The sequence below is a fragment of the Strigops habroptila genome, chromosome Z (assembly GCF_004027225.2).
Source record: "Strigops habroptila isolate Jane chromosome Z, bStrHab1.2.pri, whole genome shotgun sequence".
Lineage (NCBI taxonomy): Eukaryota > Metazoa > Chordata > Aves > Psittaciformes > Psittacidae > Strigops > Strigops habroptila.
Genome location: NC_044302.2, coordinates 69,147,948 through 69,436,305, shown reverse-complemented (window position 1 = coordinate 69,436,305; position 288,358 = coordinate 69,147,948). Strand labels below are relative to the sequence as shown.

The window sequence follows — 288,358 nt, the reverse complement described above, 5'->3', positions numbered from 1 at the left end:
AAGCAAAAACAGTCTGAAGAAATAGATAATATTAGCAAAACACACAAATCCAAAAGACTTGGATGCTTTGAAACAGAAAATTGCTTTTCTTTCTGACCTATAATACAGAGACAACAAAATTCAAGCATGCTAGTAGCTCTGAATTCTCAGAGCCTTCTTGCTGAAATTGCAGATCACTGATACACAGCTACAATTGCCTTTTAGTACCAGCTGACCTTCCAGATTAGTGTTGAAACCTATCTATGACAGTTCATTGTAATTTAAAGGGATGAGGGCAATGAGACAGATATTCTGAATAAAATCTACACCACTTCAGCAATCCTATTTCCAGGACATCTCACTGCGGAGGTCTTCATGAATTCCATACATCTGTCCATACATCTGACTTCTTTCCCTTTTTTCCCCCTACTCCCTAGGTAACGGCATGATTTCAGACAGCTGGGTAACAGGCCCTATTCTCTCTCATGTTGATTAAATTGTTTCTGACAATTTTAAATTTCTGTTTTTTGAATAAATATCTTTCTGAAAAATGATACAAAAAATAGTTATCAATCTTCTTTTTCTCTCTCCAGTAATAATAAAATTACATATATAACTTACATTTATTTAGTTTCACTTTTTCTGACCGCTTTTGTTTATGAATACAGACGTGAAAAAAAAGAAGTGAAAAACTGTGAAAAAGTGGAACTGTCACAATGAGCAACACTCCAGAGCATGTAACATTTTATTTCTGAAAATTTATACCTTTTTTTCTCAGAGTGTTGTATCTTGCCCTAAGAAGTAATAATTATGTTGGGGGCCCCAGAGCTGAACGCAGTACTCTGGGTGTGGTCTCACGAGAGTGATTAGATGTGGAGAATCACCTCCATCAACCTGCTGGTCACACTCCTTTTGATGCAGCCCAGCACACAGTTGGCTTTCTGGACTGCGAGCACACAGTGCTGGCTAATGTTGAGCTTCTCATCAACCAGCACACCCAAGGTCTTCTCCTCAGGGCTGCTCTCAATCCATTCCCCTCCCAGCCTGTAGCTGTGCCTAGGGTTGCTCCAATGTTTTATTTTATGTTTCATTTCTCTTTATAGAAATGGCAAACAGCGTTTAAACACATTGTCCACGTACATGTTATATTGGAACACAGTGACACTTTGTTCTGTAGGAGAAAACCATCTAGCTTTATTCAGTCTCAACAGTTTTCCTTTTCTTGAAAATTCATTATAGATTTAACATATCTGCTGCAGGTGATCAGTGGTAGAACTGACCCTTAGAGGAGTCATAGAATAGTTAGGGTTGGAAAGGACATTAAGATCATCTAATGCCAATCCCCCTGCCATGGGCAGGGACACCTCGCACTAAACCATGTCACCCAAGGCTATGTCCAACCTGGCCTTGAACATCGCCAGGGGTGGAGCGTACACAGCTTCCTTGGGCAACCCATTCCAGTGCCTCACCACCCTCACAGTAAAGAACTTCTTCTTTATATCTAATCTAAACTTCCCCTGTTTAAGTTTGGACCCATTACTCCTTGTCCTACCACTACAGTCCCTAAGGAAGAATCCCTCCCCAGCACCCTTATAGGCCCCCTTCAGATACTGGAAGGCTGCTATGAGGTCTCCACGCAGCCCCCTCTTCTCCAGCCTGAACAGCCCCAACTTTCTCAGCGTATCTTCATATGGGAGGTGCTCCAGCCCCCTTATTATCCTCGTGGCCCTCCTCTGGACTTGCTCCAACAGCTCCATGTCCTTCTTACGTTGAGGACACCAGAACTGTACGCAGTACTCCAAATGGGGTCTCACAAGAGCAGAGTAGAGGGGCAGGATCACCTCCTTTGATCTGCTGGTCACGCTTTTTTTGGTGCAGCCCAGGATACAGTTGGCTTTCTGGGCTGCGAGCACACACTGCCGGCTCATGTTAAGCTTCTCATTAACCAACATCCCCAAGTCCTTCTCTGCAGGGCTGCTCTGAAAACTCTTCTCCACCCAACCTGTAGCTGTGCCTGGGATTGCCCCAACCTAGGAGTAAGACCTTGCACTTGGCTTGGTTGAATTTCATAATGCTGGCATCAGCCCACCCCACAAGCGTGCCAAGGTCCCTCTGGATGGCATTACTTCCCTTCAGTGTATCAACCGAACCACACAGCTTGGTGTCATCAGCAAACTTGCTGAGGGCGCACTCAATCCCACTGTCCATGTTACTGACATAGATGTTGAACAAGACAGGTCCCAACACTGATCCCTGAGGGACACCACTCATTACTGTTTTGCAACTGGACATTGAGCCATTGACCACAACTCTCTGTGTGCGGCCATCCAGCCAGTTCTTTATCCACTGAGTGGTCCATCTATCAAATTGATGTCTCTCCAATTTAGAGACAAGGATGTTGCACAGGACAGTGTCGAACGCTTTGCACAAGTCCAGGTAGATGACATCAGCTGCTTTGCCCCTGTCCATCAGTTCTGTAGCCCAACCATACAAGGCCACCAAATCTGTCAGACAGGATTTCCTCTTAGTGAAGCCATGTTGGCTGTCACCAACCACCTCATTGTTTTTCATGTGCCTTAGCATGCTTTCCAGGAGAATCTGCTCCAAAATTTTGCCAGGCGCAGAGGTGAGACTGACTGGTCTGTGGTTCCCTCGGTCTTCTATTTTCCCCTTCTTGAAAACAGGGGTTATATTACCCTTCTTCCAGTCATCGGGAACTTCACCTGACTGCCATGATTTTTCAAAGATGATGGACAAGCTTATATTGTAATTCAGGTTTTACATTACTGAACAACTTTTCAAATACTGGAATCACATCATCAAAACTGACGTGTTCGCAAACATTGAGGTATTTTTTTCTAATTTACATAATGCTATTCCTACTGGTACACTGCTTTATAAATACTGTGTTTCTCTATCAGTAGGACATAATGAAATATATTTGTCTAACTCAGTAGTTGCTGCTATTTATTCTAGAAACAATAGTGAATAATACTTACTGCAGGTTGAGTACCGAAGACTTTTGGATTGCACATAGACACATTCTGTACTGTTTGCAACCCCTACTTTACAATTAGCCATTTCACAGGGTGATGGTTCTGGAGATTTTTCTCTTTAATATGAATATATGAAATTTTCAGATAGGAGTGATATTTAAACACTACATGGTCTTTGTCTAATTTAATGTTAAGATTTTTTCATGCTTTGCATTGATTTCTCTGCCGTGTTAAACAAAACCTAATTTTCATCCCTTGAAAGAACCTTCCCTGCCTGTTTCTCTCCCTACTGACCATGTTTCATTCACTATTGAGAATAGCCTTTTCACCTATTTTTATCTGCCCACAAGGTAGATAAAAGGAAAAATTCATTTTCCTTTTCTTAAATTCATTCTGCTTTTCCTTAGGCTGTTGTTCAGACTTGGCAGGATCACCTATATTAGCATGACAAATATTGTCATGTGCAAGTAAGTAAGTGAGGTGTTTTGGTTTTGGTTTTTTTTCTGTATATCTACAGTTTCTTATGTCAGATTTTATTTTTTGTTTGTTTGGTTGGGTTTTTTGTTTGTTTTTCACAGTATTTGACACCATTGGTTCCAGGACAAGGCTTCTAAATGCAGTAATAATAAAAACTAATTTATCCATTCATCAATGAGCCCAGTGCTACCCACACTCTGTCTTAAAAATGCAGTATGAAATGTGATTGATAACACTTGCAATCTCATGGGAGGAAGCAACATAAACAGTGAACCAAGAGAGGAACAGAGGAACTTTCTTGATATTAGGAAAAATTTCTTCACTAAGAGGCTTGATCAGGTGTTGGAACAGGCTTCCCAGGGATGTGGTGGAATCACCATTCCTGGAAGTGTTCAAAAACCGTGTAGATGAGGCCCTTAGTGACATGGTTTAATGGTGGACTTTGCACTGCTAGGCTAAAGGTTGGACTTGATGATCTTCAAGGTCTTTTACAACCTAGTTGATTGTATGATTCTATGATCTGGAAAATGAAAGACATAGTACTAAAATGCTGCAATGCAGTCCAGAAGGCCTAGAAAGTGTAAAGAAATAGCAACATTAGAAAGGAATTTTATTCATCTCTTTTACTAGTACAAATGCCTTCTTACAAGAATAAATTTTTGGGGAGACATCTCACATTTCTTGCATCTGACAATATTTTGTCTAAAGATAAGGTCATTGTGTTCCCTGTGTTCAAGTCTATTCCTAGATGAACAGGAAATGTTCTTTATATGGGCTGAAAAGTTTTGTGAAATGCATGTAAATCACTCGATCCATTGAAACAAGATGTTGCTGGTCCTAAAGGCTTTGCAAGATTCAAAACTAAATAGTTATTGCCTTTAAAAACAAGCCTGAAAATTCTTCAAGGGATAATTTCTGCTTGGGATTCCAGCAGGTTGGAAGTGTACTGATGATGAAAGAGTACACAAAAGTTAGGATGACTAGGCTGTTTGTACTCACATCAATCCCAAAGGGAAAAAAGTATGGAAAACTTAATAAGGTATCTAATTAAAAAAAGGTAGATAGAATTATTGGAAGTCTATATCAACGTAATAATCTTAAAAAGATTATTATTTTTATTCTTCCAAAATCTATCAGAAGTGTATCAACAAGTTCACTTAAAAAATATAGATAGCATCCTGGTTTTGGCTGGGATAGAGTTAATTTTTGTCCTAGTAGCTGGTGCAGTGCTGTGTTTTGGCTTTAGTCTGAGAATAATGGTGATAACATATCCAAGTCTTTCTCCTCAGGGCTGCTCTCAATCTCAAAACTCAAATGCATATGCAGTAATCACCCTTCTTAGGAATATTTCCTTCAGCAAATAGTTCAGCATTTGATGTTGCATACGTCTACCCTCATTAGACACATATTTGTCCTACATGCTTGTTTGATTGTCTTGAGTTCTTTGGTCAGTTGTTTTGTTCAGAAGTTAACACAGAGCCTTCGAGTCAATAAAGAATATTATAAAGTTTAAAAGACATCTGTGACATACCAGTAACTCTTTCTTCATATTGGATCCATTGATGTTTATGGCACTTAGAAGAAGTCTTTGATCCTCGCCTGAAATGCATATATGCAGTTTTGACCATTAGTAGTGGAATCAGATTTCATAGCTGATTTTTTCTGCAGAGTGAGACCCCATAGGATTTAGCTTTAATGTCTTGTCTCATTTTAAAAGCTTCATTCAATTAAGGGTTTCTGAGCAACCGGTAACAGTTTCACCATCATAGATATTTTATCATGTTGTCTTTTATTAACTGCTCACAGAACGGAGACTCAGTCAACATTTCTTTCTGGTTTGCTCAGAGATTTTCTTTTTAAATACAACCAAAGCCAAACCCTAAAACCACCTTGACAACACTAAGAAATAGAGTAAATATGTTGAGAAGTTAAAAGTGTATTCCTAGCTTGTTAGATTTTCATGTATAGAGTTTCTATTTTGTTGTCTAATATGTTTTTATAAAAGAAACAATTGTTTTCAGACTAAGAAGATAGTTCATAATATACAGTAGGTGATAACATGAATATCCTCTACAGATTATCAGGTACATCAAGGATTTAGATCTCAACTGTGACCTTGAAACTACCAAGTATTAGTGAGATTTTTCAGGACTGCTTGGTAATGAAATTCCAAAGGCTTTAGCTAGAGTTATGGGACTTCGTACTCCTTAACATCAATTCTTAACATATATCAACTGTAGTCACAACTGGAATGAAACACTGCCCTATTTTCAGAATGAATGGCTCAGTAACCGCATCATAAAACATTCTGCATCTTGAAATGAAGAAAAGTATCCTATTTGAGCAAAAATACTGAGACACATTAAATGGGTATAATGCAGTTGTTCAGACTAGTGTTGATCAAGGACTCTGTCATTTTGTTGCAAAATAAAGTGTCGCTAGTCTTTGATATTCATAAATAACTTCAGTTTCAAAATGGATCTGCAGATATCTCTTCAAGTAAGTAAAAATTTAGCACTGTGCAGTGACAAAAGATAGTCTTAAAGGACAGACCGCAACTGGTAAGTCATTCACATTATCACTCACAACAGCCCCCTTGCTTTTCCTCATATATTTTGACTAAGTTGTGAAACCTGATCTAAGGTAGCAATTAAAATGGAAAATACTGCTTTTTATAGTGATGATTGGGGTTTTTTTTAAATAATAACAAGCACCTCTTTTTTTCCTCTAATCAGAACTATTTCATTCAATTTCATTCATGTATTTTAATCTTGATTTCTAATGCTACTGTCTCAAATTCTAACTCGGCAACTGAAAATACTTCCAAAGTTGTTGGCATGACAAAAAATATCACAGAGTTTACTTAAGAAGATCTTCACCTATTTAACCCATAAATGTTAAGTGATTTTCATCAAAGTTGTTAAGCTAACTCAGGAAGTTTGGCAAGGGGATTTTACATTCTGTTTCTTAGAGCAAGCCATTTGTAACTGCATATTCTGTCAGTCATGATAGACTTTTCCTACAGTCCAGTAAAGTCAAAAGAAAGACTGCTGTTAATTTTAGTAGGCTTTGAGAAAAGCACTGACACTGGAGACAGTAGCTATTAGTTAGTTGTGTCTTCTCTACAAATAGCGAAGTGGCTTTCCTTTTACTGAGCTGCTGTTTTCCATGTGCTTTGCAAATATGTCAGTAATTAGCTTGATACAATAATTCTTTATGCTGTATCTTCATCTCTTAAAATTAACATATTGATCATTACTACCCAGTAAATTAATTATTTGCTTCAGACCAGAGCTATATGGCTATCAATGGAAAAACAAAAATTAAAAAAAAAAAAATAAAACTTTTGTGCTAGTATTTTTTGCATTTTCAAGGCCTGAAACATGACAGTAAATATAATCCAGCAGGCCTTTCACCTCCTAACATTGGAAGATTTTCTTATAAGCAAACAACAAAAAATGTTTCAGCAAAAAGGAAAATATTCCTCAGTTTCTTGAACCAGAGAGGACTTCATTCTCACTAAATATAAATCACTGTAGCTTCTTGGACATGACGGTCACATCCTGAACAATATAATTTGTTGGTGCTATGACAGTTTACTCCAAATAATGATCTGGCCTTTTGGGCCTTCAATTTCCTGGTACTTTATAATGGATAAAATGTGTTAGACAAACATTATCTTCATCCTTGAAGATGATTCTATCTTAAAGTACAGGAAAGAAGATAATATAAATCAACAGACTCAGCTAGCTTGTTTTGGGTTTGTTTTACTTCAGGTTTGCTTAGATTATGTCTTTTTCATTGTTAACTTTTAAATCAGTAGCAAAACACCCATTTACTTCCGTAGCTTGGGATCTTGCCCAGAAGACATTTAGAATAAAATCAAAGCATATAATGCTAGCTCTCTTGCTAATTAGCTCCTCAAACTGGGGGCAGAGAAGAAATTTTCTGAATACTGAAATTGTCTGAACACATTGGCAGGTGGACAGCAGAGAGCACCAGGTAGGGTGGCACTGTTGGTGATAGACATCTTAATTACTGTAAACTCAATCTCTGTGTGCAGAGACAATCCCCAGGCCTCATCCACAGCCATTCTGGTTTCTATGACCATATGAAAGTATGTTAGTCCACTTCTTATATTAAAGTTCAGAGTTTTACATTGCCCGGCTGCCATTGTAGTGTGCCAATCAAAGCAATATCTTCACTGTATAATATTGCAACACAAATCCGGCTTAAATACCAAGTGTGTCCTCAGATATAGAATCAAGTTTGCCCCTTAGTTACTGCATCTTAGGCTGGTAAAAAAAGTCAGATTTCATCAACAGTCACGTATGAGTAAAATTCCTGACTCCAGACTCATTGTATGTATCTCTTTTTAAATTCATAAGAGGAGGGGGAAAAAAAGAAAAAAACCCAAACATTTTTTCTACTTTCTGGAAGCTCTACCCAATCTTGAGCCTTTGTCAGTCAACTGTTTCTCTGAAATACTGCTCTCAAATCTTACATATATCTTCAGGAGGCAATGGTGATATGTGTTATTTTGGAACTATTTCAAACTTTTAGACAAGTGCTACTTATTTTCATTTTATGCCTATCTATCTGCAACACTCTTCCAGGCCTAACTCATTTCTCGATAGGCAGTCATTTGTCACCTCCATTGCATTATTTTGAAACTGCACATCTCTCTCTAGGCACTAGACTGTGTTTGATGAAAGTAATGAAGACTCCAATCACTTACTTAAGTTTCCCTGCTGAATGTGAACTCTTGAACTATAAACATAGAATAGATTTTCTGCACTTTGTTTTGCAGAAGCCACTGCAGGCCAGTTTCATTGTTCAGTCATACTTAAGCTCATTGACATTATTCCAAAACAAGAAACATAAGAGAATATGTAGAACATATTCAGAAATCATTAGTGTTATTATGACACACATTTAAGTATGGTGGCTAAAACTTTCATTTAGTTGAATGGAACAGTATTCAATAAACTCTATGAAGTAGATATGACTGAAATTAGTTACCCTGCTTTAAACTATTTATAGCCCATATGAAACTGATTATGAACATTTGGTACTTTAAGAAAAGTAATAACAATTAGTATAAAAATATTATTTGACTTGGTTTAATTTTTTTAATCAGAATATCCAAAACTTCAAAGAAAAATCTTGTCCTTTGCCTTATTTTTTTCCTATATATGAATTTATAGTTGGTAGAGCTTTCAAAAAACTAATATACATTTTCTCCCAATCAAAAAATACTATCATTAATCACAATTGCAAACTTACAGTAGAATACATAAATACGTATATATGTATATATACAATATCTGCATGACTTTCTAGGAAAAAAAATTATATTGCTCTATGTATGAGATTTATCTTACTAAGTACGGGGTTTTCAAAATCTGACACAACAAAAGGAAGACATGAGGAAGAAACTAAACAATTCAAGGAATGTGTAGAAACCTCATGTATAATCCAAACCATGCAAAACAGTCTTTTTTCTATTCCTTCAGAATGGTATTTCCAATTCGGTAAGGTTGCACTAGGTGGACTTTTGTGTTGACCACTGGTTTGACTTTCAATTCTCTAACAAAAAGAGACAGAATGTAAACTAGGACAATGCATAAGAGAACTAACTGGGAATCACTGCAGGTTCTTGTAACAGGTAGCATTACTTTTGTAATGTTTAGTTGACAAATAAGCTAATAAAGGTTAACCTACGCAAATGAACAAGGTCTTCACCGTAAATTGTCAAGCTCCCTCAGACTCACTGTAATTCTATATGTTATTAAAGCCAATGGAGCTATGTTGATTTGCATTATCTGTGACTGCCACATCTTTACCATGACAGCAAATCAGTTATTTAACACACCACTAAGGTTTAAATGTTTATAGTTGTACTCACCAATTCTAGTTGGAAGGAATTTGCTAAACTCTGAAGGTTATGCAGGCAGGAGAAATAAGAATTTTATGTGCTCCTGATGAGTATGTACTTTTGAATCATAAATGTCAGTAAGACCGCCATGTATCTGTTTCACTGCATGCTCTAGTCTGAATAAAATATTTCCAGCAATTTCCCATTGGTTGTATTTCTAATTCTAAACAGAAATTTATCTGCTTTACATCAATTACTGTCAGCGTTGTTTGTTGTCCTGTCATTTCATAACTTGTTTAGAAATTCATACTCTGCTTCATCCACATGTTCTGTTAATGAAACTCCAGCACCATTGCCTGAAATCTGGTTAATTGATGTTAATTATCTCTGCAGCTGTCTGCAGATGGCTGGAGACAGTCATTTTGACTGTTTATTGCTTATTGTATGCTAGAAAAACAATAACATGATAGGCTGTTCTTTTATTTTATTTTTTCCACTACTTTTCGGGGGTGGGGGGGGAAGTGAATTTTGCTCTGCTTTACGTTAGCCTGGGTTTGTGATTGTGCTTGGTTTGTGTTGTAGCCTTGATTTGTGCACCAGCTAAAATTAGAAGAAATAAGAAACCTCAGAATGTAATGTGCCTTTTCAAATGTGCAGAACCAAACAAGCCTATGGTTACTGAAGAAGTGCAAAGAGATGGTTTACAATCTTGTACATGTTCTCTATGAGTTTGGTTGATAAGTATCTGTTTCCTGGCACTAAACTTTAATGATTCTCATAATTCTTTAAGGTATTGTTTCACAGGAATAAAAATATGTGAAGCAATACATTACAATCATATGTCTTTTCATGTGCTCAGGAATGGATCTGATGAATGAACACTGCACTCTCATACTCTAAACAAGCAGATGTGTGTATCCAAGCTCCAGACATTCTGCCTACTTTGAAAAGGTAGTAAAAAGCCTTTGTCAGTAGGCTGCTGTAGGAAACGTGAGCCTTTCATCCAAGCAATATCTTTTATTCCAGATCCAGTCTTATTTCAGAGAAAGTGACCTCACTTAACTGGCCATGTGAGGTATTCAATGTGTTCTTCATGGCCATGTGTTCTTCAGTGCTGCGTACTTTGTTGGTCACAGACACTTATGACGAGAGATGCTGAGCTGATCCAAGATCAAAGCATTTGAGTGAAAACAACAACAGACTCTTAAGAAGTCTATTTACATTTTACAGTAAAATCTATGAACCTAGGAAACTTAAGGTTGGGGGGGGGTGGTGGTGAGAATGTTACAAATCATTTAGTGTAAAGCCTAGGCTACACTTGAGCAAGTGATGGTTGGAAATTTCCAAGAAGGGAGATGTTAAAAACTTATGATAACTGGTAGCAGGAGAAGGACTTCTGGTCTGTCTTGAAAACTTGATTTTCACAAGTGGTGTAGTGTTCTGCTGACAAGCAGGGTATGGAACAAAATGACCATACACTAGCTGTAGATCATGCACAGTTTATTAAATAAGCACACTAAAGTGAATAAGCACACTAAAGCAAACAAGCACACTAACGCGTATCGGGTATATATCTCTCTCTGTATAATAAATAAGTACAGTAAAGCAAATCAGGGAGATATATATAAGTAAAGCACAGAGGAAAATTAGCAATGCATCAAATCATTGCTGCATAGAAAGAACAGGGCTTAAAAAGAAATACATCACCAAATACCATTGAATCATCATCCAGGCCCACACTTCAAGCTGGGAAGCCTTGTTGCCGCTGATGCTAGAAGTCTCAGGTAATTGGGAAAATTCCTACGCAGTGCATCCGCCCACAGGTGAGGCTTTGGATTCAGCCACACGATGGTCCCACTTTTATACCCTGAGAAAACAAACCGGCTTTATGCCAGCTTGGTAATTGTTTACTCATGGAGCCATGCAGTTTCTCATGATCTCACTGTTGCCCACACAGAGAGCATTGCCCAGGTGCCCTGGTGCAGCCAAGTACTGAGGTCATAGACCAGCTGCACACCTATGTTTTCCTGTCTCTTTCCAACAAACAGTAACGATAAACATACATACAAACATACAAACCCATCGAACACACTTTGTCAAAAAACATAACTTTGTCATGTCTCTCAGTCATGAGAGGGAATCAGCTCTCAGCTAGGTTCCTATCCATTACATGTAGTATACAAATAGTCAAGAAAGTGGAGTAAACTCTGCCAGATGTGTATTCAGAGCCCATTGCACCTAAGCACTGAGCACAGGAAGAAGAAATGAGAGGTGGCAGTGGTTGGATATTCCCTCCAGCAGGGAATGGGGCACCTGTATGATGACCTTGCACGTTGTCACAGGTTATTTTTTGATTGCCAGGTGCTTAGATTTGGGATGTTGGAAAGATACTGCCAAGGCCTATTTGTGTATCAAACTAATACCCTTTGTTGGTCATCTGCAGGGCAACAATGGTGCTGTCAAGGGACACCTGGACTAAATGAAAAGGTACTACAAAATTCTGGAATCAAACATGAGGTGAGATTTGACACTTTCAGAAATGGAATTTGACAGCTACCAGTGGAAGCCTGAGTAGCGTTCACCTACATCCTACAGATGAAAAGGAAAAGCTTGAATAGAAAATGGCACAACTTGGAAATTAGCAGCTGGCTGAAGTGCTGGTGTCACAGGCAGCACTTTGGTGTTTATGCTCATGAGGAATTAAGACCACTATCAGTAGATGTGTTCTACTTGACAAAGTAGACTAAAAACATCTTTGTCAACAGGTATACCAGGTTGGCAAGAAGGATATTAAACTAAGTATACATTTGGATAAGGTCAGAGGTGGCTACCAGTATGGTGGGGCTGGAGCCCTTGCCCCTCAAGGAGAAGTTGCAAGACTGGAGCTGTTTCAGCCAGAAGAAAGGACAGCTTTGAGGACCCCCAACAGCAGCCTGCTAATATTGGCTTCCAAAAATACAGGGCAGGTTCTGGCCCAGAGTGAGGAAGAAAAAACAGGCACCTTGAGGACAGCTCAGAAGCGGAACTGCAGCAGAGAGGGGTTGTGCCATCTTTATCCTTTGGGTTTTCTAAAATCCAGGTGGATACAGACCTGAACAACCTGGTCTGATTTCATTTTCAACACTGCTCTGAATAGGAGGTTGGGCTAATGAGACCAGGTCCCTTCTAGCCCAAAAAATCCTCTCATTCTGTGATTTTGCTCCCTTGGGCCTTGGCACCTAGGGTTCCAGGCACAGATAAGGTCCACCTATCTGTGCCAACAATCTGCGTGTTTATCAAAAAGCCCTGCTCCTTTGGAAACGCAAAGTTGGTTTGTTTAATAATACAGGTTTTTCATTGTTTCTAAAACAGTTTTGTCATTAAACTTCTTATTTTTTTTAAGATGTGAGATATTGTTGATAGGTTCCAAAGATTGTCTAGTTCATATCACATAAAATCCTATTTTATAGGATTCACATAAAATCTGATTTCCTCAGATTACTGAAGTAAACCAGGATTGTCTTATAGTTAAAACTGTAAAAATAAATTCAAATGTGTTCATTTCTGAAATTCCTTTCCTTTCTTCCCCAAACTGAAATTTATATAATTCTTTGATGTATCAGAAAAATGCTTTTCAAAGAAACATCTTATCAGAAATCATATTAAAATTAATGAACCTATGCTATCTCCTGTGAAAGATGTTGCTGGGTTCTCTGTGAAACTGGTACCATAATCAAGACGTTTAGCATAATCTATGGCTTAAAATACTATATTTTTCCTGTGGACATAAACATCTGTTTGGGGATTGTTAAAACACAAATCATTACATTCACAACTTTAACTGGTTTTGTGTATGTGATCTCACATAGTCTTTACCTATTTCAGTTGTCTAACCATGCAACATTACACTATGATGACATATATGAATAGGTAAACCTTGCTACTGAGGGATGCCCAAGCACACCTCATGAGCAAGCACAGTGGAGAGTCCCACATTCTGCCCCTGGGTAGCACAGAGCACCTGTCAGGCTTAGAGCACAATGACACACTCACAATGATGGAGACACAAGGCTGGAAGGTGAAGGTGTCAGGGAGAAGCAAGGGCTGGCTGCTCCCCATGGCATGAGAGCCAGGAGCAGAGAGAGTGAATGCCGGCCAGCCTGGGCACGAATGCTGAGCAGCTGTGACAAGGCTCACAGAGGGACAGCCTCTGCTGAAAAGCAGCTCCTCAGGGAAAGAGGGCAGACCAAGCTCCTGCCTTGTTATCAGTGGAGCTGACCTTCAACTTGTCCTACTGAGCACCTGAACGTGTACTGCTGAACATTCCATTGAGACCCCCATGAGCGCGGTATGTACCCATGGTGCTGACAGAACATGGGATCCTACTTAATTTTTTCACAAACATTTCAGAGGTTCTGCTAGCTTTACTGGATAAGCTGGTCTTCCATTTTTGCCTCCTAATATCCTTAGGAGAAGCTCTGCAACTTCAATTGAACTTTTTTTTTTTTTTTTTTTGAGGGAAGAGGAGGAGGAATGGTTAAAATGACCTTGTTTCTTTAACTTTGAATGTGAAAGCCTTATTTAGTCAGAAAACCAGAAAAATGTCATTTCATATTTTCCACTATATAAATCACAGGTTAAGACACATCTGAAGAAATACTGACATTTTCAAGCTGACGTAAAGGTCTTGCAGTACTATATGACCCAACGGCAAATTCTAGCATACCTGCCGTCTCAGGTAATTCCTTTCCATGAAAAATGCAAGTTTACTTTTACAAATGATTGACAGAAACATCTTTCTTCCAATACTGTTTTCCTTATAACTTGCCTGCAGTTTCAATAAACCTTATTTTATTTATGTGTAGCTATAGAGCAAAGCAAAAGTGAGCCATCTGCGTTAACAATAGTAACAATTTCTTTATAAAACACTGGAACTGTCTATCATGTTCAGTGAATAGAAATATCAGATTTATGTACAAATATCTGAAATTATATTTTCCAGTTCAAATGAAAAGGTGACACTGGCTTCTCATACTCATTTTAATTATTTTATAATCTAATGAATAAAAAAACACTTTCAATGAATTTTATTATGGAATACATATAATTTCATTCTGGAAAACTATTTTTTTCACATTTTCACATATAGACACAGAAGATGATTAAGTGTGCTCTGGTAACTTGCTTTTCGCAACAAAAGATCACATGTAGCATTTGGATTCATATGTGAACCTAAATCTGAATATTTGTCGTTGTACTGAAGTGTTTAGATATAGGAAACAGAAGGTCAGCTCTGATTCATCTTCAAAGTCCCCACTTACAATACAAGTGATATTTAGCTTGTCTCTTTTGATAAAAGCAGCACTATTTTCTTCTACATGGAAGGAAAAATGAATTCAAAACAATACAAAGCTGGCTCTGTAAACTGAGGAGCTGGCTTATTTTGTGAAAAGATTGACTAATGATGGTACTTACAAGGAAAAAGAAAACACAAACCCACTAAAACATAACAAAAAAGAAGCTAAGGCATTTAAGACTTAGCCAAGATCCACAGGTGATGTAAATCATGGATCAGTTTACACCAGTTGGAGATGAGGCTGTTGGTTTCCAAGCCTTCAGAAGGTTAAGATGATGTAGGCTACCACAGTCATACCTTCATTTCAGATACTCATTTGCCCACTGACAAATTCATCCACTTGAGTATCCTAATATTCAGCTTACAAATACCTGTACTGTGATGTCATCACACCAGAGGTGATACACCTGTAACAGTAACAACATTAAATTACTTCCCATGCAACTTAGGCAAAGTTGAAAAAATCTAATTTTTCTAGGGCTCTATGTGTCTGGAATAAAAATCTTAGTGAACTACAGTAGCTCTCAAAGTACATAATAATTTAAAGAATTTGTAAATCTTGGGCACTCACTAAAGTAGCTCCCAGAGAACTGAGGACTGACTGTATAGTCAGCATTAGGTGAGACAGAACCAGCACATCAGCTTTCATCACCACTCAAGCACAAATACAACTGGCTATATTTTCATAACTTTCTACAGTTGGTTAGGCTATAGGCCACAGCTAAACTTCATGTGGCTGCACAAAAACCTGTTCCCAGCATCAAGAATTAATGTTTACGCAAGGAAAATTGTGCAAACTACATGCAATTGTCTAGCATATTAACTAACTCTCTGCAGTGGTTTTAGTATACAGGCAATTAGAGGTTCACACCCCAACATTTTCCCCATTGCCTGGCTTATGTAGACCAGCCCTTTCTGAACAGAACCACGCAAACAGAGATGCTGTGTATTTGGATAATTTCCAAGGTCAAATCTTTCCAGGCACAGTAGGGGAGCAAGAATATAAAAATAAGGACCATAAGAGGGATTGCATACCTCCAAGCTGTTCAGCAAGATTTTCAGCAGGAAACCCAAGGGAACATGTAAGTGCAAAGAAGGGAAATTATGCTCAGCTGTGTAGCTCTTGTAGTCTGCTGAACAAAATTCGTAAGTGCTGGCTACACAGGAGGCTTACAAAAAGCCTACATCATGTCCACCATTAAAAGGGGAAGCTTTATAACATCAGGCAACCCCAGTCAGTATATCTGTTTGCTCTTTTTTACTGGGCCTTTGTCTAAGGAGCAAGATTTAGCTCTTCTAAGCTTATTGTGAATTTGCTGGTTTTGCTAAACATTCATAGCTAAAACCTGTATGCTTCTTCTGTGATCTGGGAATTAGTTTCAGATAAAATCTCAAGAGTTTTTTTATTAGCTGTGGTTTATCTTCTGATGTGGTAACAGTGAATTTGTGCAATGTGTCCCAAAAGACATGTTCAAAGAGAAAAGGTTTAAGCTTGGAAAGATGAAGGATACATAATAAGTTAGGAAAGGAGAGAAAATAGGCTCAAATGGAGAATAAAATGAAAGCTAGAAAAGGTTTTATTTAAGGATTATAAATTATTCCTGTGTGTATATATAGACAATATACATACAGAAGTAGTATATTATATATATACCTATATATATTATAGAAGTATATCTATATATTACAGAAGTGTACTAAAAGCCTTGGTCCTACACTGAAGCAAGCTATAGCATGTTTGGTTATACAAGCCACAGATGGCAAGACTGTGCTGTGCTCCATGACAGGTTGGCAAGAATAAACACACAAAAAAAAGTTTCTGTGGGCTGTCAGAACTGGGTGCACTCTCACATTTTGGCTTGCATATAGAGAAGCAGAAGGAATAGGTAATCCATATTCTGCTCCATGTCAGTTACACTGTGGTTGAACCCTTTCCCAGCGAACTTGTAAATGTTAATGTTATCTTGTTTCAGATAAGATGCTTCTTGACAAAATTTCCTCACCCCACTGAAAGCCATCCTTACTAGCAGATCAGAAAGAGAGTAAGAATGAATAAGGGAAATTCTGCTCAGTTGAAATTGTCCTTGCAAGGAATAGAGAATTTTGTTCATTTCAGGGACTATTTTTCTCTGTTTCTTTTTTGATTACCCTTCATAGAACCTGCTCAGAATTTAGTATTTCAGGATACTCCAATATGATCACTGTCTTTTTATTTGATTATCAAAATAAATAATCTGCAAGCTTTAAGATTTGAGTGTTTAATTTTCCAAATAACTTACTTCTGTCACTTAATTTGGCCTGATCTTGAAAAAGCCATTTGAAGAATTTTAGGAGGTTTTTTAAATGTCTGTTAAATGTGAACTTCCCAAGTGTTCTTTGTGTTTTCAAGCAAGCTTTTCTTTGCATGTAATTATAAAAAAAAAAAAAACCAAAACCAAAAACCAAAAACCAAAAAACCAAAAAGAAAAAAAAAACCTACCAAAAAAACCGAAAAAACACAATAAAAAACAAAACCAAACCACAAAAAAAAACCTTCATAGTTGTTCTGTTTTGAATTCAAGTATTTGTCTGTGACCTTTGCAAAACTTGTAAAATCACAAGGAGATAAGCATGAAAGAAATCATGTGCTATTCAAGTACTTAAAGTCCAGAGAAATGCACTGAAGTAGAAAGGGGATTAAGAGAAGAAGGAGAGTGAGGCCAAGCCATACAGTGTTGGTAGAAGAAGGATTAGTAAGCAGACTGAACCAGGAAAGAAATTAGCAGTGTTTATTTGGGTTAGACACAGCTGTAGGGTATACAGAGACAGAACAGAATCTCAGCAGAGGAGAAATACAAGAAACAGAGTACAGGTACAATACGTGAAGTGGTGTATCTTCACTTTCTAGGTTGAGCTGCTAGTAGAGAATAGCAAGGGAACACAGAGGGGAACTGCTGAGTAGAGAACAAGATACAGTAGTAAAACACAGAAAAGGAAGGCATGGGGGTGGGGGAAGGCGTTGAAAGAAAAGGTTAAAGCTGGTGCCTTAGACAAGTTTTAGCTTTTTGTGGTAATGAATTAAATCTGGCTGGCATATATACAAAGTCAATGGGCATTTGGGAAGCACTTAGAAGTCAATGAGCTCTACATAGTTACTATCTTTTGTGCAGATAACGAGAGAAGAACATTAGTGTTTGCAGCCAGATTTGTTCACTTTTCCAGTTAGAGTGTTGACGTGCAGGGTTCTGAGGCATTTTTGGGGGTGGAAGGGGCAGCCTGGAGGTTTGTATCACTTGTTTTTATTCTTCTCTCTCTCCGCTCTCTCTCTCTCTCTCCACCCTCTCTCTCTCTCTCTCCACACACCCCACACCCACCCCACCCCCCCCCGGCCCTTTCTGTCTCTCTGTAGTGTGAGCTGGGTGTCCCGTCACAGGATTGGGGATGTCAGCGTGCACAACCGGACAGCTCTCAGGAGGAGCCAGCTCTGCTGGGTCTGCCACCATGCAGCTCCCTGTGCTGCTGCTCCTATCCCTGCCACCACTGCTTAGCCTGCTCAGCCATGCTGGAGCTCAGTTCCCTCGCCAGTGTGCTACTGTTGAGTCCCTGCGGAGCGGCATGTGTTGCCCAGACTATATCCCTGTGTTTGGGCCAGGTACTGACCGGTGTGGCGTGTCTACGGGGCGGGGCCGGTGTGTACAGGTGACTGTCGACTCACGGCCCCATGGCCCACAGTATATCCATGATGGGCGAGATGACCGTGAGCAATGGCCAATACGCTTCTTCAACCAAACCTGCCAGTGTAACGGCAACTTCTCTGGTTACAACTGTGGGTCATGTCGCCCTGGCTGGACCGGGCCCACCTGTAGCCAACAAATCAATATAGGTAAGAGCATCAGAAATATGACATGAAAATTGCCTATTGGCAGCACTTGCTTCTAAATGTACATAATATATTTCTTTTCTTTATAATAAAAAAATGGCCCTTATATTTATTCAGCAAATATACAGTGCCATAGGTGTTATTTAGGTGGCTGCTAGGTGAGTTGTTGAAACCTACATTTACTGCCTGATAAAAAGAAGACACAAAACCTGTAGTGTAATGCAGGACTGGGACCAAGTCCATTAGAGAATAGAACACCCAAGTTGATAAAAATTGTATTCTTTGGAATTATTTAAGAGTAAAACAATGTATATTGTGTGTATGTACATGCGTGTATGTGTGTTTGTGAGTATGTCTGGGAATAACACATATCTAGATATCGTGTTTAATACCTTGTGGTTACTTTAATTTTTTTTTTATTCAAAATCGCTTTATACCTTTCTAAACTATGTACTTGGCTTTGTAAATTTTTACTTAAATGCTGCTGTCAATGTAATTAAAAAACTTAGCTCCTGACTAAGAGCTGTTCAGATGAATCAGCACAGGGGCTGGTGGCCACTTCTGAGAGTTCTTCAGTTTTGGTTTAGTCCAGAATATCAGTAAACAGATATCTAATTTTTTTTAAATGGTTTTGAAATTCTTGTGGGACTGTAAAATGCTGAATATTGTCCGCAAATTGGAAAGGACAAGCAAATACAAGGACAGATTGTTGTTCTTAAGTCAAAACCATTTGAATGGACAAGATTTCAGTCTTTATTAGTGAAAGTTTAAAGGCGTTATTGAAATCCTGTAAATTCCATAATCCCCCAAATGAGTGATGGGTTCTGTTGACATGAGAAACAACAGGCATCTCACAGTGCCTCTTCCAGAGACAGAAATCAGCACTACTATTATTTTCAGAAGATAGGAAAAATGCCATGAACTTGAGTGCTTGTTTGAGCAAGGATTAACAAAGGACTTCTTATCTATTCAAAATCTTAACAAGAAGATTCCTTAAAAACAACTTATTGAGGGCTGTGGCAAAGACCTTAGGATTTTATTCATCCTTTGAGCTCCAAGAAGCAAACTAGAAAGTATGATTCATGAATTGGATCTGCTAAGCCACATTGCACCCTCTGATGCACTGGCCTGTTCTCATTAACAATGATGTTAACTCTGAAAAATAACCAAGAAATAAATGTTAATATACACGAACTTAGCAAAGTAAATCTGGAGATAGACAAAAAGCAGGTTTAGCTGATTTTTTAGGGTATACAAGAGCACTTTTTACTTTTCTTGTTTATTAAATCCTTTACTACTTTGTCAAATGTAAAGAAAATCAGATTTAGCATGCATGACAACATGAGTGTCCTGGGTTCAGCTGTAACAGTTATTTTTCTCCTTCTTAGCTGGTGCAGTGCTGTGTTTTCAACTTTAGTCTGAGAGCAGTGATGATAACACACCGATGTTTTTAGTTCTTGCTAAGTAATGTTTACCCCAATCAAGGACTTTTCAGTTTCTTATGCTCTGCCAGTGAGGAGGGGCAAGAGAAGCCAGGAGGGAGCAGAGACAAGACACCTGGCCCAAACTAGCCAAAGGGGTATTCCACAGCACGTCATGCCCAGTATATAAACTGGGGGGAGTTACCTGGAAGGCCCAGATCGCTGCTCAGGTTGGGCTGGGTATCGGTTGGCGGGTGGTGAGCAATTGTATTCTCTCCCCTTGTCACTTCCCTTATCATTGTTATTATTGGTGGTAGCAGTAGTGGTTCTGTATTATATCTTAGTTACGGGACTGCTCTTGTCTCAACCCGTGGGAGTTACATTCTTTCGATTCTCCTCCCCATCCCTCCGGGAGCGGGTGGAGGAAGCGGAGGGGGATGGAGGGGCAGATAGCAGCTGCCTGGTTCTGAGTTACCGGGTGGGCTTAAACCATGACAGTCCTAAACAGGGGAAATTAGCTTCTTATTATGCTTGAAGTTTCCACATAGAAGTCACTTCTTTTGTCCATCCATGGAACCGGACCCAGCTGCTCAGACTTCAAAAATAATTATTGGATTATTGTTGGCATATCCATATAAAATAGCTGTAAAGCGTAGTTTTGTGCCATTCTATCTTCTAAATTCATGCCTAACTTTAATTAGTCACTTTTTTTTTTTTTTTTTATTGTGGTTCTGGCACATATTGTGAGAAATGAAAAGGTTAAGGTGCCTATGTAAATCAAAATCAGATGAATATCTTTAGTGTGCTACTTAAAATCAGCAACAATAACCCTTCAGTGACCATGGCTAGCCTATCTGTTCAGTAGTTCTACAAAACAGAAAAGCATGTCTCATGATACAGAGTCCCTGGATGAGATTTATGTTTCATGAAAGTACTTCTATAAACTTCAATGAAGTCAAAATATCCTCCACTGAATTAACTTCATATAGTGAAATGTAATTCAATTTTATTTTTCATATTGATTCATGCTGAAAACTTGTTGCTTCTTGTGTCAACATAGTCTATCACTCATTTGGACAATTACAGATATTACAGTATTTTTTATAATGAAAAGGAGTGCATGTTGAAGAATAGCTGTGAGTTCTACCTGTGTCTCAGTCTTAACTTAGTCCGAAATCTCCTCCGTCTTGGTGAAAGAGTGGTGGATTGAGAGCGAAGTGATGTGAATTCTGTTCTTCTTGCTGATATACTGGTATTTCAACAAGTCAATTTTCTTCCTTGTTTCACTGTCTATATATGGGCAATGATATATTTAAATGGTTTTGAGATATACTGCTAATAAGGACTAATATATGGCTATTGTTTATAATGCCAGGTAATGACATTAAAGACAGATGTTGTACTGTGTGAAATTCACAACTTATAATTCAGTGGTAAATCTGTCATTTTTCCTACAAAAGTTCAAGCATAAACAACGTACTTCATTAAACTGCCAAGCAGTAGAGCTTCTGATTATTATAAATTGCCATATAGTATTCTTTTCTTGCAAAGTATTACCACAGGAAACCTTAATTATATTGGGTGAAGTTCTGAGAAGTTTGCATGACAAAAACTGTCTTTGTTATTTCTCTCACAGAGTGGAAACATAATCTGTAACAATAGTCTTAAAAGCACTAAAACCACAAGGTCTGGGGCTTTATTTTTACTTGGTTCATCCTTTCTGATAATAAATAACATTTTCTATTTATGCTCAATACTCTGAATTACCTTAATAAAAAGTGGATGAAAACCTGAAAAAAAAGGAACTTACCTGGAATTACTAGAAGCAAAATTAATTAGTCGTGTGAGATCAGACTTAAATGTTTATTACTTTGGTAACTTGTTTCTTCTGTATCCTCACAGTCAGGAGGAATCTTTTGGACCTGAGTGCAGAGGAAAGGAGGCGTTTTGTGAATGCCTTACACCAAGCCAAGGTGGCAATCCATCCTGACATTGTTATTGCCACACGAAGACGTGAGGAAATATTTGGACCAGATGGCAACACACCACAATTTGAGAATATCTCCATTTATAACTACTTTGTGTGGTCTCATTATTATTCTGTCAGGAAGACTTTCCTTGGTTCAGGGCAGCAGAGTTTTGGAGGAGTTGATTTCTCTCATGAGGGACCAGCTTTTGTCACGTGGCATAGATACCATCTACTGCAGCTTGAAAGAGACATGCAGGTAAATTTCACGTTAATGTTAAACCATGTGTTCGTGCTATGTTTTGTACAGTTAAAGAACTTCTCATGTTCCAATAGGCAAAAATTATAGCAGTTCTTTCTATGCATGGAAATAATTCTGCTTCAATTTCACTAACTCATTAGGTATACTAAACTGTGCATTTAGGTTTTAGGCTGTCATTGTTATAGGAATGCTAAAAATAATATTTCAATCAGAGTAATGCAAAATGTAAAAGTTACATAAAAATCTCCTGTAAAAATAGATACAAATTCTAGATATATCCATAGAAGGCATTTTATTTGACCAATTATTATTGCCAGTGTTATTTTTAATATCAAGGCCCTGCTTCTTGACTAAGTTAGACTAATCAAAGCAGCAGAAATTCTAAAGAAAAGTACTACAGAGATGTCTTGGGGATTCAGAATCGCATTTTATTTGTATGATTAGTGTAACTGGTTAGAGAAATCAGTGTTTTGTTATACTCTGTTCCACAAACAAGTAATTCTCTTATTTCCTTTTCCTTGTGCGGACCTATCCATAAAAGGAATACAATATTTTATGAACCATCATCCTTCTTAAGAAGAGAGTATTAAGTTTTCAAGGTCAGATTTAAATAGTCTTTGAAACCACTTTAAGTGTTTCCACTAGCTCCAATGGCTCTGCCTCAGGCTGAGCCACAAACTCCCTTCAAAAACTCACATTTGACATTAGTGGCATTTCATTATGTGGAAGTCCTGAGGAGTTGTAGATCTCTGTGATTTAATATATATTCCTATTTATATTGGTAAACTTGGTCACTAGTTAAGCTACTTTGGCTGACCGACACATCTTGGTATACAAATACTGGAAGCCAAGACATGCTCCAGAACTGTTTAACTCCAACCCATATTAGAATAACAATTTGAAGGGCTAGTATCCCTTTTCCTTACTTTTCCATTTTCTCAGTCATTCCATAGTTGGCTTAGATATTCTGCGTGCTACAAACACTGCTGCTGTTGACAGGCCATTCAATATGTTGGGAAATGGGGTATCAGTATTAATTGGTGTTTCCTCCTACTCACAATATGGTTTCACGGAAGAATTACTGTCCTATTAATGAGGGAGACCCATGACTCAATGCAATAGTCTAACTGCCTGTTCTTTGGAAAAAAGACATCAATGTGAAAACCTACCTAAAGCTTTTACATGGATTTCATAGATTTTCCATAGATTTCCTCTCCTCCATGAGGCAGGACTCTGAGTCTTACTAATATGTACTTTTAACATCTGTCTAGCAATGAATATTATAGCTGTCTGGGTCAGACATGTATTAAATCCCATATTTGTGTGGTTTAGAACATGCTTCAGGACCCCACTTTTGGGCTGCCCTACTGGAATTTTGCAACAGGACAAAACACCTGTGATATCTGCTCAGATGACTTGATGGGAGCTAGAAGCAATTTTGATGTCTCTCTTATCAGCCAGAACTCAATCTTCTCTCAGTGGCGAGTGATATGTGAAAATGTAGAAGACTATGAAACTTTGGGAACCATCTGTAACAGTAAGTATGACTACTGGCAGATATTTGGAAAGAAAATCCTTTTGATAATAAATACCTATAATACTTTACATTGCAATGGCTTTTCTCAGAAAACAAAAACAAAAAAAAAAAAAGTATTAAAGTGGTTTTGAATATTCTAGATCCAAGTTTCATCAGTCTTCTGAGATAGTACATACTTATCATCTGTCTTGCACTGAGGCTCCAAGCAGTTCAAAATTCAATCAGGAGCTTGTAGCAGAAGAAGACCTAAATGCTTTGACTTCCCTTTTTATATAGCATCTATTCATCTCCTGTGCCATAAATAATTAAATCTGGCAGTGTCGTTTCTTAACTGAAGCTTAAGTTTTCTTCTGACAAGTACATTTATCACTTACATGGCATTCTACTCCTAAAAGGAGAAAAACTAAGGAATTCCCCTGTTAACTATGTGGAGCATCGTGGAGCAATGTGAAGAATACTGAATCCTAGCATGTTTACTTCAGCTACAACTAAAAAATCGCAGCAAGACTATTGTATATTTATCACCTGCAAGCCACAACTCAGCATCTTCATGGAAATAGGGGGTGGAAATAGGGAAAACCCCACAATATTTGGTTTGTCACCTACAGAATCAGCTACAGTCCTTTCCTCAGCTACTCTCTCAGGACATCCTTAAAACTTTTTTTCTGAGTCTCATCAAGAAATCACATTGCAAAACTATAGAAAAATTTCCCAGAGCACTTAGAGAACCACAGATTTCAATAAGAGGCTTACAGATTATTTTTTTTTCCTAAATCCTAGTGCAAAGTATCCAGCGCACAGGACCCCATGAAGATTCAGATTCTTTGCCTGACACGAGGAACTAACCCATTCATACACTATAAACATCATTTTGAGGGGATATTTTTTTTTCTTCCTAGTTCAGTCATAGAAGGATTCATTCTGCAGCCTACGGTTTTGCACCAGTAGTTTTTTCTCTCTTCTCTCTACCCCAGGCACTGAGAGTGGTCCCATCCGAAGAAATCCTGCTGGAAATGTTGCACGGCCTATGGTACAGCGTCTCCCAGAGCCTGAGGATGTTGCTCAGTGTTTGGAAGTTGGTGTATTTGACACTCCTCCTTTCTATTCCAATTCAACAGACAGTTTCCGTAACACAGTAGAAGGTAAACATAGCAAATAAAAGGGCCTAAAACAACAATAAATAAGTCAAGCAAGCAAGCTTGCCATTTTTCTTGTTATGGAAGTATGAGTTTGGGAACAGCCTACTGGACAGTAAGAACACATTGTTCTTAATATTAAGTATTAGCTTAGTATTATGTGGAAATAAGCTTTGGGTAACTTACTTCATAGCCTATGTCAGTTCCTTAAATGCGTAAAAGCCTGGATAGTCTGTCACTGGTGTACTAAGTAGATGGGATCAGGTCCTTGCAACCTAGTAATAGGTTGTCATTGCTGAAAACAGACAGCTCTTGCCTGAGTATTGTTGCAGCTGCATCTTTAAATGAGGCAAAGAAGTGCTCAGAGCAGTTACCCTTGTATCTGAATTAAAACAAGAAAAAAAAAAAAGAAAAAAAAAAATTTTGAAAGCTTTGGTAGTACTTAATGAAATGGCATTAAATTAGTAATTGAGGGTATAGGATTTACTGCCTAGGCCTTCTCTCTGGGCCATGTAACTTTGTTCTTCTCTAAGCTCTACACATTTAAAATGAAATTTTCGATCACTGGCATCTGAGCGCAAATCCCCCAGCACAGAAACTAGCCTAAAGATTTGATTCATGCTGTTCAGCCAGCATCCTGTCAACTGCCCCTGCACGTTAATAATCCAGCTTTTAACAGGAAATACTAGGATTCACGAGAAAAGATTACCAAGTGACAATTGAGATCCCTGCCAGACCTCCTATAGATCCTCTGGCTCTTTTGAAGAGGCAAATGGGGAGGATCTGCTCCATTTTCTTTTTCTTGGGAGAACAAAATCAAGAGTCTGAACCAACCATTTAAGTATATATATAATCATAGAATCACAGAATGGTTTGTGTTGGAAGAGACATTAAAGATCATCTAGTTCCAACCCCCCTGCCATGATCGGGGACACCTTCCACTAGATCAGGTTGCTCAAAGCCACATACACATTTCAGGGATTTTTCCTGTTTTCAAGTTTGGCCAAAGCTTGAAAACAAGAGAAGTTTTCGTGACACTTCAGATCCTGACATCTGACATGAGGGTTAAGAGGTGCTGGGCACGAACAGAGTTACATAGGGTATCTTCACTGAAAAAATAACGCATATGAAGCTTTCTGAGATGTGTTCGCAGTAAGCATGGAAATGATGTATGGAAACATAACACCTGGCTCATTAGAAAACATTTAGAAAACACATGCAACTATTTCAATTATGCTGAAAGATATGTAGGTCCCAAATATATACCTTCATTTTCATGCTATGTTTTATATGGTGTTTTGGCCATTTTTGCATTAGAGCCCAGCAGCCTTGCACTCCACATTCTCAGCATTCTTTTGTAAAAGCTATTGAAATCTAAAAATTATGCATGCTAGGGATATTTCTCAAACTCCACTACATAGAGTACTTGTTACTCCTTTGTGTTAAGCGAGGCAACACAACAACATAGTAGCCTTTCAGAGAAAAAAGTATCCAGCTGGTCAGCAAGTCTTCACCGGGGTTTTTTGTGTTCTTTCTTTGCGTATTCAGGGTACAGTGATCCTTCAGGGAAATATGACCCAGCTGTTCGAAGTCTTCACAACTTGGCTCATCTATTTTTGAATGGGACAGGAGGACAAACACATTTATCACCAAATGATCCTATTTTTGTCCTCCTGCACACATTTACAGACGCTGTGTTTGATGAGTGGCTGAGAAGGTATTCTGCAGGTAAGATGTTGTCACGGACAGAGACGGTATTGGTGGTTGTCAGTCTTTGTAGTCACAGGAGCTCAGATGCTTCTTGCAGGACAGAAAGATGCCCCTAAGATTAGGAGAGAAGACTGGAATTTTAACTAGTTAGTATAGTTAACAACGACAGGAATAACAAGCAAATTCCCTTCCTCACCCCATTGACACACATTTTCAAATCACTGTGAAGAGACTTGGCCAGAGATACGAGGTACGATTCAAGAAAACAAAATGTGCAGATACATCATAGAGCAAAGACAGCATAATCACGGAAGGTCTGAATACTTCATGGACATTCCGTTATTGTAAATAACAGAAAATGGAGTAAATACCTATGTCTCTTGTCAAACAAGATCAGATATCATGCACACCCCAATAATTAATTTTGATAACTTTTGTTATTTACTACCAGCATTCCATAACCATTTCCACAGCCTTTCAAATGATGTTCACTGTTGCTGTCCTTACTTCTTTAACTCCAAAAAGAAGAGTGAAAAGGAATAAAGGAGAAAGTGAAGCAGAGGGAAGGAGGAAGGAAAGACAGAATCACAAAATCACACAGAATCACAGAATGGTTGAAGATGGAAAGGACCACTGGAAGTCCAGCCTCCCTGCTCAGGCAGGGTCACCTGGAGCACATTGCTCAGGATTGTGTCCAGACAGCTCTTGAATATCCCCAGGGAAGGAGATTCCACAAGCTCTCTGGGAAACCCATTCCAGTGCTTAGACACCCTCACAGTAAAGAAGTTCTTTCCCATGTTCAGGTGGAATTTCCAGTGGTTTAGATTATGGCCATTGCCTCTTGCCCTATTGCCTGGCACCACCAAGATGACTCTGGCCCTATGCTCTTGACACCCTCCATTCAGATACTTCTATATATTTGTTAGATCGCCCTTGAGCCTCCTCTTTTCCAGGCTGAACAGGCCCAGCTCCATCAGCCTTTCCTCATAGGAGAGATGCTCCAGACCCTTAATCATTCTAGTAGCCTTCCTCTGGACTTGCTCCAGGAACTCCATGTCTCTTTTGTCCTGGGGAGCACAGAACTGGACACAGTGCTCCAGGTGAGGCCTCACCATAGCCAAATAGAGAGGGAGGATTACTTCCCCTGAGCTGCTGGCAATGCTGGCAATGCTCTTCCTGATGCAGCCCAGGATACCGTTGGCCTTCTTGGTTACAATGACACATGGCTGGCTCATGAACAACTTGTTGTCCACCAGGTCCGTCTCCACAGAGCTACTTTCCACTAGGTCAGCCCCAGCCTGTACTGCTGCATGGGGTTTTTCCTCTCCAGCTGCAGGACCCTGCACTTTTCTCTAATCTCAAAAGGTTCCTCTCTGCTCATGTCTCCAGCCTGCCCAGACCCTTCTGGGATATCAGCTACTCCTCCTAGTTTCGTACCATCAGCGAATTTGCTGAGGACGCACTCTATCCAAGTCACTCATGAAGAAGTTAAAGAATACTGGACCCATTATTGACCCTTGCGGGCCACCACTAGTTACAGGTCTCAAACTAGACTCTCGCAACTGTCTGAGACCAGCCATTCAGCCAGTTTGCAATCCACCTCACTGTCCACTCGTCCAGCCTGCACTTTCTGAGCTTACCTATGAGGATGTCATGGGAGATAGTGTAGAAAGCCTTACTTGAAGTTCAAGTAGACAACATTCACAGCTCTTCCCCTCATCTATCCAGCCAGTTGTCCCATATTAGAAGGCAATTAGGTTGGGTATGCATGATTTCCCTTTACTTAATCCATGCTGACCACTCTTGACCACCTCCTTATCTTCCATGTGCTTAGAGATGGCCTTCAGGATGAGCTGTTCCATCACCTTTCCAGGTATTGAGGAGAGGCTGACTGGCCTGTAGTTCCCAGAGTCCTCCTTCTTGCCCTTCTTGAAGACTGGGCTGGCATTTGCTTTCTTCCAGTCCTCAGGCACCTCTCCTGATTGCCATGCCCTTTCAAAGATGACCTGCATATTCTGATAACATCCCTATATTAATCCCAAGTGCTTGTCCCTGCTTTCACCTCCTGTACATCTCCTGCTTGTATTTGAATTCTGAGAGGAGTTCCTTGTCATCCATCTGGGTCTCCCACCCCCACTGTTTGATTTCTTACACATGGGCATGCACTGCTCTTGAGCCTCTGGCTAGAGGAACCGGTCATTGAATATTAACTAGCTCTCTTGGACCTTTCTTTGCTCTAGGGCCCTTTCCCATGGGATTCTTTCAAGAAGGTCCCCAAAGAGGCCAAATTTAGCTCTTCTGAAGTCCAGGGTTATGATTTTATTTATTGCCCCACTTTCTCCTTGCATGATACTGAACTTCACAATCTCATGATCATGGAAAGAAGGAACTCAAAAGAAGAAAGAAAAAAGTAAATAAGGAGATTGGCATCAATGAACTGGGGAGAGAATTCTGTGTAACACTAATGTCTATGCATTAGTCTGCACAAAGCTGTTGTATTCCTTTTAGGGCAACCCAGCCCCTCTTCTTTCTACAGAAGACAGCTTCTGTTGCACAACTGAGACTTCTTTGTACAGCTTCCACAACCTACCTCATGTATTTTTCCCATGTCAGAGAGCAATTTTAGTGGAACATTGAAAAAAATTCCAGTGGAACTCATATCAGCTGCCCTCTTGAACTGCATGAGAGAGCTCTTCATCACTGTTACAATCAGACAAAGCCAGATTGTAGCAAAAAGGTTTTCCAATATATACATATTTCTCCTTTTCCATGCTAGAAGAAATGAAAAGCCCAACACAGACAGAAAGTTTTACAATTTACTGGTGGTTTCTGTTAGAAAACAGGGTTATCATTAGTGATCTTGCTTTTGGACAGAGCAGAGCCATTCGCTCTGGATCTGCCACACTGGAAAACCAATCCTTCTGGATTAATTTAGGTTAGGAACAAAAGGGGGGAAAAAAAAAAAAAAAAAAGGTACTCAAAACCCTGACTCACTGATGGGGAAAAAAAAAAAAAAGAAACAGGGCAAATTATTTTGATTTTTTTTACTGAAGTGTGATTTGACTTTCATTCTAGATATCTCAACTTATCCATTGGAGAATGCCCCCATTGGACATAACCGACAGTACAACATGGTGCCTTTCTGGCCTCCAGTTACCAATAATGAAATGTTTGTTACTGCACCAGAAAACCTGGGATACAGCTATGAAGTTGAGTGGCCAGGTAAGCTGTCCAACCTAGATGCTTTTTTTCTCATCATGCCTTTCTCCCTTGAAGTTTATGCATTATATTAACAAAGTTGGTTCAAATTTCACAAATAATACTTGATGCCTTTGTAAAGGTCTATTTCTTTACAAATCAGTTATGTTTGGGATTTAGTACAGATAAACAGCTACTGATTATAGGTTGTTCTTATATGAAGCTCCCACTATCCACTTCAGTTTTTGGAGTTCTCATTTGGATCTAAACCTTACAGAAGGTCCTTATTCATATAACATAAGCCTCCATTAAATCACTACAGAGAACACAAATCGCTCATAAACCAGATATCGAAGAAACATCCAGGACTGTTTTTAGACTCTAACAAGAGAGACTGAAATTTTCTCACATTTTGGAAAAAAATATTATCAACCAAAATTTGAACTAGTTCTATTTCACAACTCTGAATAATGACAGATACTGAGCTTTGGTCTGTTTGGTGTGATGTTTATACATATACTTCACATTTACGTTTAATAACGTTCTTTTTGCTTTCCCTCCTGTAGGTCGGGCTCTCCGTGTTACAGAGATGATAACCATCGCAATAGTGACTGCACTGGTTCTTGTTGCAATTATCTTTGCTGCTGCTGCATGTATCATACGTGTCAAGAAAAATAAAGATGAGTTGCATCAGCCTCTTCTTACTGACCAGTATCAGCACTACTCAGATGATTATGATGGTATACCGACACCAAGCCAGTCTGTTGTTTGAAGCACTTTTCTGCATCTGACTGAAACTGTATTTTGCTGTATTTCATATATAATGGTCATCCATCTGCTTTAAAATAAAGAGCATAAACTGTCTGCTGTCTTGATATGTTTGCTTCAGGCTTCACATCCTCTTTCATGACACCTAGGCATCAATAAGTCACTTTTGCAATGCTAATTCTGTGTTGATTTTAGTAGAATTTCACTAACTTTTTAGGGCTGCAAGCCTTTTTCATGCATATTTCTGTAAAATCTGGTAAAATTTAGTTAAATTGCTGACAGCCAATGTTATCTGACCTAGCCTTTATACCCAGAATTCTTTCATGAGGTACTTCTGTGAAATGGTCAAATCTAGAATGGGACAGAAGCAGAATCCAAAATACAAGTAAGCACCTTGGCTAGGAAAGTGGAAATAGCCAGCATGCCTGGCAGGGACCCACAAAGGAATTCTGAGGGCAACTGTGTGTTTGGAATCAAACTTTATTCACAGAACATAGTTTTGATCTTATCGTTGCTTTTAGGTAGATCTGTGAAAAGAGATTCACCACTGAGAAGCCACTCCAGCATTTGGATGCTTTAGCTGTATGTTCAAACACAGCTGCCTGAAGGGGACATCCATTTGAAAGGACATCTGGGAGCAGCCTTCATTTGATTTTGATTTTGATTTTGATTTTGATTTTGATTTTGATTTTTCACTCTCTTGCTTCCTTTCTCTCTCCCACTATCCCTGTGTCAAGGTATTCTCCCCGCAATGACAGACCTTGCTTCCATTCTCTCTTGTGGGAATTTAAACCCATACCTCTTGTACTTTGAGAAAAGGCCCTACGCATCATGATGTAGAATAAGACTTGAAAAAATAGTCATATGCAACTGCTGTTGTATTTATTCAGCATAAGCCAGTAGGAGAGTAACAAACTGACACTTGTCTTTACAGCCTGAGGTAGGGCTTGAGGAAACTGGTTTCAAGCTTCACCTCCTCTCTCTCATCATAACTGGGTACCAATAAATCATCTGTCTTCCTAATATGGCTTATTGAATCTAATTTAGCAGTTATTAATTAGCTGACATACAGAGACGTTCCTGAGTTCAGACTACTGAATCCTGTATCATGTACTCAACCCTCTAATTGTCAGATTAAGGTCAAGATGTCTCTTGTCTCTCTTTCTGCCTGACCCCAGCTTCAACAGACATGGTAAGCAATTTGGATTCAATCTAAGGCAGCTCTCTTAGACACAAGTTATTAGGCAAAAGCAAGGGTCATGCCTTCTATGCACTGCTCAGTGTTTTCTGTGAGTATCAGCTGTGATCAAAGTACACTTTCTCAGTTGAAAGGAAATAAGTAATTTATACATTGAGAATGATGTAAATAGGAAGACAAGTACTCTTGGCTAGGTGAGTGGAAGATGGGTTATAATCTTTTTACTATAGACCAGTCAGTCTCACCTCTGTGCGCGGCAAAATTTTGGAGCAGATTCTCCTGGAAGGCATGCTAAGGCACGTGAAAAACAACGAGGTGGTTGGTGACAGCCAACATGGCTTCACTAAGCGGAAATCCTACCTGACCAATTTGGTGGCCTTCTATGGTTGGGCTACAGAACTGATGGACAGGGGCAGAGCAGCTGACGTCATCTACCTGGACTTGGGCAAAGCGTTCGACACTGTCCCGCATGACATCCTTGTCTCTAAATTGGAGAGACATCAATTTGATAGATGGACTACTCAGTGGATAAAGAACTGGCTGGATGGCCGCACACAGAGAGTTGTGGTCCATGGCTCAATGTCCGGTTGGAAAACAGTAATGAGTGGTGTCCCTTAGGTGTCAGTATTGGGACCAATCCTGTTCAACATCTTTGTCGGTGACATGGACAGTGGGATTGAGTGCGCCTTCAGCAAGTTTGCCGACAACACCAAGCTGTGTGGTTCGGTTGATACGCTGGAGGGAAGGGATGCCATCCAGAGGGACCTTGGCATGCTTGTGGGGTTGGCTGATGCCAGCCTTATGAAGTTCAACCAAGACAAGTGCAAGGTCCTACACCTGGGTTGGGGCAATCCCAGGCACAGCTACAGGTTGGGTGGAGAAGAGATTTCAGAGCAGCCCTGCAGAGAAGGACTTGGGGATGTTGGTTGATGAGAAGCTTAACATGAGCCGGCAGTGTGCACTCGCAGCCCAGAAAGCCAACTGTATCCTGGGATGCACCAAAAAAAGCGTGACCAGCAGATCAAAGGAGGTGATCCTGCCCCTCTACTCTGCTCTTGTGAGACCTCACTTGGAGTATTGTGTACAGTTCTGGTGTCCTCAACATAAAAAGGACATGGAGCTGTTGGAGCGAGTCCAGAGGAGGGCCACGAGGATGATAAGAAGGCTGGAGCACCTCCCGTATGAAGACAGGCTGAGAGAGTTGGGGCTGTTCAGGCTGGAGAAGAGCAGGCTGCGTGGAGACCTCATAGCAGCCTTCCAGTATCTGAAGGGGGTCTACAAGGATGCTGGGGAGGGACTCTTCCTTAGGGACTGTAGTGGTAGGACAAGGGGTAATGGCTTCAAACTTAAACAGGGGAAGTTTAGATTAGATATAAGGAAGAAGTTCTTTACAGTGAGGGTGGTGAAGCACTGGAATGGGTTGCCCAGGGAGGTTGTGGATGCTCCACCCCTGGCGGTGTTCAAGGCCAGGTTGGACAGAGCCTTGGGTGACATGGTTTAGTGCGACGTGTCCCTGCCATGGCAGGGGGGTTGGAATTTGATGATCTTAATGTCCTTTCCAACCCTAACTATTCTATGATTCTATGATACCAAGCATGGGACATGGGCAACAAAAATTTGCACACATACCTGATGTTTAGGAAGAAAACTTTCACCAGTGGCACTCATGGTACTAAAGTAAATTAGACATAGGTCTTTTGTTGCACTCTTGATTTTACTTACAGTCTAGCCAATCAGTCTTTCACTACATAAGCAGCAGCTTGGATTTCAATTTAAATGCCTGTATATGCCATTCTTGCTTGTACTGAGTACCAACTTAACAAGACATCCACTTTAATGATTTCAATGGATTAAAGCAGGGGGCTCTAGTGCAGTTTGGATTCAGGTCAAGAGACTTAGATTTTATTCTTAGCTCTGTTACTGACCTGCTGAATGTTCTTAGTTAGCATATTTTTACCTCTGTGACTCATTTATGAAATGAAGATAATACAGCTTCTTTTGTAAAGTGTTATTACTTCTGCGGATGAAAAGCAGTTTACAGAAGCTTGATAAGAGAAGGAAAATGGCATGGCAAAATCAGAACTTGTGAAGAGGACATTAGATATTACAGCCATTCAATCCTCAAAGCAAAAGCATACACTCATGTTTTGATCAGGCTATAAGTCTGTGGGTTGCAGAATAAGAAAACATGACTGCTATAAACAGCTGCCACATACTAATAAAGGAAGCAAGGTGGATTTTTATAACAGACTTCAATAGAAAAGGAACAGCAACCACAGGAATTAAAGAGGAAAGTGGAGAACTGTGTGTGTGATACCCATTATTGTTAAGTGTCTCACAAGTCCTTCCTTCTTTGCTCACTATTTGCAGTACTCTGAACTATGTTTGAGTGTGGATAAAAAGTTCCTGCCATCATTGAAGCTGCATGGTGTTTGTTCCTAAGCTAATCTGATGGGGAAAAACTGGTTTGGGTTCACAATCTGAAATGGCCAGCATATGAGAAAGTCGAGAAAAAAAAACCACCAGAAAACTGAGTGTGTGATAACTATAGGCTTTCACTTGTTATATGGAGGCTAGAAGAGGTAGAAGAAGTCACGAGGAAGAGAGGAAGTGAAAAGCTGGAAAAAAGTACTAACTGAGAAGTCCTAGGTGCAGCAATTATGAAGTGTGTGTGTGATGTCCCTTCTCCCTGTGACTTCTACTCTCTGTTCTTCCCATGAAGGTTTATTCATATGTGTTGCATAAAACAGACATAAAGGATAGCTGAGAATGATGAGAAAAGAAAGCAAAGTTCATGTTGAATTGATGATTATGCCAAAAGGAACTGTGACATAGGTAGCAAAGGATTGTCACCGTTAAGGGAAAACTGAAAGGAGCCTCAGATTTGGGTATGAGCAGAGAAAGTCTAACACAAATTAGAATTGTGTGATTTATATAAAATTTGGAGATTGCTGAATAAACACTAATAAGAGTGCTACGGGGCAAAAAGGTTACCATGGAGGTAGTTGGTGATAGACTCCTCTTCCACAAATAGTTATAGGCCTAATAAAATGTCATATTATTATTGCTTTTACTTAGATGGCAGTGACTGTACCAACAAAATAAATAATAAAAAAAAATATTAACACACACCCCCACCCCCATTTTTAAGGCCTTAGGTGTCTCCTACAACTGGGGATGCTAATGATTTTTTATGTTGGGCTTCTTAGTTTTCTAACAGTATCTAAGTTTGGCTTTTGAACTGTATTTCCCCTATAGAAAGCAAATTAGGCAGAGGTGAATTCAAATAATGGAACAGCAATTCAGATTCTCTCAAGACAATATTAAATGAATAGAGGTTTTGACAATATGCAAGAGAGAAAAGGAATTAAGGTCAAGAATTTTAGAAATAAAAAGAAAGCTGCCACAGCTGCATTTGGCCTCGGAAAGGAAATATTGAAAAGGTTCTTTGACAATTCAAAGATTTTATTTAGGAATTATATTGACACTGAAACCTTTCATAAAGTGCCATGTACCTGAAAAGTTAGGAATTGGAATAGGATCTGCAGACTGGGAAGAGAGTTAACTAGAGGAAAGATGATGATACAATGTTGAAAGAAGTACCAGAACTATATGGCTAGTCCCTGTACCCCTTTATCAGCAGAATTATGAAGACTGAATCAGCCTTATTTAGTTCTTTCAAGAGAAATATAGATACACAAAACTGCATAGATAGTCATCACCCCTAGGACATTATTGGAAGAGACCATACAGAGAGATATATGAATAACCTGCAGCAGTACCTTATGAACTTTAATATTGAAAGAAAGGTGAGAAAAGGTGAAACAGCACAATCATGTTATCTCCTCTCTTCGCCTACATTCCAGTAACATGAATTTCTATTCCCACATGCAAAATTTTCCATCAAGGAATAAAAAATCATTGTAAACAATCTTATAACAGAAAACCTTATGCCACCTATGTGGTACTAGTGTGAAAACAGAGAAGGTTGTTGTTCGTATGATGTAACATAATTTGTTCAATAAATGTACATGTATCCTGGAAGTTTAAAAGATCCTGTAAATTGGCTGCCTACAATAAAGGCAGTATCTGGGGGAAATTTTCCCTTACAAACTGGTATTTCTACACAAAAGAAAGATTTTCAACAGCAAATTAAAGAATTTAGTGGAAGCTGGTGGGCGGTTAGGCTGCCCAGTTAACTACCTCTTAATGATGGAGAGTAAAATCATAACTTGCATGAGCATCTGCTTCAGACACAAAGCTGGCCTATTTTTGTAACTTTGAGAAACATTTCTAACCCCAGAAGCTTCATCTCTCTATGTGTGGAAGGGCTAAGCAACACCGGTTAATAATGGGTTTACGTTGGCATAGAATTGGAATAACTCTCAAAACAAGATTTATTGCATAAGTGCTTTCAGTTTGTCATCTTATTACTTTTTATTGTCCAAAATAATGCCTCCCAGCTAAACATTTGACTACTAAAAGTATAATTTGGCAAGGAATCTTGATTAAAACTGAGACGTTTATTTTCAAAATATTGTTTTGAATCAAAATGTATGGATCTCCTCTCTCAAAACTAAATTTTAACTTGAAATCTCACTTAACCTCCAATTTAGAATGAAAGTTCTGGCTTTAGCAGACATTTTGTTCAGGTGCTGTTTTATGGTAAAGAGAAAGGGCATTTGCAGTATTTGGTTCTTGCTGCTTATTGGAGGGAATTTAAAGTAGTACAATTCCAAGCAAAATAAACCATTAACTGATTTCTGTGTAGATTTTTAGAGAGCATACTGTGCATTGGTTTTTGTCTTCCTGTCAATCCCACCCTTAATGCCCAGAGGATTCTAAGTTAAGCCACTGCCAGTTCCAACTAAGTGCATCTCTTTCCCCCTTCACCCCTCAAATGCTGGGATCAAAGCAGGGGATCTAAACAGTAATGTTACAATAAGTTAGGGTTGCATGCACACAGGAACTGACTTTAAGACCTCTGGCAATCAGACAAGCATGGATTTGTATTTTATTACTAATAAGAGCTCTTCTAGGAACTGGTATCCTGCTGAAGTCAGTGCACCTGATCAGCACAACAAAGACCCATGGTCCTTTGCTTGAAGCAAAAGTAGTTGCAAAGGGAGACAGAAGCAATGCTGCAGAAATAAACATCCTCAATTTGAGGCTGAACTGGTGATAGGATGGCTGCCTAAGAGGATTTTAAGCTGTCCATGCAACCTGTCTGTTTGCTGCTGGTGATGAGTTTCATTTTGCTGCAGTTCAGAAAGGCTGAAAAAAACCTACTAATACAGATAGAAAAGGCCTTGTGCTGAAGAAAATTTTTCCAAAGAAAAGATCTCAAGGGAGATGCGAGGAGGGGGGAAAAATGTTTGTTTAGAAGCTGAAAGTTGTGTTGTAGATGAAATGGTCTCAGGCTATTAAGCTTGAAGTTTGCAGGAAAAACAATATTGCTCTCTAGACTACCAGATAAGTTACCAGAAAAAAAGCAGCTCCAAACAATATCTTTGCACCTAAGGCCTCCAAGTGGAATTTTGTCTTTCTATACTACCTTCTACAAATCAAAATATAGGAATGATTCTCAGTATGAGCAGCATAGTTAAAGAGTGAAATAAAATTAAATTGCATCGAGTGATTGAATTACTATGTTATGCATGAAGCAAAAGTGAAGATGCTGGTTTCAACTGGACTTTGCATGACAGGGATCATTTCTTCTAATAATCTTTATACAGTAAGAAATAACGTCACACTTGATAACATCTGCTAAGCAGCTGCTTGTACTATGAGCATAAAGCAAGAGTCTAGTGTCTAAAATTGTCCTGGGTTCAGCTATAGCAGTCATTTTTCTCCTTCTTAGTAGCTAGTGCAGTGCTGTGTTTTTTAACTTTCAGCCTGGGAACAACGCTGATAACACCGATGTTTTTAGTTGTTGCTAAGTAATGTTTATTCCAACCAAGGACTTTCTCAGTCTCATGCTTTGCCAAGGAGGAGGGGAAGCCGGGAGGAAGCAGAGACAGGACACCTGACCCAAACTAGCCAAAGGGGTATTCCATACCACAGCACGTCATGCCCAGTATATAAACCGGAGGGTTTATATACAGAGCCCTGCTAAACACTATCCAGCACCTTCGAAGGGAAAAACATGTCTCTGGATCTGATGGCAAAGCAGCAGACAATGCAGCTATGCCAACTACCCGGAAGGCCCAGATCACTGCTCGGGTCGGGCTGGGTATCGGTCGGCGGGTGGTGAGCAATTGTATCCTCTCCCCTTGTTATTTCACTAATCATTATTATCATTGGTGGTAGCAGTAGTGGTTTTGTATTATACCTTAGTTGCGGGACTGCTCTTATCTCAACCCGTGGGAGTTACATTCTTCCGATTCTCCTCCCCCTCCCTCCGGGAGCGGGGGGAGGAAGGGGGGGAGTGAGCGAGCGGCTGTGTGGTTCTGAGTTACCGGCTGGGCTCAAACCACGACAGTTCTTTTTGGCGCCCAACGTGGGGCTCGAAAGGTTGAGAGAACGACAGATCTGACCAGAGTGTGTTTAATCATATTTGTGATAAGCATTCATTGTTACTACTCGTCACAACGGCAATTATTTGGCTCTCAGACTTGTTGCGCTTGATTTCAGAGTTTCAGCATGTTGTACCTTACTTACAGCCACTATTTGCTGTTTTAGTGTTTATTGGCTGGGGGGCCTGGGCTAAGGTTCTTGTTTCACTGTACTTCATGGTAATGACTTGTAATACAATAGACTCATTGATCATGAAACTGGTCTGGTTTGTGCTTCCAGCATGGCCATCACCTCTATGCATTGAGAGGTATATAATGAAATATTTTAGCAATTGCATATCTTTTTTTTTCTCCTCGGGGGGTAAACTTACGAAGGAAGCATTCTCTTTCACCCCCCGTTCCCCCACCAGTCTATTTGCAACAGCATTTGAGAGTTCTGAAGGTTTTAGATGGCCTTTGAACACCCTTGAAACCTGCCTGCTGATTGTGCTGGGGATCAGTATGTTGGCACACATACGGAGTGTGTTTTACCCATGGCCATCCCGTCATAGGAACATCCTATTTCGTTTAATCTCAAAAATTCAGTAGTATCAGGTTCGAATCTGGTCTAGGATTAGACGACGATATAGGAGGACCACCAAGAGATTTTCCCTGAGGCTGGACAGTTATGAGTGGCAGGGTGTGTGGGATAGTATGGGCAAGTATCTAGGCCAGTGGGCCCCTCCAGTGCTTTGGAACTTCACCACTGAACAAGTGCAACATCCGGAAAAACTAGTAAAACACTTAAACGAGGTGTGCTGTTGTCCTGGTTATACCAGAGAGGGACAAATCATGGCAACGTGCTGGGGCTTGGCCTACGCCTACAGAGCCCTGCTCAACACTATCCAGCACCTTCGAAGGGAAAAACATGTGTCTGGATCTGATGGCAAAGCAGCAGACAATGCAGCTATGCCAACTACAAGCACAGCAGCTACTCAGACCCTGACCACAACAGACAACACAGCTACTCCAAGTACAGCAGCTACATCAACCCCAGTGACAAGCACAACAGCATCTGAACAAGAATTACTACTACATGGGTCAGAGGAAGAGGAAGAAGAAGAAGAGGTCATTTCTCGACCCCGGACCTCAACCGAGTTGCGGAATATGCGAAAAGATTTCACCCGTCTTCCAGGGGAGCATATTGTCACCTGGTTGCTCCGATGCTGGGACAATGGGGCCGACGGTCACAAACTAGAAGGTAGGGAAGCCAAGCGGCTCGAATCACTTGCTAAGGAAGGAGGAATTGACAAAGCAATTGCAAGAGAGAAGCGAGCCCTCAGTCTTTGGAGGCGGCTCCTGGCAGCTGTGAAGGAAAGGTTTCCCTACAAAGATGATATTACGAGTCGCTCAGCCAACTGGACCGCGATAGAGAAAGGCATCCAGTCCCTGAGGGAATCAGCCATTATAGAGATGATCTATCGTAGGCCGGATGCCAGGAACACATCCGTAGATCCAGATGAAGTCGAATGTACACCACCCATGTGGCGGAAACTTACACGGAGTGCGCCATCATCATATGCCTACACATTGGCATCAATGACCTGGAATGACGGAATATCACCAACAGTGGATTGCCTGATTCGTCAACTCCGAGAGTTCGAAGACAATCTCACCCCTTCCATTATTTCAGCTGTGGAAAAACTGTCCCAGGAGTTCAAACAATTGAGAGACGATTTATCCGATCTATCCAGCTCCCCACGCGTACCAACCCATGTCTCAGCTATTAACAGAAGGCGCCCTACTGCTCGAGAAAGAAAATATAGGAGGTACACGCCACAGGCCACCCTATGGTTTTACCTGCGGGATCACGGAGAAGACATGAGAAAGTGGGATGGAAAACCTACTTCAGCTCTGGAGCAACGGGTGTGTGAACTGAAGAGGAGAACAATGGTCAAGGATGATCCTCCCAGGAAAGCTGCTGCTCCAGTCTCTGGCGAGCAGTTTCCCAGATGGAGTGAAAGAGCTGATTTTACTCCAGCTCCTGTGCTAAGGAATACTAATCCCTTTCTACAAGACAGAAGTGGAGAATTTTGTGATCACTATTAGAGGGGCCCTGCCTCCAGCCAGGTGGAGGAGAGGGATAATCGGGTTTGCTGGACTGTGTGGATCAGATGGCCTGGCACATCAGTCCCACAGAAGTATAAGGCTCTAGTAGATACCGGTGCACAGTGTACTCTGATGCCAGCAAGGTATCAAGGGGTGAAACCCATTTATATTTCTGGAGTGACAGGAGGATCCCAAGTGTTAACTATGCTGGAAGCTGAAATCAGCCTGACTGGGAGGAAGTGGCAAAAGCACCCCATTGTGACTGGTCCAGGGGGTCCATGCATCCTTGACATAGACTATCTCAGGAGAGGGTATTTCAAAGACCCAAAAGGGTATAGATGGGCTTTTGGTATCGCTGCCTTGGAGACAGAGGAAATTAAGCAGCTGTCCACCTTACCCGGTCTCTCAGAGGATCCTTCTGTTGTGGGGTTGCTGAAGGTCGAAGAACAACAAGTGCCAATTGCGACCACAACAGTGCATCGGCAGCAATATCGCACCAACCGAGACTCCTTGATTCCCATACATAAGCTGATCCGCAGACTGGAGAGCCAAGGAGTGATCAGCAGGACCCGCTCACCCTTTAATAGCCCCATATGGCCAGTGCAAAAGTCTAATGGAGAGTGGAGATTAACAGTAGACTATCGTGGCCTGAACGAAGTCACACCACCATTGAGTGCTGCCGTATCGGACATGCTAGAACTTCAATATGAACTGGAGTCAAAGGCAGCCAAGTGGTATGCCACAATTGACATTGCCAATGCATTTTTCTCAATCCCTTTGGCAGCAGAATGCAGGCCACAGTTTGCTTTCACTTGGAGGGGCGTCCAGTACACTTGGAACCGACTGCCCCAGGGGTGGAAACACAGCCCTACAATCTGCCATGGATTGATCCAGACTGCAATGGAACAGGGGCAAGCTCCAGAACACCTGCAATACATTGATGACATCATCGTGTGGGGTGATACAGCAGAAGAAGTTTTTGAGAAAGGGAGGAAGATAATCCAAATCCTGCTGAAGGCGGGTTTTGCCATAAAACGGAATAAGGTCAAGGGACCTGCACAGGAGATTCAATTTTTGGGAATAAAATGGCAAGATGGACGCCGCCAGATCCCCACAGACGTGATCAACAAGATAACAGCAATGTCTCCACCAACTAACAAGAAAGAAACACAAGCTTTCTTAGGTGTTGTGGGGTTCTGGAGAATGCACATCCCAAATTACAGTCTGATTGTAAGCCCTCTCTACCACGTGACCCGGAAGAAGAATGATTTCAAATGGGGCCCTGAGCAACAACAAGCCTTTGAACAAATTAAACGAGAAATAGCTCATGCAGTAGCCCTTGGACCAGTCCGGGCCAGGCCAGATGTGAAAAATGTGCTCTATACCGCAGCTGGGGAGAATGGTCCTACCTGGAGCCTTTGGCAGAAAGCTCCAGGGGAGACTCGAGGTCGACCCCTTGGCTTTTGGAGTCGGGGATATAAAGGATCCGAGGCCAGCTATACTCCCACTGAAAAAGAGATACTGGCAGCCTATGAAGGGGTTCGAGCTGCCTCAGAAGTGATCGGAACTGAAGCACAGCTCCTCCTGGCACCCCGGTTGCCTGTGCTGGGCTGGATGTTCAAAGGCAGGGTCTCCTCTACACATCATGCAACTGATGCTACATGGAGTAAGTGGGCCGCGCTAATTACACAACGAGCTCGAATAGGAAATCCCAGTCGCCCAGGAATTCTAGAAGTCATCATGGACTGGCCAGAGGGCAAAGATTTTGGGATGTCACCAGAAGAGGAGGTGATGCGTGCTGAAGAGGCCTCACCATATAACGAACTGTCAGAGAGTGAAAAGCAATATGCCTTGTTTACTGATGGGTCCTGCCGTATTGTGGGAAAGCATCGGAGATGGAAGGCAGCTGTGTGGAGTCCCCTGCGACAAGTTGCAGAAACTGCTGAAGGAGAGGGTGAATCGAGTCAGTTTGCAGAGGTGAAAGCCATCCAGCTGGCCTTGGACGTTGCTGAACGAGAAAAATGGCCAGTACTTTATCTCTATACTGACTCATGGATGGTGGCAAATACCCTGTGGGGGTGGTTGCAGCAATGGAAGCAGAGCAACTGACAACGCAGAAGTAAACCCATCTGGGCTGCTGCATTGTGGCAAGATATCGCTGCTCGGGTGCAGAACCTGGTGGTGAAGGTACGCCACGTAGATGCTCATGTACCCAACAGTCGGGCCACTGAGGAACACCAGAATAACCAGCAAGTGGATAAAGCTGCTAAGATTAAAGTGGCTCAGATGGACTTGGATTGGCAGCATAAGGGTGAATTATTTTTAGCCCGGTGGGCCCATGACACCTCAGGCCATCAAGGCAGAGATGCAACATATAGATGGGCTCGTGATCGAGGGGTGGACTTAACGATGGACACTATTGCCCAGGTTATTCGCGAGTGTGAAACATGTGCTGCAATTAAGCAAGCCAAGCGGTTAAAGCCTCTCTGGTATGGAGGACGATGGCTGAAGTACAAGTATGGGGAGGCCTGGCAGATTGACTATATCACACTCCCACCAACCCGCCAAGGCAAGTGCTATGTGCTTACCATGGTGGAAGCAACCACCGGCTGGCTGGAAACATATGCTGTGTCCCACGCCACTGCCCGGAACACTATCCTGGGCCTTGAGAAACACGTCTTGTGGCGACACGGCACCCCAGAGAGAATTGAGTCAGACAATGGGACTCATTTCCGGAACAACCTCATAGACACTTGGGCCAAAGAGCATGGCATTGAGTGGGTATATCACATCCCCTACCATGCACCAGCCTCTGGGAAAATTGAACGGTACAATGGGCTGTTAAAAACTACACTGAGAGCAATGGGTGGTGGGACTTTCAAACACTGGGATACACATTTACCAAAAGCCACCTGGTTGGTCAATACTAGGGGATCTGCCAACAGGGCTGGCCCAGCCCAATCAGAACTTTTACGTACTGTAGAGGGGGATAAAGTTCCTGTGGTGCACATAAAGAATTTGTTGGGGAAGACAGTCTGGGTTATTCCTGCTTCAGGTAAAGGCAAACCCACTCGTGGGGTTGCTTTTGCTCAGGGACCTGGATATACTTGGTGGGTAATGCGGGAAGATGGGGAAGTCCGATGTGTACCTCAAGGGTATTTGATTCTGGGGGAAAACAGCCAATGAACTCAATTGTACGCTGTTGCCTGCTCTACAACACTTTTATAGCCCACCAGCTAGATATCTTCAGGTCACCAGCAATTGACCCTGACTTCCCTCCGATCATCACCTCAACAAAGAATGAATTTTGAGGAAACCAGATGAGCTCAGCAGTGGCCAGACGAGTTTGGAGGTATCATCAGCAGGCAACAACCCAACACTACATACCGTCCCTCCTGCCCTGGAAGACTATTACAAGAGATGGAGCCTGACATCATGGACTGGATGAGTTCAGCAATTTTACAGGGATTGGTCCATGGACTAGAGAATGATATCTTTCGCTGAGTGTGGGTGTGGGTGTATATATATGTGTATATATGGGACAGGGGTGATGGTGTGTTGAGAGATGTGGGATCTGAGCACGACGTGAATGGTATGGAATAAGGGGAGGATACTGTCCTGGGTTCAGCTATAGCAGTCATTTTTCTCCTTCTTAGTAGCTAGTGCAGTGCTGTGTTTTTTAACTTTCAGCCTGGGAACAACGCTGATAACACCGACGTTTTTAGTTGTTGCTAAGTAATGTTTATTCCAACCAAGGACTTTCTCAGTCTCATGCTTTGCCAGGGAGGAGGGGAAGCCGGGAGGAAGCAGAGACAGGACACCTGACCCAAACTAGCCAAAGGGGTATTCCATACCACAGCACGTCATGCCCAGTATACAAACCGGGGGGAGTCACCCGGAAGGCCCAGATCACTGCTCGGGTCGGGCTGGGTATCGGTCGGCGGGTGGTGAGCAATTGTATCCTCTCCACTTGTTATTTCACTAATCATTATTATCATTGGTGGTAGCAGTAGTGGTTTTGTATTATACCTTAGTTGCGGGACTGCTCTTATCTCAACCCGTGGGAGTTACATTCTTCCGATTCTCCTCCCCCTCCCTCCGGGAGCGGGGGGAGGAAAGGGGGGAGTGAGCGAGCGGCTGTGTGGTTCTGAGTTACCGGCTGGGCTCAAACCACGACAAAAATAAGGTGAAATTTCTGGGTTTCGTCTCCTTAGGAAGCGTATCCTTCCTTATCCCATGGGTTCAAGGTTGCCCGCAGCACAATCTCCCCGTGCTTGCCCACAGGCAAGCCGAGCGCCCGTACGGGTTTGCTGCCTGCCACCAGGTGGCGCTGCGCCGAACGCTCGGGCGGGTTTCTAACGCAGAGTAGAACCATTGTACACTAAAAAGTCACTCCAGGATCTAAACAGAGTCTTCTACAAAGGTATTGTAACTTTTGACCCTCCACTTCCGAAGTCTTGTTTCTTTGGGACAGTATTTAAACTGTTGCAGGCTCATTATGTTGAAAACAAATCCTTGACAGAAACAATATGTGCCTAACTGTCTTGTATCTGCAATTACTAGTTAACAACAGCAAATAAACGCTGTCCAATGGGAAAGGTAATGTTTTTTCCTTTTTTTCTTTTCCTTTTTTTTTTTTTTTTCCTAACAGGGGCAGGGAAGTGATTGTGGTATAATCCTTTTTTTAATCTCTGCATCTACAAGTTAGAAGACAAAGAATGCCTACCAAACATTGATACAATTTGATATTAGCACCTTATGATGTGAATTTGTCCTCTTAGCACTGCTAACGTTTTTCTTCTGGCAGCCTTGGTAGATAAATCAGCAGCTGCAGCAGCAGGGCCTGCGAAATCAGCACCAGTTCTTCAAGTGACTAATAATTCAGAAAAGTGATGCTGATAACAATCAAGCTGGCATAGAAGTGGCCAGGTAAAATTTTATCAGCTGGACACCATCACTCAATAGCCTGGTCCGGACTGGATTTTTACCTCTACTTGGCTTGGGTGTAGGTGCTGGTGGTAATCTAGAGCAACTCCAGTACTCTGGAGTGCGTCTGGTTGCTGAGGTCCCCTGCAGACCACCAAGCAGCTTTTGCCACTATGCCTTTCCCCTGTGGTATTCTCCTCCAGGGTGAGCAAAAGAGATTGCACCACACCAGCGGCCTGTTCACCCATTCTGGAAAAACTGCACGGTATTATTAATCAATGATAATTTGGAAACAGGCTAAAATTAGGCTATGAACTACAGAAAGGAGACTGAAACTATTTCACTGATGGCGTCTCCTTTTCTCAGTAACTTTTCCGCATGTTCTGTCACCAGTGTGAGGCTTGTTATAATTACCTTTAATGGGTTCTATAAAATGTCTGCTCTAGGAATGGAGATTTGTGGTCAGGGAGGAAAGTAATTCATATTTCAGCTTCATCTCAGGCAGCAAGTACAGCAAAAAATTACCTTAAAACTATTTCTAATCCAGAGGCAAATAGCCATAAACGTTAATAACATTTCTTACCCTTCATATGTAAATGAAGTCTGTCCTCTTAGCTATGGAAGAAGAGATGAGGTAAACAGGGGTTAATGACGGATAATGACATGTAAGGCAAAGTTCATTGTTCTTGGTAATCAACCAATAGTGGATATCTGGCACAAATGCTGTGAAGCTTGACGTCTCAGGGTCACGTACTGTATCATCCTCAAGGGTTGCATTTTATATGCATGGAACAGGAGCCCCAGCTCTGACATTTGCCTGAATCATGTAAGGCTGTAGGAGATCCCCCAGTCTGACTGGTTGGTGTCCAGTTGTTCACCATCTTTTACCATGAAAAGACCCTTCTTGTTCCACCTCCTCTCTCAGTTCTTACTCAGATGCAGCCGAGCAGTGCTGAGGCTAATGTGCGAGACTACAGGAGAAGGGAGAGCTTGCTCTTCAAATGTCATCAGCCTTTAGGTTAGGAACCTGCAAAGAGTTGCTGGTGATGCCAGTGTTGAAGAGCTGGACAGGTCAGGAGAACTCCATAAACAGGGCAGAGAGGAGGACAGAAGTTATTGCTGGTTCATTTAGGTGGGAAGTTATCTTTGTGCATGATGTCTGTTCATGATCTGAGTTTTCGAAGGACTTGTGATGGTTGGCATCATGCCTTGCTGATGCTGCCTTCTGCACATGAATGAACTTCACTTATTTGAGGAGACATTTTGCCTTCTGGAAAGATATTTTCATCCAAAGTTTTGAATTGAAAATTTCCATCTGAAGTAGGATAATTGATTGTTTTGCTGACAAATGAAAAAAGAAAAGGAAAAATAAGAAAAATTGAGGGATGGTAAAGGCAAACGAGAGTTAAAATGTAAATGAATTTCGCTTGTTTAAATCAAGTTTTGGGAAGATGTTTAAAAAATAACTAGTAAGTATTACATTGTGGAAATATTTGCCTGTATTTAAACAGCTCTCGTTTCCATCCTGCATGGGGTTTTCTGTACGAGTAGCTCTTACTCTATCACTCTAGCACAGCATTCTTTCCAGAATAGCAAACAATCTTTTTTATTGTTTGACATTTGTGTGTTTTGTGCAAAAAATAATGTGCTACGCCTCCTAACAACTTTCTCAAAACTTCCAAATCCAAACTGAAACAGCCTCTTCTAACCAACTCTTTCTGCAGACAATAGCCTCCTCTAACATCCCAGGAGGAAAACAGCATAGCACTGGATGTCCACAGGTCTTCCCTAGGAGCTGGAGGTAGCAGCCAGCGCAGCTCTCGTCTCAGGGGCTGCTTTCAGGGTTGGAGCTTGGGACTCTCCAACTGCCCAGCAGCTCTGCAGGTTGGGTGGCTGCAGAAGAGCCTAGAGTCCCTGAGCCTGGTGCCTGTGCTCGTGCCAATGCCCTGTCCCCAGCGTGCCAGGAGATAGTGGTATTCCAGGACACTGCTCTGGCTGGGTGTCCCCCAAAGCGCTTTGCTGCCTGAGCCTGGCATCCTCTGACTGGCGCCAGTGCAGCTCTCCAGCCCTTTCTGCAGAGTATTTTATTTCTGCTTTTAACAGTCAGGCTAACTTCAGCTCCTGTGTTCAGGCACTTCCAGGTACAACTTCTGGTTTTTCAATTGGCTTGTATTGCATTTCCACCCCAGAGAAACAAATGCAGACCAGTAGCTCTCAAACAAAATCGCATTCCTGTCCCAAGTATGCACAGTCTGGAAGAGAATAGGGAAAATTTTATCATCTATCACTAGATGTTGGTGACATTGAATTTTCACTTGAAGCTACCTAGGGGATACCTTCCTGATAGTCCCTGAGAGATGGGACTATTCATCATTATACATATCATCATTACAGATGATATGTGTAGACGTGACTCCTTTGACACCTGGTGAATGAGACCAAGATAGTAATGAAAGGGCAAGATCATGACTGCATTTTTGACTTACAGCTTTGTTTCCTCCATAGCAACAAGGGTCTGAAAGGATATCTGTGATGCCATAAAACTAATCAATGAGGTATTATATTTCCTTCTGGACTTGTACTTAGTGAAAAGGGTTTATAGACCAAAAACTGTATTTTAAAAATAAAACAGAATTTCAGAATAACATGTTGTGGTCTTAAAAGCCAAATGCTTGTGTGACTATTTACTTGACAACACCATGTGTTTTTAAGTGAAGAGATACTTCCTTAAAGGTTCAGGGTTTTTGAATGACTTTATCATTGTATAAGGAAATGTCATTACTGTCTAAGTCAAAAGACTTTATGTATGTCTAAACGCTACATAGATTCAGCCTGTAAAACTTTCACGTCGCTCTACCCCAGGCTATTGATTGGCACAGACCATGCTTCCGGACCTCTTTTCACGAAGCATAGAGGTTTACTTCTATACAAAGCATAAAGATAAAGTAAATTCTCAAATTATTCTAGGGTTAGAATTTGGGCTGACACATTCAACTATGGCTAGGCATGGTGTCCTTCCATATAAAATTGGTGCTTTCAGACATCACCTTGCTAGGAAAAGTTTATCAGAAAAAATAAGGATAAGAGAGTGCAGATCACCTAGGGGAAAGGTTGGTGCTAGATCCTCCATGAACTGCAGTTAGGCTTCATGAAGGCAGAAAAAAGTATGCTTGAAATATCTGACTATATTTAAGACTTCCTAGACCTGGAGCCACCTGGCAAAATTTATATCCGTGGTGGTAATAATCAGCTGACTGCAACTAACCTTAGCCTGAAATCAAACCTAAATGTGATCACCTGATATTTAGGCTTAGTCACCTCCTCAGGCTGCAGTCTGGCTCTTCTACTGAGGTGGTAGAGTTTAATTAGGACCAGGAAATACCAGGAGAGCTGATTTAGGCTACAGATCCTGCTAGGTAACTGCTGCTATCAGGGGCTATTAACCTTCTTACTTGCTTAACTAATGAAAACTATGGATTAACCAATTCAATCCAGTAGGAGGGGATCAGTTGGAGTTAGAATGTTAGGGTTTGTACGGAGGGGTGGCCTAGATTAGTTTAATGCTCAAGTGGCTTATGTAAACTACATAATTCTAGGTCTAGGCCATGCAAGCACTACCTGCTAAGGTAAAGTAGAAGGGATGATTGTCACAGTGCATGTATATGTAAATCCAGATTACTGCTGGCAGGCTAAATCTACTAGGGCCAGACCTGCTTGGTGTATGGGAGTGGACACTGGCAGGGGACTGCAAGAAATGAGGATTACTTGCCTCATGTGTACATCTGCAGTCAGTGATGCAATTAGAGACTTTACTCAGATGTGAGTAATTGCGTATGGTATTATAACTGATTTGGAAGATCTCCTCCAGGTCTTGCCTCAAATTATAGAAAGTTGATGGGTTAAAGCAGTGATAGTATTGGGATTAACACTCATGCTGGCAGGGAAAACAAGCAGCAAGAACCACTTTTTTGAAGAGAAGAGATTTCAAGACTAAGTCTGTGCTTAGGGAAGCATAGGTGGCTAAGGTCATCAAGAAGCATTTAAATGTAAGTTGTTCTGGCTTATTGGCTAGGATTGCTCAGTATATGTTAAAGTGGATGCCTTTAAGGGACACTTTGTAGGGAAGTGCATGCTAGGTTATATATAATGTCTGGAGCAAATTTGCAAATCTGGATTAAGGTTGTCTGTCTAAAGAAAAATTACTGGATCAAATCAATATTACAAGGAATAAACCAAGTTCTAAAAGCCACAGGGACTGCCAGGAGTCACTGGTTTACTCTGAGATTAGGGCTAAAACCAGCAAGAACTGATGTGCTGTTTTGGCAGCCAGAATTTGCATTAGTAGAATTTGGTTTAGCAGCTCAAAACATCACAGAGGCTAAATCTACCTGTGGGGTGTGTTTGGGTTCAGAGCAAATGGCACTGCTAGACCCACACACAAAATGGCAAACAGAATGGCTGAGGGGGAGTTAGGGCTAGCCACTGGTGCTAGGGATCAGTCAAGGACTGAGGTTCAGACAAATAGGTAAGATTAGGTTGATGGGGTTATTGGGACTGACCTAAAGACTACCATGGTTGAACTTGCTGGTTGGCTGGTGGCACAGAGCCACCCTGCTGAAATGAGGCTGGAGGTGTGCTGCACATTTACTACAGTTGGAATAGATTTCCACTTCACATGAAACCAAAGAGCATCACTGATAGAGAAGAATGTTTTGGTTGACCTTAGTGTACACTGCTGTTTTCCATTAGTTTGTTTATACTTAACAAGACCATAAATTTAAAATCTTCAGCTGATAATTGTGTGTAACCAAATTGGGAATGTGCTAGAGTTTTGGTGTGCTTTACCTACTTAGGCAGGAAATAAATCATCTTAGAAATTTTTTTTACCCCTTGATCCCTACCCATAAATGCTAGCAAAGTTACTGTTAAAACCTGTCAACAGGAAGATTATTGATTCCATTATGTTTGTTCGATGTTAGATATTTTCCCAGTAGAACTGGGAGGCATAGAAAGCAATACAAGCCACTTAAAATAATGAGCTATTTCCTCTCCTTCTAGCACTTAAAATAATTGTCTTGGAGGAGGGGGAGGAGTCATTCCTGGCAATAATTGAATGAGTTCTCTTCATTTTATTCCTTTCAAAGATATCAAAGTTGTCTGTACCAAATGCCTCTTCTACACCTGGCAGCTTTGATAAGACTGTTCACTTCCCATAATAAATAGCATCAGCCTTCAGTACCACGTTCATAGATATTTATCTTGTAACACTATGTTTTTTATCAGTGCAAGGCTAAACTCAGACCTTATCCTATTTGTGACAGGTCTTGAGCCTGTCTGCATAGCCACTACTGTAGTAAATAACCATCTTCCCCCTCTATCTAATAAGCAATGACTAGCTGACATCAAGTGGTGTGCAAAGGAAAAAAGGGGAGAGGTTGCACAAGGACTGTCTTTAATAAAATGTCAAAAGTGAATCTTTCAACAGCAAGATAAAAAGTAGGACAGCAATCACGACCTCCCTCGCACTCACTTTCTGACCTCCCATGCTCTTCCACTGTCTGCCTGGGGAGGATAAGAAGCCTTGTGCTTTGAATAGCAAATGTGGTGTCTTTGCTAGGAAAGCCCAGAAAATCTCCCTGGGAGACTATTTATTTGGAAAACCCAGAACTCATAGAAAAGCTAGTAATATGCTCTCGACGAGAGTACTGCTGACCTAGTTCAGAAGACAGAACCCTTCTGCTATTTATTGAAATTTCTGAGGAATGAAGGTTTGTCTTAGCACCAAGTCACATCATTATATACACGTAATGAAATCCTGTAACTTCAAGAAACTATTTAGAATCATAGAATCACAGAATCAACTAGGTTGGAAAAGACCTTTAAGATCAGAAAGTCCAACCTCTACCCTGAAAGTATGCACCATCACATTACTCAGTTTCATGTGATACAAAAGTTTCAGGATGCTGAATTTCTTCCAGGTGCCAAAAAGTAGTAAAACATCACAATTGGCTTACAAAGCCACAAAGTTTTCTCTGTCCAGCCAAGCCAAACAAAAAGAAATTTGAATGACTGCAACTTATGTGTTCCTTATAAATCAGTCCAACAAAGAGAACCTCACACTACTTTTTATTTATTGGTTAGATTGGCACATGTCATGGTTTAAGCCCAGCTGGTAACTCAGAACTAAGCAGCCACTCACTCACTCCTCCCACTTTTCCCCCCTGCTCCTGGCGGGATGGGGAGGAGAATTGAAAGAATTTAACTCCCATGGGCTGAGGTAAGAACAGTCCAGTAAATCAGGTATAACACAAAACCACTACTGCTACCACCAATAATAATAATGATAAGGGAATAATAATAATGATAAGAGAAATAACATGAAGAGAGGATATAAAACTAAAAAGGGAAGGGAAAATAAAATAACACTAAACCCAAGTGATGCACAATACAATTGCTCACTACCTGCCGAACGATACCCAGCCCGACCCAAGCAGTGATCTGCGCCTTCTGGGTAACTCCCACCAGTTTATATACTGGGCATGACGTGCTGTGGTATGGAATACCCCTTTGGGTAGCTTGGGCCAGGTGTCCTGTCCCTGCTTCGTCCCGGCTTCTTGTGCCCCTCCTCACTGGCAGAGCATGAGACTGAAAAGTCCTTGATCAGGGTAAGTGCTGCTGAGCAACAACTAAAACATCGGTGTGTTATCAGCATTGTTCTCAGACTAAAGCCAAAACACAGCACTGCACCAGCTGCTAGGAAGGAGAAAAATAACTGTTACAGCTGAACCAAGGACAGCACAACTGTATGGGCAATTATTGCAGCACCTTTTTTGCATAAATGATCTCACTTCCCACACTTTCTCTTTTCATCTCTTGCTCCAGGCAGGATTCAACTATTTTGTTCCATTTTCCAGGTAAACAGAATTTCAATATAATATTTTCATTCAGTTCTCTCAGGTGGAAACTGGTGTGGATTCTATAGTTTAGCCAGAAATTTGGACCTGACTGCCCTCTACTTGAACCAAATATTATTTAGCTCCTCTGCCATTTCTCAACAGTATTAGAATGGCTGCACTCCCAGGACCAGTTTACTGAGCCTATGAGCTCCTTTTAGCAATTCTTGAAGCCCTGAATAGCTTCATATTGTCTGCAGTTGAATCCTGTGCCTAGCAGTAATGATAGGCACAGAATTTCTTAAAATACAGCCTTTCTTCATCCCTGACTATCTATATATCTATATAAAAATATCTACAAATTAATATGCAAACGCTGACATCTGGTAAAAATGGCTAGTTCCTAAGAAAACTAGTTGGTTCAACTTCTCAGTAATGCACTGTATCCTAGAGGCACAACTTCAGCCTTTTATTCGTAATTCTTTCCAGGGTCAAACCACGAATCCTGCAGAATGTTTCTTATTTTTAAAAATCTATTACAAACTCTGAACTATTTCACAGTACTAAACCAATGAGATCACCAGATGTCTGGTCATTTCCAATAGCAAGGCCGAAACCTGGAATAATATTGGCATCACTAAAAAGGGAGATAGATAGGTGCAAGATATAATATGATGGGTATTCTAGGCTGGCCAAGGAGAGTCAGTCATGGCATTGATATGTCCTTTTGGCCTGCTGAGCACAATCCACCTGCAGTAACCTTGGGTAAGTTTATGCAGCTTGACGTCTATTAAGATAGTAGATTTTTAGAGCAGCTACTGCAATAAGAGAAGTTTTGAATTTGCAGGTTATTTCTCCTTGTTATACAGACGAGAGGTAGAAGATGTGAAAACTCAGTCAAGAGGTATAAGAAACAATCCAATATTTTCAGCAGGCAGAAGAAAATGGGGGAAGGACTAGGGGAAAAAAAAAAAAAAAATAAAATAAAATAACCAATAAACTGCAAGTCCATTATTTTACATTTGGATACATGCCTTAATTTTTCTCTTGGAAAGTGTTGCTTCTCTTTAGCGCCTCTTTGCTTTCCAGGTAAAATATGTCTAATACACTCGCAAACTTGTAGACTTGACTGTTGTTGAAAGGGGTACCTTACCTATGCTCCACCGGTGTTCACCACCCTGAACTCCTAAATCCCTCAACGATTTATGCTCCCTCATGGAACATATTCCCTCAATGACGAGAGGGGTTTGCTCCATACCCTTACAACCAAGCGCAGTGAGAAGGCACATACACCATCAAGCCAGTCACTGACTGCTGCAACAGACCCCGATGTTTGCCTTGGACTTTGGTGGAGTTAGGTGCAAGATCTGAAAGCAGAAAACTGCTCTCTCCTTCATTTTTACTGAGTCCACCGTGCTGACCTTCAAGAAGTAAGGGAAATGAACATGTGCTGTGTGCTGCAAAAGGAAAAAATAAATAAAACTAAAACCTACTGGAAGTCAGATGTAGATTAAGCACTGGAAGAGGCTGAGTGGAAAGGAAGCAGGCAGATGGAAGATGAAGGGGAGAAGTGAATGAGCCAGGTGCAAGGAATCTGTTCAACCACACGCTGTAGGACAGCTGCTGTCCACACCCAGCACTATGCACTGACATTGGCAGATACCCTGCTGAGAGAGCAGGATGGGGCTCTACAGCTGATCAATATCCCCAGACTGTACCAGCTAAAGGCAAATACACAACAGGCACAGAAGTACCTGTATTTTGGCAAATGACCAGAAAGTTTAAAGCATGCAACAAAGTAAATTAAACATGTTGTAGACTTTCCAGAAAGTTCTGCCCTTGGCACTCAGGAGGCACCATCACAATCCTAGTCCAGAAGAATTACCACAGCATTTTCCACCTAACCATGGCCCACTCCCTCAGCTGTGCTTTGCACAGAGGACTACACCTGGCCAAGACTCAAGTGGGAAAGGCTGCATTTGAGTATGCAATGTTGCTGGCACACCTCTGACAAGAAGGGAATTGTGAAAAAGACTGAGAATGTGGAAGGGTAGCATGTTCCTAAGTGCCCAGGACAGGTTTTCCAATACCTTTTCTGGTTTGTTTGGGGTTTCAGAGTATGCAGTAAACAAAAAAGTGTCTGATTTCTGAGACCGTCCTACCATACTGCCAGCCAAGTTATCTGTTCATCTTTGCAAGTTGCTGAAGAAATTCCTGAGAAACCTGCTGGAATTTATTGCTACAATCTAGCTTGCTAGAAGGATGGAAAGTTGTGTTCACAAAAACTGAAAAAAAACCTGTTGCTGTAACGTATTGTGTGTCCGTGGCAAGGTTTTGATGGAGGGGGGGGGGAGGAGGGCTACAGGAGTGGCTTCTGTGAGAAGCTGCCAGAAAATTCCCCCATGTCTGACAGAGACAATGCCAGTCAGCTTCAAGATGGCAAGATGACCTGCACTGGCCAAGTCTGAGACCTTTAGCAACAGTGGTAGTGCCTCTGGAATAACATATTTAAGAACAGAGAAAAGTTACTGCACAGAAGCAATTGCAGCCAGAGGAGTGAGAATAGGTGAGGGAAACAGCTCTGCAGACACCCAGGTCAGTGCAGAAGGAGGGAGGAGGTATGCCAGGAACAGGAGCAGAGATTCCCCTGCAGCCTGTGGTGCAGCCCATGGTGAGGCAGCTGTGCCCCTGCAGCCCATGGAGGTCCATGGTGGAGCAGATATCCACCTGCAGCCCTGGGAAGACCCCACACGAGAGCAGGAGCAAGCTGTGATCTCATGAGAAGTCCACACTGGAGCAGGCTCCTGGCAGGACCTGTGGCCCCGTGGAGAGAGGAGCCCACACTGGAGCAGGTTTGCTGTCAGGAGCCGTGACCCCGCGGGGGACCCAGGCTGGAGCAGCCTGTTCCTGAAGGACTGCACCCATGGAAGGGACCCAGGCTGGAGCAGTCTGTTCCTGAAGGACTGCACCCATGGAAGGAACCCACGCTGGAGCAGTCTGTTCCTGAAGGACTGCACCCATGGAAGGGACCCAGGAGGGAGCAGCCTGTTCCTGAAGGATGCACTCCACGAAAGGGACCCACGCTGGAGCAGTGTGTGTAGAACTGCAGTCCATGGGAAGGACTCACATTGGAGAAGTTCACAGAGGACTGTCTTCTGTGGGAGGGACCCCACGCTGGAGCACAGGAAGAGTGTGAGGAGTTCTCTTGCTGAGAAGGCAGGAATGGCAGAGACAATATGTGATGAACTGACCAAAACCCACATTCCCTGAGTGATCTCCATGTCCTTACCTCAACCCATGAGCCTTTTGTTACATTTTCCTCCCCTGTCCAGCCGAGGAGGAGAGTGACAGAGAAGCTTTGGTGGCACCTGGTGTCTAGCCAGAGTCAACTCATCACATTTATGCAAGAGCATTTTTGGCACTTGGGTGGGATATACTTGATGCTTTCATGAGGATACGTGAGGATTATGTGAGGAAAGGTCTTTGTGTTCTGGGCCTCACAAAAGTGGTTGAGTCTTCAGTAGCATGGAAACTCCTCCTCTTTCTGGACAAAGATAGACAGATTACGGTCTGGAGGCAAAGCACTAGCAACTGACCACAATAAGTTACTTCATTATTCTACATCCAGATAAGCAAAAACTGTAGTAAGTAGAATAAAGCTCCTTTGAAAATCTTCTGAAAAGTTTCTGAGTTTCATTCACTCTACAGATAAAGACATGATACATAGACCTGAAGTTATTTTTCTGAAGGCCACTGAATGCTTCAACACTGAATTAAAGTCTCCTGAATGCTAATTCGGTATTATTTGACTGTGATATGCTGATGCACCCAGCTTTTTCACCTGAGGCTTTTTCCCCTCTTCAGGTCAAGTGATTTTCATGTAACATTTCTACACCAGTATGGCAGACTAAAAATTGTCCCCACAAATTTCCTCTAGCTAGTTACATGTCTTTCCCCTGATTTTCCACTGTGGATGCTGGATGCTGTTTTCTCAATTCACAGAAAAGGCTGGGATGTTTAACAGAACAGAACTACTGGCGCTTGTGTGTTTGTCCAACTCTACCAGCAGTAAAAGTGAAAATGGCTCCAGCAAAGTGACGGTGTCTGGAAATGCTGTTGCAATAAAATAATAACATTCAATTTCACAGCAAAAGCAACCCACATACTCAAGCTTTGTGTTATGATGCATCTGTAATATTAGAAGGGAAGACAATTGAAGGATTTAGAAATTCCCCTAGGCAACTCACATTTCCTCCTGTAACGTGTCAAAATAGCAGTGGATGAGCATAATTCATAGGATGTTGTTATTCAGCTGCTTCCTCATGTGTCAGATCTGACTGCTTCTAAAAATTTAGTCTCCTTTTGCTGTAGATGTGATGTAACCCAAAGCTTGGTCCTGATGTGGGAGTTTTGACTCAACTCTAAGGGAGACTGGACGGTGGAGGTTTTTTGTCCTGGGAAAAAAGGCCTCAATATAGAATGTTGCATTGGCATCAGTTCTCTTGTTTATTTCATTTGTAAATCTGATACACATTAATTTCACAGCAGCTAAAGGGCTTTTCCATTGGCACTATGGGAACAGAGTTCGCTGAAGTAGTTTTTCAGCCAATGGCTCACAAACCTTGGGAGATCCATGTACTGTTTCTTTGTTTGGCTTGTTTTGCTAAGGAGACTCTAAAAACTACTGTCAGTAGATTTAAAGCTATTGAACAATATATCTTTCTGCAGGCAAATATTACTAAGTTTGCAATTGTTAAAAAAGGTAAGTCCACAGGACTTGGAGGTTGCTGAGATGGCTACGTGCTCTTTAGTGTTACCCAGAATTCTACAGACTCTCCAGTTTTGCTTACAGCCTTATATAAATCAGTATAGTTACCACTGTAACTCTGAAATAGATGCTTACCACAACCTTTAAGGCTTTTATAACAAGCTTGACCCATAGGTGCAGTTCATTGTTCAGTTGTGTATTTTTAAAGTACAGGCTTAGTTGTGTAACTGTTATCTACAATGTTTGCCCAGTGGCTAATGAAATCACGTATGTACATGGGCAAAGCAGCAGAGAAAGAATAATAATGCTTTAGATATGCTTCTATGTTCTCTGCATGCAATTATTAATACCTCTGAAGTCAACAGGGTGAATTAGTACAAGCTGCTATGAACACATTTTAAAACTGGGCCTTCTCCGTATGCCTCCAGCTCTGATTCATCTGGGTACTTGTACAGGCCTGTGAAACAGCAAGTGCAGCAGTCTCATCTCCTCCCTTTAAGCAAAGCCGAGAAAATACTAATCTGTTTTCCTAAATGCTGTTTCCTGTGTTCCTTTCTCTTCTCTCTTTTCCTAGCCCATGGCAAGGAGCTCAGGAAAGGGGATTAATGACTTATAGAAGGCATTGCTGAGGCAATGTATCAAAACTGACAGATATAAAATGCCCTGCTCCTTTGTTCACCACCTTGTTCACGTTCCACTTTTCACGGACCACAGGGCACAGGGCAATGGATCGCAGTGGTACTCCTGCTGCTGCTGAGGTGGGACTTCAAGGTGCCCTGGATAGCCATTTCACACATTCACAGTTCTTTTTCTTACAGCTGGATAGAGTCTTAAATTTGGGGAAAGCCTATTCAGGGTGAAGTACTGACACACCACATTGACCCAGATGAAAGTTTTGACTTTGGTTGGTATTACCAAAACTTCTGCTATGTAAGCATGAACCAGGCTTTACTTTGTTAGTGGGTTTGAGTAACAGTCACCCCAATGATGATTACTAATGGCGTCTGTTAGTCTACCTGACCTTACTCATCTGCAGTAGTTCTAGAGTATCTTCATTCCTCCTAAGGGGCCTGCTTAAGAAGTTCAGCATTATCCTTCCTGAGTAGGAGTCACACCATATGACACCAACACATGACCAATGAATGTCCAAACCACCTCATCCTCCTCTGGGTGTTGGTTTGAATAAACAAATAAAGATTGCTTCTTAGAAGCTTCTGACAAAGAATATTGGCATTGGTGAGGTAACTAGTCGAAAGCAGGAAAGGCAGGACTCCTGTCCTGTCTACCACACCCTGCATTGTCACGTACCTGGAACTCTTTTAATGCTCCTGCAACCTTTGAAGGCAAGACGAAGGTCCCACTTCTGTAGCCTGTAATTCTAAAGGAAGGTCCAGTTCCAGCAATTACTTATGTAAAGCTTATTTACTTCAGTGAGACTGTGGGATTCTTTCAGGACCCAAATTACTAAAACCTTATCTCTTACGGTTTATTCATACGAGCCCCTAGCTCCTTGGCATAAGCAATGAAAAGAATATTTTTCTCCTCTTTATATACAGTATTGTCTTTGCGCAGCACTTATGAAGAAGTATATCTTATTACTGGAAATAGTTCCCTTATTAAAAAAGGCTATTTTATGACATTATGAAATACTCCCACATTTTTTTAAAACCCTTACTCATTCACAGTCTGATATGACATAACTTCTAGTTAAATATCAACCAAACTTTGCTCTACTGTAGGAATTTGTCTGGCACTGTCAACAGATGAAGGCAACAGAAAAATTGCATGGACCTAGGTAGCTGCTAGCTACTTTCCAAGATATTTTTCCAGATTAATTTTTATAAAGGGAACTGGTGATGACAACATCTGAGCACTCATCTCAGTATGGCTAAGCATTTTATGTCGGCCAAAGGACGAGACGTGTCTGATTGCCCACACAGTTAAGTGGAAACATTGATCAGTCTCTGGATTGGGCTATTACTACTAACGTCATTGAGTCAAATTCTTCTTGGACTCCACTCTATCTGAGGAAGGGCCTGACTATATTTGTGTCCCCTTTGGATATGGCTTCAAGAAAACACCTACATTGCAGGATCATATTACAGCTACTTTTGACCTCTAAGACATCTTGAAGACTTTATCTAATCGAAATTGAAAATAAATGAAATAATAAATAAAATTTATAAAAAAAAGAAAAAATAAAAGAAAAAATAAAACAAATAAAAAATAAATGAAAATAAAGAGATAGATTATTATAAAAATCAATGTTATAAATAATCTGAGCTGCTGTGTCTCATCCCTTAAGTATAACACCCCTATAAAGAAATTTACTTTTGTTCTGCTGTTCCATTCCATTTTGAATTCTAGCAGTCCTTGATAAGCACCACCTGTCATGGAAAGCAAAAGAAAACATAAACTGAAAACAAGCCTCTTCATTCACAAGCTGCCCATTGTTCTGTTTAATGAGGACATCCTCAGATGTCCTCTGATCTCCCATTTGATTAGCCTCAGCAATCACTCAAGAGCTAAATCTCTAAAGAACTACCATTAAAATAAGGATCCCAACTTGCAGGCTGGATAGTAGTTACCTGGCTAAACTACATACCTGAAGTTCATAAAAGTAAGTTGACAATGTGATCTTTGGAAAATGCAGGTGTGTTGCATGATGGTACTATGCTTTTGTTTACAGTATTCACACCTCTCTGGGCAAAGACAGTACCATGTTCCTGACCCCACAGGTTTCAGGCATCAAGCAAAACTACACAGGATCACTAGTTTACTTTCAAAATGTTTAGCATAATATCCACTCACTCTCCAATTTCTTATGTAAAATGATTTGACCTAAGGCAAGTCTAAGGCAGTGCTCAGCAGAGCCATGTGAAGAAACCTTTATTCCTTGGCTCTTATAGACAGCAGGACATGCAGATGAGATGGTGTGACAACACTGAGCCTATCCAACAAAAGGCTGAATAGCCTCATTTCTTGTCAACACAAGCATCCACACTTTGCTGGACTGAACTGCCAAGTCTTCCGGCTACAGAAAGAATGAAGTGGTTGATAGGAGGATTTAACAAATCATTAAAATCACTGAATATGTCTATCTAGACTTAAAAAAAAATACAAAAATACAAAAAACCAACCAAAAAACTGCTAGCAAAGAGTGATCTAAATGTCTTTATTTAGCGATTCAAAGTAAGAGATTCAAAAAGCCCTGAATCTCACCTGAAGAGTGAACAGCATAGAGTAGAAGAGAACAGGGGGACATGGGAGCACTACGGAGATGCTGTTTGCCACTGCAGGGAGAAAATTTGCATGGCCAAAGCTCAATTAGAGTTCAAGCTGTGAAGGACACCACTGTGAAAGACAACAAAAAGGCCTTTTTAAAATATGTTAACAGCAAAAGGAGGACCAGAGATAACATTGGTCTTTTACTTGATGAGGTCAGTAACCTCACAAGTATGGGTGCAGCCAAAGCAGAGACATTCAGTGGTTTTTTTACCTGTCTTTAACACCAGTGATAGGTCTTGGGACCTCCAAAGCTCTGTGCTGGAAGGCTGTCACTGGGGGAATGATAAACTCCCAGCCCACTCTGAACTTGTTCAAGACCTGCTGCTCCAGCTGGATGTGCAAAAATCTATGGGGCCCAATAAGATTCATCCTAGGGTCCTGAAAGTGCTGGCTGATGTCATCGCAGGAGCTCTCTCCATTATTCTTCAACAGTCTTGGCAGCCTGGAGAGGTCCCAGTCAACTGGAAGCATGGCAAATATTGTCCCAAGTTTTCAAGAAGAGTAAGAAGAGAGACCCTGGTAATTACAGGCCTATCAAGTCTCATTTCAGTAACTGGTAAAATTATAGAGAAGGTTATTCTGGGAGTTATTGAAAAACACTTGACAGACAACACAGTCATTGGTCATAGCCAGCACAGGTCTGTGAAGGGAAAGTCTGGCTTAACTAACTTAATTTCCTTTTATGACAAGGTCACCCATCTAGTTGACCAAGGGAAGGCAGCAGATGTGGGGGGTTTTTATTTTAGAAAAGCTTTTGGTACTGTCTCTTACAGTATCCTTCTGGATGATATATCCAGTGTACAGCTAGACAAGTCCGTAAAATGGTGTAAGATGTACTTAAGGAGAAACCTATTTCCTTGAAAAGCAAATTTGTTTACAAAATCTGGTAACCCTGAAGATTTAACAGCGTCGCTTTAACATCAGCATATCTTTTTTATGATATGAGTAATTCAGGAGTAAACCCCTTGAATTGCATGCTGTTAAACAAATGAAAAAGCCTGTGGGACACGAGAATCAGATCATCAGATAGTAAAGCATAAACTCATGAGTGCATATGGATATGGTACACTATATAGTTTATTTTGGAACTAGAAGATCTTTAAGGTCCCTTCCAACCCAAACCATTCTGTGATTCGAGTCATTATAAAACAGCTGGCACCCGAACAGGGTGGCTGGCATCACCCTCAACTCCCCTGACATGCAGCAGCTGCAGCTCCATGGAGGGAAGTATTCATACCACAAGATTCATGCATAAAAGACTTTTCAGTGCTGTGACAGGTTCACACAGCAACACCCAGGGCCAAGTTGCAACAGGGCACTTCCAGCACTATCTGCATGCCTCAATATCAGAGTTACAGCAACTGGCTCAGCTGCAAGCTTTGCCTTTTAAAGAGGAGGAAGAGAGTACAAAAATTACAAGGCAGGGAGGAGGGGGAATCAGCCTGCCTGCAATAAAATCTGTTTGACGAGTGGAAATAACATTCATACTGTTTGTACACTCCCATCCCTGTTAGAAAGTGATCTAGGGTCACACAGCTCAGGAGACATTTTCTTTCTTTTCTCTTCTCTTTTTTCTTTTTTTTTTTTTTTTTTCTGTTTTGTTTTCTTTTTTTTCTTTTCTCTTTTTCTTTTCCATATATTCTTTTTTCTTTATCCTTTTCATTTTCCTTCCTTCTCCTATGCTCTCCATTCCTCTCCTCTCCTCTCCTCTCCTCTCCTCTCCTCTCCTCTCCTCTCCTCTCCTATCCTCTCTCCTCTCCTATCCTCTCTCCTCTCCTTTCCAATCCACCACCACCTCTTTTTCTCCCTGTCCGCCTTTCTCTTTTTCCCTCTCTTCTCTTCTCTTCTCCCCCTCCTCTCCTCTCCCTTTTGCCCGAAGGAATACGCTGTTCTCGAGCCCAGCCCAGAAGCTCCCGGGCGGGGGCGCCCCGCCGCCGTGTCGCGTCTCTTCTCTATACATTACGGTAGGAGAGCCGCCGCGCCTCTTCCACCTGCCAGCGCCCTTTAAAGTCGCGGCCGGCCGGACGGCGCAATGACTCGAGAGTCGAGTCCTGGTGCCGGGGTGCTTTGCGGTCTCGCAGCCGGACTCCGGCCGCGTCCCCCTTTCTTTTAGGGGGACTTTTTTCTCCGTCGCCCTCACTCGCCTGGTCTTGTCTTTCCACCCGGTGGTAAAGAGCCGGTGTGGGCGAGGGCTGGTTGGCCCAGGAAGCCCCCATGCCTGCGGCGGGTCACCTGCGCGGCTCTGTCGCTGGCCCCGGCGCGGTTGCGGATTACCGCGCCTCCACTCCCCTGCCGCGGCCGCGCGGCCCCGGGTAGTGCCGGCGCCGCCGCCGCGGGCTCCTCCGGGGCAAGCCATGGAGCCCGGCGCTCCGCTAGACCTGCGCGACGTCGAGCAAAAGCTGGGGCGCAAGGTGCCCGAGAGCCTGGCGCGGCCGCTGCGCGGGGAGGAGCTCCCGGGACGTCCCGCTGCTGCCGTCGCGGCCCCCGGGCCCCGCCGGCGCCGCGCGGCCGCTCTGGCCCGTCTGGAGACGAAACTTCACCTCCTGAGGCAGGAGATGGTGAGTAGCCGGCCACCGGCCGGAGGGCCCTGCCGCAGTGCTTGGGGCGATTGCACCCTTCCCGCCCCGCCGCCTCCCTTGCGGCGGCACCGGCCCGCCGCGGGCGGCGCTCCCGGCAGGGTCGACCGGGGAGGGAGGCGGCTTTCCGCCCGCCCTGGGAGCCGGTCCCGGCGCAGACCCCGGGGAGCAGCCGCCGCTTCCTACCGGTCCGGCGCGGGGATGTGCCGCCGGGGTGGCAAGAAGGAGGCAGTAGCCCCAGTTCCTGCCCGAGCGGGAGCGGTCGACTGCTCGGTAAACGGCGTGGAGCTGGTCGGCTGTGACTCGCTGTTGGCTTCTGTTCCTCTGCTAGATAGCTAGAAGTACCGAAAGCTGCTGTACCAATAAACGAAATAACACTCTCATCTCTCTGTTGCAAATGCCTTTCTGCATCCCACCTGTTCCTTTCTGGTGACTAATACCCGAAGAGACACTAGATGTTTTCGGGCTGAAAATTTGGTCTGATATTAAGTGACACAATTTCTGGACATTGGTCTTCAGAGGTTTATTTAGTTCTAAACAGACTGCAGAAGATGCACAGTAATTCTTGAACAAACAAGTAGTTATAATTTGGCTGAGAGGGTTTTTGTTTGGTTGGTTTTTTTTTGTTTGTTTGGGTTTTTTTTTTGCCAGTGGTCTGTGGTGGGACTGTGCTGTATTTAGTTCAGAACTTATGAATTGTTTACTATGAACTTCTAACTTGTTTACTATCTTAACCTAGGAGCTTGTCCTACTTTGTATGTTACCATATCAATAAACTTATTTTTTGATGATGCTGTAAAACTGGCTCTATTCTTTTAAGGCAGCCAAAAAAAAAAAACAAACCAACCCTCTGCAAACAAGTGAGCAAGAACTAGTGAGCACTCATGAGATATGATTCCGACAATGCAGAGTACTTAAGATCTGTGAGCATAGTTGTCTTCCATATCTATTAGAGTGTAATAGTTAGGTGAAGTCTCAAAAGACTTCTTTTAGTAGCAGTTCTTTCCATAGCTCTTTCCAGTAAGCTTATTTGAAAACAGTATGGAATTTGATCTTCCTCAAAATGAGGATTTTGCTGGCAACATGTTGAGATGACTTTATGCAACTATCTTGGAACTTGGCTGTTTACAGCAAATGAAGCAATCTCATCGTATGTGAACAAGCATAATGCCATACTAGCAGCTGCTGTGCAACCTTACACATACATAAGCAAAAGGTGGGTTAGTAAGAATTTTTAAAGAATAAGCTTGGTAGGAGAAAAGGGAAATAAGGAAAGGATATTCTGAGAGTTAACAACCAAGATAATGATGTTAATCTGGAGAGGTAATTTATAAATCACACTTGCTATTGTATAGCTTCATATGGTTTAAGAGTTCTCACAAATCAAACTATCAATATGTTTTAGTCTAACGATCACTGTAGATTTCAGTTTTAACACTAAGTTCCATATTGTCAGCATAGGTCATGTTTGGTTTTTAATTTTAAGCCTGCACAAGGGTTGTAGAGTGACCTGCAGGTATCTTATAATGTAAAACTATTAGGGATGTTGGACCAAAAAGGAAACAAATAAGGCAGGCAGAGTTCTTGGCATGACTGTTTAGACATGTCATGACAATTAGGCTTATTAATGGAGGGGAGGGAAAGTGACTTGGCCTCAACACCTTTTCCTTTTGAATTGCTCTCTTCACTTCATACTTGCAAGTTTCATGTCACAATCTTCAGTTTGCCGCCTCTTTCCTCTGCCACCCAGTTTCCCTTTTCCTCGCCTACCCTGACCATGAACATGTTTTAGTCCCAACATCCCTGACCCCTCCAGTTCTTTGTCACTTTCCCAGTCAGACTGACAGACTTTAACATCTGAACTCATTGCTCATGCTCAGTAAGGGGATTTCTGCTACACACCTCTTCCCATTTGATTTCTAGTTTGAGTATGCCCATGCTTTCAGCCAGTTTATGTAATCCAGAGCATGAAAATGAGCTACCTGCCTGGGGTTTTTCTCTGCTCTCTTTAGTGACTTAAGGATTTTCCTTTATCCTTAAGGATTCTTCTTGTTCTTAGTCTGTCACCTTCCCCTATGCCATTTTCTTTTTGACATTGTACATATCTTATAAATTAAAGAACAGTATCAGGTAAAAATCACACTGTTTCTTCCTGTGTTTCTTTTTTTTTTTTCTTTTCCTGCACATCATTCCTAAAACAGAGCTAAAATTTCTGTCTAGCTTCTAATTTCACACCTCTGTAACATACTATTCTTTGCCTTCGCTGCAAGGCCTAAAAGGCCTTAAACGTGTAGAAAAGTAGTTTATAGCTGCTGCAGTTGTAAACAAATTCAAAGGGAAAATATTAAAAGTTTAGAAAAACAAGTGTCATCCATCAAGCTATCTTTTTCTAGTTGCGCTGTGGTAGCAGTTTCTGCAGCCTACTCACTGAACTTTGGATAAACACATCTGTGCTTTTTTTGCTTGCTTGCTTCAGACTTGAGACAAAATTCTGTGTTTACAGAACAAGGTCATTCAGGCTCTTTTTATCTATGACTCTGATCTAGGCATATATAAAAAACTTGACACCGGTTACTGGGGTGAAATCTTGGTCTTTGACTCTCAGCAGTACTGTCTCATTGTCTTCGTGTATTTGTGTTTTTGTTAATAAAGATATTTTGGACAGATTTTTTTTTTTTCTTTTTGTGAAAACTCGCCCTTACACAAATTGTGTAATTGTGCAGCTTGACTTCTGTCCTTTCCCACAGCTATGGTTTGTCACAATGACTGTGTCTGTGCTGACAAGTTTCTCCTAAATCTGACAGAGAAGTTTTATAGATACTGCACTAGTATGTTTTGACTTATCATTATGTTTAAATCATGGTGATCCTAAAGTTCTTGTACTAAGGGTGTATTTTATTGTTAGCTATGTTTTCTTGTCACTTTGCAGCTCATAGCTACTATAAAATTCTTCTGAGTTCCTTCAACATCCTATTGTTTGTCCCCTGCAGTAAAGAACACACTTGAACCTGTTTGTAAAGCTTGGGAGTAGACACAAAGCTTTAGCTCAGGCAGCATATGATCCATCCAGTGATCTGAGTAAATTCAAATGTACAGGAGTGGGAGCAGATGGAAGTTTTTGTTTATTTAAAACTGGAGGGCCATCTCCTTTCCTGTCAATGCACACATTGCCCTTCCAAATAAATTGATCTTACGTTCTGCCACCCCTCATGTATATGAGAAGCTAGTACTTACCTTGCTTCAGAACAAAGTAGTGATATCTGTTGGACTGGATACTTAGGAGGAAGAGAGAGGTAGTGTAAGCTTTGAGAACTCTCAGCAAATTGCCATGTCCTTGGGCTGGAAAAGGGTGAATGATATGGTGGAAGTGATTACCTCTCCTGTGTCATCTGCTGCAGGGGATCTTTGGGAGGTAAGGGTATTACCGTGCCAATATTTGACTTGGAAATGCTGGTTTTGACTGTGAGTTAAAGCACCTGACAGATTGGTGGTGGGTAGGTGTGGCCTTGAGGCTTGCATCTTGCTGCTTCAGATCCTTTTGCTGTTCCCACTATATGGTTCTTTTCCCCTTATGCCTGATTTCTTAATCCTGATTTTGCTGGTAGTCACTCGAATCACCAATAAAGCACCACGGAGTATCTTTCTTGAAATGAAAGGCCTCCTTTCCCTTCTTTATCATGTTTTCCCCACCAGGGCCATGATGGAGACTGTATTGAATCCTGCAAACCTTTGAGGCAGAAGGCCATCAAGTAACAGGGACAAACAAGACATAATTGGCAGTGTGGGTCAAAACACTGAGCTCTGGTCAGCCTAGGATGTGATGAATACTTCATACTAGCCAGTATGCCCATGATTCAGTATGAAATTTGTCACAACAGTAATATTAAACTCTTTTTTTTTTTAGGTGGAATTTTAGGTGGAATCTTCCATTGGGGGATTAATAATAACCTTTTATAACTGCAGTCTTATTCCTGTTATATCATGCTCCTGAGGTCACCATTCAATATGTATGACTCCAACAGCTACACACTGCAGTAAATAATCAGTGAGGTTCGTTCGGCAGACCAAAATGATACTGCTTCAAAAGCCTCATTTCCCCTTCACAAGTTCTAGGGTTACTCAAAGAGAGATTTTCCTTAACATGAAAAAAGTGTGTGGGTTTGCTTTTTTTTTCCTTTTTGTTCAAAAGTTTCCCAAATCAACTTTTTATTGCCTCTTTGAGAGCTAAAAAAGCTAAATCAAGTGTAGTCTGTGTTACATGCAATAAAAAACATTAACTTTCCATAAAACTATTTCAGGCAGAAAAGGTAAACTGGGTCCTGGAATTGAGGAGTAAATGCAGTGCTGGGACTTCAGGTGAGTCCTTCCAGTGAACACTGTTGAGGATCAAATATTCATGAGTCTGAAGGCCAAACTGGGTTTTCTGAGTGTAGCAGTTTTTAGGGCAAAGCAATAAAGAAAATGGAAACGATGCTATTGCCAAGAAGCTGAGTGTGTCCAATTTAGGCTAGAGCTATTTGGGGTAGAGACTTACTCCTATACTTTCTCATTAGTTGAGTTTTTTTCCATTTGTTCTCATTCTATCTTAGTATAACTATTTTTAAAAGGCTAATTAATGTGGAGTCCTAACAAAATGAAGCAGAAGTAAAAGTACTTTTTACTGACTGGAATTAAGGCAAATACGATCATTGTGATGCCAGTCCTTTGCTTTTTTTTTTTCTTTTTTAACATATCCATAGCATGTAAATGAAGGCACAGGCTTTAGGGCAGAGCTGCTGTACCTATATTCTACCAGCTCATAAGAGTCTGAACAACTTCAGATTTGCTTAGATTTGGTAGATCCACAGTTGTGGGTGGTCTGCCTTTATTAGTTTCTTTAAAGGACCTTCTTAAAAAAGTCAACAACCGTGATATGAAACATCTCTTTAACACATGCTGTAGTTACAAGCTGCTAAATTCAGTGTTTTGTATGATAACATCAATTGACTTAACTGAAGCCAAGATCTGGTTCAGTGTGTCTAGTCAGCAACACAAAGCCATGTATCAGATGCTGGTTTTCTATTAGATTAATTGAAATTTTTGCTTAAAAACTTGATTGAAGATAAAATCTTAAATATGAAATTACCAGTGGCTAAGCCTCAAGCCTACGTAGGAGAGTTTGATTGACCTTGGTTTCCTAGCGAGCAGTTATTTAGTGAATTACTAAATGAGGCTTTTCTTAGAAATAGAAAGACAGCATACAGAAATAAAAATGCACTTATTTCCCCAAGTCCTCCTGAAAGTTCACTAAAAAGGGAGGTAATCTTGGATCTTGCTAATGAGTTCTCTCCTTCATACCCTCTGATTAGCATGATGTAGTAGAAGAGTTTGTAATTTTTGCATAAAGTGCAGATTGGGCAGTGATATCAAGATACTTGAGTTAAAAGGGATTTGTAGATTGAACCTTAGGGAAAAAGATCAAATCTTTCTGAAGATTTGCAAAGAAAAAATCGCAACCTAATTATAGTACCAGAACTTTGCCAAGTTTTCCGTCTTTCAGACCATCTTTGGAAGGACAAGGTGAGCAAGGTTATTTAAATTAATACATATTTAAGTGTGTCTTTTGACTGGCAAATCTCATCCAGTGCCTGACAAAAGGATTCGAATTATGGAACATCTTTATGTTGTACTCAGTCAGTGCTTATGGCTGTTCTCATTCAGCTATAGCAGCCACTAAAGGGTTTAAGTCCCTGGGAAGTACAAGTGAATATGCTTACGTTATTAGCTACTGCTGGACCAAGAGTCTGTGAAACATTGCTGTTCCCTTACCTAGCAGCATCAGTGTGAGATACAAGTGCTTCTGTCCCATGTATGGATCATCACAGTAGTGTCAGAGATATTTCGAGATTTCCAGTTAGACTGCTCATGTATGCTGAGACATTTGCCAGCCCTTATTTCAAAGAATATATATTATGCTTTCATGTTGTTTCCTTCCTGATTACTTTGTTTCAAGGGAAGAGAAAGCATTTCATCTTTGATGTTGCTTTTTAAAGTGCTGACAATTTTTAATAAAAAGACATCAAGACTAAACCCCTTCTTCACACACTGCTAAAGTTTGTGTGACTTATAATAGCTTTTAACAAATAGATTACAAACTTTCTGATGAAATCAGTAGAACAGCATGATTTTCATAGAATAGCCCAGGCTGGAAGGCATCTCAGATCATCTGGTTTAGCCTTTCAGGGAAACGGGAGCCTGGATGAGATTATCGAGCATCCTATCTAATTGCATCTTGAAGACCTCCAGTGGGGGGGACTCTACCACGTCCCTGTGGAGGTTGTTCTAGTCATTGATTGTCCTGTCTTTAAAAAAAATTATCTCAAGATGAAACCTCAAGATGAAACAACAGGAACTGTAATTGTTGCCCCTTTTCTTCTTCGTATAGCTCCTTGTGAAGGTAGAGCATCTGTCCTCTTTGTAGCAGCCCCTTAAGTACTGAAATAATGTGGTAAAGTTTCACCCAAGACTTCTCCAGGGAGAAAAGACCTAAGTTCTGCAGTCTTTCCTCATGAGGCAGGTTCTCCAGCACTTTGATCATCATCATATTGTGTGAATACTTTGTTTTCTGTGGATGCTTATGGCTAACAATAATTAAAAATTATCTTGTGTAAGCATTAAATATGAAATGGACAATACCAAATACATATATTGAGCAGAGGTAATGGCCAACCAGTGCATTTCTACTCTTCAACACTTTTTTTGTTTCGCCTAACAGTGAATGGTTAAAGGAAAAGACTACATTTTCATTTAATTTTTAAAGATTACAAGATCTTTTGTCTGTTCTCTGTCTTCAAGCTCAAAACCTAGTAAACTTTCCACAGTGGCCATGTTTATTTCCTATGTGTTTCATTTCTGTCTGTGTCCTGGAAGAGAGGCTGGATACTGGAATCTGAAGCAAGTGAGGATGAAGTTACAGGACTGAAAAGACAGAGTACCTGAACTATTGAAAAGCAATTGGAATTTAATTAAGTTGAATGTAGTTTCTCTCGGATTTTCAGCTGCATTTATAACCATGGAAATTGGGCATCTTAAATGTAAGCAGCGTCAAAATGTAGTTCTCAGATTACTGTTTTTAAAGGTAAAGAGCGCTGAACAGAAAATTATGGGCAATCTCATAATAAAAGGGGAACTTTTGTTACGAAGGCAGACTTGTAGCCTTTGTTTTCCAGCCGTCACTCTCATAAGTGGGGCTGCTAGTTATGAGCATTTACCGGTGGTAGATTACTTTTTGCCTTCATGCCACTGTGTTGAATTTCACTTTCAACCACCCACTTACCCTTATTGGTGTGGAATGGGAGCTGGCATCTAGTAGGGCAACTGGAGCCTGAGATGGCATCAGCGGGTCATTTAGTTTCTGAATTTGAGAAGTCTGTAACTGTTTTGATAGCAATGATAAGACCACCTCAGATCAGAGGTTCGGTGCCGTACAGAGTCTGTAATTGTCTGTGTAGATATTTTTTAAATCTTACTGAAACACAGGTAAGAGGCAGTGCTTGAAACTTCAGCATGTTTTTTTGTGAATGCGAACGTACTGGAGATGGGAAAGCGATGACATTACACACTGTGATGACGCAGAAGTAGCTTGACTAAATACTGCTCTAAAATAGCTGAAACAAAAATTGCTTTTTTCACGCTTGTCAGAAAGCTATTACATTATTTACAATGCTGAAGGAACTGTTAATTGCAGCTGCTAAAAGCAACTGTAGAAGAAGGCAGGAGAAAACTGAATTTGGGCTGAAGTGGGAAGGTGTCCATCAACACAGCAATTATGAAGAGCAAGATTACCCTGTCTGGGCTGATTAGTTTATTGAACACATAGGAAAAAAACCAATACAAACCCACCCACCCCACCCAAAAAAAAAAAACCCCACAACAAAACCAAACAAGAAAAAACCCCACCCTGTATAAGACTTTCTGTCTTATACATGTATTACAAACTTTCTGATGAAATCAGCAGAACAGCATGATTTTCGTAGAATAGCCTGGGCTGGAAGGGCTCTCAAAAAATCATCTGGTTTAGCCTCTCAGGGAAACAGGAGCCTAGATGTTCTTGTTAGGAAACACCCAGGTCACTTAAGGTGTTCTTTCCTGCTGTCCTGTGGCCTTGTATGTACTGTAGTTGTTTTCAAGCACAGTTGTGAAATATCAGCCTTGTCACTGGATAGAATCACAGAATGGTTTGGGTTGGAAGGGACCTAAAAGATCAGCTAGTTCCAACCCTCCTGCCATGGGCAGGGACACTGTTTTTTGCTCAAAGCCGTATCACAGCTTTTAACATGCTTTCTCTTTGTCATCAGTCATTTACATCTTAGATGTCAGTGGGTGTCTTACCACATCTGTCTTTGTCTCTGGTGAGAGGTGGACTCTGTCCAAAGTGATTAGTGGGCCCATACAGGGCTCAGGTTCTGAAAAGCTGTTCAGCTATATACCTGAGCAGTTTTGCAAGCATCAGGAGATGCTTGATTGTGTTAAGGAAGTGTTCATGATAACCAGCTGGAAGGAAGCCTAGTCTGAAGGATGACCAAAATAAGTGACCAAAATACATCCAGAGGGTCTGTAAGCCACCTTGTGTTACAGCTTTGAAAAGTATAAACAACACAGCTCAAGTGTTTTCAAATCTGGAAGCATATTTGGATGGTCAGTTATTTTAGAAATGTCCCGTGTTGTGTTCCAGTGTTGTGGATGAGCATGTGAAATAAAATGTGTCTGAGGATTCTCCCCTTGAAGCTGCTCCAAAGGAAGCTTCCCTCTTTCCATAAGAGGAGATAAGGAGAGGACACTAGGGAGTATATATAATGTCAGGTGTTAAAGTATGCAACCTCTCCCAGAGCTTCCATGAACATGGAGATGTGCAATACTGGCACAGCTATGCAACCGTACTCTCGGCAATATAATCCTCTCAACTAACCTGGCATTTCTTAATACTTACATTTTGTCAGGGGAATGGTATGGCACATTTGTTAATTAACAGGAAACACAAACTAGCTAGACTGCTAGGAGAAGTTATGTGAATGTTTCATTTGCCGTGGTGTAAAATAAACTCTTCTCAATACTTTAAGGCCCTGCTGAGTACAATGCCAGGTGAAGTTAAAGCATTTAGTGCCTGTAAAGCAATGTTAAATTGCTATTTGACTACTGGGAATTTCAGATTTTATAAACATTCTACTGGCTTAATTTGTAATTTTGTTCACTGTTGTTAGATACCAGCTTCATTCATGACTAAAATGTTTCCAGAAGGACAATCATTTTACTGCATTGCTGCATTGGCCATGAAACCTACTTCTCTCTAGATAGAGAAGGAAGCACTCATCCAATTATATTGTAACAAATGTGCTGAGTGTTTCCAAGCTCCCAAGGTGGAAGCAAAGATAGAACAGTTCTCTTGCTTTGCATTTTTCTGAGTATTATTTTTTTTCTGTAGGAAGACATAGTTTAAAGAAATGTTCTATTTGAAATGTTTGTACTGCTTTTTGTAACTCGTGCTTATGAGACACAGCAGATACTGGACATGACTCTATACTGAGTGTTTTCTGAAAAGATTTTTTTAGTCTATAAAGCTTCAGATTCTGACTTTGACTGTTCAAATAATTATAAATGACTAGGAAAAACAGTTCTGACAGCAATGAGGAAACTGTGAAGCGTTTCTATGTAAAAAGGATCTGCATCAGTTTGTCACCTCTTCAGAAAACTAGTGAAGTGAGTATCTAGCATCCTTCCTGGTATAAGACTAACGCGCAAGTTTGGAAGCATGCCTGGAGAAGGCCTGTTCCAACCACATTGCAAGCTTGAATTTGTTCAAGTTTGGCTGCTAATACAGACTGTTTTCGGTGTTGGGCAAAGCCAAATGATGTGTGTTTGGAATAAAGTACATAATGATAAAACAGTGGCAATGTAGTGTTTTTATGTAGTTTGGTACTGAAGAAACCTTTTCATGTTCAAGAAGGTTTTCTGACTAACAGAATTTAGATGGGTCTGCACAAAAATATGATGACTTGGAGAAGTCATTCAAGGAGTTTTACAATGTCTCCGACTTTAGACTTTTGTTCTAGTCTTCTCAAAACTATTCAGTTATGAGAGGAGTGAGCACAAAGCCAGAGTGATAATTTTTAGAGGACTTTTCCTGGTGTGTGACTGCAAATGCATTTTGCCTTCACAGAGCCACTTCAACGACTGTCACATTTAATTGGCTATCCATGTGTTGTGGGAAAATTGTGCCATACACTGAAATATTTTAGTCTCAAGTGGTGGCCTCAAGTAGTGGCAGGTTCCTGGGTTTACAGGGTTTGTAGGAGAAAACTGTAAATGCTGCAACAGTAGAGAAGAAAGCCTCTTTGCAAGAAGAGAGCGGTACCACTAGCATGCCAAAGCAGCAGTAATTTTCTTCAGCTTCAGTTGCCCATGGAATTTACATACTCCTTTGTTAATGCCTAGCACTAGCTGCTGTGACTGGAGCAATGGACTGGAGGCACAGCTTCTGTTTTCCCCATAGGCAGATGAGGTAGCTCACAGTGACCATCAATTCATAGAGCTGGTATTGCAAAAGCAGGCTTGAATTTCGAGAAACTTTAGGTTTGTCTCCAGTAGTAATATTGTCATGTCTCAGTTCTGACTTAATGGAACAAGTTGTTTTGGTTTGGTTTGTTTGTTTGGGTTTTTTTTTTGTTTTTTGTTTTTTGGGCTTTTTTGAGGGGTGTTTCTTCTGTTGTTTTGCTTCTGGTTTCGGTTGGGTTGGGTTTTTTGTTTATTTTCCTTTTAAAAATAATAATAAGGGAAGGAACACTGTTGTCATGGTAAAAGCAACATTTTCAAACTTTGGATCTTCTTTCACTTTTTAGTTCTAGGCTTTTGAGCATACTTCCGCAGTGCCATTATTAAAACTAATTCATTTTTAAAGGGATAAGCAGATCTGGAGTGCTCATAAGCCAAACCTAATTCATAAATTAACAGGTATGGTTTTTGGTTTTTTGCATTGTATTCTTAAGAGCATGTTTTGGTCAAGACAAGCATAAGTAAGGCAGAGAGTGAAATCCAATAACAAAAAATAAATCTAGATGTGCTGTTGAGTCCTGGTGCTGCCTCATGTTGGTGGGGAAGACACATACAGTCCTGTGTTGTGGCTGGTGTCCAGAACACATTAGAGTGATGCCGTGGTCATCCATCTGCTGTAACACTTTCTGACACCCACAGCCGATTGTTACCACTGAATATTGACCTGAATGTTTGCAGTGATATTATCTTGTCTGTCAACATATGTGAGTCCCTACTATGGATTTTTCTGGACATTTTCACCTCTGTTGTAGTAGATACATTTCTAAGGTCAGATGCTCCTTTTATGACAGCAGTATTAGATACTTGGAAACATTCAGTAAAAACTTCTCATAGTATTAGAACCTTTTGCTCTTCTCAAACCCCAACGTTTTCTCACTGCTCCCTTTCTTGTTCATTCAACTAAGCTCTAAAATAATCAGAACCTTTTTATAAACCTTCCTTTTATATTCATTCCTACTCCTAAGGCTGGATGTTTCTGTCTCTGAATTCTGTGGTGCATCCATGTTTAAAAAGCTGATTTAGCATTTTTTATTTGGGCAGGAAGTAATGAAATAGGGACTTAACTGGCTAACCTTTATTTCTTTCCTGCTACTTGCTCTCTGATGTATAGCATGTTTCTCTCCAATACTGTAATATCTACTTAGTAGGTATTTAAGCTGTTATTTTTTACAGTAAAATAAAGAGATGGCCAAAAAAATAAAATGAACAAACAAACAAAAATATTTCCTCCCTGAGAATTTTGTGTTACAGTTAAGCATACAAGACACTTCAAATATGTGATGTTAAAAAAAAACCAAACCCAAACCCCACAACTGTACTCTACTGAGTGAATGATTCATCCAAATCATTGAGATTTTACTAGGTATTAATGCAAATGGCAGGCTGCCCAAAGATATGACAAAGAAAAAGGTCATCCATATTTCTGGAAGGTGGAAAAAAAAAGGATCATCCATATTTCAAGGAGTGGATTCTTGAGATCCACTGTTTTGTTATGGAGATAATGTAATTAAACAATTGCACAACTTGGTGGTATGCATTTTCCTGGTAAGTCTGAAGGGGATCAATTAGTATGCATAAAATTTATGTATTAAAATAGAGTGTTGTAAGAGAAATGTAAATCACCAATACTGTAATTTCCTATACCAGAAGATAACCACACTGGCATAATATTTTGTTCATAGACTTGCAAGAAATTTCCTTAAAACCTATTCATTAATTTATTTACACTCATTGCTTCCTGAGCTATCTTACTCCCTTATAAAGCAGCTCTGCCTCCTGATTATTCAGGTGGTGGCTGAGATCAGACCTGCCCACTTCCTTGCTTTAGCTACCGGTAAGCTCTGCTTACAGGAGAAGCCTTTTCTTGCTGATGTGAAATCACGCTGTCTCTCTTCTTCCTTCCCAGTTGGAAAACACTGTTTACAGAGTTATATTATGTTGCTGCCAGATTGTACAGAAGGACCTGTAGAGATGTTTATTGTAAGCATTTGGTGCAGGATTGTGCTGGAACTGCAGCAGGTTGAATCAAGGTCATGACTAGGCTAGAGCCGTTTAAACTAGCAAGGTCAAGGATGCAGACAGAAGCTGAAGACTTAATGACTGCTCACTTTCTGAACAGCTGGGACTTCAGTGATTGTAATGAATGCTGCCTAGAAATCTGCTATGAGGGTTTTAACCGTTTTGGAGCCTTCAGGAGAAGTAAGAGTATAAACAATGTATTTTGTAAAAGAAGGCAAAAATTAAGAAATCAAGATAGCCTCTGTAACCTGCTACAGTGTTCTTATTGTGACTCATTATGGAAGTATGGCTGAGAAAGGTCGGTGTAACTTGCTCAACTTGCAGAAATGAACTAGCTCATCAAACTGCAACTACAAATCAACTAAGTCACAAAAATTTAGCTTTTGTATCTTTAGCTTTTATATGTGCTCCCTTGTTGTCTGAAGATTACCACGAGCCTAAAAAACTTGAAGAAAGAAATGGGAAAATATTCCAGCAAATGTTCCAAAATATTCCATAAGTCCATGCTGAAAGAAACCAGATACACAAAAAACCCCTGATCTATATATACCGCTGTTGACTGAAATTTATTTTACCTATATCATCAATGTGGGGTAAATCACAGTCAGACAGACATGGCATAATGACAAACACTGGAGCACCTATTTCAAGTCACTGACAATCTCATCTCTGCCAGACTTTGGTCACCACCTCCACTGCTTATACATATGAAGAAATTGAACAAATGAGAGACCTCACATATAGTGTCAAGTTGATTGGGTTAGATTGAATTATCATTGTGCCTGAATTAATCCAACCTAGTTGATTTTGCGGTGAGGTGGACATGGAGCATTCCACAAGCAGTTACAAATCCACCTGTGTGTAGATGATCCCTTCCAGCTAAGGGCAGTAAACCTGTGTCTTACGCTCTGTGACATAAAAGCTCCCTGGCTTTTTGACAGGTGATGCTGAACATTGCATTCACATTCAGAACTCAATCTAGATATTCTGCTTTTTCATCTTGATTCTGAAATAACATTGCCCAAAGTGGCTTAATTACGTGAAGAAAACGGTGCAAACATCCTCAATCAGTGGGGCAATTTTGAAGTAGGCTTGAAGAGGTTTAACATCATGCATATGTGCTAATTAAAGTATTTTGAAGCTCACGCATAGACTATTAATCATTCTGTGTGTTTAAGGAGCAGACATTTGTTCTTCATCTGTCATTTGTGGTTGTATTTTAGACATGTTAGATGGAAAAGAAAGCATTTCTTTTACTCACTGGTGCTAAAAAGCTATTTTAATAATATTCTGAGCTTCCTAACCTTCAAGTGGCATGCTTCATGCTTTATGGTGGCTGCTTAACAAAAAAAGCCTGTATGTGTGATCACACTTATCCCTGTTGTAAATGTGGTAGCTCACTGACTCCAATTAAATAGTGCTTGCAAAATATTCTGAATTTTGGATTTTGAATACGTTGCTTATGGTTTTTTTAGTGTGTTATGTGTATTCTCTTACAGAATTTTTTGATGAGGTTTTATTGATGAGTTTTATATCCTTTTATATCTGCTTACAAATTTGTATCTTCATAAGACTCACGTAATTCAAAATTGCCAACGAATGTTTATTTGATTTTTCATACTCTTACCTTTCTCCTTGGGAATTGATTTTTTTAGTTACTTCAAAAATTATTGTACGGTGTTTGTAATAGCAAAAGTAACACCAGGAGAAAGTGGAATACGGCTAGCTTTTGTGAAGAAAGAAACTTCTCAGAATCCAAACCAAATTATTATTTAGACATTGATTGCTAGGGGAGGTTGGTTGGTTGGTTGGTTGGTTTTATTACATCTCAAGTGAATTTCTGGAATTCATTACTCCATGGAAAAGTGAGGTAATCTGCCTTTAGTAAAACAAAGGGTAAGTAGACATAACTGAGTAACCATGAAGCTGTTCATCCTGAATGACACAGGAAATAAATGAAATTGAATGGGAAAGTGTAAAGCTGTCTCTGACACACCCTAGAAAAGGGAAAACAGCAGTAGCATTAATATTCCTAAACCATAGTAATCACAAATATCTCTTTGGTAGAGAAAGATCCTACTGGGTTGAAATTCTGTTTGTAAAATGGGCAATAGAGATGTCTGATGTCCATTTCATTTAGCTCTTTATGTGCTAGTTCTCTTCTGCAATACTGCTCATGTACTGAACCTCTGAATATCTTTCAGTGGGGTACCATATTTTGCTACTTTTTCCATCCAACTTCCATTTATTGTGGAATATCCATCAAAAATAATACTGCTTTCAAAACACGGATTCCATAGTAGCCAACCCTAAATCAGTGTCTTGAGTCCTACGTAAGATCCTGTGCAGAGCAGAACTTCTGAGCTCAGTGACTTAAATAGTATCCTGAATCCATTAACTTGTAAGTTTAAGATTTTATGTCTTGTAGTGACTTATTTCACTGTGCTCTGGCTAAAAGATCTGTCTTGAAGGAAATGCGTTGTTATTCAGGCTCAATCGTTTCCTTTCCTTTTACTAGTGGGTTCTTTACAGCACGCAACTTCAAGGTACTGTGGAAAAAAAATGAAACTAATATCTTTAAAGTAAACCTAGGAGTATCTTTTCCTCAAACCACATTTTAGGGTTACCAGTAATATCCCTGCAGACTTCTTATAGTTAAAAGAAGCAGTAGCAGTATGTGACCCCAGGAATCTAAAAGAAAGTAATCTGCAGAAAGGCACTAGAGTTGCAGACATCTTTGACAGATTAGAATGATATTTTGAACAGAATTTTTAGCTTTGTCATTTTTGAAGGGGAAGTGGACCCACTGTGTTTGGAGCTGAGTGGAAGCCATGTCTGCAGAATGTGCAGCAGGAAAACACAAGTCCATTCTGCCCATAATATGAGTGCAGGTGTGACTTTGATCCAAAAATAAAAGGGACCAGGCTAGGGACAGCTAATGCACTATTTTGAGTGACTGCCAGGAAGTGATAATTGTCTTTGTTAACAGCCCAGGTCATGAAGAGTTTGATTCTAAAAGCAATATCCTAGTCAAGTCCTATTTGAAAAAGACTCTTTATATAAAAAACCCCATGAATATCTGTATGTATCTGTGTATACATATATGTACACATATGTTTGTATATATAAAAATTCTCTTCAATAAATTATTACAATGTTGCACAAGTTATTATGGAAGACCATAAGTTAGGCTAGTTGTGTAAGGAAGAAATGTCTTGTAGAGCAACCAATATGAGAGAGAGGGAGGCACAGAGAGGTGTTTAGGCCAGCTACCCGTTACATATCTGAAGATCTGGTGTGTCTGAATGCTAATCTGTTCTGTCCACCTATGCTGCCAGACTGCATTAATTGAAAGATGCTATTGCTTTAATTTCATTCTTTGCTCTTGCCGTGAATAGCTGATGTTAAACATTTACAATCCTTCCAGGGGAGTTGGGGGACTTGTGGTAGTGTGGATATACAAACTAAGCAAAAAGATAGAAAAGCTTGGCTGTAACCAGAATTGCTTTTTCACTCTTGTCACAGTGTGTTTCCTCTGTATGCCTCAAGTTTGTGCTGAGGATTGATATGTGCTCGCACCTTCCGTATGGTGGTGTGGTGCTCTACCTTTAACTCAAAAAGCAGCTTCATTCCGAACAGAAACTGTTTTGAAATACCTGTATTAGCTATGATACACTCTGTTTAGATTGTTTCTGGAATGCATCTGTTACTGCGCATAAGGAATCGAGCTGTCAGATATGATGAGATTTTATTGCGGTTAGTCCCTTTAGTTGAACCATCTTGGAAGTGACTTGTTTACTCCAACAGTTACATGGGTTGCAGCTACGTAGGAGAGTACGAACTAATGTGATTTTGTCTGGGCTAAAGCAGATAAGAGGCAAGAAATGTCGCACTGACATTTTTGTGTTATCAAGCAGATGATAAACTAATCCATATTAAAGAAAGATGACACCTGGTGGACTACTTTTTAATGTTTGCTTTGGGAAAATCTTTGTATGGGAGACTTGGGACAACAAGGTAGCTTGGAGGAGGAAGACTCAAGTACATAGGAATGAAAAATTTACTCCCAGTAAGGCTGTTCCACAGAAATGCTGAAGCTGTGGGTGTATTTAGAACAACAACAAATAAAAAATATATCTTGTGAACTGAATCTGAAATATATGAGATGTCTATCTAAAAGGGACTGTTTCATTAGAAGGGTATTGGTGCTAGCTCTGTTAAACATTTCCTTAATCAGCCTTTTGGGAAATTTGCTGTCTCTAAGCTTGCGTAAGCAAGTTGCTGAAGTCTGTAGTTGCATTTGAGTAGTTGGGTAATTTACTGCTTTCGTGGCAGTCTAGTTGCTGAGCAAATGGTTTATAGTGATTTATGGGTAGGACTAGAGGAACTGGCTTGAGCAGGAGGGCTACAAAACGGTCAATCTGTTTTCAGAACCTCATACCTGAAACAGTGACAGATGGACAGTATTGTTAAAACTGAATGATAAAGCTTTTTTGCACAGTACCTGGTTAGCTATATTAAATCCTGTGGTACTAGATTGAGGATAATTCAGAAGTCATTCTGGGGACTGGGGAAGGAGACTGGGAACACGTGTCAGTCTGTTACTAGCAAAGTTTGAAATATGCCAACCCTAACTATTTTATGATTCTATGATACTATGTTAATACCAGCATTAACCCTGGCCGGTAACTAAGTACCCACTGCCTATTCACTCATTTCTCTCTTCCCTCCAGTGGGATAGGGGAAAGAATTGGAAGAAGAAAAGTGAGAAAAACTCATGTCTGCATTGGAAAGACCAAGTCCACAGATTTTATTGCTGAGAACAACATCATATTGTTCAGTTCTGGTCTACTGCCACATCTCTGTTCTCTCCAAATATCTTTCCCAGCCCCAGCCTACTTGGCGAAGGTGCAGAGTGAAAAACAGCAAAGCCCTTGATGCTGTGCAATCACTGTTCAGCATCAGCTAAAACACTGGTATGCTGTCAATGCTGTTTTAATCACAGATACAGAACATAGCACCATACTGGCTGCTATGAAGCATCCCAGCTAGAACCAGTACAGTATTCTGCAGTATCTAACAGAATGAAAATACATAAAAATAACTTTTTGAACAACTGTACTGTGTTAGTGTAGGATATTGAGAAAATGACATTTGTGTATGAAGAGTACCGTGTCCAGGTTGTACTCTTGACACAACAAGATATAGCCTTTGCTTTCTGAGAATACTGATTCCATCCCATTCCACTGTATATGAACAATACAGGTGCTATATTTCTGTGTAACAATTGTGGACTTGGAGAATAGCATAAAATGTCTATTGTTTGGCATCACAGATCTTAATTGGTTTTTTCCTTATTTCTCAATTGACTGAAGATATTCAAATTTTCGATATACTGTATTGTCTTTTTTGAATTAATAATCTGGAAGTTAAGATGCTACTGCCCTATGGAAGAAAAGTATGCAATATATGTTTATATATCAGGTATAATGGTACACATTTTTGTAAAGAAGTACACTCAAATTACATATAAAAGAAAGTATTTTCTAAATGTTCAAGTATAAAGAGTGACATATCTGCATCTAGTATGCTTGATTAGTACAGTTAAAGGATGTAAGAAAACGGATAAAATATGACACAAATTACATGCTAGACATGGTATCCCTGTGAGTTAATCTGAAATGACTGGCATCTTTTTTCCGGTGGTTGTAAGCATTCATGCCCTATGCTGGCACTGTGGCAAAAGTTCATCTAGATAGACGTCTTACTGTGGCAGATGAGACTGGAAGTGTATTGTGATGTCAGACATTCAGTAGTGCTGAGGTGCTGTTGGAAAGGTCACAAACCAGTATTATCTTCTCACAGTATGGATGGAAGTAGCTTCTGGCTCTCCACACTTGGTCAAACCCAGAAACTTCTTCAGTTTTTCAGACTGCCCTTTCAGTATTTTCACTTGTTGTGTGATGAATAGGTCACACAGATTTCTATTGCCAACAATTGTGATGTTTCAGATTAAAAGAAAAAAACATGAAATAAACCCCTTGGGGCTCACCTTTTTGTGTCATCTCATTGTGGAAATTTGAGTAAAAAAGCTTATAAAGTTTCTGTTAAGGAAAACGTAGTCAGTTAACTTCAACATATCTGTGAAATGCAGCACTGTGATATTCCATTGTGCTTGACAATTAACACTTCTGTGTCTGTGCATCAACACCACAACTAAGTTGGAAAGTAAGACTTTGTTCTTAATGCATATTTTTTATTTAGGTTTGGGGGTTTTTTGCAAATTGTTGCTCTTTTTGTTAATCTGTAATAAGTGGTTGATGGCGAACTCATCATCTTCAGCTAATGGGTTTAAATAATTTCAAATTTACAGTTTCAGTAAGTTCAGTATTTCAACTCTCAGACATTTATACAACAGTTTGCAACCTGAACTCAGGGGTAGTATGAATAAAAACTGCAATGCCGCAAACCTTTTCCCAAATTATGCACATCAGAAAATTTTAGGTTACCCAAGTAGACAGAAAATAAGGGTAATTTAGGGTGAATGCTTAGCTGCCTGAATCTGCTGAGTATCCTAGAGTAGTTGTAAATGGAAATGGGGTTTGTCTTACTTCTCTGAATAGTGAATGCTATCCCCAAGAGTTGTCATAGCAGCTGTGTTTCTTGTCTAAGTGGCATTGTACTAGTGTGTGTACAAGTCTTGTCATTGAGTAGCATTCCTGTTAATGGACTGCTTGTGTAGCCTTATCACATTCCCACTTCAACTTCATTGGAAGTATAGTATTAGTATAGCAATACTTTCACTTTTTTTCCCCCCTAATTATTTAAATGGATTTGTCCTAGATGTAAAAGGTGGATTTTTTTGTGTGTTTTTTTAACACATTCATTGCCTCCAGCTTACTGTTTAGAGTTTGATTTTGAAGAAAATGAGTAATTTTTAAAATCACTTTTGCCTCGTAGGTTAACCTCCGAGCCACTGATGTGAAGCTTATGCGCCAGCTACTCATCATCAATGAAAGCATTGAATCAATCAAGTGGATGATTGAAGAGAAGACCATTGCCAGCAGAGGTAGCAGTTTGAGTGGCAGCCTGTGCAGCTTGCTGGAAAGTCAGGAAACATCCCTCCACGGCAGCTGTAACAGTTTACAAGACTGTAGTGATGGACTGGATGGAATTTCAGTGGGGAGTTATTTGGACACCTTAGTGGATGATGTTCCGGGTCACCAAACCCCTTCAGATATGGACAAGTTCAGTGATTCTTCTATTATGGAGGACCCGCAGCCTCTGCATAAGCATACCAAAATTGATTCTGATGAGTACTACTGTTTTGGTTAATGAGAATACGTTCCAGTGGGACAAAAATGCACTTGTACTTACCCTTTTTCTTTGCTGCTATTTTATTTCATGTGCAAACCTCCCAAACTTCTCTTGGAAGTAAAACATAATATGATAGTTCAATTCCACTTCATAACTTGTCTGTTGCTTCTAATACATTTTCTCCTCGGTGGATTGGGCTTTCCTCCTGAGTTTCTTTTTCTTAATTTATTGTTGCAATTTTTCATTTTTGTTTTAATTTTTTTATAATGCTATATTTACAGGTCTTTATAAGTGGTGAAGGCAAAGCTTTACCTTTAAAATGAGACATCAGGGAATGAGAGCAATAATTTTGTATTTGTTGGCGATAAAATATCTTCCAATAAATATATGTTGTGGTAAATTTTCTTGACTACCAGGTTTGGCCTTTCCAACGACACTGTTCTTATTGAGCCTTAAATCTGAATCTTGAAAATACCTCTGCAGAATATATTTTCCTTTTGTAATCAATGATATTTGATTCTGTTAAGCTGTCTTCAGTTGAAATACAAAGTATCCTAAACTTTTCTGTGTGAAGTTTCTTTCTTCTTGAATGTTCTCATCTTTGTTTAATTATGGTTTTAAATTCTGAGCTTCATTGGTGTCTTGCAGTGATGCATTCCAGTACTGGAAGCTCTGCATAAGAGTATATTTAATTTTTGTGCTTCATACCTTTCATTTTCATTGAACCTGCTGTTTTATAGGCGCAGTCTTTATCTGTAAAAAAAAAAAAAAAGAAAAAGGCATCCCGCATTAAAAATACCCAATTCTAACAGTTTGGATGCTAAAATTCCTCAGCAGAGTTATTTTAAAAATGTAATTTGAAGTCTTGATGAGAATTTTTACCTTGAAATTTTGCAGGATTTAGAGGGCTCCTGTGAAACATTTTAGAGGAGGCAACATGCTGGAAGGCATGTCCTGTTCTGCTTTTGTATGCACGCCCTCCTCCTGAACAAGTTTACTTTGTTTTTACCAAATATTACTACTTAGAGAAAGTGTTGCCCTGCTCTCTTTTTGTTTCCTATTTTACAAATAAAAGTTTGCTTTAACCTTTTCATGCCGACTGGTACAGTTGAGAGCTGCATCTAGTCATTCATACTGGAAGCAGAAAAACAGGAACAAACTGCTGTGTGGAAAGTCCTCAGCTCTTCTGGCCCATACTTTCTTGCAGAAGATTAGGAGGCAGATTTTTCTTTTAATTACTTCAGAATTGTAAAGAAACAAGATTTTATCCTTCTACAGTAACTAAAAAATAAGAATAAAAGAAATGGTATTGAACTGGACTCCAACAGATTAATGAAGGTGCATTTCCAGCTTACAGATAGTGAAAGAGATGTTCATATTTACACATAATCTAAAAGTCTTGCCATGTCTGTATTTCTACTTCTGGTAAAGCGTGAAATTCCTCGCCAAAGAAACTAATGTTTGCCAAGTATAATACAGGCTCCCTCTTTAAAATATATTTTACACATTCAGAAGGAATAAAGCTAGTATATGCAGCAGTCGACATATGTTGGTTTGGTTCATTTTGAGATAAAGTGGTAGTTTAATAAGGTTCTGCTCTCACAAGCCATGTTTCCATGGATCTGTCTTGTCCAGCCTTGATCAACATCAAAGGTGGAGGAAGATAAAAACTGAAGAAATTGGAAGTGGCAATTTGTGCTTTGTGGTTAGTTCCATTAGTTCTGAATAGAATAGATGTCTGTGTCCCTCAAAATTAAAAACCAAGTTATGTATATTGTGCTTCAGACATCATGATTTATTCAAATACAATGCAAGTGAAGAAATGTGGGGTTACCAAGCATGAGGCTTCTCAGTTCAACTTCTGAGATCAACCAGGGTACTGCAGATAGCTTGAAGGAAAACAGAGCAAACCCTCAAGTGACAATGCTGTGCTGATGTAACATTTTTAAGATGCTTATGACTGCTGCACATAGTTTGGGGGGGGGGGAAAGCTTGAAGGAAAAAATGTGAAAAAATTGTTTCTGTGTGTGCCATTGAATAGAATATCAACTCTGAATTAAAAATAGGTTTTATTGCTTTAAATTATTTGAATCTAGGGAACAGAACTAACTCCCTGGTATAAAACTGTGACTCTCTTTGAGTTTTTCTACCTTTATTGCTTGGCATGGAAGTTAAACATCAGGATGTATACTCCCTCTGAAGGTAACGAACATGCAGTATATACAGCCTTTTCTTCTCCAGCTGAGATTTTGGGCAGTAGGCCAAGACACACATAAAATTTTTCTACTATGAAGGAAATTCAAAACTATTCTTGACATACCTTCTCAAATATCCCCCAAAGTTATGCTGAAATTACATCGAGAAAAATACAGGCTGTAGCTGTCACCCACCCACTCACATCTGTAATACTGGATAAAAAGCAATTACACCAATGATAGGTTTATCATGTGGTGATTAAAAAGTCCATTTATATGGGAATCAAATCTGGCAGAAAAAAAGCTTACTACTAGAAGTGGTAGGATAAAAATGCTATATGATTAGAAGCTTTTATTCCTGAGTGGAGGTGGAGAAAGAGTACAAATGACAAAACAGAGATGCCGGGAGACTGTGAGAAGGAAGCAAGAATTTCCAGGTGTTATGTTTCTCATATCCAGGAACATGAACACTTCGAGGTTTATTTTTGAAGCATAAAATCTTCAAAGATTTAGGTTTGACTTAGATTCCTGAATTGAATTAATAGGACTTCATAGCCAAAAGATAATAATTTACTCTGACTTCCAGTTTAAGACATGAAATTTGAGTATCTCCTAAAATAAATAACTTGCAATTAAACTACAACTTCACTATTTAGAGAATGTTCAATGCTTCTTAAAAGTATATTCCCCTTGGGTAATAGTTTTGCTTTTGAACAGTTCACATGTTTCTTCCAGCTTCCTCTTGGCTTAATTGACCTTGGTCTTGCAAAATCTTTGTCCAGCAAAAAGGGCTCTGGATGCTCTCTTCTAGCATTTTAAAGAGCTGTATTCTTTTTTTCCCTGGGTTTCCTTGTAATATTTTTTTCTGATTTACAGATCTAAAAATCAATATTCAGTAGCATAAGGCAGAGTATATGAAAGCACTTTACAAAGCTATGTCTGTTTCAAATGGATAAAAAGAAGAAGAAAAAAAAGGTAGAAAAATAGCAAATATAAATCATTTATGCCCTGACATTTCCTAACATCTTGGCTCTTCTGTCACTTAGCTTGCTTCCAGGCATGACAAGCAATTTCAAGATAATTTGCAAAATCATAGGCAATGAGCAACAGCCCCAGTCCATTCTTATTTCTATACTGCTGAAGTTTTCTCTCTGAAACACATTCCACTGTGTAAGCTGTGTAATTCAGAGACAATGAGGGAGAATCGAAAAAGATGATAGATTCAATATGCTTTCTGTTTTAAAATAACTAACTGCTGCTAATAATAGGAACTAGCTAGTGAATGGATGTGCTCTGGTTCACAAGCAAACTACACAAGGAGAAAAAAAAAAGAAAAAAAAGCTTAAATTTTCACTTCTGAAAACGTGGTGCTTTAAAGATCCTGCCAAGACAGTCTCGCTGTGAAGTTTTGGTGCACTTTCAAAAAGAGCAATTAAAATTCTTTGAAATCTCCCTGCCAGCTGCTGGGTGTAGTATTGATGTCAAGGTAGCCTGTTTGTGTCTCCACAAATGCTATGAGAGGATGAAGAACCAAGCAGGAGCTCTTGGATCCATCAGTAGGTCAGAAACATTGTACTAGGACACTGTGAAGACAGATTATCATCTCTGCCTTTGGAAGATGCACTACCATTATCCTGTGAATTGAAAAAGGGTGGTTTAAAAAGGCAGAAATCTGATGTATTTTGTTAAAATGAGCCCTGACTTTTGAAGAGTAGTAAAATGCTGAAAGTACTGTCAAAATATTTGTAAGTTTGAAGTTCAAAAATCTTTCTCTGCGTTTCCCTTTGAAAAAGAGAACTGGTTAGGCAAGGTGGGTGAAGTGCTGTATGAAGTAATGTCTGGATACACCATGTAGCTGTATCTCATATAACCCTATATAATCCACTATGAAACTGTGGGGGTTTTGTTTAATAGTCTTAAACAGTTACTTAGCTGTCTAAAAAGCTAGTGCTAATGTTTTTCATGATGCCAACACTTCTTCTGAATGAAGCCTGAAATATGTCTTTGATAAAAATAATTAACTACCCAATAAACATAAGATCAGTAGAAAGCATCCATCACCCTATAGCAAAGGACACTTTATTTCGCTTTAAATTTGCTCTGTTATAGCAAGTTTGTCTTTCTTAGAATAGCTATGAATTTACTATAGAAACAGTATAGGAACATCCTGCCCTGCAACAAATACAAGATTTTCCCTTACATAAATAAAAAAAGAGATTAATGCTACCTGTACTTGACCCCTTGTACGTTGTCCAGAGATTAAATTTCCCTGGTAAGTATATCCTGAGTGAAAATAAAAGAACTTTTCCCATGGCTTTTTCTATACTATAGCATGCCATTAATAAGATAACCAACCTTCATGAAGCTTTTTTAAAAGTATGCTTTTCCAGCAAACATGTTTGGCCTTCAGGACTAGCATTTCCTTATAGTCTTGCTTAGTTTTATTGGCTCAGTCCTAAAAGAAACGTGTTTGAAAGGTATGTCTTTTACTTAATGTTAAATGATACAAATGTTTGAGAATAAGTATTGGTAACAAAATTTATCTTGGGGTTTGGAGTTGGTTGGTTGGTTTGGGTTTTATTTTTCAAAATTGGCTGCAAAAACTATGGTGGTATTGCTAAGCAATTTTATTTCTCCCCCACCCCCCTCCAATTTTTGTTTGAAATACAGATAGAGAGAAAGCAACAAATTGAGCCCAAAGGTCTGAAATCATGCTTTTACGTGTGGAACAAGCACAGTGCAAACTTGTAAACACTGCTGGGTCTAAAATTTTATAGCTATCAGCTGTAACTTAACACATTAATATTCTTCCATGTGATCATTGTATTGACCATCTTCTGGAAAACTTGAGACCACTGAAACCTTTTTAATTTACAAAGGATACTGCTTTGATTTTGTGAAGGAAAAAGTTATTGTTATAACACTGTAAATTTTGGTCTCTGAATTACGAACTCAAAGGAAAAGTACACAATAAAATGAAAAATCTTTTGTGTTAGGTCTACAGTAGCAGACTGTGTTCAACTTCAGTGTTGTTGGACATATAGTGTTTTTCTTCAATGTTTGTTATACCACCTGAAAATAAAAGCAGTTTACTTTTTTTGAGATAGTGAGGTTTTGTCACAACTGTTCAAAGTTGTTGAAAGAGCAAACAGTTATAGTCCCTTATTTAAAAGAATGCATTAAAATACTAAGTTAAAACATGGTTGATAAGCTTTAGAAATTTTAACAGTAAACTAACTTTTGTTGGGCAATATGGCTATCTCTACTAATTTGATTTTAAAGAAAAAAATCTCATTTTTGACTCTCAAGTTCTTTTTTTATTTGCATTTCAAGTCAAATTCCAAGAACCAGCACTGTAGAAAGAGAACTATAAATGCTATATGTGAGAATATTTGTAGAGAATTACTTGTTAATTCTTTGACAAATTTTACTGTCAGAAATGTTCCCGTCATTTTACCAGAGAAGTCTCTACACAATAGCATATGACTAATCAGGCAAATCAGAATTAAGCAATACAGCATAAAGTAGTACTTGTAATAAAGTGGTTGTGCTGCCTTTTTACTAATAAAAAAAAAAAAAAAAGGAAAACCACAAGCATTTCTTTAGGAAGGGAAGGAAGAGAGACAATAACAAAGTAGTTATCGCTGCACCCAGTCCTGTGTGCGCCTAAATGATAGTGGATCTCAGTATGTGGACAGATCTGACCCTATCACCAAGCTTGCAGGAGGCAGCCTGGATGTTTTACACATAGAAAACAAATCTGAATACCTCCTCTGCATTTTCCACAGCAAACCATTTCCTGGACTCTACCTAAAACTGTTTGTTAAACCGAGCAAAAAAAAAATTATGAGCCTAGCGTTTGGTAGTCTGGCTTCCTAGATTGCTCATTCTAGCCCTAAGACACACTGACTGCTCGAATGTTTGAAGAGAAAGTGCTACAGTTGTCTTTAAAGCAGTACATGAATATATATAAAACTATTTAACAGGAGTATTTGGCATTTAGTTTTCCCCTATCCGTTTTTTGAGAGCTATGTTTTACTTATAGTGTGTGACTTTTTTTTCTAAAAGGCAGGGTTTTCCTGTGAACATGAGAGGATTTTTCCAATATTTATATATTTTGCAATCAAATTATTCCAGCAAAGTTATTAACCGTGCAGTTGATATCACAAATTATCAAATTAGGGTTCACCTTTTGTGCATCTCTGAGAGTTTTCATTTCTTCGAAGACCATCCTTTCCCTCAGGAATACTCTGCCCTTTGTTTCCTGACAATTGGCTATCACACAGTGCACAGCCAAGTAACCCTAAAAATATTTTGATGATGGGGGAAGAGAAGGGTAATTAAAATGTTCCTTGCTTTTTGCACAGAGAGGCTGTGTTTGAAACAGTGACATAATCCTTAGGACAAATATGTCTTTCATTGTGCCACTGCACCTCCCTGTTGCCTGAAGTAATGTAAATATTTGCTTCAGTCCATGAAGCTACCCAAAGTCATTGCTGGGTCACTTTCTTTCTGGTATTCAACATGCTGATATCAGCACGGATTTCCAAAATAGCTCATAGTGCCCTATGTCAAGCTACCAACTTACATTGAACTTCACATAGAACAGATTGCTTCTTCAGAACACTACCATCAGCAAAGGTAGATTTGAGAAAGGCTTTTAGATAATAATTATATTTTTCAAAAAATTAATGTAAACATAAGGATTTCAGTCTTATTCCACTTGTCATACTGTAGGTTAAATTACTTTGGCAACCAAAGAAAGCCAAACTGTGAGCTTCAGGTTGTAACAGGAAAACTGTGATTTATTGATGAGCCTTTCTGTGGAAGCATAAGTAAAAAAAGAAAGATACCACCCAAAAATGTTACGAAAATATTATCATGATACTTTTTGCTCTGACATGAATTCAAATTCAGAAGAGAGATAACATAAGCTTTCCAGGGAGTGTAGTTTTGTGGTGAAATGGAACACACAGATGAGGGAATGAATAAATGAATATGGAAAGAATAATTTGAATAACTAGTTAAATAACAGACTAGGCAACTGATACCACTGAAGTATGCACTAACAATGGTCCTGGAAGCCAATTAAAATCTTAATGGGTTTCCAGAGTTGAACCTTGCAAAGGACAGGGAATTTGATACAGTATTTCTGGAGACTTCCTTCTGGGTAAGGTCTGGTGTCTGTGGTTTTTAGGATTTGGGGTTTTTTGGGGTTTTTTTGTTGTTTTGTTGTTGTTTGGTGGTTTTTGGTTTTGTTGTTTTTTAACTTACTGAATGGTAGGTAAATGGTAGGTACTTTTCTACCAATGTTTCCTATGGTTTAGGAAATCAAATACCTCCTCCCCTTTTTCTAACTGTATTTTCAAATGCTTGGCTATCAGAGGCAGTAAGGCACTCACTGAAAAATATTAATCTGTAAATAACACCATGACTGGAGTTGGGCTTTCTGTTAAAATGCTGATGTTTGTGTATCTCTAAATAAGTATTCATGAAATAATTTAGTATATACTTGAATTTCCTTAGCAGAAAATCAACTTGAAACAGATTTACTGAAGAAGTCATGCTTGTACCAAGGTTTCCTTACATTTCTGCACAATGTGAACACTTTGATTCTTGTAACTCTCTTTTCCACAATACTAAGTGCGTAACACTATAAATTATAGAGCTTTTTTCCCCTTCCCTTTGCCATTTTTGCCAACAAAATTCTAGAAATACCGTCAAGCTCTTCTTATTTCATCAGATGTAAGGATCATTTAAAAAGACAGAAAAATTTACTGTTTTTTTTTTTTCTCAAGGGATTCAAAAATTGTATACAACTTGCAAGGCAACATTCGTGTCCTCAGAACCTTTACCATGGCAATTAGGGCAATAAAAAGTACAAATTCAGTTTACTCCACATTTCTAAGTGGATATTGATCTAGATATTATGAGAGGAATATTTTAAGCCTGAATTGCCAGTTTTGCTATTTCGTCAGGCTGATGAGGCATTGACAATGTAAACATGATATATTGCCATGGTTTAAGACTAAGTGGTATGTGACCTCGCTTGGGAAATGCTTTCAGTGAGGCATCCTAAGAATGGCTGATTTGTGCAACCAATCCCAAGTTGATTCTTTTACACAGATGAATATTAATCAGATAGGACCTGGAGTGGTATCTGGAATGTAGAGCACACAGAAGACTGTACCATTACAGTATGTTATGAACAATGTGCAATTCATTCAATTTATTAATGCTCTGTTTCCCTTTCAGGCAAATCATTTCACCAGTGTGTGATAATAAAAGGCTTCAGTTGGACACTTTTGACGCACTTGACGTTATTGGAAAGAAGCCATGTTCTCAGATAGAAAATCATGGCTTGCTTTTCTGGGCTTTCTCACAGCCAGGCCTGGAAAAAGAACACGTTTCCATCAGTGCCAGATTATTTGATGCAAAACTTCAGAGGCTGTTGGCATGCATATGATATTGAAAAGACCTGTTCAGCAAGAAAGATTAGGAGTTCGAGAGAAAGGGGGAAAAGGATTATAACACAGACAATGGCAAATGGTGCTGATGTCATGTAGATTCCAAAAGGTTCTTGAGAACCAACAGGGCAGAGCAGGATCAGTCATGAAAGACAGGAACCAGCAAAAGAATTGCATTTCGTTTGTCTAGTCCATCTTCTTTCCGCCTCTGCAGATCTCATAGCTATTTACACTGCAGGGCAATCACAAGACATCATTCCTTTTCACTGGCTGTTTCTACACATACAGGGGATAACTTCATAAAAGCCTTAGAATGCGACAGCTTTCTTGTCTTTTCTACCTCTTGTCCCAAACCACTTTCCTTTTCACTTTGGGAAGAGCCTGGAAGAAACCTTAGCCTTTTAACAGTCAGGGAAGGAATCCTAGCAGAGAGCGCACCAGCCACTGCTCAACCACCTTCCCTTCTCAGAACTGCACTGCAGGCTGCTTTGCCAAATGCTAATTTGTGTTAACCAATACAGTAAAAAAGCTTTATTAGTCAAAAAGTAGTGGTGAGGGGACAAAGCTTATAGGTTTGGGAATTCTTTAATTCAGCAACAGTCTATATTCTGTTTATGTTTCAGCAGCTTGTGTGAAAAATATTGTGTCACATATCACACTAGCAGGTAACAAACACTGAGCCATGAAGAAATTAGAAAAAAAAAAAAGAAAAAAGAGAAAAAAGAATCTGTTTTTGATATAGAGCAATTATGTACAAAGATATGTCACTTTTCCCTTACAATGAGGGAAGTTCAAAGTACATTTTGGAATAAAGCCCAGAAGACCTGAAGTCATGTAACTTTACCAAGGACTACCTTTTCCTATTGACAAAATTCCATTCTCTGCTGTAGGTATCTCGTTTTCTAACACGGCTTATGACTTTCATTGTCTACAGGAAAAAAGTGATGTACTGTATAAATCTTCATGTTTTCTAAGTATTTAATGCTTCATGTGTAATTTTTATTTTTTTTTTTTTCAGATGAATAAGTCATACTTGTCTCTTGGACAGTTAGACTCATTTTGGAAATTAGGCAGGTTTTTATTCTGTGTATAGGCTCATTGTCCTTCTGGTGTTTAAAGTTGTTTTAAATGAATTACTTCTCTCTTTTTTTGGAGCATCTTTTTTCTCTAACACTAAAGCATGGACATTGGTTTCTCTCTTCTGTTGCTCTAATTGAATTTAAAAAAGAATAATACCCTTTCAACTTCAGTTTCATTTCAGCTGATCATTACAGTGATGGGGACTTCCTTTCAAACTTCTGGAATAATGCTGTTGAGATATTTTGGCTTTTTTGAAAAACAACCAACATTAATAACATTTTGAAAATCTTGCAAATCAATCAGCACTTGTTCTTTAATTTCATTTCAGAAGTGCTTCCCAGGAAGAGGATTTGCTACAATAATAAGCTCACTCAATAATATTCAAATATGAGAAAATCAAGTCCAGAAAACAACTGGCTTTCTTGACACACAAGGCAAAGTGGAAAGAGATTACTCTATGCTCCAGCATAATCTTCTTAAAGAACAAGGCAAATGACTATTTTATCTGTTTTACCTACTTGCCCCTGGCTATCCTGGCAGCTCAGTGGGGAGGAGAAACATACCTTTTCCTGGGAAAGCTCTGACAGACTTTCTAAACAAACATTACAAATCTGATTCGTAGCCAGACTCTGGCAAACCAGTTTCTATCAACTGTTCTGCGAGTGTAGGCGTCCATTTCAGAAATATACATAAGCATGTGGTTAACTTCAAGTAAGTGAGTAATCTCATTAACTTCAATGGGACTATTCATGTCCCTAAATGCCTGGCTGAATCAGGAACTAAATCTTCCTTGTTATCCTTTCAGCCTGCACAGAGCAGACTCTGTGCAGACACTGAAGCTTTCCAAATGAAACTTTGCCAAACAGTCTTCGCTTGGTATCCACAGTTCATTGTTTTCACTGCCTCTGAAAATCCTCTGTAATAATCACATTACAGAGATAGTCCAAGAAGATAGTTCAACTTTCAATTATTTCTTTAATCTTTACAGAGATCATCATGCAGCAATATTCCCTGATAACCCTGTCATTGAAATTGTGACCCTACAAGGGTTCAACCAAAAAGCAGGGGGTTTATTAGTCAGGGTATGAGTTAGTTTTCTTTTGTAAGAGAAGTACTTGTTTTAAGGGGTGTGATAATCTAGGCCAATTTTTCAGACAGTCATTCTAAAAAAATGGAAAATATCTATTTGGGCAGGAGTAGGGGAAAATGCTAAGTATTCATCCATAGCTAAATCACTACTACTTTCTGTCATGGCACCTGCTTAAAATGTTTTACATTTCTAATTTCTTTGTCAGCTTGCCAGATACCTTCAAATTAGCCCTATGAAAAAAGAAATGAACTATCAACAGCTTTCTTTTTCCTTTTATTATTATTTTTGTTATTATTATTATTGAAGAATAAGAGAAGCTGTTTCATCATACTGAGTAATAGACCGCAATTCTCAGTTCTTTCTCTGAAGAGCTGTCCTTCGCATCGCTAATACGTACTCCTGTGAGTTGTGCACTAACATACTGTAGTGTTGTGCCTGAACACATTACATGTGTTATTAAAATCCAGAAAAGTGAGAGCAGGAGAAGGAAGGATAAAACTGTCTGTAATTCTCTAACTGCTTGTATGGATACTGTTGCTAGGTCCCTATTATATTTTTACTGATATCCTCATTCCATGAATTGTCAACTGGTAGTGACTTAGGTCAACTGTAGGCAAAGGTGATTTTTTTTTGCTAATGCCTCTTTTACTGCTGGAGTTCCATTATTGTCTACACAAAACAAGCAACAAAAGCCTCTTCTTTTTTACTGTCTCCTAAGAAGCCATGGGAGAAAGACCTAGAGAACCTGTGAAGTCATAAGACTATCACACACAAAGGGAGAGAAATGCAGCAAAATGTTCTAGTTAGGGATACTTCTAGTTTGGGATATACAAAAGAAGCAGTATCACCGTGGAGGACTACATGTGTCTTGTGATCATTATTCACAAAGCTCATGTTATTGGACTTTTCATATAGTGTCTCTGGAGCTGGGTGTGGATTAATAAAAGGACATTCCTTTTTTCTCTTAAAATGCGAGGAAAAAGTTACACGTATCCTAATTACCTTTATGCTTTCTCACAGGCCCCAAAAGCAGAAAATAGATAGTCTTGGTAGTTCTAGGGATGAGGAAGCAGAAATGTACTGGAACAGCTGGCTTTTAAAATGAAAATATGACAATAAGATCGTTGCATGAACTATATCCTTCGTAAATGTTTGAGGACTAACCCTCTTTCTGTCAACAGCTTCACACTTGCTAGAATTTGTTTATCCAAATATTCCTGGGGCGTTTGATAAAACGATTTATGTGTGGCAATGGACAGCATACAGGATACCAAAGTTTAGTGTTATTCTATCTCCTCCTTTCATGTATGTGTTGTGACTTCTAAAAATCATAGGCCCAGTAGGGGAAATCAAACCTTAATCTGAAAGCATAAGCATCTAGTTAATGTAAATCCAGAAGGTGTTGGCAGACTTGGAACTGCCACTCTTCTTACAAAAGAGAAAGGAGACCCAAGCCCTCATTTTACAGCTCAAATCCGTTTCTACTATTCATTGGTTATTTTATTTGAAATAAAAAAAAATCTTACAAGGGAAGTTCAAGCTAATTAATCCTAATTTCTTTAATATAACTCACATTTTAATTAAAAAGGTGATTCATGCTTACCAGAATCTGTACCTATTTTGTTTTCACTGGAAATGCAAGATTGTTTAGGGAGTGTTTGTTTAATTCATTGGGAAGTTCAAGGGCATTCAGACAAATGGTCGGTGGGATCATGTTTGATAGATTATACCAAATAGAATGCAAGAACCAAGAAACCTAAGTAATTGGCAGTGGAATTAAATAAGTATTGACCAGTGCAGAAGGAATCAATGGCTGTTGAAAAAAGAGTTATTACAATAGATTGCATCCCCAGGCTATAAGCGTATAAGCACATACAAGTGTTTGAGCTTTTGAAGCTTTTTTCTGTTTAGGCACTGGAGCTCAACAATAGAAAAAAACCTTGGAATTATTATCTGATCTGATTGCTGCTTTCACTGAAAAAGAGAAACAGGGACAGTAATTTTTGTCAAAATATGATAATATCTTTGTGACAAAAAAATACAGGTGGCATAAATTTTTCCAGAATTGTCTAAATGTTTACAGGGGCCTGAACTAGTCTGACAAGAGCTGAGATGTCTGTAATTGCATTAGGACAACATCAATTTATACTCATTTCACTCTGAAAAGCTATGCAGTAAAATGGCTCCAGGGGATTCCACGCTGATTACGCAGGAAAGACTTCCAGATTATTGTTGAAGAAATCAGGAAGATTTTGACCCAGCATCTCACAGAAGTGTAGGACTGAATCATAAACAGTATCAATGTAGACAGATAAAACACAATTTGCTTGGCCAAAAAAAGTACAAAGAGAAACTGTCATACCCTCTTGTCAAAAAAATCTGGCATAGCAGCGTCCTTGACATTGTGTGTTGCTTTTTGGAGATATTTCTATGCGTGAGGTGTTCATATTTATGTTTTCCCTATAATAAGGATGTAGCCTGATGCTTTAAAAAAAGTAGGCAGCTAGAGTCACTTATTTTTCAAATGTGATTCTCTTATATGTTTGATTGACTTCCTCAGCCAACAGAACTAGATGAATATTGATGTTCTTGTCAGTATTGAGAGATACAGTTTAACTACTTTTATTGAATTCAGTGAGAGTTACCTTAGACTCGAATAAGTTGTCCTAAAATAAAGGTCAACAATTTAAAATTATATTGTCTAAAATTCAGCAAATAAATTCACGTTTCCGTACACAAGGAAGTGGTTTAGTTTCCCAAAGCATTGAGCAACAATGTAAAATTACGTGCTCATCACAGTTACACTTTTTACTTATCAGAAAGTTATTTCCAGCATCTTAGCAGAAAGGTGTTAACATGTGAAATCCTCTGTGTCTGGAAATGTATGGCAAGTTGTCGTGGTTTGAGCTGAGCCCCTAACTCCGAACCACGCAGCCGCTCACTCACTCCCCCCATCTTCTTCCTCCCCCCACTCCCGGAGGGATGGGGCGGACAATCGGAAGAATGTAACTCCCACGGGTTGAGATAAGAGCAGTCCAGTAACTAAGCCTAAGGTATAATACAAAACTGCTACTATTACCACTAATAATAATAATTATAAGGGAAAGAACAAGGGGAGAGGACACAATTGCTCACCACCCGCCGACCGATAACCAGGCCGACCTGAGCAGTGATCTGGGCCTTCCGGGTAACTCCCCCCATTTGTATACTAGGCATGACGCACCATGGTGTGGAATACCCCTTTGGCTAGTTTGGGTCAGGTGTCCTGTCTCTGCTTCCTCCCAGCTTCCCCTCCTCCCTGGCAAAGCATGAGACTGAGAAAGTCCTTGGTCAGAGTAAACATTACTCAGCAACAACTAAAAACATTGGTGTTATCAGCGTTGTTCCCAGGCTGAAAGCTAAAAACACAGCACTGCACCAGCTACTAAGAAGAAAAATGGCTGCTATAGCTGAACCCAGGACACAAGTGTACAAATGAGGTGCACATAGTGAAATCCTTGAATTCTATAAACTGGGGACGAAATGCTTGTACTTCTCAGTTAGCTTGAAGATTTTGGCTCAATTGTGTTCATGAGGAGTCCTACTAATGTGACACTGGCTACTTAGTTTAACTCCGGCAAGTTGTGTGTCTCATACCCAGATTTAAAGTCTTTCCACTAAGAAAGATTAATTTTACCAACTCTAAGCCCCAGTGGTGAAGCTAAGTTCAGAATGCCCATTAACTTCATATTAATCAGTTAACCATGCACATGACTGGGCAACTTCATTAATGATTTAACTCCATCAAATTCAAAGTTAACTTGGGCTGTATGAGCATCACTTAAGTTGTGGATATGACTTGGATAAATTGATTTGCACAGGAATTATTTACAGCTTAAATGAGCTCTATGTTTGGGATCTATTGTTTCCTGCTTGTTTTAAAGTCATCTTTACTGAGAAATGCCAATTTTGCCACATTAAAACTATTTATAAATGCAGCCCTAATTCACTTACCTGTTTAGGTTGAACTGAAAGGAGAATTATTTTGGAGAGCTCAAGAAAGTGAACTTTGACTTTTTGTGAACCTTCTATTTCAAGTTTCCGAGCCAGCCTTAAAAAGGGGACCAAACCCCCATATTCTAAATGAATAAGAAAGAAGTTCTTACAACAGGCTTTTCTTCTTGAAGCCCATTTTTCAGCCTACTGTTCAGATGCGAAAATCTGCTTCAGATCCATTCTAACCCTGATTTCAATTCCTTTGCCTCTAGATACTTCCTTGTTGAGTGATATAGTTTACAGATTAAACCAATCCCCTGGGAACTGAAACATTTCAGTTTCGGTCCTGCTGTCAATACATATATATGTATTTTGTACAAAATGGAACCACATTATCAGGAGAAATTGAAGCAGTCATATACAGAATACCTCCTCACGTACTTCTAAGATTATTCTTCTATGAAACAGCTAAACTTTGTCCTAATGTCTTCCCTAAACCAAGCTGAAAGGGAAGTAAAATTAAAACAATATTTCAGAGGCTGTATAAATTGTTTAATTTGACCTAAAACTTTTTTGTTGTTGTTGGTTATAGTTGGTTGGTTCGGTTTTGGTTTGTTTTTTTTTCTTTTCTTTTGGTTGGTTGGTTGGGGGTTTTTTGATTTTTTGATTTTTTTTCAGGGAGGGAGTGGTTTTGGGTTTGGTTTTTTGTTTTTTGGGTTGGGTTTTTTTTGTTTTGTTTTTTGGTTTTTTGTTGGGGTTTTTTTGTTTGGTTGGTTTTTGGCTTGTTCCCCACTCCCAGTATGACCTCTATACTAAAGCATCCGTTTTTAAGAGGGATTTGAAGATGAAAGAGGTTGTTTGAGAGAGAGCACAGAAGATTATTTCTAGCACATGGACATTACAAAAGAAGATGTAGAGCCAGATCTTCTATGCATATTATTTATCTTCCTTGATGATAACAGTCCTGAAATGTTTGAAGAATGTAATCATATCCCCTCCTAGTTACTATTAGCCAAACCAGGGTATTTATTTCATTTGGATTTTCCTCACAAATGAATCCCTACAACCACATGTTTATTTCTGTTGCTCCCTCTGAGCTCCCTCCAGCTTGCAGAAATGTTTTATCACAGAGGTGTTTGCAACCATAAGTTGTATCTCTGGTGTGGTCTCCTTTATACTACATAGATTGGAGCTATCTTCTCCCTAGTTCACAGTATTGTGCTTCTACATGTGCAGCTTAAATTTACACTGGCAGTTTTCGTTGCTGTGTTCCTTTGCAAGCTCCCTTATAATTTGCTATTCAGTGTCACCCTGAGGGATTTTGGCTGAATCCCTCTGCTGCTAAATATCTGTGTTTTAGGCTAGTTTTCCCCTAGATGCAATAGCTTGCATATTTTCCAGATTAAACTTTATTTTCTTATTTCCTGCCCAAGTTTCTAGTCTTTCTAATTTCTCTTTTGGCTTTAATGTTCTTCTTTTAGCACACTAGACCTTATAATATGTAAATCTCATTTACATTTGATTCCTCATTGTTTTTTACTTCATCAATGAGCAAGTTAAATGAGAAAAAATTTGAGGTGGATCTCTTTGTATCCACCATCCTGTTCCTGAGTTACTGACTATTTTGTCACTTAAAGCATTATTTCTTAACATTTTTACTATAACCCTTAGCGAAGTCCAAGTATGTGCTATCAGTACCTTGTTCTTGCCTAACTTCTGTCCTTTGGTAGCTGGTAAGATGAAAACTCAGATTAGTAAAATGACTTTCGAACTTAGAGGCATAACTGTTTCAATGCGCTCTATGTTAAGAATTTGTATGTATGGATTATTTTTACATATGAGAACCTCCGAATTTCAAGTTTAATTAACTTGTCAGTATTTTCATCTAATGCAAATGCAGGACTAGGGCACAAAAGACTGAATCTATGACTAACAGGAATGTCTGGACCCTAACCACTACATCATATTAATGAGCTGGGATTCCTTGTCCTAAGTTGCTCTCACAGAATTTGAAATCGTTGGAGAGAATCAACAATATGATTTTATTAAAATAAAATAATGAAACAGTTGAAAAAGACGTGCTGCAAAAAACAAGAATTAACAAGCTTCAATTCCTATTATAGAGAATTGTTTCCAGTGAGGTCAAAACTATGTATTCGTATATAGAAATAACAGTAATGTTACAAAAAGTTTTAATTTATCCATAGGAACATTAACTCTAAGACTTGCTTTAAAGTATTTGGTCTGTAATCACTGTGCTGTTGAAAAAGGAGGCTGGGGAAACGCAAACAAAAAAACCCCACTCTGAGCTATTCTACACAAGCATCAAAAGGAGTTTAATAACAGTACTTGCAAAGACTTTATAGATTAATAATAACCATGGAAAGAGTTGTTATTTCTTAAGGAATGAGAGACGGTTGATAGGGCTTTTCTTGGAATGTGGGAAGGCATCAGTTTTATTAAGCCCAGGTCTGGATTTCACTTTCTTTTTAATGGAGGACCACTGATGGGATGGGTGTCTATGATCTAAAGAGTAAATAATATTTTATTGGACACTCTATTACAAATAGAGTGGAGAAATGTGCCCAAAAATGTTTTATAGGTTTACCTAATCAGCAAAGAACATACCAAATGGTTTTCCTCAGAAATAAAAAGGTACGTGCTTTAAAGTTAAATTTTTGAAGCGTAGATTTATTGGATAAGGGGGTTTAGTTTGCTTGTTGCCTGTTTTTTTTTAAGGAGGGAAAAAAGAAAATAAAGCCTTGGAAACTTAAAGTGATACCTCTAAGAACTGTAGTTCTGAAACCTTAACTTGTACCATGGAATTTGATATGAAATGCCATGGATATTGCCAAAAACCTATAATATGTCAAAAAGGACTTCAGAAAGACATTACTCATAGATAGTTAGATGTTAGTCTGTTATTAATACATAAACACTACATACATATATTGTTGAAAGTATTCCACACCTTCATGTTTAGTAGAAAAGTCTGAGTTGTCCCTTATAGGTCAGCAAATTGCTGTATATTATTTTATCCTATCATCTCACATGTTCTCTTTCTTCAAGAGATACTTTAGGAAATCCTTTTCCAAGATAGACTGGAAACAGACTTTTTCAAAACCACCAATGCACCTTGTGGAGACAAAGAAGAGCCAGAACAAGTCCCCGGAATCTTGCTTGCCTCCTTTGCCAGGCCCTGCTGGTTTGGGCTGCAGCTGTGGCATATATCTGGCAATGAGGTGACCTGTAGTCTACTGCAGAAAACAGGTAAATGAAGCCCTGCTGTTTGCTCGGCAAGAATTCACAGAACCAAAACATTTCATGTTCAAAAAAAAAAAAAAAAAAAGAGTGTTTTCCAACAAAACTCTTCAAGAGAAAATGTTTGACCAGACCTAATAATAATAACATTAAAGCATTCTTTGGTGCATTTGATTCTGAAATGAGTCAGAGTAGAGGAAGCTCAATCACCATGCAAAAAATCATGAGAGATATAGACATTGGTTCAGGAATTCTGAAGGAAATATTCATACCTATTTTTCTCTAAACCAGAGTTGTATCACTCACTGTGATTTTACTGAGTTCTTCACTGTTCTAGAGAAATGGTTTGCATGTTCTACAGCATGTCATAGATTTTAGAGTGTTTACTATAGAATCTAAACATAGGGATTCTTTTGTCAAAATATGTTGGATGTTTTTTCAAGTATTCCAAAGCAGCAGTCTTTTTCCCAAGGAATTAAATCTGAGTAATTTACTAATCTGCTGGTAGTTCATAAAGGAAGATCCTGAAGCTTAAATGCTATTGCAAGAAGCCCTGTCTTGAACTGTTTTCAGAGCTTGGACAAGTAGTTCCATCTCCAGAGTTTAATGTGGTGATCTATGTCTAAAAGTGTATATCCATAAAGCACTATGAGATAAAAATCAAAAAGCATTTTTTGTATTTCCATACAGATTTCCTCATTGCTTTTTCTCTTCTTGGCCTCAAAAAACCACCATGCTTGTTTCAGCATGGTTCTAGGTGTGCAGTGAGGCACTACCTCTTCGAGGATGCAACATTCTAGTGTGTTTAGCAAGAGGCTTTTGTCTGATAGGTAGAGGAAGGAACCTCTTTGTCCTGTGTTTCTCTTAGCACGCAGAGAGAAAAGATGTTTGAGGGAACGACTGCACCAGATATGCTTACTGACATGACTTGTTTTGGTTTTCCCATTTGTCTGAATAACAGTGTGAGGCTGGTTAGACGGTTTCCATTTCAACCTCAAGGGAGTGTCCCCTATGTATTCAGCAAAGCTGTGATACAAACACTATTGCATCTGCCTTTCTGCGGTTCACATGAGTCTGGAGTTGAAGAAATATTTATAACCTGCTTGAGAGGAAAGCGCTATAGAGTACACTGTGGTCCTTTGTAGAGTTAAGACCTGATTTTTTAATACTTAAAACTGCTGCACAGTAGAAAGATATCTTCACTGTCCAGGAGTGAGACCAAGAATGTTTTTGGCTCAGTCCACATATTCTGATTTTAAAAACATACCATATAAGCCCTATTGAATGGACAAACTCAGTCAAAAAGATAAATGGCAATTTTCATCCGTGGATGACATGCTTTCTTAAAAGGTCTGCCTTTCTTGAAAAAAGTGTCCTTTGATTTAAAAAGAAGCTTGAGAAACATGCCTCAGATATGGTCTGAGAACAAAGCAAGCAGAGAATATTAGGAGGAGGAGGAAAATGCTCTCACCCTTTACAGTATCAATGAGGCTATTAACTGTGTCTGACAGACATATTTAAAAGTAATATATAAAATTGGGAAAGGTCTGCTAAGATGGTCTGAAGTCTGAATAATGGACCATATAGGGTAAGATTTAAGAGCCTTCTACTGCGGAAGATTTAAGGTATCAATCCATCAAATAATCCAACAGGAGGTTATCCCATGGCTTGATCTCATTTTTAGAATACCTACATAGGAGAGATTTATGGATTTTAGCAGAAAAAAAGCATAAAAAGATCAAGAGAAAGAAGCTGATGGAGGTGAATGCAAACTAAAAATAAAGCACTGCATTAACAGAGGGGTGGTTTTTGAGCCACCTGAAACTATTAAATCAATACAAGCTGCCTTTTCAAAAGATATACTATAATTCAAACAGAAATTATGGGTTTAGTGCAAACCCACCAGTGTTATGCAGTTGTTCAGAACTTAAGTTTCTTCTATGTGAACTGGGAAAATTTCAGGTTCTTTTCCAGAGCTTAGCCAGTTCCACTACTTGTGGCTGAGATTTCTTTACTTTTGGTATGATATAGCTCAGGAGACAGAAAGCCACAGGCCAGAAGTCCTACACATCTTTGCCGTGGATACTGATGTCTCTGATGTCGACAAGCTAGCACTGAAGATATAACACAGGCACTGGGCACTCTGCTTCTTGCATGTTATCTAGCAGGCATTTTCTTAGTTTTGAAGTAGGGACTGGTCAAGCTTTGGGAAATTATTATAAGTACTAAGACATGCCATGGACTTTGCTCTCTTGAAGAGGAGACAGCCTCAAGAATTAGCTCTCATGTCATTCAAGCTTCTATTCCTCAAAGCAGAGATAATGGAGGCGAAATTGTGGAAAAGCTACTCCAAACTTTGAAAAATGTGATTTATGTAGTAGCAGCAGGAGCAGCGTTGTATCCCAGAGTTTGTGTTTTTCCCAAACTGCTATTAATTTCCCCTGAAATGGATAGCTTCTTGTTATGTCTTCACCTTTTGAACAGCTTTAGGCTCCTGAGTGGCTTCCAGGAGGATTTATCATCAGTCCTTTTTTCAACAATTAAGACATTTTTGATGTTAAACAAACCTCCATAGCTTTTACGAGAATAGCTGCCATATCACCTGTTAGAGATTTCCTGTTTATTGATGGAGAGTCTAGAGATCATAAAGTATGTCTCAAGTTAGAAAGACTAAGATGCTACTCTGTAATAGCTTTCTTCAGATATTCAGTGTACATTTGGTACAAATACAGATTATTTAGACAACTAACCTCAATAAATCAATTTTTAATAGATTTTTAAATCTGTTTCCAGATAGTCTTTCTAAATAACTCGATTGTAAGAGAAATAAAAATATTCTGAAAGACAATATTCTATAGCCAAGGCATATAAAAAATAATTGTCATATCTGATCCTTTTTAAAGTATTTATTATCTAAAAGTTCGTGTTCCTAATCCTCTTTTGGAATGTATACATTACAAGATTTTATCTTTGTAACAGTTTGGACTAGAAGACAATAAAATGTTCCAAACAAGTAAGAATTACTGAATTGCTGTTATAATATGTCCGTACATAATTTTAATTATATGGTGGAAAGTGAAAGAATGAATAACATGTATAGTGAATTCATACTATTTCCATTTGACTGTGGCTTCAGATGTGCTTGTGTTGGCTTAGTATTCCAAATGAGTAATAAGGATGCTAAAAACTAATAAACTATAATACTTAATTCCCTATTCATTTGTTCCATATTAATGAATGCTTGCTTGTAAATTGCTTTCATACATGAAATTAAAGGAACAATTATTCAAGTCAGTAGACTAGATCTTTATCGACGAACATGGAGAATAACATGGAGACAAGAAAGGAAAGACTGACAGATAACAGTGGTCTCATGAGGCTCCTATCACAACTTTTCATCAGGAAGCAGTAGGAAGACCTTTCTTCCAAATAATAACATATAATTATTAAACTTTGGCATCCTAGTAGCTGGTGAAGGAGCTCAGCAAATCAGGTGCATTGCATCCCAATATCCTAGCCAGGAACTTTTTGAAAGTCATGATTTTAAGCAAGATTACTTTAGAGTGGGAAGTTTAAGGTACTTAATGAAGTTCTGCTTCTTGTTTCAAAGTTTATCTTTTCTCTCTGTTTCTCTTAATTGGTTTGATGTCACATTTGCTTTGTTTTTCTATTAAAAAAATAAAAGAGGTCTTATGCGGAGAGAAATGATATACAATATAGAAATAATTCTTCATTTTAGCAACTTCTTTGGCTTCCATAGTGACAAATGTTTCTGTTTTCTGCCAACACATTGGCGAGGAAAAACAAAAATTTTGCTGGAAATTTGTTCCAATTTTAATCCACATACTTGGGATCAGATAAAGAATTTTTTTTTTTTAGAAAACGTCTTATGGAAACCATTCATCTTTAATCAGTGGAGAATCCAAAGTTATTTACTGATGGAAAAACCTTTCCCTGATAGCCATCTAATAAAGGAGGAAGGGCAACTCCATTTCTCACACCGTTTACCAGCAATCTGTCTAAAATGCTTTCTTCAACAATAGCTTGAGAAGATAAGAAAGCAAGCAGCCATACTCTCATGAACAGTTTCTTCTCTGCTCTGTGTTCTATTGGCAGCAACAGGTATTGGTTTTAAATATCTTTACAAATATGCATGGTGGTTTCATTTTATGCTAGATCAAAAGCAGGAACAAAGTCCTGTCTTATTAAGTGATCCTTATTAATGAATTTAGGTCTTTCTTTCCTGCTTTTCCACACTGAAATTATTTGTGCATGTTAACCGCCACCATAAGAATCCCCAGAGAGCAAAATACTGTAGACATCTAGATGAGGTCAACATTACCTCATGTCTATGGTTCATCTTACCTTTTGGTTCTCACAGTACACACCTAGCCTAGGTGACATGAGGATTTTAAAGTCAGCCTTAGATTGAGATAATGCTAAGTATCTTGGCTCTGCCCATCCCAAAATAAGAAAAAAGAAAGAAGACCCATTTCAGTTTACAACATCTATGTAGTAAAGGCAATTTAGACTTAATAGATATTTTACCTGATATTTTTTCTTTTATCTGCAAGAAGAAGAGAAAATCTGAAATCATTATTATTTAAAAATTCGTGAAACATACCACCAGAATGGTCCCTGTCTGTTTGCCTGCCTCAATGCAAACTACAGCAGCCCTGAAGAGAAACACGACTGTTTATACTGGAGGAAGAAAGCTCAGGAATGTTTAACGAACAGAATAGCAAAGACATAACATGCTGCTAAATGAGTTTCCTTCCCCCCTTTCCCTCCTTTCCTCTCTTTCTTCTTCCTCCTTCCTCCACTGCCTCTCACTCCACCTTAGTCCCTTGTATTGGTTTGCTGTAGCTGTTTAAATCAAGATGCAAGAGAAACTGCAGATCTTCATGCTTTAAGATTATTTTATTACAGGATGAAATAAAATCTTAAATGCCCACCAGTGTGTTAATCCTCACTTCTGAAACTCACACATTATAAACTGAAGAGCCCAGATTTGTTCTCTATGAGTAGCTGTCAGCAGCTATTTTCTTTTTTCTGGTTTATATAGCTGTTTGTGTCTATAATTCTCAGGGATTAGCCTAAACTAGGGCAGCAAGTAGTTTTAATTAAAAATAGATTGAGTAGACTAATGAACTGTAACACAAAATCCTTGTGAACTAAGAGTGGAACTGAACCTGAATAATGTTTTTTCCTGTGCAACATTTAAACAATATGTAATAACATGATGAATGACTTTAAATGTAAGTAAGAGTTAGTCAGCCATCTCAAGGCAACACAGGATTGTTTTCCTGTCCACCACGCTTTGATTTTTCATTATCAGCTTCTGTCATCTGCAGTTTCTTAGATCACAATTCCTGGGTCACTAGACTCAGAAATTAAATGAGTTAAGGGTAGTATGAAGATGTGGCCCCACAATTCTCTACAGAAAGAATAAGTGTACCTTGACCTGTGCTTTAGCAATGCATCAGAGTCAAATGGTCTGTGCTTAAAAAAAAAAGAAATCACAGACCATGTTTTGACTGCGATAAAAAATCCTGGTTTAGGAACAGGGATCCTTCTTATAAATGTAATTTCAGCCCCCAGGAAAGATTGCTGGGCTGGGTTTTTTTTTTTTTTTTCCAAAAGATATCTTTTTTTTTTTTTTTTTTTTTTTTTGTAGCAGTACAGGTTTTGTGAATTCAGACTTGTAAGCAGCAAGTTGCAATCCTAGCTGATTTTCACTTTTGTAACCAGTGAAGTTTGGTATTTGTCAAATGACACTTCTATTTTTCTCCGTCTAAAATGACTAATAGTATGCATGGGAGTGATTTTGATGTTTTTTGTAATGAAAGTCTCTGACTTTAACACAGGAGACCCTGTTACCAGTTAGCTGCATTTTCTGCAGGACGTCAAGTAATATAAGTTACTGCAGCTCTCATGTAGCAGAACTTTGTACAGCACTTTCCAGGTTTTCTCTCATCTGGACAGTCACTGGTGATTAGTGAGTATCAGATTAAGTATATTTTGAAATTGTTAATGAACAGTATATTCATTTCAAAGTATGGCACACCTTGAAGTTGCTTGTAACCTAGTCCTTACCTGCTGGTTTAGATATTATAAAATTTACTCTGATGCACTAGAGGTGGGAATGAGGTCCTTTCCAACCCTAACCATGCTATGATTCTAAGATTCTATCATTCTATCATTCTGAAAGTAGTGGGTAAGAGGAGAGCCAAAAGAAAACAAACTGACCAAAGGAACTGGAAATTGATGACTGCCCTAATGACTAATGCTGTAAAACACCGTGTTCCAGATACAGTTTCACTGCTTTCTAGTCCTGCCAAGAATCATTACCTTCTATGCATACTGTGTTTTGTCTCTTTTAATAAATGCAATACTTGTGGAATGCAAATTATCATTTATCTGTAAATCCCAGCAGAACATCTAGCTTTAAAGTACTCTAGAATTACATTTGCTTGCTCAGTAACGTGTGAACTTCCAGGTTGCTGTTGTCACCACTGATGTCCCATATTAGCCCACCCAGGAAACCTCTAGAAAAGAACAACTGAAATATTCCCTTCATAATTAACTATATAATCAGGGGAAAAAAATAAAATATTCCCTTTATAATAAAATATATAATCAGGGGGAAAAAAAATTAATCTCCTATAAAAACAGTTATTTCTTTCAGAACTCATTTTCATACATATACGGGTAGATCTGCATATAAAAATGACAAGGTTTTAGTTCCCATAGCATGATTCAAACTGAGTGTTTAAACTTAATGAAAATTGTTTAGTATTAATGTTTTTTAACCTTTTCTGTTTCTCTGGATTTCTTCAGGGTTGGCCATGCTGATTTCAAGAGCTAGTGGCAAAGACTATGGGATTCTTATGTTTGTAGGCTCTCTTAGAAGATGTGTCATTAAACAGGGAATCCAGGCAGATTACTGTTGGCATGTTAGTACATTGACACATAGTTGGTACCTTTAATAATATGAAAGAAAGGAAGGTAATTTTTAGGCAAGTAGATTTGTTTAAAGGTTTAAGCTGGATTTAGGTATTTGAAGATTCCTATAGGCCTCCAGTCAGAGTTTGAAAAGCATCTTGTTATGCATTTCTAGAGATGTCAGTGAAGTTAAGGACCACATTAAGATCAAGTTTATCATAAACATCTTTGTGAAGCTAGGCTGCACACTTTTAAAAAAAGTCACTATCCACTTAGATACATCTTTGAGTATTTCATCACGTGGTCAGCATGGCCTTTAATTACTGAGTAATAATTGGATGGAAAGAGTAAAGCATCCAAAGTTTCCTTTCATTTTGAAACTACTTTTAAATGAATACATAGAAGCCCTTCTCCAAAGCAGCTTCACACCATGACTGAGTACCTTCCCTTTGCAGCTCCATGAAACCCGTCTGCCTGCCACCGCACCATGAAGTGTTCCAAAAACAATGACTTTAGGGAGCTCTCACATGCACCTCTTGCAAATTTACTTCTCTCTTTTTCTCCCTGGTCAGTAGCCCCACAGCCACACACCATTCCACAAAACATGCAGTAGTGGAAAATGATGTTCAAAAGGTCTGAGGAAGTGTTAGGAAGGTAAATCTTCACTGAATGTTTCATTAAGGACTCCTTCAAAGCACCACTGTGTTTAGCTGTTTGGAGGTGCACCGCCCTCATGACTCAACAATGTAACAGGAAAAAAACTTGTGTCATTAGGGTAAGTGTGTTGTTTCTTTCTTCATTCTCTGCCTTTAGATTCCCAACACTAACAGTTCACTGAGGGTAACTAGGTGTCTGAAAAGCAGACAGCCTCGGTACTCTTTTCCATTGACTCACATGGCCTGAAGCTCCTCTCTGTGTAAACACTGAAATACCAGAAATGCCACTGCCAAAGAGGCTTATCCATTCTGAGTTTTACAGTGTCTGTCTGACTGGTTTGTCAAAGATATTTGCAGATAGAAGGAAAACAACATTTTTGATGCCAGGTTTCTCAAAATAGCAATCAAAGTAGTAGGAATGTATGTGAAATAAATCAGACCACAAAAGGTTCATAACTTTTCCCTTTTCACTTTTTCCCCTTTTCTTTTCCACTTCTTTGGCACATCTATGTCTCCTGAGCAGATTAAATTTCAGATTCATCAGTTTACATGAGAGGAAAATCTAGAATTTTCCACATAGAAAGGAGTTTTTGCAGTCTGAAAATGATGTGCATGTGACATAGTTGGTTTCTCCATCAATGTGACTTTGAGAGAAGCCTGGATTTTATGACTATTTTTTACAAAGTAGCATTTGCCAGAGGTCTCCAGGTTCCCTAATCATTGAAAGTCTGGAAAAGAGTGGCAAACTTTCAAGATAGCTCAGAAGCTAGTCTAAGATTAAGAAGGGAATGTCTCCAATGTCTGAGAAAGGAGAAAGCATTAGGAGAACATAAAGGACTAAGCTAAAGAATTTTTTATTTTTGTTAGTCAAGGTTGTCTGTCTAAAAAAAATAGCTTAGTCTGTGGTAACACACAGCAGAGTATTTTGTTATTGCACTGAGCTGAAACCAGAGCCGAAAGAATTGTCTGGGGCTCATGAACCATTAAAATACCCTTTGATTTCAGAAACAAGGAAGAAGGAGCTGAAATGCCATGGCTTCAGAGAGCTAAGTGACCATGATGTTGTGGGAACATACAGGATGTTTTGTTCAGACTTGGACGCCATGAAGCAGGAGAAGCACTAGCAGTGTAAGTCAGGCAGCTACTGCAAATGGCCTGGCTTTCTGTGCTGCAGCAAAGGGCACAATAATCATGCTCTTCTGTGTGACAGCTGGTGAGCGAAAGACCTTAGGGTGAACTCAGGTGAAGATGTGTGGGAAGCATCTAATCCTCTAATAAATATATTAAGTCCCATGCATTGTGACCTCACATTTTGTACAGCAATTTGAAAACACAACTTTCTCCTTGTCTGATTCTTTCTAATTTCCACACTCAATATCCGTTCATAAACACTCTTTTATTAATATTCACATGCAGAAGCGTTTAACTTCTTTGCTATGTACTTGTCTATTCTGGGCTTAAAGAATGCAAACAACATTAATCAACTTTTAATTATTGTAGTTAAAATTATACCTACATGTACAATTAATCTGCATAGCAGTCACTGTTCAGTGGCACAAAACTAATCACTGAGGTCAGGATAAAAGTGACTTAAAGAGCATAAAAATGGTGATGTGCCTGAGCCCATTTTCTGCTTTGGGGTGATTAGAATATTCAACTGGATTTCTAGTCGCAGCTGGAAAACTAAAGGCAAAAGACAAAGTTTTACATCTGTTATGAAAGAGCTTTTCTTCTAACATTCTTACAAAAAAAGTGGGACATTCATTGAAGGTAGCAGGACCAGAACCTAGGGCGCAGCAATTACTGGACTGAAAGAGCACTGATGTAGATAAAATGCTTTGCCTCCATGTGAGCCAGTAGTGAAAGGACAAATATAGAAACAAAAGTCTGGGTAGAAGCAAGGTCTAAATAAGCTCTAAAGTTTCTCGACAATAAACATCTTTGAAGAAATATTGTTTCTTTGGTCACAAAGCAATTCATTTTAATACCGCTTAACGTAGATGTTTCTCTCCATTTTATATTATGCATTCTCCTTGTAGAAAGAAACATTAATTTTACATACAGGACTGCAGATCCTGGTGAACCAGAGAGATTTCTGTGATTTAAAAAAAAAACCAAAAAATCTCTGTGAAATATTTTCCATTCATCCGGAGTCCTCTCTTGTCCACAGAACCACCCAGTCCAAGCACACTAACCCAATAATCCCAATAAACCAAATAATCCAATACTCTACACTGTCTTGACCTAACCAAGTATCTTTAGCAAAAAGAAAAAAAAAAAAAAAAAAAATCAGTCTTAGTACATGATCCTGTTAAGATAGCTCTGATTTTACTGTTAAGAGTGAACATAAAGATCTTGTGATATAGCGATATTTATCAAGTATTTACAGGCTAAACCCACCACTTATGAGTCGTGCAACACCCAATTAGGAAATTATAATAGATACTGTTTTAATGTTTTTATTTTGGGATACAAGCCATTGTATTCGATTCCTTCAACTGCAGTGATTTCTGCACATCCTGACAAAAACTTTTTTGAGTATTTACCTAAACTTGTGACTACATGTTCTTTTTTAGTGGAATAATTTAGATGTTTGTTTGTTAGCAAGTTCATCACAGAATTTCGTCTCATTCAGGAGTATATTCTATGACAGTGAGTCTGCAAACACTGATGCCTTCCCATCAATATATTTGACCTTTTATGTGTTCTGTACTTTGTTGATGCTTTCAAGTTCAAAATGTGCATCACTGAAGCTATAAACAGAACACAAAGAGTGTACCACAGAGCAAATAGCTAAATGGAATACGTAATAAGAACAAGAAATGTTCTTTGAAACTATCTGCAGGGGTATGAGAATGGTACAGGCCTAAAATTTTGTTTCAGTTTCACAAAATTAGGGAGCTGAAATTATGCTGTGCATGCACATGTATATCTGCACTACACAGGTGAAAGACAAACTTATGCCAATATGCTGTGAAGATTTCAGAACTGTGTTTTATTGCACAGCCATCCTTTTAGCCAATAAATTGCAATACTGTAGGGGGGCCTTTCAGTCTGGCAGAATGACAGGCAGTATCAAATCTGAGAAAAATATTTGTTCTGCTTAAAGAAACTTCAGTAACAATTGAGAGCTAGGCACTGCCTTATTAATTTGCCTACAAGCTGCTGATAAATAAATCATTTTAGTTCTTGCCTCATTGGAAAGACCGTAACAAGGTAAGATCAACCTATCCTTTGTATTTGTAGGTAGGTGTCCTGTATTTGGGTGACGAGAGAGAGGAGGAGGATCTCATAGGTCTGAAAACATTCAGACTTTTGGACAATTACCAGTCCCCTGAAAAATATGATGAAAGACGAAGCTAGCTAGGCGTCTTCATGGACATTTGCTACATGACCACCAGCTGTTACATTAGATTTAGGGCTTAAGTGGACTTCAATAATTGCTCTTAATAACTTTTTATGCTGATATTTACAGCTGTCATTATTAGACATACTGAAGTTTATTTTTTCCCAGGTAGTCTATTAAAAATAGTTTCATTTTACTTTCTCAGTTGCATAAATTTCACAAAGATGGCTAATGAAATAATCTTCCTTTCTCTTCACAGAAATACACCTTCTCTGATCAGATATTCATCAGAATAATTGTTTCTGTTTGGTTTTACTGAGTCCCTGACTTAATTGAAAAAAGTTTTTAATTACATTTAAAAGTTCTGCTAATAGAGTTTTCATACAAATTCATAATGACCTCGAAAAAGTTTCTGACATCCAAGAAACAAAAAATAAGTAATCAAATACATGAAAGCTAGGAAAATCTTATTACTTTCAACAGGAGAGCATTTGGTTTTCAAAAATTAAAAAAAAAGAAATCCCTTTCTAATACAATTTATTATGACCATCAACTTAAGACAAGCCAGAAAGAGTCTGAATCTGTCTATATTCTTATTTAAGCAGCATAACACGCTCTCAAATTTGTATTTTCTGTCTTTTCAAATGCAAAGGCATGGCAGACCTAAACACATTTCTGTTTTAGAATCTCAGACAGTTAGAATAGAGACATATCTTTAAATTCTGCTCATATTAACATCATTATTATTTAATCTTAATTTTCTTTTTTTGGGGGGGGGGTTAGGGTTTTTTTTTTGTTTTCAGACGCTGTATGAAATGCTGATGTATTACCTAGTAAAACCTCAGAGATTAACACTGAAAACTAAATATGTTTTTGTTATGGCCTCACAAATGTAAGGCCACAACTATCGTGAATTTGAGAAACACTTCCATCTGGTTTCAGTTTATCGCTGTTAGATGCACTTACACAGAGCCAGAGGATAGCATTAGTAAGTGATATGTAAAATTATCATTGATAGCCACCTTTAACAGCCAAAACAAAGTAGAGTATGAGGAAGAGTATCAAAGATATGTAAAGTGCAATTTGGTCAGAGAAACTCTCGTGAACATAAGTGTGTTTTGGGGCAGAAAATATTACAAATTTAAATATTTCATCTTTTCCTTCATTCTCCTTCATTCTCTTATTCATAAATACATGGAATATAATTGTCTCTAAGGACTAGATTTTGTGAGGAAGGAGCAAAGGCTCCATGGGGGGAAAAGAAGTTGCCTACATTTTCCTGACAAAGAGTAGCCGAATCTGTAGATTTTTGTCTGTAAATCCATTCAATATTATTTTTAATCTTCACTTCGGTATGATACGTATAAACAAAACTGTCTAACTTTACTTTCAAATGAGCTTTGAAGTTCTACTCTTCACTCTGCTGCCATTCAGTCTGCTAGCATCTCTTTGACAATGAAGCATCTTGAACCGAAGTTGACATTGCTGTTCACTGAGATATTTATGACCGCATTAACTGTGCATAAGAGCCATGCTGACCATGTTAGAGAAAAAACAAATCCATTCCTTTGCTTCTAATCTGCTTTAGTTATGCGTGACACAGGTGTATGATAGTTGTATTTGTTTGCCACGTGTAGTAAGAAAATGCAGTGTATGTCTATATTTAATGAGGTTTTGCAGTTTTATCATTTAACCCTTTATAAGGAAGTGTGGTTTTAGGATCCTTAGATTCACAGCTGTTATCTAGCTTACAGTTTTCATATTCAGTGCCAAAGTATGCAACTTTTGAAGAAATGCATATAGAAATAAGAATTCTGTACAGGCAGAACAATTGTTCTATTCTGTATTTCTGTCTTCTGCAGTGTTATTTATTCTAGAACCCTTGGAAAGCAAGCAACCTTGCTTTCTAGTTTGGTCTCATTTATATAGATTTTAGTTTAGTGAAATAAGAGAGCTAATATTGCCATTTATCAATGTTTTTCAGCTGTCCCGGAGATCTATTTATTAGATTCCTTCCAGGGAAAGTGGAAAGATTTTGCGTGATCAATAAACATTTAAGCAATGGTAGTTTATATTCTTTTCATTTTTCCCTCCCAACAGTTCATTTAACATCTGAAGGTGATCTGTTGTGGAATATCCTGATTAATAGTACCTCTGTTCCTTTGGAAATATGGAGCTCAGCACAGAATGAACTGCTTAGAAAAGAAGATAATGATCTGCCTTCAGAGTTGATTTTATTTGGAGCAGCCACATTCCTTTTTGCCTTTTTCTTAAAGGACATTATAGATAGATAGATGGGCAGGCAGACAGATAGACAGATAGATAGATAGGTGTACATCATGTATTACATGCTCATTAGGCATCATTACGTATACACTTACACACGTACAATGGGACTGTGTCCTCATGCCCCCGTTCCTCTCTCCTGCTCACTATATTCCTCAGGAAAGCTGTCAGCAGGAAACAGAATGGAGATGAAGACTTATGCTAAATTTTGTCTCAAGCCAGTGCTTGAAGGGGTTTAAAAGGATTTAACACAGAAAATGTTGCTATCAATTTGTTAAAGGTTTGACTTGTCCGTTTATTTGAAAATTCAGCTCTTAGCCTTAGAACAACCGATGTCTTTTAAAGTATCTTTTCAGCGATTCATGGTCCAGTGGTCCACATGCCTAGGCATAAACACTTGTATTTTCCATTACATTCCTTTTGTTCTTCCTTCCACTTACCTTATCTCTATGACTTCCAACATTATGGCTGAAATGATAGCTGATACCCAAATTAATTTTCTTATGGAAATGGAGGAACTCTTTGTTTACTCTATTCATGCTTACCCAGAAGACTATCTTAGTTTGACTTCAGCATAGGCCAGGTTTTCCGATCAGACTGAGAGATGGGACACCACAGGATGATGTTGTGTAATCTTCAGTCCTTTTTCTGTTACAGTCTTGTCAATCTGCTGCTTTGTAAAACATGGTTAAGGGGGAATATTTCTTAAATTGATCCCTCCTGAATTATTTACTCTTTCTAAATATAATTAGCAAGTTGTTAAAAGTAATAATTATTAAAAGTGTTTTCCATTCCAGCTGAATTTGTCCTATCCACATGAAATAACCTGTGATGCTCTCCGTCTGCTATTTGATGTGTAGTACTTTATAAGTCAGCTTTGTAGGAAAACTGTCCCTCAACCACACAGCGTGTCAGCACAGGTCAGCAACAATTCTTTTCTGAAGAGTTGTGGCATTTCAGCTTAGGGATGAAAATGCTTAATTCCTTTGTCTACAAAACCATGAACATCATTCATGGGACCATTTAAAATACTACTTGACTAGATGTTTAAAAATTTCATGTTAATTTATTATATTACAACAATCTCATACTTAGAGATTCCAGGTTTAAATTTGAAGGGAAGATTTGCTGAACATGATGTTTGAATACTGGTAAAACATCTGTAAATTTAGATAAGGAAACATTACAGATTTGACAGGAGGAAGGAATGGGCTGTGTGATCATACAGTTTACCTGGATCTGTGCTAATTGTAGTCAGTGTTTTGATAACATTTTTTAACATAGCCTGAAGCACCATAGATGATTAACCAAAAAAGATATGTCTTTTGCTCCCTCTTTACCTGCTTGTTGAATTCCTCAGCTTTGAAAGAAATAACTACAGTTTGGCCATGTTTTTGGTGTCCAACCCTGCAGTTAAGAAGATTGAGTTGTATTATCTGTGATCAACTTTTCCTAGTGCCAGTGTCTTACAGTGCATGAAGTCAGTGAACAGGGTATATATAACATGTCAAGATCTTGCTTTTTCAGATGAAATTATAACTTTAGTTCACCAGTATGCTTCCAAAGAGTCTTTGACTCTACTAAGAAATGATTCGAAATGTAGCTACTCCAGAATAGCAAAAGGAGCAGGTTCATTTGAAGTCCCTTTCCTCTTTTGTAGCATGTGTGTATATATATATTATATAAAATTATTTGTTTTTCGTTATGTTTTGATATATGACACATAAGGAGTTAAAGCTATAAAGGAGAAACCCTAATTCATATTACAGCCTAAACACATGCTGTTACTTGCCCCTCTCACTTACTGCTATGGTGGGGTAGTCGTTTTGTGCAAACAAGACCATCAGCTTTTCTAACTAAACCATGAAATGTGCAAGGTGAAACTGAGCAACCTGCTGAATCTTTATGGTGTACTTTTGCTGGGAACTGTGCTTTCAGTGTAAGAAACCCTTTAGTAACTTTAACAGATACCAGCCTTGCTGTAGCAGAACAGCATTGCTGTCAGTGATATGGATACACCCCTGAGGCACCCTCTTTGGGATCCTTAAACTCTCCAAGAAATTTATGCTTAATTGCTTCTCTGGGAGTTGCTTGTAGCTCACAAGTTACAAGCAACTTGCTTACTAGTTTTCCTTTTAAGTAGGTCTCTCTGATACTTAAAGCCCTCCACCTGGGTAGTGACAAGGTGTGATATTTTTTGATGACAAACTTCATTAGGACTAGCCAGTGAAGGTAAGTAGCTCTGCTGTTGTGTATGTCTGACTTACAGGTCTTTGCAGTGTAGGAACAGTATTCAACCCTCCACAGAGAGGAGGACAGCTGCTATCAAAAGCCTTTCAGCACAGTCCCTGCTAGCATGACTACACCTGTGCCTGCAAGCAAGCATCACAGCTGCAGAGATGCCTCTTGATGTGGCCCGGTTAAGGCTGACCTTTCTGAACAAGTCAAAAGCTGATTGGTGTCAACAGTTGTAAACATAAAAAAAGCCAGATGACCTTTGCAAAGAAAAACCGCGGGGTCAAACAGATTCCCTGAAGTCAATGCTACAACATGTCTTTGCCCTTTGTGAACAAAAATGTTTCTTTTAGCAGCAGTATAAAGAAGCTCTTGAATTTTGTATCAGACAGTGAAAGCCAAGGTCACTGGATGGCTTACGACAAGCAGTCCTAACTATCACACAATGACGGTCCAAAATCATCGCACCGTTTCTTTAACTCCATGCTTACCTAGCAGAATGAATGAGGAAGAGGTTTTCCTTTGTATACAATAAGCTCATCACCAGACCATCACTTAGTACTGAAAATAATGGTGATTTTGAATCTACATATCTAGAGTCAAACAAAGCCCAAATATCAGGACCCAAATACCAGGACCTGTATCCATTCAGCACTAAATCCCATCTTTCTTTAAGTTAAATTTGCAAAGGATAAAGCTTCAGAATCATGTAAGATGCTGATCAATCTTTTAGGATGGTTAAATACAGTTTTATGTCAAATTACGTCAAAATGTTTATTTTTCACAAAGCTGAATGCAGGCTGCAGGTTGAGCTAGGATACCTTTGCTAATGTCACTCTATCTTCCAGATTCAGTTTGTACACAACAGCAAGGATAAATGAAGGAGCAGGCACTGAGCTATTCAGGAAGGATGCCAGCAGTTTTCTGTTTTAGCACTTAATTTTTACTGTCCAGGTTGTCTTTCCTCTGCATTACTACTATATTGTTTTCCTCTTAACTTAGCACTGGCTATGTGGCAACATAACCATATAATAATGAGTGCACTCATAATTTACAACTCATACCCCAGGAGTTAGTATTGAATACTCCTCAGTCACATCCTACCTATCTGTGGCTTGGTTTTAAAGAACCTGAACATTAGAAGGTTGGATTTCTTAAATCCAAGACTTTGCACTAGGCATGGAGTTGATCTCACCCAACTTCAGCTGTGTAAAAGGAAGTTAAGCACCTGCATAGATTATAGTTTAATCAGTGGCAAACATCGTATTCAAGATCCTTGTCATCCCAGCTGGAGATAAAATCAGTCACAGGAAGTGCTAATTTCAAGTGATTGTCTCTGAAAACCAACAACAAGATGTCAAGGTTTGGTATGGCTGAGAGTATCTTGTCACTCTGGAAATGTTCCAGTGTAAGAAAAAACACAGGTCTACAGCACTTTTGCAGATCCACTTCGAGACATAGGTCTCAGTGCACAAAAGTTGAGTTCCATCAAATAGTCTATGTCTGACAGTTTCTCCTTCTGATACACCTATCTTTGAAGTAAGCTATGACAGCTTAAGTAACATACAACTTCCAGGTTTTCATCAGTTTTTTTTTTAATAGAGATTTTGAATCTGCATATCTACAGTCAAACAAACCCCTGTATTGACCCAAATACTGGGACTTGCATCCATTCAGCACTAAATCCCTTTTTACTTTAAACTGGCAATGGATAACCACTTTATTTTCAGAACTTAAATATAGGGCCTGAAATTTTTTTCCTCTGAACTTTGGATGAGTGTGAAATAAGTTTTGCCCAGTTATGATCTCATTTCCATAACAATACTGATTGTTTGGTGTCAAGAAATGAAGTGGCAGAGACCCAATGAAAGACAAAGGTTTGATATACTATTCTCAACATAAGACAGAACAGCTCCCATTGATTTATAAAATTGTATTTACAGACAGAGAACAGACTGAGTAGAAAATCCTCTTTTTCTGTCAGTATAGAACAAGCTATGTTAAAATAAATATATAAATAATTTCACCATGATGTAGTGGATTTTTTGTTTTATTAATCATTTTTTATAAGATTTTATTAAAAAGACTTTTTATTAAAAGACTTTTTATTAAAAAACCTTTTTATTAAGAAGACTATTGACAATTGACATCTAAAACATTTTTAGATTAGCAAATGTATTTTCCAAAACATTAAAAGAAAAAAATAAACAAATACCCAGAGGACGTTCAAGCTACAAACAAGGAAAATGTGTCAACAATAAAGTCTTACATATGGAGTTTGGAATACAAGAAGCAAAGCAATAAACGCAAATTGTAAGTAGCTGGTATTTGTAATATATGCAAAGAGGAGGCCTTTTGGTTGACTCAGTAGAAATAATAACGGTTTGTTTATCTGGGGTTATGCTCTCAAAATGTTAACTATGGACATATGTTCTTCCAGCTAAACTTCATTGCAAAAATTCCCTGTACTCTGGAAAGGTTCAATATTTTAAGTCAATGCCTTCCGAATATGAAAACACATGAAAAAAACTTCATGAAAAAACCCTAGGAAAACAGTTACTCATAGATTAAGACTTGAATATGTTTACTCAGAAGCGCTTGACAAAGAGTATTTGAATTTACTAAATGTCAGAAGTATCTTTTCCAGGCTGCCTTAAAAAGCCATACACTAGAAATATTGGAAAGCCATAATACTGATGGAAGATATGATGCCAGCATCTTGAGCACTGAGATGCCTGGCTAACAGCATCAGCCTGGAACACATAACCAAAATGCTAGGGCCAGGGTATAATATATCAGTGTTCTCAAACATTCTGATTTATTTAGGAACACACACTTTTAGTAAGCTGCTTTCTTGGTATTTACTATTGAACTCTTTTGCCATTGGAACTGCTTTAGAAAACAAATGCAGACTATGAGATCAGCAGACAAGAGGTCAGTGCCTCTTGCAAGGACCCTTGTAACATAAACCATCCTCTTTTAGCTGACTTTTCCTTTGATACTGACAGCTAATGTAGTACAGACCAAGCTATTAGAAAAGAAAACCCGTATGCTATACTACAAGCCAACTGTAACAACTGATATTTCAGATAAAAATGAATTTTATGATAATCAGCCCACTTTGTAATCTTGCTAGAATGTCTCCGCTTCTGTCCTATCAACTCACTTGTAAGTAATCCTCTGTCACAACTGGTCCATCATCTGCTGTCATATTTTTTTTCTTCAGGTTTTACCAGGATTTATTTCAAATGGTAAACCTGCTTAATGGAGTTGGGGAGGAATATAAAATTGTTTATCCAGGAAGTATTCCCTCCCATTAACCACTTTCCTACAATGAATATAGTTTTATTTACTGATATCTGGAATAATTCCAATGACTCATGAATTGTTATCTAGAATACTGAGTAATTTGAATTATCTTTCAGGACAATCTGATGATTCTTTTCAACTTTGTGTATTTGTGATTAAACTAAGTATGAAAATGCCAAACTGAATGAATGCACTGAGGAGGTGCTAAGGCTATCCCTGACACTCCTGTCAGACAGACAGACGTTCCAGTAACACATTAATCTCCACTATCATAACTCAGAAAATGTTCTTAGGAATTGAGGCCCAAAAATTCCTAATAAATAACTTTTCAAAGGTTGTGAGAAATTGATCGATTTGCCTCTTCAACAACCATCTTCCTCATAACTCTTACTATAGCCCATTCATAGAAGACAAGTTGTAGTAATAGAATTATCAAACCCCACAGAAATAATGGTCAAGGTCTGTTTGATTTTCTCCTCTGTAGCTTATTGAGGTATGTCGCTTGAGAGCTAGGTCACTTCACAAGTAATTTTTTCACCAGCAGCCTCTAGATTGAGATCTTCTCTTTTTTTGGCCCTAAAAACAAAACTGCTCTGTGACCTTCTTTGGAGCTACAGCAAACTCTAGAATGACATAGTGGAAGGGTCAGTCTACTGGGCTAAGAGATTTAGCTTACTTTACCAGTGGGTGAGGAAGTCTTGAAATATAAGCATTGCATGAGGGTTTCCCCCACAAGATTTCTTAGCATCAGGCCTTGGGTTCTCATTACTTCAGACCTCTGAAGCACTTGTGTCGTTATCAGGGTGTAATCAGTCTCTTCCCTCCAGAACTACCTGCTGACTGCCTTCCCTCCCTTCAGAAACTTAATGTGCAAGCATTGTATTACCAAGAATGGAGAATGTGCACTGAAGAGAAGCTATCAAACAGAAAGGCTCACAAGAACAAACAGAACAAGACACTTCACCTTGTTTCTCAAATTGCACTGTATAAAAGGTGTAAAAGTCACTGGAGGATAGTTCTTGATGGTTCTTCCGGCCTTCAATATGTAAAGCTTTGGTTTAAGCCTTCAAAATGACTGAATGCCTCTGCAGTAAAATTTATACTAAATCTTAATTACAAATCTCTTTTTCCTTCAGCACTGTGTGTCATGAGACCTTGAAAACCAGCAAGGCACATCTACATAGCTCAAAAAAAGTTAGCTTTTTAGAACACAAGATGCTATGCAGTACTTACTGATGCTCTGATCTGGAGCTGTGTAAAGCACTTCATTGCAGAGTACACATTTTTCATTCAACCTAAAGTGAGTGATTGTTCATATTTGTCAGACCATATTGGCTATGCTCTTGGCTAATTGTCTCACTTTTAAGCTGATCTATGGCTAGACTGCTAACATTAATAGTACCTGATTATCAGAATATAATTTGTGAGTTCATAGAGCAACCTAATGGCAAAGCGTATGCTGCACTTGCAAGGCAGCATCAACCTTGACCTCATAGGCTTGTTTTGGAAAATAAGAAGGTTAAAACTTTCCATGCTTCTCTGACAGTCTGCATGAATGTATGAAAATCTACATTCGTGAAAATGTTTCTTCTATTTCTGATAGCTGGTGAAGAAAATGGAGCTAGCTCATCTGATTTATGTTTTGGACTTCTGTATTTTGCACTCGCAGCCCAGAAAGCCAACTGTGTCCTGGGCTACATCAAAAAAAGTGTGACCAGCAAGTCAAAGGAGGTGATCCAGCCCCTCTACTCTGCTCTTGTGAGACCTCACTTGGAGTATTGTGTACAGTTCTGGTGTCCTCAGCGTAAGAAGGACATGGAGCTGTTGGAGCAAGTCCAGAGGAGGGCCACAAGGATGATGAGGGGCTGGAGCACCTCCCATGTGAAGACAGGCTGAGAAAGTTGGGGCTGTTCAGCCTGCAGAAGAGAAGGCTGTGTGGAGACCTCATAACAGCCTTCCAGTGTCTGAAGGGGGCCTACAAAGATGCTGGAGAGAGACTCTTCCTTAGGGACTGTAGTGATATGACAAGGGGTAATAGGTTCAACCTTAAACATGGGAAGTTTCAGTTAGATATAAGGAAGAAGTTCTTTATTGTGAGGGAGGTGAAGCACTGGAATGGGTTGCCCAAGGAAGTTGTGAATGCTCCATCCCTGGCAGTGTTCAAGGCCAGGTTGGATGGAGTCTTGGGTGACAGGCTTTAGTGCGAAGTGTCCCTGCCCATGGCAGGGGGATTGGAATTAGATGATCTTAAGGTCCTTTCCAACCCAAACCATTCTATGATTCCATGATTCCATGATTCCATGATTCCATGATTCTATGATTCTATGATTCTATGATTTATGTAATTTTGTCTATCTATCTATCTATTTCTAGGTATCTAGTTATAGATAAAAAGATAGATACATACCTACATACATACACAAACACATACATACACAAACATATACTTACATATACATGACATCTGTGGGATCACACAAATGTCATACCTGTATCTTAGTCTGTCTGTCTATCTATTTGTCTGCTGTTTATCTTTCAGTATAGAATACAATTACATAAAACACATAATAAGGGCCTTAGCATTGAAGCACAGACATGCAGTTTTAGGCTAAATGAATCTGAGTCATTCACTCTCTAATCATTACACTAGATACCTCTTAAAATAATAAAACAGGAAATGATAGAGAAAATATTTCCCCCTCCTCCCTCCAAATTTTGATGATGTGGTGGAGAGGAAAGGGTGCTAATCTAACCAAAGCTGGTTAAACATATGCCTTCTAAAGACTATACATAGAGTGAAGAAATCTAGGTTCAGTCCCTCACAAAAGCGTTATATTGCTATTCTACTTCCATTACTTTAGTTATGAGTGGCTATTAATCAGTCTTAATTTACTTCTTGGAGACAAAGTATGGCAAGGAGGTGAGGATGGCTGGAGAGAATAAGGAGAAGGAATTAATACTTTTCTAGACAGAAACTGTTTGGTCACATAATTTTGCTCATGCATTGTAACTATAGAAAACAAAGCTGCTTCAGAAAAGTAGTCTGAATGACTCATATAGAATAAATTGCTGATCCAAACTGAGTAAAACTCATGCTTTTATTTTTTTTGAGTTTAGTTTAACCAGGTACTGGTTGCATCAGCATGAATTCCTTTGTTTAGTGCTGCTTAATCAGATGACAGTCCTTTCCCCTAAAAAAGCTTAAGTAAGTGAGCCAGAAAAAAGGGAGCAAAAAAAGGACTTCAAATATCAAATACAGAGTGGTTTCTAGGGAGAAACAAAAGACAGCATTAAGCATTGCAGCCCTGAGGAGAAGGACTTGGGGGTCTTTGTTGATGAGAAGCTCAACATGACCGGGCAGTGCGCACTTGCAGCACAGATATCCAACCGTGTCCCAGGCTTCATTACAAGGACCGCGACCATCAGGTGCATAGAGTGATTCTTCCCCTGTACTCCTCTCTCATGAGACCCCACTTCAATACTGCGTCCATTTCTGGGGCCCCCAACACAAGAAGGATGTGGACATGCTTGAGCAAGTCCGAAGGAGGCCACAAAGATGATGAGAGAGCTGGAGCACCTCTCCTATGAAGACAGGCTGAGAGAGCTGGGATTTTTCAGCCCCAGAAGTGGCTCAGAGAAGGAGAAGAGAAGGCTCAGGGGAGACCTTCTAGTAATCTTCTAATACCTAAAGGAGGCTGACAAGAAATGTGGAGAGGGACTTTTTATAAGAGCATGAAGGGATAGGACAAGGTGTAATGGCTTTAAGCTGAAAGAAGAAAGATTTAGCTTAGATATTAGGAAGAAGTTCTTTACTGTGAGAACAGGTTGCCCAGAGAAGTTGTGGGTGCCCCACACCCGGAAGTGTTCAAGGCTAGGCTGGATGGGGCTTTGAGCAACCTTGTCTAGTGGAAGGTGTCCCTGTCCATGGCAGAGGAGTTGGAACTAGATGATCTTTAACGTCCCTTCCAACCCAAACCATTCTGCAACTCCATGATTCTATGATTAAAAATAATTTTTCATTTTATAAATATACCCCTCTGATGCTTTCCTAGAATCCAAAAGTCCGCTGTTCACAGATTGATACAAGCAGTCAGATGAAAAGCCTCCAAATTCACCTTCCCTGGCTCACTGTGTGTGTGGAAGATAGATTTTCACTGCGTGCATCATAGCATAATCTCTCATCCAGTAAAAGCAGAACCGAGCCTGTTGCTTTGGCATCACCCAAGACACTGACATATTTGTGATGGCAGACAAAGGATCCCACACTCAGAAATATAATCACCAAGATATCAAACTTCGTAGCATAAAGGAGTCTAAAGATGATTTTGTATAAGTTGTCTTAGAAAATAGTCTCAGGGTGTCTAAGGGTAAATGTAGGAAGACAACTGTATTTTCCCTTCTTGGAAAGACCAGAAACTGTCACAGGAACTTTTAACAAACAGATTTTTTCTTTTGCTGCATTTATTGTATCTTCGAAAACTGTTCATGGCTACTGTGGTATACAAATCCTGGTTTGTAAAAAATAATCCTGAGCTTTGCTTAGCCTTATATACGGATATAACAGTTTGCTGTTGTTCTGTTCTCCTGCGAACTACATTTTGCAAACCTGTACTTGGGTAAGAAGTGGGAGTTGGACAAATATGACTCATGCTAGTGGACCTCAGTGGAGGGAAAATATAAATGTAATTTATAATTTGTATATTAAATGTATATATAAAGCTAATTATGAATTGAATATAGTATAAGGCACAGACAAGACGAGAGTAAAAAAAATGGAACAAATATATTCACATGTAGAATTCAACTTACCATCAGAAGACTTCTGGGCTTGCAATTCTCTAAAAAAAGAGAACAAAAGTCATTGTCTGAGCCCAAAGGAAAACTTGGTCTGAAACAGACAGGGCTTAGTTAAGCTTATTGAAAAATAAGAGGATGATCACAGTCATGAGTAGTTGAGGACTGAAGCTTAAGTAACCACTCTCTATCAGTAAGGCCACTAACAAGAAATGGATTTCAGCCTGCTAGATTTTGCATACATTTTCCTTGTAGGAAATACGTATCATGCCTGTTTTATAGAGAAGTAAATCACAGTGAGACACCTGTTCACAAACCTAAATGGTCAGTAGTGTCAAAAGTGTTGACACATATATCTGTGGTTCTGCCTGTGTCCCCAAGGTGTAAGGACTGACCTACACCATTACTGATGCATTACTATGTCATCATGACAGGAATTAAGCCTCTAGGGTGGAATGGAATTAGAACTCTACATTTTTTCTTGTTCTAGTTCTCAGATACATTCACAAACTTCAGATTTTTTCTATCCTCAGAGCCAGCAACAGATTTCATGTTCCCCTCTGCAATAGGATGTACAGTCTCTGGAAGGTCCACGAAAGCTAAAGATATTTAAATAGTTATAGTAACTCGTACGCTGACAATAAGCACCCAAAAAAGGGAAAAGCAGCTGTTGTAAGTCAATATAATATTCACTGATTTCTTATGGTAAACATAGGATAAAGCCTTCTCCATCAAAATGCAATCGCTTTATTTATTTACTTTGAGCATTTGGACTCAAGTTGTGCCATGGGTTATACTAATGTAAATTTGAACTAAATCCCATATGAGTGCAGTTAATACAAATTCACACAAATGTCATTAAAAGTGAAGTTTACCTGGCCAAACAGATTTGTTTGGCCTTTAAATTCTGTCTGTTTCCCCAAATCCTTTACTAGGTATGATCTGACTGGCAAAATCCCATGTAAAGACTGTCAAGAATATAAATGAAGCATGTGGAAGAGAGGACTTCTTAAATGGTTATACGTACCAGTACCTTGCATCCAATTTGGTGTAAAGCCTAGTATCTTGAAGTTTGGTTCCCAGTGGCAAAATATGTTCCTCTCCAAATACTTCAAACCATCACGGTGATGATTTCTACGTTTCCATGTAAAACCATGTATTATATTTTTTCTATGCTTTTATAAGATCAACTCAACTCCAGAAGTAATAATCTTTTTAATTTAGAAATTAGATTTCAGGTTAGAAAAAAAAGGCAAGTGCAAGCAATTTGTCTGCCTAGAGAATATTTCCAGAAAAGACAGTAAGTTCAGTGCTTACTGCACCTTCTGCTCTTCCACTACCCTTACAAGAAAGAAAAATGCATGAGGGATTTGTGTGTAAAATATAAGTTTATTATTACCTCAGCAATGGCCTTAGTTAAGGCTACTGGCCTTAACTTCAGGTAGATCTCTTGGAAAACAGCTTAATGCAGTTCTGTCTCTCTGTTGGGGTCTTAAACCACGATTTTCTGCATTGTATCACTAAATCCATCAATCCATATCACCAAATGCCAGTAGTGACGTTAACAGGTATAAGTATCTCGAACAAAGAATGCATCCATAAAAGGTGACAATCTACTTCATGATTGTGCTGTCTTCCTTTATACCAATACTTCTCCCCCTGTCAGACATATCACCATACTGAGCTGGATCTTCCATTAATCTTCTGCTGTCAATTGTGCCAGCAGAAAAGAAGCCTAGTGCTGAAATATCTTACAAATCACTTATAACTTTTTGTTTCCTTTTGTTTTATTTTTACTTTAGGGAAGTGTCCAAGAGCAGCAAGAAGTATTGTCTTCATTTCGACATAAGAAATAACAATCAAGTATGTGGTAGGGATGTTATTGCTGTATGAGGTAAAAAAAAACCCAACTAATTCATTGAAGTAATTTTGTAAAAGTTGGTGAGTACTTAAATATCAATTACTACTTAACCACCTGAAGTACGTTGAATAGTTGAAAGACTTAGCATGTTTCCCAGCCTTAAGCTGTTGGAAATTCAGCATGTTTTTTCTCATTACATTTTGCTGTAGCATGACTGGTGTTCAGCTGTTTTCCTATAGGAAGCAGGAACTAAAATTAAAGAATGCTGTGTCTAATTTGGAAAACAGAAGCGCAGTTACTCCTTGTTCAGCTCTCTTTAACGGAGACAGGCTGTGATCTTAGTTTACTGCCTCTCTTACAGATGGTTCTTTAAAGTACTTTCCACAATTAACCTGCAGAATCCAGAGACAAAGATTAGTTTTAAACTTTGACCTTCCATTCTAAAAACACACAAAAAAAGAAAAGAAACTTATCTTAATCAGGGACTAGTTATTTAGTCCTAGTGACAAAATTAAACCTATTTCACAATTTTCACAACAAGGAACTCCATCTTTCATAAGTAAGAACATGATGTCTACAGCCTCTGGTTACTTTCATTAATGTTTTTGTGATTTTCTCAGCAACACTTGCTGTAAAAACTCACTTAAAGCTCAATTTCTAATATCTATAGAAGAAAAGTAAGCTCAAATAAAATTCTGACTCATGTTTAAGTGACAATTTGATTTAGAGCAATAAAATGCTTCTTTTCTGAAGTTTTTCAGTATCAGAATATTGTTATGATAATGTTAAACCTGAGAGCTTTGTGGCAGAACTCTAAATTCAGCATTAGTCTGACTGTTATTACATTAAAGGAAAACTTAAGTAACAAAACAGGAAAATTTGGAACACCAAACTATTTCTTCCTCCATTTCTCCCACTTTGTTCTTCACTCTGGAGTGTTCCACACACCTTTTTTCGAAGGATATATGTACGCAGAAAAAAAATCTTGAAAAATACACCTTTCTTCATTGACCTATATACTGCCTAGTACAATCTCATTTATTTCCTGTGTTTAAAGCAAGGAAGAATTAGAGTCTCCGTCCCGTAAAGTAGGATGATGAATGGATTTGGAAGCAATTTGAACAAATCATACACTTTCAATTTGTCATTGTTTGTAGTTCAGTGCAAACTTTTTCAGTCTCATCAGAGTAAGTAAGTGAACCATAAGATGTTCACACTTGCAAATGAATGAAGAAAATGGAAATACAGAAGAAAAAATATGAATATCTGGCAAACTTAGCTGTCTTTTTGCTCATACTCTTTATCCCCTCCCCATATATTTTAAAAATGCTCCACTTCATTATCAACACTGGAAAAAGAAAATTATGAACCTGAAAATACACATTCTGCATTTCCTGCAGTCTCAGGCGTGTGATAACAGTAACACTAGGTAAGTAATATACTCACATCAGAACCTCTTTTTAGGCAGATAAACCCCACAGAAACAAGTAGAACTACTTGCATATTTAATGCTTTTTTGGATTACCTCCAGTAAATGGTAGTCATCTTTCATCATATGCTAGCTAAAGGAACATGCATACCACTTTAACTCCACCTAAATTATAATTTTAGCTTGATTAATCTAAAAAAAAAAAAAATTCTGTCATGTGCAGAATGAAAAAACCATAGGACCATTGGTGGAGACACCCATGGATGCAAGGCAGTATGTGAAAGTTTTATATTTAAATATCTGTGTTTCCATTGATCTCTACATCTAATTATCCCACCCACCACAAACCCAGAAGAAACATCTGGCTTTGTAGTTTAATAAGTCTCCTGACATCTTGGCATTCTAGACATGGAAAAAGTGCATTAAAAACATATACAAGGTATTTCAAGTCAGTTCAAGCTAAATATTTGTGTCACGAGTTCTATTTATTTCAGTTTTGAAATACATAGGTATTCAAATTCAATAGCTCTAGGATACATGCACAGCATGTCTCTTATCTAACTCAAAGTCTCTGAGATTCCAAAGTTGACTCTTCAGAGCGAAACTCATACATCTGCCCTTTGGTGTTTTGTTGTGGACTCTGTGGGGTTGTCTCAGCAATGCCCTGCCTAGAAGTATGCCTAGTATTTCTTGTCTCCAGGAGGAAGTGGAGAACTTCTCAGATTCTTCAAATGGGGAGCAGAAGATCATTTCACAATTGGCTGGGTCAACTGACAAAGGATTCTGCCCAAACCTGCGTGTATCCATGCATGCATAGATAACCTGGAACTGTTTAAGTGGTCTATGACTGCTCTATGAGTCAGTCTTCACTGCCAGTGCTGTTCCACCTTACAGAAGTTACTGCTTTGAGGAACTGAGACACAGTAATGAGCAAGTTGCAGTGTTTTGTGTATAGCTGTGCCAACTTGTTCACAGACTGTAGGAGAACAACTTTTCAGGATTCACGTATCTACTGAACCAGTTTAAGCATGAATTCTTGGTGTGTTTTTACAATGTATTTACATACCATAGCACGCTATGATGCTATCACAAAATGTGTCGGAAATAAGTTTTGTCAGGAAGGCTCTTGCTTATCCCCCAAAACATGTTAAAAAGGTAAAATAAGAAACCACTGTCTAAAAATGACATCTCTGAAACACAGGTTGAGTTTAGAATTGCAACAGTAACCTAAAGGAGTAATTCTGAAAACAGTTAGTGTTTTTACAGCGTTGTTGCAGTATGACTTAGGAGCTGAAATAGAAGCCAGCAATACTGAGCAGTTTATTGGAGTCTACCAGCCTAAATTAAAACACTGGAGAACACAGACTTCTGGCAATCCCTGGGCCAGGACATCCCAAAATCTAACTAGGTTGCCACTGCATACTGTATTCTGAGCTCTTCTATCCCTGATTCACCAAACTGTATGCCGTATTTATACTAGAAATAGTATATACTATATACTAAAGAACAATGACAGTATATAAATCAGCCTAGGAACCTTCTAACAGAAATATGATGTTCAGTAAAAGAAAGGAAGTGCACCCATCATCTGCATTAAGAAAACATGATGGGAAGCAAGTTCTGAACCATAACATACTATTCAGAAACTACTATGCGTAAAAACTGCATGTGCTGTTCTTTTATATCTCTGTTTTTAGGTAGCAAAATAAGTAATCGAACTTCTTCTTTACCAGAACATGGTAACGTTGTTGGTCTGCTTGTCTAGTGATAAGCCTAATCACTAAGCAATCACCAATAACTGGGTTTAAGAACAGCATGCCCTTCCTTTGGAGCAGTAAGCCACAGAGAAATCTTTGTCTCTGCTGCTAATTTATGAAAAATATAAGTTATAGTTTTATTTTGGGTTGACCCTGGTCAATAGCCAAGCACAAACACAGCAGCTCATAGAATCAAGATAAAGACAGATAAACAGATGAAGAAAAAGCTATGTGTGAAAGCAAAGCAAACCCACTATATATTAATTCACTAATTTACAGTGGCAGGCAGATGTTCAGCCACTTCCAGGAAAGCAGGGCACCATCACATGTACTGATTACTTGGAAAGACAAACGTCATAACCATAAACATCCCCTCTTATTCCTGTCTCCACTGGTTTTCATTGGGGAGCACAGCATCATACATCAGGGGATACCCTTTTGTTCAATCTGGGTTAGCTTTTCTGGCTGTGTCTTCTCCCAGGACACATTAGGCTGGAGTATTTGTGCACCTCCAGCCTAAACACTGATGGGGCAGAGTAGGAGAAAGCAAAATCCCATTGTTGTGTAAGCACTGGTCAGCTACAGCCAAAACACTGGTGTGTTATCAACAGTGTTTTAGTCACAGATCAAAAATGTAGCACCATACATACAGTCTGCTGTGAAAACGGCTAATGCCATCTCAGCTAGGCCCAGTACAGATTTCAGCCACCCCCTAGACATTAGGACAAAGATGGGCAGTACTGGCTTCAGCATAAGCAAAACAAAAAGCCACATACACCTAATTTAAACATGAGATGAGATTGTGGTTAGCGACCTCTAAAACCTAATAATTACCAAGAATGCTAATCAACTGTCTCTGAGAACATTAAGATAAAGCATTTAGCAAAGGTTGGATCTCGGAGTATGAAGTGTCCAAGGCATTGAGAAACAAGAGCAAGTCATGCTACCCCAGATGTCAACTGTTTTGGAGGAGGCTGTCACTATTTTTCCACATAGCAGTTCTCCTCCTGGGATACTGTCATGGTACCATCCCCCGATATGAGCACCAAGCTCAAAGGGCTTGCTCCTCTGGGGTTGCTTAAATACAGACAGAGAGAAAAGTATCTGAACTGAATACTTGACAATTAATGTACAAAATGTGTTCCCATAAACCCACATGATCATGTTCTCTGTACTGCACATTGTTGTCTCCCTTCATTGAGAGATTCCTGAGTCTATTATGGGGTTATGGAGTGAAATAACTGCTTCCTTGTGGCAGTGCAAATAGTTTTGAGGATCTTGAAATAATCTGTTTCTTAATTGCTTAAAAAAACCAAACCACTACCCTTAGATTTAATAAATTGCAAGCATTGTATATGCTATTGAGAAAAGCACCTCCACATCTAAAAATTGAGAACATATAGATGATTTAAGTGTGAGAAACCAGGAATTTTACACAGCCGTTTATATTTTCTTCAAAAGCCAAGAAGGACATAAATTCATCAAAGACAGATTCCATTATTTTAATTTAAAAAAACTTGTGTGGTTTGGTGGTTTGGGTTTGGTTTTTTGTTCTTTTTTTTTTTTTTTTTGGTTGGGTTTTGGGGTTTGGTTTTTTTCATTTGTTTCTTTGATGGGTTGCTTTTTTTAAATTCTTTGAGTAACGTTAGCAGGATATTCTGGAAAAATATTTTAAAGCTTTAGAGATCTGAGTTCCTCATTTTTTCTAGATGAGATTTGCAGCTCAACTACAAAGAAAACTTGACACAAGTTTTCCATGACTAAGACATGAAAGGGAGTTTTACTTATAGTAGTTCATAGTACTGTGAAGGTTTGGGCTGGGATAGCTAATTTTCTTCATGGTAGCTGGTATAGGGCTATGTTTTGGAAACAGTGTTAATAACACAAGAATGTTTTAGCTACTGCTGAGCAGTGCTTACACTGCAGCAAGGCCTTTTCTGCTCCTTACACCACCCCACCAGCAAGCAGGCGGGGGGTGCGCAAGGAGCCGGAACAGCTGACCCCAACTGACCAAAGGGATATCCCAGAGCATATGACATCATGTTCAGCATATAAAGATGGAGGAAGAATAAGGAAGAGGGATAAGTTTGGAGTGATGGTGTTTGTCTTCCCAAGTAACTGTTATGCATGATGGACCCTGCTTTCCTGGAGATGCCTGAGCACCTGCCTGCCAATGGGAAAAAAGTGAATTAATTCCTTTTATTTTTGCTCTGCTTGTGTGAGTGGCTTTTGCTTTACTTATTAAACTGTTTTTATCTCAGACCATGAATCTTCTAATTTTTACCCTTCTGATTCTCTCCCTCATCCCACAGGGGGAGAGTGAGTGCGCAGCTGTGTGGGGCTTAGTTGCCAGCTGGGGTTAAACAACGGCAAGTATAAACTTTATTCTCTTGAATTATTAGGCTTTAGTTACTGTAACTTTGGTCCTATGTAAATTCTGTTGGATATGGACATAAAACCAGTATTTCCAAGTTTTAAATTATAAGACTACGGTCCTGTATAACAGGTAATCAAACAAAGCATAATAAATCGAAGATTATCAAAAATGGAAAATGTAAGACAGGCTTTTCAAAAAACAAATAAGAAAACATGAATGTTAGAAATAGTTTTTAACTTTAGGTCTGAATCCTTTACCAGCATAATCCTAGATTTAACTTGGTTTAGGTCACATTTAAAATTGTACCACACCCACATTTTCATCTTGTTCTATTTGCTTTCTCTGCTAGTTGGAGACTGACAATTTGTGCAAAATAAAATCAAAACACTGTTTGTCACTGTTTCTGAAGCATGTTTGGCCAGGACAATGCCACCAATACCAAACACTTTACAGAATATTTTTCAGAAAGCAAGTACAGCTTGATATAGTGTGTATCAACATGGCAGGGTAGCCTTTCATGCTCCCAGAGGCCAGCTACCTGCCAGGTCCTCCCTTCCTTCCCTCCCTCCTTCTGCAGCTGTTGGGCTTGTCTGTGTTCAAATAGACACCCAGCAGGATGCTCTGGAGGACCTGCAAGGGGAAATGGACCCCATGTGCTCCTCAGGCAGCCGGACAAGGTTCAAGGCTGCTTGGAAAGGGGCAGTTGTACGAGGGCTGAGAGGCAGAATTTGCCAGAAATCGGTCATCTTGTGTCACTTAAAGTTACAGCCTGGTTTGGAACTGAAGATCTCGGAGGAGCTGAGAAGCAGAGTTGTGAGCCAAGCCTTAATTCACTGTGCGGAAAGGCAGAGAACTATCCCTAATTAGATAATGGGAACCCCTTTTAATGACATGCCCATATGTTGCCAAATAGGTCATCTATTATTCAGTAAATGTGCTCTCTGGGATTTGAGCTCAAAAACAACACCAGATAGCTATTTACTAGTGAAGAGAAGTGACAGTCAAAATTTAAGGAAGTTGGGTCATATAAGGTAAACGCCATTATCTGTTTGCTGTTTAGGCAATACTGAAGTGTAACTGTGTTATCTTTGATACACTTGGAGAGGATGTGCTCAGAGACTTCATCTAGAGTCACGAAGAGCAGTACATAACTGTTACAAGGTAAGAGTCATGTTAAAAAAGCACCATCCACTTCCAAAAAGCATGTTATAGCTCTTTTGGTCTTCACTAGCATTATAGGGGGTTATTTGAGCAATTACATCATTCCAGCTTTGCTGTCCAAGGATATGTGGTGCCACATACATGCACAGTTTACTGCACATGATTTAAAAGAGTGTGATGAAACTCATAATTCCTTGCAAAAAGATCATCTGCAAAGCAGAGCCACAGTTCCCAACTCAGGGCCACTTCAGGACAACTGCAAAGTCTGTTGTGTGCTCAGGGGTGATCTTAACATAATCACTTATGTTAATGTTATGTTATCACATAACGCAACTCAGACTTTTAAACTGACCATCATGTAATGAATTAAACCTAATTTACTACCAGATGATGGAAGAGTGATCTGAGGTCAAACACAAGCCTTTGTTTTAATCAGAAGGCTTATGAAGTCAATAGCCCTGCTCTTTCAGTGAGACTCTTCCACGTGAACCAGTATCAGAAGCTGCTTAAGAGATGTGAGCAGCATGTTGTTGTTGTGGCTACACTTGAATTCAGACACCCTTCACCCTGCAGCTTGCAACCCAGTCCTCGTTCGTGAGCTTTGTGAAGAGTCCAAGTTCCTGGCAGAATTTCTTCATCCTACTATGCAAAACCACATACACCAAATACAGACTCAGTATTTCAGGTTAAACAAAAACTTAAGTAACTTTTTAGGAGTCACTGTCAGCAGAGCAGATGCTCTTGAACATGTTGCATACTGACCTCCTTCAGTCAAAGGGTTCAGGGCCTGAATATGAAGTCAAACATCACCCCTGCATCCCTAACTGTTGCATAGTAGTCACCTAGACCAAGAAAAAGCTCAAAGGCTGCTCAGGTAAGTCTGTGATACTTAAAAAGCTACATAAGTCGTCTCGGTGGCAAACTGGTAAAAGCAGAGAGCTGGCGCTGGCCCTGCTGTTGCCTGTCTTGGAACAGGAGGGCACTGGGGGCAGAGAGTGAGCCACCAGCTGAGAAATCCCAGAGGCCTAAATAGTTGATCTCACCCTCCCTGACCTGGCCTTGCTGCTCCGCTGGGAGAAGGAGGGCTCTTCCCATGGCAGAAGTCTCTGTCTTCACCAGAAGCAGCTCCTCTAGGGGGTGGTGCAGGTTTTCTGCAGCTCAAAAGCCCTGCTTGGGCTTAGTCTCCTTTCTGACTTGCCTGTAGGAGAGGCAGCCTCCCTCTTCCCTCCCAACTCATGTGACAGATAGCCAAATAGGACCTGCTGCTGGTCCTGGAAGAAAGGAAGCAGTTATCTTTCTTCCTGGGGCTGGAAGAAAGAAGGAGTTATCATCCTGTATTAGGTTTGTGTAGCAAGGTTTTGGTAGCAGAGGGGCTACAGGGGTCACTTCTGTGAGAAGATTCACTGTTCTGACAGATCCAATGCCAGCTGGCTCCAAGATGGACCCACCACTGGCCAAGGCTGAGCCCATAAGTGATGGTGGTGGTGCCTCTGGGATAACATATTTAAGGAGGGAAAAGAAACCCTGCGCAACTGCAGCTGAAGAAATCAGTGAGAATACATGAAAGAAACAGCCCTGACGACACCAGTCAGTGAAGAAGCAGGGATGAGATGTTCCAGGCACAGGAGCAGAGATTCCCCTGCAGCCCATGGTGCAGCCCACGGTGAGGCAGCTGTGCCCCTGCAGTCCATGGCGGTCCATGGTGGAGCAAATATCCCCCTGTAGCCCTAGAAGGGGGAGCAGGCGGGCGCCCAAAGGAGGCTGTGACCCCTGGAGAGGAGCCCACGCTGGAGCAGGTTTGCTGCAGTACTTGTGACCCTGCGGGGGACCCACACTGGAGCAGCCTGTTCCTGAAGGACTGCAGCCATGGAAGACACCCACACTGGAGTAGCCTGTTCCTGAAGGACTGCACCCGTGGAAGGGACCAGTGCTGGAGCAGCCTGTTCCTGAAGGATGCACCAGTGGAAGGGACCCACGCTGGAGCAGTTAGTGAAGAACTCCAGCTGGTGGGAAGGATCCACATTGGAGAAGTTTGTGGAGGTCTGTCTCTCTCCTGTGGGAGGGACCTGACGCTGGAGGAGGGGGAGACTGTAAGGAGGAAGGAGCAGCAGAGACAACATATGATGAACTGAGCACAACCCCCATTCCTCCTGTCCCCCTGTGCTGCTGGCAGGGGAAGAGGTAGAGAAAATCAGGAGTAAATTTTTGCCTGGGAAGAGGAGGGGGGAGGGAAAAGATGTTTTAAGATTTAGTTTTCTCATTATTGTACTCTGATTTGATTGGTAATAAATTCAACTTATTTCTCTGAGTCGAGTCTGTTTTGCCGGTAACACTAATTGCTGAGTGATCTGTGTCCTTACCTCAACCCGTGAGCCTTTCATTGTATTTTCTTTCTCCTGTCCAGCTGAGGAGGAGAGTGACAGAGCAGCTTTGGTGGGCACCTGGTGTCCAGCCAGGGTCAACCCACCACACAACCCTTCTCCTGTCCCAGGAGAGCTCCTAAACCCTTCCCACCCTACAGCCCACAAAATTCTCACTGACCCTTCCTAATCAGCAGCACCTTGCAAAGTGGCCACACGTGCCCCCACATCTCTCTTCCCCCACCCAATGTTTTCTCCCTCCTTCTCCAGGAATACACTGACTTACCATCTTTGAAAAACATGTACTGATGTGTTATTGGCGAGACCAACATTCACATTTTGATGGCCCATGAAAATTCCTATATAATTTAGAAATACACAAACCAGCTTTCAGTGCAGTTTAAAGTAGTAACACTAATGGTTTTGTGACTACTGAAGGCGTAAAGCTCTTCTTGGATAAACTTAGTTCTGCTTTGCAGATCTATGCTTCAGCCAAAGCATAACTTCTGTGTAATTTCTCAGCCAGCAGTTGCAACTTTCCTTTCCCTTTTGCAGTAGTTCTGATGGTCAGTGCTCAGTGGGGAATGAATTATTGACTGACTCAGTGTTTTTAGTGATAGAAGACAGGTGCTGTGTATTTCTTTTCTTCTCCAAAGATCAATATTATAGATGTTATAGAACAGTTTGTACCTTGCTTGGAGATAGTGAGATATTAAAAAAAGAGAGGGTGCAACTTAGTACTTCACAGAACATATTACACAATGTATAAATGCCACCACTACACTGGCTGTCAGCCCAAAGCAATAAGATGGAAATTTGAAACACGAAGAATGAAATCTTAAAGTTTCTATTTCATTATGCCAAGAAGATGAGTGTACTTCACGAGCCCAAGTTCTGTAGTTTATCAAACAGAAAACAGGACATGGGAGAATCACAGCTGTAACAGAATAATCATCAATCCACTCATCCCAAGTCTAGCTCCTAAATAGAGCTGACAGTGGCAGAAAATAAGCACAATTTTATATTACAGTATGTTTTCACTCTTCAGGGGTCTTTAAACCATGCTTTGGGCCTGTTGAAAATTCCTGCTCCATCTACAGCCAGTACTGAATACAAGTCCCATTTCTTCCCAAATGCCTCTTCATTCAAAGGTTACACCACGGGGCTGTGAAGAATCATTATTTTCAAACTTCTTTTCTGTTATTTTTAAAAGAGGCCCCTGATGCCCTCACAAAGGGACATAAAGGTTATAAAGTAATAATATTCAAAAAAAATTGAAAAGCTCTTACTTCACCACACAGTCTAGTAGGTCTGGAAAACACATTGCACATTTATTAAATACCAGGTTTTACTCAGGGGAAATCTACAGGAAAAACAAGGGAAATGATGCGTTTCTGCCATTCTATTTCTCCTAACAAATGAACATTAGCAGTTATAAAAAGAGAAGAGCTATTAACCACACAATAATAATTCTGCCTTTTTTGGCATGGAAATTAGTCTCATGCATAGGTAAGTTTTCAAGCCCTTTCAGATAGATTGCCTGTATTCACCAGTGGGAACTAAGCCCTGTCAAACTTTCCATGGAATGAAGTGGCTGATGCCTTTCTTTAACCTGAAAGGCAACAGCCACTATGGTTTCACCGTAGCATTCCTATGTTGTCCCCTTGCAGAGCACACAACTATCTATCATCTGGTGTGTTTGCCATTAATCCGCTCCAAGCTGTGGAGCTGGTTTTTGTCCCCTATTCCTTTCAGGCTGGGAAGATAGTCCCATGGGGATGTTATGGTACAGTGCTTACAGCATGTTAGTGTTCTGAACCCAAAGTTTGCTGGAAAAGGACAGCTGTAGTCTACAACCCGCTCAGTAGACCTGTTGTCTACCACAGAACCCTAGCTTTGTTTTTTAAGTAGTTCATGAAGCCAAAATGACCATGAAAGTATTATGGCTAACAGTTTCACAAAAATAGAGAAAAATTACAATGAAGTCACAAGACTGAACACGATGTTCAGTCTTAACTCTAGTTATCTATTTGTGGAATAGCTGCTACAATTAAGTGTGAAATACAGAACTAACAATAGCTCCAGATTTAACCATAACACATTGGCAGTAATACTGTAGTCAGCCTCTTAACCAAACTTGAATTACAGACGTATTAACTTAAAACAGCGAGATCAGGTCTTCCCATCAGCAGCAGATACTGGTCGCTTGATTTGCTTCTTTTCAATATGCAAGGCCAGCAGTATGTTTTTAGTAGCTTGGCTCTGTTACTGGAATTAAATAGTAAATTAGCTAGTGTGGCATGCACTCTACATTTAACAGCAGCGAAATTGCTTCTAATATACAGGCCAAACCTTCCACCGCCAGTGGCTATGGTTTGCTTATTTGTATGGTTTTCATTGAAATTGCAGATATGTTTCAATGCTGCTGTGCTGATACACTAAAACCTGATGTTAAATATCCTGGCTATATCATATCTATCACCGTATAATTTGCAGGCATACACAAAGGAAGAAAATAAGGGGTTACTTTTGTCTGCTACAGAAATGAGTGTGCACATATTAGAAAAGAACCTGATGTGACTTACGTGGTGGTAATTTGTGAGCTTGTCACCATGTCTCCCTGTGCAAAGCAGCATTGTACTTCATACAATAATGCAGCTAATATACCAGTACTAAAACAGCCTTGCTCTTTGTGCAGCCCCCTCACTTCCAGATGGAGCACATGCTCTTTTCTGTAGTAGCTCTTCACCCACACAGCAACCATTGTTGGGAAAGGCCAGAAGAAATGAGATGCCCCAGTAGCACTTTCATCCTTGCAGGATGAAATCCATATTGATTTTAAGTGTATATTTCGCATACAAAGTTCTTAACTGCATCCTGCAGAAAGCTTTGAAGTTGTTAATTTAGTTTAGTTCATCTACCCAACTTCCCTTTTGCTTTGATCCAACAGTCTGCAGCTAAATGCCCATTTTTCTTTCAATGTATTTCATCACCCTTTTTGTATTTTTATGTGTAAACAAATGTGCTCAGCTGGAGGGTTTTTTTGTTTTCCTATCACTTGGGCTTTCATGCAGGGCAAGGACTCTAGCCTAACAGGGTTCTCATTTTCCATAGAGCTGCAGTAATAGAGGTTTTATAAACCAGTGAGGGTAATACCACTACAACTCCCTCACTTGGCACACAGCACACTGGCCTGTGAGAAACTTCTTAACTTGTGATCACTAAAATGTAATTTCTGGAAACCTGATCTGCTACCTTATATTTCAGAAAAGGGATAATTTCAAACTAGCTATTCGCTCTGCTTAAAAACATTTTAAAACCCAATCATTTTGTAATTCCTGGCAAGGGATGCTTCTAAGAATGTTGTGTCTAAGTCTAAGTCAGAGTGTGTCTAAGTCAGCAGACCTGACATGCAAATCCAAGCACATTTTTCCATCCTTATTTCTTCTCCCACACAGCTTTTATTTTTCCTTTTTTTAAAGCCAAATACTTTTTTTTTAATGCCAAGAAAATATTCAATTATTTTCAATGAAATATGTCACTGTATTCCATCATGCCAGTTTGCAACCAAAAATTTACAAGCTCAAGGTCATCACTAGGACACAAGGTCAGCAGGGGCAAAAGACATGATATATAATAGAGCTATAAAAATACAATTCCCGTTACTGTAGTGACAAGACAAACACAAACAAGGCACTGAGAAACACTTGCAGACAGAGATTTCTGTCCAAAGTACACAGGAGGTTACTTGGCAGCCGCCTTATCATTAGGGCACTCTGAGAGCAATGGAAGCCTGAGCAGCTCACAGTGGCCACACAACAAATAAATTACTGCAGACAGCAGACTCAGTGCCTTGCAGTCAGAATTGACAGCTGCAGATTGCTAATCCTGCAGTAGTTTGCCTTGCAGTCAAAATGGTTCACCTGGTGTAAATATCTTTGAGAAATATAATTGCTCTGTTTTCTTTTTTTGTTTTCTTTTTTCTTTTTTTTAACAATTTAATTATCAGTGATGTCATTTTGCCTAGTTTGAAATAAACCCACCTCATGATGAGGAGTGTTTAAGCCAAATTTTTCTTATAACCCTTGCTACCTGACTGATCACCAAGGAATTTGATGTACCTGACAATGATGTTTTTGTTTTTTAAAAATAGTCATGTGATCTGTTATCATTCTGCCCAGTAAAATCATACTGAAAATAAATTTTGCCATTTTACTGCAAGCAAAGTATTCCAATTTAAGTTTATTTTTACTTTTTACCTGTATCTGCCCTCTTACAAGGTACATCTTGGCATGCTTGCTTTATTCTTGCACAGATGTCATTATAAAACTATTAAGAATAACTAGATTTCTGTTACTGCTGACATTAATTCACAGAAAACTTGATTTAAACAGAAAAAGTTTTATAAAACAACCTGGCTCAAAAACCAAAACTAGAGGAAGCTATAAAATTTATGATAGTGAGAATATGCTGGACAAGAAGATTTTGTTTGTTAAACCTTTGTATCTGACTTAGTGAACATAAAAAGTTCTGGACTCATGCTAACAACTTTCTCCCTTCCATCAAAAAAGACCCTAATTAAGACACTTCAGGCTTTCACAGATCTTCATATTCCCACATGTGCTATTTAATTTTTCAAAAGTGTGAGAAGCTGCTTCTATTATCAGAGTTTGAGAAGAAAAATGCACACAACAGTATATTTTGTGCAACTAATGTGCAAAAAAAATGCACATAAAATGCAATGGCATTGAAGAAGTAGGTATAGGTCAACTTTTTTAAAATTACATAATAAAACCCTGAAAGTTGCTCATTCTTCTTTTCTGTCATGTCTGCAATATTGCTGCTCTATGGTTTCATGGTCAACTACTATTTTTAGAAGTGAGGCAACAGATCTTCCTACTATTGCAGCCGTTGAACTGTCTGTTTCTAAGCTGTAATACAGAGAAGCACCAGCAAAAAACAAAATCTGAAAAATTAAAAACCTCATAAATTTCCAGCCAATCTTTATCATATTCTGAGTAATGGAGACTCTTTAGTGTCTTGTAATCCTCTCCAAGTATTTTTAAAATTCAGGCCAAGCAACTTTAGGAGCATACTTAGTCTATCAGACATCTTAAAAAAATTATGGAATGATAGAAAGGACCTATAAAAACAAATAGGAAAAATTCTAGCATTCTGGTCTTTCAGCTCAGAGCAGGTTATGGTGCCAAACAGACCCATTGAAATGAGTGGGGTGAGTACTTGATGGCATTCACACCAGCTTCAGAGAGAAAAATAAACAACAAAAACCAACAAGAAACAACTTGAGGGTCATGCCATTGATCTGGTGGCAGAACACATTACATGGAATAAAAACATCCACCCACACCCTGTCGGTGAGTGCAGCTGGTCAGGGGCAAACAGAATGCATTTTAACAGCCAGCATGTACCAATAGTGCTGCTGCTTCCCATTTTGGAGGGCCCTTGCCCCAAAAGTTGCCCTCCTGTTATTTCATTTGTGGGCAGACATAATGCATTTCAACCACTCCATCTGTTTTACATCCTCACTTGACCCATGCATGTGTCTTCCCCAAAGCATCACTTACTACACTCCATGATCAAAAGGAATTATAAAGCTTTTGTCCCTTGGAGCCCCAAGTGTGCTTATTATATTTATATAATATATTTGTATAAAAACAAACTATCCAAACTGTCCCCAACGCTGATGTAATTAAAAAACAGTTCTATTCAGCAGAGACTTTACAGTAGCCATCCTGAAGTCGACAGATAAATTCAACAGACCATTATTGTTTTAAAGTATTTGCTTCAGTGCTCAGTTGAATAGGAGAGTCAAAGCTGGGGCTTTATATAGTTTTTCAAGACTAAGAAGCTCATCTGTTCTAAGTATGCAAATACCCAATGGTCAAAAGACACCTTTCCTTCATATGCCAGATGCACTGTAATTTTTCTTTGTATGAGAGGAAAGGAAATAGAGTTGACTAAGTTGCTGACAGTCCCTAACATATAAAACTGTGATGTTTTTCTTTCATAGGCAGTGTCAGAGATTAAATGGACTATATCACCAAATAGATTAGGACCTGACCTGATTCCCCTTAAATAACAAATTTGCTTTAAAGGGAATAACTTTAACTTCATAGGAAGAAATTTTTAAAATGACCTGGTTTTCCTTTCATTCACATTCTTAAACCTCCCTCCCATTTTTGCATCCCATCATTCATTTTGGTTCCATTCCCTTGGAAACTGGGTTCCAGTGACAAATACCTGATGCGTAATTAGTAAAGCCTGCCAGAAAAGCACAGTATTAAGCCTTATACTTCCCATTGAAGTATTTTTTTGTGAATGTTTACAAGTTTCAGTCTGAGTAACACCAGTTCATCCTGTGGAATATATGTAAGCTTTCTGTAGTAAATCTGAAAAAGTCCTAAGTGGACTTCAAATGCAAAGACAAAATGTAAAGAAAACCAAAACAAACTCACATGAGAAATGAAAACCAAATACTTGCTTTGATCCCATTTATTCACCAAGCCCATGTTCTTATGATACTACTATTTTTCAGACCAGTCTGTATATCTTCTTCTTTTACATATCTCAACAGTCTTTTTTCCTGAGCACAACCTATTCTGAAAAATGCTTCCTTTTTGACTAAGCTGTACTTATGCTAACAAGAGCTGGAAAAACTTCCTGCATCACCTCCTGCCAACCTTTCCTGTTTTTTCTAAGGTTTTGTATAAAATCGTCAAGTCAGAATTAGCCAAAAGGTTCATTAAAATCAAATAAATCTACAAGCAACTGTTGTTGCAATATAATCTGCAGGAAAATCTCTTGCATTTGAGTCATCTCACCAGAAATCTAGATTTTCTGCATCCATTTTCATGGAATTACTTGTGGATCTATACCTGACTTGCATTTTAAGATGTATCTAAGAGACCTACCAGACTGCATTGTCTGGTGCACATGGTTGGACTGTCTGTCTGTCTATCTATCTATCTATCTATCGGTATACAGATATAGGCATGTATATACATATCACCTTAAAATATTTTCAGATGAGCATCCAATAGATTTTTTTTTTTTTTTTGTTTTTACAAAATGACACTTAAATAGCCTTAGATCACCAAGATACTAGTATCTTAATGAACTCATACTCCATGTGAATAAGAAATGCAGGAGGGAAAGATACAGTGGAGTGAAATAGCTCGGAGCAGTAAGACATCCATCCAGTCTCATTTTTAAGCATTGTTAAGGTATTGTGACCATTTTCAGAAACAGCTGTATTGAAAAAATTAGTGAGTTTTCCACTCAAAACTTGCATCTGCCCTAACAGGCAGGCAGCCTTGCAGGTCCCATGTGTATATTTCATACATAAACATGCCTCTTTACCACACATTCTAAATTAAGAAGATGACACACTTGGAGAGACCCATTTTTTCATTGTCCTTACTTGGTCTGAATAATCTCAAATAATAAAAAATATTTCCTTGTCCAAAGTTGTGTGAGCATATCGCAGACAATGCTCCTTCCTATGAATTCTTTTCTGTATAAGAAAAATTGTCCTTTTTGATTACTCCTAACATCTGCTTTTAGTATAAAAATCTGTGGGCTTATTTGCCCGTTTCTTTCCTCACATTAAAATCTTTGATATTCTCATGCTTATGCTAGCACATGTTGAATCTAAAGGGTCTGGCAAGTTGAGTTACAGATATATTGTGTACATCTTCCAGTGCATTTTTCCACTGAAGTCACTTACTGGCACTAGCATCTCCTGGCAAACACCAGAAAGCCAGTAGGTGCTCCTATTCTGTATTCTGTGCAGAGCACTGTGTGTGGGAGAGTCTGTACTGCCACATTCCATGTAGGTATAAACCCTCCTTCAGTGTTTACCTTCAGTGACATGCTCCTTTCAAGCAAGAATGAAAATGACAGATTTCTCCTTCATACAACACACTCAATGAGTTTTTGAAAGCTGTGTACATGAATCATACGGAGAGGAGATGAAACTACTCAAGTGGAGCCCTTTTCCATCTAACAGGGGCATACAGAGTTGCACCTTGACATAGGAAGGGCTTCGGAGACGTACCGATTTAGGAAAGTGCAGCATAACAGTCTCTTCAACCCATTTTGAAAGAAGATTGAGACAGACTGTGACTATTCCCACTTCCACAATGACAAGCCACTTACAGGATTATTTCAAAGAATCTCTGAGATCACAAAAACCTCACAAAGGTGGACTGTTTTGTTGGTTTGGGTTTTTTTTTTTCTGTGAGGCTATGCTCAATATTCTCAGTGATTTGATATGTCCTTACTGTAACAGGACCTAAGTTTGTTTGCAAGGCCAAGGCCATCACATCACACAAAGCAGAACTCAGAATAGGAATACAGGAGGCACCAAGATGAACATGTATGCTCATTACTCATAAATATACTCTCTTCACAGTGTAGATGTGTAGAAGTAGTCTTCGTCTTTCAATTTAACATGAAAAATAAAGGTGTGTATCCAAGAATATACAGGAAATCTAAGAGCATGAGGAACTTGGATCAGGTGTTTCTCAATGCTGGTCCAGTGTCTTAAGCATAATTCCATCATTTGGTCAATACATCCATTTGGTTACAGGTAGTAATAAACAGTACTTTTTACTCCTCATGGAAACATTTCCATAGCAACAATCTTTTCCACTACTGATGACCCTTTCTAGGCAAGAACTTATAAAAGAGAAAAGAAAAAAAAAAGTCTTATTAACTTGGAAATTTGTTTTCTTATTTCATTTGAACTTTTGAAGGAGACTATCCTGTGAATAATGAGAACTGGTCTGACCACTGCAATTGAATGAAAATTGCCTTTGTTTCTCTACCTACTGCCTTTCTTTTTTGCATTTTCTTTTCACTGTGGTACTTGATGCCAATTTCTCAAACTGTTTTTAAGCACCCATGCATCAAAGGTTTCTATTGTTCTCTCAAACAAATTCCCCAAAACATCAATGGTACTTTAATTAAAGAAAGTAGAACAGAGAAGTGTTAGTATGTAGCAGCTGGGACTAACCAAATGAAACAGGTCATTCGTAATACTCCAAGAATAGAAGGGCTTAATGAAGTTTGTTTTTACTGACAATCTTTTCTAGAGCACTGAAAAAATTCTGGAAGATACTCTCTCAGATCATGGCAGGCTTTTGCAGCCTGACTGCTTTATTCCCGTATGTGTCACCAATCAGTAGCTGCCTAAAACCATAGAGTCATAGGACAGTTTTGGTTGGCAGGAACCTAACCCCTCTGCTATGGGCAAGGACAACTTCCACAACACCAGGTTGCTTAAAGCCCCATCCAACCTGGCTTTGAACAGTTCCAGGTCTGGGGCATTCACAGGTTCTCTGGGCAACCTGTTCCTGTTTCTCACCACACACTCAGTAAAGAACTTCTTCCTGATATCTAATCTTTCAGTTTAAAGCCATTCTCCATTGTCCTGTCACTACATGCCCTTGTGAAAAAACCCTCTCCAGCTTTCTTGATGGCACCCTTTAGGTACAGAAAGGCTACTACAAGGTGTCCCCGGAGACTTCTCTTCTCCAGGCTGAACAAGCCCGGCTCTCTCAGCCTGTCTTCATAGGAGAGGTGCTCCAGCCCTCTGAGTATCTTCATGGCCTCCTCTGGAGTCTCTCAAGCTGCTCCACGTCCCTCTTGCATTGAGGGTCCCACAGCTGGCTGCAGGACTGCAGGTGATGTCTCATGAGGGCAGAGTGGAGCGGGAGAATCGCCTCCCTCAACCTGCTGGTCATGCTCCTTTTGAATCAATATTAATAGAATAGTGCCCAAACATTTAGAGGCTGCTGCATGTTTGCAGCCAAAAGATGATTCCAGCAGATTCCCACACTATGCTGCTCAAGAGTATTTTTAAGTCACCATTGCCCTAGAGATGGCTGGTTTGTGTTGTTATTTTGAATACCCACAGTGATCTCAGCTCTTGGCTCACAGATTTCTACATTCTTTCGTAAGCTGTTACGCAAAGGCTTTTATGCTTTAAAACAGATGCCAAAGTGCCTGTGTCATTGTCTCAGGAGGATGGGATAGAGGAAGCCTGATGCCTGCAGAGAGACTGTGTGGAACCTGTGTCCCCGCTCTTCCGGGAGACTCTGGGGAGTGTCTCCCAAAGAGCCACCGGCTGGGTGATTTGTTCACACAGAGGCTGTCTCCACTGCCAAGAACAGGCTAAGCAGGTTCCGCACCAAGGGCTGTCTTTCATGCATCACCTTTACCAGCCACAATAGCCCATACTATCAAATAGAGTAGATCTTTCAAATAAGAATTAGTAATCTGGACAAGCTAGGCTTCCACTCCTCTCTATTTTAACAAAGGAGAGACTACTCACCTACTGTGGATAAACACATCACATCTAGACTGGTTAGATGGATGCTGGCTGGACAAAGAAAAGAAGGGTAAAATGGTGCCAGGCCCTGGCCTAGAAAGACTTATGGTACAGTCAAAAGGGAGAGTTCTTCTGGAGGTGATTCAGTATCGCGTTACTGCTCTTATCAGAATTGTCACTTGAAACTAGTGACATTTACTGACCCCTTTCCAGTCTAAGGCAAAATAGTATTTATCTTCAGATGGCAGACGATAGAAGGTCATAACCAGTTCTGAGAACTGCCAGACAGGGCACTTACTTACACTGTTTCTCCCTCCACCCACCACTCACTGTCGCAGGAGGTAGTGATACATTGCAGAGCATAGTCACTGATAATAGTGTCACCTTATCATTACATCCAATACTGGAGAAGAATATTGATTTGGACTACTATGTTAAATGATCAGCCATGCCATGTTATGTATCACAGTGCAGTTGAGTAATTCTCATGCATTTTTATTTAGCAATCGTGGGTCAAGAGTTAGAAGCAGAGGAGAAAAATGGTTTAAGACACTTTTGGCTAAATACAATTCCGGCTCAAGGCAAGAAGGTTCATGTCTTTCCTAGTTTCCATAAGGAATGATTCTCACAGTAGGAAAGGCAAATATGTGTAGCTTGCCAGAAGTAACATCACATGGTTGTTATCAGTAAAATTCAAAGTTAAGCATGTGCATCTTTTCTGCTAGTGGTTTTTCAGGCAAGCTGCAGGATCAGGAAGACAACATTGCAGTGTATCATATTTGGACATTTTCCCAAGGAACAAGAAAGGCCAGAAAACACATCCCGCAGGCCATGCGTAGTGAGGGGAATACATTCTTGAAGCACAAGATTAGCAGCAAGCCAAAGAGCAGAGAAGGGCAAAGAAGCACCAGCATTGAGAAGAAACTGAACTCCCCCTCTTTTCTGAGAAGATGTCATCTAACTCTTGAATTCTGGCACCTTGTTTACCCAAATCATCTACATGAAAGAGGAAAGAAAGACAACAAATAAGCAAGCTCTCATCAGCTGGGTTTCAAATCACCCAGTGGCTTCACTAATAACACTCAGCAACCAGATGCAGCCAAGGAGAGTAGAGAAAGTAGTTTGAATAAAATTCCTCTTGTGCCTTGACCTTTGAGTCTGGCTCCCACATGCACAAGGAGACTCAAACTGTGTTGCAAAATGTGGTGTGCTAAGAGATAGTCCAAGCAGCTGTGGTATGTTTTTCTGTCACATTTCAAAGCCTCTCAGAAATACTGCATATTCTGGACTGAGTCACTGCCACATCTGACCTAATAAAGAGAAACATCACCCTGAATCCAAAGTGTCATCTCAACTGCACAGCACAGAGCACAGGTTAGGGTAATGTGTTAAATGACAAACTCCAGATTTTGCCACCCAAGTATTTTCATTACAGTATCTTTTTCTGGGGTAGGGTGGACAGGGCTGAGGAGGAAAAGACTTACTTCAATACACAGGCATATTACTGCACCTGCTAACCAATAGAGACTTTAGGAGAAATAGAAAACAGCAGATAGAAAGGGTGAAAGACGCATAGCTCAAATCCATCCTGGCTGTAATCTGCAGTGACATCTTTCTACGATGGATTTACGATAAATCATTGTTGTTTCTAATTTACTAGTATATTTACAACTCCAGATTTTTTACATTCCTTTTAGGAGTATAGATATATTAAAAAAAAAAAAAAAAAAAAATAAACCCAAACCCAAAACTATTCTTGGCATGTGCTGGGGCAGATTGCCTGGTCAATAGAGTAATTTATATTTAGGAAGATTTATTTGTTTATGCCTATGCTGTAATATACTCTACCAGCTTTTTCATCACAGGTGGTGTATTTCAATCCAAACTTGGTTATTGCCATTTTTATATTTTAGCAAATTTCTAAAAAACTGACAGTTCAATGCATAGTGTTCAGCTGAAAATATTCCACATAAATCAAGGGTACAGGAATGCATAGTGCACTGCAACTTCATTTTAAATAAACAAATCAATGGTGTTCTGTCTGTAACCTCACCATGAAAGGTAAGTGATGTAGAATAAGAAATCAATCTCTCTTGAATTTTCTGAACGCTCTCAATGAGAATCATTGGCATTGTTTTAATGGGTGGGATGACATAACATACTGTATTTTTCTCAATTAGTTGTAAATCAAGATAATGGAGCATTATTAGTATGCCTAGAAACAAGGAAGACCCCAAAATAACTTTGAGAAGGGATTAATGTGTTCAGTTAAACAGAAGCTACATTGAAATAAATATTTCATAGCACTGATAAAACCAGGTATGCATAACCTTTCGTAACTAATTTTTCAAATATGATTTATGGGGTGGCCTTAAGCTAAAGTACAATAGACACCAGTAACATGCTTCCTTCTTTAAAAAGTGCTTGCTTTTTGTGACAGATGACTTATCTTCTTTGTTGGCTTGGCACTTACTTCACAAATCTTCCTTTCAAAATCCATCAAGTGCAGTACCTGCAGGAAACAAATTCAGTTCCTAGAAGAAGAATAGTACTGCCTTTGTACTGCATGTGCTTGTTCACATGCAGGTATCACCTGATCACAGGTAAGCAAGCTATTTGACAGTAAAGCCTCGAAAAAGTACCACCATCAGTTTCTGAATACCTTCAAACTGGCTGATCCCAGCAATAACTTTGTTGACCCTAAGACAAGAGGCCCACCAAGTGAAGAGGAGATCTTTTTCTTGCTCTGGCCTAGGATATGGACTGAGCCAAAGAAGAAAGATGCAATTTCTGAATAGATACAGCTTAGCAGAAAATTTAAAAGCAAATGTGAGAACCGTTTCTTCCTGGGGAAAAAAGAAAAAAAAAAAAACCAATGAAAACACAACCAAAAAACCAAACCAAAAAACCAACCTTAAACAAAAGAAAAAGATCCATGTCATGTATCTCAGATATACAGACACATATAGACACTTGTGTATATTTATGCACATGAAACAGGCATAAATCAACATTTTATGTGCTTTTCACTACTCAAAAACATCTGGTGGAGTTGGGCTGTGTTTTGAAATTGATCTGAAGGTTGGGAAGAATTTACTATTGATTCTACAAATGATCCATGTTGTTGACAGGAAAGACAAAAGGGAGTTCATATAATATAATTTTGAAACAGACTATGTAGGGAGCCAAACAATACAAATACAAAAGTCAAAACATATTGATTGCTTGAAAAATGTATGCAGCCTACACTAAAATGAAAAATCACCACAGCAATTAACCTACCACAACAATATAGACAAACACTGCATAATGCACATTGCAGGGTAGTGCCACAAGTCTTGAAGCAAAGCAGTGCCATTGAAAGGGTTACCTAGTAGAAATCACTTTCAAGAATGTCGGTAGTGCTTTAACGCTAACTACCTCCCTGTTCCCTGGGAAAGAAAAGCTATGTGTGTGTGAGGACCAGGGGGGAAATCTTTCTGAGATGTACTCCCATCTGTCATCTATCAGTTACAGAGGTCATGTTTAAGAGTGTAAGCATGCCACAGAACACAATATGATCTGGGTCATGGCCATCACTGGAACTGTGTTTAGAGATACCTCATGTCAGTCGTCATTTTGTTTTCACTCGGGGGTGGGAAACAACTTCTCAGAAGGGCAAGGCAATTCAAGATAGATGGAAAGATCTGGAACTGAACATTTATGCGAACAGACTATGGATCCAAACTAAAAGCTCTCTCACTGAGTTGCTCTTTAACTTCCAGAAGCTTAATCCAAGCCCAATAGCTCTTGTTTTCTTCTTCCTCATCCTGTAACAATGAAAGACAAAAGGTTAGACGTACAGCATTATGATTAGGTCACACTGAATTCCAAGAAACACTGTACCAGAATTAATTTATGACTTTCTACTTGTTTAATCCAAGCATGAAACCTTTCTTAGCGCAACTGCCTGAACTCCTGCCTGAGTCTGTATGAATGTAATATGTTTGTGACAGGTAACATAAATGCATCATTAGACAACTGTAACAAATAAAATGGTGGGAAAAAAAAATCAAGCAGCACAACAAGAAAATAAAAGTTGTTATTTATAGCTGTAAATCACAAGGTTTAAAAAATATCATGACTGACTGATGAAGTCACACCAGCTGTTTTAAATTCATGAAGATGGGGAAGGCTTGGTTAATAATTGGTAAAGTACTAACAAGAAGGAGAGGAGAAGAGAAATCTGAAGAATTAAATAACCAGAAAAGAGGAAAAAAAAAAAAAAAGAGCCTGTTTCCATAGAGCATTTTTAAAGTAAAAATGGCAGTTATTGCCATTTGACTCATTACAGAACCCTGCTCACTAACATAGTCGGAAATAACAACTCCTAACATATTTTTGCTGACCCAGTATGTCTGCTGTTACTTCTGCTGGAGTCATATATTACTGGCTTGCTTTAAGAAATGTGTTTTCAGCAGTCACTCAGTTTAGACATTCACTGCATTCAAGTCCAGCAAAATTTTGCAGATAAGTAATGATTCCTTAATTAAAAAAAACCAAAAAACCCCCAAACAAACCAAACAAGAAAAACCCTGCTGGAGCAGGCACCTATACCCAGAATGCAGCAGACTTTTCTTATGAGTGTCAGAGAACACCAGATGTTTGCTTTCAGAAATCCTATCCACAATTTTCTTCACTAGCTCAGGGGAAGTAAAGCAACAGGAGAATCCCCTGGTAAAAGAATATGAATTGACAGAAACCAGGCTGGACTGCACAATTTTCTTACTGAGACAGGAGAATGATCCCACTGCTTGATTTCAGATTTTAGGAACAGCATAATGAACACCACAGAAAAAAAGGCAAAAGGTTTTTTGCATAATGCAATGTTATTATTGCACTGTATCTGGCAACCAAGACTCAAATGAGCTGTCTTATAGAGCTGTTTTAATGAGTTCAAATGTGTAGGAACAATACACTCAAAATGATTAGCGGTAGGAGTGTCTGTAGTTTCTACTGATTCATTTGACCTTCTTAACTTCCCGATTCCTGATCTGTTTTTCTTTTAATGCTTACACTGGTCCTTTTCCTGCATTTTGAGAGAAGAAATCAATCACCTGCTAAAGCTAAGGTTTAAGAGCAACGAACCCGGAGAGGCAGGCTGGTGTAAACCTAAATGTGTGAAGCAAGTTCAGTGAAGCTAAAGAGCTTCCAAGAATTGGAGACAAATTTTGGGAACCTCCAGAATTTATTTAGGCATCTTATTACCCTGGAATTTAATGGGAAATCAGACCCTAAAAATTGTTCCATCCCTAAATCTATACAAGGAAAGCAGGGTGGGCATAGACAATAATCTAAAACTGGTGTCATTTAGAAAATGGTCTCAGTCTTCAGTATGAGCCCAGGTGGTAGCAGCTATTTTTTGGCTAGTGACCACTGTGTTGTTTCAGTATTAACTAGGAAGGCTTGCACAAAGATAAATTCAAATCCTAAACACTGACAACATCAGACCGAGTGCATATGCCGACTGCCTGTGAAATCAGAGGCATGGTTTTCTTTTCTGCCAGCACTGCTGCTCTGATATGTAGTTAGGAACAGGTAGATGCATTCACAAGGATGATTTTTGCCTCCAAGGAAATAAGTAGGAAACATTGATAGTTACCTTTTCACAAGACTTTCAGATTCTTAAGTAGAAGACACAGCAAAGCATTCTTGGACAAAACAAACCCAGAAATTAATTTTCTTGGGCTGAACTGTCTCTTCCACCCCACTGGAGATATCTCAGATAAAGCACCTTAAATGACATTGAACAGCTGTGTTTAAACAGCTCAGTTCCACCTGCACCTTTTTATCGCCGATTTTCTGCATGCAATTATATTTTACCATTATTCAGAGGAAGCCAAATTCTTTAGTTTGGGCTCAAGCTCAAAATTTCCAAAGCACTAAGGCCTTAACTTGGGAAAAGGAGAATGGACTCAGGAGAAAAAGTTGTACTGAATTTTGTGAGAGAGAGACAGAGAAAATCCTTTTGTGACCTCTTTTTGAATGCACAATACAGTAGCTAAGCATTAAGTAACAGCTCAATAGGGTTTCATTAACGCAGCAAAATAATTATCTGGAAGAAGTTGTATAACCTCCAACAAACAAGGTCAGAGATCAAGATATTTTTACACGTGGTCCCTAAGATTCCCTTCTGCATGAAACAACTACTTGGATAGAAAAAACTCATCATCTTTACAGTGATGGACACAGATGACCTATTATTTTAGCACCAATTAAGATTCCTTCAAGCAGAGATTAATAGGAAAATTAATTATACAATCCTATTGGTTATTCTACTTCTCTGCAATAGATGTATCCATAATTCCATTCTGAACAAGCAAACTGCATCTTTTTTTCAATTTCAGGACCAATTTAAAAGCATGACTTTTTGTTCTTTAGTTGAAATAAAATATCCCAGTCTGTTCCACTGACTTGTCTTTTCTCTTTTTCCTGGGATGTGTAATTACTGCCATTTTACCAAAGAGATAGCAGGGCACAGTTAATCAAATCCACTGGTTAAAAATCTAGTTAGCAGCCATATATCTGTATATGAATAAAGGGCTGAATACCATGTGCTTGCCACAGCAGCGATGAGTTTCAATTATTAACCCACAACAGATACTGCATTAAATAGATATTTACTGTTCTCAGCAACCATAATCAAGTCACATGGCAATTGTCAATGCACCTTACCTGAGGCTGCTGCTTACCTGGCTCTATATATTACATCTTCAGGGCAAATATGGGAACAATTTTGGCACAACTTTCTATTTCTTTGGAATGTCTCAGCTGAAGAGGTTTTATTTTCCTCTTGCTGAGATTCTGCAGTTTCTGACACTGAGTGATAGACTTCTCAGGTGAAATACTTCCTTTCTTAAAACCAGCTGGACTGTTGTGATCTGGTCCAATGTGGTGAGGATTTATTCCTCTGGGTCTGGGACTGCCCGTTCAAGCGTGTGCAGAGGAACAGGCACTGTTGCGTATCCCAGAGCTGAAAGACCTAGAACAAGGGGTTTTTTTCAGTCTTTCAGAGGCCCTTGTCAGGTCTGGGACATCTCTGCAGGCTGCGTGGATAATCCTAGTTTAAGCTTAAGGTTTTGAGCCAACAGGAGAAATGTTCAACTGACGTGTCAGATGCTGTTCTGACAGCCATTTCCCACCACTTCCCTCCCAAACCTGAGGTCCTGAGAAACTGAAGCTTCCTCTTGGGCTGACAGTTTGGCCACAGTGGTAAAGGATAACACATAAAAAGCTCCCAAATAAAAAGATTAGATCTTTCCTCACCACTCAAACTTGTGTGTTTGCTTGAAACATAAGGCCATGGGATTCAAGCTCAAGAACAGCTACAGTAGAATTTTTAGCCTGTATCTGTAATACATTTTCTATGCCACCACATCAAAACCAAATCCCATCTCAGTGTCAGTCACTGTCCCAAAGTCTTTGAGGACCCCAGCTATGACCATCAATTTTTAAATTGGGCTGCAAGTTTCCTTGAATATTTTGACATTTCTCTTGTGATAGTACTATCAAGACCAAATACAACTTCCCTGATCAACTCTGTATCAGATCTGGTATACTGCTACAAGCTTTTATATTCTCCCACTTAACGCTTTTACTGAATCACATCAGCTATGGTATTAGAGACTTTCCAGTCCTATTTTGTATTAAGTTACTATTAAGTTACTATTAATTTAGTAGTAAGTGGGGAGAATTGCACCCCCCTCCTCCACTGAACATCTTACAATAGCTTCTATACATTTTAGATCTGCTAAACACCTTATATATCTTCATAATTTCCTCTTTTATGTTAAGTGAGCAATTACAGGCTCATAAGCCCTGGTCCTCTTGGGGGACTTCAACCACCCCAATATATGTTGGAAGGACAAAGCAGCAGGGCACAAGCAATCCAGGAGGTTCCTGGATGGTGTTGGTGATAACTTCCTTCTTCAAGAGATTAGAGGAACCAACAAGGAGCGGGACTATGCTGCACCTTGTCATCACCAACTGTAAGGGTCTGGTGGGCAGTGTGATGCTTGAGAGCAGCCTTGGCTGCAGTGGTCATGGAATGGTGGAGTTTGGGATCCTTAGGACAAGGAGTAGGTTGTGCAGCAAGCTCACTACTCTGGACTTCAGGAGGGCAGACTTTGGCCTCTACAGGGATATGCTTGTTGAAGTACCATGAGATAAAGACCTGGAGAGAAAGGGAGCCCAAGCAAGTTGGACAATATTCAAGGGTTACCTCCTCTAAGCTCAGGAGTGATGCATCTCAACAAAGACAAAGTCAGGCAAGAACAGCAGGAGGCCTGCATGGGTGAACAAGGCTTACATAAAATGATAGGTTTATAACACTGCTACATCTAGATGCAGCTTACAGGCATACTATTATATATTATACATATATACTATATTTACACAGTTGTATAGTGTACTGTGTAGCATACTACAGTGTATATGTATACTATCTGTATACTAAATATACACTATGTACTATTTAGTAATAAATAGTGTATACTTATACTATATATATTTAAAAATATCTCACAACTCTGACTCAAATACCTAATTCAAAATTTGTATCTTAAAATCTTAGAAATACTGAAGCAAAAACACACTGAGTAACCTGTGGTTTTGTGACAACTCACTGAGCAACAGCAGAGAGAAAAAATAAAACCTACCCTCTTCCTACAATGTCTCCATTAAATAAATGAAGCATAAGACACAACATCAGAAGCTACTGATCACAAAGGCAGCAATCTAGTAAAGATTGTTCCACTTCACTGGATCTTCCCTAAAACTGCTCCAGCAGTGTCTCAGTAATATCTTTACAGTTAATCAGGTCAAAGTGGCACACGGAGTTAACAACCCCTGAAAAACTATTGCTGCCATGCTCAGCAGCTGTTGAAAAGCACAGAAAAGAAGGGAAGAGTAAGAAAGCAAAAATTGGCATTAACCTTTCAGAGCAGTTATCTGTATCTGCAGTTATAATCTGTGACATGCTCTTCTGCACCAGGGTGCAGAGCCCATGTTCTGAGCAGGATGTGATACCCAGTGCAGGGCAGGGCCAAGCTGGAGTGCATCTCTTGAAAGTCCTATCACCTCAGAGCAGCAGGACACTGTTCCCTACCAGAGAAGCACACTGGGTTTCAGACTTCAGCATCACTGACATCTGCACTACTTCTACCCACTGTGGCCAAAACATTTGCTGCTCAATTCATCTGCCTGAACCCTCTTGTTCATCCTCTCACTCTCTCTGACTTTCTGGCTACAGCAGACAGTATTCATTTCAACCCAGAAAGCTCAAAATAAAATTTGGGCTTTGCTGATTTTCCATTTGCTCCTCCCTGCAGCACTGCAGCTTTCCTGGATAGAGAAGGCAAGTGATCCTTCTTAGACGTTCTACATTACAATCTTGTATGTGAACCTCATTCCCTGATAGGACAAGGGATAATGGTTTCAAACTTAAACAGGAAAGATTTGGGTTGGGTATAAGGAAGAAATTCTTTATTCTGACAGTGGTGAGACACTGGCACAGGTTGCCCAGAGAAGCTGTGGCTGCCCCATCCCTGGCAGTGTTCAAGGCCAGGTTGGACAGAGCCTTGAGCAACCTGGACTACTGGAAGGTGTCCTTGCCCATGTCAAGGGGGTTGGAACTGGATGATATTAAGGTCCTTTCCAACTCTAACCATTCTGTGCTTCTATTCTATGATTCTATGACTCAGTGTAACTGGTAAGAAGTACAGGTCCTAGGTCCAATTCAAAGGGAAGATGATTAACATTTAGCAAAGAGCCAGGAACACTCAGGAACACTTCTCAGATGCTGTTTATGATTCATCAGTGGCTTAATACCTTAAACTGAGGACTGATTTGTGAAACTGCAGTGGCCAAGTAGTAACTTAGGGAGACAGACTCTGGATGTTGTACAGATGCATATTTCCATGGCATTTCCTGAATACCATCTATTTTTTTCCTTTCTAAAACATGTGCAAAGAAAAAAGATTCTTCCTTCTTTTTTTATGGCCATGAAACATGGATGCATTTATGTTCAGGACAGGACTAAAGCACATACTTAAATCCCATCACTCAGGTGCTGTTCTGTATAAGAATGAACAATCTTTACCTAAGCCATAGCCCAGTTCCTCCCTATTTTCACACAGCCTCTTACATGCAAACACATTCGTTATATCCTTCGTCTGAAACAGGTTAGACTTGGACCTCAACTAAACACTAAATCGCTTACAGATCTGTTGGTTAAAACAGTTTCTAAAAATTCTCAACAATTTTGATTGGTAGTAACAACTACCTTCTGTTGTCAAATCTTTATTGCAAGTGTATGTACTTTTGTCTCAGTTTCTCTGCATTAGCACTTCAGTCTGGATCAGGAGTTTACTCCTGTAGTATGCTTCTGACGACACTAATTCACCTCATAAAGTGGATCACCCAAACTGGACACCTTTTGGAGGACACTGAACAGAAGCTGTGCCATAAGCTTTTTGAAGAGCCATCAGCTGAAGGAGCCACATGAGCATTCTTTGAGAATAACTACACTGAAAAATAAATAAGATGGATATCTTCAGAAACAAAAGTTCATCCCTACAAATCCATTTCTTTGGAAATATGCTTTATAAATGCATCTCCAGTTTACCTGCATCTCCTGTTGCTATGCCTCTCCAAGTCTCCAGGAATAATCAAGTCACAAGTGAACAGCGATGTGGTAGGTAGATCTCAGCAAAGTCAAGCCATCAGAATAACCTTAACTGGTAGCTTTGCCTCTTTTTAACTGCATAATTTCTTCAGGATGATACCTGAAGCCTCTATCTAAGCTAAAATAAACTCCTGAATTCCATCACATTTTCTGCAACTGCAGGCAGTCCTTAACATACGCCAGGCTTTTCTGGCAATCTACATTATCTTTGTTCCAGATAAAAGTGTTTTGTAAAGATTTTCTTTATATTCTGTTTGGGTATTTTAACAAGTTTCTTCATAAAGTTCATTAATTTGTTTTAATGAGTGGAATCGTGAAGCTGGATTAGCATCACAACTACTCCTTGGCTGAAAAATATGCATTTGGTTGCAAAATGGCTACTTCCTCTGGCCCAGGAAGCTCTGATGCCACCCACTGGATCATCCTTTAAAGCGTTTGGATCATTTGCCAATTATTTTTCCGTAACCGTAGATCCAGGGGATGCTTACAGCACTATGGCTGGAATCTTTCACTGAGCAGATGGTAAGGGGTGTGTTACTTTTAGTTGGGTTGGCTGCAAGGCAAACTTATGCTTTACAAACCTGATTCAGATCTGCCCTGCTTGATGTAATCGCTAATGCAAAGACAGCTGCTTACTATAGTTGTCTTACCTCTAGTTACAGGTTTTATCCGCTGAAGCAGCAATTATTGGTCTCCATAAAAAGCAAGGAGGGAAACAATAATTATGCAGATGGAGAGGGAAGACTTTTCAGATTAAATTCAGATTTATCTTTCCACATTGCCTAGTTTAGGAGCCTATCAATAAAGCATATAATACCTATACTACTGCTCTCTAGAACTGAGCTTGGCTTTAAACATTACGCATCTTTCAGACTGTGTGCTGCTTGCTTTCAACTTGCCTCATCACTCTTCTGAATGCTACAAAACCTGAAGACAGTTTCCTGGGGTAAATGCACTTTGCAAAAGACACCTCCTTTTGTTTTACCGTGGGGGTGTCTCTGCTTAATCTTAACTGGGCTTTAGGGATCGAAATGCACATACCTGAACCACACCTCTGGTGTGTCTGTAAAATGCGTGGAAGAAGAACTTTGTTGTTTCATGAAAACAGGAGATTGCTTAGCAGATCTCCCCACTGATTCTTAAGGACAGAGCACAATTTTCCCAGGCTAGCTGTTGTCAGCAGAAATACCTAGGCAGAACATTTCTTGACTTCTCTGAGCCGTGCTTTAGATGCACTGCAAGCACTAGAAAATTGATTACATAGAGCACCAGAAACACAATGCAAAGCCTTCCTGCACCTCTCCTGAGACAGGATAGCATAGCATGTGGCTCCTAAGGTTTTCAGTTGAATACCTTTGCTCATCCTCACTTCCTGGGTTGTCAGCAACCACATATACCACTACTCACACAATGTTTTACCATCTGTCTTTCACACATTTTCACCCTGCTTTATTGGGAACCACACGGGTTGTTGACAAAAATTCTGTCTTTTCCAGCTTCCATTTCTCTCCTGCCAAGCACATTTTCCTAATTAAATAATGCTGCACAGTGTACACAAGCAAACAATTACCCACACAATTTTGGTGCAAGCAAGTTTAAGACCACATTCACAGTGGAGAGGAAGTCAGCTTTAATAATGACTACTAAAATGTGTGAAGTGTGCGTTTGACAATTGTTTTTGGTAAGCAAACCATACGATATTGTATTGTGTGGTTGGCTTTCATGGGCCAGGGCTTGAGCCTAACTCAAGCTTTATTAAAAGGCACACCTTTTGTTAAAAAATGGAGGGCCATCTCTCTGTTTCTGACCCTTTTTCCTTTTCTGATCCTTCCTCACAGATGAAGACTGCATTACCCATCATTTTGAGACTTCAACTGCATTGAAGACATAGCCTCAAAGACAGCCTTAGATGTCTTCGGGAACTGAATACAATAAACAAGGAAGGACATGTGGCTTCCCAAGATTCAGCAGCAAATAGGTTAAGGAAAGTAAGTTTAGCCCTTCAGCTCTTGAGGTTGTTTTGTATTCTGTTGCTTCTGATGCTTGCACGTGTATCATTCTCTCCTGGCCTCAACACCTATCCAGCAGCTGGCCACTGCAACCTGCCTTTTAAACTTTTAGCCACAGCAGTGTTCCTGGGATTTTGATTAGTAGTTAATTCCCATGGCAAAAAACGAATCAAGGAAAAATTTCCCCATGGTGATTTAAGCAGTGCTGCATCTAAGTGAAGTCATACCCAATGCAAGTGAAACAGCTTTTGAAACCAAAGGGGGAACCAAATGCCTCAGGCCATTTTATCATCTGAGGTACACAGGTGTAAATATGAGAAGTCTCTGATGTAGGTTAACAGGCATCACAGGTATGTAAATGACCTGTTTGGCACACTATAGAACTTACTTGTTCTTAGATCTTTAAATATCCTGAAGTGTGACTTTACAACGCAGAAAAAAACTGTTCTTACTTCCTACAACAACTCCACATTCTTTTAAAATATTTAATTAGAAGAGAAATCTTGTAAGTACTTTAAAGTGAAAGATGAGAGGCTACTCACTTGGAAAAATTCTTACTTCAAGTTTCACTATAGGTAAGAAATACTATTAGAACTCCAAAAGACCTCCAAAACTAAAGCATTAGACTGTCTTCTCATTTTTGCTAGGCTGCACTAGGGTAATCCTATAGCTATCAGGAGTGGTATTTTAGTTTACGTATGTCTTTACATGCTTCTCCTCTTGCAGTAACTGCATCTCCTTCACAAAGGAAAGCATCCAACAGAACATACTTTTAAAAAATACTAGCTAGACTTGTACATGGCCAACTCAACTAAATTTTTCCACCTGCAATAAGCTAAATGCATGCTGTTATTTACCCCAGCGTATGTGTTGCATTCCTTTGCCATTACGTATGAATCTTCCCAGCTCAGGCCACATGTGGACTTCTTGGCACAACCTCACTACACCTCCAAACCTACATGAAAAAGATCCATAATGCATTGACAGCTGGTCCCCAAAACAAGGACTCTTCCCCCAAAAGAGCTATTGAATTACATAACTCTTAGTCTGCAAGGCACCATTCCCCCACACCACCCCACGAGGAAAAAGCAAAGCACTGCAACAGCCAAGATACTGCAGAAAGGTTTCTGTGATTCTGCCATAACCCACCTAAAAGTTGTTTTTTCACACATGCACACACACGCAGATTTTACCTGTCTCTTGGCCTTTTCGCTTTCCAGCTGCAAGTTAATAGGTGTGAGAACAATGTCAATACGTGCCACTTTAAGAACAATCTTTTATGTAACCCAGATTAAAATTTAACAGGCTTGTTTCACTACTCAGTGTTCGCAGTCTTTTTCAACTGGGTCTGATAAGGATCAGTTTTGCTGGAACTTGTTTTCAAAGCACTTACTTACAAAAGCAGCTTCCCTGCCATTGGCACTTGGAGCAAAACAAATCACAGAACAAACTCTGTAAAATTTGCTGCATTTGGGAATGAATACAGTAGTAGCCTGGACATGCTTAGTATAGTTTTATATGTGCAATAAATAAATAAACAAACCCAAAAAGGGGCTGGAAGGATTTGCAGTACAATGTCAGTCGCTAATCTTGCCTTACCTGCACATAATGCTAGTTCATATCGCAGTCCTGTAGGTAATTTCTTCGCTGGCCTGTCAACTGCAAATAGCTGTCAACTAGTAAAGCATGCCTGAAGGAGGCTGGAAGTGTGATTGACAAACCTCACTCAGCTCTATGTTTGCATAACTGACTGTTACCACAAAGCAAGTTCAGCCCTCCAAGCTGCAGCTGAGGAACTGGCATGGAAGGGAAAGGATGGCTGCAAAACCTTCACTTAGATGGTGGAGAAACAGATGATCAACCTTCAGTGCTGTTAAATCTCTTATCTTGTTTAAATATACACCTCTCACACACTGACAGGAAAAGGTGAATTTCTACAAAAAGCTGGTAGGTAATGACATTCTGCATGTACTGTAAGTGTAAGCAAGCCTCAAAGATAGCCCATGCATCTCTTGGTAACATTCTGCCATTTCTTCAAGGAACAGCTTATTGGTTGTTTCACATATATCAATGTTTCACATGAACAAGAGTTCACACATGCATAAGCCCAGTCCACTGGGAGTTCTTCTGAGCTTCTATCAGTGGTAGCCAAGACTGCAGTCCTTGAAGTGCCTGTACCTCAGACAAAACGTGCTTATTGCAAACAAGCTGCAGTACAGCTGCATATTTCGATATCAGCCTGTTTAACATACTTCAGAAGCAAGCCACAAGAGCCAGATGCCCTGGGCTGATTATGTATCTGTCCTTCAAGATAAGCATTTAGGTGACATTACTCTAGGAGCTCAAGACCTTCAAACTCCAAATTTTATATCCCTGCCAAAAACTCTTGTAACATGTTACCCAAGCAGGATGTGGCATTTGGGTATATAAACCCGGTTACTAAATAATAGAAGAATTTGTGATCACTTACACGGTCTTTTGAAACCAAAGTCAGGAATGCAGCTTCCAGAGATTTCCAAGTTTCTTACCCTGTACAGCAACATGCATACATGTGTATATTCCTCAGGACTGCCATAAAAACTTAATGAATGTGCAGATCGAAAGAACTTTGGTGCATTCAATATATGGTTTGCAAGAAGAGTGCAAAACCTATGAAAATGCACAGAACAAGCAGGCAGTTACCCATTCCTTTCTCCTAAAACCTTTTTGTATTTCCTAATCCCTTAGAAAAAAATCCACATGGGACTTCCTGAAAGGCTATCAGTGAGCAAGCAGAAGCTGTACTCTTACTGCTTTTCATAGCAGAGATTAAAAATCATTTCTTGGCTTCCCACTGAGATGGTCAGTAATGATTTCTTCATTACCTTAAACTGTTCCTGAAGTGTTAAAAATGTCTAACAATTTTGCAAAGGATAGAGTAAACTTCCAGCAAGTGAGGCACAGATTACCTTTTACCCACTCTGCAAATTACTTCTGTTGAGGATATGTTTTTGGAGGCATAATTTTGGAAAGGCTGGATATATTTTAGAGGTGTATTCTTACTTCAATTTTAAAGTGTTCATTTTGTGATGGCCAGTATGAAACGTTTTGGATTTAATGCACTTTTTCTTTTCAAGTTTGTGGCCTTGAATAAAGATGAAAAATAATAATAAGAGGGCTGGAGCAGGATAACTTCATGCTACTTCTCTGTATTTTTGGCTCAGGAATACATCAGTGTAGAGATTTTAAATAGACCAGAAGTTAAAATAAATTTCTCCTGATCGAACAATTTCCATTAGGCTGCTGATCAGAGCTGAACACCAATGCCAGACTCCAGGGGTTGTTAGTTCTGGAGTGCTGAAGTCCGTTTAAATCTTTGCAAACCATCCTGTTTGTGACTTACTTTGATTCTCTAGCGCTATCTAGTGGCTGTTACTGAAAATGATTAATGCATATAAATGCAGCTACACAAAAGTCAGCGTCTATGGACAAATCCAGGTTCCTCTTCCATGGCTAGTCTGACCTCAAGGTGTTCATGTGGGGGTGGGTACTACAAATAGCCTCTCCCACAAACCTTGCACACCCCCAAGCTCCCAGGCTAAGTGCCCAAGCTGAAACCAGCGGCTGACTGCTTTTTGTCTTGAAATACCAAAGAAACACTCATGCAGGCAGCATTATCTTAGTTGCTGGTGGCCACCTCCAAGCCTCTTTGTGCCTAAATGGGTGAGCACTTCCCCTTTCTGCTCCCATTCACCTCTGAAGGTCAAACTTCATGTCTGGAAGTATCTGCAGGCGAACAGCTCTTACACAGTACTGTTCCCCAGTACACGTATGTACACATATGTACATATGCACACCTGACATCCTCCCCTCACACATAATACCTCTACCCCCCAACACAACACAACCAAGTCAGAAGAAATGGTAGCAGGGGAAGTGCAGACAGGAATGGTTTGACTGCTGGCAAAATAAACAGCTTTGAAGAGTCTCTGACTTCTTAGGGTGGAGAAAAAGAGGACACCATATGACAGTAAACTGTTACTGAGTTATTTCTGCTAAATGCTAATATTCCATAAATCTGCACTTAAAGACAACGGTCAAGTTATCTTGTGACTGCCATAAGAAAAGTAAAGGTCTTTTTCCAGAAGGAAGGGGGCTATATACATAGAATCCTGATGGTGAGCTGCCATTTGACAGGAACAAAAGCCAAACTGTTTGTAGGGAGATAAGGCAGAGATTGAAAAGAGAGCGTGGTTAGTCACAATAGGAAATTCAGCTCAGTCCAGAAGGTTCCCACATTGTCTTAAGCAATTCACTTTCCTGGCCAGGACAGATTTATACTTACTGCAAAGTCTTCGTTAGACACAAAATTTAACACAAAGGCAATCACTGCTGTCATTCAGTGTTGTGAAAGGGCCTGTAAAAGCTTCACCAGCAGACTCTGTCCACTGACATTTTTGTGAAGTTATTAACACACATACTTGGTTAGAACAACCTCTGCCTCTACATTAAAAATAAATTTGAGCAGATTACTTTTCTCGCTATGTATATGCTTAAAAATGGAAGTATGTGATAGAACTGGAGATAAAGGTAGAACAAACGCAGGTCGTTTCCATAATCTTTAAAGCCAAGACACTGACGGCTAGCTCTTAAGAAAAAAACCCCACAACAAACCAGCTGAAGAGGAAGGCTCTGACTTGTAGGACTCCAAGTGAAATTTGCCAGGTTTGTGGTACACACATGTATGCCAACTGAGGAGAGCCCAGCAGAAATCAATCCCATCAAGCAGTGACCCTGGAGCCTACTGTGCCAGGGGGTGGGTTTCTAACCACCGCATCTCTCAGACAGCAAGTCTGTCAGGAATAGCGTCACAGCTTTTGTCTGTTTAGGACCTAAACCTCAGAATTTCTCATACAGACAGAAACCTACAGCTAGTGCTGGACCTTGTCTTCCATTAAAGTATGACTTGCAAGGGAAATGGTAGAGCCTAAGCCTTTTCTTTACAGGAACTTTTCCAGGACATGAGAATTCAAGCAGTGAACTGTCTAAGTGAATGCAAAAAAGAAGCTGCAGATGCAGCTGGTACTACTCAGCATTTAAGATGACCATGAAACAACACTAATCTACTATATTAAATGTGTCTCTTACCCCATTTAATCTGCAACTACCAAAAATGAAGTCTCCAGCCCAGATACTACATTTAGAGTTGCATGGATTCCCCAAAAGAATTCTAACATTAACAGCAACATTTTCCTTCACTACTTGTACTTGCATATATTCATCAAAACTAAGAAAAATGAGTGGTTTCTTTAATTCATTCCAAGAGTATCAGAAGAATAACAAACACCTTATTAGCTCTTTGCAGGCACTTTACGCTTGGGAAAAAGTATAAAATCTGGGAAATAGAGTTGGTGCGGTCTTACTAAAAAAAGCATTGCAAAAATATGAACACTATCACTTCTAACTTTCTTCTGCTTTTGGTGACAGTAACAAAGGCTAATGCTTTCCCCATATGACAATCTTTATTATCACCTGCTCTCAGTGGTTCCTGTCACAAACAGGAATTCCAGTGACATTTGCTGCTTTAGCCATTAGGATTATACTGATATTTATGTAACTCATCTGCAACACTGACCTTTCTACTCCCAACAGACATATTCACATTTAACACAGAGTAATAAATACATTTTTTCAAGCCAAAACAAAATGTGCATGTCTTTGACAGTTTCAGACAAAGATTCTCCCAAAACAGAGAATAACTCATTTTCCGTTAAGTACTCAAGATGCTGCTCCCATTGCTTTTCGTAAAATCCCCAATAATGTGAAACTGTGAAGCGCTGGACGTGGTGGATATATATCCCTGTGATGAGAAGGTACTTGAAAATTACAGCCTGCAAAGACCTTTAATGTGCCTCAGCCTAGGTGTTTGTAGATGTGCCCAAACAGAAACTCAGGCTCCCTTATCTCTATGTGGTGTGCAGTATGGAAACCTGATAAAGCATCCTACAAATGTACCATGCGGTCTCAGCCTTCCCAGTCCTGATATTGTGCAATCTACAAAAATACACCAAATAGCAACACACTGTTGTTGACCAGTGCTGAGAGTCTCAAAAAGGTATCCCACATCCCATGCAAATACTCATGTAGAACATTCACTGCCTTTTAGCTATAATGTTTATCTTGCTCAGTCCAAGTATACTCTTTAACAAACTGAACTACACTTTACTAAGTGTCATCTTAATTATTAAACTGCCAAAGGCTGAAATACCAGAAAACAACAACAAGTGCTGAAAAATTCAAAGCCACCCATCTTAGCAAAAAATCTTTCACTTGTCTATCCCTGAGTAAACTGGACATCTAACTGCAAGCACTTAAAACATCTAACATCACACTCTCAGCTAAGAACACAGATAAGGTTGATTGTATATGATTCAAATGTTATCTTTTTGTAGTACATATGTATCTAAAAGTTACATATTTAAACTATATCTATTTGAAGATCAAAACCAATGGACTGACCAGAAAGTGGTTTGATGAGAAAGACTAAGTGAAAGCCTGCTTGGTTCACTTTCTGAAAACAATTTGCTGCTGCTGTAACTTAACAAAAAATCTTGTGTTAAAAACTAATAATACAGTTTGGATGATTCTGTTATCTTCAACTGAGATATATGCAGATTTCAGGATTAGTAGCTTTTCAGGAATTATTCTTCTTTCTACTGAAATAAGAGAAGAAACATCTATTTTTTTTCTGCGCATTTCACATGATCATTTTCACTGGGAGTAGAAAGTTCAATAATATTATGGAAGATATTACCACAGGAGAATAAAAACATACGGAAAAGTTAGGAACCTCAATCTACTTAAGCATCATCTGCATTAGTAGGTATACTGTTATCAAGTGTTTGAAATTAATCAGTCTAACACATAACTCTGCAACAATGGCTATGAACTAAAATGCATCAAAATCAAGATCTACTCAGCTGTAGAGGAAGATATGTGATCTGCAATTCAGAGAGAAAAAAAACCAGCTTTTATATATACTGCAAGTGTTGAATATGCTAAGGACAACAGTGTTCACAGTTTTAATATCATTTGTAAAGGAAGTGAAAATTTTTATCTATTCTTAGTAGATTCAAGTGGTGCCTAAGACAGAAGTGTTCCTTACACATGAATATTTTAGATGCATCAAAGAATTTGTTCTAAAAAGCAAGAAGAGGATGTATGTCGGAAACCACTACCAGCAACTTTCCCATGTCACTCTCACTTTAAGGGTAAGGCTTTCTTTGAAAACTGGTAATAAAAATACTAAGTTCCTCCACATTCCTTGCAAGTCTGTAAAACAAAATGTCTTTTTGCCAATTTAGAACAAAGATGACAACTTCTTCTTTTATTGTTTGTTGTTGTTTTGTTGGGTTTTTTGGTTTTGGTTTTTTCTCTTTTCTTTAGGCAAATACATGTCTAGGTCTACAGAATACACAGCAGCCTTTGTCTTTAAAGAGGCTGGATAGAGTGAAGGGGAAGGATCCTCAATGGCTACTAAATTCCACCCACTCTAGCAACTGAGAATTACAATACCACTGCTTCCATAAAGCTAACTCAGATGCAGAATCCAGCAGAGGGTTGAATAGGAAAGCAGCTGAGTCAATGATACCTGCTCACTGCCAAGAAATAAAATATGTGTATACCCGTGAGCCAGCTGTCTTCTGTCCCAACTCATGCTTACAAAGTCCCAACCTCTTTCATCAATACCAGTCTAAGATTACCAGCACTGAACAGCTGAGAGGTAAGCAGAGTTAAAAGAAAGGACTGGGTATCTGAACAGACAATGGCCTGGAATCTTTAAGACACCAGGCCCTTCAGCTCCAACACTGTCAAGTTCCCTAGTTAACACATCACATTAAAAATGTAACCAAAACTAGAAGACCTGGTAGAACTAGGGACATAGTACCTATCGTTTTACAGGACTAACTCCTGTGATATGAAAATTGTGTTGACTACCAAATGATAAAGTAAATCAAACATCCTAAGCCTGCAAAGTTTATTACCCCTCATGGTCCAGTGCATGACAGCCACTAAGCAGTGGTCATGAAATAGCTTTCCTGGCGCGGGGCTTGGGGGAGATCCGGTGCTCTGAAGCAGCAGTGTGGGTCACAGCTAAACGCAAAGTCCCAGGCTCCATGGCTCACTGATTTGACACCTCATGGCAAGTCGATGCCCAGAGGAATGCTTTTTAAACAGACTGATTAACGCCGTCTGTTTCAAAAAGGCAATGCAGCTTCACATTAATTCCTAGATAGCTTTGATATCTGGTCTCATGGATATGCTAAGAGTTTGCAAGCGAATATAAAATCTCAAAATCCAAATAAAGCAATTTTTAGCAGATGCTTTAAGGTTCATATAAAGAATAATGCCTTTTTTTTTAATCGTTCTGAATTAATCTTTCATGACAGAATGAACAATGCAAGCATGCCATTGTAAAGCAACCAGAAACACACCTGCAACTTTATTTTTTCATCATAACAGTTCGCAATTTATTCACTTAAACCTTCCATTTAGACAGAACAGCAGTAACAAAACGTCTGTACACTACTTGTTACAAATATAGATACTATTTAAAGTGACTTTACATACTCTAATGTAGGCATTTCTCACTCTAACCAAGGAATAAGTATAGAAAAACAATTCAGTAACAACAGCATCCAGTAATGGTACCATCTGTTTTCTTCCATCTTAGCCTAGCACAGTGTAACTTCTGGAATAGTTAAAAAGACAAAGAAGGTGGTTTATTTAGTTAATTCACTTAGACATAGCTATCAATCTGTTAATACTATTTCACAGACATTCTTAATACTGTTTTTGTGTCCCACTAAAACAAATGCTAGTCTTTTGTATCTTCCCCTAATAACAGCCTGACCATTCCCTGCAGTTTCAGTTCAGATTTCTCCTAAATGACAACTGACACAGTGGCCTTCTTGCCACAGGTTTTTTTTTTTTTTTTGCTAATTAACACAAAGGTTATTGCTGGTAATTAGCAATCTCCCTCAAAAGACTTAGTAAATTTTTCTGCAGGAAGGTAAATTATAGGCAAAGTGCGCTTTATCTGCTAGATTCCTAGGAGCCAATTTAAAGGAGCAGAGGCAAAGGCAGCTTACAATCAGCTAAGGGTTTGGATAAAGTTTTATTTTGGAAATCTTTGGAAACTTAGGAAACTGAGGATGTTCATAGCTTTATTGACCACACTGATGGTCAAACAACTGCTCCATGGACTAGACACTGTCTTGTATTTGAGCCTTTAAAATTAAATCTGAGGGCCCAAACCAGTATTTGTTGCCCTCAAACCTCCTCTTCTGCTCAATGCTGACACAGAAAGACCTTCACTGCTGTGTTACTACTCACCTCCACTAGGGGGGATTTTCAGCCTTCTACCTACCCTCAACTCCTGGTTTTGGGTTTCCTCAGTCCAAAGAGGACCCAACCTCTGCTGCTACTGACAATGGCCGTAACAACATAACATCAACTTCTTCCACTTCTTCCATCCTGGCCTAACCAACATCCACAAGCTAAGTAAACCTGTCCTCAGAGGTTTGTTTGTGGCTCTGATTCAAGTAGCTTACTTGAAGCGCACTGGAAAAGGACAACTTTCTCTTCTAGAGAAGAGAAGACTGAGAAGGGATCTCATTAATGCATATAAATAGCTCATAGGTGGGTGCCAGGAGGATGATGCCAGACTCTTTTCAGTGGCGCCCAGCAACAGGATGAGGAGCAATGGCCACAAACTAAAACACAAGATATTTCACCTCAACGTGAGGAAGAACTTCTTTACGTTGAGGGTGGCAGAGTCCCGGAACAGACTGCCCAGGGGGGTTGTGGAGTCTCCCTCTCTGGAGACATTTAAAACCCACCTGGACGTGTTCCTGTGTAACCTGCTGTAGGTGGCCCTGCTTTGGCAGGGCGGTTGGACTGGATGATTTCCAGAGGTCCCTTACAACCCTAATGATTCTGTGATTCCCTTACACATGTTTCACATTGGAAAGGTTGCTTTCACATCCATATAGGCTAAAACCACTACTACTATAAAAGAAATCTAGTTGTTCTAATACTGCAGTTGCTAGGCACTCTCATTCGCCAGGAGTAGCTTCCTCTAGCAAATGGCTTTCTCAGCCTTGAGCACAAGTCCTCTCCTTTCAAAACACACATACACTCCTGCCTCAAACAAAAGAAAACCCCAAACAAATAACAAAGCTAAACCCTCAAACCTAAGCCAAACTAAAACACAGTTTTCTTTTTTTTTTTTTTTTGATACACCATGGCTTAGGATATTTAAACGCACAAACAGGCAGAAAAAAACCTCACCCAAGCCACCCACTCAGGTCCTCCTACGTGGGCATTGTGAAATAACACAAATAGCCATCTAAATCCATTAATAATCTGCCTCCAGACTACATACTATTTCTTCTTTTTGTAGAATTTGATATTTTGTTAATTCTTTCTTCAATAACCTTATTTCTGTTTTCTGACTATTGCCACTCATGCCACCTCCTTGTTGACTTTATCATTTTTCCAACATATTTCAAATATCCAAAGCTTCTTAGCAAAACATTCCAGTTTTGTTGTGTGGTTATTAATGCAAATGTTCCTTTTTTTTTTTTTTTCTGGTGACTTAGAAGCATTCTGTGTAACACTCATAGGAAAAATATCCATGTCTTTACATAGCTGACATAACTCCACCCCAGTGGCTTGACGGTAAGAGAAATACTTCTACTGTGTACAAAAATTTGGTTAAATGTTATTATTCTTCAGTGTTGTAACACAGTTCTGTAAAGCTGAAAAAGCAAGAAGGCTATATAAACATTTCCATTCTCTTTGCTATGTGGAGTGTAAATACCATAGTCTTACTGACCCTACCCCTTCAGGCAGCCAGTTCATGACAAAACAGTCAAAGTGACCGTTCCTTTCGTCCTTTTCAGAATAGCAACCGCTTCCTCATGGGTCACCCCTTCTAAACTCTGCCCATTCACAGCAATGATTTGATCCCCTCTCTTCAAGCGTCCATCTTCTGCTGCTGCACCCTGAAATGATACAACATGTAACTGCAGACTCATGCATTTTTTTTTCTCCCTTTGGTCTGAGTAAGATGGGTTCAGTACACAAAATCCCTTAAAACTTTTTTGATTTTCAATGATTCAAATACAGTCAATTGTAGTACAACCTGCTACTGCTGCCGTATGCCCTGCCTTCTCTAAGTTTCACAACATTTAGAAATCAGATGCGCAGGACTTTTTGTTCTCTTATCCCTGTTCGTCCAGTTAGTGTAACAACTGAAGTCTGCTGTCATAGAAGTAAGATTTTCAAGACCTGAAAAAGTTTTCAGCAATTGGTATAAGAAATTTACTAATCAAAACTCAGCTCTGTACTTTGATTTACTATAAAAGATTGAGATTCTTGATTCCAGTTTTCTCCGACTCAAGGCTGCTTCCTAGGACAGTCCAATCTGTCAGTACCTGAACTTTTCCAAAGGTCCAGACTTGAGCTTAATTATTTTAACTTAGTCTATCTTTCAGACTCTGAGTCAAAATAAACAAAAAAGTACCTTCTACTACCTGAAGAAAATACACTCAAAACATAAGGCAAGGCAATTGTGCATAAGCATATGCACAATTCCATTTTGGAGAGTTGAAGAAGACTACCATATGCAGAGTCACATGCATTTGGAAATTCTGAATCTTCCAAAGACTATAGCATTCAAATGCTGCAAGCACATTTTGACCAGCACTTGAACCAAGGAAGAAATGCTGTGAGAAACTGTAACAATCCTCTGGCTTCAAACTCAAGCCATGATTTAAGACAGCAGTTGCTATGAACTAATAAATTGACTGAACAAATTTAAAATTTACCTTTGCAAACTTACCTTTGCAAACACCGTCTTCACATAAATAGGTAAGTCTCCATGGGGGCTGCCATAACCACCCACAATACTAAAGCCTAGGCCATCTGGTCCTCTATCCAGAGTAATGGTCTTGTACTGAGGAGGTCTAAGAAAAGAAAGAAGAGTATTACAATGTTGGCTGAACTTATGGCTTAACCTGTAGAATGTTCAACAACAAAATAAAAAAAAATTCCTTTCAAGTTATGCAATATATTTGCTGGAAGTGTCCAAGGACAGGCTGGACGGGGCTTTAAGCAACCTGGTCTAGTGGAAAGTGTCCCTGCCTGTGGCAGGGGGGTTCAAACTGGATGATCTTTAAGGTCCCTTCCAACCCAAACCATTCTATAATTCTATAACTCTATTCCACTATCACTACAAACGCTTTTATTATAATGAATTGGCTATTTTAGTTCATGTAAAACAGAGTAACTGTCTAACGCCCTCATTATTACTTAAAGGTAGTTATTTCAAACACTGAGCTCAGGGCACAGTTACAACTGTAACGTCCCACTAACAGTGTTTAGTAGTGAAGCAAAGATGCAATACCTGTACCTCAAATCTCCATAACAACTACCTACTTTAAAAATCCTGCAACTCATTACACACCCTAAAAACCATCTAAAATTAGCCCCAATAGTTTATTCTGTAAGGTGTAACTGCTTCTCTCTTCCTTTAATATATGAATACATATTTCTATGTATGTGTTCATAAAGACCATTTATAGGTGTATTTCTCCACATATACTTTACTATAAGAAATTCTGAAGTCCAATCTTTCGAAGTAGATCTGTATGGCTAAAAAAACCCTTTCCCTCTTTCCCTGATCCTAGAAGAAAAATGCCCCAGATTTACAACTGAGTTTGAGTCAAAACTTGTTTTTATAGCTGTACTTTGCAATATACCACAAGCAGTATATCTTGTATACTAGGAAAGTCTGACGCTCCTGATATACCATTGCTAGAAAGCACATTATAGAAACACAGGCAGCACTGTGGAAAGGGCCTTGCTATTTAAGTCTGGGAAAAAAACATTTTGGGTGTATCAATTAGTCCCGGCTACCAAGGCCAAATGAAACAAAGGAGGCTGTATTTATAGAGAAGAAATCAAATCACAAGTCTACGCGGCGGCAAAATAAAGCAGCACAGCAAATCATGTCATGAAGAATGCAGAAGAGGATCTATGGCCTACAGTGTATCAAATGTGTAAGTAATGATTAAGTCATCCATTATTTGCTAGAATTTTTAAGTTTTTCAGGTTAAGTTCCACCTAAAGTAACAGGTTACAGAGGTTGTATATTCTATAGTTACTGACCCCAACTCATCCTGAAAAATGCTGGTTGAAGTTAGTCCCACAAATGAAAGACTGGACGTAGGTGGATCTTGCTGATGACCAGTTATGACACTCACTTCTCCTCCAGCGACAACCTAGGAATAGAGTTTGTAAACGAGTAAAATGAGAATGCTGACACTAAAATAATTCATTGTAGCACCTGGCAAAATAGTATTCAGAAATACTCCAAATGTCACTGAAGATTTTTTTACCTGCAACTCAATAGTGCCTGAAGCATTTTTTAAGAGACTAACAGCTTGGGAGTGAGTCATGCCCTCCGTAGATGTTCCACAGATGCTAACAATCCTGTCCCCAACCTGCAGAAGAAAATGTAGAAAATCTAGCTAACAATAACTTTAATTACATAGATTTATTTGTCAGGTTATTTCAATAATAGCAGATCTGTGTATTTGTATTTAGCCAGATTTTATCAGTGATATACTGCAGGAAGTGTATCACTGATAAACTGATAAACAGTTGCAATTAGCAACTGTTCACAGTACATTTTCTCTTGAGGCAAATCATCTTTGAACTACATAATGACCAATTACAAAAGTAAAAAATTCAACATCACAATTAGCAAATTACACTGTTTTAGTGTATTCAGTGTAAAAAAGTAATGATGCTTTACAGAATTGATGCTAAAACCTAGAAATATGCAGCACGTAAAAAAGACATGCATTTTGCATGTCAACTAACTGAAGTAGTAAATTATCAGAGACTGTATGTTTGAATTCATCATGAAATAACCCTGTCCATTTTCAAAGGAGCATGAGTCAAATTCAACTACCTACAGTACTGACTGAATACAGTAGGCACGTAAGTGCTGTATGAGATGAGACCTCCCACTTTAACTCAGAACCTAAAAAGTACGAAGACAGATAAGCATGGAAAACATGAGAGATAAAACGGACTGCATACACACAGTTGCAGGAATGACCACCGCGTTCATCAGCAGAGCTCACTTACAGAATCCATCACTGAACCACTCTCTCTACTTTTAATTTTCATAAGCTGGCTACCTCTATTATCCAAGATTGCTAGCATGGTAAGAGGTAATAGCTGAAAGGTAACTAACTTGGGGAAGGAAGTCCTAAAGCAGTCCGAGTTCCCGTTTCATCAATCCAAACGGCAAAAATTCTTGTCACAGCCAGAAACACTTATGACTATATCATTAAACTGCTAATTTATTGCCTGCGTAGCGTAATTACTGTGCACTACCCCTGCAATCTTTACAACCTTCTTAACAATTAACTTACTCTGAGTTTCTGAGTCTGAGCTGCAACTCCATTCGGGTGCATCATGGCAATAAATATAGGAACATCTCCAAGAGGACTTCCTACACCTCCAGCAATGCTCACTCCTAGTGAATCTGCAGGGCCCTGTTATCGTGATAAAAAAATATTAGATTTTTCTGGAAAGAAAAACACATACAGAGAATTGTAAGCTTATCTCAAATGATTATGAAAACCCCTGTCTTACGAAAATTACAATTCTAATGTCTCAAACCATTTTTTAAGCTCAACCACTTCACATCATTTTGAGAAAGTGCAGAAAGCGCAATGTTTCTTCCTGTAAGTGTTAGGTGACAATCTGCTGACTTAGTTGTATGTTTTATCTTAACCAAACCTAATAATTACAGGATCCAGTGTCAGACCTTTAATGTCAGCACGGAAAGTCTGAGCAAGGAAAACTGGACAGGTGGAATTGCATGTCCTTAATATTGTCTGTACCAATCGCCTGTTACAAAACTCCCGAAGACTGATCTTTATGCTCCCCCTAGTGTCCTACTGTTGAAGAACAGAACTAGCTGCTCACTACCGTACAACAAACACCCTACCTAACTGCAAAAACTGCTATTGTTCGCCGGTATTTGCAGATTCTACTGTAAAAAGAGAATGGCTAAATATAATACATGTAATCAAGTTAACCAGATGCCAGGTAAAGTCAAATCAATATAAATATTTTGGACATTTAGAAACAGTCTGTGACTGGGATCCCATGCTCCTGTAAATAAGGAAGTTGACTGATTTTCACATTTGAAAACTTGGCAGCTGTCATGTAAGAGCCTACACATTAAAATACGTATGAAGAATACCAAACAATAGGCTTGCAACTTTGGAACAGTTCCCCTGACTTCACTAAAACAGTCTGGATTTAACTTAGTCTCATAACGGTAAAACTAGATCACATTATCCCTTACTAGTCTCCTCCTCTTGCTCTCAGGTCACAGAATGTGATAGCATAGATCACACTGCTTTTACGTAAACATATAGGCAGTGGAGATCACACAGTCTTGACCTGAAAAGATAGCCAAATTAATTAGGCATATCAATTCCTCTCTCAAAATGATTAATGGGGCCAGACTTCTTCCTTTCTGTAAACACACCTATTGACAACATCTGCAAAACCTACTCCTGTTATATACCACTTCATGCTGTAACTTACCTTTTTTATTTCAACTGTTCTTAGTCCCTGTATTTCAGAAGCTGCTGTCAAATGAATTAAAAAAAATAAAAATAAAAAAATTTAAACTAGCATTTTTAGGAAACTTTATCAAAACCACTATGATGATTCTAACTTTCTGCTGGTCTACTGCAGACATATTTTTTAAGCAGAATTTGAAAGTGACTGTCATTAAATTAATAGGATTGAAATGCATCCAGAATGGGTGAAAGAAGTCATTCCATTCTCTCAGTTTAAATACCTTTTGGAATAACACTGCTATGCATGCTAAAATTGAACATAAAAAACTATTATTTGCTAGCAGTACTTTGGTCCGAAGTAACTTTGTTCTAAATTTGAGCATGAGACAGCTATTCCATATCTAGTCTAATTTAACTATACAGTATCTGGATTTCTATGACTGAGACACCGTGACTGAAGACACATGTAGATCAAATAGAAAATTATGGCTCAACTTAGATTCTCAATATCTAAACTGCTGGTATAACAAGCTGACAGTTTATTTTATAAAAAGTTAGTGAAAGATATGTATGACCCACTGTACAATAACCACCCCTGCAGCACTTTAATGACCAAGCAATCACTTTCAGGCCTACAGCACGTAACGATAACATTTTAGGGAAAGTGAAAGATCTCAGCTATCAGTTCACATGCATAAATACTGAAATCACCAAGGAAACCTTACTGGTATTCTTCTTCAGACCACTTTCAGAGACCTCAGGTGCACTGGACCCAGAAACTGGGAAAGTGAAGGATGAGAGACTGCCGCTTCCTTCACTGACCTAAATACAGTGTTACATAGGGATTAGAGAGCAGCTTCAGACACCCAGTTAATAAAACTGTCACCCATGGTATTCAGTGGATTCTGCTGTATTTTACTTTTTCTGTGCCCAGTTAAAGCTGACACAGTGAACTTCCACATATTCCTTGGTCACTCTAGAGGGCTCCTTGTTGGAAACATTAGACCAACAGAGACCGCATGTCTACAATCCCATGAAATGCTCTGAAGCACTGCTTTTGAGGGCCACACTGTGCCCTTATATTTCCACCTTCTACGACCTCACCAAGACCTTCTAGTGGAAAAGTCAGCCACAATTATCAAGGTAGGGACAGAATATAGAAGACAGATCTTTACATATCCTCATGTGTATCTCATGTTCACCCACTGCATCAGCTAAAACTAAGATTAGGCTCTCCACTCAGTTTGAACTGCACAATTCCAGGAAAGATTTTCACTATACCGGCATGGCAATGTTCAACATGGCTCCCAGTGAGACTAGTTCGCTGACTGTTACAGACTCTTCAAAACATTCAACATTGTTAGCTTCTTCTTACTTAACTACTTACAATTACAACCACCCAGAGCCTGCATGTTTTCATCTTGTCTGGCACCACCCATTTTGAAGAGAGCCTAACACTTCAGTCCTATTCAGCCTTAACCTGCTCCCTTGAAACTGTTTAATTATTATTTCTCTTCAAACTATTTATTTTCAGTAACTAATGATCTGCATACCCAGCTTGTAACCAGAGAAATTCCTAAAGTAACTTGTGAGCTCTCAGAAATACAGCAGCTGCTGAGGATAATTACAGTATGAGCTGCTACCACATGAATGATGCACATTCAAATGCAGAAACTGATGCAAGTTGGAAACACTCCACCATTAGACCAATAATAAAATAAATGAACCTGAGAGAAGCCTGGTGGCAAGGGTGCAGGTTTCCTCCTCCTGATTACAAAGTTTATGGTAAGAAGATGCAAAGAGTGAAGAAATTCATTAAATTTACTGAAACAATATCCCACTGCACACCAAGCTTTCCTAAAGCAACAAAGAGGTTGAAAGTTGACTCCCAGTTTCTTGTGGTATCTATTAGAATCAGAGCTCTTTCTGCTTCCCAGACTGGAACCATAAAAATCAGACTAGGCAACACAGCAAAGCCATTTCTGGACTATATTTTTGGCTGGATCATGTCTTTAACAGATACGATATGCTAAAGCGAACATATTAAATGGTTTTCAAAAAGCTGCAAAATAGATAAAACCTACTTTTCTTCATCTTGGATCAGGTAAGTGGAAAATTATTGTCATCATAAACCCAATTCTTTTTATTTGCTTTCATATTTAACCATTATTTTTTCCAAACTGAACAATTACATACCTGGCTGCTCTGGGATGTTCTCCTCTCAGAGTGGAATGGACCAGCTTTTATTCTTCCGACCTCTAGTCTTACCATACCTAGTGAACACTAAAGAACCAGTCACTTATAACACATCTCTCATGTGTACAACATTAAAGAGTATGACAATATTTAACTCACTTATTAGATGGTGGAAGAAGAAAAAAATATGGTCAGAGAGCAAAATAATGGGCTACCAAGCCTGCAGTGAGCTCTGACCAGACAGAGCTCACGGCAGGATCAAGGACACAGAAATGAAGTACAGCATGATATTCAATACTGAGCAGGGTACTTTCTGGATTAACCAGTATTACAATACAGATTAGAAAATTTCACAAGAAGACTAATTCTGTTACCTTCCACTTAACAAGGAGTAGTTTTGGCTTCCTAAGTAGATCTTACTGATCTACTGATGATCTTACTGATTACTGATGAATGAAACAGAAAACCAATACCTGAACTAAAAATGGGAACTGTCTGCATGTGAGTGATTGTGCTTTATTCCATTTATATTCTGAGAATAAACCAGAATCATTAACAATAATATATCTGAGGTGTTTTAAAAGCCTAATTTCTCAGCGCTAGGGCAATTAATTACTAGTAGTACTGAGTGGGATGAAATATTTAATACATGAATATAAGAATGATAATTGGGAACTAAGAATCCTCAATTAGTTCAAAATGCTTGCCAAAATTAGAGAAATTTCCACATACACGTCAAAAAAGGCACTTTAATTTAAAAGAAATGTAAAAGTGAAGCATACGAAGAAGAAACACACTGTCCTCAGATGAAATAAAGTATCAGGTAAGAATGGAAAAGTACCACTACCCCAGAAGACTACATTAACGAGTTCAGTGCCAGAACAGAGACCCAGTTCTGGCATTCTCACTTAGAGGCAAATGCTGAACATACGCAAGAATTGCTCCTAGCTCCCCTTTCTACTCCAAAAAAAAGGTCAAGGAACCATTCAAGATCTAGAAAACTGTACCTTTGAATGCTGAGTGCGAAGAATCATGGCTGTGTGTCCATGTATTCAAGAGTCAGCTATGAGTAGTGGCTGTTAATTTCTTTCTAGTGGAATGGATTTCTATTGGAAAATGCTGACTCAATGCAATCATTACCATGCAACAGGAATGTCTCAAAACGCTGGATGGAAATAGACAACCTGGCTGATCAGCTGGACTTCCTGCCAGGAAATGCTGTGTACCTGACTTCATACTGATTTGTAAATAGGAGGAGGACATCAGAAGCACAAAATTTATTGAGAACAGAAAATTTGGTTCCAAGAGTTGCAGATAGAATTTATTTCAACTATCTTTGTGAGAAAGCAGCTTCTTATACTAGATGCTTTGGTCACTGGAAAATGCATTATACTATTTAATGAATGTAAGGTGACTTCTAGACGTCCATGGAAAAAAAAAAAAAGAAAAAAGATGAACATTGTCAACTACCAAAGTAATCACTTTTTGGCACAGAGACTGTGATGAATTTTTGACCATTTAAAGTCAATTCTGCATATCTTTCTGAAAACGTGACACAGCTCACCAGCTATCAATTTATTGAAAAAAATACAGGTTAGGTTTTAGGTTGTTCTAGGTAGTGGTCTTCTATTGTGCTATAAACGTATGGCATTTTGCACTACCACTACTCCCATTTTCATCAGGCAAAGTATCAAAATCTTAATGCTCTAAACTACAGGAAGTTTAAATTTGAATCCACAGGTGATTCTCATTAGTATCTCAATAACAATCTGAAATCAGTCTGAACAAAACTAAAGCTTTCAAAATATCTGGATGACAATTCTTCACTTTTATTCCCCTTTTCTTTTCCCAATACCTTTAGCAAAGCTGCAACAGCCTCCTGGTTAGCATTTCGAACATCTTCTCCATTCACTGTCAGTATCTGGTCTCCTTGCATCAATCTTCCATCTGTATCTGCTATTCCTCCTTTGACGATGTCTGACACAAACACCCCTGTATCGTTTCTGCAAATACACAAATGGATTTTGCACTACAGCATTGTTTGAGGCCTATTTTTATGTCTCAATTTTCTGTTGGGTAATGTTGGGCTAGTTCCTCTAGAACGGCTAAATAGCTTAAGCACAAAAATTACAGGTATAGCCTTCAAGCCCACAGGATCTAAGCACCAACACAAACATGAGCATACCCAGCAAGTTCCAGATATTGACTCTCTAGGTACATTCATACCTTTTCCCAACAATACTCAGCCCAAGGCCTTTTCCAGGCTTCTTTTGGAGCTCTATATTGAGTACATCATACATGTCTTCCTCCTTGTACTGGGCCTCGTCTCTGTATACAGTCAGACGAACTTTTTGGGGAGTCTGTCGGAGGACATTTATCGCTTCATCATGTGTGGCATTCCTGAGGTCAATCCCGTTCACCTGCAATGAAAACATACAATCATAAAGTGTGCAGGATCTTCTGGCAGACAAATAGAAGATGCCTAGCTAGCAAATGATAATACGTGATCAAAGAAACCATCACACCTCTAGTATCTGGTCGCCAGCCCACAGTCTCCCATCTTTAGATGCTGCTCCTTCTTCATATACTTCATGGATTATAATTGCTCCCTGTAAATGCATAAAACAAAAATAAATTGCCTGTTGAAAAACCATGCCTCTACTTTGAACTAAGAGCAACTGCAAACTCCTACTATAATTCATCAGTGATGAACAAAACAGTCAGATGTATGATGAACAAATTACCAAAATATTTAAGAAGGTCAGTTATTCTTTCAATTTTAGAACTCCTTCCCCTCTCCTCCGCCCCTCAACTGGTATTTTTGGTATCTTTCTATGAATGTTAGAGAAACAGATGAAGAAAAAATCTCTTCTACCAGATATTTTAATTTCATTATTGTTATTTCACTTCAGTGACAAATGTATTTTTACAACCAACCAGCAAAGTGTCTGCTCCTCCAACAATGCTCAGACCAAGACCAGTCCGCCCTTTGGAGATATCGATGGTTGTTTCACATCCAGGAATGATGGGACAAGTAGCTGGGTCAGAGACTAATGTGGCTGGAGTTGAAGATCTGCTTGTGTCTAAAACAATTAAACATCCTGGTTATAGTACGAAGGCTTGGTATTAGAAAAGTGACTTTAAACGAGCATTTTGAAAGCCCACTGACAGCTCTACAGCAAGAGCTGAATAGCTGACCTACAAAGAATGATGGTGACAGCTCTCTGCTCCTCTCAGAGCTGGCACCTGTAGTTTTAATCATAACTGTCTAGTTTTTATACCATCAAGTACCTACATCACAGTCTGGATAGCCAAAGAAGCTATTGTACACAACAGATTCTATTTAGGACACAACTTTAACACCTATACTAGTAACTATGCAATGTAGACCAGAGATAAATGAGGTACATAATACGTATTAAACACATGAACTCAGGGATGTCAGCCTTGCACTTTTGCATTAGGTCAAGTCAAGGTCCATCTAACTAAATATTTCATCTCAGACAATGAGATGAATGAGAAAGATTGTTAAGTATGAACCAAATGTAGTGATATTTCAGAAGTCCAGCAATCCATGGTGAAGTCAAACATTTTATACAATCACTATTTAGTCGCGTTCAAAAAGAACTTTTAACTGGACACTGACACATCTTTTGGAAGCAGTAAGTTATGTGGTGTAAATATTTATTCTCATAGTGCAAGTATCTATGGCATCCTTATGTAGCAATTTATCTGTAAATTCAGTATCTCTGGTCTGTCACAAATGGATCTATGCTTCAGCATTTTAGTCAGCCCTGTATCCTTCACACACACACAAAAAAAAGGTAAAAATAATAGGAGGGGATATTGTGTTGAAACTAAAGGAAAGAATCAACAATCAAAATGTCTGGATATTCAGATTATCTCTGTTACTAATGTCCCTTGTGCTTGAAAGAAACACCAAAATTACTTTTTTCCAAAAGGTAGAAACAGGTATCTAAATCCTTTTGAGGCACTTTAAAAGGGCACTAATCAAAAGAAGTTCCACTGAAACTAAGAAAGGACTTGACCATTCAGGAATATGGCTTTATGGTAGACAAATACTTGGGTATCAGGTGAGCAATGGGTCCTGCAGGAAAAGTAAGCCTCGAAACTAAGAGTCTTGGCCTCTGCAGGGGACCAGAAGACCAGTTAAGACTTTTTAAGGGTAAAGCTTCTGTGCAAGTATAGAACAGGTTATTCTACTGCTCTGTTACGCAAGTTCTTTGTGTGTATGATGAGGAATTGTTCATGCTTAGTTTGAGCTAAGTAGGGGAGTCAAGGCTTAAGTATAGTAATTCTGACCAGAAGGCATAAAATGCATATGAAATACATGAACTGAAGAATTGGACTGGAGTCTTGGTATGCAAGATACACCTCATCTAGACAGTTGCATTGGTACCAGGCCAAAAATTACCTACATAGCACTACTGGAAACACCAAAGTGGGGTAGTACAAATCAGACCAACAGGGAAAAATTCACTAGAGACAAGTTGCTTATTTGGATGGAGTCTGTTCAGAGAAAACAAGGTGCAGAGGGAGCAAAAAGGTGGGCTTGGTAAAAGAAAGCAGGAGAATTAAATCACAAAATCAGGTGGAGAACAACGAGGAGGGAGATCTTCCAACAGTTGGGTTGTGGATGCCTGTAAATGGTAGTGAAGCCAAACTACAATCACAAATCCCCAGGATGCTGGAGGGAGCACTGCCAAAATCTCCATCAGGTCTTTATCCCTAAGACTTGCTGTGGTGGGCTAGAGATGGAAGGGATAGACTTGGACAACTTTATCCCAAAACTAAACGCAGAAGGGAAGACAACAGAATTATTACTTAGTAGGTCTCCCATGGGATTCTTTATAGTAGTATAACTGCATATCAATCTACTGCTTGTAATAAGCAATAGAAACATGACTTAGTAATACTTGCAGTGACGTACATATAAACTAACTGTGATGTGTGCATTACTCAATTAAGTTATTATTAGCTTCTTAGTAATGTGGTGCTTAACCAATAGCTATCATCAATCAGTCACATCTCAACTCTCCATTTTAAAGGGGGAGAGTCAAATGTGGATAGTTATAACTGGCAAGATGGTCTCAATAATTCCCCTGCTCTGGGAAAGATGAAATGACTTTTCTCCCTCAGTAAAAGGAATGCCTCCCACTTAGTTTAAGACAACCATGACAGAGGCACCTGCTGCGCAGCTTTTGTGAGGGAGGAGGAAATCCCTGTATCTTCCTGCCTCTGCAACAAGCCACTGAGAAAATGAGAGGCAGGTCTTTGGTGTGGAGCCTCACTGCTTTATTTAGATGGATCTGTAATTCAAAAGTACTAGGAAATGCAACTCAGAACACAGCTGAGTACATACAAAAAAAGAAAACTTGTTTACAAGCTGTGCCTTTATTTTTACGTCACAAGACAAACACGGAAGAAGAACCTTACTTTTCATGGCTTCTGGTTCTGGTGAGCTGGAAGAGGGAAGACTTGCTGGTGGCTGCATACTCCTCCTCTCTGCTGGGGCAGTACTGGGAGGAACTGGTGCTGCAGTCAGGCTATCTGTCTCCACTGAGTTGATTGTAAGTTTCACCATAGTTTTGGATGTCTTCAGCAGATTAATAAACTGAATGACAAAGAGAAAAGCTGGTGAACAGTGTAACTCTGCACTGTTCAGTTATAAAATAAAACACAGCAGAAGGATTATTATGCAGACTGGAGCTACAAGTCACAATCATGCAGGTTTGCTTGCTAATGATCAAGGAAAATATTGACGTTTTCTATAAGAAACAGCAATAGCGATAACTATGGGCCAGTTAGCTGACATCAATCAACTAGCTTTCATGAAACTTCACCTAACTACCCCAGATGACAATGAGTCAGTCTTCAGATGGCTTCTTTGGACAAAACACTATGTTTATAGCAATTATTAGAAAAATCATGAAACTTGTCTTTTATTGCTTGGGTGAAGCCCAATTCTGATCCCACAGAATTCCATGCCAAAACATCTACTGATTTAAATAAATGTACTACTGCCATCCTAGCTCCTTAATCGGATGCACAGCTGGAAGAAAAATCTGAGAATATTACCTGAACTATGGGAGGGAGAGAAGGAACTAGGGTATAATACAAAATCTAGTTTAAAGGGATACTGAAAAAACTTCAAAATTAATTGCCATCTCACAGAAAAGCACCAAATCCGCCTGAGATTTTACATTTCAGTAGAAGTATTTTCAGAAATTACCTACCCAGTCTTTCTGTCTCATCTCTTAAAGCCTACCTACTTCCCTGCAGACAACTTCACCATCTCTTACTCACTCACTCCTTCAGAGATAGCAGTGCATTCAAGAGTAAGATGGATGCTCTCCTAATTCCCCTTTTAACAAAAAAAAGTAATCTCCTCATGCCTAAAGAATCACCTTTCTTTGTAGCAAGTCAGATGCTAGCAAAATGCTCTCCTTGATTCATAGAGAACCCAAACTGAGTTTGTAGAGATAGAAGTTAGAAATAATCTTGTTATTTAGGAATGGAGACTGTTTTCTCCAAAGGGCTGGAATATCAGGCCTGGAATACGAGGCCATTATTACAGACACTCCCCACGTATAAGCACAGTTCATGACCTGTTTACCACTGATGCAACTCACCCATGTAAATTTACAGGTATTAATTTTTGCTTGTTCTAATACTTTCAAAGTGGCATAGCTATGAAAAATCATTACTGAGCAACAGTTCATGGCCTTTCTCCCACAACTAAGTGCCTCTCAGTCACCAGACATGAACCACAGGGAAAACAAGAATCACAACTGTAGTACAGAGACAGACGATTCAAGTAGAGCATTAATGTAAAATTAATGTAAAATTAAAGCTGAGCTTTAAATTCAGGTTTTAGCTTATTCTGCAGTAGTTTAGTAGTTTCCTTATCCAGATAATGCCTGCAGATCTTTGTTTTTTTAGCCAGCTTTGAAAATGAAGAGAGTATAGTCACGAAAACCTCACTCTGTTTTAGACACAGTCACCTCCTACATTAAGGAGTGTGATTTCTGCAACATTCCTGACAGTTCAGAAGCACCTTTTCTACTGGATATCCCACAACAATTTCATCATCCACTGCCAGGATCCGATCTCCAACTTTGATTCGTCCATCCTGGAAAAAACATAGAATGAAGACTTCGAGCTCTGGATGCTACTTCAAAAAACATTTTTCATTCCTTATTTGGATTTTAAATGTTCTCACACCTTTGCTGCTGCACCATGATCTGTTAAACTCTTAATAACTACTCCATGAATTGTGTCTTCCTCACTAATGGCAATTCCAAAGCCTCCTTGATCCTGAGGCAAACAGAAAAAAGCAAATGGTTAGGTACTGCATTTATCAAAACGTTAGAATACATTCACTAAATAATCTGCTAATTCATTTACTTTGAACAACTAAAGCAATAATTTTACCTGAGGCACCACCACCAGCTGGTTACCAAAAGCTTTGTGAATAGGACAAATGGTGACTTCTTCAGAGACACAGGGCAACTCGCAAATTTATGTGAAGTTAAAGAGACTCATGAGGTTCCAAAGTCATTACATCAGGAAAACCTTGGGGTCCTTTCACAAAAGACCTCTAGAAATCTCTTCTGACTTCCAGTAAGTTTGTTTGCCATAAGAGGGACTCCATTACAAAAAAGGAAGCTAGTGCATAGAAATGTGGCTGATGTAAATTTAATTTTCAGCACATACCTTAGGGAGTTCCACATACTGAATGTTTTTACAGGAACTGAAGTCAGAACAAGCACTGGAGTTTGCAGCAGTGATATCAATCTAATAGAAAATGAAAACGTAACTGTGAGCAACGATATTCAATATTTTCCGTAAAAATAAAGTAGCACACAAACACTTAAAGTGGGTCTGGTTATTTTCTGTATTCATTTAAACTGCTATAACTGAATTCATGGAAACACTAGATTCACTTCATAGTTTAGACGATTATAAAATAGAGCAGAATTGAGCACAGCTGTACTAAATTTAGCAGGTTTACTAAAATCTCATCCATTTTTCCCTTGGATTTCTTTTTATTTTGTAGTATTTGCCAAGAAAACAGGGCACTCCTCTATTCAGAACAGTGTTGGTATCTTAGTCAATGAGAAAAACAAAAATTTACTCTACCTCTGGAAGAGTCCCTGAGGTACACTGTGAAGCCTCTACCGACTTTGCAGGGCAAACAGCCATGTGATGTACTGCATCTTTATTTCTACAATAGATTCAGTTAAGAAATGTAGTGAGAATGTAGTAATACGGCACCGTATTTCTTAGAATAAGTTTAAGTCTAGCGCTTTCCTTTATTTCTGGCTCTCACATTGCAAATACCAAAACAGAAAACACAAGACACATTTAACAGCTACCAAGAACTGGGTTCAAAAGCATATCTACCTTAACCGAAATTAAAACTAAACCAGAAACACTCTGTGCAAAATTTGATCATATTAAAAATAAACCTTTTTAGCCAAATCTTTAACCAGAACTTACCTGATAAAGATTATTTTTACTTTAGATGGTGCACATTTGATTATTGAGGAAGCATTCTGATGAGTCCTTCCATAGAGTATTTGCCCATTTATCTACAAAAAGAAAGGTAGCAATTGTTTCCCCTAATATTTTAATTCCCTTAAACTACTTAAGCTTTAAAAAAATCCATTATCCCACATCACTGACTAAAGAAGCAATTATACTGAAATAGCAGAGTATATTGTCCTGTTTTCACTCCCTTCTTCTAGTATTAAATTCCTTACGGTTTGATTTCAGACTAACACTGTCACTGTGTTAAAAATGCCATTCCCCGAGTTATACTGGTTTGACTTGGCACATCATCTATTTCCACTTGCCATTGATCACCTCATGACTGATGTGGTGGTAAAGCAGGGCCATGGGAAATTCTAACTGTAACAAATAAATGGATTGCTTATATCCAGCAATGAGATATTATTTACCAAATCTCAGCCCTGAGCCAGGCACTTTATACAGAGGAGTCTGAACACTCGTGCATTTACAATATGAAGGTCTGATGTGACAATCATTGTCTTCATTTGACAGAGTAGACTCACTGAAACTCCTTGAAGCTCAGAGGGGCTTCAAGTGAATTTGCAGACTAAGACCATTATTCACTCACACTTTTTTAGTTGCATTTCTTAGAAATGGAAAACTACAGTGCAGAATTCCACTCTAGGAAAGGCGAAATGATTTGAAAAGGACAGTCTGGATCTACACAAGGGGAAAATAATGCAATACATACTGAGTTAGTACTAACAGAAGCAAAGTAGTGGCAAACAGTGAGCAACAGGTGCAAGACACTGAACTGAGGGTTGAAGCTGTGTCCACCAGCAACAGTGACAGGGATTTTGAGCCTTATCATCTACACTGGAGGTCTCAATCCAGTGTTTGACATGGGCTTGTGAAGAACCAGGTAAGGCTGTCAGCTGGGGGATGGAGCATGGCCTGCCACAGCTGAGGGACAGCTACCTGGGAACAAAAGGAGCAAGCTCAGATGTCTCCTCTCAGAAGAGGCTGAGACAATCTCTTGGCATCAGGTTTACAGCGTGGACAGTAAGCAAGAAATCACAGGAGAACAGACTCAGACACACATGTTTCAATGTGTCCTGAGGATACTCAGTATCTGCAACATCAAGGTTTAAACAAAAACAAATCCATTTAACTGATTCAAGAGAACCATCTAGCAGGTACCACTGGACCCTGCAACTAATAGGTCCCTCCATGAGACTGGGTCCACAGTGCCACAAATCCCTTATTTTCCCTCCTAAGTCTGCAACTGCCATCTTACAATGTTTACACTCTCCGTGTCTCCCTCAAGCTTTGCTCAGTTTCACTACTGCCTCCCTGTACCATCTTCCCAGTGCATCCTCAAACACCTCTGCACACAGTTCTGAAGTTACACAATGCACTTCTGTGAGGATAATGTTATCTACCGCTACCAAAAAGAATGGAAAAAGCTATAGCAGAGAACACATCTGCAACTATAATCAACTGAACTGTGGTAATATAAAAATGTACCTTATGATCATATACATATTGGGAATGCATTTTCAGTGGTTAGGTCCCTTCATAAAGCTACTAGTAAACAGCTCCAAAGTGTCGTGAGATAAAAGTCTATAATACAGATGGATCTGTTCCTGTTTCCACAATTTAAATTCCACTGTATATGTTACACAATATAAAAATATTCTGACATCATCATACTTCCAGTAGACAGAGAAGTAATTAGAAAGTCTGGAACACTCCACAGATGGATGGACTAATGCACTTTTAATTATTTTCCACGATCCGCAATATATTGCCCTTCCACACATCTCCATAACCCAGAAACTGCTGTCATCCCTCATTTTTGTCCATTTTAAATGCACACATCTTAGTAGTACTATAACCAACTGCAACTATCTGGCATACACTGGAATGAAAATCTGGTAGCATTGTTGTGTCAACTTGGATAACTTGGGGATTTCAACGTCCACCGAAGAACATCCACCTTGCAGCAAGAATCAAATATTTTAATGCATTTTAAGTTGGTATGTTTGGATTTCAGAAGAAATTGCAAAAACTCACCTCTAGTAACTCATCTGCAATCTGTAACCTGCCATCTTTGCCAGCTGCTCCATTTGGATCAATTCCGACTACAAAGACACTCATCCTGGATCGGTCTTTGTTACCAGCAAGACTAAGTCCCAGACCTGTCCTTCCTTTTTCCAGTTCAATCATGTGTAGCTCCCCCGGCAGACTTCCATAGCGCTGCATGATCTTTTCTAAATGTAAAAGTGTGGGCAGCAGAGGTTGGATTTACATTAGAGACGTTCATAAGTCACCTACAGAGTCGAGATCAGTGTCGAGATAGTGGGCAGTATCGGACAGAAGAATACCAAACTGGGTGAGATATTTTAAGTGTATGCCACACTTTCTTTTCAGCTAAGCCTTAGGTACCTGACTTATAACAATATTTCTAGTTCCTTGTTTTCCCTCTAACTTCAAAACATTAAAACCTCCTTTAAAAAAAAAGGGGGGGGGGGGGAGGGGGGCGATAAATTTCCTCCAGTAACAATTTCAGATAACAAAAGCTATCACACCAATTACTGCCATCAGTTACCTAAAGTACACTGAAAATCTTCAAGAAGTCCTACATGTGAAACAGTGAATTTGGACCACGAAGGAAAACAGAGATTGGAATGAAGACAAACAAATCAGTTTTGTATTTCACTATGTGCATCTGACCAAGCACAGCTGAAAGCTGACAGGCACACTTAACACTCAAAACAGAAAGCACATGAAAATGAAGTAGTTCAAACTGGACCCCCTCCCCCCCCATATCTTCTGCTACAGTGCTATGTCAACACCGAATATTTCAAACATTGTTATAAAGGATAAACTCACTCCAGCTGTAACCGAACTCATCCTCCTTTTCCCCATCCTCTGGGGCTCTGCTAGAAGATGACTGTGCAACATCACAGCTCATTCCTGAAAATGCTGAAGGCGGGGGCACAGGCAAGTTACACAGTGAAGTCTTTTCTGGTTCTAAATCGGACTGACCAAATACCTGCGGAGAATAAGAAAAACACAGAGACTAAGCAGATGCAGACTCTGAGTAGGGCAAACTAGTATACAAAAATGTTGAACGGCAATGGCTATGGCTTTGAAGTTTAAATACCAAGCAGCTGGAATTCTAAATTAGTAATACGGCACAGAAAGGCTGCAAGAGATCAAAGACAGAAACAAACACCAGGCAAGGCAAGAGATAACATCACTCCAAAATGTATTCAGAAGCAAACAGACCTCACAGTAAAAGCCCAATTCAGTAAAGTTTTATGTGCCACTTTGTATTTCAGAAAAAAATCTCTTATGAAGACTCAAGCAATTTTTTTTTTTTTTAATGCCATATTTGTAAAAGACTTCTACTCAATTTTATTTTTAAAAGCTACTGCATATAATTTCTTCCTATCATATGCTTTGGAAGCCAAATAAGAGGAAAAGGAAAGGAAACAACTTGGTGCTTTCAAAAAATGCCTTCAGAAAAAAATAACTGGCATATTAACTCAAAGGACAATTTAAAAATAAAGGGAACCGACAATACTGAAGAAATCCACAATATCTGGACTTTTTCAGTCTTATTTTCTGGTTTCCTATAAGCTGCAAAGGAAAGATCAAAGAAGGATAGACATTAGATCACGAAGGAGACCAATACTTTTGGTCTTCATGTGTGTGATCTATTCATATTTACAAAAAGTTTAAAAGTGTTACTACACGACTCCTGCAATATAATAGTTAAATGCTGAAATCCAGAATCTGGCAAGCCTCCATCCAAGTCAGTTTCCCTGAAGAATATGACCGTGATTAGGGATTTGGCTAAGGGTTTGTAATTTACATCATTATGGCTTGCTCAGAGTAAACATGTAGTAAAGAAACTTGTGTCTGAGTATCATCATTCTGAAGCCTATGCATGCTCAAGAGGCCAAGACACTTTGATACTTGGCAGATCACCAGTTGATGTAAACGACAAAAACTTCCGTGGAAAATAAAGTATTTTTCCAACACTAAGATTTTCAGGTGTTGCCCTAGCTTCATAGGCCTGTTCTCATCATTTCAGCTTTCATTAACTCCATTAGCGTAAGCCTGAACATATGGTATTTCTGGGTACAGAAAACACTGAGACAACTTCTTCATCAGAGGCAACAGTGAAATGGATAACAACATACACCTTGGGAAACTCCAATTTGCTTTGAATTCAAGGTGTTGAAAAAAATGGAAAGTTATCAATTTAGTCATACCGAAATTTAAGGAAGGTCCCATCTCTCAGGGAAAATGAGTTATCTTCATTCTCTGTATACTTGAAAGATCTAAAGAAAATGAAAATGCCCTATTTCTGTTCCTTCATTCTGCTTCTGCTTGAAAAAAAAATTTCTTTTCATAGAATCACAGAATCATAGAATGGTTAGGAATGGAAAGGATCTTAGGATCATCTAGTTCCAACCGCCCCGCCATGGGCAGGGACACCTCACACTAGACCATGTCACCAAAGGCTCTGTTTAACATGGCCTCAAACACTGCCAGGGATGGAGCATTCACCACTGAATTCAGGAACTTGTTCTAGGAACTTAACTAATTCAATGTCAAAAGTGTGGTAAAGTTTTAATATGGCACCCAAGCCAATCATTTTTATAAAAAAAAGCATATAAATGCTATATGATTTTTTGTATCATATCAGTCACATTGATCTGTGCTTGAAATTTAAGACAATGTCATCCAGCTGAGATGATATCTTGCATCACAAAACTTCGTGCAGGCATTATTTACAGCTTATGCAGATTATACTCTAAAACATGCTAATAGTTACAGGGCAGAAATAACCCTCAACTGAGGCATCAAAATTCTAGCAAAGACATTGTCACCCACAAGAGCTGGGTGGAAACAGTATTTACTAACATTCACAGTAATTTTTCATAATCAAAAATTCATGTATCCACCATGGAGAGAATTTGGTGACAGACCTCTACCTCAAGGAGGGGTGAAGGGGAGAGTAGTTCTAGAAACACTGATTTTTCAGAGTGCTTCCTAGAGTTTCAACTAGAAAGCTACGTAACATACAGAAAAAAAAGAGGAAATAGAGGGTGGGAGCTGACCAGATCAGCAGACCTTATAGTAGTCTCTGTGTTTTAAAACCAAAATTAATTATCACTTTAGTGGTTCTCTTGGTAAATGATAGTGCCCAAGTACTTTGCAAAATTACAGAAAAGAAGACCAAAAAAAAGAACAAAGAATTGCTGTCAAGAACCTCTGGAAGATCCGTAACGTGTGGATCTATGGCTGACAGATTAGCATTTATGAACTGCAGCTACCACAATCTGACAAAAAAATGTTTCCTTCTGTACCTCTGTGCAAGTGTACACAAATCTGAACATGTCTGATGTTTAAGGAAATGCTGAAACCAACATAAAAGCAAGGCTCTTTTGTGAGAAGGGCAAAAGAGGGTGTTGCAATGGTATTTGGGTGGAGGGGACCATGTCCTGCATCCAGAATACAGGCTGCCATGCATGCACCATCAGCAGCAGAGGCTGGCCCCGACAGTTTGCACACACATAAGACTTTTGCTCCCTGAATCGGGCCACACACGAAAAACCTAAAATGCTTTAACTTATGAAATACTTTCAGTGTGCAATGGCACAGTATTTCATTTAAAATGCAAAGCACCAGACAGTGCATGAACCCATCTGGCTACCAGGATCACTGATCACAGCCAAGCAAATATGAGAAATGTGGAGCAGTATCATTTTCAACAAAGGAGGCACACACAGAGGAAGAAAGGTATCACAGGCCATGTACAAATGTACAGCACACATACAGTAGGACCCACTCACTGGAATCAAGACAAACCTTGAATGGTGTGGGAGCAAAAGGGTTAGATGGGGAACAACGGAAGGTAACCCTAATTGGATTCGATACCTCCTACAGTAACAGAAAACAGCAATCCACATGTTACAGCACCTTTGGCAATACACAGCATTATTGATGAATAACTCATTATGGATTCATTTTACTAACTGCAGCAACTTTATTAACTCCATTTGTAAATGGACAAAAGTATTTAAGGGGTTATTAAGGACCCTGAATCAGCAAAGTTTCTTACTGTACATGAACCTTAGTTCAGCAGAAGCGGACAGAGACAACAAAACACCATTCTTAATGTTAAAAAAGGAATTACGCAGAACCTGCAAAAAGATTAGGTTTTCTCTAAAAATATGTGTAATTCTTTTTTCTTTTTTTACAGAAATACTTTTGAAAATATAGAAACTACAAGCCATCATTTATGTTACACTTCTACTCCTGTTCCTCAGAACTGTAACAAGCACAAAGACAGATTTCAAAAATACACATGCAATTATACACCACATATCATAAATGCTTGTTATGCATTCGACGTATTTGACAACATGGGAAAAGAGACAAAGGGCACGCTCACTCCCAAGATGTATAACCAGCTAGGAATTATTTTACTAATTCAGAAATGCATGCACGTAAGAACGAAGCTTTTATTTATTACTTTGATAGAGGTTAAATCTGTTCCCAATATGAGTAACATACAGTAAGCACTAGCCACGGGAAAAAAAGAAAAAAAGAATTTTTTCATATTTCCAAAGATGTCAGCATCCTGTTCATGGTGCATTAAAATAATTTTAAAGAAGCAAATGAAAAATATTTTCAGCATCACAATACAAAGCTGCCAGTGTTGTTTGGTGATTTTTTTTTTTTCTAAAGCAAAAATAAAAAGAGATATCAAACCTGGAAAGTCCTAACCACATAAAAAGAAAATGAAGTATGCAGCAGCAAAACACCTCATGCTGATGAGAGAGTTACACTCAGGTGGATATCTTACATATACCACAGGGTCTAATTTTGTAATTTAGAACCTACTCCTTTGATAGCTCTGATTATATCAGATTTAGTGGTTATGATTAATGGAGCTGGCATTTTTTTAACTTCTTCAAAACTCTCTATGTGCATGTATGTCTGTGGCTTTTTAATTCACTACACAGAAATTCCACTCTCATCAGCACAGTATTTTACCCAAAATGGTATAAAAGAATTTAAATGCAGACACACTAATGCCAAAGAAGCACACATATAATGTTTGGTGAGCCAAAAGCAGACAGTGTGTCATCATCCAACCTTGTTAGTGTTGAACTGAGAAGAATCAGCAAACGGGTTAGTGCTGCTGAAGACAGCTGGCCTACAGAAAAGACTGTTCTGTGGTAAAGGCAGGGAAGGGTTCTAAAAGCAAAACATAATAGAAACTAAACAAAAACATTTTTACATGAATCCTTACTGACTCATAAAACAAAACATATTTAGATAACTGTTTGTGCTATCCAAACAAGGTCTACTTCCTGTACTTTGCTACAGACATGTGAAGGTAAGCAAAACTGTATTTGTCCAGTGTTCGCATTAGCTATGTTTAGAAAAGCATAAACAAAAAGCCTCCTCATAATTGTTCCAGCCCACAAAGTGCATAAAGTGCAGAATTCAGCAGCATAAACAATAGAAAAAATACTTGCTAATGTTTTATATTTGTACAGTTTTGTCCAAGCATCTCAGCATATATGCTTGACACTCTTACACATTAGTTTATAAAGTTGTGGTTTTCCCAATTAAAATAAACACAATTCTTTGTAATAATGCAGTAGATTTAGTTTTATTTTGAAAGCCACAGATTAATTCTCATTATTTAATTTACCTCCTGTGGTAACACACTCACTGTCTATCTCGCAAAAGAGAAGGTTCAGTAATATTAGGCATGTCTAAACAGACTTCATATTTAATAATAACTTTTACAGATCACTTTTTATGTGTGTGCATGCATCTATGATTTTCTGAATTTATAGTTTAATGATACTAAATTCTCTGGTCTTCTCCTTAAACAACACAAGGAACTTCCTTATTACTATTTAACACAAAATGAGTTTTCATATTTAGACAAAATTAAAGCATTTTAAATTAATTAAAGGATTAATATTCCTTATGCAGTTTCTGTACTGTATTCTATTTTGGGATGAGAACCTATTTAATAATGAGGAAACAGCTCTGATTTTTGCACAGTATGTTGGAAATACTGTTCAATGTATTCTTAAAAGTAATTTCTACACTAGGTGTATCCATCTGGCAATTAACTAAATGTCGTAGGGCTCTAAGTTTAACACTGCTGGAAAATAAGAAGTATAGTAAACGGAAAGGAATGTGAAAGGTTTGCAGCATCAACTGATACATTTATATTAAAGTAATTAAATCCAGATATATGCTGCTGTTTAAAAATTCTCTTAAAGCATTTTGTTTTCTTAAATGCTCCTAAAAATAGAAAATGCATCCCTAAACGTTTATTCTCAAATATCATTTTGCAAAACAAAGAGTAACGTAATTTGGTAAGACAACATATGTCTTGGTTCTACAGTATCTTCATCAATGAGAATATAGAGCTATGCACGAATGGTTGCCCAGAGAGGTGGTGGATGCGCCATCCCTGGAGACATCCAAGGCCAGGCTGGATGTGGTTCTGGGCAACCTAATCTAGTTGAAGATGTCCATGCTCATTGCACGGGGGTTGGACTAGGTGTCCTTTAAAGGTCCCTTTTAACCCAAACTATTTTAGGATTCTATGAACAAGTTTTCTTCACTGGCAAGTCAAAGTCAACAGGCAGTTTCCCTACAGTACAAGATTTTCTGTTTACAAATACAATTCACTTTTTTTTTTTTTTTTAAATAAAGAGAAGTTTAGGAAAAGTAATTTGCCAGTGTATTGACCCTATTACATTACATTTGTCATCTGCATAAAACTTTAAATTGAATCTTGGTAAGATTTTATGCAACTAAAATAATCATCACAAACATTTTGTATATAAACGGTGAAATCCTAGTAAAGAGAAAACAAAAGATCAGCCACAGTAGTTCAAAATCTTGCCTTTTGTATTTCATCATGATGGTATAGCACCTAAAATACTACTGCTAGCTCAAATTCTAATCCATGAAACAGCACCGTTATTAATGTGCTATTAATAGACCAACTACCATGAGAAAAGAATACAGAGCAAGGTTTAGCATGCTTTCTTACAAATCCTAGGACAGGAAAAGCAAATGCTACAATAAAGGCTATTTTTCCTGTTACTGGGTTGTTGGGTTTTTGTGGTGTTTGGGGTTTTTTTTCAAAACAAACCCTAAAATAACAGGATTTATTTTATATTTTTTATTTTTTTATTTAACTAACTTTTGTTCAGCATTTTAATATGTCCAGGATGCTTAAGTATCACAAACTAGTTAGCATTTCATATAGCACAGTACTGCAACCCTACAAATTACCTGGGACCATCACGATAGATTAATTCTTACTCAGAAATACCCAGAGCTGTGTCACTATGAATTACAGATTTGATGGATAACTTCTTGCCAGAAAAACTATCAACTAGTTTTTCACAGCCCATTTGCATTATTTGGGCATTATTCTGGAGAACACTTAGGATCTCCTTACCAACTACAGAAGCCTAAATGAAAAAAACACAGGGAAAGAAACTGACTGGTTAGCAACATATCACTTGAAACTGACTGCCTTGCTAAATACATGATGTTACCATATTAAATATAGTTACTGTGTGCAGGCAGCTAGCTATCTGGGTCACTGCACATGAATGAAGGCAGGAAATTCCCTTGTAAGATCTTATAAAGTACAGATGCAAGTTTTAAAAGATGAAGACAATAAATATAATGCCATTTACACAGATCACAAAGCAACACATATGTACAGTAAGATCATTTGCAATGTTTCTGCTTACAGAGAAACACGGGTTTGTTAATAAACAGCCAAGAAATAACCTACAAACTTAACAATTGAAGAATAATGAGAACAAAGAACTATAATTAAAAATAGCAAAGGAGCATTCTCTAAATGAAAGCAAATTGTGATAAAGTAAAGGCATCATTCCCATCCCAAACTGGCCTGAACATTGAGCAGTGGTAGTTTTGTTCACATCACAGCAAATGCAAAAGCCTTACTTTAGTAGCTCGAGCATCAACAACCAACATTCAATACAACTTTTCATGCAACTTTACCTTAAATGATTGACGATAAAAGGGGTTAGTAGTTTTCTGCCCACAGTGAGCAGAAGCTGAAGAAGGGCTATAAAGAGACTCTGGCTGGGGAACAAGAGTTATGAGACAACTAGTAAATAAACATGCAGCTTACACAGTGTGACTCTACAAAGAGGAAGTTTAGTTTCTAGTGATGCAAGCAACTTATATGAAAACTCAGTAGCTTTTGTCTGCAATGTCCACGCAGCTTAGTGACGGAAAGCTTTTGTGTACTTCTAGGTCCTTTCATTAATGTCCAATGAATTTTTTTAACAGGTGCTGTATTTCTGCATGCGCTCCTCAGACATGCTGTCAATCTCTAAGAGTTGGGTTTATTAGACTCCTACTCTGCCCCCCAACAAATTATCTTTCTTGAGGCTTTTCAAAATAGTTTGAGGACGGCGTGCTGGAGGGCAATTCCAAATCCAAATCGATTTCACTCTAAATGGAAATAATACTTAAATCAAATATTTGTTCCTACAATGGCTGAGATGGAACTTTAAGGATTAAATATCCCATTCCCAAACACCACCACCTTGAACACTGTTTTATCTATTATTGTGTATTACATCTCTTTTCATATTCTTTATGCTTACCCTTGGTTTGCTTATAATGCTTTGTACCATAAAGACTACAGGATTGCCTGCCTTCCGTATGGCTTCCACAGCTTGTTCATGGCTGGCATCTCTGAGATCAATTCCATCCACCTGTAATTGGAAGGCCTCATCTTAAAATCGCAAAAAGCTACAAGAATCATGAGTGAGCTTTGTATTTTGGTTAGGGAACTTTGCATAAAACCTAAGGCCAAACTTTTGTTACTGATGCAAAGGTTTCTAATGACTTGGCCTGAGATCCCTCACACACAGGTTTGGGACTTCCAAGAGCACTGAAAAAACATCAAATAAATATTCTCCATGGTTTTAAAACCAGGATGTCAATGTTCTTGGTTCAGGCTCCATACGTTTTCCCGCAAGCAACATAATAGAAGAGATATGATAATAAGAGGAAATAAGATAATGTAAAGAAAGTGGTAGTGTTTGCCAAACACTGCTTCCTGTAGATCCTATCCTGGAATAACCTTCCTCCCAGGACTTTATGAGGTTTACAAACTGAAAATTGTTAGGTGCTGGAGAGTCTTTCATTATGGGTATGATGTCAGTACAGTGTACTTTTTTTTTTTTTTTTTTTTTAAAGCAAGGTAGGACAATTTTAGCTACTAGACACTTCCCACAGAAGTTAAAACTTTTAGGTCAGAGCTGAAAAGCATTCTCTCTTCTAGAAGAAAGGATTTACAAAGGATGACAAATGACAAATTTTTGTTTGGTTGCTTTTCTTCATTCCTTTGTATGCATTGGTGAGTAAAACAGTTTGTCTTGCGATCCAGGTAAGCACCATGTTATGATGAGGTTAGCATCAGTATAGCATTCTTACAGTGGCCATAATGAAAGCTAGAAGCTAATATAGAAAAGTTATTTGTTAGTGGCAATTCTTGAACACAAAGTTATAGAATGAGGATTACCCCTACCTTTTTAATTGTTTACCTTAAACTTAACCATCCAATGTAAATAAAAACAGCACAAAAACAATCTCGGAGAGAAAATTCTAAATCTACAAGGAACCGAACAATAACACTAAGGCACTCTGACACCCCATGATTAAAATACTGTATGCACTAGTACAGAAAAGCTTTGGTACACCACAACTTGAGTAACTGAAATAATCCTTTCAGAAACAGTCACATTAGCACAGTATTAGTTACTCAATTTCACTCACCCACTCCAATTTCTGCAAGCACCATTGTCAGAACAATTGCTGCATTTATAAAAATCCAGGTATACAGCTGTAAGTAAGGTTTTTTAACTTTCTACCAAGGAAATTCCACCTCCCAACTTGTTATACACTGGAAACTCTTCCATCCTACCGCAGAAAGTCCTATCTATATTAAGGTATTATTTCAAGATCCTTTATATTAATCTTGCGGCAGACTGCAAACTGCAGTTTAAGTATCACTTTGTAAAGCCAGTCCAGTCTGATCTAGGGGAAGAATCACCACTTCCATCACCCTCCTTGTTATGTTCTTACTGATGGACAATCAGCTAAGGACATCCTGCAGGGCGCAGAGGACTGCAGTTCCTAATGGCCTGACACCGGAGATGAGGTAATGTCTGACTTATGATAATCATCGAAGGACAGACACACTCCTTTCAGTATATTCATTCTTCCAATCTTTAAACGAGAAAGCACAAGTGGCTGCATGAACATAGGACCAGCTAAGCTGAAGAGAAATCTAGATGAATTCCTCCCTGCGACACCACTGGCTACCCTGTCCTCAGGCATGGACACAGTGCTCGTAACTTCCTCTGTACCAAATCCAGCTTTCTTCATGTAAGCAGCAAAAAAACCCTGTTGCCCTTAATTCCTGCACAACACACACAAGAATGATGTGATCTGAGTAAGACTTAATTAGGAAACAAGCTTGGCATTTATTTGCATGCTTTGCTATTCACTAGCCATTTCTGTTGCTATCCAATATGCAAAGGTAAAACCTTTTAGCCTCACCGAACTTAATGTTTTCCTACACACGCTGGTTTGAAAACAGGCAGGTAGAACTGCTGGCTTTGTAGCCGCCTGCTTACAGAGTCCGTCATCTATGCTTTAGGTTGTATATTCAACTTAAAGCTGTCTGCACACAAACATCAGCAGATGGTACTACATACACTCTGTATGGCTCAAGAGGTGCCAGCTGGAGCAACTACACAGCTGTTGGCCCAGCTGACCACCTCAGCGGCTCCTGAGATGCCAGGGTATTACAGGCAAAAGGCACTCAGCTGGTACCTCCACGATTCGATCTCCGGTTTTCAGCGTCCCATTTTTGCCAGCTGGGCTGTCTTCCAGGATGTGCTTGATAAAGATCCCTCTCATCACTTCTCCATTACTCAGGCGGCTCCCCATCCCTCGTCCTCCAACAATGCTGATTCCCAGTGACTTGCTAGGCTCTCTCCAGAGTTCAACCCTGTTGTGACAAAACAAGGACCAAAATAAATGAAAATCTGTTATAATTATGACCAAAATAAATGAAAATCTGTTGTGATTATGCCAAAGCTGCACAATAAAGACACCTGGATTTGCACAATGGCTTCAAAAAAAAAAAATTAGAAATAGCTCCTCCTATTGGGAGGAAAGTTGAGGGTTTTTTTCAGTGAGAGTTATCTACTGGATTGCTCAGAAAGTCTGCAATTGTGTCTGCTGTTCAGTTTATTCTGGATTCTAATCAAAACTTCTAATATTTCTATCTCTTCTTACTGGCTCCCAGAGAGTCAGTCTATAAAGACGAATTACTAAAGTAAGCAAGAAACTGCAAGATTGCAGCGATTAGGCCCAATGGCAGTAAAAATCAACAGTGAATTACTCCTGTAATGCACAACATACGTAAGTGCAGCAATTCTATTGTTTTCTTATTCATCTTACAATATATTACAGGATTCAATTTTGTTTAATTTAAGATGAAATTTTATACTGTGCAACTAGATCTGCACTTACTTTCTGGGCTGGTTCCAGTTACTGAAAGCTGCATTTTGAAGTTCACTTTCTTCGCCCTCCCCCTCTTCACGTTCTGGAAGCTCTGGGAGTTCCCTGCTGACGAACAGGAACAGCTTTTTATTGCAATGGCTGTTGGCCTGAAGAAAATTCTCCATCTTTCAGCTCATCTAAAATAAAACTTATCTTCCTGAACTGTGCAAAGTGTACAGAAAGAGTTACATCTGAGAGTACTATGCGAGAAAACAGTAAGTCTTTTGACTCACCTGACAGTATGTGAAGGAAAAAGCTCAAGTGGCACAGCTCCCTCTGTCTGTTGTCCCAAATTGGCCCTGTACTCGTCCAAATTTTCTGCAGGCACATACGTAATACTGCAATAAAATGGGACATGATTAAAGTAGTACAAGGACTGCTGGTCCTACCTTTGGTGTGTGTGAGGAATGGTTATGAGGAAGCCACTCAAGACTACTTCATGGAGTCACTGACTTCAAAGCCACAACGCTGGTATGTTTGGAATAATTAGTTATATGAATCCTTTGTGACTTTGCAACAAATATGCATTTATGGTCAAATTAGGTAGCTGAACAGCACATAATTTTCTGAGGGCTGGCCACTCCATTTTAAGTAAATGATGCTTGAACAACAAGAAGAGTGTAATAGAGACAATGCAGCTTCAGTCAAAACAGAGATTCCTCGTGCAAAGACAAACACTGATGGATCTGTGAAATGTGAAGCACCATTACCATCCTAAATGCTGGCTGAAAATGCTTTTTGAAGTTGGCTTGCAGGAGGTTTTGTGCTTTCCTGGGCAGTTTTGTATCTATTTTAGGTTTGTATGCTTCTGGTGAAAAGTATTGCATGGGTTTGGACATACAAATGTGTTACAGCACACCACCTATGCTGCAGGGAACAATTCCCTGCTCAACTCCTTCCTCCACCCCTTCATGCGCTCCCAGCCAGCTTGGGACAGTCAGACAGTCAAGTTTCACCAGCCAAATGACATGCAGACTCCAGAAGCCCTGGTATAACCTGACCTTGTTTGAATGCCAGGAACAGAAATGGCCCAATAGACTGGGGAGGGGGAAACAAAGAGAAGGAGAAAGATTAAGCCATAAAGAATATTTCTTAAAAAACTTCCCTCTACAGGCAAAAGGACACCATGATCAAAACTGGGTTACTTAGATGGCCCTCCTTTAATGATGCTTTGTCTTCTTAAAACCCCTTAGCTGTTCAATAAGCAACTTAGGTATCAGATACAAGTCTGCCAAGAAGTAAGGCTGATGGAAAAAGAACACCAAAAAAAAAAGCCTGTCTGCCCATCCATCACATGGTTAAAAGAACATATTTTCTCACAGAACAGACAATGGCAAAAATAAAATAAAAATTTTGACCAGTTCACAAGGACAACTAAGCTGCTGAGAAGAGACTACCTCAGCTCTGAGTCTCACCTGAAGTCCTCTTCTGTCCAACACTCTCTGACTGCCACCTATTCCCTCTCTCACTGGTTTTCTGCTGAATACTGCAAGCAGAAGTGGGCAGAGCAGATAAACTTTTATATGATTAATGCTGTCCAAAACACTCTACCAAAATTATCCTAAGGACCATCCTTATTTGTCTTCTTCATCTGTGCCCAAGATGTTCCCTATCTCTTCTCATATCTACCACATACAGAAAACTGCAGCAGACGGTCATTAAGGAGGCGCCTGGGGTGCTGAATAAGAGGAACTCTCCAGTTCCTTCAATGGACATCTAAACCATTCATATTATCACCAGTTTTTCTCTTCATTAGATCTCCTCCTTCTTCTGCTTTGGCCTTCTCTCAAACACACAGGTGTTATGCGCTTGACACAAAGTGTTTTCATTTTTAAATGCTGGGGAGTTAACATACACTAGGGAACAAACACTCAGCAGGTCGCTGACTCTTATCCGTAAGGACTTCCCAGCACTGGGAAATATGCAAGATACGCAGCATTTGTTCTGCAAAGCCCTAACAGCAAAACAGAGAGAAGCAAGAGCAAAAAGAGATTTTGAAAATAATCACTACTATTTCTCAACCACCTCCAACTCCAGTGTTGAACTATAGCAAAGTGCTAGTAGTATGGTCACAAAACACTCAATGGAAGGTTCTCCTGATTGGTAGGTGGGTTGGAACTAGATGTTCTTTAAGGTCCCTTTCAACCCAAACCATTCTATGTTTTGGGCAAATGCTGCTGAGAAGCATCATCCACTAAGCCCATAAGAACACCTTGCCTCTTCAAAAATTACAAGCGCAAGCTGCATTTCAATAAAAGAAAATGTGTCATTCATCCAGTTATATTCATCATTTTTATCCCAATCAAATTAATCAATTTTCACCCCATAAAAATAAGTAGGAAATAATGTATTTTCCCTTGAAGATAGCTGCAGTGAAGAAACCAGAATTGCAAGCAAGATTTCTGCTGGCTAGAAGGTTTGGACAACCTCTTTTATGCTAAACTGCAGCTGTAAGCTATTGTTCAAAGCATGGAAAGGAGAATGGCAGACTGCTAAAAAGGAAACAGATACGCCCAGATTCAGCCTGGATGCAGACAGTGGAGTGTGATCACTGACAGTGGAGTGTCCAACATCTTTGAACTCTTGTCCAGTTCTAATGTACAAGGACCATGTAGCAAACAATTACACAGGGTACCAAGCTCTAAAGGCAGTTGTAGTTCCTGCCTCATACTTCCGTGCAACATCAACATTACAGATCAGGTAAGGGAGAGGTAAACCATATGCACTGCGATACCCTGTTGTTTTTCGCTATATGAATGAGTAACTGACATTGTGCTGAGACATTCAAAAGGTATGGCTCAAAGGATGCTCTCAACAAACCTTACATGCTACTTACAAACACATCCCAAGATCTCTGTTAGGCAGCTAAGCTCCCATTTCTGTCAACAGCACAGAAACTGAGAAGAGGTTCACTCCATCATTTAAAAAAATGCATTTAAAATTGAACAACTGAATTACCTAATTGATTTCCACAGATGGAGTCAAATTTAAATAGTATCACTGGGAGTTTTTACATTTTAGCTCTTTGGAAAATGACGTTATTTCTATCCTAGTACTTAACTACAGTTCTTATTGCTTAATTTTAAGCACTCGAACATTCAACATGTTTTTAACTGTTCATTCTTACCTACAACTGAACTTCAATAATGTGTCAGCTACTTCATAAATCTAAATCAGAACATTTTCTTGATTTTGAAAAAAACAGCACAGAAAACTAAATTACATGGGTCAAATGTATGAAAAGGTATATTCTGTGTAGGAGTTCACCTTTGTTTCTTGCTCATGATTTCCAAAGTTCAGTTAACTGCAAAGGCTTCCCTAACTGCTTTTATTAGCTAAGCTGTATTACTGATGTGACTGTACTCCTCCCCTGTCTCCTTTGCATGTTATTATTGAATCGAGAAAGTTACATAAAAAACCTAATTCTGCTGTAAATTAGAGTTTTAGTAAGTATGTATACCAGAACACCATCTTCGGTCAGTGGCTGTCTGTCCTGCCCTGCCTTTTGTGACACACAGCAAGGTCACAGTGTACTAAAAACCTTGAATTTGTATCTGCTAAGAGTTTTTCTGCTGTTTAGTACTTCATGGGCAGACACCCCACAGTTATCAAATCCACTTGCTGAATTGCTACAGTAGCTCACTTCTTGGAGGTCATAGTGAGGTCTGAAGACATTCAGCATCATCCTGAACAACTTGGTGTGTGACTGGGATTATGAGAAGCCCAGACAAGAAGGGTGTTGGACAACTCTGTTGACCCTTGTGCTGTAAGTGGAAATAAGAATTCACCCGTGCACCTGAATGGTTCCTGCAAAAGGGACTGATAATTGCCTTGATATGTTCACAGAGAAGAGAGTAACAGAAACAAGTGCCAGAAAATAAGGATGAAGACACAGAAACCAGGAAACAAGTAAATGACTGCTCTACCATTGTGCTGCATTTCTTGTCTACAAGAGAAGTTCAAAAATTTCAAGGGGAAGTATATGCAGGGTTTAATAATTTCCTCTCTTTCACAGCTGTACAGTTTGAAGGAGAAAGTGTTCTGGATTCTTTTCTTGAGAGCTACAACCACCCTCCTCCCCCCAGAGATATGCGCTAGCAATGAAAGCAGCGACAATGGAAACACCAATGGGTGTACATATGAAAATACCTTGTACACACAAAACCGCATGCAGTACAGAGGAACATTTATCACATGCTTGACTGAACAGCCACATAAAACCTTGAAACACCAACAAACCAAATACCAAAGTATGAAAAATATTCAGGACAGATTACTGTTGTTAACACTTAAGGTCTAATTTGAACCTTTTTATACATGAAGGAAGTAAAATGTAAGTGCCACAGAAAATATGACACTGAGATTAATCCAGATATCAGTACATCATCCTCATGCCAATTCTAGCTGTGAACCCTGTATACACGCATGCACACACACGCACACATGCGTGCACACACACACATACACATATACACATGCTCTGAGCATCTTCAGGGGTGGCTGTCATAGATTAAATTTAAAAATATTAGCAATGTTTTTTTTTGAATGCAGGTGTTTTCATTCCAGTCTTAAAAGTATGCTCCAATCTTCAAGTTCAAAGCAATATACACATACATATACACACACACTCTCGTATCTTTTTTAAGAAAATATACATAAAATATACATTAACATGTGCAACCACATGTACAAACACAAAAAAAGAGAGAATATGTACCTATATCTGGATATATCCCTGACATTACTATGGATGTCATAAAAGCATGGAATGATTTTACAGACAAATTGCAACATAGAGCCATAATGAGTGTCTGAATTGCCAATACTCACACATAACAGAGGGCCTGATCATCAGCAGGTGCTGGAGAAGATCTAGAATGCGAAGCATATGAGGTAGTATCTTTTTACAATGGTGTTAACAAATGTCAATGTCTCATGCTGAACGTGAGAGGCATATTTATGTAGTTAAAAGTGTGAGCTGCTTTTTTTTGTTTTCCTTCTCCTTTTTGTTTTCTTTTTTTCCCCCGTTCCACCTCCGCTTCATCTACACCTCCCCCAGAAAGCATCTGCTCTTTATTATTTTCTATAGCAGTGATTATTAACAAGCATGGAAAATGGAATTGCAATTTATCTTTTATTTCTTGATCAGGAATTCATCCCCACATTTTTGGCAGGTGAATGCTGATTCAGCTCTGTAATTATCTGACAGATGTTACAAGCAGCTGCTCCTGAGCACAAAACACTGGCTATTATTACAGAAATATAAGAGCTCCTGGCAAGGTGGAGTGAGAAGTGAAACAAAATGCATTCTGCATGGCCACACATCTGGTTTTCTACACATGAAGGGGGAAAAAATAAATACCTTAGTCTGAAACTCATATTTCTGGTTCTTGAACTATTCAAAATCAAATTTCCTTCAATAAAATAAAATAAAGCCTTTATGTGGCAAGTGAGAACAGGTTTATATTTTCTCAGCAAATAATGTCTGCCACTGAAATAAAGCTTTGAAATTAAAAGTATTTCTACTGAATCACTTTTTGAAAGGCACTTTGCTACCCAAAAAAAGCTCAGTCTTAAAGTTAATGTGCCAACTTTGCAGCCCTTTATGGATAAAGAGGAACAATATGTAGACAGACACATCTGAGTGCTTGTGCAGCCTTGTTTCCCATGGAAGACACCAAAGAGATGCAACTTGCTCATGAGAAATGCTGGCCCTTAAACAGCAAATCCTGCATCATGGTGGACCACAATAGCTCTGAAATGACATCTACATAGCTGTGTATCTCCCCTGGAAAACATGAACATCTGTCATGAGATAATGCTTCACATCTCCAATTTCAGATGTGGGACATTACCCACATGTTTTTATCATAGTATTTTTCCTGTGCTCCTGAAAGTACAAATTACAGAAAAGTTTAATTATCCCGAATAGGTATCAAAACTATGTAAACCCAAAAATATTGTCCTTATTCTTGCAAGACTCCTTTAGAAGCTACCATAGGTTTTGGTCTTTCAGTTCTTTAAAGTGCAGAAGCCAGCTTCACTTTAAATCCTTATATGGAAATATAAGAATATGAATAGTAACTGCTCCTCTTTTGCAAGGTCTTTCGGAAAGGGGATGAACTTTTCTCTGCAAAATCTGAATATTCACGTCTAAGACAAGATTTTGGTATTTCTGACATATCCGTAAAAGAGTAAGACTACAAAAGTTGTAGCCACATAGTGTAAAGTGCAGCAGCTATAAAAGGATAAGCACAGCTAACGAGCACATCTGTGTTTGGTTACGCAACTGCGGCACTAATAAAAGACTCCTCACAGAAGAACGGTGCTGTAACATCTGTGTATCTAAGCAGACGCACACACACATGCATGCACGCATACCAACTGATTTCAGTTGTGGTAGTCAGAAGTATAATAGCATTTAAAAGCTTATAATAAAAATCAATGTCACATTTTATCAATGACTCATACTGATGACAGAATTGACAATAATGTAATTCATTATATGAGCATATCCCATTATTTGAACAAGCCTGCATTAAATCCTAATAAAAATCTGTGAGAACTATGGGACAATTTAACTTACTACACACAGAAAAGATACTTTGCCTACCTGTTCCCAAAATGCCAAGTCTCTTCAAAGCTAGAATACTTCTGAGGAAGAACCAAATGCCCTGCAGTCCATTTTGAACTGACAGAAACCACAGAGTTACCTGTAACAGTACTGGGACTGAACTGACGAATCCATGCTACCACGGGTTTGATCAAAACAGCTACTAGATTCCTGGAGCTGGCATTGGTGTGCTAGAGCACTGCCTACAAGCTGAGGAACAGTCTTATTTCTAGACGGTACATGTGGGCAAAGTTAACTTCATAACCATGACAGCTAGAAAGAATTGTACTTTAAGAGAAAGTTAAAGTGCTGTAAATTGAGTGAACTTGAGAAGAAGAAACTTTCTCTTCAAGTAAGCATATTTTTCAGAACTTGTATTAATTATTGCAAGTTTAAAGTAGTACTCCCAAGAGCAGATATTTATGCACTAGAGCAACAGCTCCTTCATATGTACCAATAAAAACTTGTGACTTCACAAAATACACTATTTCTGCTTTTTGTCACAGATGTACTGAAAATGTTTTAAATTTTACTTTTCTGCATTAACATCATGTGTCATACTTTCTGTCTGGCAGTCAAAGCCAAAATCCATTACAAAAGATCTCCATGAAATGAAATCACTTGTGCAATGGCCAGGACAGCTCACCTTTGAGAAAAACAAACACCTTGAGGAAACCCCTACTTTCTTCAGAAAAGTCATACTGTGAAAGCAAAACTCTAATACCATTCCTTCAATATCACCAGGCAGGGCAGTAACAATGATGTTTACCAGTGATAGTAATAACTTTTGTAAGAACATCCAAAGCCTCTCACACAAGTGATTTTATCTTTCAAACCCATGAAGCTGCAATCCCAAGGTGAATTATCCATCTGAAGCTGTAACTTAAAGGTAAATTCAAGTTGTAAAAATAAACAAAATTTTCATTTAGAATACTTCCATAAATAACCGAATTTTGATTATTAGTCTCTTCCTACCACAATTCATCATCTAGCTTTACCTACTTTATATCTGGTCCAATGAGCGAGTGCCTCCTTAGCATAGCCCGGGCTTGTGCGTTGGTTAAGTCAGTGGTTGACTCTTCATTAATGGACAGGATGCAGTCCCCCACACCAATCCGTCCATCACGGCTTATTGAGCCTCCATGGATGACGCTGCGGACTATCATTCCTGAGCCGTTTTTATTGGAACTTACTGTCATCCCTACAGTGACAAACACATTAACAGTTAGTAATGTCTTCGAAAGCTATCTCTGAGAAATGTAACCTGGGGCACGGAAGACAAAAGCCAGCCAACCCACCTGCCAATGTCGGCAAGCCTATAAACACTGCTCTTACTCTCTCTTGCAATCTCCTCTTTCCAATCAGCAGTTACAAATCACAATCTCAGCATCTTTACTTTACCTTGCGTCGTTTCACATACTAGGCTCAATATAAAAAAAAAATAAAATAACACAGTGGAAAAAATAAGCAGAAAATAAACAAAAAAAGGTAATTAAATTGTTTCTAAACCAAATTTACTATTTTTCTGGATGGCTTACTGAGTTTATACACCACATTTCAATTCATTTTATGATGGTTCTCTTTAGAAAGGTGGTGAAATGATTAAACAGTTAATCAGGAGCATAGGGACAATACAACCATGTATGTATTTTCAACAAAAAGCCTGAATCAGAGGCCACTTTGCTAGTAGCTGCCTTCCTGCCCTCCTAGGTGGGCCATTGCTTAGGCCTAGAACAGTGTCCTGACATCTGTGAGAGCCTGTGCACTACTGACGGATACAGTCCACTACCTGACACCATGATTCCACCTGTGGCACAGCAAGACATTACTTCTCAATGTTTATACACAACATTTAACTCCACTTTCTTTTCACTAATGGGATATGAGATAGAGATGCTCTTCTCCCTCCTCCCCCGTGGGAAGTCAATGGAGATATGTTTTTGCGACTGTTGTTAAGACTCATGAGTTCTCACTGTTATTTTCAGGACAGTTGGTGCTCATGAAATCAACCCTGATGACAGTTCCAGGAAAAGTTCTTAGCTCTTTCCTAAGGCAATGGAAAAGTAGCTGAAGGGCCACCACTCTGGAAGGCCAGCTAGTGGACCCAGCTTCCACTATCTTAATACTTTCAAACTCATTTTTATTCTTTTTTGCGTGCTAAAGCTTTCCTCTACTAACAAGATGAAGCCACTGAAGTAAGAGAGCCTTATAGAGAATACCCTCTGGAGAAGGGGGCAGTGACTATTCTGCTATGTGTTCTCTTGGTTTTGCATGTAAACATCAGGCTAGCAAGCACCGGGATTGTGTCTGCATCTTGTTGTCCAGACTGTACCTACTGAATCTGTACCTTATTGTCCAGACTGTGAGTGGAAGATGAAAGCTACCCAGAGCAAAACTACTGACTACAAAAATATTCTAACCATTTTTATACAAACATGTCTACAGAAGACAGAGACTGAACACTTTACTCTGTGACTGTAGACCTTGGGAGACATTGGCTGAACAGAGTTTAGAAGGCAGCTATAAACCCCAAGCTACTCAGACTCAGCCAACCATGAAAACATATGCACATATACATCTGTCTCAGGGAAAAAAATAAAATTAACCATTTAAAAAACAACACTAATCCCAATATTCATTTGTGCTTTTTAGGACTCCTTCCAGAAAATAAATATCTCTTAATAGTGTTGCCTTCTCACACCCACTTGTAGCTGAGATCAACATAGTTGTCTGAAGTACTAGAGGTGCCCTAACTAGCAAGGAATGGCCCAGTAAGCTTACTAGACACAGAAATACATCTACTTCTCTACTTTCGTACATACAAGCTCATGTTTCTCTTTTGGAAAAACTGCAAAACTCATCGTCATGATGATACTTTATATTAAATTGATGAAAGAATATGGTGTTACCATTGACTGGAGAATTATATTTATGATTTCCCAGAAAATGATGTCAGCCATGGTCAGGTGTAATTTAAGCACAGGTGTAGCAGATCTGTGATACAGACACACAATGCCACTGACATTGCCTTGCTATCAGAAAAGGCAGAGGTAAACTGCCTGTCATCTACCTCTCAGATTAGTAATGTTACAATGTTGAGCACATCACAGATGGCATTTACCAGAGCTGTCCTGCAGTGGATGCCCCAGCATTTACACTTACATGCTTCTTCCAACAACCATCTCTTGAGAGATCTGCTACAAAGGTTACACAGTCATAGGTGAATGTAAATAAAACTCGGCAACAGAGTGGTCTCCACCAGAATACAGGCAGCATCCACAGAAAAGCAAATTGCCAAGGTAACAGCTGAAATGGGGTTTGAAGTTGTGAACCTAACTTTGCTGCTTGGTTAAGCCAGTAACAAACAACAATATTACTGAGGCCAGTGTAACAGCACTTCAGAAAAACACTACCCCTGGTTTCTATGCTGACATCCTCATCAGAGCAGATCTGCAAGGCTGATGTCACACTTTGGACAGCTACAGTTTCAGGTTAAAAATGCAAATGCCACTGTCGAGTTGCCAAATGCATCACACAGGACAATGGCATTTCAGCTTTTCTGGCATTTGGGTCCTCCATCCTCTTACATTTTAAAAATCACAACCAAAAGGTTAGAGCTCCAGTTATGCCTGCTCTTGAAGAGCTATTGCAAGCTATAGATGACACCATTTAAAAGGAAAAAAGAAGTGCCAGCTCTCAACTGAAATAATTGATGCAGCTGCAGCTCTCAACATCATCCACAGCTCTTGATTTAGCTCCTTTTGTAAAAATGAAAGTTAAAAGCAGTGCAGCCATGTGTATAAATTGGTCGCTGTGCCCAGGCAGATTCCCAGGCCAGAGCACACACAGACCGGAAGAAAAAGACCACAGTCAAAAACCAGGAGAAAGCATTATTCACATATCACATTCATACTATGTATACATTAGAGGCCAGTCTTACTTTTCATGCGTGTAATGTCTGCCAATGTGCACCCTGCACCAAGTTTGTATTTATATGCTGCATTACGCTTGACAAGAAATTTGCTTTGTATGTTCACTGCACTTAAAATACTCCTAGACGTACATGAAAAAGACTGCTTTACGGAGTTAAGAGGTTACTGCAAACAAAATTTTTGTTAACTAAACCCAAATGCCTGGAACTGCTCTGTGATCTGCATTTTACACAGCCTGGCAATAAGGCCAGTAAAGACAGCAGTTACCCAAGCACCTCATACCAATGAAAGCCAAAACTTATACCCACCTCAGCCTTGCCTACAGCTTTGTATTTTGGGGAGGCTGATTTTATACCAGATCACTTTCTGATCCAGTTTTGGAGGCTGGCTGTATCATGGAGAAGGTGATATAAGGCAGAATGAGCACCCAGCCATGAGAAGGTATTTTATACCAGGCGGAAGCAGCCACTGAATTACAGGATCACAGCACCCCATCCACCTCTGCACAGCGAGGGAGTCCTGAGTGGTGTCTTTTTATGAACAGCCTGTTCTGTGGACAACCCATCCTAAAGCGTTTGCAAAGTCACTGCAGACAGCCAGCACCCACACAAACTCCTGCCCTACCAACACCAAAGAGTCTTCAAGGACATGCAGCTGGCCAGAAGAAACAGCACCAGAACCTAAATCAAAGTAAATGAACACTCCAGCCATGAACAGGAAGAGAGTACCACTGCTTCTCACCACAAAGCCTCCCTCCTGCTGGCTCTAGAAACTGGCCTGGGAGGATGCAATCTCCATGCTCCTCCTCACACTGCCCAGGGCCACATCACAGTCCAGAAGAGGACTCTGAAAAACATTTCCATCTGTTGTGCCTGTTCACTCCAAAACGTGCCTCTAGTCAGTATGCTTAGGAAGTTGCAGATACTCAGAACTCTGAATTTCTCTATAAAATTATAGTATCATTGAGCTAAAAATACTACCTATTAATTGTATCAATGATCTGATTTTCAGAAATACTGAGGCACTTAAAACTTGTATAAATATGTAGCAAGGAAGCTAACAGCTTGCTAGACCCTTCTGACCATTCTCAGAAAGCAAGGTCATTTTGTGTTTACATACATTTGAAACTCTACTCTAGAGCTCTTCAATCAAAGTGTTCTTCTACAACATTCCTTGGCTGTATCTTGTTCTTTCCCCACATTATACAAACGTACAGTCATTAAAAAACAATGTATTAAAATTATTATGTTAACATTTAGAAACTACTAGGAATTTTCATTACAGGGGAAAAAAGAATAATAAAATCTCATACTGGAGACTTTACTTTTGTGTTCACAGTGACAGAAAATGGGTCAACTGCCACCAGAGCCAAACAGGGTAAGAACAGCAAAGAATGAATATCCCGTTATGCTTTCTATACTAAAAAGAAAAGACTTAATCTTTACTAACAAAACAGAAAACATATAAGAAAAACAGAAAGCCAAGTTCCTGAAAAGGTTACAAAAAATGTTAGCTACCTTACCTAGACTTGAATTGCCTTTTGCAATACTGATAGTCTTCTCGTACACATTTTTGACTGAATTTGGGATTGTGGAAATTCTCTCCAAAGCTACTGGGCATCTCTTCTCCACCAAAAGCACTTGATCCTAACACAAGGGAAAATAACATGAGTTCAGAATACTCATGTATATGAGCTAAAAATACAATTGGACATACTGACCTCAACTAATCACACCTTATACAAAAGCTAGGTGCATAATACATACAGATTCCTTATACAGACACTGGGAAAGTCAGTCCATCAAAGATCAAACTGACACACATATTTTCTGTTTTCATGAAGGTTATACAGCACATCTACCACAAAGTATGCTTTTAATTTAAGGACATCAGTAACACTCTTGAAATTAGTGGGCTGAATTCAAGTGCTTTCAGACTTGTTTAATACAAATGCCTGACAATCTGTCAGTGCTAAAATAACAAATCTTGCAAGAAACTGCAGCTCTTTAAATAATTTTTTTATAAATCACTGAGCAGAAGAAAAAGAAACACATGTCACAGTGACTGTCATATAAAGGAATATTTTGCTTGCACACTGTGGCATCACAGGCCAGTCTGTGAGCTGAACCACACAGCCTTGCACAAACACCAGGATGCAAGTTGTTACACCACTCCCCCTTGGCTTCCTAGGCCTGGTTTTCAGCTGTGCACTTCCTCCTTGCACCCATGCCTCTGCAGAGGTTAACAAGGAATATGCTTAAAGGGCACACTGCTGTCCAACAGAGTTTACTGCTGTAAGGTATGCATAGACTTTTATATACCTCTGTACTGCCACTCTCTGACAGATTACTATCTTGATACCATGAATTACCTCCTGTTTTGGAAAGTTGCAAATATGTAAGTTTTGAAAGTTGCAAATCTGATGTGAGCTATGACATCTGATGGACATTTATAATCAAAGAACCATACATGGTTGCTGGCCAGTGTCAATTTCTGTAGGAGATACTATGGTGTAATATGGCCTTTACATAGGGTTTTTTAATGACTATTAAAAAAAAAAAAAAAATCTTTACTTTTCCAGTGGGATCAAGCTGCATGGTAGTAGCAAGGCCTGTACTTGGTGCAATTTCTGCTGTTTTCTGAGATCCAGTCCATGTTGCCGTGTTTTCACTTTCATTTTGGTTGGTATCCGAAACATCCAGAGGCAGAAGATCGTTTTTAGCAACACCAGTGGCAGTTTCCAGGCTATTCCCTGCTACAGACTTTTGCTCTCTCTGACTTAGATCCATGTTGTACAGATTCTTGTTAGATACATGGGAATCGGCTGCAGCATTTGAACATTCCTCTCCAACAGACTGTTAAACACAGGGGACAATGAACAATCAACATTATTTTGTAGTATAATTACAAACTACATTTCATGCTAAAATCTTACAGAGAAAATAATCATACAGAATTTAAACATATTGTTGTAACATGAAGCATCCTACTATAATATTTACTTGCTTCCTCAGCCAATTTCTTCTGTTTTAAAATACCAAAAATCAATTAAAATAAGTTGCTGCAAAGGCCAAATTCTTACTTGATACTCATCAATAGCTCTCCACTAACAAAAAGCTGCATTACTAGGATTAAGTTCTCTACACAAAATTTGTTTAGACTTTCAAGACTTCAAGGTCCTGAATTTCAAATATTTTAAGACATTTCAATAACCACAACCCCCTGAAAAAAAATAAGGATCTTCAAATATTCTCTAGCTGAGCTTTCAAAATAAGTAATTTTAAAAACATGTAGGCCATTAGATATAAGAAGAATCTATCACAGACTTAAACATTGTGTCAATACTAGGGATTTTTGTATCAATATTAGGATTTTTCTCTGAAATGTAGTAAATGTAGTCACAAGAACGTCTACCTATATCTGTCTTAGTTGTTATCCACTGGTCTTATTAATTCTTCTATTACCTTTCCAAAAAGTGGGGGAAACATGTTTCCCAGGATTTTGGGATATTTTGCAACATTTTCTATCAAGGGCCTCAGAATTAATTTTTCTTGTCTTTCATAAAGTGCATACATGCTTGTTCTGTCCCCAGACAATCATGAGAAAACGTTCACCTGTAAGTAAGTAGTTTAAGTAACATCTGAGAAGATAATTGAGCAAAGTCTAAATACAACTAATCTGCATGATATAATCAATGACATGATTTCCTACCTTCTGGAAAACAAAAACACCAGAACTGTATTTACATTATTCTGTAAGGTTTCGGAGACAGCTGGGACACATACTTTTAAGTCTGGTTTGTATCCATTTCCAAAAAAATGAAAACAAGACCGAGATAATTCCCAATATTTATTCCATATGCCATATATACATATTAAAGGTGCAGCACATGCCCATTTTTTGTTTCACTTAAAGAAAAGGCAATGCTGTAATTTTTGAAGACAAACATGATTTCAGGGATTTGTAACTACAGCAACGTGGCCTCATTAAAGCATTTGCATCACTTTGACTTCAAGTTTTTTCATTACCTATTTCAAAAGTGACACCAAAGGCATTCAGAACCTGTCAACTGCCCTGAGGTCCGAAATAGCTGAAATACCTCTGCATTCCTCATAGCATTGAACAGCACTTTTTTCATTTTTACAGTATTTCATTTGCTTCAGAAGTCTTCTTTAATGAAACGATTTTCTTGCCACGTTTACTTTTTGAAGTCATTCCTAACTACAGAGTATAAAATGTTACCTGATGAGAATGTAATACTCACTTCATACTGGTGAACAGAGAGGAACACTGAAAAGTCAGGACCATAATCCTTAAAAAACCATGAGAACCAAAGCCATCTTTAAGTCAATGCAGAAAATAACTTAAGACTTTCTAGAGCCTCAACATGATATATAATGTAAATCCAGCCTCTATCTCATAAAATGCTTCTCAGCATGCAAAATGCATAATCCGTTTAAGTAACAATTACAGAGCTAAACAATGCAATCTGTCCCACTGGCACTGCAGAGATGTGCTCTTCTGTGGATTAGGAGAAACCATTAGAAGATGAATTTAGCTTTCCAACCAGTGCTTCAGAAGGACTGAACATATTCCAGAAGGATAAAGGGAGTTACTGAAGCTCAAGTGTGGCGGAAGAGGCAGCAGCTGTTGTATTCCAAAACCACAGACTGCAAACCCTGGAAGAAACCCCTACAATGCTTTCACAGATGATTGTTAGGAGAAATTACTTGGAAGACTCCGGATCAAAATAAAACAAATCTATAGATTGTCAAGAAAAAAAGAGCATGGAAAACCATGGAGAATCATAAAACACCAGCTCTGATACAATCAAGTCATTATGGGTATGTGACTAGCAAGAATAAAGATGCTGATCTTAATACTCTCAAAGAACTTGTCTTCATTTACTGTCTTTAAATAGATATTGTTAGCAATCAGTCGTTTGAAATATATGGATTGATTTTTAATTACAGTAACTGTATGAACATTTCATTCCAGAACACAGTAAATGAATTAGCAAACTTACCAACTATGAAGCATAAAAGCAAAGGTTAGAATGAAAACTTGCTCTTGCTTTTCATACCTAAAATACTGTAGAATGATGCAACTATTTTGTGTTACCACTGTTTGCTATGCTCTGAGGTAGTAACAATTAAGTTTTTGTAGCAGACTGCTCACCACAGCTTTAACACTACAGTCGTCTCACCACAATGGCTATACAAAATAAAAACACAAGGTTTCAACCTTCTAGCTGCCTCTCTCTTCAACACAGATGTCTGTCTAAAAGACACCAGCTATACCCTAAACAAAACTGTACTTTAATCTGGTAATAAATACTGCAGTTTGAACCAGAATGACATAAAACATATCTAATAATACAGGCTTTTCATACTTATAATAGAAGTTTTTTATCAATAAAACCATCCTCCTTTTTACCTTAGGAGTTGACAATGGAAGACAGAAGGTGTAGTTCAGCTCACCGCTACAGGTACTGCCATGTAGAGCTATCATTGAAGCCTGGAAGACGTCACTGTCTAGAGAATACTGCGATTCAAAGGTGGACTCATCCGCTAGATCTGCCTCGCTGGAGTCCACCTAACAATAAAAGCAATTCAATCAGCCAGGCTGTTACCTTCACACTGCATAAGCCCCGGACACATGCACCTCAGCCACTACACACTGACTGACACTTTTCTTATATTTCTTTTTTCCCCCTCCATGTTTTACACTGAAGTTATATTTGCACAGCACAGTACGAAAGATTTCTGCTTCCCATTACAATTCATGTTACTACATCTTCAGAAGTTGCAAAGAATATCTGAAGTGAGAGTCTCAACTGGAATGAATTGCAGGGCAAAGGCAGGCTCATGACTGTTAATAGAAGTATGAGGTGTTGGGAGAATTCTGCTGTGCTCCCTGGCATCATTTGATTTCTTTAGGGCTTTTTTTTTTTTTTTTCCTTTCGTTTTAATTTTATTTTACAAGAATTAACACTGAAAAAATTATGAGCTTTACTTAGTGCCACCTGTCAGGAACGTTGCCTCCACCCAACTTTACAGGTTCAGTTGCTTTCAAAAGGGTACAAAAAATAATCTTCTGGGAACTGCGGTGCTTTCCAATAAATTTATGAGAAAAAAAAAAATGACATGATTTTTATGATTTCCAAAAGATTTTAAATTTGACAAGAAGATTAATATGGACACGTCTGTCTTACATGAGAATCACAATTTTAAAAAGATATGGACATGGGCAGGACTTTTTGTGTGCCTCTGTGGTGAATCATACTATGAATTCAGTATGTCAGATTCACAACACAGTCACAATCTGCAGATTCACAATCTGCAGTGATTGAACCTATTGAATCCTTTTTGGAGTACAAATGATCCGTTTTTTAATTGTCTCAACCCTAGAAACTTAGGAGCTAATTAAAACTGCTCCTTTGGTGTAACTTACTCTCAGCCCATCTTCTAGAAAATGCAGACTACTGCTTCCAAAGCTATGCCCTAAAAAAGAGATCGTGAAAAACTGGGATAGATCTGTAGAATCTGAGGGCAGATTTATCTATGAAAAACGGTATTTCATGAGTGCACTCTGCAAACACATCTTCAAATCGGTGACTGCACATTCATTTTCATATTTGCACATTTAATTAGTTGACAGAGTTGAAAATCTAACTGTATTATCTGCCATATATTTTCATTATTCTTTCACAATTTTAGTTTTTTGTATGGATCACAGATAGAAGTAAAATTTCTAAATACTCAACTTTCAATTTGATCTTTTCAACACATCTTTAATTAAAGGTTATTTACAATATATAACCTAGCTTATTCATACTTCTTATCAACAAACAGAAGGCAGCAAACATAGTTACTATATAACTACTGTACCAAGGTAACAAACTGCAGAAGAAAAACAAGCAGTCTTGTTTAAAAACAAGTTACTAAAAGCAGCTTATCATTTCACAAATGTGAAAAAATAGCAAACATACTGGAAGCCGCAACTCAGGGATTTTTGTCTTATAAGGATCCATTTCAGATTTTTGTTAGGTTTTGGGATTTTTTTCTAATTCATTAAGTGCTGGTGTTCGGTAGAAACGGCTTACTACCCATGTCCCTGAAAAATGAGTGCCAAATAACTTCAATATCAAATTCAGATCAGTACAAATAATCATGAGAAGACATTCTCAGAATACTTTTTTATACTCAGAATATTTTTTTATATTCTGTTTTCGGGTTTGTTTGTTTGGTTAGGGTTTGGTTTTTGTTGGGTTTTTTTGGGGGGGTGTTTTTGGGTTTTTTTTTAGGGTTGTGGTTTTTTTGTTTGGGTTTTTTTGGTTTTTTTTTTTTTTTTTTGGTTTTTGGTTTTTTTTTGTTTGGTTGGTTGGTTTTTTTTTTCATAGAGTCCTGTTTCCTTTGCCTTTTTTATCTGAGTTCTTACTGGTAACTTCTGGGCTATATAAGGCACTGAATGCTCAGGTAAGCTGCATTGTTAGTACAAGTGAACACCTTTTGACCTTGCAAATCTCATAATCACTGATTGATGCAGAAGCCTAAATACTATCAGGAGGAAGCACTGGCAGCTTTTGAAGATAGACAGCATGCCTTGTAAGGCTGGCTTACATGCAAAAAAAAAAGAGTTCCAAAAACTTTTCAAGGTAGAGAAGTGATGTATAATGATATACAGACAAAGAGATTTATATATTAAATAAGCACATGAACATTTCTCTACACAAGGTGAGATTTTCAAAAGGATACTGAGTGCATGCAAGGAAAAGTGGGTAGCCACGCACTTTCGAAAATCTCAGCAAAATAATTCTTTCTTTTCCAGCAACTAACATATCACAGGTCAGATTCACAGCTCATGCAAACAGCGAAAATCTCCAGATGCCAGTTTCTACTATGTGGGGGTCCATCCCAACTACAGTGGATGAATAATGTGGTGACAGTAAACACTAAAAATAAGCATCAGCAGTGACAAAGCAACCCCTTTCATTACAAAGTGCAAAGACTTAAGAAATCTTTGGTAAGTTGGGCCACTAACCAGAGCCAGCTCAGCATGGAAGAGGGCTGCATCAGCTGGCCCCTCCTCCTCAAGTGACTGGGCAGTGTAGAAAAAGCAATCTTCCTTAGCAGAGACATAGCCCTCCTCTGGTGAAAGCTGCAGAAAGAACGAAGCTCGGAGTTGGATGAGTGGCCAGGACACAAGACGTGCACAGTGCGTTTTGTGTTGGGGTTCAGAGAGGTAAATGAATTCCAAATGGAGCAAAGAGTTCATTTCAATTAGTCACAGCAGTGGGTAGGTAAAGAAACATCTTTTTTTCCAATTTACCTGAACTGATTCAGCTTCACATCTCATTTTACAGTCCCACATAAAGAAAAAGGACTGTCCAGTTACACCACAGAGCTGACAGCTTAGTCAAAACTCATCTTCAATTTCTGCTCTTACTAAACATATACTAAAACTGCCACCAGGGAAAGGGCTTAATAGCAGAGGCCTTTACAGCCTTGCTAGCTGCAGAGTAATCTTATCAGAAGGCAAGGAGACTGAATCATAGAATCATTTGGGTTGGAAGGGACCCTTCAAAGGTCATCTAGTCCAACCTCCTGCAATGAGCAGGGACATCTTCAACTAGATCAGGTTGCCCAGAACCACACCCAGCCTGAATCTCCCCTCTTTTAGTTTAAAACCATCACCCCTTGCCCTGTCACAACAGGCTCTGCTAAAAAGTCTCTCCCATCTTTCTTACAGGCCCTTTTTAAGTACTGAAAGGCCACAGTAAGGTTTTCCCGGTCTCCTCCAGGCAGGACAACCACAACTCTCTCAGCCTTTCCTCATAGGAGAGGTGCTCCATGCCTCTGATCATTTTTGTGACTCTCCTGTGGACCTTCTCTAACAGGTCCATGTCCTTCCTGTACTGAGGACTCCAGAGCTGGACACAGTACTGCAGATGGGGTCTCACCAGAGCAGAGTAAAAGGGCAGAATCACCTGCCTTGACCTGCTGGTCACTGCATCCACCATACGTATTTTAAGATTGTATCTGCTAGGTGGAACAGGCTCCAAAGGACAAAATGCAATTCTGACTATAAACTAGTAGTTTTTCCAACATAACTTGATGTTAGGTGTCTTCATCCAGTACTACAAAGAAGCCAGTGATTAAGTAACTGATAAGCATAATACATGAGTGCAAAAGCTGCATGTTTACAAACTGCTGGGAACAGAAACAAAACCCTCACGCAGTTTCTCTTTTAGAGTGACATCTTAAGTGTATGTCCTGGTTTCAGCTGCAACAGTTTTTTTTTTTCTCCTTCCCAGTACCTGGTGCAGTGCTGTGTTTTGCCTTTAGTCTGAGAACAATGCTGGTCACACACCAAAGTTTCAGTTGTTGCTCAGTAGCACTTACCCTGATCAAGGGTTTTTCAGCCTCTCATGCTCTGCCAGTGAGGAGGGGCACAAGAAGCTGGGAGGAAGCACAGACAGGACACCTGACCCAAAATAGCCAAAGGGGTATTCTGATAATGCCATTCTACTGATTTTAATTTAACACACTAGGAAGTACACTGTACACTGGCATCCTTACTGATACACTATCTCAGTAATCCTAGGTCTCCTTCAACCTCACTCTTCTAATTGTTACAGACTACCTTCTAATGTCAAGCCTGAATGTATTTATAGCTATATTAAAATAATCAGCTATACGAACTGAAGACTACTCACCATTGTTTAAACATAAAGCATGTAGTCTAAATACAAAAGCTACAAAGGAATAGGCAAATTCCAGGCAAACCACATACAAATGACTTTACATCACCATCTCACACATTCAGAGAATCCTGTAAAGTGTACAAAATTATGCCAGCCCTGAAAGACTGCTGGTTGAAAGATGCTTTGCTGTTTTCCCAGCTGCAAGATGGGTGTGCTAGGTCCTGCAATCACTGCGCTAGCCGTACACTACACAGGCCACTCCTACATGCAAGGAGATATAGGAATATGTTAAAGACAGCTTCTGGATGTTTTCAGCCACCCAGCTGTACTCCAAAGCACACAGAGTGTTTGCAGATGTCAGGATCATTATTTACCAGGTTAAATGATGAAAAGGAAAGTACCCATCCAATTCCCAAATTCTTACAGGCAGTGGTTTGGCAACTCCTATTTTAACTGTTCCTGTTGGGGCTCCTTTCAGCGCTTGTACTGCTTCCTCCAGGCTGCCATTTTCCAAGTTGATATCGTTGACAAACATAAGCCGATCTCCGGGAAGAAGTCTGCCATCTTGCTCAGCCACTCCCCCAGTAACTAATGAGCGAATCACAATTACAGTGTTTGCTGGATCAACAGGATCCTAATTAAATAAAAGAAAGAAAAACATTTCGTTTTATTTACACTTTCGTATCTTGAAAGTCTCATTTTTATGCTGAGCTTTTATTAACCCAACAAGGAAGTTGGAGTTCTGCTTCAGATGAACCCCCAGCAGGGAACATACCTACCCTGCTGTCCATACTGCCCACACGTTTAATACTTCCACCTATTTTTAACTCTTCAATGTAAAAATTATTTCTCCTTTCTAGGTGATGTCCCATAATGTATCTCCAGCATAAAATACTGCTAAATTGTGGAGTGATGTTTGCACAGCAATGAGTAATTACACCCCAAAAATTCAAATACTTCCTACTGCAATGAAAGTGTTGCAGACTTCATCCTCTCTTACACTCAGTGGTCTGGGAATACAGCTGGGCAGTGCAGACCAGGGCAAGTTAACACATGCACTCTGGTGGAACATGACATTTATTTTCAGTAACTCTTATACTCCATGGCACCCGATCTTGCTCAGCTGAGCAAGTACTTTCTAAGAGGCAAGTCCTTATGCATGCCTAATCAAACACTTTATGGGACACAGGAACATACCAATATAGCACTCTAATCAACAGGACACAACAAAGTGGTGTTTGCTTTTGAAAAAGAAAACTGCTTTGAAGCCCCCATCCTCCAGTGCACTGATTTTTATAAAAATGCTATCATCAAACAATAGTAACAGAAACATATGATTCTATAGTAACAATTATCAGAGGTGAACATATTTGCATCGTTCTTATAGAATTACTTCACAAGCAACATCATTACATGTTAATACTTCCAACACATGGTCATTCAATTGCGTACATGCACAGAAAAAAAACCAGAAATGTAATAATGGACCAGCTTTACTGATAACAAAAGAAAAGCAAACATCTACAAACTGGCATGCAGCTATAGTAAGTTTCTGTGCCAAAATGTACATCTGAAAGTATGGACATCACCAAAGCAGCACCCTAAATCACAGGAACTGGAGACTGCTGAAAGCTAGCGTGAGAGAGAAGCTCAGAGGGAGGGAGGGACACCAAGGAGATCTTTAACACTTCATGGCAGTTAATGCAGTAAGAAGAATGCCATGGAGCAATAAAACACTTCACAAACTAGCATTGATGGAGATAGTGCTTAAGCCTGAACACTGACATCTTCCTCACTATTTTAACAAGTATTTACACTGTCAGTTTAGATGACACATGACACATTTTTGGGTTAAAAAAAAAAAATCACCTCTGTAGTTTATGTGATAGTCTTCCCTGGGGTAAGAAATTATGTAGACTTTCCTAGAGGCCTGCTATTGTATAAAACACAAGGAATGTATAAGTATGAACATAACTGTCCTTTAATCACTGTTGACTGAAAATTAATTGAAAATCTGATTGAAACAGCAAAATAGAAAGATGAATCTCACTGTAATCTTATTTTTCACAGTCTCAGATGAAAGCAGAAACTTCAGTGACAAACTGAAATGTTTTAACCACATGTCAAAGAAGAGACCATAGGACAAATCACAAATATAACACCAAAAAAGGTAAGTTTCAGAAATCTGACAAGAGCTGTAGGATATGATCAAACTCACATTTGCAAAATATGTTCAACAAATTAAGGTAGTTCCCACAACCCTTCAGTATTACTATCCATAAACAAAATTCAGTAGACAAAAACCATTTGTGTCAACGCTTCAGAAGAGGCTGAAGCAAACATACACTTTACTTTGTGCTGATGTGGACCTCACATACTCAGGCTCAGCTATGGTGTCTCACTCCAGAGCATCTTGAGTAACACATTAAAGAGTAATCACTGTTTCATGAAACACATAATTGACTATGCCTTTATGCTTCAGATTATTGAACTACTCTGCTCTTCACTTTTATCCGTGTGCAAATACAAAATACTGTTGAGGCATAGATTAATTCTAAACCATGCTCTGAAGGCATAATTTTCACCTGGAAGTGACCTCCAGATGCAAATATACCCTTAGGAACTAGATCCAGGAGATACCTGAGAGGGGACCAGATCCTACAGCACCACCAAACAGCAAAAGCCTATGCTGACCACAAGAGAAATTACTTAAAAGTCAGAATAAAAATTATCCACTGTGACAACTGGGAACAGGAGGATCCTAACCAGGATCCTGGGATCGTGACCAAGTTGAAGCTGGGGACAAGCAACTGAGCTGTTCATTGGGATAACACCAAGAATCACAGCTTGAGATACTCAGGAATTCTGAAGTCAAACACAAAACAAATGGGGGCATTTAGGCATGTCGTGCACAGACAGCAGCTAAGCAAGGGATTTCAGAATCACAGTTCTGGATTTTAGTAAATCCTGCTTTAAGCACCTAAGTCCTTTATTGGATCTTGCCCTAAGGACCTCACTGCAGGTGGAAAATACATGAGTAAATGCCTGAATATTCTGACTACATCATTCATTGCCCCTGGGGCACTAGAAGATCAGCTTTCTGAAGACCCTACTATATATTAATGGATTATCTATTTTTTTGGACCAGAATTACCATTATCATCTGCAGTCTTAACACAGTAAGAAATATAAGTAATCTAGCTAGTAGGATATCAACAGTGCTAGATAGTACAGTGATACCAATAGTGATAACCATTTAGCTTTACTGTATTGCTTGGTTTCCATTAATGTTTACCCTTAAAATAAGTACATAGATCATACTGTAAGATCCAACAGGAAGTATTCTGGACTGCAAAGAGAAAGGAGTGCAAAAGTTACCTGGTAGTCCAATATGCTAAATCCAAGTCCTGTACTCCCTTTCTCCAGCTCAATGTGCTGTACTTCTGTTTCCCACATTGCCAAAGAAGAGCTTTGCACCTCTTCCATACTCTGACCCTCGTCAGCTATCTCCAAAGCTGTTCCCTCTGTGTCAGAAGAGCCAATGAATCCAAGTTCTACGTGAGCCTGAGAAAAAGTGAATGTTCACCAATAAAATACAAATCTTTGTGAGTCTGCATAGACAAAACTCTGTTCCCAATAAACAAGATAAAAACTAAGTGATGCATCTCTAAACACAGAGAAAGTACTCAGCAGAATTAACAAACAAGTTTGATAAACACAAAATTCACATGTCCTTGTAACAAAACAGTTATGCTACAAGTATATGAAAGTACGCACTAGAAAAAATATTTACAAAATGGAATTTCTGTCAAACTAAAACCTTCAGAAAACTTCATTAGTACATGTATTCAAATATATCGGAAATATCTACTATTATACAGTATGTCTAAAAATATGCCTTGCTCTAAATATAACAGCACTGACAGGAGTCAGAACATTTAAAAAAAGAAAACATACTCATACATACACATACGTATGTTCTTCACTTGCTTTCATAGAAAAGCATAGCAACTATAAACTGAATTTGGTGCCTTGCCCAGAACTCAGAATTAACTGTGTCTCTCTTCATAGAAATGTTATTGCTTTGTACACTATACTACAGGCCAATCTGACATGCCTAGTATGTCATGCTGCCCAGAGATCTGGACTTACAAGTGAGAGATGTGTTTCTGACAGTGAACGCACATACAGTTCTGCACTGCACAAACACCAGAAATTCAAAACCAGATTGAATATATTTGTATTCTAAAGAACACACAGTTCAGTTTGCTATACCCCCACAGCTCACCTGAACAACAGAAGCTAAGTACTTAGATAGACATAGATAGACCTGCATCTAGTATTTCTGCCCATGGCCTACCATGAATGACTGGTGGTCTGAAGTACAGCTGATGAACATAATTTGTCTCATTTGATTTATCTGGTTTCAAGTCTGATCCTGTACAAGCACCTGCTATTTTTCTCAAGGAAACAGTCATTCTCCCAATGATATTTTAAGACAAAATACCTTTTCTGTGAGCTGAACCTCAGATAGACTTAGACTCTCCAGTACTTCTGGATGAGTGATGGGGGAAGCTACCGGACGACAGCACACCATTGTCACCTTAATAGGCAGTTCTTTCAAGATACTGACCACATCCTTGTGGTTTTCTCCAAGCAAAGATATCTCATTCACCTGAATAAATAAAGAATACATAGTGTTTAGAAGTACACAGTGTTTAGAAGCACAATGAACAAAAATGAGTAAAGAAAAAAAAAAAATCCAACCCACTAATCACCTCATTTAAAAGAAAAAAGAAAACCAAAACCAAAAACCACAAGAAAAACCCATGCTAACAGACATTGTCAACCCTTAATTTCTACTCAATTTTGTGCTCAGAATTAGCACCAAGGTAAATTTTGAACTGAATGTATAGCCTCATAAACTACATGACACCACCCTACAAACACCCATACTGTGTCAATTCATTTTTCTTGTATTCATGTGAAACAAATTACTATTTTAATTCTAATAAAATTATTTTGAAAAGTAAACAGGTATTTAATCCTGTCCTGGTTTCAGCTGGGATAGAGTTAATGTTCTTCCTAGTAGCTGGTGCAGTGCTGTGTTTTGGCTTTAGTCTGAGAACAATGCTGATAACACACCAATGATTTAGTTGTTGCTCAGTAGCACTTACCCTGATCAAGGACTTTTCAGCCTCTCATGCTCTGCCAGTGAGGAGGGGCGCAAGAAGCCGGGAAGCAGCAGAGACAGGACACCTGACCCAAACTAGCCAAAGGGGTATTCCATACCACAGCACGTCATGCCCATGTATATAAACTGTGCTGTATATAAACTGGGGGGAGTTACCTGGAAGGGCAAATTGCTGCTTGGGTAGGGCTGGGTATTGGTCAGCAGGTGGTGAGCAGTTGTACTGTCATCACTGCTGTTTGCTGTTTTCGGTGTTTTTTAGTTCTCTCTCTCTTTTTGTGATTTTCCTTTTCATTATTATATTTTGATTATTAAACTGTTCTTACCTCAACCCATGGGTTTTACATTTTTTCCAATTCTTCTCCCCATTCCACTGAGGGGATGGGGAGTGAGGAAGCAGCTGTGTGGTACTCAGTTGCCAGCTGGGGTTAAACCATGACAAGTCCCCACACTGTGTAGGGATATTCCAATTAAATCTTAATGCTTCTGCTAGGTATACTGTTTTGGTGACTTTGAACTATCTGAAAAATCAGCTATCAGATGACAAATGCATGTAAGTGTATGCATTCACATAGATATGCATAAGCACATATGAAATGACTGCTGAAGCACTTCTGTTTACAGCTAGTAGGCAGTTAGGTATGCTACATTCCCAAAGTCGTAACTTGTGAGACGCAAGTGACTGCTCAAAAACCTTACTGAACGCAGACAAAGATACAGTAGTACTTTTTCTTACTTCCAGCAGCTCATCTCCACTGAACAGCTTGCCACTTCGTCCAACTGGCCCCTCCGGTAAGACAGATCTGATGAAATGATGTCCTACTGTAGCCTCAAGGCTTATCCCTAACCCACTGCTTTCACTAAATTTGTTAACTACAGCCACCTAAAAAAAGATTGAGAAATTGTTACTTTTGACATATTTACAACCATACCTGTTACCTTCTGTTTCAACTTACATAAAACGAGGTGAATATTCCAGAAATGAGAAACCAGAAATATTGTCACGTGTAATGGGGACAGTCAGGAAACTTTGATCTCGTGTCATAAACAAGTGATAATTGTATATGACAACGATATATCTAAAAATGTATACATTTGCAGAGACTACAGTTCTGGCATATAATTTTGAAGTGAAGTCCTAAACTCAGATACTGCTTTTCAATTGTATCTATAGTAAATGTCCTATGTGTTATTTAAATCACTACATTAAGCATTTTATTCAATATGCAGAATGGGTAGGACATTTCAGCTTTGGTTAATAAAGGGAGCTTTAAAATTCACCTTAAATATTATTTTTTTCTTTAATACACATTCATCCTCTTGAAGCTAAGAAGTCTGTGAACCAATACTCATAGAAACAGTAACCTAAGAAGCCTGTAATTTTGCTAAAATCAATAAAGAAAAAATCTTCTCTGTATTAAAAATTAATAATCAAAATAAAATCAACAGATTAAGGAGCATATGTATGATTTTTATAAATAAAGGAACAAATATGATACAAACATATTTCTATGTTAGCAACATAATAAGTGGATAGATCAAAAGGCATTTAATAATAGTGATCAAAGTTTACCTACCACTATTTCATAATTCGTACCCATAATTCTCTGCCACTTTGCCTTTGTAGCTCCTTCTTCTGTAGTAGTTAGCTGGAAATCTAAAAGTTATGTCTGAGATTACTGTGACAAAAAATAAAATATTCTGTCTATCCATGTAACTGATAAAGTATGTGAACCATGCAAGACTACACAACCATTCCCACGATGCCAGAGCTCTCCTAAATATGACTAAAAACTTCACATGTTTTTTCTTACCAGGTTTCGGTTCGTCACAGGAAAAACTTGCAAGATAGCATTAGATCCCAAAACTAACTATTTCGAAAGACATGAAGTTCAGTCAAAAGGTTTAGTATGCATGGCTGGGAAGAAAGGACATGTATTTAAACTAGCCTCAATGTTTAGTGAATTTAATTCAGCTTTACAAGATAATGGCCACAAAGAACATGAAGAAGTTACATGCGTGCCCCAGGCACCTGTTAAACCAGGCTGTATGCAGGCTGATCAGACTGATACAGGGGAATGGGTGAAATACTTACATATGGGATACTGCATACTGATCCTTTTGGAAGACTCTGCATTTCGCAGAGTATCCAAGGAAAGTTTTCAAAAAAAATCTGGAGGTTTTGTATTGTATTTTCAAAACTATAAGCACAACTGTGAAAGATTTTTTTGAAACTCTAGGCCCTAGAGGGCAGTGAGAGAATGCAAGTCCTAGCTTTTTTTTTTTTTTTTTTGATAGATTCCCATACTTGCACATAAACCATGAGAAATAATTCTAATAGCTAAAGAGCAGCAATAAAATTGGAAGGCAAGCGGGGGAGAAAAGTAATGATGCTGTGAAAAATACAAGGACAGGCTAGGCAGCAAGCTGCAGCAACTCTTAACTTGGTTGAAAGTTTATCTGCAGGCTGAAAAAAAAAACAGAGAAATACTTTCCTCCTGCTCATTTTCCCCTCATTCACAGTGTTTAGATTCTAGGGCAGGGAACAATAAAAAGCTGTATTTAGATACAATATCTAGCAAACACAGCACATTTAACAAGACACTACATATGACAGGCTGAGGGAGTTGGGCTTGCTCATCTTGAAGAAGAGAAGGCTCAGGAGAGACCTCATAGGAGCCTTCCAGGACCTAACGGGGCTGACAAGAAATCTGGAGAGGGACTTTTTACAAGGATGTGTAGTGACAGGATAAGGTGGAATGGCTTTAAACAGAACGAGGATACATCTAGATTAGACATTAGAAATAAATTCTTTACTATGAGGGTAGTGAGCCACTGGCACAGGTTGCCCAGAGACCTGTGGCTGCCCCATCCCTGGCAGTGTTCAAGTTCAGGCTGGACTGGGCTTTGAGCAACCTGGTCTAGTAGAAGGTGTCCTGGCCCGTGCCAGGGGAGTTGGAACCAGATGATCTTTAAGGTCGCTTACAACTCTAACCATTCTATGATTCTATGACTCTAAATGCATGCAAACTAAGGAATCTGTGAAAAGGAAGATTTATCAGAAGAGGCATGAGTCCTGGAACTGCAGATGGGCAGCTGCAGGCTGTTGGAAAGATAAGGCATGTTGGTGATGAGGAGGGAAAAAGGTTAATACACAACTAGACTAAAAAGAGTAGAAGTTCAAAACTAGACTATACAGGGGGCTGAGCATGTAGCAAAAGCAGACTGCTTCTTGTGACATTTTTGACACATACAGTAGTCAATGATCTTATGGCACTTATGTATATGCACACATGTATGACTACTTTCACTTTCTAGATGTACCTCACCTACAGCACAAATAAGATGGAAAGGCACACAAAACACCTGATCTTTGTGTAAACACACCCACATGTGTCTTCACAGAAAAAATATTAAAACGTTGAGAACCTTTTTCCTGTTGTTTCACGTCCTCCCCAGTATTTGCCGCACCGGCACTGCATGGCAGGGATGGGGTTCCCAGTTCTGTTTCACTGTTATCTGGAAAAAAGGGAAGAAACCTTTTCAGTTATTTTATGTGTTGTAATATTCATCAAGCGCACAGGCACGCCTCAGGGCACGGACTCTCCCACTGTATTTCAGAGCATCCATGTTTGGCAAATGGAATCTGGCATGAGGGGCCCAGAAAAAAATGCCACATCTTAAAGACACTGTGTCATCTGTCAATGCTTTGCCTTCTCCAATGGATTTTTTAATGAAGCAAGAAAAAAAGTGCAACTATCAGTAGCTGCATCCCTATGATTATAAGGAAAGTACAGGAAAATACATAAATATAACATTCTTTAGCACTCCAGTATTACCTCCCCTCCCCCCCCCCCCCCTTTCCTTTGTGCAATTCAGGAAGCTGACACTGAAAAATGAAAATACTACAGACTTGGACATACGTATAGCTGACAGACTTTTCACTTGTAGAAAGCCTCTCCTACCACAGTGTGTTCTGTTAGGTACATTGCTGGCTGTCAGCTGTCTTGAACACTTCTAGGCTGGAGAAACAGCACTTTCTGAGCATTTCCTCTGTAATTTTTGCTAAAGGTGGGAATGAGAGGATGCCCTACAGATAACATACTACTGGGTCTTTTAAAATATTGTGCAAAATGAGGATTATGCCTCAGTCTACAAATTGTCATATATTTCTGCTGACATCAACCTATATGTAACACAAGTAGTTGAAAAAAATCTGTGCATCCAGCCTCTGTGCAGATATTCTGTTCAAATACTGACTTTAAAGGTCTGGCACATACACTTCAACATGTGCACAGTTTAAAATTAGGCTTCACTAATCTCAGTGGCAGCAAATTAATATTGGTCATTACCTTCTGAACTTTGTACATATAAAATAGCTAATGCTGTATCAGATTATTAATAACCTCTAGATGTAGGCCAATCCTCTCATACCTTGAGCTTGTGACACTGACACGACAGCGAAAGGAACTCAGACTTGCTTTTGCTCATTGTGGAAGGTATCTCTTTGCTTGCTCTTGAATGCAGCTCTCGCCTTTGAGCACAAATAAAACACCCACTGCCTTCTCACCATTTGAAGATTTGCAGGATCAAAGTCTTGAAGCAGTTCAGCCAGAAATGCAATGCAGTGCAGAGATTTCACTGCTCACTTTGAAAATGTAGCAAATAATACCACTGTGTCTAAAAGATTAATGAAACCATAGTAGACCGAATTCTCCCCTCACATACAACAGCTCTGCCATCAGTAACAGCGACCCAGAATGAATCTGGCCCATTTTATTTCCAGTTTGCAATTGAGAAGAAAAGTGTTTCAAGACAACTTTAAAGCAAAGCCAGTTTTAATTACCTTTGGCTGTGCTACTATCCCTTGTTTGGAACAGTAAGTCCTTTTCAACAGCAGCACTGAAGTCCTCCTGGGGCTGAATATGATTTTCCTGCTTAAACCCTCTTCTGATCAAAGTGAGCCGAACCGTTTGTCCTGTGTGCCGCAAAACGTCAACTGCTTGCTGGTTAGTAAAACCCTGAAGATTTGTTCCATCCACCTGCAGGATTAAGCAGCTTTTCAACCCACAACATGACCCAGGGAAAAAAAAATATCATGTCCAGAGGAAAATAATATGGTGAGCTCTCAGCGTCTGTTAGCCTGAGCACAAAGCAAGCGGAGGGACAAGAACAAAAACCTGGATGACTTAAAACACTGGATACAGCAAGCACTTTCACTGGACTACCCCACAGCTAGGTCACAACTAGTACCACAGCAAAGTGGGCAGAAGTTCTTTGGGTGCTCACCACAGTGGGGCCAGGCACTGGGAAGTGGGAGAGGATGAAGCACACGCTGTACAGGGCACATCGTGCAGCCTGCCTACTTGACGCTTTCAGCCATCCCCACCTCCAAGGAGAAAATACTGGGTGAATAAACCAACACAGCCATGGCTGGGAGAGCTGGGGAGGGGAGAGTGAGGGAAGACACATCCACCTACTGTGGCAGGAAAAACTAGAGAGCACAGACATTCCCAGGCCAAGTAATCTCAGACACAGTGAAACCTGAACACTGTGAAGTCCAATTTCCTAATGAAACACTGCCCCAGCCAACCAGATGTAATCTCTGTTATCTCTGGTCCATAATTTTAATACTTTAAAGACAAGATTTTAGCCTCTTCTGTTTGAAGCTACCATATTATCTCTAAATTTATCTTTTTTTTCCCTGAAACTCAAGACTTAGGCATTGCTTGATTTCATCCCGGTATCCCTAATACACGCCACTTTTTTTCTCCTTCTCCATGCAAACTTCGTTATCCTGTTCTTTCTCTGTCTCACCCCCCCCGCCCAGTGCCTTCAATTTCTGAAATACTTCTAATACATTTCTTGACTCCTGTAGTTGTTTCAGCATATCGATAAAACATACATATTCTGTTCCTTTAATTCCTTCTGCATGGAGAATGACTTCCTTTGGACCCCTAATCATTTTGTTGCCCTTCTCTGAACTTCTTCTAACTCTGGTGCTCTTCTAAATATTAAGTAATTAAAAATGGGGTTATTTATATACCTCCACACTTAAGCAAACCATATTTTAAAAGTATTTATTATTCTTTTGTCTGAGGTCACTCAAATCTTTTTCTCCTTCTGCATCTGCAGTAGGAAGAAGAAATCAAAATTTGGAACACAATTTTAACCATTTGTACTCAGCATTTAAATCCTTATAAAAGCCATATATACTTTCACATACAAAAATGCAGGCAAATTTGTACTTGGAGAGAGACTATAAGTTGTTCTTAGTGCTGCCTTTGCATAAATCCAAGGACAGATCTATGACAGCCACGAAAATGTGGTTCCTGCATTCATGACTTGATTTTCACCACACAACTAACATTTTATGCATGAAAATATTTTCTTCTCTGAAAATATTTCTCTAAAACTTTAATGACATACTTTTAAAAATAATTTTGAAAACAATTGCTTAATTTGAACTAAACTTTTGAAACTTTGCCTTTACTAGGCAGTCTCAAAGCTCTTACTGATAAGATGCACACATACAATACAGATTTTTTTTTTAAGAAACATGAGTTTCACATGGGTAGCATAATGTGATCAAGTAGTCAAAAAAAGGACTCACCATTCCAACACCAATCCTAACTGTTTTAAACAAGTACTATATAAGCTTTTCTTTACAACTTAAAGAAGCAGAATTTTACAGAGAAGTGATCTCATTTCTTTTTGTGTTTACTTACAACTATAATTTGATCTCCCACATGGATTCTGCCGTCATGCTCAACAGCACTGCCTTTTGTAATGCTTTTCACAAAGATACCAGAAGGTTCTGGGGTGAAGAAACACAGAAAATTAAACTAATTGATTTGTTAAGAAACAATTTAAATAATGCAACAATCTCCAACTAATGCCACCAGCCAAAGGCAGAAAAAGAAAGAAAACACAATCTCCAGGTAAGATAAGGAAAGAATCACCAAGATGGTTATTTTAATAAGTAAAACATATACATTGTTATTTTCCAAAAGGATGAGCCTGATTAATCTTGCATTGGACCAGATTTCGTTCAAAATCTTAAAATGCCAAATTCCCAATTCTTTATGCAAAAGAAGAAATATTCTAACTTATTTTAATCTAAATGTTGAAACCAACATCAACATAAAATGTATCTCTAACTCAGTCAGATTTAAAACTGCAGGACAGAAAATTTAGTTTATTAACCAGGTAAATTTTGTATTTTTTATGTACTTAATAACTGCTTAAGAAAATGCATGAGTGGATAACCAAATGCAGAAAATAACAATATTTAATTGCTTCAATATAATAAAAGTTAGCACGGAGAGCTAAATCTGTTTTCCTCTAACAACTATATTCAACTTAGGAAGAATATGACTACAAACATATTTAAGTCACAAAATTGACAATTCTTTTCTGTTTTTTTCTTACGCTATTATTTTCCCAGGTTTTATTAAGTCATAAAGTTAATTGACATGAAAGAATGAGAGGCAAGAATGTTTTCTAATGCAATTACATGCAGCATTTAAAATCAAAGACTTCAATCAATTAAAATATGCTATTAGATCAACCACATGTTTAATGTGCCTTTTAAAGATTCAACTGGATGCTGCTGAAGAGTCGACTTCCACAAACTGTGACCATCTTGCCCGATGGAGCAGATTGTTAAAATTTGGTCCTGCATCTCACAGCCAATAACCTGTGCCTACAAGCTGCCTGTAATATGGTCTATATCTATTCCTATATTTTTTTCTAACAATATATACATGGGCATAAGTCAGACCAACATTTCTTGAGAAATTTTACAGAACATTTGACAATTGTGCCTTCCTAGCAGTACTGCATTTGCTAAATCCCCCGCAGGGGGGCCTAACAGAGTTCTGGATCATTTTTCTGGAAAATGTAATGGAAATCACAAGGTAAAAATATACAACTGTACACAAACACTGTTGCATTTATTTATTTAAATAAACTTATTTGTTGGCTAAAACAACCTGGAGGTCAACATGCATTTACTTTATCCAGAAGTCACTAAAAAATTCTTGATCTGTCAGCAGTACTATACACATTGTTTAAAAAATAACAACAATGCCTCCTAAAACTACTTGCAATACTAATGCATTATCCTGTAAAAGCCTTTTAAAAATGAAAATGTAATTTTAAAAGCCCAGCTAGTTCGAATGAAAATAGCTCTATCTTAGAATTGTTTTGCAAAAACATATAAACACAAGGTTTAGCCAAGAATGAATATAAAAACTAATTAAAAAATGCTGAGGTGGGACATTATAATAAAACTGATTGCTTCTAAACTGAATGTCCTTCTCACAAAAGGAAAATAATGCCTCATTCTTTAAAAACCTTAAAAAGATTTTAGATGGCAAAGCTTTTTTTAGAGGTGCTATATCAAAACTAAAATTATGTCTTTGATGCACATATACCACACTATGCAGCGGATTGTACAGTAAACTGCAGGAATCGATCATACCTGACGTTTTGTCTCCAATGTAACCAGCAATAGTTATTCCTAATCCCTGGTTGTTTTTAGTGAGTTCAACATTAAATTTCTCCCCATCTTCGCAGCTATCAACAGAAGCATCTGCCTAATAAGAAAAGAGTGATTAGAAAAGAAGCTTTTCTTTTCTTTAAAGATCATCACATTCTTTGATGCCATTAGCATGTAAATCAGACACAAACGTAAAAAAAGAAAGCACCAGCTTTGATTCTGCTCTTATTTGGTGTTCAGCAGAGAAACTAAACATAGGTAACATTCCTCACAGTAAGGCAATGCAGGTCATGCCCTCCCCACTCTGCTACCCTGGGATATTACTCTCTAACCTACAAAATCATTATTTGATGATTAAGAAGACTGGTGAAATTCGTACAAATTTAACAATTAATCTCTTCTACAGTAAGTTACATAAGCCATGCTTAAACATTAAATATGTAGCTTGCTAATCTTCTGGGACCTCCTCAAAATCAGCTTTAGATTGCTGTGTTATTAAAAAGAAGAAAAAAAGATCAAAATTGTATTTTGCATATTATTTGTTAAAATTCCAGTTCAATAACTACAGCTATCTTTTGCTACGCATGCCAAGTTTAAAACATAATAAAAGCTATTACCAGTGAGGCAATTATGTTTGGTTTTGAAAGATTTAAATATTCTGTTTTAGAAAGTAGCAATTATACCTCCAGCTAGTTAAATAATTACAATCTCCACCAGTATCTACTATAATCCTCTGAATACCAATAACAAAGAATTTTGGGGGTAATGAATTCATTTATTTATTGTTAATAAAAGCACAATACATACTAAAATCCCATTTCTACAATATTGCTTTTGTAGTTAAATAAAAATCAACTTCCGAAACTTAATTTCAACTTTAAAATAGTTTTTTCAAGAAAATTTTCATCTCTTAGTTGTCTGAAACAGTTAACTAGCCACTTCCATAGCTGATATGTATGATTATATGATCACCTATGAAAGGCTTGAATTTTGTTATATATAAATGGACATCAATATTCAAGCACATATTTAAAATGGCAATTCATAAATATAGTATAAGTCTATCTAGATCTTGCTCTACTCCTATTTTATTCTGTCTCTTCTGCATGACAAAATAGCAGCTAGTATTTTTTAAAATGCCAATACAGCAACCATCCAGATACTAACTAAAGCCAGTTTGACTAGATGAGTATACATGTGCCAAAAAAAAAAAATACTACTTCAGGAGAGCTACGAAGCTACTTGCCAAAACAGTAGTACTGTTTATCCACTTCTTTATCTGAACAACTCCACCCAAACCCACAGTCAGACATAAGAAAAATAAATTTCTACTGCTTTAACTGCCTCTCTGCTTGATAATACAGGATTATATTTGCCACAGGTAATACCACTAAAAATCTGCTCCGATTTCTATAACCTCATTAATTTTTACATTATAAGACATCTACAGAGGAAATGATGGCAAGCACCCCTTTCGGAAAGCCATTCTGCTCTCAATAATAGCTTTAAGAGCACTATGAAGTCTTCACCCATCCTGCATTTGCCAGGAAGAAACTAACAAACCAAGTTATTTCTAACATCGTCTTCATTCCAGACCCGCATTAATGAGGCTTGCAGCACCATCCTGTTACCTCCAAGAACAAGACTTTGTGCAGGCAGAAACTAAAAATAAGCCTGCCTCCAGCCAGGAGAGATGTACCAGGAACAAAGTATTTAAAAGGACGGAAATGGAAAGGAAGGTGGCAAAAAAGTCAAATTTTGCTACTTGGTAGCTTTGAACTATTTCTTCGGCAGAAGAAATCTTACAAATCTTACAGCTGCAGATACAGCCTTCAACACTGCATCATATAACCCAGAAAGGCAAATAATGAAGAAATTTACACAGATGAAAGTACCAAATTCAGCTTCTCTTTTGAGAGCACTGCTTTTCAGACTAATAATATTTGGGCTCAATATTGATCCCTTTATCTAAAATACATCCATCTTTTCATGCCTCTGAGTGCCGAGAGACACAGGAGTCTGTCTATCCTCTTAAATGCTCAGAGGACTCCATGTTAGGATTAATTTTCTATGCCTTTTAGCCATAGAAGAGGGATTGAGTATTTGTTTGTTTCCCGCAGATACCACTACAATTGACATAAGAAAAATAATGGTAATCATGCAAAAAATGTTAAGGCTTTTTTTTCTTTCAAAGTGACCTATTTGAAAATGTAAATTGTAACTGGAAAGAAAAGGTCTAGAAAAAAAAAACATAAAAAAGTAAAAAAAAAAAAATCCTCTGTAAGGTGTAAATTCTATCTAGTTGTAGGCTCAAAAACAACCGCCCTTCTCCTCTCTTATTCATTTTGCATATTCACATTCAAATGTATCTGGTCATAACTATATGTGACAAAATGCTACTCTTCCTGGCTCCCACGAAACCAGGCTCTGCTGCTAACGTGCAAATGACCTATTTTGTAGAGGTTCTGAGCTGACAGGACATGATAATATTTACAGCATTTTTTAAGTGGCTGACAGTCGTAGGAGAGTAACAGCACAGAGAATACAATCATCAGCGGGGGAATAAGAGTAGCAGCTGGCTGGCTTTTTTTTTTTTTGGAAGATGTCAAGCAAACAAGCAATGCCAGGTGATGTAGGAAAGAAGCAACATCTGTGGGCTGGCTGGCACACGGAGGAACTGTCTGATAGACAGCTGCAATGATACAGAAATAAGAAATGTTCCTGGAGAGAAAAAGGACAGGCAGACAGAGAAATGCAAAAAAGCAAGGTTGTGCTGTCTGAAGAAAAGACTGTATGGCTTCAGTTGTTCCCAATGTAGTACTGCACAATCACAAGCAACCCAGAACCAGACATTATTCTGATCATACTTATGGAAGTCCTAAGCCTTGATCCCTAAAGGTTTCAAGCATATAGTTCCTTGCATCGTGGACCCATGACATTTAAATGCTTCCAGACTGTCAGCTGAGAACACTAGTGGTAAAGAAAATCCTGGCTTTTGAGAACATAATTATGAAAGACATTCCAATAGTGATTAAAAGAAAAGGAAGTTTGAGATAAAAGTTTTCCATGAGTTAAATATATTCACTGCTGCTTACCTGCTTCTCAGGTGTGGAGGTGGGTACTGGCGTACCTGGAGGGACTGCTGGTGGAGATGGCTCCTCAATAGGACCTCTTGCAATTACCAGTTTCACTCGATTTCCACACTGCCTCAGAACTTGTGCCACCTGCTCACTGCTCATTCCAGCTAGGTCTGTATCACCAATTTTCAAGATGTGGTCTCCGCTACACAATCTCCCATGCTGAAGGAAGAATAATAGATTTTTTTTTTCATCATTAATATCCTGCCATTTCTCCCACATACCATTCAACTAGAAAAACATAGCTTCGGACACTTTCAAGATCTATGAACCAGGTGACTTTTTGGGGATGCAAAGTCAATATCCTGGTAACATGGAGAAGAAAACTAGGTTGCCTAATGACACACTAATCTTACAACAAATTTCCGCACAAATATCAAGGACATCCTTTTTCAAGCAGTCACCTAAGCATGGGAAAAAAAAATAAATGCATATAGTTATGGTTACTACCTACTGCTATTTAACAACTGCATGTAGATTATAGAACTTCGGGTTTCATTTCCAAACACACTTCTAAAAGACAGCATACAAACATATATTCATATTTGCACTTCTATTTAAAAACTGGCCTTTGGGATTAACCATAGCTTCAAAATAAAATACATTTCTTCTTTACTGTGATCCAGTTATTTATATTGCTTTACACTGGTTTACCTCTCTAACGATTTAACCCTAACCAATAAAAAAACCTCATGTGAATTTAGCCCATATGAAAAGTATTAAGGTGACACATTTGTTAAAGGAGCCAATCTACCTGCTCAGGGAAACAGTGCAGCAGTAAATCTTGTCCGTTCATCTCCAGGCCTTGTAATCAGGCCACCACTTCTGTGGTTGAAAGACTGACCAGTCTCTGTGCCTATTCAATCCTCGACCGTCATTATGGCAGCTCTAGATATTTGCGACATGCTTGAAATGAGCTGTGATCACCAAATTCAATTCGCATGAGCCCTTCAGGCAGGAGCAGAGCCCATGTCCTGAAGAAGACTCATGATGCCACGTGCCTGTTCCAAGCATCAGTAAGCCCAGCGGAGAGAAGCAGATGCTCTTCTTAGGTGTCAGGGAAGACCAAGTAAGTGTTTGGTGTTCCTCCGCCTATGGCTTACAACCAGTACATTCATGAACTAGGAGCCTAAAAGCATCCACGCCAAATACGTATAATGTAACAGGTTTGAAAATGTTATTTGGAGCCTAATCCATCTTTACGTTCAAAATGCACAGATTCCCTGCACTAAACACATTTACTGGGGATAAATTTCACCACTTGCTCTCTCTTTTACACTGATGAGGAAAAAAATTACCACTATTTACCATGATTATAAAAGTAAAGAGTAACTTCACACCTTACTGAACAGTAAGCAGAAAGGTAGGTTGAATTTACCTGATCAGCCACCCCTCCTGGGAGGATGGTTTTAACAATGACTCCAGTTGACTTTCCTCCCACTATCCCAAATCCCAGACCTGAGCCATCATTCACCAACTCAATGGTCTCCACATGCTGCCAGCGAACCTGAAAGTAATAAATATAAGCTTGCAAATGACCAAATTCATAGCATCATAGAATTGTTTCAGTTAGAAAAGACCTTTAAGATCATCAAGTCCAACTGTTACTATACATATTAAAATTTGCAAAGTATCTTCTCTTACTTCTTGGATACGTTTTTGAATAAAGAAGATAGGAGGAAGGTGGAAATGTGGGACTTTTCTAACAATTACTATTAGGTATAAGATTACATAATATTTAAGCAAAACATTGCTCATTCCGTGACAGCTGTAATTTCTCTGGAACAAACCAGAGCTGGGTAGTGGGTCAGGTCTTTCAAGAACTTGCTGAATGAATTTAAGCTAGCAATCTAGGGCTATCTATCTCCATGTCTCATTGCAGTCAGTGAGAAAAATACTGCTTCTAGGAAATCTCACAGGACTGGAAATTAAAATCTTCAGACAAGCGCATGTTCACATCAGCCATTATAACAAAGGACAGGAGAAAACATAAAACCAGTTCACAGGATAAGGTTGAAAGCAGCACCAGGTATTGCAAGGCAGGCATTAGCTGAATTGTCCCTGTGCAATGAACAAAGATCTACTTCATGATGTTAATCATGATGGCAGGCTTCATGTTCTGATAAGAGTGAAACTGCTCTGAAAGAAAAACAAATGCTTGCTTGCTTGCTTGCATGGGGTGGTACCGAATGGACAACTGGAAGCTCCTGGTATTGCCTCTCCTGAAGAACAAACCACACAGTAAGCTCAACTGAAATTTAAACCACAGCTGGTGCTCCACCAGGTAGGATCTTATTTTCAAGTCATTATTTTGGAACAAGTAGGAGCTGTGGCAGGTTTGAAAGGCACGTTTTTCAAGCAAAGGAAGCTGTTTGGAGAATAGGGAGGCAACTACATACAGAAAGAAGTGTGTCACAGCCATACTGGAAGAGAGCAGGCCTCTCTTGTGTGCTGACAGGAAGTTAGGTCAATCATCTTTATTCCTGCATAAACAAGAATAATTCTGAAATTTCTTCACTAAAGGTTTTATGCTAATCATTAAAATAAAATAGTAAAATAGCTGCTTTTTCCAGACTGGTTGCTCCATATAATTATTATCAACTCCCTTAAAGAAGGGCCACAGATGACTGAACAGCAAAACCTACAGAAACAAAAGACAGGCCATTTCATCCCAGGACAAGCCATTACACGAGAAAGATACCAGGAAGAGAAAATAGAGTTAATATCATCATATTTCTGAGCTATGTTCTCTAAACATAGATGTGCAAAAGTTTTCAAAAAAAAAGAAAATGTAGCAGAGCTGTTTGCTGGTAGTCCTAAAGTGTGTCCCTATACATGGCATTCTGAGGACTCTCTCTTGTTGTTTTACTTGACCCCAGTGCTAACAGACAACAGAAAAACAGAGAAGCATGCATCAGGCTCATGGTGCAGATCAGACCGCAATGCCTCAAATACTTCCATTTGTCCAAGCAGGGGGCAAAGAGAAAAAAGATCCTGTTTACTGCTACCTCAAAATAAAGCTTCACAAAGTAACATAAACATGCTGCATTTGCATTGGTGGACAGAGAGAATTTGGCAAATGGGAAGAAGAAATACATAAAAGATCAAGATTCTCCCCCAGCAAGCCTCAGTATTTTCTACTCTTTGCATGGGACAAGGTACAACCCTCAAGGACTGTGAAGGAAATGTACATACAAGTTACAAAAAATATCTAAAATAGTAGATGCAGTAAGCACATACATGCCCAGAACTGAATACAAAGACATTTGGGGTATACTCACCGGGTTGGAATGGGCGGAAACTGTGCTAGCAGCAGATGGAGACCGGGAAACTACAGGACTGATGAGCTGAGGGAAAGTGCCCCTGGCCACAACTAGCTGGACATTATCTTTTGCTTTCTGTAAAATGCTGATAGCCTGTTGATGTGTAATTGTCTGATCAAGGGCTTGTCCGTTAATAGCAAGGATTTGATCTGCTTCCTTCAGCTTTCCATCTCTGTCACGTATGTGTAAACAGCGAAGGGGTATGACAAAATAAACAAGAAAAACCAAAGAAGTGTTGCCACAGAAATGACAATATTTTGACAATTTTCCAGTATTTTTAATAACCTGGTCTCTATTCCCCCCACTCTTTAATCTCTCCCTGCAGGTTTGCTGAAAGGAGCTGATGCGGCACCCTGGTTATCGCTTCCTTTGAAGCTAATCCCACTGCCACTCTCCCCTGGCTACCACCCCCTAGCTAGCTTTCTTCTTCCTATACTCCCATGTGAGACTAAGCATATTAGATCTTAGTCGCTCCCAACCATAGCCTGGGAACTTATGTTTATTCTTGTCTTTCAGCCTCTTGCTTAACAGACCAAGTGCTCCACTTTGTTCAGTGTACCCATTCTGAATATTCATCAAACCTTGGAGTGGAACACAGTTTCATCAAGATGTTATGGAAACAAATTTTGTTTTGCACAAAACGGGGGGGGGGGGGGGGGGGGGGGGGGAAGGGCAGAAAGGGAAAGAAAAAAAGAGGGGGAGGCAGAGAGAGGAACAGAAAGAAAATTATAAAAAAAGATCCCTTTTAAACAGGGGTGGGGGGGGGTGGGGGGTGGGAAGGGGGGTAAGACCTGAACAAATTAAAAAAAAAAAATCTCTTCACTTTGTGACAAAGGAAGCACTACTGTAAAATTACATACTGAGCCCTTCCCCAGACCTATTTCAAAGGAAGTGTACGAAGCCTGCACAGATGAGTTACCCTCTGCTTCCTTCACGGCTTCTATTGCTTTTGCAATGAACCAACAAAAACTCTGTTGTCTTCAACATCCCAAAGCAGCAACTCTTTGAAACCAAAGGGCAGCAACAAAAAAAAGGATCCCTATTATGCCAGTTTTTGTGAGCACCTACAGTGTAGAAGCCAAGGTACCAACAGCATTCAGGAAAAACACTGCCTAGCTTCAACCCGTAATATTTCTCTTGTGAATTTGAACTGTTTTTCAGAGTGCTCTCAAAGGCTTATTACTGCCAGGGCCTTTCTGATCTATCGGCACTGTTAACAGTTGTTGAACGTTTCTCTTGCCAGTGAATGAGGCAAATCCTGATTCAGTAAAGATAGGTCTCAGCTCCACAGAATAAGAGAAGTGGAATTTAGGCAGGTTAAAAAATACTGTAATGACATACATCATGCTACTTTTCATGACTGAATTAATTCTGTAGACCATGTTCTGCCCTCTCTTAAAAGGAAGTGTTCAGACCACAAATAAGCAGAAAATTTCTCCCTGCAGCACAGTGAGAAACAGCACTGAGATTACTCAGCTGCCCCACAGAACATACAGAGTACACTACAAAGCAGGTCTGGTCAGGATCCTGATCAGCAAATCCACACACACTGCAGTGAACCAGTGCTGCTGCCACCATTCACCACTGAATTTGTTTGCTCCTTCGGGCTGCTCTTACAGCAGAAATCCATTTCTCTGAACACTACTTGTGGAATCAGGATTAACATCTAAAGTATACTTGCTGCAAGCTATTATTATTGCTGACTTTCTGGTATCATAAGATGAATATCTCTTTTTAAGAGTCCAACAACTTTACGTCAAGCCTTACTTGGCTTAAAAGCTGGGTTTCACAACTGCCGAGTGGGGCTCTAACTAAAAAACAATCCCACCAGTTACAACCTATCTTTTCACACTAAGTTGTTTCTCAGTACATTCACGGATGGCAAAATTTGTATTTCAGCTTTAAAAACCATAACACTGAACAGTAAATTCCCCTTTTTCCCTCTTGGAAATGAGATCCTATACAAAAACCACAGAGGAAGTACATCTGTAGTTTCCAGAAACTCTGAACAGATAATACGTTGCTCTGTTCCAAAGTTACATAAATTGGAGAGGTAAGTAATAATATTAAATCTGCTATGATGTATACCTTAAGAGCATGAGAGAAACATGCCCTTGTACCACAAAAACAACTGCAATAACACAATGAAATTTCAGTGTCATGCTAACACTTTGTATAGTAAAATATTCCAGCAGTAATCTTACCTATGTGCCACGCTTCCTTCCTGGATTTCTTGCACAAATATTCCCAGTTCACCCCTGTTTTCACTCTTGAGTCCCACAACACTGAAGCCCAGACCACCACTTAAAGGTTTAGTAAGCTCAATGGTCTCAACAAGACGACCCTGTTCCGTAAAACACGAAAAAGGTACAAATGTCAAAAATGTTGAAAAGCAGTATTAATGAATGTGATAAACAACTTGGAAATTGGTTTCTAATTTGACAGCTGCAGCTGGACAAGGCTACACTAGCTTATAATTGACACACAGTCAGTTCAGCTACGACTTCTTGCTATCATACAGAAAGGTAACAATTATGAAAGATTTGAGAAATAAAGATTATTACAGCCCAGAAGAGGAAATCAGGAAACAGTAGCTAAATATACCAAGTTTAGGCTTAGCAGTGACGAAACTAAGATATATATGTCTATGAAATTTTAGAGAGTACAGGCCAGATCTCAAGCAGAACTAGAAAAAAGGCCAAATTCCAGAACGAGGGAAAAAGCAAGACTGTAAAAAAGGCTCTCCAGTGTGAACAACAGAAGACTTCCCCTATTATTTGGCTCTACTACGGGTTAATCAGAAAAAAGCTAGAATATATGCCTGGCCATTCTCAGAGCCACTGAAGGAACTTGTATGCCATTTCTGCCTACCACAGATAGGAAAGTAGTAAGATTATAGAACAACACGTAGCAAGGCCAAAAAGGAATTTTCCACATTATTTCCAAGCAAGTGACAGAATTGGCTTTCATTAGTTATGCATACAAGAGCTTGCTCCGACAAAGCATCTCTCTCATGCACGGAGCAGCAGCCCTACAATGAGCACAGAAAGATAATGGCATGCTGATCTGTGAGAGGCACACTGCCCAGCTAAGGACAGTAACTCAGCAGTGACAATGTCAAGGCTACTTTCCAATTGTTTTCTCATTTACCAATTGTTCCTCAAATTAAAAGTTTTGGTTTTGTTTTTTGATGTGGCAAGTGAGCTCCAGTTTGCTTAATAACTCAACTGCTTTTAAACAAACATACATATATTTTAATCTTCCAGATAATCAGTGATCTGCATTTTGTGGTTACCAGACAACATGCTTACCTGAGACATATTTCTGACCAGCTGCTCAAAGTCATCACTAGAGGACTTCCCATTAATCTGAGGAGTAACGGATCTCATCGATGCTTCTAGCACATTAGCTGGACTGCCATTCTGCTGAGCCAACAAATATGACTCATCATGCGGCAAGGACCCCAGGTTCGCACCATGGTGAAGAAGTTGTGGGAATTCGCCAGTGGAATGTATGGAAGGTGTAATATTTACCTGTAAAAGATTGATGACAACACAGATTTACAGACAGAGCAGAAACCTCCTCTTTATCCAAAAGCATCATACTAGGCCAAATGCTTGTTAAAAATATTCAAAATCCTAATCTGCAATTTTAAAGAGACATTTTAAAAAGCTAAATTATCATTAATATTTGTAATTGACGTAAAGTTGTGAATTATCAGCACAAAACATGAAAGAAATTTATGAAAAGAATCAAACTTTCTACACTCTGACCTAAATTCTTTCATTCCTACCAGTATTGCAGCTTGCAGTACTCCAAGACAACAGTAGAGGTAAACAAGTATGAACAAGCTTTTTGTACCATCCCGGTATTTTTAAAAACAAATGTATGAATTATTTTACAAGAAAATAAAAAAAACCCCAAAACCTATGTGTATTCCGGGGGGGGAGGGGGGGGGGGGGAGGGAGGGGTAGGGAGAAAGAAACCTCACCAGCTATATAGGGAACAAATTTCACTGGTCAGGGTTTCTGCATGACTATGCACTATGGCTGCCAATGTGACCCTCTACATGAGCTAGAATTAAATACAAAATTACTGAACAAGTCTAAAATCACCAGGCTGATCTAAAAACCATAGTTATGCCTTTATACAGACAGCCTGGACAATACACTTCTTTTAAGAGCAGAAAAAAACCCAAGAAAATTCTCCTGCTTTGCCCAGCTGCAGTAAATTACCTATTTTCAAGCATCTCTCTGCTGACCAGTCTCATGAATGGCTGCTGGCGGTGGTGATATAAAGCTCAGGTGAACCGAGAACCCTCATTTGGCTCTTATCCCACTTTCCTGTTGACTGTCAACAGGCACTGTTTTACTCCACATCAATATATTTCATATTTGCCTGTCACAGTAACCACAATTTAGGACCACAGCCTCAAATACTTTTCATAGCTTTACAGTGCAAATTTTCTAGCATTCTGCACCACAACAAAAAAGGCTGGGATCCCCCTTCCTTGAAGCCTTGTTTTTAAATTTCAATTAGCAACAACAATTTTCAAAACTGTAATTGTATTTTAAAATGTCTACTGCACCAGTCTCAACTGTTTGAGCATGCTACTTCCATTAGGTTTACTATATCATTCTCCCAACAGTCTAGTCTTTACAAGGGCAGTATTGTTTTCCATCACACAATTCCTTCTTATCGGGGTGCTTTAGGAAAACTCAACAGAACAAACATAATTTGTTGAACACCTTCTGTGCCTATGAAGACCCTCAAGTTAAAGGAAAAAAAAAAGAAAAAGACAGCATTGGGAAGAAGAGTCCTCAACAGCACTTAGCTTGCTCTGCCATAAAAAAATGGAAAGAGGAAAACCGGGATGTTTGGAATGGAGTGATTTCTATCACCCAGTAATTACATTCAGCTGTCCATATTTGTGAGGAATCACTTGAGTTATGTGTCAAATAAATAATAATGCCTAAAATGTGAATGCATGTACTTTCTTTAATCACATACAGTCATTTCAACCAGTCTGTAAGGCACAGGTAGATAAATCTTGTTTCACAGTTCATTACTCGTAACACCACCAGAGACATAATCAAATTCTGCCTTTCCATGAATGCAAGATTTCCCCTTACATTATATGCATGGATTTGAAATTAATAATGTCTATGCCATACTGCAATTCTTATCTGAATGAGCCCATACAATAGGTTAATACACTTCCACCTTCCCAACGTCATACATTTCAATGTATAAAAGTGTATCACTGAACTTGGCCAATCAATGTTCTCCTCCACCTTCAAATCTTCTTACACACCCCACTGTCATGTTCCTTCCCACAAAAAATTGTCATGGTTCAAATTATTATTTGTAAGAGTATCTAACACCACTCTAATTATCCAGTCTTGCACTGTTTGTATTTAAAATTTTTTTTACATTTCCATAGCAAGATAAAGCAGCCTTAGAGTATATGAGATGCAAACCCAAACTACTTCTCATGTGCACCCAGCGGCCATAGCATATGGGTCTGATATCACAAATGTTAGTAAGTCATGGATATAAATTAATTTTCTAAATTGCAGTGCTCATTGTATAAAATAGAACTGAACCGCCCTTGCTGCTGAAGGTTACCATCCTTAGAGCTTGCTTGGTGAAAGGATTCACTATCGTTCACCACCTGCTCAGGCAAAGCCAGCAAGGTTAACCTAAACAAGCACCAGCGCAGCATGAACTTTGCACAATACAAATTAGTGAAAGCTCACATAACCTCTTTGGCCCAGCCCTTGGAGTGGTAGCCTCAAACTAAGTAGGCAAGGCTCAACAGCTGAGAGTGGTAGTAACTCCAGTTAGTGTAATTAAACTTATGAGAAAAATACATAAAATGCCTTCAATTTCACTTAGTACCCTTCTAAGTACAGCATTACTGTGTCTCGGGACCTTTTCAATGTGGGAAAAGCTTCCTGAGATTTTATTCTTCAAAATGGCAGCAGGGGAAGGGTCACTGGTATTGCTCATTGTCCTATAAAACCCAACTGTGCATGATTTCCCCCTTTGAATGGAGTGTGCAGTCATCTTCTAAGATAAAAAAGAAAAAAGAAGAAAAATCCTACAATAGTGCTAAGAGCAAAATTTGAGACTATGTAGAGAAACCTAGAACCTATTCTGCTTTATAAAGAAAAAGCCATGCAGACAAAAAAAGACAGAAACGGAATTTTAAGGCACAGAAACTGTAGCTAAGGAACCACTGCCCACCCCACTGCCTGTTTCCTTTCTATCTTCATGAACTTCACTTTTAAGTTTTTTCCATGTTACCATATGGTATGCAGACTGCTAACACAGAGATAATCCTAGTCTGTGAAGCCTCTCTATAAAAAGTCAAGCCTTCCCTTGTATGTAGAGCACTGCTTTACAAAAAAATGTGTAGGGAGCAAGTTGCAACAATGGAAAAATCATGCAATGCACATTTATGTGCATTATGCAGATCAAGTAAGCCACAGTAATCCTAAATGTGACATTTTTATCATAGTATGAATGATACAAATGGTGTTTACATCATGATACTGCTTTTTGTTAATATACAACAAAACACTTTCCTGTATGCACAAACAGCAAAGAAAAAAAGATAAAAATGGAGCCACACATCAAAAATAAAAGGCTTATATCACACATTGCCCTTATGATGAATTGTATTACATGCCTTCTCTGAACCTAAAATACTTCCTGTATCACTCAATATCCCACACAGCACAACCCTCAGTATGTAGAAGAGCTCTGTGCCCGTCCTGTCCTTCATTCTATATATGTAATTCTAGTACTGCTTAACAGAGGATTGCTTTCGGCTGCTTGTTTCACTGTTTATAATGTTTTAACAGCAGATTACCATGATGGGCAGGTTAAATTCCACCTGAACATGTGCCCAGTATCACCATTTTCTTCTCTATGTAAGTTTGAAAGAGTTCTTCAACTGAGATATGACAGTCTCCTTAGGGATTTATCTTTTTCTCTCTGGTACAAAATTCACACTAAGGTAAAACTGAAGTAGTACCAGGCTAATTAATATTTTAGTTTTACATTGTATGTTTTCATAGACCAAATCCTGTTCCAATTGGCAATATAGTGCTCACCTTCTCAGTCTAATATTTCATCCCTCCTGCACACTTATATGAGCTGGGACATTACTGCAAACATACAGGAATTGACCAACTTCTCCCATTTCTTTTGCCTTCCAAACCAGAAGGTTGAATTTGTTCATCTTTTTCAAAGATATTTTCCATAATTGATTATTAACTCCAGTATTCTGAAGACTGGATTTGCATGATGGTTCAAATACCACTGAAAAGAAGTGCTGCATAGTATATGTAGGAGGAAAAGGCAAAAATAACTGTCCAATCTACACCAAAATGCTGTTAACAGAAGTTTTGGGTATGTGTGTGCATTCTTTATGCCCCCTCCTCAGGGCAGGCAAAGCAGATCCCAAATTAGCATTTCCTGTAAGTACTTTGTTTCACAACATGAGCAAGCAGTGCTGTTACAGAAATGGGTCCAGGACGGCAACTAAAGGGCTCCTCTATAGTTATGCAAACCACAGAGTTAAGCAACTGCTCACGGGCAATGTGAGAAGACACAGTTTGTCCACTTCTTAGAATCACAGAATCATAGAATGGTTTGGGTTGGAAAGGACCCTAAGATCATCTAGTTCCAACCCCCCTGCCATGGGCAGAGGCACTTCACACTAGACCATGTTGCCCAAGGCTCTGTCCAATCTGGCCTTGAACACTGCCAGGGATGGGGCATTTACCACTTCTTTGGGCAACCCATTTCAGTGCCTCACCACCCTCACAGTAAAGAACTTCTTCCTTATATCTGACGTATATTCTTCCCTAAATCCTCTCCAGCGCTGACACCCAGCTATCCCATGCAACCCAATACATGCTGCGCTGCAGGGGCACTCATCCTCACTACTGCTTTGTGAACAAAAAACTGCAGTCAAATTCACAAGCAAAAAAAATCCAAGGAATGCAGCCCAGCCAAGGGAAGGCTATTTTGTTTGGGCAGAGCCCTGAGTGGAGGCGGGAGGAGGAGGTGGATAAGGGACAGACAGAAAGGAAAGAAGCGGGAGATGACTGTGAGCACAGTCTGATTATTTTCTTTAAAATATTTTATAAACAAAAGAAAATCACAGAATCATTGGGATTGCAAAGGACCCCTGGAGATCGAAATATTATTGATAAGTTCAACATATCACAACCTCTGGTTTTCTTTTCTGTCACTCCCTTATCTTCAAGCAAGAGACTGCTCTTCAGCATCAGAAAACAAGCATCCACTGAAGAATAAGGATACAAACAGGCAGAAAAAACCTGGTTTCTTAGTGCCCCTCAAGTGACGTGACTAGAGAAGTCAGGACAGTAACTCTCAGAAAAAACACCCCTTTGCTGTCTCTAGACTTTTCCCAATCCAGTTCTTAACTTCACAATGACAGATTTGATGTGTAAACAAATGCCGCTTTCCTGAGGGGGAAAAAAAAAACAAAAAACAAAACAAAACCAATAGTATAAAGCACCTACCAATAAGCAACAAAGCATCAGATCTGCAGACTTCAGCATCTGATGCTGAAGTCTGCAGATCTGCATCTAGATGAAGCAATACACCACTCAGTCCACACCACTGCATGTAACACAAATGCAAACTAGAGAGGCTTTTGTTAAGCACGCACCAACTAACAAAAGTTATCAATTTCTAATTAACACACAGAAGCTTTAAGGAAATGGGACAGCAAATCTCAAACATTTCCATGCATGCATAAACACACTTTTTCAGGTGTTCTTTTCATGATTAAAAGATCACTATCTGTAGGAGAAAAAAAGAAAAGGAAGTCTACTATTTCAGGCCATAAAAAATGGTAGTAACTCTCACTGGAATGCAAGGAATATTAGTCTGCCTAAACTGTGTATCTGCATCCTATTTTTTGCTAGGAAAACATTACAGATGTTTACAAGATTTGCCAGCTCATTTTTCAGACTCACTGCAGAAACAGAAGACGGAGCTCTCACTATCACCTCTCTGCCTTCCAGACACAGTGCCTCAAGAACGGAATATGTCCCACCCTCAAATTTATTCAGGCCACTACATGCCCACACGTACGTCTCAGTGACCTACATCTGCTGGGATGCTTGCAGGGACTCAGCTTGACTTAGTGAGTAAACTGCCAATATTCCTTCCCTGCGCTCATCCTCTCTTTCAACCTATACTTCCCACCTCCCACACCTGGGAGATGACCTCCCGAGAATTTTGCAGTAGTGTTGTAGCTCTTTAAAAACACATAAATTAATTACAAATATAGGAGCAGTTTAACAGACTGTCCCTTACACTTCACCTTGAGAAGAAACAGACCCCCATTCAACTGTCAGGGCAGTTCAACATGAAGTACCAGAAAATTTAGGCATCTTAGTCTTGAGTGGGTAGAGGCTTGCAAGACCTAGGCATTGCACAGCTCAGCACCACTTGTTTCAAACACAGCTCTGACTGCAAATGCTTGGGGAATGCTTGTCTCCTTCCACAGACACACATGCTTAGCCAAAAAGCATGGGCACTATTCACGTCTTGCAGTCTTCACCAACATGTAGTTTAAGAATTTCAAGAGCACAGCACCTTTCCAGTCATAAAAGGAAAATGAAAGGGTATCCTTGAACAAAACCAAGCCTTTGAAAATGCCAATAAATACATATTTTATTTTTTTTTAACATGATTGCCTATTTCATGGTTTTATTCTCTGTCCTGTTTCAATATGCTTTATAAACACGTAAATAAAGCAAAGAAGAGAGAGACACCTCATGTTTTATTTTAGGGAAGAATCCATAGAGAAAACATAGGATATTTTCTGAAGAGCTGACCCAAATCTAAGAATGGCCAGAAACATATATTTGCATGTGTGGGTGTTCATATAAACACGTAACAAGAAAAAAAAAATCACATCGAAGTAGCTCCCCTGTCAACTAGACTGGGTATGTACCATGCAACATGCACAGGTCGCTAAAGCTTCTGCACAGATAAACCTATAGGTTTAGGGCAGAAGGTAAAATTATTATTTGCTTTTTAAAAAATAGACATTGGAAATTACCTGTCTGTAGTATCAGCTGCTTCATTTTACTGATTTGGGTGACTGTATTTAAAAAGAGAAGCACCCTTTAATTTTACAGCTGATGTCTGGAAGCGAAAATTTAATTTGCCTTTTCACTAAATTCAGGTAATTCACATAATTTCTGGATGTTACTGTTAAATTCTCCTTTTCAGGTAGCAGAGCAAACAAATCCCCAGAACAGGTTTTTTTTTCCCTAGATTTTTTTAAATCACTCCAATGTTATCAAGTCTCTACATACTAAACATGCAAAATGTGACAAACATGGTCATGTAGAGCACCACAGACACCATTCTAACTTATTTCTTGTCTGTGCAAAACAGCACCAATATAATTCACCAGAAGGAACTGTGGAGCCAGATTGTGCTCTTCTCCCATGCAGCTGAAGTAGTGTCAATATCGTGAAGGCTCCTCACCAGCTGCAGTCCAGTCAGAGACTGGATGCAGCTCCACTGTTGATAAGGTCAGTGCGCAGGAGCTGCATCCTCCCACTTCGGCATTTCTGCATATCAGTCACAGAGCTGCCCATCTTACAGAAGTCAACAAGAGCAACCATTTGCAAAGCCAGATACACAGTTTAGTCCTAGTTCAGTTACTGAACTACATTTTGTGTTCTTCCAAGTTTTTATTCTGCTGACAATTACTTTATAGTAAATAATAATGAAGTCAGTATAGCCAAATTGCAGCCCTTTTTCTCATCCTCATTGAAGACATGCAGAAGAATACTTTTACTTAAAACCCTGAGCAAGGAAAAAGGGGATATGAGCTCTTGCTTCTCTTTGATCTTTAATTCCTACACAAAAACAAAACAAAACAAAACGAAACAAACCCCCCCCAAAAAAAAAGAAAAAAACAAACAAACAAACAAACAGAAAACAAAAAACAAAAATGAAAACCCAAAAAAACAAACAAACAAACAAAAAAAAAACCACACAGATCTTCATGTCCTTCTGAAGTCAACATTCCACACCTTCCCCCATATAATCCCATTTTAGCAGGCAAAGACACAAAAGAGCAATGAAAGAGTGCTAGGAAAAAAAAAAATCATACAAGACATGTTCGTTTTGAAAGATAGAGACAGAAGGCCTTATGTTAACTCCCCACTCAGGATCATCCTTTCCCTACCATGCACATTTCGAGTAACAAGCATATGTATAAAAAAACCACATACATAAACTATGGACTTCAATAGAGCCCAGAAAAGTCAATGGGTATGTCCTCCTCAGATCCCCGAAGCTTCAGCAGACATTTAATTTCAGCTATTTTTGCACCTTCTTACCAATTCTCTTGCACCTGGGAAGCTACTTTTCCTACCTGATCTCTCAGTTGTTGAACAGAAGTCTGAAGATTGAGAATTTGATTAAAGAGAGGACTCTGCAGCACTGATTTTAACAAGCTCAGCTTCTCCTCGTTGGCAATGTCACCTCGATCACGAAGTTTTGCCTGTAAGCGCTCCATGGCCTGGAGGGCCCGATGTGTATCTGTGGCAATAATCATTCCTAGTCAGTAGCAGTTTAGGAACAGACACATACAAGCAACTAAGAAAATTCAGTTACAGGAACTGTGGCTACAGACAAGTAAACAAGTAGTGCCAAAAACAGCCATCATAGAAAACACTTGTCCTTTTCGTACAAACTTTTTAAATTGTAGTAAAGATTAAAACAATGAAATCAAAACAACAGGCTAAAAACTAAACACACTAAACAAATGATGGTATAGCTTTTGTTTTCAAATAGAAAAACCCAAATACACCATGTATTTCTAAGCACAGTAGATATTTTTTACAAAACCTATTTCAGCAGTATATACCAATGTCCTACATCTATTATGCACACTTGATTTGTCCATAATAATAGTGATACAAATAAAAAAAATTACCAATTGTTTCCAACATGTTTTCTACTTCTCAGCTGCTATTCCAGTAATGGCAAGAGGCAGCAAATATAGTATTTCCCTGAAAAATAACAGAAAGAAAAAAGGGTCGCTTTTATAGAAGCACTAAGCTCTGAAGGAAAAGAGAAAGCTTGACTTCTGAAAAAAAAAACCAGCCCCACAAAGTAACAATCCACAAAAAACGCATCTCCTTGGATGATTGAAATAACCTCAGAGCTGACCATATTCTGAGTCACTCTGGAGCTTAAAACCTGCCTGAAAATTGCTTTAGGAATATACTTTGTACTATTTTTGCATTTCCATATCAAAGCTGCTGCCTGCATGCTGTTGCGCATGTCCTGCATTGCTTTAATCAGACGTTATGAATCATAGCTGTCACTGATACTTTACACAGTTTCATCGCTTTCCCTTTCAGTGATTCACAAAAAACATTCCCTGCAGGATCAGTTTTCAAGCCCTATGTCGACAATTTCAGGTGCATGAGCCTTAGCACATTTTCTGAAGTCACTTTTAAAAGAGAAAAGTCACGTAAGTTACAAAGTTTTCACATTACACCGACCTGCAGGACTCTCATGCTACAGCCTCCACTATTAGCACTTACTGGAATTGAGGCTCAGATCTGGATGGCGGCTAGGATTTTGTCAGTGTGGGTTTTCCAGCAAGAAATTCTACACTGAGAGGAAAAAAATTTAAAATTGCTTTGTTTATTCTTTTTTGTTGCTTTTTGGGGTTGTTTTGGGGGGAGTTGGGTTTGGGGGTTTTTTGGTGGGGGGTTCAGCAGTGTGTCTGCAATTGGTCAGAGATTCGTAGTGACAGAATATGTTTGATGGAGATGGGTAGCTGAGGAGTAGTTCAAATATCATTGCAGGTGTATGAACTGAGCTGTGCATTTTATCAATGGTGCCTCTGTTTTTTTGATAATAGGAAAGCATTTCAGTATAGCATCACAACTTAAATCTGGTGAGCTTATCAATATGCAGAGCGCTGTGATCTTTAAGCACTCAGGAAACAGGAGTTTTTCCTGAAACTTTGGACAAAAATGGAGAAAAGAATGGTGCTGACAGAACACAAGCCAGCATGAATATTTTGACAAGCCTATATTATTTGTAGTTTGTAAAGAAAAAACAAATTAAGTGGGTTTAAAACGGTTTCAAGTTCCATCACCAAGACTTCCCTAGTCTCAATATGCCTGAGGCTTCCTATCATTTTATTGCATTTCAATTTGCCAACACATTGGTATGGAATTGCTGATCATCCTTTTTAGGGCAATGTACCACTTAGGGACAGACATTCAAATCCTTTGAATGTGACTTTGTCAAGGTAACGGGATTCCACAGTCCAAATTATGCAAATCAGTAATAAATAAAACCAAGCCCTCATGAATTTGTTTTCTCACTTGGCAAGACAAATCTCAGCACATGATTACCAGATCTGAAAACCATGCCAAATATCTTGTGTTTTCACCTTGTCACTCTACGAAAACAAGACAAAAAAAATGTCTATTTTACATGGGAAGGGCTGGATGAGATTATGCAAACATTATGAAGGAAGCTGGCTTCCCCAAACCTTAATCACTCATAGCTTTTCTTTCTAGCTTAGCAAACTACTATCGCTTCTTCTATTCAGAGCCCCCCGTTACAAATAGAGACATTTATGACATGTTCAGAGGTGTTCTTCTCCATGGCGATGACAACCAAAGCAGCTCTTCCCTGTTTCACCGTTCCAGTTCTTCCTCTATAGCTACTCTTGGGGCTGTGTTGTGGATGCAACCAGAGAACTGTGTGAACAACAACAACAACGACGAAAAAAAGATATGGAGTATTTTCAGCCATTTCAGTGCAATGATCCTGTTTGTCCCAGGTACTACATGCTCAAGCACACTGCATTGTATGTTCAACTCTCATCTTCTTAAGGAAACTAATCAGGAAAAATACAGGGTTACTGTTCTTCTGCTTTAGCTCACTAAGAACATCAAGAAGAGATGCAGGTGTAAAAAGTCCATCTCTTCTGGAGTAGCTGGATATTGCTTTGTATTATGATTCAACTTGCCAAAAATCTCATTCTTGGTGTGCTGTGAAAGACATGTGTTGCAAGTGACAGAATAGACAAGGTCACCACTGTCTCTGTGCAATCCCAGAGGTACGAACTCAGAAGATTGTAATGGAAGCTTTCTAAAACCAGACACAAGTCCTAAACATACTCTATTGATGGAGATGATGCTGTCTAATCTACAAGGAAAAGAAGTCCTTAGCTCTGCTATGACACTCCTTATATACTTCGTATTTATCTCATGCTTTAGAGGGAGGAATACTGCTCCAGAGCTATCTCAATATCAGCAAATCAATTTTTTAATTCTCAGTTTAATTCTCCTTATTTTGTTTTTGTATTAGTGGGGAATCCCTCCTCAGCTGACCAGCTTCATGCTTTGTCAATTGTGGCACTAAGCAGGAGCAAGACCAAAAACTGCTGTTAGGATGTTTTCCTCCAGGAGACCTCCTCTGATGCAGAAGCAATGCATTGAGACACACCAGCATGTCTACACGTCGCAGTCCAAGATGACCCCCTTTCTCTCTGCCCACGCTCTGAAATGGTAAAAAGCCACGTGACTGTGCTCCTGCTGTGCCACATACACAGTAACAAGTGGAATCTGTCAGCACCAGCTTAGTGGCGCATTAACATAGCCAAAGTACAAGGGAAGCAAGAACTCATTTGCCCAATATGCACCATAGAGGCATACCTACAACAACCACTACCCACTAAAGGCCTTTAAACCAGCTTGCTTTGGGGCACTTTAACAATAATGCACTGTGGAGAAGTATGCAGACATGAAAGGTTATTTGTTGAAAGGCACAGATTTATCATTTGCTATAGTGAATATTTTTATAATGCTATCACAGACTCCTGGATGCACAAATGGGAAGTTTAGTTCTGATTCTCTCATTTTGCATACTGCTGGCAGCCTGTCTTACAGGAGCGTGAAGCCAAAACCAGCCTTTCTATACATGATACAAATAGTGTTCATGCCTCAAAGAGCTTACCAGCTTAGCTCAAAGTAGGTTTAACTATTTTTGTATTTCAGTGCTAAAGTTCATTAATCTCTTCAAAGTAGTAACAACACAGAGTGAATGAGTTAGACTTTGTTATTGGCAACTTGAAGAAATACTGTTAAAAAGAATAGCAAGTTACATTCACAAGTTTTAAAGGCATAGGTACCTGAAAGATGTGGCTTAAAAAAAAAAAGGAAAAAGTAAAAATTAAAAAAAAAAAAAAAAAAAAGGGGTAAAAAGAAAAAAAGTACCTTCTCTTTTTCCTTCTCTTTTATTACAGGAAACTAGAAAACAACTAATTTTAGACAGGTACATGGTAAGAAACATATCGTCTTCTGCTAAGCACGCACAAAAGTTAAAGATGATCCCCTTCAAACACGCACTTCTGAAATTTGATTCTTCCCATGCTAACAAACAAAAACGTGTTATATACACATTTCTTCACTCTTTATGCTGCCCTTCTATAAGGTCAGTTGCCAGAAAACAGCTGGCATCCTGCAGCTCCGGTTTCTTTGTGCCCACTCCTAAAACACTCAAATCCACAGGTGTCAGAATTTTAAGACAGATGTGAAATTTATGTTGATCACCACCTTTCCACTACAACCATGTAAACTGCTTATTTAAAAACACAAAAGATTCATGAAAAGGGAAAGATGACCCACTTCCAATGACTACTCTTTCACACCTGATCACGTACTTCCTGCAAGGAAACTTACTCTATTTCATTGACAGATACTGCATCTACTATTTCACAAAGCCATTTCAGATAATACCCTGGAAACTAATGCTCACAGCACTGGATTAGCAAATGTGATGCCAAAGATAGAAAACATAGTAATAGGCTTTGCTCTGTCACTCATGCACTACTTGAAGTGCTCTGAGGATACAGAGAAAATGCCTATCTTAAGAGGGATCTATAGACCCAAACTTTGGCTAGCAGTCGCTTCAGATTAAATCTGTTTCAATTAACCAGTATGGTAACGACGACACACATTTTATAGCTGCTAAAAAGTGTATTTCGAAACTTCTCATCTAAATTTCAACACCTGGGCCTGGATTTGACTGGGCTAGAAATATTTCCCTCTCTTCCTTTCCGGTTATCCCTCAAACAGGCATGTTGTGTTAGCACCGCCTGACGCGGAACAGAAACCAAACCACACAGGAAGTGGAAGATACTAATTACTGCTAAACCTTCTGCTTTGCCTGCAATTTCCAAGACCTATTTTGTTGCACCCAGTTACCTCCCACATGCTGGCTACCACCCCCAGGAAGAAAACTAAGGTGATTCCCAATATCCTTGTGGGGAGTCTTATATAAAGACAGCAGAAAGTCAATTATATAAAGTCAATATAAAGACAGTAGAAACCATTCATAGTAAATTCAAAGATCTCACGCTTTTATATATATTTTTCCACTGTCATAAAGTCAATTTTGCTGTTACGTCTTGGATTATGAGCAATAACAAATCATTTTCTAGGATTATGAGCAATACTACAGCGACTTGACAACTGTAGCCTGAGTGGTATAGCCTTCACTACTCATAATTAAAGATACACACATACTTCAGCACGCAGTGAAAGGGTGTGGAGGTAAATGCCGGGGAGCAAAGACAGGGAAAGCAGGATAAATAAAAAGCAGAAAAGAAGAAAGATGGGGAAAAAAAGGCAAGCCTATCATTTTACTTCCAGGACATGAATTTGACAAATAAACATCAACCACTTGGTTTTATCAGCCAAGAGACCCTGGACTGCATGCTTCTGGATGACAGAAGAGAGAACTGATTCAAATTAAGGATTTAATACAAGGAAAATAAATGTGTACTGCTCCAAAAGGAACACAGCAGATTTCTACTGACTACCTGGAATATAACAGGCAAGCAGAAGCCTGACGTTTACAGTTAAAATCTATGCTAATTAAAATTGTTCTGAAACATTCAAAGCAGAAAAAAAATAAGGCAATTCAGAAATAAATGCAAAGCCTATATAAGACTATAAGTAGCTTGAAAAGTGATGTTACTAGCTTCTTGAAATTTAGCACAATACTGAATGCATCAAAAAGATGTAAAGATATTACAGTATTGGCACTGTATGTTAAAAGTACTGTGATAGAGCTGAAAAGCATCTTGTATTTTGAAGTAACTATGAAAACAGAATTTTGAACATTCAACTATATTTAGGTTTCTGCACACATTACACTGATGTATTAAGGAAACTTACAATGCTTTTGGATGAACAAGCAATCTGTTCACTGTTTTTAAATAATAATGTTCTTTAACACTGTAGGGAGCCCTACATGAGCGTAATATCATGTTAGCTGTTGTGCAAGTTATAATTGCAGCTGGGAAATGAGCCCAAACTATACTTAATGCTTTCACTTACTGATAAGCATGTGTGATATAAGGCATTCTACAATAATTTGTAAAGAGTATTGCAAAAACACCACCACAGTAGGGGAAATTTTTATGGTGGGATTTTTGGTTTGTTTTGTTGTTTGGGGTTTTTTTTTTCTTTTTTTGGTTAACTAACAGATCATCTGTTTACAAAAAAAAATCTTTCAGTAAATATTTTATATTGAAATTAATTGGCATCACTTTCTTCTAACTTTCAAAATATCAGTTAAGCTTCAGAAACTGAAAAGCAACTTTTTAGTATATGCAGAATACACACAAAATATACTGAATTAATGTATGAAACCCAGGCATGGTTAATATTGCCTCTTTATGTTTTCAGCATAGGCAACTGATTACCATATTATCATTAAATCCAGTTAAACCTCATGAAACACTGTTCCTACAACAGTTGCACCTCTTAGGATTCTTCACAAAGATGACAACAGCATACATGAATGAATAAATAGGAAGCCCCACTGAACAGCTCCCGGTAAGCTTCAACGAAGAGTCACTGCTTTCTTTACAAACTGAAAACACAAACTTCTTGTTGTATATTCTGGCAATTAACAGGTGAGTAATGCAGATAAAGCAGAAAATCATCAAAAGCAGCATGCAACATGACTGCTGTGCAAGGTGTCTCAGATGCAACGACAGGCTCTGAAAAGCCTACGGAAGAAATACTCCAATACTGCCCAGGCAAAAATAGCATATTTTTATATTGATGTGTTGGGAAGGCCAACAATGAAACAAAACTGTCCTTAACAATGATGATAATAATACTGCCAGCATGGCATTGAATTGGCTTAAACTGCTTCAGCAGCATGGTCAAATGTAAAGCCAGTTAGAAAATTTACTGGATATGCTTCACAGAATTTTAAATTTTCTTACATGAAATGTGCACCAGATTATTTAAAAGGTCTTTACAATGGTTCTCAATACACTGATTAAAGTGCTATCTATTAAAACAAAAGCATTTACAGCGATCTGCACGATCGAGTTCTATGGCATTCCTATCTGAAGAATTCACAGACACAGAGACAGATGGAATATAAAGATCATCCATCAGTATGTAAGTAGTGCAGTTCTCTTTTCCCTACTGCTGATACTGATCTTACTTTCCTAATGCACTCTCGCACAAAGAGAGGGGAGAATGTATCCGGTCCTGATAAAAAACCTTCTTGAAAGCACAAAGGAAGCCATTAGAAACACCAGTGCTAATCAGTAAATGCTACATGCATGTTACTATTAACAAGATACAGAGAGAGAAAAAAAACGTATACTAAAAATGAGTAATAATTTTTTGGGGGGGGGAAAAAGGTGATTTCCTCTGTCATGAAAAATAATGCTAGTTAGGAAGGATATGTCCATAGATATGCTCATTCTGCATTCTTTTCTTCTAATGTTACATTACTTTCCATTTCCATTTTCCACGGGAGCATCAAATAACATTTCCCCAAAAGATTTTACCACTTTCCCCTTTTTCATTACAGTTTTTTCCCTCCCAAAGAGTTGCTGTTATCTTGGAAAACGCAGTGCTGATATGGAAACAAGGCATTACACAACAGACTTCCACAACAGAAGAATTCAATCCCTTCAGCCTGATTACGGTAATCACTGCTCTGCTCCCTCCTACCCTTTCTGGCACCAAAGCCAGTAAGGACGTTTTCTGTTCATCAGCTTACACTGACAAAATCTGCGTATGTTAAAAAGAAAACATATGAAGGGATGAGGCAGTGTTTATAAAAGCAAAGGAAAAGGAAAAGAAAAAAGAATTAGAGCATTGTTCAGCCAAATAGCAAATCAAGTCTGTTACATGTAGTACTCGAAGTTCAAAACGGCTTTGTGAGAGTTTTTCTTTTACTTGCTTTCTTCTTCTAACTCTTTCCAGTAACGCGGGAAGGTACTGACAGCACGGGGGGACACCACACGAGGAACAAATTATCCCAAACACCAGACCCACCGCAGGGCACAGCTGAGGGTCGCGCCTCGCCCTCCACTTCCCCGCCCAGTCACGTTTAAACGCAGACCGGGGGGATGCCAGGCAGCTGCGGTGGGGTCCGGACCCGCGACAATCGTCAACACCAGCACTGCAACAGGTACCGGCACGGGCACCGGGAGCCCGCAGACCTGCCGCAGGTGAAATCGCCGGCCTTGCCCGGGCCCCGCAGCCGGCTCCGAGCGAGTCTCTACGCTGCCGACCGCAAGCACTGGGCGAGGGCCGCGGCCGCCCGCAGGTCTGCGGCAGGTGAGGAGCCCTTCCCCCGGCACGACACACTCCCGCTGGGGTTAGAGAAGGGGAAGGAGATGTGGGGAGCAGGGGGAGGGAGGAAGGGCAGAGCACCCTGCGGCAGACAGAGGAGGCTCGGCTCGGCTCTTGTTTACGTGAGGGCGACTCCCCGCCAGGCCGCCCGAGCCTGCGGACCTCCCGCAGGCCTTAGGCCAGAGCCGCGGCCCGGCGCCCAGCGCGCTCCCCGCCGCCCGTGGGCAGCTCGGCCCGGGGCGAAGGATGGGGGAGCAACAGGCTGGGCCCCCCCCGCGGCTCCACGGCCTCCCTCCGCCTCCGGCCGCTCTCTCCCGGCCCCAGCAAACCCCGGCGCATCAGCTGAACAAGAAACAACGCTTCGCGCGATAAACACGTTTTAAAAGGCCGCTCGAAACTCCGGCGATGCGGCGGCCCCTCCCTGCACTGCCCTGCCCTGCCCGCAGGACGGCACGGGCGGGTTTCCCCCGCTTCTCGCCGCCCGGCCCAGCGCCCCGCTTACCCCGGCGGCTCAGCGGGCCGCGCGGCCCAGCCCCGCTCTCCGCCTTCGCCTTTCCCGTCCCCAAGTAACGGCGCCGATCCCGCCGCGGGGGAAGCGCGCTCAGGCACGCCCCGGCCGCCTGAAACCTAATCCTGCCTCGCCGCCCCCCTGGCCCGGCCCGGCCCACACCCCCCCGCCGGCGGGTCTCGGGGCGCGGCGTCCCCGGGGTTGGCTGGGGAGGCCGCTCACAGCACGGAGCCAGCAGGACGGAGCGGGACTGCGGCCGCATCTCGACAGCGCGGGGGATGGGAGTATCAAAGGGCTCGGCGGGATACATTCGAGGGCATCCCGGCGCGCTGCCTCGCCGGCGGGTCACGTCGCAACCCAGCCAGCAAAGTTTCTGTCCCCGCGGCTGCAGGCGAGGCGGCAGACGGGGCCGAGCGGCGGAGCGCACGCCTTGCCCGGGATGGCAGCGGGGAGCTGGGCTGCCGCGGTGCTCCCTCCCCGGCTTCCCGGGCTGCCGGCTTTCTCATGTGGGCACGGCGGCGGCACGGCGACCCCTGCCCCGTCCGGGTGGGGCCGTGCGTGCTCCGGTTGGGTCTGGCCCTGCGAGCCCGGAGCGGCTGCCCCTACTTGCTGCCCTGCTAGCCTCCGGCTTTACCCCTCCTAGTTCAACAAGGGGCGCCTGGCCTGGAACCGAGGAAAACGGGTCATGTTTGGAAATGTTAAAAAAACCCCAAACCCACAAAACAACAGACAACCCAGGGTGAAGTTGGACAAAATTATGAATAAGGTCATCAGATTAACGAACGGGTGTTTTTTCTCCGCGACAGCTGGTTAGTATCTTCACTAAGAGTAAAGATGCTGTGTACGATATATACATTGTAAGAATAAAGCATATGATGCAAGAGTGTTTGCGAAGACCACAAAAAAATACGTTCTGCGAAAGGCGGAAGTATTTTGCTGTTCGTTAACATTGTTTCACCTAGCAAACGTTACCAGGATCATGGTCTCCCTTTTTCCTTGCCAGGAGATAATTCTTTGTTGTAGATGCACTCATGCAGCTCTGTTGAGATAACGCCGTGCACAGGGAGAGGAATCTGGGCTGTTCAGCTGGGTGCATGGGCCCTGGCTCTGCAGAGGCTTGATGTGCTATTCATCTGGTTGCCTTCTGATGCAGCTTGGTTCTTTTTCCAAATGGATTTTAACTGCAAGCATCATCATATTCAAGCGATAGTTGTTTGGGGTGGGTTTTGTTGTCCCACAGGCAGTTTAAATAAAGTTTTTGGTTTGGAGATAGAATGGAATACTGCCCTATTTATTTGAGAGACAATCAATAAATGCAATCCAGTACGAACACTCACAAGCAGAAAATTTATCATGTAAACTTTAAGAAACGCAGCTCTTTGTACATTGCATGAATTATTTTTTTTTTTTATTTAGAAGATTAATTTCTGAAAAATTTTGCCTTCAAACAGTATTTCTCTTGCTTATTACAGTTAACAGATTGGAGAACTCCAAATGGTTAGCTACCTTTTACTCTGCTGTATATTAAAATATGCATGTAATTACAACTGTTTAACAATCATTCTTTCCATTTCTTAAAAAGAAAAACAACTTTTTCAAGATTTTATTCACAGGTTGCATTTTTCAATCCTGCATGTGTCAGTGAGCATACTGCTTTTTTAAATCAAATATAGAGGCTCTGTTTGCTATAGCTGAGGCATTCAGTGCTCTATAAACTGTCCTACCAGCATGCTCTGGTGTATGAGCCTTTATTGAATCCAGAACGAGATCTTAAAAATAAGGTACAATTTGTTTGCATGTATCATATTTCAGTAAGTAAGGCACAGTAGATGAGATAAATGCAAAATCAGACTGCTATTGTTATTTTTTTCTGTTGCTCAGGCTTTAACCATAGCATCCCACTGAATAAAATATAGTGACTCTAGTAAGTTTATTTGGAGCTAAAAATGGGTCAAAATTATGTGCAGTGGTGCTTTACTCCTCATGTGTAACACCACCAGCTGTGTAATAGTTCTTCACAGTGCAATTTGTGTTTGTATGGGATATACCTTTCAGATATTTTTTTTTAACATGCAAACCGCTGTTCTCAAGTAGAATTGCATTTTCAATTATATTCAGATTTTTTCAAGTCCTGTGAAGTATATATTAAGTAGGTTATAACTACCAAAGTTGAAAATATCATGCTACCTTAGGCCTTGCCTGTATTAAAAATATTTGCATGGGTATAATTATGCTAGCATAGCTGAACCCACAAACCTAGCCCTCTCTGTAAACATACAGCACATCTGTAATGGGGATTTGCATCACAGGAACACAAACAGCTCTTGTGTACAGTAACTGATGACCCCGACGAAGAGTCATGCACACACAGTTCTAACAGGTAGCAAAGCAGACTGTTAGGGGTTGGAGTACACTAGTGCTTTTGTGGATATACCTGCTAATAGGTTTAGGAAGATAGCTAGAAGGACATCAGCAATTAGTATTTACTTATTTCTTTGCCAGAAGTGTTATGAAGTAGACAGAAAGATAGTCATCTCACCAATTCCACACTGAGGAAACCAAGTTACCTCTCCAGCCCCTTTGCAGAAAAAGCGGGGGTCAAAGTATTAGTGATTCACCAGGGTGGGTTAGGTGATATACAGTGATATAATATTTATATTGTGTCATGGCTTCATGAGTGTAAGAAGTGTGGCCATTAATGTTGTGTGATGTTGAGAGATGCTGGCCTTAAAATGTGAAGAAAGAGAATTTACTTTGTATTTCAAATCTAAATGTGTTTAAAAACTAAAAAAAAAAAACAAAACAAACAAAAACTACATAGATTTATCCATGTGATTTTAAAGAACTGCAAGCACTTATTCAAAACATAAGTTTTCCTCAAAAAACTGTTATTCTATAGCTGCTAAGGAAATATATTAAGTATGGGGTTATGCATTCTGTCCTTATCTATCAAATAAGGCTGGATCGCCATCTTTTTTCTTCTTTCTCATGGAGCTCTTCAGAATATAATACTTTTGTACTACATTTTCCAAAAGTTATGTTAGCAGAAGTATACAGTCAAATTAAATGCAACACACTTTTCCATCACCTCAACATACAAGTTACGCTTCAAAAGTCAGATGGCAACGAGTAACGATGCAGCTGGAGGCAACACCATGCATGTTGTTATGCAGAGTTAAGAATTAGGAACTTTCTTTTAACTTTGGTGCTTGGAATTTATTCAATTTTTGGATTATTATGCTGGCAAGTACAGAATATTAGTTTCACTTACTGGAGCATCCATGTTGGCAAGAATGGTGCATAGATTTAAATTTTAAAGGTTTTAGGGAAATTGTCTCCCTTGGGGACATACTTCATAACTGTTATTATTGCTATTGGAGGTTACACATGTGCATGGAAGAGAAAGTATGTCCCGTAAGGTAAAAGAGAGTAGAAAAAAAATCATAAAAGGTATGTTAATTATTTATAACTGCAAAACAAAATACTTGAAATTATGGCAAATTAAAGGGGCATGCATTTACACACAAACAGGATTGTTTAAAACCACAGGCCTTGCCCATAGCAGAGAAGTGAAGCCAAATAAGTGACAAAGCATATTAACCTTATCATAGATTTTTCAGACACATAATACCTACAAGGAGAATCTGGTTTTCTCAGATTAAGGCTTGCTTTTTTTTCTCCCCCCCCTCCAATGTTGTGTTTTGCTGAAGGTGGCCACATATTTGACAGACCCCACACTCAGACAGTCTAATTTAAAACGTCTCTTTTTGGAGGTGCCTGAAGGGACACAGTCCTGAGCAACATGTGATCTAGGGTACTTGGCAATGGGGTACTTGTTGCAGTATTTGAAAAAGAAGAGAGTATCTCATTAATAAATTTTGTGCTAGAAAAATTGGTAGGTCCTTTTTTTCTACCTGAGATTTCCTTGAGTTTTAAAAAAATCCAGAATGGGAGCAACTGGCCTGACTAGTTCAGGAGTTTGTATGCAGCTCATCATGTTAACGTTACATACTGAAAATGTACTTAACTGTCCAATGACCCTTGCTGTTTGATGTTGGAAACTGTGAGGTTTAGATAGATATTGGGAAAACAATTTCACTAAAAGGGTTGTCAAGCATTGGACCAGGCTGCCCAGGGAAATGATTGAGTCAAAATCCCTGGAGGCATTTGAAAGATGTGTAGATGTGGCGCTTAGGGCCATGGTTTAGTGGTGGACTTGGCAGTGGTAGGTTTACAGTTGGACTTAATGATCTTAAAGGTCATTTCCAACCTAAAGAATTCTGTGATTCTAAGCGTTGGGCTATTAGAACAGTGATATAAATTTATCTGAAAAAATGCCATATACTTAATAAATTTTACAGCCAGGTAAGCTACAGTACATTAGATTGAAGGGAGACATGTTTATAAGAAGAAAAGGAAATATTTCTGTGGCAGGTTGATTTATTTTCAGAATAAATCCTCTTGAAGATGAATTGGTGAAACTAAAGTAAACTAGAGCAGTATATATAGGTCAATTTGTCATACGGCTCTGCAATTTATCACTATCCAAATAGCCTGTATTTCCCTCTGTGTGGACTATTTACCTAATCAGTGTGTCTGAGATCCTGCCCTATACAGTGTACGATGCAGATTAGCTTTAAAAGCACACATCTTCAATTCTTTGCTTCTGGCCTAAACTGTGAAATTGGACTGGTGTTTCTGTTTCACTGATTTTTAGAGGTCCTCCATGACCTTCCACAGATGCTTTTCCAAAGGGACTGTTTCCACATGGCTCTTTGTGATCTAGCTCAATTTTAAGTTACATGTAGAGAAGAGGCCAAAATGTACATCTGTGTCCTTTCAATTTATTTATGATGTAGCTGCGCTTTGGTTTAGGATTAAAACCATTAGTATTATTAGTATTACTGACTGCAGTTAATAGCATGAATACGTAGTTGGGTTGAATATCTGATTATTATAGACTAGGAATTACCAATACAGTGTTGGTGATGATACTGAGATTTTGAGTCTGAGATCCAAACATGCAAAGTACATTTTCCTCTGCCTAGGAACTTGAAAAGTACATATTGCTCATTCACATCAGCCCAGTCTTTTGTGGATGGCAGGTAACATCTCCAAAGGAGATAGCTCTGATTTCTTGAAGAGGTTACCCAGGAAAAAGGCTTTCTTAGCCATTTTCCCTGTCATTCTATACCAGTGCTATTTGGCCAAGCAAGATCAGCACCTATAAAAACAGGAAGAGCAGGATGAACCTTTCCCATATTGAGAATATCTCCTGTTCAGTGAGCTGGATGAAAGGAGGAAACTTCTGGTACTTTGTGCTACATACTGTTGGACCAGATGTGAATGAGCATGTCTGTAATGGGCTGAGTTTTTAACATCTCACTGATACAAAAATCCTTACATTTTGCTTCAATAGGTGCTGGGCTTGCCTTCCTCTGTATGTGCTTACCACTGCAAAGGAGTTCACTGTTCCTACACACCATCAAGAAAGCACTGAGAAAAACTGAAAAAAAACCCCCACAGCGAGAAAAGAGGTTTGAACTGACTAAAAGACTTTAAAAGGTTGGCATTTCTGGAATAAGCCCATTTATACAAGTATCTGACAACTGAAAGGTCCATTTTACTTCATTGTTAAATAGAAATTTAGCACTAAGTGAAAATCACTTTAGCAAATGAACCGAATATAAATTCAGTTCAGCTGTACTCTCACCATCATTAAAAAAGCTGTGTTAGAGCAGGAAGCTGATTCACTAAATCCCTTTTTTCTGTTGAAGTGCACTTTGGTTTAGGTCAGCTGCTTCTCCTTTAGATGAGAGTTCCTTCTCACAATGGTATTGCCATGAGGAGCTCTTGAAGACTTCGATATGAAATGTAAAAATTTGTCCTTAGCTGCTCAGTAAGTGCCAGAAACTTCCATCATAAGTAAAAATAAGTTTAAATTTTCCATATATAACCACACAACTGTAGTTAGCTGAACCCCTCACTTTCAGCAGTATAATGCCCATCTGTATTCACAACTTTGTATGTAGAAAACAGTTCATTTTCTAGCTAGATGGTATTGCCACTGTCACTGGCTAAGTTGCCATTCTTTTCCCCCAACCTTTTAAGGATTCATGCAGTGTGCAGAACACAGGACAAGATCTCGAGGCACTCAAACTTCCTCCAGTTTTCTGGCTTGAGCCAACATCAAGTCTACAACCAGTCAGAATCTCAAAATGTGTTACGCAAAGACAGGCCCAGATGAGCTGCATTTTTTTTTCATCATACGATTGCCTTTTAATTTTTATTGCCAAGGGAACAAACCAAGAGGAAATGGATTTAACAACTGCAAAGTGATGAATTTTAAAGCTGCTGTTAATAATATTTGAACTCTGAATCTAATTTGTATGCAGGAGGAATTAAGCATAATAACCCAACTAAACAAAAAAATCACCCTTTCCCTCTCATGCTCTTCTCACTCATGTCCGTATCATTTGGTAACTTGAGCTTTGAAAAATAGAACTCTAAATGCCCAGACAATGACAAAAACATGGGAAGACAAAAGGCAGAAAAATATTGAAGCTATTATATCTCATAACCTTGTATTACTTTAACATACACAGATGTTCTTGAACATGAAGAAGGTCCAAAATGCACATCTAGTTTGCAAAATGTTATTCTAGCATAGAAAGGAGATGCTGCAGGCTGCAAAAGAGACATTTCTACATGTCCCCTTTCCCTTGGTGTTTTTTTCAACAGGAAGGACTTGACAAGAGAGACAGGAGGGAAGCTGGCAGCGGCAGAAAAGCCCTTGCAGTTTTCAGGAATACTCTTTGCATAAACTAGCTGGAATGAGCTGTATGGAAATTTAGACCACTAGTTTGCATACAACCCCCATCCCCGCAGCACAGAGCCCATAATCCCACTGGTGGCTACAAGCAGCCTTTCTCCTTTCCTTTTCCAGGTTATTGTGTATATCCTCCTTTTCTGGGATCTAATGCATAACAATTTGTGTGGACTTCACTGCAGGAACATAGCTGGTGGCTTCAGACATCTGTGCCTGCAAGGTCACCCTCACGGTAGACACCCTTTGCAGATGCTTTTTCTAATGCCACTGTCCATTCCTCTGTAGTGAAATAAATGTTGGACCTGCATGTTAAAACTGTCCTCAGAACAGCTTGAGAGAAACAGCTCTTACAGAATTTACTCAAGCTGGAGAGATCAAAAAGCCTTTCTCCACATCTGTCTAAGTACTTAGATAAGTCTACCAATATTGTTACACCCAACACTTGGTCTCACCCAAGTCTGCTATACCCTGTGTCTTCATAATCTGAAATCTGTCAGCATTATGTTTGTGACATTGAATTTACCTAGATGATTCCATCTTTGTTTCCTGATACACTTTTGGTCTACCCTTTGGTAAGCCCTGCTGGAATTCATAAAGCAGACATTTTTCTGCATGATTTTGAGGACTGTACCCAGACTTCTCTGTTAGAAGACACCTTCCTGTGCAGGTACCACAATGACCAAAGGGCATCCTGCTTCTTCACGGGTTTTAAGGAAGAATTTGGTACTCAGGCAAATGGATTGAGATAGCTCTTGGAAGGGATTTAAACTCACATTTCTTGCAAAAATAAGCTAGTCTATCGTAGCTAATGGTATGCTGAGTTGAGCACAGTCCCTGCCTTTGACATTGAGACTGTTCCATCTTGTAGTCCTCATGGATGGCATTACTGACATTTAAGAAAAGAAGTCTTTAACCTAGCTCACTCCAGGAATGTCATAGTAGCATACTTGACCAAGAGAGCCCTCAGTCCAAACAAATGGAGTAGTGAAAGTTGAAACAGGTTCTGCTACACTCTGAGTGGAGAGTCTGCCCATGGAACTATTCTGTGTATATGTAAACATCTCCACATGAAATGGAGCAAGCTTTTGTTTCAGGTATCAACTAGCCAGAAAATTTCATGACCTGTAAACCTTATGTGATAGGACATTACTCAGTCCAAGGAGGGAGAAAGATTTTAATACTTTTGTTTATGTTCTTCCTTGCTAAGGCAGCTTTTGGCCCAGCATAATTTCATTAAACAAATGCTCTCTACCCATATTTCAGTACTTCCATCAAGGCCCTGAAAGCAATAGCAAGGATCAAGCAGCCAATATTTTTATACCAAGCTGGACTAATCATGTTTTCTTTGGATCCAGATCCAGATTCGTTACCTTCTACTTTTTGTCTCAGGAAAACATCTAAACAGGTCTCTTACTTTACATAATGCTCTCAGCTTTGGGAATATCTGTATTTGAACCTTTTTGTATCAATTGTAGAGGAAATGCTTGGGGGGGAGCGGGGAAAAAGTATATACCAGTTTTGCCTTCTCACTTTTAGCCTGCCTAAAGCTTTCATTAAGACAAAGCAGGAGCAGTGTGATAGGGAAGTGTGTACAAAGAACAGCAGTGACAGTCATGTATTGCTTACAAGTGTATTTTCCTTACAAGTGTGGCAGGGGATAAGTGATTTTTCAACCATGATGGGAGATCTGAGAAATCAAATTTTCTGTGCTTTGTAACCAGTGATACTGAAGACACTCGTTAAGATAAGGGGGGAATTGCAAACTCTGGAAATTAAGGAATTTGTACATCTGTTAAAACTCAATAAGCATTTCTCCAATGGGTGAAATAATAAACCTGGTAGGCTTTCAGCCTAGAAGCTTGGAGAAAATCATCAAAAGAGATTTATACTTCAAATCAATTTGGCAGATGGTTGAAAAAAGGGTTTCTTAATTTCTTTTCAAAATTGTAACTAAATCAGTTGAACACCCAAGAGAAACTAAGAGAAATTTAAGGGCTACGTTTACGAAGTGTCAGATGAAGAGAGGCATATACTGTAATCAAGTATCCATCACTACAACTTACTCAGCCTATTACAAGCTCAGAAAGCAGTAAAGGCTTCCAGTCCGTAATAGTTCCTCTGCAGAATTGGTCCCCAGGGTGGTTCGAGCTGTTGCTGGGACCAGTCCAGACTTCTTGTTACTACTTAATGCTTCAGATATGCCTACATGAAGATAGGCAACTTATCTTCAGGTGTTCAGAGACGGTTTAGGACCAGAAACACTAGATCCACATTAATGCAGTACCTTGGCTAATTAGTTCTGGGCATCAGAGCATTTTAGCCCAGGTGGACAGTGTGCTTATGTAACCATCCTGCTTCTGGTACCCATGTGTTTGCATCATGTAGACACACATAATTGTCAAATATACACTACAGGGAATGAACAATCCACAGAGCATGCAGATGGTTAACATACCATCACTGTTTTACAAAACAATAAAATACAGGCAATGTTTTTAGTGAAAATTATTGAAATTGAAGATGTGCAGATTGGTTGACTGGTGCAACATGAAACATTTTTTTTCACCAGATGCCATAATTGCTAAAGTCTTTGCTTACAGGAAGCCAGCACTGTTTGAGGGAGACCGTAGTGCAGAAAATAGGACAAAGAGGGAAAAGGGGAAAAGAAGTTCATTGTTGCTTCCAGTACAAGTACTAGAACACCTCAAATTAAACTAAAAGTTGCTAATTAAAACAGGATAATTTTTTATGCAAGATGTAGAGCTCCTTACCGCAGAACAGAAGTTTACATGGGATCAATACAAATTAAAAAAAAATTTACGGAAGAAAACCTATTAGAGACTTAAATATGGAGACGTGGAAAACAAGGAGACAAAGTATTCATCACATTTATGATCATAATTTTCTCACACTCTTCAAAAACAGTCCGATAGTGCCTGGATGCCTTACTGGATGAAGTACGGTAGCTAACCAGAGAGTATATTTTTATTAAAGTAGATACCAATAATCTTCACAAAAGAAGACACTATGTAAAAATAATAGAATCATCGAGTGTTTTGGTTTGGAAGGAGCTTTGAAAATCATCCAGTCTTACTCCCCTGCCATGGGCAGGGACATCTTTCACTAGACCAGGTTGTGCAAAGCCATGTCCAACCTAACCTTGAACACTTCCAGGGATGGGGCAGCCACAACTTTTCTGGGCAGCCTGCGCCAGTACCTCACCATCTTCATTGTAACTAAGTTCTTCCCTATGTCCAAGCTAAATTTAGCCTTTTACAGTTTAAATTTTTTGCCCCTTTTCCTGTCATTACAGGCCCTAGTAAAACATCTCTCTCCATCTCTCTTATAACCCTCACTTCAAGTACTGGAAGGCCTCAGTAAGAGCCTTCTCGTCTCTAGGCTGAACAACCCCAACTCTCTCAGCTTTTCTTCACAGGAGAGGTGTTCCGGTCCTCTGATATATTTTGTGGTCCTCTCTAGACCCACTCTTAACAGATCTAAAATCTGATGCCACAGACTACAGAGGAAGACAGGCTGGCTTGCCTAAGGTTACTTTTATGGTCACAGCATCAGTGAATTGATAAGTTCATTCTGGAACCCTTGTCTTGTTTACTGACAGTCATCCAAAGTGGGTGTCATTAGTACATGGTATACGTGACCATAGGTGGCAAAATTCTGCAATATATAAGGCATATGATGGAAAATATATAGGCATTTAAATGTGAGAGCCAATTACATAAAAAGTTTCTGAAAGCATCTGTAACAACTTACCAGTCTCCTTACCTTTGTCTCCTTTTACAAAAAGCAAGCTCTATTGCAATATTCTCACAGTTGGAAAGTAAAAGCTAACTCTAAGCGTGTTTAGGAGTACTAAAATCTCATTTACAAATATTTAGGTTTTCTAGTTACACCAGCATTTCCATAATATCTTAAATAAATTCACTATTTGCAGCCCTGAATGTCAGTTAATCCTTAGGGATTATTGAATGATACGCAAAGATTATGTTGTATTTAAAAATATAAAAAGAATATAATTCTCATCAATTAACACTGCCAAAGAACTATGTTTTTTAACTAATATTTGTGCAGCACTCAGTTGGAGGGCTTCAGTGTAAAAGCTGCTTTTCATATTGTTACTATTTATAGTAACGATAAATTAGCTTTTTAAACAGCTTTTCAAATACTCTCTTGAATATTTTTAAAATAATAACCATTTGTTATAAATAATTTTATATTCCTAATGCCTTGCTCTAATGCCACACTGAGAACATGTCATGGCAAGATGGTTACATAGGGACAGATTGCTTGTGATTTATTGTAGTTTTAGAAAGCTACGCATCAGGAAAACATTTAACATGGTTATCGGTGAGCAGTTTCTCTGAGCAAACTATAGTGAGTAATGTATACTTATAATAACTGAAGCATAAAAGGATTTATCTAATGTAATTATGATGTTTAATTTAGAAAGAATATGAGATCTTCACATGGACAAAATATGGTCATATCCAAAGTTACTGGTAATCAAGACATCTGCCAGGATTTTCACCTCCCAAATTAAGCGTTTAATCACTCTACCAAGACTACTGCTCTTCTATCTCAAACTTTTTAATTTCTTACTGTTTTGATAAAGTCCAAAACCTAAGATGTGAAAAATACAATGTCATTTAGGAAATGTGTAAAGCTCTACATAAAACGTAAATCAACAGTTTCAAGGTTGCTCTGTTCAACCTAGCACCTTTCTTTAATGTGTTATGTTGGTGTTTTGTGCATCTTGTTAATGAAGTAGATTTAATGATGAGCATATAGTGAAATCAAGCAACAGCTGCTATACATATGCTGCAACTTTCATTAATAGATGGACCATTCCACAGATAATTTCAAAGATCCTTTGAAAGACAGAGCATACAAATTTCTTATTAAATCTCAGAGGATCGAAGTTCCTAGTCTTTTTTTCTCCATTCCTGAACAGACGCAGTAACTGTTCTGTCTCCCTCCTCTAGTCAAGGTAAAAATGTTGCTGTGCAATCAGGGGACTCACCACAATTAGTTAGAACATTCCCAACACTGGACTTCTTGTGAAATATGACTTGAAATATAGCAAGTTATTTAAAAGGTGGGACTTTGGCATACCTTTTTCTTCCTCAGGATGTGAGGAAAACACATCTACAATGTCGTAAAAGTTTTCTATTAGAAGGTTACACACTGATGTTTGAAAAAAGACTGACATAACCTCCTTCACATGTTAAATGGCTGAGAGCACATTCCATTGGAAAATTTATTACATTTAAAAGTTCTTGTTTGTTTGTCTTTTTGTGGTTTAACGACAGATCTGTGAAAAGCAATTAATTCATGTTTACTCTTCTCTCCCATCAGCTTTTTAGCATGTTGATTTCTAATGCAATTCCATCCATTTCATAATATGCTCAGCCAGCTATAAATGAAAACTCCTCCAAGAAGTGTGAAAGTAACTTCACTCAGAGCCAATTGTAAGAGAGAGCTGGGTGTCTTCCTGTCCTCATGCAGATGCTATGTTGCAGGACGTCTTTACTGTCAAAGTGATAATACAGCACTGATTACATTCTGATGTAATACTAGGGCTATGTAAACTCTGCTCAGAAAACCTGTGCCTGCCATTAAATTTGTTTTCTATCCTTTTTATGTCATTGCAATGACATTTGTTTAGTACTGAATTAGCCTGTAGCACCCTCATCCCCCTCAGTGCATGACTAGGGAGTGCTAAAAAACCAAGCGAAATTGGTTGATATAGCAACTAACCAAAATACCAACCAAACTACTCGAATTGCCACCATGGCAATGGTATATTTCATTATAGTGAAAATGCACTTCCTGAAAATGTATTCTATTACTAGCAAGATGTAAGCACAATAGCATAGTTGGTTGTTTTAATGGGAAAAAAAAAAAAAAAGTAATTGCAGGTAGTGATGCTTTCTTATACAATTACTTACAAGCTTGTAATTGTTTTACCTCAAATATTACACATAATAGTTAAAAAAATATTATACCAGTAGAGGTCAGTACAATCACTGAACTCAACTATAGTATAGCAGATTATATTCTTCCTATTCATTGCTGCAGACAAATGAAAGTTAGTATATCATGAAACAGTCTGACAGTTTTAGAGAAGATTGAGTCTGTAATTGTAAAATTTATTCATTTATACCATCAAGAGCTTGAAGAGATTTTCAGTGCTAAAAGTTTCAAAGGTATTTTCTAGGCATCTTCTTTACTTGCTGAACAGCATCTCTAATTATCCATCTTCTTTCCAAAACCGTTTGTTTTTACGTTAATGAATTCATAGCATTTCCAGAAATAGGTACTGGGATCTGGCCTTTTCCAGCCAGAACTTGGGATTCAAAATCCACCCAAAGTCATAGCTACAACTTATCAAATATAACTGTAGTTTTCTCTGACATTTCCAGAATGAGTCCAGAGCTGAGGACTGCAACTTACGTTCCATTGAGCCTGTATTACAAAATTTTCCTCTGACTTTCAAGGGGATGGGGAACTGTGGATAATGCTTCAGATAGTCAATAGGAAGCAAACCTGGAAGTGGTTAACCCTCAAAGTAAAGAGCAGGTAGGAATGGCATGGTAATAGCCTTAACAAGTGCAGAACTATGCTCTTTCTACATCATATCTCTGCATAGGGGCATGGCAAACTCTTATTTATCAGCTCTGATCTGGAAAGACTGTTTTCCCAAAGTACTGTTATACTGTTTTACCTCTTCTCATTCCCTTTTTAACATCTTGCTCCTTGGGTTTGAAATCCTGACTAATTGCTGCCCTCCATGAGTCTGGAAGAGCTTCAGAATTAACACCAGGAATAGAACCAAAATAACCAAAATCTTTATTTGGGGAAATATGCCATACTCACTCTACCAATTCTGATAGTCTAATAGCTAACCCTGCAAACCACACAAAAAAAATAGTGTATTTTCCTATGTATAAAATTCACACACATTCAATGATACGTGACCCTGCTACTGGATACAAACATTATCAAGTGTCAGGATGCTGAACACTGAATCCTTAACACAGTTTGGTTTTGCTTACCTCAGACCAGAACAAGCCAGTAGCATCCATCAAAATAATCAAAAATGATCTTTTCCAAGGCCTTCAATTGCCACCTAGACAAAACTATCACTGATCAGAAATGGTGCATGTTACTTTACGCAGTGTCAAATTCTAGCTTACTTTCATGTCTCTTACATTTTCTTATTAAATTTGACATGCTTATCCTCACTGCCCTCAACAGAGATGCTGAAATAAGCCCAAGGAAATGAAAGTCATGTCTGAGCTGACTTGCAGGCACCTGGATGTTGCTTGCTGTACTTACTTTTCTGCAAACATGCTGACATTTCCTTGCCCTGGAGATAGAGAAGGAAAGATGTGAGGAGGTAGGGGAGAGCATGGTGAGTGCCTGGGTCTCCCCAGTACAGCACCCTGGGGCAGAGTCAGAAGGTGAACCCCCGTGTGGGCTGAGCCTAAGGAAGGCAAGAAAGACAAGGAGGTAGTGAGGGATCTAATTTCCATGCTGGTGCTATCCTTTGTACCTCCTGGTGAATACTAATTGAGCAGTGTTGTAATGGACTTCTCATTCTTGTGCCAGTTTGGCTGGTTTTAATGTGTGTGCTTTTAACTGTCCTGCTGTGGGACTTTTGTACCATTTACATGACTGCTTGCTTTGGGGCATTTTGGGGCAACTGCTGAAAAGATCACTTGCACTTAACATGTGACAGTGACTGGTTTCCCACTCTGTCCCTCCCTTGCCGTGGATAGCAAAGTGTTTTGCAAACTGGAGGTGAAAACAGAAAATGCTACAGGAAGCGTGATTAAGCCCTGTCTTACAGAGGAATTTGCAGATATTTTATTCATGCAAATAATGAGATCCAAGCTCATCAGAAAGCATCTGCCTTAGTTTGAACCCCACACACATATTTCACATTCCTGTGATACTTCTATACACACCTAACTTTTTTCACTAACTTGCACGTGTACAGTGTCTTATACAGGCAGTTAAATTGGTGAGACCAGATATTGAATTGGTGTGTTTATACTCACATTAAAAGTAAAATAGCTGATGATACTGTTCCTCCTTATTTTAAGTTTTCATATGCCAAGATTGATTATATTTTTTCCTGCAGTAGCTGATGTCCTGGCACCTAACATAGAACAGAAAGTTATATTCTCCATGGTAATTCAGGTCTTACTGATGTCAGTTAACTATTGACAGAGAAACACAAAACTCACTCCAAAACCCAAAATCCAAAGTCCATGGCTGTCATGCAGAATGAAATAAGTTGAGATGTTTACCTGAAATCAAAGAAAGAGAAGAAGAGAGAAGAAAAAATATCTATTAAATGACTTTTTAAAGAAACTCAGACATGTTACTGTGAAGTTAAACAAAGTCATTATGGGCAAATGGCTCTATTTCTTTAGGGTTTTAAAAACTCATGAGAGAACCCTCAAGGTGGAATGCAGATCAGAGTGCATTGAAATGGAGGAATTTCACCAGGTCTCCTCCCTCTAACTCCTGTTGTCCGTGTCTTGGCTGTGCACAAGAATCAGTTTTCTACAGTGAGGTGGAACATTTCGTGAATTATTTGAGAAATGCGTATTGTTCTCTAAAGACGCCAGGGTAATCAGCAACAGGTCTGTTCTTGACTAATATCCTTCTTGGCTTCATGAATCATACAAAGTTTAACATCTCTTCATCAAACTTAACAGGCTGTATTATTTACAATCTCCACAGTTCTCCTGAAAGTCAATAATCAGTCCCACATTGCTGATCATTACGGGACAGCTGGCATTAAGTTGTATAAAGTATATAATATCCAGTACAGGAGGATGGTTACAGACCTTGGGATGAATATGCCTCAGTGACGCTAAGTTCTCTGACCAGGTATGTGAACAAGAAAGGAGAGAGATGAAATCAGGCACTCAGGAGACTGTAGGTAATATACAGCCTAGGAAATGTGGTTAGGATCAAAGACAGAGAAGAATAGATATTCCGTATTAAGAGATGGACTAGCCTCTTAAAATCGACAGACCGCTGAACGCAAATGGAAAGCAAGATGTAAGACTGCAGAGCCTTTCCCCCATTTCTCCAGTACTTCTATGACACAGCAATAGGTACTGCATGAGAGGGGCTTGCCTCTGTGAAAGACAAAAAAGTTTTCAGCTTGTTGCTCCCTGAAGAGCCAAACATCTAAAATTAGTTATTGATATTTTGACAAAATGCAAGGGAGAATTGGTCCCTTCAGTAACTGAAGTTGAAAAGAGAGGTGAAGGTTTATAACCGTCAGGGAGAAGATAAATTTCACATAATATAACATACCAAGTACAGGGAGAGAGGGTTGTATTTAATAAAGTGCTATTGCATTTTATTTTAAAATAACTTTAAAAAGTGATAGCCCGTCTTAAATTGCCAGGCTGCATGATCATTCAGGCCTTGCTAATATTTCCTGGCTGAGTGTTCACTTGGTCATGCCTTCACCATAAGAGTGAGATCTTCATGCATGTGCAAGAGCTCTCAGTGCTTTAATAACCCTTTGGTGGCTTGGCCTCACCAATAGATAGCAAAATTCACCCCAGTAGGGAAATCATAAAGTCGAAGAGAAACACAGAGCATACCCGGCTAGGGTCTCACTGTCACACTTCTCCTCTGCTCACTGCTCAAAATCCTGCTTTCTTTCACACACTGGGCTGTCCCTAAGACAGCTGAGCTGACCCTGGTCCCTAGAGGGGCATCTGCCCAGACACAGGTGAGCTGAGCTCTATCCATAGCCTTTGAAGTGACTGCTCAGCTGGTGGAGGGTGTCATGACAATCTGCTGTGAAAAATGATAGCTCACCAGATGGTGTCATCACTTAACAACATATGCAACTTGGCTAAAACCTCCTTCATCCTACTTCTTTCCAGGAACTCAGCAGGTACCAATTGTGCCCCAACATACTAACTCTGCACTGCCATGAGATAGCAGGATGCTCCAATTTCTATAGCTTTTCAATGAATACTTGACATAACTTGATGAGATATGCAGTATTGCTAGGTTACTGAGAGGCTAAGTTGGAGTGGGCAGCTATCTGTTCACCTACCCTCCATATTGCAAGGTATTGTTGCAAAAATGTAAAGGAAGGGTGAACTAAGTAGCATAAGAAGGGCAGCAGCTCTTCACTTCTTTTATTTTTTTTTTTTTTTCCTTTTTAAAAGGGACTGCTAGACCACTCCTTTTACTGAAGGGGATCTGCAATAGTGAGAGTAATGAGACCCACAAATGGGGCATGGAAAGCAGCCTGCCCTAATAAAGCTCTTCATAGCAACAGAAATGAACTAGGCCTCTGGTGCCACCAGTGGTTTTTCAATGGTTTGCCTCAGTGGTACAGTGGCTTATGGCAGAGGCAATAGCCTGATGGTGCCAGGCATTGAAGTTCAAATCCACAAACCATTTAGACACCTAACTCCTAGACCACAACTGTTTGGAGAAATATGCAGCTGGCCTTCAGTCAGGACAATAGAAAAAACCATGTCATCTGAGAAAACCACAAAGGCAGGAAAATTGGTAGCAAAAAAAGCACAAAAGCATGCAAATTAGTAGCAAATGCAACAAGGAGTCTCCCTTGTTGCAGCCTCATGCACTCTTCTATCTGGAGAGTTCTAGATGCCCACCTAATCAAGATTGGCATGCACAAGGGTGGACAAGGTCAGCATAGTCAAATTTGCTCCAGCGTGGTTCCGTTTGCTCTCACAGTAGTTAGTAGTGCCCTCAGGATGGCACTACGATGGCCCCAGCAGCTTGACATCAACAAAAGGCTCACAACACTTTTGAATACTTGGAATCAAAAATGCTAAAAGGACGTGTCATGAAAGTAATAGAATTGAATATGAGCATGCATTGGTGGAAGCAATAAGTTTAACTGATGATATTCACCTGACCTGTAAGAAAAATCAAAAAAAAAAAAAAAAAAAAGAAGAAATATCCACATCATCTCAATTGAAACGCAGATTATAGAGTTCGTGTCCATGGTAGAGCCAACTCAATGTTTTGATTCAGGGAAGAATGAATAAAGTGTATAATTTACAGAAGACCACATTATTCACAGATTATATTGGTCAAAAATGTACTTTTGGAAGACATAAAGAAGGGTCTTCATAGAATTCTGAGGAAAAGGAGGGGTTTTTTTAAATAGAGAGTAGCTGACTGAGAACCACAGATGCAACTTAATATTGAAGACATTTGGAAACTTAGCCCAGATGCAAATTCCGTCTTTGTGTCTGCAACGATCTAACCTAAAAGTGAGAAACGAATATCACGGAGTCTGGAGGTGAAGTAGTAGTAGAAATCTGGGTGTGAATTCTGTGATTCAGATGTGTGTCTTCATACACATACTACTTTTCAGGACACCCCCATCTTTATGTAAATGATGGATTCCTAAAATGTGTACCATATGATTTGCAGAATGACAGTGCCCCAGTTTTGCATAAATTAAACAGCAGATCCCGATAACTAGGCTTTCCCATTTACATTATGCCTCAGTTCCAAATCCATGGGATATAAATGAGAGCAGCATTTGGTCCAGAAATGGAAAAGCTGTGGGACTTTCATGTACTCACCATGGGAGCAAATGGCTGTCCCACAGATGGTGGAGTATTTAGATGCATCTCCTGTATGATGGATGCCAATGCGCAGGAGGATGAAGCCGTGAGCAGCCTCTAGAGGTCTCTGCTTGCTGGTCTGCCTAAGACAGATGCTAGATCAACACAAAGGGTTTGCAAGCTCTTCTTTTTATATCTCGGCTTTCTGTTTGCAGTGCTTGCTTGTATGTGGAAATTTACAGCATTGCTGAATGATCTTTCCATTAAAGCCGTACTATGGTTAGAACTTGTCCATGAGAGCACTAATAATAAAAATAATTTTATTTCGAATTAATTGCTTCACGTCTGGGTTTTTCCATGAGCAATGTGGGGAGCAAACACAATTTTTTTTTCATCTCTTGGCCTCGGGCTGTGAAGAAAAATTCACAAGGCAGCACGGATGATAAAGATCGGAGAAGCTACTTCCCTATCCCATAGTCTTCCATAGGCACAAGTTATATACAACACTATTAGCATTGAGAAAGGCAAGCATTTAGACACAGCCAACAGGGTCAATATCCTTGGACAGAAAGTCAGAAAAATATTTATGTATGTGAAGAGTAAATCAGTCGACTGTTACATTTTGAAATACCAAGCTCAATTATTTGGAGAAGAATTGTTAGATATTGAGAAAAACAAAAAACCAAACAAACAAACAAAAAGACCCCAAAAAATCCCTGAAACAAAACAAAACGTTATATTTTAAAAACTATTTTGTATTTACCTGTGAATCCTTAGCTAGCTGTAACAATAAATAAATAAGGTCGCAGCAGCCCTAGCACACTGATGAATGCCCCATCAGCTGTAATCAAAATGTGCATATAAAACCAGCAAAAAACTGTCACAAGAAACAGGTATGAAAATATTTGTGCCAAATGACAGTGCTGCACTCACTAAAGCAAGGTACTGTGAGCAAACAAAATTCCTGTCCCTGGCTCTTCTCCCATGGCTAACCATATCTTACACACCCTGCTGGCCCCATGTGCTCTCTCCTCTTGATCCCACTCCCATTGCCTCCTCCTACAGCCGTGCTCCTGCACCCTCCAGATGCTTTTGTGAATACTTTAAAGTGTTGCTGGCATCAGTCGTCTTCCCACAGACTAGGAACTTGATGTCCTTTTGATAATGTCTAGTTGGGCTGCAAGGGACAGGATTCCGCATGAGTTTTGGACAGGGCAAGTGGTGGGAGTGAGGCCAGGCGCTGAGAGGATTGATCCTTTTCTGTTAGCAGGGTGGGGATTTCTGTGTCAGAGCCTGAGGAGCAGAAGGGAGATCAGCGACGTGCCAAACCGGGGACAGGTGCAGAGGCGGCCCAGCGGCAGAGTGCATGGGTGGTTCCATCTAGGGGGGCTGATGCTGTTGGGGGATACCCTCTGCTGTCACTACTGGAGACACTGAAAGATCCTCCGGCACAGCACTGCAGGAAGCGCACGCCTTCACGCTTTTGTTTCCTTACCCTTTTTTCCCTCCTCTTGCAAAACACAGATAGTTTTCTTTTGTTGGCACAGTTAAGGTGAGTTAGTAAACTTCCTTGTAAGATTCCATCACAGCCCTTCAAAAAAGCTATACCAGCGCTTTCTAGGAGTAAGGGGCAAGAAGGAGCAGAGACTGAGCATTTTTTCCCTCTTTATAGTGGTATATCTAAAATCCCAGTTCATCCACAATATAAAATAGGAATATAATAGGTAAAAGGAAAAATTTGTAAAAATTGTTCTGCATTTAAGATCATAAATCAAATGTAGACCTCGAATCTCTCTAGCAGGTTCACTGCACTGGTGAAATCCAAAGAACAGAGCTTTTTCTCTGTGGTAATTTTGTAAATCAATAGCAGACTGTTTGTATGTATGTTATAAAAAGCTTAATCCTTGATATTTTTTTTTTCCTTGTCTTTCCTTTAGATATTTCTCTGAAATTTTTATTCAGTTTGTGTTTACAATTAGTTTTATTAAGGACATTCTCCTTCATCCTACTTTTCTGTTCCAAACATCTGTTTTTCTGATTCTACGTTTTTTTTTTCTTGCCTAAATAGTGATGAATCATTTTTCTTCTCAGTCTTTCATCAGCCTTTTCTCCAAAGTGTTTTGAGATTTTACAGAATTGTTTTTTTCTGTGAAGGCCTTTTCCACATTTCAATCCCATTTTTAAAAGCAAATCAGTTCAGCATTTCCTTTTCTGCCTTCCACTTTTTTGACTTCAAAATCTGACAGTTTGTAGCATTAAAATGACTTTCTAGAGCTTACTTGTTGAAAGCAATAGGTATACACAGACTGAAATGGAAACTTAAAATCAATACCTGTGTACAGAATTCTCAATAAGAAGCCTGCCGATCTGCAGCAGATACCATAATCACCCATAGTACCATATATATATGTATATGGCATTATATAATCTGTCATGGTGTTGTATACCTGGAAATCACAGCTAAACGTGTGTGATTGTATAAAAGTCAGATGCCTTCCCCACCCCCAATGCATCCCATAGGGGACCAAATATATCACTGATGTAGCTGCACAACAGTCACTGGAGGAACACAAAAGTGAAATCTGACACAGAGTATTCTGGTAGAGATGAAAGACCCATAGAAGATCTAAATTTATATAATATAATGAATGCTAAAGATGAAAAATAATTACATGAATAATGGTACTTTTTTCTGATTATTTCATTTGTTTTTATACTGTTATATTTGATTGTTGCATTTACTCAGTAGGATGTTCTAATTATGTAGTTATACACATAAGAACCTGACAAGTTGAATTCAACACAGATGGTATCATGAGTTAGTTTACTAAATAGTTAATCATTAGACCAATCTTCACTATTAAAAAAAAAAAAATCATGAAAGGATAGCTAGGAACTCAAATTTCCAAATGAAAAATCGATCATCTCCTCAGTTACAATGGTATAGATTGAAATGATGACCCCTTATTTTCACCAGTTTGATTGAGAAGGGATTTTATCTTAGAGCTTTCTTTGCAGTTCTTTTGTTCTATGTAAGATCACAAAAATGTCCAGAACTTTTTGTGATTTTACATGGATCAGTAAAGCCAGGACAAGCAACTTGTTTCTTAATATAAAGAGTGTCCTCTAATGGCTCAAACAAAAAAGGAAAAAATCCTGCTTGTTATGAAAAAGTAGCAAATGAGGTCTTGGCTTTCACTGCATTTAAAGTTCCAAGGTTTAAAGTTGACCTGTTTATTGGCACCCAAGTGAGTAATGGAGAAGTTTTATTTAGAAATACTTTTGCAATGTATTCAACCCAGTATTGGCAGCATTAATTTCACTGTAGTTTGGGAAGATTTTCACCTTTCTTGGAGTGTGTAACTTGCTGGCATTAACCCAGGTGTAATCTACCAGAATCGTATAATCTAGTTTTTAAACACGTTCAATGAACATTTTGGGAAGGAAGAGTCACTAAAAAGACATACAATATCTTTTCTGTTTTGCATGTGGTTGGTCTCCAGATTCACTCACTGTCCCCTATCTCACTGAAATTAACCTATTCAGGAACAAATTCCAAAATAGAAAAAGAGTGCCTTCTCTTGCGTAACATCTTTTTCACATAGCTACTCCACCCCTCAAGCTCCATTTTCTTTTCCTTTTTTTTTAATTAGAAACTTAAAGAAAACTGATTTTTTCATTAGATTTAATTGTCTCAGTCACAGAATCACAGAACCACAGTGTGGCTGAGGCTGTCAGCACCTCTGTAGATTGTTCAGTCCCACCTCTACTTAGAGCAGAGTCAGCTACAGCAGGTTGCTAAGGGACATGTCCGTGACGGAGACTCCACAGCCTCTCTGGGGTCTGTTCCAGTGTTTGACTGCCATTGCAGTTTTTTGGGGTTTTTTTTAATTATGTTTAAACAGTGTTTACTGCATTTCATTTTGTACCCTGTCACTGAGCACAACTGACGAGAGTCTGTCTCCATCTTCTTCAGATGCCCCATCAGGTATTATACAGATAGGTAAGATCCCCCTGTGTCTTCTGCAGGCTAAACAGTCCCAGCAGTCTCAGCCTGTTCTTGTATGCCCAAGTCCCGTCACCCTTTTTGTGACCCTTCACTGGTCCCAGCCTGGTATGTCCATGTCTCTCTTGTACTGGAGAGCCCAACACTGGACCCAGCACTCCAGGTGTGGCCACACCAGTGCTGAGTGGAGGGAAACACTCTTTCTAACGCAGTCCCAGGCACATTTGGATGTCTTTCTGGCAAGGGCACACTGCTTGCTCATAATCGACTTGGTGTCCATCAGAACCCCTGGCCTTCTTCCACAAAGTTGCTTTTCAGATGGTCAACCTCCAGTCTGTGCTGGTGCAGACTTTGCATTTCACTTTGTTGAACTTCATGGAGTTACTGTCACCTCGTTTCTCCAGTGTGTCCAGGTTCCCCTGGATGGCAAGATGTCCAGCTCATGTAATAGCCATTCCTCCTGGTTTTGTGTCATCAGCAAATATCCTGAGGGTGCACACTGTTACATCATTCAGGTCATTAAAGAAGGTGTTAAACAGTGTTGGACCCAGTATTGACGCCAGGAGTCACCAGCAATGACTGGCCTCCAGCTGCATTTTGTGCTGCTGTTTGCAGCCCTTGGAGCTGAGTTGTTTTGATAGTTTTCACTGTGCACTTAGACCATACCTCATCAACTTGTCTATAATGATGTCATGGGAGATAGTGACAAAAGCCTTGCTAAGCCAGGTCATCCACTTTTTGCCCCTTATCCACTGAATCAGTTGTCTCATTCTAGAAGACTATGAGAATGCTCAGACATGATCTGATTTCCTTCATAAATCCATACTGACTTCTTCCAATCCCCTTCTTGTTCTCAATATGTTTGCAAGTTGTTCTCGGGACTGTCTGCTCCACAACCTTTCCAGGGACTCAGATGAGGCTGACTGGCCTGTAGTTCCCCAGATCCTCCTTCTTGTCCTTCTTGAAGACAGGAATGACATTTGTTGTCTTCCAGTCATCAGTGATCTCCTCGGATCCCCACGATTTTCAGAGATAACCAAGAGTGATTTCACAGTGACCTGGGCCAGCTCTCTTAGCACTCATGGTGCATCCTGTGAGGTCCCAGGAACTTGTGTATGTCCAGTTCACTTCAATATACCCTAGCCCAGTCCCGCTCCAGCGAGGGTAAGGATTTTTTGCTCTGATTCCATGTCTTTTGGTTTTAACTGAGTGTTCCTTAAACTTAAAATTAATTTTGTGAGGAGATTTAGTCGTATGACTCCTGAAATTTAATAAGCACCGTGAGGCAAAACCCCTACATCACTCCTTGAAATATCGCCACTAAAACTCAGTCATACTACTTTTGTAATTTTTGGACAGAAAAGTTAAGAATTACATAAATACAAAGAATTTTTGTGGTAAGAGTAGGAGGAGAGAAGTTGGCTGAATGGTAATGAAAGGGTTTGAGAAAACTGGTGGCCCAGAAAGTCCTTCATGTGGAGGTAAACAATTCCAATCATTAAAATCAGAATAGGTTGTTAAATAAAAGTTGCATCAGTGACCTTTATGAAATGATCCTTTCTCAGTTTTCTGAGATAAGCAAAAGCTGCTGTAAATAGCACCTCTATTGAGTATGTAAGCTGGCTCCAAAACAAAAGTGAGCAAGGAATGAGGACAGAGTTCTTTTTGAGATCTGTACCTCCAGGAATAGGTCAATCCAGACTAGTGGATTTGTGCAGATCTGACTCACATCCATTCTGGAAGAGTTTACTCTTTACTGGAGAAAAAGAAGACTTCAGTTTGTACAGTCATCAAAATGCCGTCTTCTGCAAATACTAAGATTTTTAAACAGAAATGGGATTATTTTGAAAAACAAATATATTTTAAATATATGGACTTGCTTAATCAAGGTTAAAAATAAGTACCCCAAGCTTGAAGAGTTATAAAAAACCTATCCCAAACAAGAATAAAAGAATCAGCACATAATATGCAGACCTTATAGCAATAAAGTTACCAATAAAATATTTCTTTGTATCTGTTAATGTCAAAAGCTTTATCCTATGTGCAAAGAAAAGCCATCACAGATTTGGTAGACATGAAATAAGACTGGACAAAGCACTGGAAATACATTGCACAGGCAAAGATGAGGGACTAGATGTAACTTCACTGTTTGGATTCAGACTTGTTCTTCTTTTGCATTTAGGCACACCACCAACTGCTGTATGGTACATAGCTCAAAGTAAAATGAAGAGTGAGGAAATGTTTGATCCATACCAGCTGGCAAAGAGTTGTTTTTTGCCAACTTCAGTAGGACATGCAGGAGCTGTGTTGGGATTTAGTGGCTCTGCAAAAATATCTGCATGCTGAAACATCAACTCTCAGGAGTTATCTGCTTCTGCTGGGTGTTACCTGTCCGGAAACAAATGTTCACCACCCAAAAATGTACTTTACTTTGATACAGTTCAGGAAGGAGTGTGCTTTGGGGAGAAGGAACGCCGGAAATGATCTGGGAAACAGTGATAAATGTTGAAATCAACCATCAAATCTATGTCCATATAAATATACTCTGTGTGAAATCAGGAAACAGGAAATGTGCATGGTGTTTATTACCCACGCACAGAACTGAGACGAGCTGGCTACATGTCCCGGAGTGGTCAGGATAATCCTGTAATTAACATTGCACCACAATGGCAAAAAGAAACATAAAGAAAGAAAGAAATCCTGCTAGTCATCTCACACTTGAGGATGGAGGTATGGAGGAAGACGGCAGCAAACAGCATTTAAAGACCGCTGTTAGGAAATCTTGAGGAACTGACTGCATGCTGTGCTCATGATGCAGTATTCCTGTGCACAGGTACATCCTTGGGCAGTGCAGAGAGCTTCTATGGGTTCTGCATCAGGACATTCTGTTTCTTAACTGCATGCCATGGACAGATTACTTTCTTCTACTGATTTTTCTAGCTATAAGAGAGTGTAGTTTGATGGCAGGGCTATTTATAAAGGAAGGTGTGTGTGGGTCCAGTGACTCATGACAACTGGGCCTTACCTGCAGTATTTTAAAGTGAAAAAATCAGCCCAAAATGGTCACACTCATGCCTGGTTTTATGAGGCTGCTGTGAGTTCACTGTCTCAAAACTCAGAGTTCTCTAAGACATAAAATATTAATGGTTATTGATCTATCATGGATCTCCACTTCAACACAGCATCCCTGGTTTGACTAACCCAAGCTCTGCAGAGGAGAAAGAAGGATAACATTTCTGATTTTAGACAGGAATTGTTTTCCTTCTCTGTTTAGTGGGTTTTAGCTCAGCCCCAGATGTTACCTGAGAAGAATCACAGCTTCACACCTCTGCCACTGAGCAGCAGAAGACCTGATTTGAAGGTATTACCTCCAAAACCCTCAAATCCATAATAAATCTTGCCCCACCCTGAGGTAGGACAGTTAAGATATTGGCAGCTTTTTCAGCTGGCATCCCGTGCATACACTTAAAATCGCTAAATGGTACTTCACTTCGCCCTGTCTGATAGTGGAAAGCATTGTGGGCAGGCTCCTGCAGCCTAAGTCTTTCGGGGTTTCCCTCTACTCCCTCTCTCTACTCCCACAGAAGACATACATTTTGCTGTTTGCCAGTCCCTCTTGTTGCTTCATTTGTTCCAGACTGTTCGTGATGTGAATGTCAAAGCCATGTCATTGTGACCAAGAGTGAATAAATAGCACACAGATTCTCAGTGGTGTTTCAGTTACATACCATAATGGGGGCATGAGCCTTTAAAAATGGTGTGCTGTACTCTGCTCCAAGTGCCTGCTAGCTTAGGAAGAGATGAAGGGTTAAAAAATCTGCCTCGTCCTTTCAAAAGTACCACTTTTGTTTTAATCTCAAAATAGCCTCTAGTTCATCTGTGTCTCCCAAAAGAGAGCTGTTTGCAAACAGCCCTTTCCTTTTCTCCTTGCCTCAGCCGCGCCTGCACAGACCAGAGCCTTCATTCTTCCAGCCAAGCCAAACGGGTTGCAATTCCCCTTGGATTTTATCCACAAATCTCCTTAATTGGCAGGAGAGATTTCCACAGAGTGGTGTGAAGGACTCTTTTCTCCACAGGGGCTGATTGTGCCACCTCTGCAGGACTACGCACACCTGCCAGCCGGCAAAGCAAGAAGCCAGCATTGGTCATCATCAGATACGAGCCTCCTGCCTAGTTAGAATACAATGCTGAAAAGAGCACTTTGGGAAGAATATGTGACGTGCAGGTGAATATAGCATTATTTTTTGGTGGCCAGTGCTATTGTGCTTGGGACTCAAAATGAGTCAATATTTGCCGTACAGTGTCCTTTTCTTTCTCAATGTGCTGCACTGTGGGCTAAATAGGGAGTATTTAATGATACCTAGTCAGGGGTGTCATCAAGTGATTACAGCCAGAGAAAAATGACCCAACTAGTGATGAAGTATCAGAGGTCAGCACTCTGTCTTCCATCTGTATTGACCCATAACAGCGCCCCTTACGCTTCTCCTATCTCCAGGATGATAACTACAGGAAAAAGGGTTTGTCCATAGAGATCTATCACCATGGGGGAAAGCAAGCCAGTGAAAAATACTCAGCAGCATCAGTTTCTCAATTTGAGGGTACTTACCAGCAGTGAATGTGGAGAGCCACGCTGGTTGGCAGCAGTCGGTTCTTACTCTTGGGACCATAGTGTGCAATGCTCAATAGCAACTCTTTTCAAGCCGCTGCAGCTGTTCAGCTCCATCAAGCACCTACTGAGTTGAAGGGCAGGCACTTCATTTGAACACTACAGTCTCAATTTTAAAAGGCAAGTGAATTTCCTGAAATGTGCAAAAGTGTTAGCAAGTCATGCAAATAGCGTACATGAGCTGGTCATGGTAATTTGACCACTTAATTTGGATAGCTGTTTTCTTAATAAAAAAGAGAAGAGAAGAAAAAAAGCCCTGTGCTCCATCTGTCTCTCTAACTAGCTGGTTATTTTCAGTCTGTTTGCAGGTCCGTAATACATCATGAGCTTGGAAGTTAAGTCTAGGACTGACCAGTTTTATAACACTAAATAAAAACAAGCAAGTAATTTGTACAAAAACATGACTGGAAAATGTCTTATTTTAACCATTGATAAAATTCCTGCAATCATGCCTTTCTGGGAAAGTTTTTTCCAAATTGTTCCCTTGAGTAATTCTGTTTTGTACTTCACCTGACAGCATGCAGCTGGACCTGTGTAACTAACAATGTGAAGTTCAGATTGTCCTGTTAAGCTTCTGTCAGGTGAACAGGCATTGCACTGAGGAATGTTAAAGCTAGCTCAACCCATCCTCTGAATTTCCCATTTGAATATATTGGTTCAGGGCTGAAAACCAGGGTTCTCCAGGTAACACACAGTCTTAACCCCATGTGTCTGAGTGGTTTCTAGCATGGACCCATGCATGGTGCAGTGCTCATTGACCAGCTTTCACCTACCTTGCTAGTTATGCTGTAGGAGTGCTGACGTCTAGCTTGGCCTTGAATGGGTAACAGAAAAGGACACCCCACCTGGCAGTCAATACCCATGCCAGTGGCCATCAAACAGCACAGATGGCAAGTACTGCTCACAACAACCAACACACTGACCTAAACTTTGCTGAAGGAACAGTGCTGTATTTTAATATTCATGTTTAAATAGAGGAGATGTCATTCTTGCATCTAGAGCGTCCATGTTTTTCCACATGGTCATGCTGAGTGTGATAAGTGCAGCTGCGTCTCACCACCACAGAAAAGATTTCACATTTACAAGTTCAGTCTTTTGGGTTGGAGAAACTTGCTTAAAATATGTAGCTTCCTGCAGTAATCTGAGACAGAACATCCGCAGTGAGCAAACACTGAAAATTGGGAAAAACACTGAAAACAAAATTAACGCAAAACGCCCATGGATACTGGAGAGGAATGTTGGCACTATCCATCATGATGCTAAAATGCTCATTTTTGAAGCAGGAGATGAAGCTCTCACATCTCAGAGGATGAATATTGAAGTTTCTTTGACTTCCTAGTGAGAGCAAGATCTCTGTAGGATAACTTGAGAATTATCAGAATACTTCTGAAGACCGTTGTGTTATTTGATCACTCACCCGAGAAGTATGACATGTAATGTAAGGTATGATAGGGTTCCAGACGGGCTCATTGTGCAAGAGAAAATTTTATCCAAAGACAATAAAAGCTACAAATGCCTGGAAAAAAACTCTGCTGCATAGTTTGTTCTCTGGACTAGATGTAATTCTATAGAAATGTAGCAGTCTGGCCAAGAGAAAATTAAGGAAATTCGTTTTGGTAGGGGATGGGATATTTTTGTTTTGTTTTGCTTTAAATCAGAGAACATTATGTCTTCGCAAATGAAGTATTCAGACAAGAAATTCGGAGTTGGGAAAACAGATATCTTGAAAGATGAGCCCTTCTTAATTAAATAGTATGTCAGCTATTGAAAGAATTATTTTCTGAAGCTAGTTTTCCAGCTGAGATGTGATATTTTTTTCTTGTACCACGCTGCCTAGTAGACAAAAGTTGGAAACAAGATCTTTCAAATAATCTCCTTTTCGTCATGTCGAGTGGCATAACTTTCAGCTCCAATCCTGTAAAAACTAGTCTCACCCCATCTGCACAGTTTTAGTGGAACTAGTCACAGTGCATACAGTTCATACTGGTGTTTGAAGACCCCTGTCTCTACATCATATACTCCCTTACTGAGAATTAACAACAAAGAAAAAAAATGAAGGCAGAAACCTAGACAATAGAAAGGAGGGACAAGATTTAGAAAAAAGCTCTGTTACAGCAAAGGATGGAAGCTTCTTATCAATTGACCAAGCCGTAGTT

At 39.3% G+C, this 288,358-nt stretch overlaps 4 protein-coding genes and 1 long non-coding RNA gene across 28 annotated transcripts; 3 read left to right on the top strand and 2 right to left on the bottom strand.

The window, feature by feature from the left end:
- Window positions 1–17,352: 17,352 nt before the first annotated feature.
- Window positions 17,353–30,618, top strand: TYRP1 (tyrosinase related protein 1). Its single transcript, XM_030470596.1, has 8 exons — window positions 17,353–17,516; window positions 18,054–18,527; window positions 21,848–22,170; window positions 23,506–23,710; window positions 24,685–24,852; window positions 26,395–26,574; window positions 29,632–29,778; window positions 30,321–30,618. Exons 2-8 carry the CDS (start codon window positions 18,086–18,088, stop codon window positions 30,524–30,526), a joined length of 1,671 nt encoding a protein of 556 aa, XP_030326456.1. The 5' UTR covers window positions 17,353–17,516; window positions 18,054–18,085; the 3' UTR covers window positions 30,527–30,618.
- Window positions 30,619–59,241: 28,623 nt separating this feature from the next.
- On the bottom strand, window positions 59,242–60,882 carry LOC115601080. Its single transcript, XR_003989223.1, has 3 exons — window positions 60,410–60,882; window positions 60,133–60,264; window positions 59,242–59,297 (listed from the first exon to the last, which is right to left on the bottom strand). It is a non-coding gene; the product is annotated as an uncharacterized LOC115601080 (long non-coding RNA).
- A 381-nt stretch (window positions 60,883–61,263) lies between these two features.
- Window positions 61,264–83,256, top strand: LURAP1L (leucine rich adaptor protein 1 like). Its single transcript, XM_030470597.1, has 2 exons — window positions 61,264–62,756; window positions 82,341–83,256. Exons 1-2 carry the CDS (start codon window positions 62,553–62,555, stop codon window positions 82,713–82,715), a joined length of 579 nt encoding a protein of 192 aa, XP_030326457.1. The 5' UTR covers window positions 61,264–62,552; the 3' UTR covers window positions 82,716–83,256.
- Window positions 83,257–147,608: 64,352 nt separating this feature from the next.
- On the bottom strand, window positions 147,609–259,178 carry MPDZ (multiple PDZ domain crumbs cell polarity complex component). 23 transcript variants are annotated; one of them, XR_003995072.1, is made up of 52 exons: window positions 259,081–259,178; window positions 250,868–250,943; window positions 250,304–250,470; window positions 242,169–242,390; window positions 241,062–241,201; window positions 238,816–239,029; window positions 236,913–237,041; window positions 235,493–235,696; window positions 232,380–232,494; window positions 230,623–230,711; window positions 228,741–228,936; window positions 227,324–227,413; window positions 225,472–225,551; window positions 224,631–224,777; window positions 223,211–223,378; window positions 222,082–222,267; window positions 219,128–219,337; window positions 217,041–217,157; window positions 214,434–214,592; window positions 211,571–211,852; window positions 210,520–210,643; window positions 206,068–206,266; window positions 203,283–203,324; window positions 198,686–198,790; window positions 198,423–198,518; window positions 197,718–197,895; window positions 195,479–195,589; window positions 194,865–194,948; window positions 191,940–192,041; window positions 190,647–190,718; window positions 187,653–187,815; window positions 186,834–187,030; window positions 184,746–184,837; window positions 184,386–184,470; window positions 183,960–184,040; window positions 183,468–183,560; window positions 183,301–183,375; window positions 181,680–181,857; window positions 179,160–179,305; window positions 178,748–178,831; window positions 178,449–178,642; window positions 178,078–178,225; window positions 176,223–176,309; window positions 174,752–174,848; window positions 174,049–174,092; window positions 172,860–172,982; window positions 171,813–171,917; window positions 171,583–171,695; window positions 170,255–170,378; window positions 169,252–169,415; window positions 149,236–149,444; window positions 147,609–148,481 (listed from the first exon to the last, which is right to left on the bottom strand). XR_003995072.1 is itself a non-coding variant. In XM_030512217.1 (51 exons), exons 2-50 carry the CDS (start codon window positions 250,881–250,883, stop codon window positions 169,269–169,271), a joined length of 6,420 nt encoding a protein of 2,139 aa, XP_030368077.1. In that variant the 5' UTR covers window positions 250,884–250,943; window positions 259,081–259,178; the 3' UTR covers window positions 148,673–149,444; window positions 169,252–169,268. The 23 variants fall into 23 exon arrangements, 22 of the variants coding, with proteins under 22 accessions (XP_030368077.1, XP_030368095.1, XP_032775533.1 ...); XM_030512217.1 differs by lacking the exon at window positions 147,609–148,481 and having other exon boundaries at window positions 148,673–149,444; XM_030512215.1 differs by lacking the exons at window positions 147,609–148,481; window positions 149,236–149,444 and having other exon boundaries at window positions 167,236–169,415.
- LOC115619630 (elongin BC and Polycomb repressive complex 2-associated protein-like) lies at window positions 257,241–259,977 on the top strand. 2 transcript variants are annotated; one of them, XM_030512238.1, is made up of 2 exons: window positions 257,241–257,387; window positions 257,809–259,977. In XM_030512238.1, the coding sequence occupies exon 2, from the start codon at window positions 258,353–258,355 to the stop codon at window positions 258,959–258,961; it is 609 nt and encodes a 202-aa protein (XP_030368098.1). In that variant the 5' UTR covers window positions 257,241–257,387; window positions 257,809–258,352; the 3' UTR covers window positions 258,962–259,977. The 2 variants fall into 2 exon arrangements, with proteins under 2 accessions (XP_030368098.1, XP_030368099.1); XM_030512239.1 differs by lacking the exon at window positions 257,241–257,387 and having other exon boundaries at window positions 257,801–257,925; window positions 258,207–259,977.
- Window positions 259,978–288,358: the final 28,381 nt, after the last annotated feature.

Coding starts and splice junctions, on each gene's coding strand:
- LOC115619630 (XM_030512238.1), top strand. CDS start 258,353: ATGCCAGGCAGCTGCGGTGGGGTCCGGACCCGCGACAATCGTCAACAC.
- LURAP1L (XM_030470597.1), top strand. CDS start 62,553: ATGGAGCCCGGCGCTCCGCTAGACCTGCGCGACGTCGAGCAAAAGCTG. Junction 62,757..82,340: donor ACCTCCTGAGGCAGGAGATG/GTGAGTAGCCGG, acceptor TTTGCCTCGTAG/GTTAACCTCCGAGCCACTGA.
- TYRP1 (XM_030470596.1), top strand. CDS start 18,086: ATGTCAGCGTGCACAACCGGACAGCTCTCAGGAGGAGCCAGCTCTGCT. Junction 18,528..21,847: donor TAGCCAACAAATCAATATAG/GTAAGAGCATCA, acceptor GTATCCTCACAG/TCAGGAGGAATCTTTTGGAC. Junction 26,575..29,631: donor GCTGAGAAGGTATTCTGCAG/GTAAGATGTTGT, acceptor CTTTCATTCTAG/ATATCTCAACTTATCCATTG.
- MPDZ (XM_030512217.1), bottom strand. Junction 210,644..211,570: donor AGCTTGATCCCACTGGAAAA/GTAAAGATTTTT, acceptor CCCTTGTGTTAG/GATCAAGTGCTTTTGGTGGA. Junction 184,471..184,745: donor GTAAAAATAATCTTTATCAG/GTAAGTTCTGGT, acceptor AATCTATTGTAG/AAATAAAGATGCAGTACATC.